The following is a 252586-nucleotide window of genomic DNA, read 5'->3' as shown; positions in this document are numbered from 1 at the left end:
AAGTGCAGATGGCGGGCCGGGAGGGGCACACTGGCAGCATTTGATATGGCACAGTGGGAGCAATTGATGGCACAGTGGGAGCAATTGATGGGCACAGTGTCTGCGTTTGATGGGATTTTTTCAATTTGTTTGCGCCCCCTCAAAAATTTTGAGCACCAGCCACCACTGGCTACACTGCTACTACACCGCATCTCCAGTGATCTCCACTAGCTTATTTGCCCCCTACAGGGTGGTTGGCTTGCTGCATTGTGAACACAGGAGGTTGACCACTCAGCATGTCACCATTCATAGAATGTTTTGCATTTTCTGAATGAATGTAAAGCATTCTCTGATTGGCCAAGATGGAGACCCTGACATCCCCACCCCACCTTCATGACAACTTTTTGGTGGTTTGACCTTGCCAGCAGTTAAAGTTTAATTAATAGTCCCCAAGTGGGTGTTGAACAAATCAAATAAGTGGCGTCACTAGGGTTGGTGTCACCCCCCTTCCCCTAGTAGGGCACTGAGCAGGCTAGCGGATCAGTAAGGCTCCATTATTATCCTCGGTGACCCAATTCTTGTCCTATTACTCTCCAAAGTCCCCCCAATAATATCCTCAGTGACCCAATTACTGTTCTCAGGCCCCTATTACTGACCACGAGCCCCTCCAATAATGTCATCAGTCCCACCCCATTAATGTCCACAGTGACCCAATTACTGTCCTCAGTCCCTCCCAATAATGTCCTTAGCCCCCGATTACTGTCCCCAGTGACCCCATCCCTATCCTCAGTCCCCCCATGAATGTCCTAATTCCCCCCTATTAATGTCCTTAGTAACCCTATTACTGTCCTAATCCCACCAGAGAGAATGGCAGCAGCACCGTGGCTTGGGTGTCACCCCTCTGGGTGGTGTCATCTGGTTGCCATCTGGGTGCACCCCCATAGCCACGCCACTGAATCAAATACCTTTCTGGCACTCATGGTAAGGTAAGGCTTCCTTTGTTGCTTCTGTATTATCCTTCTGCAGTGTGGACAGGGTTAAACTGAATATTGAATAATGCAGAAGTGCAGCAGCCATATTGAAGGAGACCACTTTGCAGTTCTCTTCTAGGGATTGTCTCCAGTGCAGGGGCAGCCTTCTTGTCCGGAACTGAGTCAGTCCTGGAAGGACAGTCATTGGCTGCTGCAACAAAACAAAGGAAAGATGGCCTGCAGCCTGTTGGGGGGAAGAGAGAGGACAGTCTTAAATGAGATGGGGTGAGAAAATGAGACTGGACTACTGGCTGAATGAAGAGACTGGACTGCTGACCACAATCAGTTGAGACATCAGACAGATTGCTCATCACACAGGACCTTGCCCCAGAGATGGGAACTTTCTTCCTGGGAAGGTGTGACATGTGATTTGGATGCCTGGTGAGAACAGACTGCACTACAGAGCATTCCCACCACTGGTAAGTATGGAAAAGAGGCATAGAAAGCCCGGAGCAAAAAGAAAGAAAGAGCATAGGCGCAGGGCGGGCATGACAGTGTTAATAGGGGACTTGAGTGCAGCGTTGAGAGGGCGGTATTGGTGAAAAGGCTGGGAGGGGAGGAGCAGAGTTAATGTGCAGAGGGGGCGGCTCCTCCCCTCCTCAGTCTGCAGAGAGGAACGAGCTTCAATGGCAGCTGTGGAGGAGCTCTTTGCGAGGCTGAAGGCTGGAGGCATGGCTGGCGGTGGCACTGTGTGAGACAACCCCAGCGGCTGGGCAGGTAAGTCGGGGGACGGCACGAGCACGGCGCTCGTGGCCGCCGGCTTGTTTATCGCTGGATCTACCTCTCCCCCTCCTCCCTGGGACTCATGGGGCTCCTGGCAGGGATAGCAGGGCTCGCTCAGGCCCGCCCGCGAAGTGCGCGGCGGGGGCTTCGGCGGGGGGCACCACTAAGTTTCGTCACTACGACGTCCTCTGGAGCCTGGAGGACTGGAGGACGTCGTAGTGACGAAACGCGTAGGGCGTGGCCACGTTGTGTGCACTCGTTTGAGACGAACGGCTAAGTTCTCTCTACACGCATATGCTTTTAATGTCAAATGTGAGTACATTTTAATATTAATAAACGAACGATTTGATTAAGACTGTATTACGCTATGGATATGTCTTTCCTCATATATAATTAACTTTGGATACCATACGGACGGAACAACGAAGCTTCACCCAGTGCACCAGCAACAGCCAGAGAGCGGCACAGTGGCTTACATTGTGAAGGTCCATCCAGCCCCACTGTGGGGCATTAACTCTGGTGAGAGCATTCACATATTATAGCACTGAGTGGCGCACCGGGGATGAAGTTCTCTTATTGAAAACCTACACCATTTGCACGAGTGAACCAATTATTCCCTATTGATTCTATGCACCAATAACAAACAACAATCTGCAGAGGCAGTATTATTAAGCCAAATATTTTATTTTTTGGACTTATACTGGACATAAATGCGTCTTCATGCGATTATTGGCTGAAAATACTTCTGATCCTTAGTTGCTTCTGTATATATGTTGCGTCATTATACGATTACTGGTTGAATTATTTATGACCCTTAGCTGTCTTGATCGGTAGTTGTTTTTTTGCACATTAATTTTTTGCACATTTCTTTGCACATGTTTGCACAGTCCACTTCAAATTAGCACATCGTTGAACATAAGCAACAACTTCAACATTTTTGTACACTTAACTGAAAGTTTACATGTTTTTAGCATTTACCTATAATAGGCTGACACGTATAAGATAATTTAATACCCACTTTGGTTTCAACTTTAATTTTAATTTTAATTTTAATTATGATGGAACACGACAATTAACTCCACATTTGATCACAGAAAATCTTTTAAATAACAAACACCAGGTTTGGATGATAGGTTAATTTATCACTTCACTTAAAGGGTTTAGCGCCACAGCCTTATAATTTACACTTCTTATTTCCCTCCCCTCCTTACTAAGGAAGTGAGGGCTCCAGGCATAGGCAGCTCTAACCCAATATATTCATTTAATTTTTTTCTCCTTCACTAATATTCCTTTTTTACATTCTTATCACAGTGGAGATCTGTTTTTTTCCATAGCGCGACTTTATTTATTTATTTAGGGTACAACTTAGACCATTACAATCGCTGTTGGGTAAGTTGAACTTTGCGTGTCACATACTGCCGATGGGGAGGGTGTTCTGCGATGGCTGTCGGCTAGTACCGCGGGGCCACATCGCTCAAGCACTATGTGCGCTTGGTGAAGGCACATAGGGAGGATCTGGCGACATGGCACACATTCCTGCCTAACTTCAATGGCAGGGCACTGTGGATGTCGGGCCCTGTTAGCAACTTTGACCTGGAGCTGTACACTGATGCAGCGGGGGCCTTTTTCCAGGGCAAATGGAACGCAGGGCCATGGCCGGAATCATGGAAGGAGGCAGGCCTAGTTAAAAATATGTTGCTGTTGGAACTGTTTCCAGTGGTCCTGGCGGTGGAATTGTGGGGCAAGGTGTTCCGGAATTTGAAAGTTTGGTTTTATGGGGATAACTTGGGGGTGGTTCAAGTGATCAACAAGGTATTGGGCTCAGGCACCTCGTGCTGCACTGTTTACAGTTAAATGTGTTTATTTATGCTGTACATCTTCCGGGTGTGGAGAACATCATCGCTGATGCTTTGTCTCGCTTCCAGTGGGACAGGTTTCGGGAGTTGGCACCGGGGGCGGAGCAGCGTGGGGTCCCTTGTCCGGAATGACTGTGGAAGATTGTCTTGGACGAGTAGCAGGCTGAATCAGATGGTTGGTGAGCGAGGTGACGTGGTCAGCCTATAATAAGGTGTGGGTAGAATGGGCTGCCCTCGTACAGCAGGTTAAGGAGGATCAGGAGGAACGGGACCTACGTTTATTGGTTATTTATTTTGTTTCCAGGAATTTTGAGGCAGGGGTGTCCGTGTCGGGGCTTAATAAAAAATTGGCTGGGCTGGCGTTTTGGTTTAAGTTAAAAGGTTTACCGGACATGACGAATGATTTTTGGGTCAGACAGGCTACGAAGGGTTATAGGCGCTCTCGTCTTAGCAGGGACTCCAGGCGCCCGGTTTCGTTCGAACTTTTGGGGAGGTTGTTGGTGCAATTATCCGGGACGTGTTAGTCGACATACGAGGTGGCCTTGTTCAGAGCAGCGTTTGCTTCGGCATTTTTTGGGGCGTTGCGGGTTAGCGAACCGGTGAGTCCCTCACAGACCCGGCAAGGGGGTCTGGGATTGGCTGCAGTGGCGTGTGAATGGGACAGGATGTCCATTCTGGTGAGCCGGTCAAAAATGGATCAGTGGGGCAAGGGTAAGACGGTGCAGGTGTTTTCATTGCCCGACTCGCCCTTGTGCCCTATTAGGTTGGTGCAAAGTTTCTTGGCTGTGCTCCCGGCGGTGGGTGGGTCGTTTTTGGTGCATCAGGATGGGCGGTCCCTCTTGAGATTTCAGTTTACAGCGGTTTTTAAGCGGTGCCTGGTGGCGTTGGGTTTGGGGGTCAAAAATTTTCCTCGCATTCCTTCCGCATAGGGGCGGCTACTGAAGTGGTGGGGGTTGGACGAGGCGGCGGTGAAGCGAATTGGGAGGTGGGAATCAAGGAGGTTCCAGTTGTACGTCCGCCCACATATATTGGTTGTCTAACGTGACAGGGGGGGCTACGTTTGTGTTTATGCTGGCTTATGTTCCATATTGATGTTTTTGGGATTGTATTTTCTTCTCTTCTTTTCTTGCAGGCGAACGCCAGGGATTGGTGTGGATAGTTGGCCACTCATACGTTTCTTGGGGCGCTATAAGGGGTGATGCTCGTCCGGACGGCCGCCAACTTGGGTTTTCCCGGCAAGATGCAGTTATCAGATGAAGATGAGATGGCAACCCCATGAACAGTGAATTTTATAACCAGTGAAGCCTATGGCGAGTGATATTGGACAATGACCGGCAGCGACTTGAAAGCTTGGATCTATGAATGAATCGCATGTTTGGTAGAAGGAACTTACAAATGTACTACGCCTGTGCCGAAAGATGTCGGGACATGAGTGTCAATAACTCAGAGATCTTGAATTACCCGGCATTTATGAAGCAGATGAGATCCAGCCGATGAGGAGTAATATCCGAGAGCCCGTGTAACCAGGCACATCTGATCTTGTATTACCCGGCACTTATGAAGCGGATGAGGTCCAGCCGATGAGGAGTAATATCTGAGAGCCCGTGTAACCAGGCACATCTGGTAAGAATATAACTAAGGGGGGTCACCTCATGCTTGAGATTGCACCCCAGCAAATTTGGGAACACTGCATTTCACTGTTGGAAGTTTAATCACGTTAAGGAAGGATTGCATCGTATACTCCTTATGATCTGTACCAGGACACTTTGTTTCAGTTTTGCTTTTTATTTTTGTTTATGGACTGAAATAGATATTCTGTTTCAGTTCCTCTTTCCCTGAAACCATCTTGATTACTCAGTATAATCTGGATATATGGACAGTTATCATGGACAATATCTATTTTGTATGACTATATTTGGGAAGATATACATGTTTTCCGTAGAACAATAGTTTGCACTAGAACAAATAACATATAATTTCTTTTTTTCTATAGAGTATTATGCGCTGTTGTTTCTACGGGTGAATTGATTTATCCATTCATCTTGTAGATGTCTGTCTAAAGTTATCAGATGGCTGGGTATGCCGGGCATGCTGTGGGGATGGGGGGTGTTGGAGGTACACAGGTTGGCATGCTTGGACAGGCCTCAGGATGTGCTGGTGCTGCATGTTGGGGGCAATGACCTGGGTGTAAAGACTATGCTGTATTTAGTGAAGGACATCAAACTTGATTTTTGGCAGCTCCGCCTTGCCTTCCCACACATGATAATTGTGTGGTCCGACATGGTGGCTAGGACGGCTTGGAGGTTTGCGAGATCGGTGGAAAAGATCAACAGGGCCAGGAAGAAAGTGAATAAGGAGATTAGTGGTTTTGTGGTCAGGAATGGGGGGTTGGCTATACGGCACCTGGGATTGGAAGTGGACACCTGGTGCTACCTAAAAAAGGACGGGGTTCACCTGAACAACGTAGGGACTGATTTATGGTCCCTGGGGATTCAGGATGGGATTCAGCAAGCTTTGAGGGTTTGGCACGGCTCACAAGGGTAAGGTTTTTCCCTTGCGTGCTGTGGCATGTTGTTGATCTGTGCGGATGAAGGATTAACCCCAGTGATGGGAGAGTGCGGGACCTATCGGTGGTATAGTACCCGTCGGTGGTGGTACAGCTAACAGTAGTTTAGCTGAAGTTGGGAATTTGGTGCACTGCGGTCAGTGTTTGGCCTCTGAGCTAGTTTGTCAGCTTGAGGTCTATTATAGTTTGGGTACCGCAGTGCCGTAATGGTTATGAAGGTGATTGGTGGCTTTATCCTAGCACAGACCAATGGGAGGAGTTCAATGGAGGAAGTGCCTTACTACCTGATTTAGATATGATTATTTATGTTATTTATGTTAATTGTTTTGAATATTTTTATGATAAAGATAATTGGCTGCTACGGCCATGTTTTACTCCAGATTGGTGTGGTCTCATTTTCTGGGGTTCTATTAAAATGGGGGCGTAGCAGTTGGGAAAGAAAGATGATGGTTTAAGTAAGTCACATCTGTTATACAATGGTCATGTCTCAGCAGGATTGAAAGAGAGAAATCATAGCAACTCCTATCCCTGTCTGACTTGAACTGAATAAGAGGACATGTCTGGAGACCCAGAAGAGGGCGCTCTGGGTCTGGTGAGAGACTATCATTGCCAAGTTAATCTGTTATCTGCTGAAAATGGTTGGGCTTTCTTCAAGTGCCCCAACATTCCTAGCCAGCGTTTTTTTTTTTTTTTTTCATCATTTACTGGCCAGTGGGATAAAATGTGAACTGTAATAACAGGTTAGGAGTGTCTTTATATACTGTTGCTAGGTAAAAGAAATTCAGTTTTTAGTTACCGATAGAATACAATTTGTGTTTAATCATATCTCTCAGAGTAATGTTATTGTCTTATTGATTGTAGATTGTAGATTGTAGTAGACTTGCTAATCTTCTCTTCATTTATATTACACTTGTCCTAATAAGTCTTTTGAAATATACCAGGGTGTGTCGGTAAGTGCTGGGTGTCAGCAAACAAATTCATCTGATGCTCAGTCCTGCACAGCTAATGTGCTTGAACATTCTCCAGCATACAGACGAGCTCGGGGTAAGTAACCAACATGCACTGAGACATCAGAGCATCTGTGTGCACCAAGGCACATTGGCATGCACGCCCAATCCTGAGAATAGTGCCAAGATGCCTATTTAAAGGAGGCCCTGATGTGTGCTAATTACTGGATGTTCTCCAGCTACCTGTGACCTGCGTTTACTGTGTTCCTGATCTTGCTATTGCTGATTTCCTGTTGCTGACTCGGCCTGCTCCTGACCTTGCTTTGTGGATTCTATACTTTGACTTTGGCTTGCCTCTAACTACGCTCTGCTGTCTTCCTGGTAATGACCTCAGCCTGCTGCCTGACTACGCTTCTTCTGCTCCTCGTCTATGACTCCAGCTTGGCTTCTGACTACATCCTTAATATCTATTCATGATGATCCTGACTTGCCCATGAACCAAGTCCTTGATCCTAATGGGTACCTGCATCTATCTCTGACTGTGTGTCCTCACAGCTTCTGTGCCAAGCTTCCAAGGTCCAGTTCCCGGGCATCATCTTTGGTCCTCTCCTGGTGTACCTGTACAGCTGCTGACTGCTGTCCAGAGGCCACTATTGCCCGCTTCCTGATTACCGGCACCCGTGCTACTTTGTGTTCTGTGCCCCAGTCCCACATTCAGGGGAACTCAGACTAGAACCACCAGGGGAAGTCCTCTCATCACTTCATTCTCCAACCAAGATACGGGGCACTGGGTAAGTGAGGTACAGTATGTCATCTTCAGGTGTGCACTGTTCTGATTTGCTTATAAACAAAGCTAAGAGCCTCTGTGTGATAACCTAATAGAGTCAAGTGAAAAGTTCAGCCAATACTTGAGAATAAATAGAGTTATTTGTTTAGTGGTGCAAATCTGGTCAGATCTTGAGTGGATGGTGATGGAGAAAAAAAAAAAGAGTTTCCCCCTGATGGTGAGAGGAAACCACCTTGTGCAGCACACATTAGGTGGCCCTGACTCCCATGTCTCATGGACCTGGGTGGTCATCTGAATTCTTGGAGCTTCTGTCTGGACTGCATGTCAAACATAGGCCTATGTGTTACAGGCAGGAAGGGGTTAACTGCATGTTACAGTATGTGTGTATGTGATTTTGGTGTGAAATCTGTTTATCAGTGTTGGGCGGACGGTTTGGGCTGAGCCTGAGTTCAGGCCAAACATTGGCTGTTCCCCCATTCGGTGAAGATCTGAATTATGAGGGCATTTGACCGTTTCTTCGGCCCTTCGAATGACTACAATGCACTGCGCCGCCACACAGTGCATTTAAAGTCCTGATTGGCTGAAGCAATGAAATCTTCGCCCAATCAGGGCATAGAGCTCTGTCAGAGCCATGATTGTACAATGTCATGATGACTCTCTCCAATCACAGCTCATTGCTATTGTGGTATAGTTGGGCAAGGCAGTCAGCCAGAAAGTCCATGTTACTGCTGACACGTGGTCCAGCAAGCATAGTCAGGGACAATATATTTAGTTCACAGTATACTGGACAACTCTGCTTGAGGATGCGGGACAGGGCTCAGTGCTGCAGCTTGTTGTGCTGCCACATCTCCATACAGCTAGTGTGTCAGAAACCATGAATCAGACTGAGACAGAAGTACAGGTAAATCTCACTTGTTAATAATAATAAAAACAGAGTAAATGTAGTCAAAAGAGTTCATGAACTGGAACAAATAGTCAGACAAGCCAAAACGTCAGGGAGCCAGAGATGAGCATAGTAGAACAAGAAGTAGGATCTGGAATCAGAAGGAATGTCATCCAAGCAAGTCTTGAACAGGAACACAGAAGAGCATCTCTAGAGATGTGACCAAGGTGAAGACAAAGATCATCTGGGCTGGACAGCTCCAGTACGCAGGACTGACGAGCAGGATATCATCAACAGGTGAGTCACTGTAGAGAGACAGGAGCTGGCAATTAGCCAATAGCTGAGCAGCCAGCTCAATGAAAAAAAGATCCCAGCACTGACAATACCCCCTTCTCAATGACCCTTCCACCTCAGAGTACCACCAGGCTTGAGGGGAAAATGTCTATAGAAATCATGGAGGATGACAGGGGCATGTACGTCCAAGGATGATACCCAAGAGAATTCCTTCGGACTTTCCAATGCACCAGGTACTGTATACACCCATAGAACCTACGGGAGTCAACAATGGACTGTACTTCATACTCCTCATGGTTCTCAACCTGTACAGGGTGAGGATGAGGCACCAAGGTGGTAAAGCTGTTGCAGACAAAAGGGTTTAATAAGGAGACCTGAAATACATTTGAGATACCCATATTAGAAGGAGGGTCTAATGCCTAAGCCACTGGGTTAATCCTGTGAAGAATACGGAAAGGCCCAACAAACCGAGGTGCAAACTTCAGAGAGGGAACACAAAGTCAGAGGTTGCAAAATGACAGCCAGACCCTGTCCCCAACCTGGTAGGAAGGTGCAGGCAGGCATCTGTGGTCAGCATGGAGTCTGTACCTATCATTAGCATGTCTCAAAGCCTCCTGGACCTGTGCCCAAGTAGAATGAAGACCACAGAGATGCTCCTCTAAAGCAGAAATACTCCACAGAACAAATGAGTCAGGCATTATGAAAGGTTAGAAACCATAGTTTGCCATAAACGGGGACAATCGCAAAGCAGAATTCAAGGCACTATTGTGAGCAAACTCTGCCCACGGTAATAGGTCTGACCAGTTGTCAGATGGTTGTGATGGTCAGAAATATAACAACGTAGGAATTGCTCCAAGGACTGATTGGCTAATTCTGTGGCCCCATTAGACTGCGGGTGATACGCAGAGGAGAAAGCAAACTGCATTCCCAACTGTGCACAAAAGGCTCACCAGAACCTGGACGGACACAAACTGACTATCCCTGTCCGAGACTATCACCTTGGGTAGCCCATGTAAGCGAAAGATCTCCTGAGCAAAAATGGAAGCCAGTTCCTTAGAAATGGGCAACTTCTTAAGTGGAATTCAATGAGACATTTTCAAGAACCGGTCAACCACCATAATGATAACTGTGTTGCCTTGAGTGTTGGGTAACTCCACAATGAAATCCATAGACAGGTGGGTCCAGGGCCTCTCCCCATTGGGTTTGGGTTGTAGGAGGCCCACTGGAAGGTGTCGTGGAGTCTTACTCTGAGCACACACGGAACAGGAAACTACGAAGGAAGTTAAATCAGCACGTAGACTAGGCCATCAGAATTGTTGAGAAATGGCCAAAAAGAGTTAATTCTTCCCAGGGTAGCCAGCAGCCTTGGGAGAATGGTAAGTATGGAGCACTGCAGTATGGAGACTCTCTGGGACAAGGCAGCAGTCACAAGGTTTCTCAGGAGGAGCATGAACCTGACCAGCAAGAATTTGCCACCCAAAAGAGAAGTGAGACTGGTGCGAACCGCAGCCAGAATACGATCAGGAGGAATCACAGGAATCGGAACCAACTCCTTCTTGGAAGTGGAGGAAAATTGTGCCCTTCTGGGAGAGAGGCATTTAGCCTCAGTCAAGAATGTGAGATTCTTATGGTCACAAATTATGAAAACTGGCTCAGTGGTACCTTCCAGCAGATGTCTCCATTCCTTCAGGGCTAAAATGATCGCTAACAGCTCTCTGTCACCAATCTCATAATTGAACTCTGCAGGTGACAATTTCTTGGAAAAGTAGCCACAAGGAAGCATAGAGCTCTCAGAGGTAGGACGTTGAGACAGAAGGGCACCAACACCAGTCTCAGAAGCATCAACCTCAAGAATAAAAGGTAACGTAGGATCAGGATGTGCCAACACCGGAGCAGAAACAAAGGCAGCCTTGAGACTCTCAAAGGCCTTAATGGACTCCAGAGACAAACACTGTGGGTTACCGTCCTTTCTGGGCATATCAGTCATGGACTTGACCAGAGACAAGAAGTTACAAATAAACTTCCGATAATAGTCGGCAAAGAAAAGCTGCAGAGGACATAAAATCATAGGTTAGGGCCACTGTAGGACTGCTGAAAGTTTCTCTGGGTCCATTAAAAAAACAGCAGTGGAAATGACGTAACCCAGGAATTTAACCTGTTCACAATGGAATTCGCACTTCTCCAATTTACAATAGAGATTCTGAAGCACATGACAGACATCTGTGTGGTGGCTCTCCAGAGACTTGGAGAAAATATGAGGATATCATTGAGATAAACCACCCTACATATAACTACAAAAAATCTCGGAGGACATTGTTAATAAATTCCTGGAAAACTGCCGGGGAGTTACAAAGGACAAAATGCATTACAAGGTAGTCATAATAGCCCGTTCTGGTATTAAACACAGTTTTCCACTCGTCGCCCTCCTTAATCCTCCCGAGATTGTATGCCCCTATCAAATCAAGATTTGTGAAAACTGTTGCTCCCTTGATGCAGTCAAATAACTTAATCAACGGAATCGGATAGGCATTAATCGTGAAGACCCCTATAATCAATACAAGGTCTGAGGTCACCACTCTTCTTCTTCACAAAAAGCCGCAACTGACCCACATCCATGGGAGGCTTCCGCCATCTTACGTGTCTTCACCTTGACAGCTCTGTGACAGCTCTTATATAACTGAGGGCGGGGTCTCCTGGTGATGTAACTGGGTGACCCCACCCCCTCTGACACCGCGGCGCTTCCCCATGGCGTCAGAGGGGGCAGGGTCATCCGTTTATATCACCGAGTGGCACCGCCCCTCTCTTGTTTTTCAGTCTGTTGGGTGGCATGAACTTACACCATGGGACTTTGTTTTTTGATTTTTTTAATAAAGAACTTGTCTCAAGCTGTTTCTTTTATTTCTTACCATTTTGACACTTTTTTTTGTGAAATGGCATGGGTACATTTTTACTCCCTTACCAATTCACACGGGGGAGGCTTGGATCTGGGGTCCCCTTGTTAAAGGGGGCTTCCAGTTTCTGATAAGCCCCCTGCCCGCAGACCCCAACAACCACCGAGCAAGGGTTGAGGGAATGAGGCCCTTGTCCCCATCAACGTGGGGACAAGGTGCTTTGGGAGGCTACCCCAAAGCACCCTCACCCTGTTTAGGACATGTGGCCTGGTACGGTTCAGGAAGGGGGCTCTCTCTCGTCCCCCCTCTTTTCCTGCAGTGTGCCAGATTGCGTGCTCAACTAAGGTTCTGGAATGGATTTTGGGGGACCCCTATGTCTTTTTTTTTTATTTGGCACAGGGTTCCCCTTAATTTCCATATCAGACCCGCAGGGACTGGTATGGATTTTAGGGGGACCCCACACAATTTTTTAAAAATTTTGATTTGGTGTTCCCCTAAATATTCATACCAGACCCAAAGGGCATAGTAATGGATTAGGGGGATCCCATGCTCTTTTTTTCAATTATCTGTATCTATATTGCCGAGACTCGACAATTCATTACAGCTGCGATCAGTTTTAAATGACAATTTTTCCTTTAGAAATGTCATTTTGCTGTGGCATTGTTCTGAACACAGGAAAAATGTGCCACTTTACAGGCATACTATAGACACCCCCCAGGCACGATATTTAAAGGAATATTTCGTTTTTATCGCTTTACTTTAAGCATTAAAAAAATCACTGCTCCCGAAAAAATGGCCGTTTAAAAAAAAAAATGCATTAATACATGTCCTCTGGGGCAGGACCCGGGTCCCCAAACACATTTTATGGCAATAACTTGCATATAAGCCTTTACAATGCACTTTTGATTTTTCATATTATTGTCCCATAGACTTTAATGGTGTTCCGGCAGCTTTCAGATTTGCTGTGATCACTGCATAATGTTCACTGTTAACCGAACATCCAATTTTTGACTCGAACTTCGGGCTCGTCCCTATTTGTCAGCAGTTAAAGTTCATTTAATGGTCGATATCCCCAAGTGTTGAATAAATCAAAATTTGGCATCACCCCCCCAGTAAGGCACTGAGCAGGCTAACACATCAGTGAGGCTCTCCCCCAATTTCCTTCTCAGTGACCCAATTCTTGTCCTAATACTGTCCTTAGTCACCCCCAATATTGTCCTAAGGGACCCTAATTACTGTCCTCAAGCCCCTACAAAAATATCCTTAATTCCAAACCCCCTTAATGTCCTCAATGGCCCAATTACTTTCCTTAGTCACCCCAATAATGTCCTCACCCCTATTAATGTCCTTAGCAACCCCATTACTGTCACCATCCCACCAGAAAGAATGACAGCAGCGTCAAGGCGTAGGTTCCACCCCTCTGGCAGGTATCATCAGGTTTCCACTTATGTGCACTCCCATGGCGACACCACTGAATCAAATGCCTGCCTGACACTCATGTCTTTCAGACTTTGTCAGGTTACTGTTCAGGTGTGCTCACAGTATAATTGTAACTGGCATGGGGTATGTTTTTACCTTGTAATATAGCTGATAACTGCTGTGGAATTTCTTCCTTTGTTGCTGCTGTATTAGCCTTCTGCAGTGCGGACAGGGTTAAACTGAATATTCATTAATACAGAAGGGCAGCAGCCATCTTTAAGAAATCCACTTTGCAGTGCTCTTCTAAGGAGTCTCCAGTGCAGGGGCAGCCATCTTTAAGAAATCCACTTTGCAGTGCTCTTCTAAGGAGTCTCCAGTGCAGGGGCAGCCCTCTTGCCTGGAAATAGGTCAGTCTTGGAAAGACAGTGATTGGCTGCTGCAACAAAGCAAGGAGAAGAGGGCCAGCAGTCTGCTGAGAAGGAGAGAGAGGTCTTAAATGAGATGTTGTGGGGGGAAAAAAAAAAAAAAAAAAAAAAAGACTAGACTACTGGCTAAATGAAAGGACTGGACTGCTGTCCACAACCAATTGAGACCACAGAGAGTCTGCTCATTGCACAGGACCTTGCCTTAGAGATGGGAACTTTTTCCATTGCAAAGTGTAAAGTGTGATTTGGATGCCTGGTGAGATCAGATTGTACTACAGAGCCTCCCCACCACTTGTAAGGAAAGAAAAGGTGGACTGTCTCTGCAGGACTGACATTGCAAAGTTTTTCGGTTATCTGCTGGGAATGGTTGGGCTTTCTTCAAGGGCCCCAACATTGCTGGCCAATGGCTTTTTTTTTTTCCCATCATTTACTGGCCAGTGGGATACAATTGGGACTGTATTAACATGTTAGAAGTGTCTTTATATACTGTTGCTAGGTAAAATAAATTCAGTTATTTTAGTTACCAATAGTCGGAATACTGTAGATGATTACCCATATGTCTCAGAGTAATATTATTGTCTTATTGTTTGCATAAGTAGACTTGCTAATCTTTTCTTCGTTTAGATTACACTTGGCCTAATAAGTTCTTTGAAATATACCAGGGTGTGTCAGTAAGTGTTGGGAAACCAATTCAGCTGATGCTCAGTCCTGCACAGCTAATGCTCGTGCACATGTTTCAGCATACAGACAAGCTTGGTTAAGTGCTCTGAAAAAGTTTCCCATGCTTGCCCCCAAGTGCATGCTCTGGTCTCTCACACAGGGGCATCTGGCCCTCTAATCTACATGCAGGGTGGCAGACACATGGATTCCAATAAGATTTTTTTTCTTAACACATGTGATTAGAGCCAGAGGCTACAATTGTCTTAAAAAGAAAAAAGTGAGCTCAGGGTGCAGTGCATGTTCCAAGACCACCCAGTTGTTTAACAATAGCAAATTAATATTTGCCATTTTCTAACCAATTCTCCTCCCAGCCAATGAGGAAGCAGATTCTGAAACCCATCACCTGGTTGTCCAAGAGTTGAAGCAATCCTATTGTCCGCCAAGGAGGAGGGGGGGGGGGGGGAAGAGACAGAGAGGAAGTCCTTACCCAGCCCAAGCCCTGTTAGGTCAACATATCAAATCATCAATGCCTTTAGAGAGACAACCAACCAAAAATGTTTTCATTGACATTCAGAAGGCAGATTGGCCGATATGAAGCACAATTGTGCAGGTTCTTAGCCAGCTTGGCAACCAGCACAATATAAAGCCTCATCCATAGATTGAGGTAGCCACGCCAATGGCTAATTATGTGAAAGGCTTTTCACATCAGTGGCAAGTCTGGATACAAATACAAGTGAGTGCAATACTTTATTACAGTCTAGGAAACTGTTCTAGGTCTCTATTTGCTGTGTATAGTAGACTCTGATTCTTGGTTCCTTTCAGAATTCTGTAATTGGCTCAATGCAAGAAAGCTTCTCCAGATATACAGATCTGCACCATTTAGAGGCTCTCCCATGAAGCAAAATCAGAAGGCTGAGCTCTGAACTTATGCTTCAGTTAGGACCATGCATCTCCCGCTCATCCTATGAGCTGCATCCATTCCAGGAGTGCAGGTAATATTTTCAGTGAGCTGCGAGTGGGGATTAGTACCAGTTTGTAGACATTTTAGAAGCAAAGTTGCTCACTTAGATGGCCAGTGGCTTTGGCAACCACAACACATAGCACCTCAAAATAATGTTTCTTCATCTCAGTTCAGGTTTATTTTAAGACCTTTGTACATTTTACAGTATTTATATGCAGATAAAGGGAACTGTAATGGGCACTCTCTCATATCCATCTATGTGAAAATGTATATTTTTTTGGAGAACAGGGTCAATTGATTTTCAACTTAAAGTGAAGGTATAAGTGTAGCTTGCTATGAGAGCACTCAGAAGAGGAGTGGACAGCAGTGGGGGGGGGGGGGGACCAGAAGAGATGGGAAGGGGTTGCTCTGTGCAATACCATTGCACAGAGCAGGTAAAGCATAACTTTTAAAATAAAACATCTTTTACAAATGACAAACATGTCATACTTGCCTACTCTGTGGAAAGGAGTGGCCCCAATCTGCCTTTTCTGTTGTCAGCTGGCAGCACTCCTAGCCCCTCTTCATTGGGTGCCCCCACAGAGATCACATTTCCATCGGAGCACCGGTGCAGGTGCATCCCAAGTCCTGCTGCTGTGTCCATGGACAGACAACAGGACACGGTCCTGCCCACCGCCCCCCCATTTCACTGGATTTGATTGAAGGCAGCAGGAGCCAATGGTTCTTGTTGCCATCAATCTCTCCAATGAGGACCCGAGACAGTGGTTGGAGGTGCGGGAACAAAATGGGCTCAAGTAAGGGGAAAAAAAAAAAAAAAAAAAAAAAAAGGGGGGGGGGGGGTGCTTGGGGGGGAAGCTGCAGAGCAGAAGTTTTTAACCTTAATGCATAGAACACACACACATACATATATATATAAAAACCATGAGAGTCTACCACATCTTTAAAAATATTATGCCTTTGCAACCACTTTAGTCCGATTTGACATACTGAGAACATTCTAGTTTAAGCCATTGTGTGTTTTTTGTTTTTTTTTTGTCTCCTAAGTAAAAGAGGCAAAAAGGGTTGTTTTTTTTTTTTTAAATTGAACTGCTTCCCGACCAGCGCACACCGATACATCCGCAAAATGGTACTGGTGGGCAAAAGTGTGTACAGGTATGTCCCCTTTAAGAAGCAGCACTGCACACCCGCCACATTCTCCGTGACCGCGGGTTCCGCAGACTCCATGTCTGCAATTGTTTCACAGAGGTAGAACGGGGAGATGGTTCTGCCTAGTGACAGGCCAGATCACTGCTGTGTTCGAGAGCAGTGATCGCTGTCATGCGTGTTGTATCCCCTCCCCCAGTTAAAATCACTTCCTAGGACACTTAACCCCCTTCACTGCCAATGTCATTTACACAGTAATCAATGCATTTTTTTATAGCGCTGATCACTATTACAAAAAATTTAACGTGCCATAAAAGCTATTCCTCTCATTTTGTAGATGCTATAACTTTTGTGCAAATATACGCTTATAGCATTATTTTAACCAAAAATCTGTAGAGGAATACATCGCAGTCTGAACTGAGGAACACATTGTTTATATATTTTGGGGGGATATTCATTACAGTAAAAAAATGTGTTTCTTCAAAACTGCTATGAAAAAGTTAGAGAGCATTGAAAGATTAATTGGGAATAATTGTGTTTGGGTACAATGTCACACGACTGCACAATTTTTAGTTAAAGAGTGCTAAATCACAAAAAGTGCTCTTGTCAGGAAGGGGGTAAATCCCTCTGGGGCTGAAGTGGTTAAGTAATCCCAAAGATACATTCTAGGGCAAAACTCCATTGGGACAGTAAAAGTTTTAGAAGTTGTTGCAAAACCCTTTCAGTTTAACCAAAATGCACCCCCAGCCAGACATGACTATTACAGCACAAACCTCCAATATACATTCCTATCCTATGTACACAAAGACGACAAACATGTTTTTAACAAAGTATCAATTTTATTGCCATATACAAAAACGTGATTTTTAAATATTGAAATACATTTTAGATAAACATTGGAACCTCTTACCAAAACACCCTTGCCTGAGTTTGCAGGAAAACAGGTGGATATGCATGATAACCCCCAACCACCAGTGTCAGAACCCAAGATGTCCATCTTGGAATTGTAGACAGAAAACTTGTATAAATGAATGTGACCAAGTACCACTAGAGATATAACTATGCTGAATTATTCAGGATGTACATGTTCAAAATCCTCAAAAGTTGTTTTCAAAGAAATTTGTCAATGGAATTCTATCAGTTTGTCTTAATGGTCCTCTACAGATTTCATCCAAAGTGGTGGGCATTGCCCGTTATGTCGGGCACGTCTCCCTCTTGTTACTCCTCCAAACACATTGTTGGATTTTGGCTTGGATCTCCCCCATGTTGCTCTCCACATTTTTCTTTGCTATGTCTAGCAATTCATTCATCATACATGTGTCATAGGAAGGAACACGTGCAGCATACTTCTTGATTAGTCTGCGGATTTTTTCAGCCTCTGAAAGAAACGCATCAGATTGTGTAATGAGATAAACAATGGAAATATCAATGAGATTTTTATAAAACTTCTCCGGTATCTTTCAAAACAGGCCTGCATATAGTTTGACAACCTTATGTTTTTATGAAATATTTATTCTTGTTTATTCACAAGAAAGTCTGACATTACTTGAACTAAGAGCACAAAAATGTAAAGGGAACAAAAAAAATGGAATGTTGCAATAGTAACCATGACAACAATGCATTTCAGGAGCGTGTCCTCCTTCGTCAAGACTTGATAAAGGGGGATACCCACCTGAAACACGTTGTCATGGTTACCGATAAGACGCCAAGCCACGTCATCTGGTAGCTCTGAGTTTGTTCTCGTAGTAGGCATTGGCTTCCATTCACTATGAGCAAAGCTGCTCCATCCAGTCCATCCCAAGCGGAGAGTGTGATCCCCTCAAGCTTTAATCTGTCATACATCTCCTGCCTGTGCAAATTGGTGGTCACTCTGTACTCCATTATCCTGCACTGACAGGTGTGGGAGCATGGGCTGCTCTACCCTGGATCATTGCAGATTGGCACATGGAATGCCAATTTATACACAGAGGACTTCTTTACTTCATGGCCTCCAGATACCGCTGACATGCCCCTTATCCAAGGATGGGAAAAACACCCCGTTTGGTTCACAGCAGAACTACCATACAGGGGAAATGTTCTAACCTGAATGGTGAACCCCATTGAAGTCTATGGGAGCCAAGCAAACAGGAAAAATCTAATGTGCCCACATTGAAGGCTTACATGCAAGTAATTGGCCATAAAAGGGGTATGGGGGTCTGGGTACTGCCCTGGGGGACATTTATCAATATCGTTTTTTTTTTTAATTACCTTTTTTGCCCCAGGAGCAGCAACTGATTAATGTGAAAAAAAAAAAAAAAAAAAAAAAAAACACCCCACAAACACACTTTTAAGTATAGTGCCTGGGGAGGGGGGGGGGGGGGGGGGCGGGGGCACTAAATGTGCCTATAAAGTGGTGCGACTGTAGCATACATAAAACATGCCACAGCAAAAAAAAAAAAAAAATATATAATACTCAAAATTTAAGCATGGGGTCCCCTAGATGTACTCATTCATATTGGGGCAGAATCTAGGGGCCCCCCCTCATTAATGGAGGCTGCCAGATTGCCATAAGCCCCCCACCAGCAGACCCTCACAACCGCTGGTCACGGTTGTGGGGAGGAGACCCTTGTCTCGAGAACAAGGTGCTTTGGGGGGGGGGGCAGAGCTGTGGACTGTCATCTCATCTTGTTTGATATCAGAACCAATTGTACTTTATTCCTGAACCCTATGCCCATACATTTACAGACTATGGATTCCCACAATTATGATGGCAGTTTGTGCCATTACCTGCCCTCCTTTTAATGTTTGCAAAATATCATACTATAGACTTCGATGGGAATTACCTGTACAACAAAAACAGGGTTCATCAAGTCTTTGTAGGTGCCGACAGCCCAATACAAAAAAAACTTTTGCTGGCCGAAATGCAAACATTAATAGGAGGCGTCACCCATCAGTAGGGCAAGTACAGACCTACAAGGGGGTTACATTTTCTGATAGTCTGATTGGAGATGTCACTGCCCCACCTCTCTGCCTCATCCAATCAAACAATGTTTTGCAAGAATGCCAAAAAGATCTCCAAATGATGAATGTGCCGAGTGGCCATTCTTAATTTCACAATGCAACAGGGCAGCCTCTGGGCATGGGAGAAGGGAGCCAGCAGTGATCATAGTAGCCAGTGGTGGCTGGTGCCCAATACACAGCCAGACACCCCCCTACACACACTTTCCAGGCTCCTTTGCCAGCCCCACTTACCCCATCCAGGTCACAGTCCCCCACATCTTTCCCAGTCCCAGCGGATGCTTTTCCTCCCAGCCACTCAAGACTTATGACTCCTGTCCAGTTGGGAGTCAAGGCCCACTCCCTGATTGTCCGGGAGGAGAAACAGGAAGACATTAGCAAATATCACTGAGCCCACACTTTTTGAAGCCAATTGGAGCCTCAGGCTGTAATCATGTGCTTCAAAACAAAAAAATAAATTGTAATCTACGCGTCTGGTGCCCTGCATGTAGATTAGGGGCCGGGCGCACAGTTAAGGGGGGTGGCACCCCTGCATGAGTGCCCGCCACTGGTAGTAGTGGTTTCCAGCTTCTAAAGTGATCCCACAGGTATGGCATATACAGAATTGCATTGGTCCTAGCTGGAACTAAGAAATATCCATACCTGGAATGCAGCCTATAGCATCCACCAAGCTCATAATACAGAGAGTGAGACAACTCCATGAATACACAAGACGTATTACAGGACTTTCCTCTGTAAACTCACCTCCACAAGTCTGGGCGTTGAACAGAGGAAAGTGCATCACATCGGGCGTCTCATATCCATCTCCTTCAAAGACGTAGCAGCTTTTAGTTGGAGGGTCCTCATAAAGTTCTCTGGTATTTACTGGAAAGGGAATCCGGTTATCCTTACAGTAGTCAGCTGTTCTTTTCAAGGTCTAAAGAGAAAAAAAAAATCCCCCAAAGTACATACAAAAGAAACAAAGGAAGACGAAAGGTCAACACCAAATGGCAGTTCTCAAACATAACACCGGAGAATGGAGAGTTGCATCGAATGACCATAAAATTCGGTTACCTCAAATGGATCTCCAAGACTGAAGTCAAAAGATAAAATCAGATCTACTTTGCGATGAGGAGGCAACACCAACGGGTACGGAGTATTAATTTCCAACCCGGCATCCACCAGATGGAGGAGCTTTTTATCAGAGAGGTTGCTGCTTTCTGGGATTTTATCTGGAAAATAAAACCAAAAATATTACACACAAAGAACCCCACACACCTTTACAAATATTCTCAGGTCCCCTGCCTCCGGATTAAACAGGTAAAACTGTATACTTAACCCTCACACAAACCTTGTGAGAGTCAGTTGCAGGTTTTATTAAAGTGTCAAACAAGTTTTAAATGCAGAAGAAGAGGGTCCGTGTATAATAAAACCTGTGCGCCAATGTTTTGTCTTATTCACACAACAGTCAGGAAGAAAAAAAAATAAAAAATCCCACACTTCCTCTATTATGTGCCATATAGTTTTCACAATACATTTTGGTTTGCTTAAAGATGTTTTTTTTTTTTCTTCTCTTTAGAAGAAAAAGCAAAACCGCCATTAAAATTATAGGTATTGGAATTTCCATTCAAATTTGTCTGTTTGTGAACATAAATACAAATCTGAAGTTACAAATTATCCAAACACAACATGTCACATCTAAACAAAAAAATTTAACAAATACTAAAAGTTTATTATAATACATTTTAGATACAGCATTTTTTATTTCAGAAAATTAACATCAGATAAAATCATATTTTATGTTCAGCCAAAATTTGAAAGGAAATGCCAAATAACTAATTTCATATATTTTTGAATTTTCAAAACTTTTGAAATTCTGAACGTTCAAAATGAAAAATTTGACCACCCAAAAATCTGAAATAAAATTATAGGTATTGGAATTAACTTTCAAATTTGGCTGGTGAATTTAACAAATATGAATTTATCCGATGCTATGAGTTTTCCTGAAATAACAAATGCCGCATCTAAATGAATGTAACTTATAATAGTAAAAACTTTAGTATTTGTTCCATTTTGTTTAGATGCGACATGTTATTTTGGATAATTTGTATTCATTATATTCAGATAAATTTAAATGAAAACACCAATACCTATAATTTAATATTTCAGATTTTTGGGTTTTCAAATTCATTTTGAATGTTTAGATTTTCAAATATTTTGAATTTCCCAAATTAAAAAAATGAGATTTCAGAAATTAGACGTGTAATTTTAGTTTCAATTTGTTCAATTTTCATCCTGTGTATGTGACGGTTTGTCATCCACAGAGTGAAGCTTTTCTACATAGACCCCTTTAGTCTCTTGCATAAAAATATTGTCTGCATGAGATTATCTTGGCCTCGCCAATCAAAATGGCTGAAAATCCAGAACCCAGTAGAACCCCGCTCAATGAGATCAGCAGCCAGTGTGGAGCTCCTGGATGTCACACCTCTGGAGTGGAAACTACGTTAGATTTTTGTCTTTACTTTGGCTCCCAGAGCATCAACTTGCTTGAGGGCATATTCATTTCCTACATTCTTGGCTGGGCGTTTCTTGGGTAGGAGCACTTTGGTTGGGGGGGAAAAAAAAAAAAAAAAAAAAAACACACAGCTCCCAATAGAGTTGTCTATTTGGAAATCTGTCCTTGTTCTTAGCAATAGGCATTTTATGCAGCCTCCAACATGTACTTATGAACCTTCTACCATGTGAACAAGTTCTCCACACGCTCAGGTAGGGTTTGCCATTATGGTCATTAAGGGGATGGCAAAGGGTACACTTGCTAGGGCCATACCCCTGGACCATTGTTACTGATGCCAGCACCACAGGTTTATTTTATTGGAGGTACTTTATATAGACATGTGCACACTGAAATTGTTTCGCTTGTCTGAAAAATAAAACATTTAGTTACTCTCAAAATGTGTTTATTTTGTTTAAAAAATGCATTAGTCTGAAAATCCAAAATGAAAGTTGAATCTGTCATTGAAGGCTTCTGGTGTGTCAAATTTTCTAAGATGATTCGACGGAGCAGCTAAACTGTATGATGCCGCAATCACATTGCCAGGCGAATGTTCTGCCTACAAGCTATAGTAGAATTCTAATGTTGTATAACACTAGTAATATATTACTACTAGTCAACCAACATTAGAATTCTTCTATAGAGTGCGCATGCGCGAGGGATCCAAGATGGCCGCTAGCGCCTGATCCTCCGCACCACGCCGGACCAAGGGAGCTTGCAGAGCGGCGAATAGCTCTCCAGGAAGGTGACACTCCGAGGCCCCTGTCTCCCGATTACCCAGGGATCCCCCCCGAATGTCCGCTGCAGCGATCAGGCACGATCTAGTGCCACAATTTGAGGCGGCCTCCAGAGCGGGGTGTACCAAGATGGCCGCCGCGGCCGAAGCACACAGACAGCGTGCAGTCCACAGCACAGAACACGGTGCTGACCACAGGCAAGTGCTATCCCCGGCCATCCTGAATTATACTCCCACTAACCAGGGGAACTTCCCCAAGCGCGGAACCCCATCGCCGGCCTCCACAGAGTCCCTGATAGGCATGACTATGGCGGACCAGGCCTTGTCTCCTGCGGAGGACTGCAGGCCTTCATTCCAAGGCCCCATTTTAGCAGATCAGTTCCCCCAGGAACAAGACTTGTCCACAGCAGAACTTTTTATTAAACTCTCGATGTTACTTGAAAGGGGATTGACCTCTACAGCTGCTAAAATCACCAGGGAGATTAAATCAGACCTACAAAATATTGGTCAAAGAATGGAAGCTATAGAATCTAAGCTTGATGTTACGGCCGCGGTTGCCAATCAAAACTCTGACTTGATACATTCAATGCAGGACCAGTTGGACACAGCGCTATCACGAATTGATGACCTTGAGAACAGGTCGAGGCGTTATAACTTCAGAATCAGAGGGCTGCCGGAATCAATCACGGACGTGACTGCTGCCACCCAGGACCTGATCAAATCGCTATTGCCCAATATTGATCCTCAGCGACTGGAGCTGGATAGAGCCCACAGGGCCCTGGGCCCTCCTAGGAAGGACGGCCTGCCCAGAGACATAATAGTAAAGCCGCATCACTATGCAGTAAAGGAGGAAGTAATGAAGCAGGCCCGTGTGGCCCCACAGGTGACATGCCAAGGCCATGTGATTCAAGTGTTCGCAGATCTGGCCCCGTCGACCAGTCAACGTAGACGTGCTCTGAAACCACTTTTGAATGTTCTTATTCAGAAGGACATTAAATATAAATGGGCATTCCCCTTTGCGGTCAAGTTCACACATATGGGAGCAAACTACTCCTTCGCCAACTTCTCCTCTGGCGAACAAACCCTTCTACGACTGAAGCTTATCTCCCAAGATGCCGGAATGGACACTTCGGCAGCTCCTCCGACGTCAGCAAAAAGACCCCCCCCGGTCAGCCCATCAATCCCACTTTGGTCCAAATCCAAGTCGCGACGCTCGTGTGACAATGGTCACACCTGAAATTCACTGGTCAAGTACATTCCCTACATCTCCCGTGATCAGAGTTGGTCGCGCAACTTGACTCACCTCTTGTGGACTGCTCCTGGGTAACCTTACCTCAGAAACTGCCCGTATTTGAAGAGGGCCCGTGTCCCCTTCTATACCACCGGAACTCCTGTTTCCATATTCCCCACCTTTTTGGGGCATTTGTTTTGTTTTTGTTTAGTACTATACTTTCTTCCTCACGGTTCAAGATATTTACCTTCATGGTACATGAACGAAAGCTGAACTTGAATGTTTGAATAAGACAAAAAATTTTTTTTTTTCTCTTTTTTTTGGGTGGTGCACATGTTTGCAACACAAGTTAATGTTTTTGCCTTTGCTTTTTGTGCGCTCCTGGTGGCATTTTCATGTTTAACTTCTTCTAGCCATTTTAGTACCATGCTATCTACATTTTTCAGAAGCCCCTTGGTCCGGGGCGGTACACATGTGCCTTAGCCTACCCCCTGCAATCCTACGGGCTTTCAGGGGCTAGGACTTCCGAGAGCACGCTCTCGGTGATTTCTTTTTTCTCTTCGGAGATTTGACTCCGGAGTTTCTCTCTCCCCTCCGGAGGCAGGCGCTTTTCTTGGGAGACTATTCTCTACTCTCTTCCCTCCCCCCTCAGGTAGAATGATGGGCGTTTGCTATTTTACACTCATTGTTTTTTGCTTAGCAGATTCTCCGCTTCTAGAGATGGTTATAGTACGACTTCCTACTAGACTAGAAATCTCCTCTTCAGTCCCAGAAAGATTCTACTAACGGTAAGTGAGGATGTGTGTGTCCGAGATCCGAACCTCTGCTCCCATGGCTAATACCATTCCAAAGTTGCTGAAGCTAGCTTCTCATAATGTGCAGGGGCTAAATTCTCCCCTTAAAACGCAAGAAACTGTTCAGCCTATAAAAATCCCTTAGACTAGATATTTTATTTCTTCAGGAGACGCATTTCCCGAGCCGGTACAGCCCTCCTTTCCAGCATGCCAACTATCCTAAATTTTCTCTTGCGAATGCCGAGAACAAGACAAGAGGAGTTGCAGTCCTTCTGGCGAGAGAATGTAACTTCACGTTGACTTCTGTTTTTAGGGACCCAGATGGCAGGTTTATCTTAGTGAAAGGCCTCGTGGAAGGGCAACTATATTCCCTGATATCATACTATGCCCCGAATAAGGGGCAAGACAAGTTTTTTGGGAAACTCTTCCACACCCTTAACCCTATGCTCGAAGGTAAAGTAATTCTTGGGGGGGGGGAATCTAACGTAACTTTTGAACAGGAATTAGACAGAACTAGACCTTTGGGGCTACAGCTTATTCGTCCACGCAAGGTCAGCCACAGAATAGCAAAATTACACTCTCAGGGCTTAACTGATGCATGGAGGGAACTAAACCCGTCCACTAGAGACTATACGCATTACTCTGCTCCTCATAACACATATGCTAGGATTGACCACTTCTTTGTTCAAAGTCACGCGCTCCCATCTGCTGAGCGCTCTTTGATAAAAGACACGGTCCTCTCAGATCACGCGATTGTGACGCTATATCTACGCCTCACTGCCCAACCCCCGGGTTTTAAAACTTGGAGACTTAATGAATCCCTCCTGACAGACCCTAGCAGAATCCCCGATTTGGAATTAGCCCTACAGGATTACTTCAAACTCAACACTACCAAAGATACTTCTATGGAGACAGTGTGGGCAGCGCATAAGACAGTGATTAGGGGTGAATTCATAAAGCTGGCCACTCATCTAAAAAAGGAAAGAACCTCTGAAATCGCCAGATTAGAATTGGAATACGCAAATCTCAAAAGCGAAACAAAAAAAAAAAAAAAAAACCCTTAAAGAAAACATCCCACTATTGGATAAAATAAAGCTGGAACTAAACCTAGCCCTCACGACCCGTGCAGAGAAAAGTATCAGATGGAGTGGTAATAAATTTTACACTCAAAAGGATAAAATAGGTTCTATGCTTGCCTCCAAATTATCTCCCAAACAGAGATCGCACGGTATGCCCCACATCAGAATGCCAGGGTCTGGACTTTCGTCTAATCCAACGACAGTCCTGAAAGCTTTCCAAATTTTCTGCTCTGATCTCTACTCCACTCCTAAGACTGACCCCAAAGATGACATCAACTCCTTCTTAGACACGTTACCAATCCCTCGTATTTCTAATGCACACCGGGACGTCCTCGAAGCCCCCTTTACGGAAGAGGAGGTTCTCGAAACTATTAAGGGACTGAAAAGTAACTCAGCTCCTGGACCGGATGGGTTATCTAACATCTATTACAAAAAATTTGCAAATATTTTAGCACCACACCTGGCCAAATTTTGTAATCATAAAACCAAAGGAGACCCGCTTGACCCTCTTCTCAACTTAGCTTTTATCTCTGTAATTCCCAAGCCAGACAAGAATCCAGAAATTGTAGACAATTACCGCCCGATCTCACTTATTAATTGCGACCTTAAGATACTTACTAAAATGCTAGCAAACAGACTAGCTTCTTTCATATCCATATACGTCAATAAAAATCAGGTGGGGTTCATCCCTGGACGACAGGGGCCAGACTAAATTCGGAGGGCCATTGATATCATTTCAATATTACAATCAAACTGGGACGGCGGTCCTAAACAAGAAGGTATGCTCCTTTCGCTAGACTTAAAAAAAGCTTTTGACTCAGTCTCCTGGAACTACCTCCTTTTGCTCCTGGACAGATGGGGATTTGGGAATAGGTTCATGGGGTTGATCAAATCCTTATACTCCACTCCTCAAGCCAGAATACGTCTTCAGGGCCACTACTCTGAGCCTATTCAGATAGCACGAGGGACCAGGCAGGGGTGCCCTCTCTCCCCGATGATTTTTGCCTTGGCAATTGAAACTCTGGCTATCGCACTGAGGGAGAATCATAATATAAAAGGAGTAGACTGCGGATCACAAATACACAAATGTGGGTTATATGCTGATATTCTTTTGTTTATCACTTCCCCGATCACCTCCCTTCCAAATCTTCTTCAAACCCTTGGAGAGTTCTCTAAAATCTCTGGTCTACAAGTGAATTATAAAAAATCCCTGGCAATGAATATTTCCCTGCAACCACAAATGGCTGTTCAACTGAGTCAGTCCTTTCGAATGGAATGACACAGCCATCAAATATCTGGGAGTGTACTTAACACCTAAAATTGAATCCTTATACAACGCTAATTATCCCCCGATGCTCGCTAAGTTAACCTCAGATCTTAAAACCTGGGCCGGATACAATCTATCACTGTTGGGAAAAATTAACTCTATTAAAATGACCCTTTTGCCTAGACTCTTATACTTATTTCGTTCCTTACCCATCCCTATCATCAGAAAGCATCTGAAGGTATTCCAGGAGTAGGCTACTTAAGTTTGTATGGGGCAAGAAGGGGTACAGGATACCCCAGAGTATCTTATTTCATCACAGGAAGAAAGGAGGACTCGGTCTTCCCAACCTCCATTACTACTTTTTAGCTGCCAGATTGTCACAGATTTCGATTATTTACTCCAAGTTCGAAAAGCCAGATTGGGTTGGGATTGAGAGACAAGCGACTCCACGTCACACTCTAGACTTTTTAATGTGGACAACTCCTAAAGAGAGACCCCCGATACTAGCACCCACTCTATCACACTCTCTAGCCCTTTGGGATAAGATTCGCAACTGGGGCTCAATCTCATCACCATCCACACCGTTAGCACATCTGTTTAATAACCCAGCTTTCCCCCCTGGTCAAAATATATCAGCATTTAAATGGTGGTTGAACAAAGGGCTGTTCCGGATCGGGCATTACTTCTCTGGGTCTGGACCTCTCCCTCTGAAACACTACATCAAAAAATCTAGAATTGCCAATGTCGGAGAGGTTCAGATTCCATCAAATCTCCCACTTCCTACATTCTATCTGGTCCGAAAAACCTTTTCCTCCTACTTTCACAGAGTATGAGACATGGTGTGGTCAGGGCCCGGAGCAGAGGGGAGGTATCTCTTGCATATACTCTTCACTGACGCAGCCCAAATCTAAGACATCAGTCATGACCAAATGGGAAGAGGATCTCCAGTTTAATTGGGACCTGGGGTCTTGGCACACGGCGATCTCGTTGGCCTACAAGGGAATACTAAACACGTCTTTAGCAGAAGCTGGTCTGAAAGTTATTCTACGCTGGTACTACACCCCGGCTAGGCTGGCCGGCATGTACCCCTCTGCTGACCCGCTGTGCTTCAGGGGTTGTCACCTCAGGGGTACTCTGGCCCACATGTGGTGGGAGTGTCCCCGGTTACGATCCTTTTGGAAAAGAATTTTTAAAATTATCGACGGGATCGCTGGGTGCCGGGTCCCCCGGTCCCCTACCATTGCTCTTCTTAATGCTCCAATTATCAAGATCCCCAGGCATTCTATTATTCTGATCAGATTTATTCTAATAGGAGCCAAGTTTACCATTGCAAAAGCTTGGAAACTGCCCTCAGTTTCGGTCAAGGCAGCTCAAAGGAAAATCTCCTGGATCATGGCTCAAGAGAAAATGGCTAGCATTATATCTGACAAACGTGATAAATTTGATATGGTTTGGGAACCATGGGCTACGCTCATGGGCATCTCCTTAACCCACATCCCATCGGTGCCATGATCACCTATTATTGCTTCTAGGGCATCAGAACTGGGGTAGATAACACTGACCTTTGGTTTAACTATGGACCATTCTACTTGATCCCCCCTCCCCTTTTTCTTTTCCCCTCTTTCCCTCTTCTCACTTCTTTACTTCTCTTTTTTTGTTATGTATGGCTTGGATGGCCGACAGCTGACCTCAAAAATGTTTTTTTTGTATCACATGTCCTTATTATGTTGTCGGATATGATCCGTTGTGTGGTTTTAGGGGTGGGGGGGGGGGATTGGCCTCCTATTTATGGGGGCCCTCTAGCTAGATCCCTCACTTGGCACAGCATGATCCCGCCAGGGGTGCTGAGTGGCCCAGGGACCGCTGGGGCTCTTTCCCTATCCCGGGTCCTGGAATCTGTAGGGGATTTCTTTAGATTGTTTTCTTCCCTGGACAGTGCTCTCCCTTTTTAGAGTACTGGTTTACGTTGGGTTCCTGGACCTTAATAACACTATATGGGTTGGATCAGACTCTTAAAGACATAGCTTTCCTCTGTTCAAATGCTTGATGGTGCATGTTTCAAATGTTATGTTAAATCATCTGTTGGCCATGTGGGCGTATTTCTTGTTTCCTACGCTGTATTCAAAAATAAAATATTTTGAAAGTAGAATTCTTCTATAGCCTATGGGCGGAGCATTGGACCATAAATGTCCACTCACGGCAACTGCTTTGTAAAATCTTCTATGTCAAATAATCTTGGACTAAGTGTTAGGTTAAGCACATTCAACCACAGGTTCGATGGACACAGATTGCTATTGTGTTGAACTGTTGTCGCAAAACAAAAAAATTGGATATTTCGGTTTTTCAGATTCTGCACATTTGTCATCTTTTACATCAGTCCCTGCCCTCTGGGAGCTTACAACCTAAGGTCACCAACTCACATTCACACAGTAGGACCAATTTAGATAGGATTCTATTACCAGGTCTTTGGAATGTGGGAGGAAACCGGAGTACCTGGAAGGAAAGCCACGCAGGCACAGGGAGAACACAAATTCCAGGTAGGTGGGGTTGTGGTTGGGATTCAAACTGGTGACCCTAGGGCTGCTAGGCAGAAGTACTAACCTCTTAGCCACCATGTTGCCCAGGTTGGGATGCCTTCCATGACCATTGCAAAGTGCAAGGCAAGAATAGTTGGTGCCCATTTCTGTAGAAGTCCGAGCATCATTTATGGCACCATCTGCATTGTTGCCTTACATTCAGGGTCACCCAGTGACTATACATGGACAATAAAGCAGCAGTGTCATACATTCAGAGGCAAAGGGGGACCCCACAGTGGAGCCCTACTCAGAGGTGGAACCTAGCTCTGGCCAAAGAAAATGTCAAGGATTAAAAGAGAAATACATTTCAAAAACAGTGAAACAGTCTGTCCAGATCCTAGAGCGGTTTCTTCATCAGGTAGCCTTTGTGCAGATCACCTGAACTTGGGACCTTCCACAACTGGACCAGTTTGACCCCCAAAACCAGCCCTGAAGTCCCAAGGTTCCTCTTGTGGTATCCCTAACCACTAGCAGAAGGAGTAGATGCTCACACTCTTGGGCTTGTTATCTGGTATACACTTCCCTCCCCCCCATTGTCATTAACTTTGAAGTTCCTGGTTAGGCTGTCAGGATAGAGGCTTACAGTGATAGCAATCTAGTCCTTAATACACTTCCTGATTTAGAGGACTTTTTTCCCCCCACAATGTCACACATATGCTCACCTTTGCATTTATAGAGGAAATTGTTAGTTGTTCCCCATTCCCACATAGGAAGACACAATACAATGTTCTTCACCACTTTAGCATTATCTTTGACACCTAGAGAAAAGAAACATTTTCATGAAGTAACACGTGACAGTTGTCAGACAAGAGAAAAACCGCACAAGTGATCCACATGTACATGTTCCCCTCCAAAAATAACTTACTGGGTATCTCTATCAAAGATTTACTGCTTTAACACTGGCTTAACCTGCCCCCTGAAAAGGGTTACAAGCAGAAAATCATGGATTTATTTTGTATGGTATTACCCAAGCCCAAATTCCTAAGCCCCAATGAAGGGGGAGGGTGTTTGGCCCCTGAAAGGCACTGGGTTTTCTCCACTATAAAAAACAATTAAAATCATTAAATCTCATGGACGCTTGTTTGGTGCTCCCATTGGACTTTATATATTTCTATTTGAACACATGGAGCTTTGAGGAGTCAATGGTGAAGTATCTGAGTGTTCTGGTAGATCATAAGCTTAATAGCATGCAATGCCAAGCTGCAGTTTCTGCACTAAATGGGGGTGTTTGTACCGAGGGGGGAACAATAGTTGGTGGAGGGGTGGGTGACACTAATGTATTCCGCACCAGGTGACACCAATCCTAGTGACGCCACTGCATAAGGGGGATGTGATCACCATTTATGATGTCCTGTGTATTTCGGCGGCGCTCGGTAGCTCTCGGCTATTTTCAGCGGCTTTCCAAAAGCTGCAAACAACCACAGAAAACCTCACAATCTGTGGGGGGGGGGGGATCAGCGTATAACATGCATCCACAATTCCCCCCCCCCCCCCATTTTAAAGGGGAAAAAATAAATAAGTGTGTTATACGCCAATAAATACGGCATTTCCTAGAAAAAAAGACTTGGGGGGGGGGGGGGGGGGGGGGGGGGGAAGTACAATTTTTATTCTCCTACATTCTATAACTTGTAAATCTCTTTTTTTATATATAAACTCTCCCATTTAGCTTTTTCAGTTGCCATTTTATGTCATAAGCCAGGGCTGGACTGGCCTATTGTGAAGTTTCCCGGTAGGCCGTGACCTTCATGTATTCTATGGAAGGTGGTCTCTGGTCACCAGAGTCCCCCCTACATTCCCAGAGTCCCTGGTGTCCCCCTTGATTGACCAGTATGTACGCATGTATCCCTTTCATGAAGTGAAGTGAGGTGATGTTGGGCTGGTATAATAATGCTATGGGGCTAGTATGACATGTTTCCAGGGTTGGTTTTTATTCCCAGTCCGGTCCTGTTGCAAGTTCTTGGAAGAAGAGCCCTCCCATCTTGTATTGTAACTGTGTGGTCTCCCTTTACTGTATATTGTAAAGCCTTGTACAAACTGTTGGCAGTATATAAAACCTGGACGTTAATTGTTGTGTGTTCTACAATTTGCTTTTGGCTTGAAAATTTACTAACATGCTTGAGAAAAATCGATCCAGTAGCAAAAATACAGAGTTTCTCAAAAGTGAGTACACCCCTCACATTTCTGTAAATATTTTCTTCTATCTTTTCATGTGACAACACTGAAGAAATGACACTTGTCTACAATGTAAAGTAGTGAGTGTACAGCTTGTATAACAGTGTAAAATTGTTGTCCCCTCAAAACAGCCATTAATGTCTAAACCACTGGCAACAAAAGTGAGTACACCCCTAAAAGAAAATGTCCAAATTGGGCCCAAGGGGTCAATATTTGTGGCAACAATTTTCCAGCACTGCCTTAACCCTCTTGGGCATGGAGGTCACCAGAGCTTCACAGGTTGCCACTGGAGTCAACACCATGACAACATCACAGAGCTGGTGGATGTTCGAGACCTTGCGCTCCTCCACCTTCCATTTGAGGATGTCCCACAGATGATCAATAGGGTTTAGGTCTGGAGACATGCTTGGCCAGTCCATTACCTTTACCCTCAGCTTCTTTAGCAAGGCAGTGGTCGTCTTGGAGGTGTGTTTGGGGTCGTTCTGTTGGAATACTGCCCTGTGGCCCAGTCTAAGGGGGGGGGGGGGAATCATGCTCTGCTTCAGTACGTCACAGTACAAAGGACCTTTGCAGACATAGTGACATTTGCTGGATGTTTGGTGTGTTCCTGGACCCTTCAGAAGGGGTGGCTCCCCTTCAGACCACCTGCCCTCATCTATCCATCAGAATGCATGTGCCTCCATATATTATAGATTTTAGTGTTAGGACCACAGATACCTGGGTGCCGTGACATGTGTTTGAAAATGCGTGTGGATTAAACCCCTGCTAACGCTTACTGTTAACACAGGTTTATTCGGTTGTCTGAGCTGGTGGCAAGTAGGCTTTGGTTTTTTTCCTGGGCATTCCCCCGGCTTTTGCTGTTCCAAGTGGAACCCGTCCTGTTAAACCTCCATTCTGCAGCTCAGCTTTAGGGTCTATAAGGTAAATGAGGGAACCATCTTGTTAGAAGACATCCATTTTGGGTATTGGAAAATTACTGTTAGCATGACATAGAAATCTATTGCTTAAGGTCATATGTGTTTTTGCTTGTACAAGGCATTTAGAATTGTCACAAGGTTAGATATCTGTTCAGAACAGATGGATGCGGTTAAGCTACTTCCCTTTTTGAGAGCAGAAGTAACTCCATGGCGTTAAAACCACAGGCCTGTCTTGCACCAGACTTAAGAAACATTTTAAACTGTATAAAAATGTATATATTTAGCTTTTTGTTACTAGGCAGAAATTGCTTGTACAAAAAAAACCATGATGACGTAGTAAAATATACTATCTTGCATATTTTATGTGGCAGTCCCTGATTGGCTAAACCACAGGGCTGTCCTTTAGCTCAAACTAAATAAAACTGTTGTGTGTGCTTCAATATGCACATTCATTATTCACGTACAATAGTGTGTATGTGTAATGTTTTGTCCACCGGTGAAAGGGACCTCCGCCCTTCAATCCTAGCCTAGGCTACCAGGGGTTACTTACAGAAGACGAGCAACCTAACAGTTTTGGTACCAGAAGTGGGGTTCGTCTTGCGACAGGTAAGTCACTTTACTCTTTTTTACCTGATTGGTGAATGGTGTAAACACTTACTCTGTCCGGGCGGCCGCTACGAACTTAGTTTAAAATTAAAAGAAGTAACTGTGCCTTCGCGGTGGACTAGGCTGGTCCCTCGGGAGGTTAAAAGGGCTCGCAAGGAATTTATAGGTTTAGGGGAGTCCGACTAGGTTGGTCTGACTTAAAACTATTGGTGATAGTATTTTTAACACGGGAAGTAGTAGATTACGCCCGTGACAAAGGGATTGGTGGAGTGGACGCCCATTTGAAAAAAATTTTTTTTTTTTAAAAAGTGCACTATAAATTGATAAATGTATTGCAATACGGTTATTTCATGTCTTAAAGTATATTAAGAATATGTCTGTTTCTCTCTAGGTACGTGTGTAAGTATATAGAGTATAAGTTTTAATATAGAGTATAAGGAAAATAATTGTTGTTGTTTAAATAAGTGCAGAATATGAGGAGCCCTCTTGTAGTGACATAGTATCCGCCTGCCCCCATTGCACGTTAGGTCTACTCTTCCTAAGAATAGATGACAAGTGGATTTTACTGACCACCAGACCAGGGGGGTTCTCTTGCAGACTTGGTGTAAGAGGGGTATATCCCGCCACCAGGAAAAATTTACCCTTTATCGTATATTAAGGGTGAATCTTCATAGTTTTATATAAGTCCATCTGCCCCAAAAAAGATCAGGGATCCTACTCCCAGACCAGAGACCGGATTGTTGGACAAACCGGGTGTTATCACCTGTGTCCTGCCACTAGACACACACTGCCCAGACTACTAGATGGGGAATACTGCAGCAACCCAAGCTATGGCCACCCCATCACCCTATGAATTTGTCAGTAATATGATCCCTGGCCCCCAGGTAGAACCATTTTGGACACAAATCCGAGAAAGGTGTCAGCAATTGGGAATCCATGACCCAGGACCCCAAGGTCCTTGTTCAGAGGAAGACTGGCAAGAAGTCAGTAAAATTTGTCAGGTACATAAGCATTCTTATCCTCCCTGCAAAGGGGCTGACCCACAATACATGAAGGATTGTTTCTGTGCATGGAACAAATGCCTTGGAAAATATAGGCAATTGTGGACAGCAAGGACATTGGAAATCCCAGTGCCCTTATAGGACTGGACAGATTAGAGCAAGAGGCAGAGGCAGGGGATTTAACCCCCAGACCCGCCCACAGTATCCCCGTTATCTGCCATACCAGAACCCTCGTCAACCACTACCCCAATATCCTACACAGCCACAAATAATGCACCGAGGGAAACTCTGTTGGTATTAATGGGACACCTGTCACCCATCCCATCACTCCACCACTGACTGTAGCCACTCCAGAAGGACAGAAATTATGTACCCAAACTTTTGCCGTCTTGTCCTCATGCCCTGTGCCCCTTATGGGACCGGACCTCTTGGCACAACTGTGTATTATCATTAAGTTTAATAAAGAAGGTTCCCTTACCGCTAGTTCACCATTATGTGACTTACATGGCCCTAAGCGACATGCACACAGAGGGTTCCCAAAAAGACATGCACACAGGAGTTTCTTTCTAATGATACCTTCCTCCCTTGACCATCACACAATTTGGGCAGAAAACAAAGGTAGTGTGGGCTTTATTAATTGCACACCATATGCACCCCAAATGCGGTCAGATGCAGGGATACAATATCAAAAACAGTATCCCCTACCCCCAGAGAAAGTCAAAGGCATCTCCCCTCAAATTAATGATTACATATCAAAAGGTATCCTGAGACCAATCATCAGTCCCTGGAACACGCCCATTTACCCTGTAAAGAAGGCCAGTGGCGAGTGGAGACTCGTCCAAGACCTCAGAGCAGTAAACAAACAAGTGATTCCCCTCCCACCCCTAGTCTCAGACATCACTTTTATTTCCTCATGTATACCGGCAGACTCTCTATGCTACACAGCAATTGATTTAGCGAATGCTTTCTTTAGCATTCCCATTGCAGAGGAAGCCCAACCTATGTTTGCTTTCTCCTGGGCCGGGGGCCAACTAACCTGGCAAGGGTATGTAGACAGTCCAGCCGCCTTCTCTATGGTACTCAACGAGACTGTCAAGTCTTGGACTTCTGAGCGTGGGTCGGTACTAATACAGTATGTGGATGACCTGCTCCTGTGCAGTCGAACTGCTGAAGATTGTGCGGTCGATTCAACATCACTGTTACAACACCTAGCTCACGCCGGGCATCTAGCCTCAAGGAAGAAAATACAATGGTGCCAGTCCCAGGTTGAATACTTAGGTTGTATCCTTAGAGAAGGAACAAGGCTGGTGTCACCTAAACGTGCCGCAGCCCTACAAGCTCTCAGTCCGCCAAAAGACAAGGCCGCCCTACTCTCATTTTTGGGTGCAATTGTATATTGCCGCCAATGGATCCCTGACTGTTCTCATTATGATAGTATCCTAAGAGAGGCTACTGGCTCGACAGCCCCTAAATTAATAGATTGGACTGAAGACAGACTACAAGCTTTTCAAGCTCTATTAAACAGTCTGTCAAATGCTCCCGCCCTAGGGTTGGTAGACTATGGTAAAGCTTTTCAACTATACTGTGTAGTCTCGGGGACCTCTTTTGCCGCGGTTTTGACACAACAGCATGGAACAGGCTACCGCCCTGTCTCCTACCTATCTAAAAAAAAACTCCCCATCCAAGTACAGGGAATGCCATCCTGTCTCCAAAATCTTGCTGCCTGTGCAATGTCTGTACAAGATGCAAACAAATTAGTGCTAGGTCACCCATTGACTCTCTATACCACTCATTCAGTCACGCATCTTATTCAGAACATGAATACCCAACATATGACCTCGCAAAGACTTAGTGGTTATGAGATAACACTGATGAACACTGATAACCTCACACTCAAATATGTGCCTGCCAGCAACCCCGCTGTGCGCCTTTTGCATTCCATGTTGCGTTTTCCACATGACCCAGACATTATACATGACTGTTCGGAAAAGGTTGCTGCTATTACCAGTCCCAGACCGGATCTCACTGACACCCCTATCTCAGGTGCAGAGGATGTTTTCGTTGACGGTAGCTGCTCACGTCCCTCTGACTCCACCTTTTTAACCGGTTATGCAGTTGTTCAACTACCAGACATCGTACTGGAGGCAAAATCATTACCTTCTTCAGCCCAGGTAGCAGAGTTAGAAGCCCTCACTAGGGCCTGCATTCTATTCACCGGTAAAGAGGTGAACGTCTACACAGACAGTAGATATGCTTTTGGAGTGGTGCATGATTTTGGTGTGATATGGGCCAATAGAGGTTTTAAAACAGCAGACAACAAAATAATTGCCAACTCCACACAGATTAGTGCTCTCCTCCAAGCCATTCTTCTTCCAAAAAAGGTAGCCATAATTAAAGTAAAGGCACACTCCTCTGACAGCAGTCGTGTTTCAAAAGGGAATGCTCTTGCTGACAGAGAAGCTAAAAGAGCTGCTGCCTTTTCCCCTAACCCACCTGCCCCCACAACAATGTTTTTCAAGGAACACTTCGCAGCACCTAACTTTAAAACTGTCATAGCACAGATGCAATCAATGGCCACAGAAGATGATGTCCATTTTTGGACAAAGGAAGGATTGACCAAAGACCCTGAAGGTCTTTGGTCAAAAGAGGGGAAGATCCACATGCAAGGACAAAACTATCACCCTTTGAGGTCCTCATGGGAATCCCCGCAAACATAGAATTACCCCCATTAGACCAAGACACTGATATTGACATTTATTCCCAACAGGAAATGTACGTGAAAAATCTGGTAAGTATGCTCCACGAAATAAACGAACAAGTTTCTGTCACCTTTTTTCCCTCTTCCCACAGAACCAACGCATCCCTTCATCCCTGGGGATAAAGTGCTGATCAAACAATTAGCACAAAGAAAGAGTATCGGACCGGCTTTCTCAGGACCATGGAAGGTGGAAAAGGTATCCAGGACCGCAGTGTTAACAGACCTAGGAAACACCTGGATCCACGCCAGCCGTCTTAAAAAGTGTCCCCAGCTTCCCTCGACTCCAGAGCCCCTGGCAGTGACAGAGAGCAGCAACTCCCAAGAACAAGATCTACAAGAAGTTCAGAGAGGCATAGAACAAATTTCCCTGGAAGATCCCACACCCCCTCAAAAGGACAAAAACAGAGCCAACAACTGCCGGGATGAGAAACGAAGAAGAAGAACAGAACTCTTAGATAACAAATAATCAGAACTTTAAAAAAAACAAAGATGCTTTCTCCATCAGTGTCAGGGAAGGCCTTGTGCCTCTTATGCTGTATTACCCTAGTAGTGTTCCTACCAACCTGGTTGATAGCTAACTGTATATATCATCCAGAAGATTTAGGTCTATTAAAAGGGATATGTGGACCACCTAAGATGAATAATACCCCCGGCCAAAGACATAGTAGAAGTATTGTACCCGTTAATGAGTCACCTAAGGGACTGACTAGCAAGATGTTACTACTAAAATTCAAATATAGCTATGCTCAAAAATCTGGTTTTGAGAAATGCTGGATTTGCAGCAAGCTACATCCCAGTACAGCTAGAATCCCTCTCATGGCAGTCCCCTTGAATTTTACCCCCCTCCTTAATGGAACACCCCCTATCGTCCTAACGAATGTTACTAGGACCCGTCCAAATAAAACCCTCACTTTCCAAATTATAGGTAGAAGCCACTTCCCAGACTGGTGTTTCCGACTGGGAAACACCACAGATGGAGCCGAGGTTTGCAAACAAGCAAAACTTAACATTTCAATGACATCATTTAACAGTCCTTTCTTCCATACTTCAGATCCCACCCTAAATGCCACCTTTTTAGACTTTCTTAGCTCCAGTACCAAGACTACAATACACCAATTAATGTCAATACTGGTGCTCTCTGGCCTTTCTGATACTCTTAGGAACGTGTTCCATAAACGACCCCTAGCTCTAGGAAATACCATATATATATATGCTGCGGCAAACTCTGTCACCCCTGGATCCCAACCAAACCCCAGGGGTGGTGTTACCTTGCAGCCCTGGTTCCTATCATGGGGGTATTAGGGGATAACAAGGGAAGTCACCTCCTTGAAGCCAGCATGCATCCTAGATATCCCCTTAGACACCGTAATAAACGAGAATTGTTTTTAGAAAAAGATATGGCCTGGGCATGGTTCCCTTCCTGGACAGGGTGGGGAATTGACCTAATGAAAAGATTAAATAATTACACTGGCATAATGAGATTCTGGAGGAAAATTCTGATGACATAACCAAACTAAATCTAGAAACTAGGGCAATTAGGAAGCAACTAGAACTACATGAGTTGGCTATAGAAAGTATGAGTGCAGCCCTTACTGGCCTCTGTGAGACTACTGAGGATTATATGAGTGCTGTACCTGGATTCATAATACCAGCATCGAAGTCCCAGACTACTATGACGTTATTGCCCAACACAGGGAAGAGGTAAATAAACTACAGAAAGAGGCAAGGAACATAGGAAAAAACTGGGATCCCTTCTCGAGCAGTTTTAGTTTTGGGGGATTAATATCTTGGCTCCGAAATGCTGCCATGACAATTGTCACTGTGATTCTCTTCATTCTATTTTTATATGCCTGTTATAAGATAATCAAATGTTTATGTAAAAAGGGAAACACGGCCGCTCCGAAGGATCTGAAACTCACTTCCATTGTTAAGGATCCAACGGTATGGTATAGAAACCAAGAGCACAAGGGTTCGGAGTATGAAGCCTGTGCTATTAAATTAGAAAAGGAATGATCATTATGTAAATCACAGAATGATCAAAGGGAGGATTATAAGGTAAATCAGGGAACCATCTTGTTAGAAGACATCCATTTTGGGTATTGGAAAATTACTGTTAGCATGACATAGAAATCTATTGCTTAAGGTCATATGTGTTTTTGCTTGTACAAGGCATTTAGAATTGTCACAAGGTTAGATATCTGTTCAGAACAGATGGATGCGGTTAAGCTACTTCCCTTTTTGAGAGCAGAAGTAACTCCATGGCGTTAAAACCACAGGCCTGTCTTGCACCAGACTTAAGAAACATTTTAAACTGTATAAAAATGTATATATTTAGCTTTTTGTTACTAGGCAGAAATTGCTTGTACAAAAAAAACCATGATGACGTAGTAAAATATACTATCTTGCATATTTTATGTGGCAGTCCCTGATTGGCTAAACCACAGGGCTGTCCTTTAGCTCAAACTAAATAAAACTGTTGTGTGTGCTTCAATATGCACATTCATTATTCACGTACAATAGTGTGTATGTGTAATGTTTTGTCCACCGGTGAAAGGGACCTCCGCCCTTCAATCCTAGCCTAGGCTACCAGGGGTTACTTACAGAAGACGAGCAACCTAACAGGGTCTTGGCAATCTTATAGTCTAAGCCATCTTTATGTGGAGCAACAATTCTTTTCAGAGCCTCAAAGGAGTTCTTTGCCATGTTGACTTCCAGTGGGGAGAGGGAGAGATACCAAATGTAACACCTGAGACCTTGCAACACTAACAAGTCACATGACACCGGGGAGGGAAAATGGATAATTGAGCTAATTTGGATATTCACTTTAGGGGTGTACTCACTTTTGTTGCCAGCGATTTAGAATGGCTGTGTGTTGAGTCCGTTTGAGGGGACAGTAAATTTACACTGTTATACAAGCTGTACACTCACTACTTTACATTGTAGACAAGTGTCATTTCTTCAGTGTTGTCACATGAAAAGATAGAAGGAAAGATTTACAGATATGCAAGGGGTGTACTCAGTTTTGTGAGAGGATATGAGAGATTACATACAGTAGATATACTGTAGGGTGTGATTGGAGATAAATCTGATCCATGGCATTATGTTGGATGGATACATCTAAACCAGTTAAGGAATCTGCTGTGATATTTCTGGATAGAACAAGAGAACATTATTATCACCTCATCTTATAAATTGGATGGCCGGCATTACATACCTCGTATAAATTCCGACCAGGTTTGTGGGACCGCTATGATAAAGTAAAACAAGATGTCATCAATATCACCCCAAAATATAATATGTACAGAAGAACATCAGACATTTTCCTGCAGAATTGCATTTCTGAAATTATGTGACATTTGATAAATGTTTCATGAAGATTGATGGGGCGTGGTCTGACCATGAATGTAAATGGCCACTAAACATGGAGCTCCATCCAGGATCATCTCTCCAGCAACTGCTGAGCTTTTATACACACGAAAAATATTAAAAAAAAAAAAAAAAAAAAAAAAAAAAAAGACACGGCACAACCCAACCGGTTGATTGATTTCTTTCCTGGCTTTGGCAGAGAGGAAGCACAAGATGGTGGGGAGGACAGCATGGAACATAGCCCCTCTCCTGCAGACAATATCCCTCCTCTACACCTGACAGCTCCACTATAGACCCACAAAGGGGAGCCCCAGACATCACAGAAGAGACCTCCCCTACAGCATCTTCTCTAATGCTGCGTACACATGACCGGACTTTGTCCATCGGAAAGATCATCGGACCTAGTCCATCAAACGAACGGACTTGGCCACACACAATCACACCAAAGTCCAATGGATTTGAACACGATGACGTACAACTGGACTAGAATAAGGAAGTTCATAGCCAATAGGCCGCCCTAGCGTTGTTTTCTCCATCGGGCTAGCATACACAAGCGGATTTCTTGATCGGGACTAGACTCAGTGCCAGAAAAAAAAAAAAAAAAAAGTTCAATTTCTAAAGTCTGATTCTTTTGGTCCGATGGAGACCACACAAAGGATCGAATTGTCCGACCGATTTGATGCGTTGGACTTTTGAAAATTCCGGTCATGTGTACATAGCAAAAGGCTCTCTAATGTCTCACACTTTATTGCCAAAAGTATTGGGACAACCCTTCAAAAATGATTGGAGTCAAGTGTTCCAAACACCTCCATGGACACAGGTGTATAAAATCAAGCACCTAGACATGCAGATGGCTTCTACAAACATTTGTGTAAGAATAGGCCACTCTCAGGGGCTCAGTGAATTCAAGAGAGTGGAACCGTGATAGAATTTTCACAGGTGACAACCTATCCATGAAATGTCCCAACTGCTAACTAGTCAGTTAGTGGTATTATAAACAAAGTGAAAGCAACTGGGATTAACAATGAAGTGGTAGGCCATGTAAAATGATAGAGCGGGGTCAGCACATGCTGAAGCTCACAGAAGTTGCCAACTGTCTGCAGAGTCAATAGCTACAGACCTCCAAACTGTGTGACCTTCAGATTTGCACAACAGTGCATAGAGAGCTTCATGGAATGGGTTTCCATGGCCTGAGCAGCTACATCCAAGCCTTACATCACAAAGTGCAATGCAAAGCGTCGGATGTAGTGGTGTAAAGCCCACCACTGGACTCTAGAGCAGTGGAGACGTGTTCTCTGGTGTGATGAGTTACACTCCTGTCAGGCAATCCAATGGACACGTCTGGTTTTTGTGGTTGCCAAGAGGATGGTATTTGCCTGACTGCATTGTGCCAAGTGTAAACGGTGTGGGGTTGTCTTTCAGGGGTTGGGCTTGGCCCCTTAGTTCCAGTGAAGGGATCTCTTAAGGCATCAGCATACCAAGACATTTTGAGCAATTTCATGCTCCCAACTTTGTGGGAATAGTTTGGGGATGGTCCCTTCCTGTTCCAAAATGACTGTGCACCAGTGAACAAAGCAAGGTCCATAAAAGATACGAAAGAGCGAGTTTGGGGTGGAGGCACATGACTGGCCTGCACAGAGTCCTGACCTCAGCCTGATCAAACAACTGTGGGATAAACTGCAGTGGAGACCACGAGCCAGGCCTCGCCAAACATCAGCGCCTCACAAAAAGCCCTTCTGGAAGAATGGTCAAACATTCCCATAGACACTCCTAAACCTTATGGACAGACTCCCAGAAGAGTTGAAGCTGCAAAGGGTGGGCCAACATGTACTACAATGAGTGCCAGTTAATCCAGATTACCATTTTGTTTGTTATCAATCGTGTTCTACATCTAGCAAATGGGGTTGCCACCTTTTCTTCAAGTCAAACGCCAACACTTGTTTTAGCAGCACACTGCATTTTTTTATTTTCCTAAGGGGGAGGTAGAAAAAAAAAAATGGACTCGGGTAAAGAGGGAACGCTGCTGTAAGGGGGTTTCTGCTCTAAGCCCGCACTTATATTAGAAGTCCCAGCATTCCCTCTTAAATCAAGGTTCCTAAAAAGCCCCTTAAATCCAAGTCCACAGAGCACCCCTTACCTTAGTATATGCACTTGCTTGGAGGCAGGATTGAGAAGGGGGTATACGCACTTGGTGGTCATTTTACTTGGTTAGTTGGAGAGCCGAGGTGTGTGCAACTTGGGCAGCAGGGGGGAATCTGGGTGGGCCCAGGAACACCTGAGGTTGGGGGCCACAGTCTGGTCTGAATAATATGTCCAGATTTCAAAACCTGGACTGTCCTTGTGAATCCTGGACAGGTGTCAACCCAACTATCAAAGTAAATGTTGACCAAGCAGAGTATGCAAGACCAAGTTGTTCAAGAGCAACAAAAGCAAACCTTTCAAGGCAAAGTTTGATAGGGCACAATTCCTCCCACCGACACCAATGATGAGGCACAAATTTTTCCCCCACTGGACCTTTGTGTACAAAGTTGAGAACCTTGACCTAGGAGGATGAGCTGAGGCTGTTCTAATTCCATACCAGATTTATTGGACTGATTGGTGTGTGGCCTCTTCCCTTCAGTATCAAGAAAATCCCATAACGAGAAGGAATTAGGGGCATTAAAAGAGAACTTTAAAGATGATAAAAATTCAGCCGAAGAGGCAGAAATATCCTCCTTGTAAAAATATAGAACATGGGAAAGAAAAAAAAAAAAAAAAGAAAGAAAGAAAATCTCAGCCTTACAGATCTGACCAATCCACTTGACCGCCAAATTCTGCAGATCTCAAATAGAGTCTGATACATGGAGGCCCCACCTAGCAACACACAGGACTTAATGAACTGCTACTGATGGATTGGGGGCGATACCACAGCAAACCTTCAGAGATCTGGTGGAGTCCATACCTGGATGGGTTATGGTGGGTGGTCATAATGTTATCTCATCCATTATCTGATCACTGTATGGAAGAAGATGAAGTCTCCTTACCTTCCTTTATACCAGTAACCTGACTCTGGACTCTTCTGCAGCTTCCTGGATAAAATGAATGGAAACAAAATTAGTGAAAATTGTGCATATAATACCGAGAATAAGACATCTGTGTGACTCGGGGTGTGATAGGATCAAGGTGTGCTTTTAAAAAAGGTCAAAAAATAAGCAATTTCAAATTGGTATTAAAATTCTGCTGTATTTCTATACACCTCAACAAAGTCTATGTATAAAAAGGTCCACAACACAGATCCACACTGCGCCAATGAAGCTTATTCGGTTATATAAGCCCCATCCTATCGGCCATAATGGGGCATCTGATGTTACATACCACAATCTGGAAAGAAACTGAGTTTTGGCCATTAGATGGCGCTAATGATTATAGGTGATGGTTCTATAACACAGAATACGGCATGTTTCATTGGAGCTGTGTGGATTTGGGTCACAATTGGATAATTTTTTTTTTTATACATTAGACCCCATAATGTTTACTAGGAATGTCATGGATTATTAAAATTGCAGTACAGCTACGAGATGACATTACTGAAATGACAGATCACCATATCCTTCATTACATCACTGAGGAGGTTTTTGATATTGGTCAGAAAATTACCCAACTAGCTATAAAATTCTTTACATAAACCAACCACAGCGCCTTTCTCTGCCCTGAAGGGGCGGGTTCAAGACCCCCTGCACTCACAGGATGCCCTCAGTGTCACAGATTGAATGAAGCTGGGGGTGTCATTCTACCTGGTAGACTAGGGGCATCTAGTTGGGGGGGGGGGGGGGGGGGGTATTACTGCAGGACATACAAAATTGCTGAGAAGTATTGCCATGGGAATTTTTCACCAAGAGTTTTAGCAGAATATAGGGAACAGTTCTGGCACCTCCAGCACTGAATTTATGAAATGGCAAGGGGTGCTGGAGGGACAATTGTTGGGAGGGGAGGATTACTGTATAGGGAAGTGTCGCTGTCGGGAGAATTTTTTCTGGGAGGGTTGCTAGCTATGGGTGAGCTTTTTTACGGCTTTTCCTTAGAAAAAAAAAAAAAAAAAAAAAAAAAGAGAAGTGGAGTTCCACCCAAATGTGGAACTTGCACTCATCTTATTCCTCTCCGGTGCCACCCAGCTGTGACTCCACAAGGCTTCACTGTCGGGTTCCCTTATCAGCAATGGTGGCAGCACCCGATGGAAACATCAGCTGGGGGGCCGACATCACTGGATTCCAGGATAGGCAAGTCTGTATTCTCTATAAGGGGTGGTGCTGGGAGCAGAACCAAGGGATGAGGCTTGGAGGTGGAACCATTAAGGACAAAATGGGGGTGAAGCTTGGAATTGTAATTTTCAAGATACATTTAAAGCCCATAGTACCTTGCTGCCTGTAAATATCTGGAATTCCTCAGACAGATCAAAAATGACCTACCACTTTCTCTCTCTCTCTCCCCACCCCCCCCCCCCCCTTGATTATAATGGAGATTGGCAAAAAAAAAAAAAAAAAAAAAAAAACAACAACAACACACGACTAACAGACACAGCCACTTTTGAAGATTCTCACACATCCATCTTTTACTGTCAGGAAGAGAAGAGGTCAGAGAACGGCATTAGTAACATCCAGATCTACAAACACAACTTCTATATGTAGGTGAATGGAGGAGATCAGAGGAGGAGATCCCGAGGGAGGAAATATTCCATCATTGATGAATTGCTTCCAAAAAGATATATTTCTCCAGTCATGGAATGTACAAAGAATTACAAGTATGAATGTTCAAGCAAACATGCATAAGAACATTGGGTCACAAATCTACTAGTGTATAGCCAGCTTTAGCAGTGCCCCAGTCTGATGTGCTCCACACTTCACAGAAGAGTAATCAGCGGTGATGGAGAAGCATCGTGACCCTAAAAATAGTAAAGAGCACCGGCTTACAGCAGCCAAGTGACTCCAATACGGTTGGGGAGATCACATCCAGCAGAGCTTCCCCAGATCATTGTAACTGACTGTGGAAGATAAGGAGCCACACACCAGCCATGAGCCCAGTCACCATGTATAGAGGATCGGACTTCTGATTAAAGCTGTGGAAGGGAGAAACATGTTGGGAGGTGTGGCTTTGGGAGGAGACAAGCTGAAGCCAATCCTCTATATATAGAGACTGGATTGGTTTCTAGCATGTAGAAGAGGAACCACAACCTAGAAATCAGCCCAGTCACCATGTATAGAGGTTCTGACCTTTGAATAAACCCAAACGAGGGTGAAACATTGGGAGGTGTGGTTTTAGGGAGGAGACAAGGTGAAGCCAATCCTCTATATAGGTTTATTGGGCTAATTGGTAGTGTGCTAGAAGACAAGGAGCCGCACACCAGCAATTAACATGTACAGAGGATCGTACCTCTGACTAAACTCATGGGAGGGTGAAACGTGGAGGCTTTAAGAGGAGATAAATGTTAATGCTTGAAAAGCTGCTTGCTAGGTGACCAGGCACCCTGGGGTGACTCAAGGTTTCTTCAGGGGTGCCTTGTAAAAATGCCAAAAAAAAAAAAAAAACACTTTTTATTCAGGCCAGAAGGTGGATCAAGCTTGCATTTTAGTTACAAAGCCACAGGTTCTCATTATCGACCATTATGACCTTCTAGCCACCGCCATCCTTACAACCGATGAGCTCATCATGGATGTTGGTCACCTGCACGGCATCGTTGTTTGACCCTCCTCTGCCCCTCTCCTTCAGCATGGAGGTCACATGACGACATTAGAGCTGGTGGATGTTGGAGACCTTGCGCTCATCCGCCTTCCGTTTGAGGATGCCACAGATGATCAATAGGGTTTAGGTCTGGAGACATGCTTGGCCAGTCATCGCCTTTACCCTCAGCTTCTTTAGCAAGGCAGTGGTGGTCTTGGAGGTGTTTGGGGTGGTTATGTTGGAATTCTGCCCTGCGGCCCAGTCTCCAAAGGGAGGGGGGGGGGGAATCATGATCTGCTTCAGTATGACAGTACATGTTGGCATTCATGGTTCCCTCAATGAACTGTAGGTCCGCAGTGCCAGCAGCACTCATGCAGCCCCAGACCATGACACTCCCACCACCATGTCTGACTTTAGGCAAGACTTGTCTATACTGCTCACCTGGCTGACACCACATATGCTTGACAACAGCTGAACGAAATAAGTTCACCTTGGTCTCAGACCACAGGACTTGGTTCCAGTAATCCATTTCCTTAGTTTGCTTGTCTTCAGCAAATCGTTTATAGGCTCTCGTGCATCATATTTAGAAGAGGCCTCCTTCTGGGATGACAGCCATGCAGATCAATTTGATGCAGTGTGTGGTGTATGGTCTGAGCACTGAGGCTGACGCACCCCCCCCCCCCCCCCACCAACCTCTGCAGTATTCCTCACAGCACCCATACGTCTATTTTCCAAAGACAACCACATGACCTCAACTTCTTTGGTTGACCATGGTGAGGCCTGTTCTGAGTAGCCTGTCCTGTTAAACCCCTGTATGGTCTTGGCCACTGTGCTGCAGCTCAATTTTAGGGTCTTGGCAGTCTTCTTAAAGCCTAGGCCATCTTTATGTAGAGCAACAATTCTTTTCAGATCCTCAAAGGTGTTTTTTTTGCCATGTTGAACCTCCATTGACCAGTGAGCGATACCACCAAATTTAATACAGCTGCGACCCAACACTGAGTCACATGACACCAGGGATGGAAAATTGCTAATTGGGCCCAATTTGGACATTCACTTAGGGGTGTACTCACTTTTGTTGCCAGCAGTTTAGACATTAAATGGCTGTGTTTTGAGTTGGGGGGGGGGGGGAAATAGGAAATTTACACTGTTATACAAGCTGCACACTCACTACTTTACATTGTGGACAAGTGTTGTTTCTTCAGTGTTACATGAAGAGATAGAAGAAAAGATTTACAGAAATGTGAGGGGTGTACTCACTTTTGTGAGATATGAGAGATTACATACAGTAGATATACTGTAGGGTGTGATTGGAGATAAATCTGATCCATGGCATTATGTTGGATGGATACATCTAAACCAGTTAAGGAATCTGCTGTGATATTTCTGGATAGAACAAGAGAACATTATTATCACCTCATCTTATAAATTGGATGGCCGGCATTACATACCTCGTATAAATTCACAGAAGGAAATTCCTGGGATCGCTATGATAAAGTAAAACAAGATGTCATCAATATCACCCCAAAACATAATAATATGTACAGAAGAACATCAGACATTTTCCTGCAGAATTGTATTTCTGAAATAATGAAACTTATCAAATGTCACATGAAGATTGATGGGATGTGGTCTGACCATGAATGTAAATGGCCACTAAACATGGAGCTCCATCCAGGATCTTCTCCCCAACCGCTGAGCTTTTATAGCGCCACCCCCCCCCCCCCCCTTCACACAGCGGTACCGACAGAAAAAAGGGAGAAGATCTCAGCCTTACAGATCTGAGACTGATTGACCTTCAAATTCTATAAATTTCAATCAAATTACATCTGATACATGGAGGCCCCACCTAGCAACACACAGGACTTCATGAACCGCTACTGATGGATTGGGGGCGATACCACAGCAAACCTTCAGAGATCTGGTGGAGTCCATACCTGGATGGGTTATGGTGGGTGGTCATAATGTGATCTCATCCATTATCTGATCAGTGTATGGAAGAAGATGAAGTCTCCTTACCTTCCTTTATACCAGTAGAAACCCAACTCCAGGTTCCTGGATAAAATGAATGGAAACAAAATCAGTGAAAGCCGTGCATATAACACCAACACCAAGAATAAGAGGCATCTGTGTGTCTCATGTGTGATAGGATCAAGGTGTGCTTTATAAAAAGGTCATAAAATACTAATATAGTATTTTTTAATTATACATCTGCTGCATTACTACTAAACACCTCAAAGTCTATGACTAAAAAAAGTCCAATGAAACTTGTTATATAAGCCCCCATCCTATTGGGCATAATGTGGCATTTGTTTTTAAATACCACAATCTGGAAAGAAAAAGGAATTTTGGCCATTAGATGGCGCTAATGATTATAGGTGATGGTTCTATAACAGAATACGGCATGTTTTATTGGAGCTGAGTATTTGGGTCACATTTGGTCATTGAATTTTTTGTATATGAAGACCCCATAATGTTTACTAGGAATATCATGGTAATATTACAATTGCAGTATAGCTACAGGATGACAGATCACCGTATCCTTCATTACCATCACTGAGGCCATTTGATATTGGTCAGAAAATTACCCAACTAGCTATAAAATTCTTTACAAAAACCAACCACAGCGCCTTTCTCTGCCCTGAAGGGACGGGTTCAAGACCCCCTGCACTCACAGGATGCCCCCAGTGTCACAGATTGAATGACACCCCCAGCTTCAAACTGGTAGACTAGGGACATCTAGTGGGGGAAATTACTGCAGGACACAAAATTGCAGAGGAGAAGTATTGCAGTGGGAGGGATTTTTGTAGACTTATTTTTTGCACCAACAGTTTTAGCAGGAATGCGGGGAACACAGTTCCAGCACTGAATGTATGAAATGGCAAGGGCTTTATTGTTGCCGGCTTCTGGGAGGAGGGAGTCCATAGTTGCTGTAGGGACTATTTTTGCTGGGAGGGTCCATTGTTGCTGGGGAATGGGGGTTGGTAACAATGGGTGAGATTTTTCACCGCTTTTGCTTATTAAAAATGGAGTTCCACCCAAAAGTAGAACTTTCACTTATCCCATTTCTCCCCCCCCCCCACTGATGCCACTTTTTTTTGGGGGGGGGGGGGGGGGGATACCTTTTTGACAAGTGCCCTCCCCCACTTACGACAGACTTCGTCCACCTTTCTCCTCCCCCACTGCACCATTCAGGAAACAGCACACCTCATGCATGCTCAGTAGAGACCCAGCTGTGAAGCCACAATGGCGGCGGCGGCACCCCAGCTGATGTGTCCATCGGGTTCTGACATCACTGGATTCCAGGACAGGCAAGTCTGTATTCTCTATAAGGGGTGGTACTGGGAGCGGAACCAAGGGATGAGGCTTGGCTCTTGTTGGCTGTGAGCAAAACCTAGAATTCCTCTATCAGACCAGACAGTCAAAGAATGTTTGACTAAATTATGAAATGAGGTTAGTAAATTACTACATGAGGAAAAATAAATAAACCCACACACCACACTTACTTTTGTAGTATCTCACACCTTCATCTTTTGCTGTTAGAGAAAAGAGGTCAGGGAACGGCATTAGTAACATCCATCCAGATCTACAAACAACTTCTATATGTAGGTGAATGGAGGAGATCCCGAGGGAGGAAATGAGGGAGGAATGAAGGAGGAGTCAGACCGGCCATACACTAAGGGAATTTTGATCAAAATGTTTCATTTTAAGAATATTCCATCATTGAATTGCTTCCAAAAAGATATTTCTCCAGTCATCAAATGTACAAAGAATTATTAGTATGAATGTTCAAGCAAACATACATAAGAACATTGGGTCACAAATCTACTAGTGTATAGCCAGCTTTAGCAGTGCCCCAGTCTGATGTGCTCCACACTTCACAGAAGAGTAATCAGCGGTGATGGAAAAGCATCGTGACCCTAAAAATAGTAAAGAGCACCGGCTTACAGCAGCCAAGTGACTCCAATACGGTTGGGGAGTTCACATCCAGCAGAGCTTCCCCAGATCATTGTAACCGACTGGAAGATAAGGAGCCACACACCAGCCATGAGCCCAGTCACCATGTATAGAGGATCAGACCTCTATGACTAAACCCATGGGAGGGTGAAATGTGTAATCTGGAACATCCCATAGGGCAGGTTTAGACTGATGGCCAAGCCGTGTTTTTAGCCTCCCAATCACACCCTTAAATCACAACCCAATACAGTATTGTGGTGGTAAAAGAGGGTGGGCTTCAACACCCCCACACTGCATATGTGCTTCACTGGGCAGCCAATCTTCATCTGCTGACAGTGTGCTCCCCACACACTGAGCACAAGGACCCAACTGTCAAAGACTACATATAAATGCACCTTGAAACATCCAACCCAACAATAGTTTCAGGCGATTTATAGACACACATTGCTAGAAATTAAATTATGTACATTACCTAAACATACAGAGACAGCAGCTCAAGTAAACCCCCCACAAAAAAACACCCCCTAAACTAAGCATTGAAAAAATAGCTGTGCAAATACAGCGACAATTAAAACGTTGCAATGACTGCAATTTCATTCCCTAGGGTCTCTGCAAAAAAAGAAATAATGTTTGGGGGTTCCAAGTAATTTTCCTAGCAAAGAAATTATGATTTTTACATGTAGGAGAGGAATTCCAGGAATTTGCCAAGTGGGTGAATTCTTACCTCCAGTCATTGTTTTCATCACTTTCTTGTATATTTCTGTAAAACAATCAATTTTATCATCTTAAAGAACATCAAACATATATATTAGCCAGTCTTTTTGGGTGCCCCCCTCCCCCCCCCCTTTAGGTTGTTTTGATTTTCCTGGAGGCCCATCTGACATGACACATCCTGCCCCCAGTACCCCTGGGGGACCCTATAAATACACCCCAGGAGGCTTATAGAGCCCATGTATAATGAAGCCAATAGGTGGAGCTCCAGCGCCATCAGGGGTCGGGATGCCTAAACTCGTTTTGCCCGTTTAAGACATACAAAAGAATAAAAAACTGTTCTGACAAATGGAATGCTTTCAACTTGTTTCTGCACTGGTACGTTCCCCAGTAATGCCCCCCACCCCATGCTTTTTTGTGACAACTGATTAGACCAGCAATTGGATTTTTTTGTGTTGCCACACATGGTTTTTTATTTCAATGGAGTTGGGTTTTGGCACCCAAACTTTGAAGTTATCCTGAACCCAGGGCAGTTTGGCTCATACTTTGAACTCATTTGAAACCTGTGGAAAAGCTGCAACTGATGACCTCCTTGAAATTGTAAGTTGTCTGGCTTCAGCCCTGTTGGACTCATTGACCGAGGGAAGAGGGAAGGAACACTCAGATCAAAGTCAGAGCTTTTAGGGCTATTCTCAACATGTGTTGTGTGTAATGTGAGGTCATTCACTGAATATCTGCCCCAGGCATGTCCACTACACTGCAGCATGGGACAATACATGGTTTCCTTTGTGCTGTGATCAAAGAAAAAAAAAAAGTGTTGCTGTGCATTTCAGACCATTGATTGTTAATTGGGAGTTTCTCTCAATGCAACAATACACAACATACATACGTGTTGCAGTGCATGGGACCCAAATATGCATAATTGTCTAGCTCAGCCTCTCATCCTCTTTAGCCCAGGAGGAACCTCAAACAATTTTTCAGGCCCTTACTGAAACCAATCAGAAGTCAAAAAGCTTTTGGCATACAAGTCCTCCGAAAGGGGGGGAATCTGAGATGACCTCAATCTTCACCCTTCAGTGGGCTCCAAAACCTTCAGGAATAGGAGAACCTAGAGGTTACTCACAATCCTGGACCTGCAACAGCACCCTGCCAGTAAAAACTTTATGGCCTTACTACCAAAGAGTACTGGATCCCAGGGTCCAGCTCTCAAACAAACAAAAAAAAAAAAAAAAACCCACGCATTTGCAAGCAAAACCTTGTTTCTTCAGACACAAGGCCTGGGTACCATTCTTTCAGCCCATGAAAGGACATCTGATTGGATCCAGTCAGCATGGCTAGCCCCAGCAAGGAAGTTTCCAGTGGAGCACAGCACATCTTTGTGACCAACACCTTAGACACTGGCGAAAAAAAAACAGACTCCCCGTAGTGGGAGGGGTTATATAGGGAGTGCACTTAGTGCCCTACGGCGTGCCAGTGTCCATCACCCATCAGTGCCCCTATAACCCACATAGTAATTACTATGACTGTGTCCCCTGATGTAAGAAAAGAAATGTATGTTTTGTGTAGCACCCTGCTAGTTAGCCGTCAATAAATGTATTCTATTTTTGAGCTTCACTGTATTCAGTGGCGCCATGTTTCAGTGTTCCATTCTGTAGGCTCATCTACTGTCCCCTGTATTCCAGAAAGTACAGGAACATAGTGGGCTGGAAGAGGCAGATCCTTCATACAGCCTCAGCCAATCCTTGGTAAGGAGAGTGATCAGCAGGGGGGTATAAATGGTCTAAGACCTGAACAGCGGGGTCCTTTCCCTGCTTGAGAGTGACCCAGCCTGGAAGGACTGTCATGCCCTCCATGGCAATCTGGAGAAATCTGCAGGAGGTTGCGCAGTTCCAGCCCAAGGAGAGCCGAGGAACCAACAAGCAAATCTGCAGGAACAGTTGGAGTAAAGTCATCTGAGGATTTGGCCGATACTGGAAGGAGGCATTCATGAATATAAGGCCACAGCGAGTAAAAGCGGAGACAATTTTGAGGAGAGACCAATTGCTTTTTTATTCTTGGAGACTATTCCAGATGTTCCAGAGTGGGAACCCCATAGGCTGAATGGTTCACGTTTTTTCCCTCCTTGAAAACCTTAGTCAAAAGGTCTAAAGATGGTGTCCTTAAAGTTTGCACTAGTGTTCTGGGTGTGCCAAGGCTCACCCCAATCCCTTTCCCAGTTCTACAAATATAAAAACCACAAAGAAAGGACACCATCTGCTTGGTTTTCGCTTGAAATGCTGAGAATACTGTCTGTCTGGCATGCACTAAACAGGGAATAGTATGTGGGACACTGCACTACATTTGGTTTTCCTAATTGTTACATTAATTGGTGGGGAGGTATGTTAAGCTGGGAATCCTTGATCACCTACCACGAATGGCCAACCAAGCCCAATCAGCGCCGGGTGCACTGCCCCACAATCCTGCAGAAAAAAAAAGGCCGCATTAGTGCTGAATATAAAAAAAAAGGAGGATCAGTTATGAATTGTAAATGACCATTTAGTATGTTAGTTCCATAGCCGTACACATTCATAGTTAATTATGGGTTTTCTCTCCTACTGACAAGGACATAGATCTCAGGTGGTCATTTGATAAAGTCATTGTATATGTATAGATCTGTAGCACCGTGCCAAAGGCTGGATAAATGTAGTCTTTGGCTCCGCTGTACTCAGTTGAGAAGCAATTCTTCAGGTCTGGTCAGGTCTATTCCAAAGCCTGGTGGCTGATTACTCCTGCCTCTGGAAAAATATTCCAGAAATATTGAAAGGGGGGGGTCAATCGGTTATGTTTTCTCGGCTCCCCATATTGCTTTTAAAAATTGTGATAACTATTTTTATGTATTATTACCTCTTGTTGCTGCAATTTTGTTAAATTGCTGGTATTTTATGCAAATAAAACCATAATATCTTTTTGACCTACACCATTGGGAGCTTGTTTATGTTTTTCATGACATCTGCTCCATGAATGTATTGACCATTTTGAGAGCTATATCAATATAGGACCTCCTCGTCATGTGGTGCCCAAACGGCTGATATTTTGGCCACGCGAGATACGCTTGAGACATATGTTGCAAATAGCAGCAGTGCGATCTGATGCATTCGTCTCAATAAAGGCCCACACCAAAGAACTTTTAGAATAACGTGCAGAGGCAGCGCTCTGCACAGGCGGAGCTCTGCGGTGTGATTCAGTCGGTGTGCTGCCCCCAAGCTGGTCCCCGGAGGGCATCCTGCCTTGTTGGACATGTGCCTCCTCCTCCTCGGCAGCCACGTGGAGTCAGTGCACTCATCCCCTCCCTCTTCATCGCTAGAGCAAACCTGGCAGTATGCTGAAGCTTGTGGAACATGACTGCCAGATTGCTGTCCTTCTTGAGCATCCCCTCTCTCTGCGCTCACGCTACTGCCTTCCTCTAGCTGAGTGTCATCATCAGAGCCTACAAAACACTGGGCATCCTCCTGGAGCATGTACCCAACACTGTGCTCAAAGAGTTCAGGGGACTCCTCAGGAAGACGTGTAGGGTCTAGGGAAGGAGTCACTGATGACATTGAGGGGGGAGGGAAGACGATGCGTTGGCAGCCGCTTTGCTAGTACCCCGAGCCTGGGTGAGAGGATGAGGAGGATGAAGAGGGCTTAGTCATCCACTCTACCAAGTCTTCGGCATGATGCAACTCAACACGTCCAGCTGCCAAAAAGGACAAGCGTGTCCCATGGCCACGTGCTGATGACGATGCACCGCGTCCACGACCAGCACTGTTGTCTCTAGACACAGAGCCTGCTTGCCCTCTTTTATCGGCTCATGTTTGTCTGCCTCTCCTTGTTGGCCTTCCAGACATGGTAATGGCCTGATGGGAAAACCAGCAATTGGGTAGTGTATATTGTGCTGGAGGCACACAACATCCACTAATAGTGATGGACGAACTTCCGACGGGACGTTTCGCGAACGCGAAACGCGAACGGGCACAAACGTTCGCGAAAACGACCGTTCGCCGCGGGCTCCATTGACTTCAATGGGAGGCGAATTTCGCAAACCTTTAGGTCGAATTTGCGGCCACGGGGTAATTATTAGGGGGTAGCACGTAGTCCCACCACCTGGACAATAGCATAATACATGTATGAGGTGAATTTGGGATCGATAACTACAAGCATTTTTTTTTTATTTGGGAAATTGTTCTGACAATTCAGGACTATGGAGCTAATGAAGGCAATGGAGGAGAGGGAAGGTCAGGGACCAGGGTAGGCAAACAAGAGGGTGCAGGAGATACAGAGCACTGACATCAGCACCGTGACATACAGCGCTGACAGCAGCTCCGTGACATACAGCGCTGACAGCAGCTCCGTGACATACAGCGCTGACAGCAGCTCCGTGACATACAGCGCTGACAGCAGCTCCGTGACATACAGCGCTGACAGCAGCTCCGTGACATACAGCGCTGACAGCAGCTCCGTGACATACAGCGCTGACAGCAGCACCGTGACATACAGCGCTGACAGCAGCTCCGTGACATACAGCGCTGACAGCAGCTTGACAGCAGCTCCGTGACATACAGCGCTGACAGCAGCTCCGTGACATACAGCGCTGACAGCAGCTCCGTGACATACAGCGCTGACAGCAGCTCCGTGACATACAGCGCTGACAGCAGCACCGTGACATACAGCGCTGACAGCAGCTCCGTGACATACAGCGCTGACAGCAGCTCCGTGACATACAGCGCTGACAGCAGCTCCGTGACATACAGCGCTGACAGCAGCTCCGTGACATACAGCGCTGACAGCAGCTCCGTGACATACAGCGCTGACAGCAGCACCGTGACATACAGCGCTGACAGCAGCTCCGTGACATACAGCGCTGACAGCAGCTCCGTGACATACAGCGCTGACAGCAGCTCCGTGACATACAGCGCTGACAGCAGCTCCGTGACATACAGCGCTGACAGCAGCTCCGTGACATACAGCGCTGACAGCAGCTCCGTGACATACAGCGCTGACAGCAGCTCCGTGACATACAGCGCTGACAGCAGCTCCGTGACATACAGCGCTGACAGCAGCACCGTAAGCAGCCCCAGGAGGAAGTCAGCACAGCACAGGGATGGTGTGATCCCCTCATAATAAGAACCCCCAGGAGGAAGTCAGCACAGCACAGGGATGGTGGGAGCCCCTCATAATAAGAACCCCCAGGAGGAAGTCAGCACAGCACAGGGATGGTGGGAGCCCCTCATAATAAGAACACCCAGGAGGAAGTCAGCACAGCACAGGGATGGTGGGAATCCCTCATAATAAGCAGCCCCAGTAGAAATATGACACCGCTCAACCTCTTCAAAGAGGAGGGTAGGGGCATATAGTACGGTGTGCTTTTTTGGGTCAGGGAAGTGAGCCAAATGAATTAAGAAGGTCTGTGTGCTTGATTCCAAAAATTGTTTATAGACATATACATGGTCTACTGATCACATGTGTTGAATTCCTCCGAGATCCATGCCTCATTCATTTTTAGAAATGTGAGGTAGTTAACACTGTCGTGAGCTAGGCGAGTACGCTTATCGGTCACAATCCCCCCTGCTGCGCTGAACGTCCTTTCGGACAGGACACTGGATGAGGGGCAAGCCAACAGTTCGATTGCAAATTGGGCAAGCTCTGGCCAGAGGTCAAGCCTGCCCACCCAGTAGTCTAGGGGTTCATCACTCCTCAGAGCGTCCACATCGGCCGTTAACCCAATGTAGTCGGACACCTGACGGTCTAGGCGTTCCCTGATGCTGGATCCGGATGACACCTGTCGATGGGTCGGCTGAAAGAATGACCTCATATCCGAAGTCACCAACACATCTTCAAACCGGCCTCTTCTTGCAGGCGCTGTTGGATTGGTACCCGCAAATCCTTCTCTGGGAGTGGGAATTGCTCCTCTGCCAGCGCACGCAAAAGCAGAATGCAGCATTTCTCGAAGCAAGGCCTGGAAGTGCTGCATTCTGACAGCCCTCTGCGACGGCGGTAACATTTCCGCCATTTTGTGTTTGTACCGGGGATCTAAGTACGTTGCCACCCAGTACTGGTCCTTGACCCTCATGCTTTTTATACGGGGGTCCCTATTAAAACACTGGAGCATGAAGGCCCCCATTTGCACTCAAGCGGAAGGTATGTGGTGGTGGTGGTGTTGTTGGTGGTAGTGTCTTTGGGGGTGCACATAGCAGAGAGTGAAGAAGAGGGTGCAGATCGAGAGGATGAGGAGGGTGCAGAAGAATAAGGCTGAGTGAGCCACTCAACCAAGTCTGGTGCGTCCTTTAAAGTAATTGAACGCACCTTCTGCAACTTCCCACTTTGGCTCAAGGCTGTTGCTCCTGCCCTACCCCTACCACCCCTGCGGAAGGGCCTGCCTCTTCCTCTGCCTGTCATTTTTTAAATCACCCTGTGACAAAACTCTTAGTCCCTATACCGCTGAAGGACTGCTGCAGTATAGGGCAGCGGTCAGCAGTAGTGCACGTCAACCCTATGTATTGTGGACCGATAGCGGTCCTTACAGAACAGCAGACTGTACTGCACTCAGGCCTATGTACCGTAGCACCCTATACCAAGTTACCAGTCCTTATAAAAACTTTTGTGGACCAAGCAGGTTGTGTGTTAGTGATTAGCAGACTGTACGTCAGTCCCTATACCAATGAAGGACTGCTGCAGTATAGGGCAGCGGTCAGCAGTAGTGCACGTCAACCCTATGTATTGTGGACCGATAGCGGTCCTTACAGAACAGCAGACTGTACTGCACTCAGGCCTATGTACCGTAGCACCCTATACCAAGTTACCAGTCCTTATAAAAACTTTTGTGGACCAAGCAGGTTGTGTGTTAGTGATTAGCAGACTGTACGTCAGTCCCTATACCAATGAAGGACTGCTGCAGTATAGGGCAGCGGTCAGCAGTAGTGCACGGCAACCCTATGTATTGTGGACCGATAGCGGTCCTTACAGAACAGCAGACTGTACTGCACTCAGGCCTATGTACCGTAGCACCCTATACCAAGTTACCAGTCCTTATAAAAACTTTTGTGGACCAAGCAGGTTGTGTGTTAGTGATTAGCAGACTGTACGTCAGTCCCTATACCGCTGAAGGACTGCTGCAGTATAGGGCAGCGGTCAGCAGTAGTGCACGGCAACCCTATGTATTGTGGACCGATAGCGGTCCTTACAGAACAGCAGACTGTAACGCACTCAGGCCTATGTACCGTAGCACCCTATACCAAGTTACCAGTCCTTATAAGAACTTTTGTGGACCAAGCAGGTTGTGTGTTAGTGATTAGCAGACTGTACGTCAGTCCCTATACCAATGAAGGACTGCTGCAGTATAGGGCAGCGGTCAGCAGTAGTGCACGGCAACCCTATGTATTGTGGACCGATAGCGGTCCTTACAGAACAGCAGACTGTAACGCACTCAGGCCTATGTACCGTAGCACCCTATACCAAGTTACCAGTCCTTATAAGAACTTTTGTGGACCAAGCAGGTTGTGTGTTAGTGATTAGCAGACTGTACGTCAGTCCCTATACCAATGAAGGACTGCTGCAGTATAGGGCAGCGGTCAGCAGTAGTGCACGTCAACCCTATGTATTGTGGACCGATAGCGGTCCTTACAGAACAGCAGACTGTACTGCACTCAGGCCTATGTACCGTAGCACCCTATACCAAGTTACCAGTCCTTATAAGAACTTTTGTGGACCAAGCAGGTTGTGTGTTAGTGATTAGCAGACTGTACGTCAGTCCCTATACCAATGAAGGACTGCTGCAGTATAGGGCAGCGGTCAGCAGTAGTGCACGGCAACCCTATGTATTGTGGACCGATAGCGGTCCTTACAGAACAGCAGACTGTAACGCACTCAGGCCTATGTACCGTAGCACCCTATACCAAGTTACCAGTCCTTATAAGAACTTTTGTGGAACAAGCAGGTTGTGTGTTAGTGATTAGCAGACTGTACGTCAGTCCCTATACCGCTGAAGGACTGCTGCAGTATAGGTGAGCGGTCAGCAGTGGTGCACGTCAACCCTATCTATTGTGGACCGATAGCGGTCCTTACAGAACAGCAGACTGTACTGCACTCAGGCCTATGTACCGTAGCACCCTATACCAAGTTACCAGTCCTTATAAGAACTTTTGTGGACCAAGCAGGTTGTGTGTTAGTGATTAGCAGACTGTACGTCAGTCCCTATACCAATGAAGGACTGCTGCAGTATAGGGCAGCGGTCAGCAGTAGTGCACGGCAACCCTATGTATTGTGGACCGATAGCGGTCCTTACAGAACAGCAGACTGTACTGCACTCAGGCCTATGTACCGTAGCACCCTATACCAAGTTACCAGTCCTTATAAGAACTTTTGTGGACCAAGCAGGTTGTGTATTAGTGTTTAGCAGACTGTGCGTCAGTCCCTATACCGCTGAAGGACTGCTGCAGTATAGGGCAGCGGTCAGCAGTAGTGCACGGCAACCCTATGTATTGTGGACCGATAGCGGTCCTTACAGAACAGCAGACTGTACCGCACCCAAGCCTATGTACCGTAGCACCCTAGACAGACCAAGTTACCAGTCCTGATAAAGAGCTTTGTGGAACAAGTGAGTTGTGAATGATTAGCAGACTGCAGCAGAAGGGCAGCAGTCAAGTATAATATTCTTTCTATATTTGGAAGAAAGAATATTATACGTGTACAAGCCTATTACCGTACCACTGATACCAGTCCTGAAAAGAACCTTTGTGGAACTAATAGTAACAGCAAGTCTTTAAAATTATCCTCACTGCCTGACACACTGCTTCCTGCCTGTCCCTATACAAATTGGCAAAAAAGAGTAGGCTGGAACGATTAGCTGGAACAGCTCTTTTGTGGACCTGATAGTAACAGCTAATGATGATGATGATGATGATGAAGAAAGACTAATCTGGCTGAGCTGTCCCTAAAATAGCAGCATACAGCGCTCTGTCCCTTTATCTAAACTGACAAAAGAAACTCAGGCTGCTGACCTAACACCTATACCAGTCCTGAAAAGAACTTTTGTGTACCAAATAGCTAGCGTTTTCTCTGTCCCTACTCCACACAGGATCCTTTCCCTACAGTGACAGAAGAAAGAATGTAAAATGGCCACCGGATCGGGTGTATTTATAGGTTAGGGGGAATGTCCAAGTGTCCATGAGCTGTCATGTCTCAATTGGTTGTCCTGTAACACATGATAAACGTGTCACGAAAGGTTAAAGTTCTTGTATACATTAAACACGTAAGTCCGCCGGGGCGAACGACGGAAAAAGGCGTTCGAACCCGCGGACGGCGAAAGTCGGAAATTCGCCGCGAAACGACCGCCGGGCGAACCGTTCGGCCATCACTATCCACTAACTCCTGCAGATGGCAGACGGGTCAATTAGAGAAGAGCTATATTAGGTGGATATAACGGTGTATAGTGCGGTCAGGGCACGCAGACAACACCCATAAACCCACAATTCTGCAGATTGCTAACAGCTCAATTACAGAAGAGCAAGAACGCAAAATCAGCTGATAACGAATGGTGTATACTGTGTTGAAGGTACACAGAAAACACCCACTAACTCCTACAGACGCCAACACACTACACAAAGCCGCCGCACTGGTGGCCTAATATAGTGTAGGGCGTGTACTACACAGCCTGAGCTATGATTGCCTGTGGCCAATCATGGCTCTCCTCGCTGCCGGCGCCGTGATTGGCCAAGCATGCAGGGGTCACAGTGCATGCTTGTCCAATCATGAGCCAGCAATGCACTGCGATGGCACAGTGCATTGAGGGCCTTGAGCGGCACACGAATTTGTCACGATTCGCCCATAACGTTTCGGTATTTGCCGAAAAGCCGATGTTAGAGTCGAATGCATGTTCGACTTGAACACAAAGCTCATCCCTACCCACCGCCATTGAAGCAGAGAAAAAAAAAAAAAAACTGTTCTCGGGGGGGGGAACCTGCGCCATCCTGATCCTGGCACAACTCTGAAAAGAGGAAGGGAGCGGGTGACGGTACCCAAACCCCGTTTTAAAAAAGGTGCAGACTAGAACGAAGCTGTTGGATAGGACCCATCCCCCCTGCGCAGCTTCAATTCCTTCAGGTGGCACCTGAGATCTAGTCCTTCTCCTGGTTCCTGGCAACATGTTCCGATGGAGGAAACACAAATTACTGGCCAGGTACCTGAAGGACGGCCTTTTGAACTGTGGCAATGTGTTTCCTGGCTTGATGAGAGGGACTCATCTCTCAAGGGCTGTCTTGGACGACAACTGAAAAGCACATTTGAGGACAAGATAAATAGCACAAGTAACATTTAACCATTTTTTTGATTCGTCTCACCTTGAAGATAAGTCAAGTCATGTTCAGGCAGCTCCTTCAATATACGGCCTTCGCTAAACACACATCCCAGATGCTCAGTCTTTATATAGCGATCATAAGCAGGAAATCCGGACTTGTGTGGAGTGAACTCAAACCAAGCGTCTGAAATGAGATTTTCCTCCAGTTATTGTCCAGCCAGAGAATGATGTGTCCTATACACAATGAAGAGTCATCTCCATTTCCTCTTCATTGCAAACAGTTACCTGACAAGCTTCATCAAGGACAAAGAAAAACAAAAAACATAAAATAGGAATGGAGAAGAGCAAGAAATATAAGGCTGGCCATCCACTAGGAGGGATTTGGTTTCAAAAATGGTGTTACACATTTAAGGGTTGGTGGTGTCAAGTCGAAGTTATTTGATGCAGTAATGAGAAAAGTCAAACAGGATGGAAATTCTCTCCAATGAACACATTTCAATCAGTGAATGGTTTTCACTCCAGAAATTACATTTATTCTATAATTGAACCCCTACTTGTTTGTTGCCACCCAAAATAACGCATGTGTGCGGCAGCAAAGTGGGAAGACTTTAATGCCCACATGCCGCTTTCTGTGTAGAGAACATGCTCACTGCACATTCCAGAACCTTAACTAGGGTGTCATAGACGGCTCTCACTCCGTACAAATGATCGGGTATCAATGAGACCGGCTTTTTATCACATGAGCAGTTTCACAGCCATGCATAGTTATATGGGCTGATCCTTCCCCAGGCATACAGATCCTACTAAAGGGACTGGGCAGGAAGGAGTAAATATTTCTGAAGAGGATTTTTACTATCTGCACCCAAAACAAATACATAGCACCACTCCAAGCTCCACTAGTTCAGTCACCCAGTGATTCAATCCCCGTCAGGTGCCACAGGGCTGGTCTTGCCCGTTACTCAGAAGCACACCAGGGAGAGATGGAAGGGCACACCAAGAGCTGGTCCATTACAGGAGATGGGAAGGCTTCAGTTCCATCCCCTTAATCACATTAGTGGGTGTGGTTGGGGGAGGGAATGGAGTTGAATCCTTCCTGTCACAATTGCAATTGAGCACCTCTTGGTGTGCCCTTCCATCCCTCCCCGATATACTACTGAGGATTTTTACTGTGTCCCTTTGGGATTAAAGTATTCTTACTTGCAATGCATACTGAGATAGGCACAGAACAATTGTGGCATCTGTCCAGATTAATGTGGGAGGGACTTTATCCCGACTACCAATCAAAATGACGAGCAGAAAAAAAAAAATAAAATAAAATGGCTGGAGGGGCTCATGAATGAAATACTTGTATAGCGCACAATGCGAACTGAACCGCCTCTAGGACACCGCATGGCTGGCGTGGAGGTTATAGTTCCAGGAAACAATTTTGAATGACTCAACTGATGGAATGTACTGTGGAGTATTTATAAAGGAAAGGTTATTGGGAAATGTACTAGTGTATGGCCAGCTTTAGTGCTCCACTAGCTTGATAAGCAGCTCTCTCTACATCCACTTAGTGTCTGATCGGCAGGGCTTAATCTGGATGGCATCAGCCCCCCAGGGAAGGAGCTTGTAAATGATGTAATAAAATAGTATATAGATAATGGGCAGCCCAAGCCCCAATTTTCATTTTTAGTATTCTTCCTTTATAGGAATCATATGGTGAGGAATAAAAAAGGCCATTCTAGTAAATGCACCTGATCTGTTTTCAAGCATTTTACGCATTCTCACAGCACAGTAGATGGGATACGGGTCTTCACCGATATCAAAAATCTCTCTGTGACTGGACAGCTTTTCTTCATCAATCTGCAGAGGGGAAAAAAAAAAAAGTGTAATAGTGAAAGTTGTTTTAGGGTACCCCAAGTCTCATCATTGGGGGCAGTTTGGCTCATCCCGAGTCCTCACACATGCCTCAGATTGCCGGTACTGAGAACATCTGAGAGGAAGTTGGGATGCAGACAAACTAATAACAAAGAGTCTGATATTGATGAACAGAAAAATAAAAAGACCGATGCCTCCATTATTCAAGAAGATAAAGTCAAGTTACTTCAGAGCTAAAAAGGTTCTCCTTGGTTTAAAAACTTGGCCAGGACCTGGCATGTACGTACTTTATTCATGACAAAGAACACGAATGTATAGGCCCAAAGATCTGTCAGAGAGTACGAGTCTCCAAGAAATTTCTCTTTGATCTTCTCCCATGGCTTTGTCCAATCCCGGTCAGTTTCCAATTTGATTCGCTCACATAACCAAATCTCCAGATCTTTCATGTATGAAAAGTCCGACCAGTTACTTTTAGCATACAGAGAGGACATACACCTGGAACATTAAAGTAGTAAGTTAGGAGTTTCGTAGGCAAGTTATTCATTCAACATGCTTCCTTTGCCTGAAATCTGCACCCCATTTGTTTAACCACTTCAACCCGGAAGGATTTTCCGCCTTTTTGCAATACGACACTGCGCCAATTTAACCGAAAATTGCAGTCTTGGGACCCTGTACCCAAACAAAATTGATGTCCTTGGTTTTCCCACAAATAAAGGTCTCTTTTGGTGGCATACATAAGTTGATTGGTTTGCAAAAATGTTATAGCGTCTACAAAACGGGGAAAGATATGGCTTTTTTTCTTACACTAGTAATGGTGGTGATCTGCAATTTTTAGTAGGACTGCAACATTATAATGGACAGGTTACATTTTTTTTTTTTTTTTTTTTTTTAGCAAAAAAAAAAAAAAAAATAATAATAAAAAAAAAATAGATTACTGTGTCACTGGCAGGGATTAACTGTTCCCTATGTGTGTTTCTAACTGCGGGGAGGGAATGTGGCAGACTAGAGGAGAGAGATTGTGTTCCTACCTAGTAGGAACACACGATCGGACAGAACTGGGATTTCTGTGTTTACACAGATCCAGATTCTCATTGCACCCACGTATTGGCTCCGGGGGACACGCACATGCTAATGTATCTTAAAGAGCGGATGTACAGCAATGACAGCTCACCCAGGGGAGCCAATTGCCACAGTATAAATGCAGTGGCTAGTTGGGAAGTGGTTAACCAACGGACATCCTAGTTTTTCAGTAGTTACAGCAAGCTCATGGCTGAAGCTGCCAACCATGAGTTTGGGGTTATTTTTCATCCAGTTCTCAGCCATTTAACAACAGTGATCCAGATGGCTTTTCTACCTCCCAATCGCCTTTACAGTAGCCCCACCCCCCTCTTCACTGCCACCTGCAGTGGTTTTACCAGCTATCCCATTCCTTTAGGGAGCCCCAGACTGCTGAACATTTCTCCATCTATTAAGCAGGAGGAGATTGAGAAACATCTATTCCCAGATCTCCCCTGCAAGCCAGGCCAGGGAGACGCATTCTGGGGTTCTCCCAACAAACCGGGGTTCTTTAATTGACACTTCTGCTCTTGATCACCATTTCTCATTTATAAACCTGCATTTATATTCCCGCTACTCCCATCCACCTTAAACGGAACATAGACTGACTGCTCAAATGTCTCCTTGGTAAACTGAATTTGTGTTACTGATGTTTTACAGCCATCTATAGACCTGGTCACATTTTGAAGTTTGTTAAATTTAAAACTGGATTACCCAAGTTATGGGGTGCTGCATCTTCACAATCCTACCCCCTGGCCCTGTTGTAGTTGGATTGTGGTGTGAAACGTTTGCTGTGCTAGTTGTGTACCGAATATTATTATCTCCCGATTAATTGGCAAATCCCATCCACACCCACTATAGTATTAAAGAAGAGCACCTTTTGGAGGACAGACCAGGGAGATGCATGCCGGGGTTCTTCCAATAAAGTGGGATTTCTTTAATTAGGCAACACTTCCACTCTGCACAAAAATTAACATAGACAGCAAACTACTTTACAAATCAGCCGAATGCAGGTGACCTCGTTTCCCATTCAGCGCTCCTCTGAAAACATGCACTCTCTACCGCTCGTTTGTCACAATTGCAGCCCCTCTTAAACTCACTTTCCTTCACCCCTCAACCTGTACATATCACCCTGTTCTCTTCCCTCTATTACTGTACACATCACTTCCTCCTAATTTCCACATGCAAAACCCACACACACAGTCACTAACTCCTTTAAATGTACTTGTATCTGAAAATTGGCTTCATAAAGCCAACACCGTTTCCCTCTCCCCCATGGTGGCCTTCACTGGACTCTCTCTCTTAGACCTAGGGGATGCAAGGGAGGTGGAATGGAATTCCTCCTATAACCACAGAGCACCAAGTACTCTCCACCCTCACTGTCCCTCATTTGAAACTCACTGTACATGCCTATGCTCTCCAATTTCCTTTAGTGCTCTGATCTACCAACCCCCTGGACCATCATCAACTCTCCTTGGCATTTTTTCTGCCTGGCTACCCCACTTTCTCTCATATGAAATTCCCACAATCCTTCTCAGCGACTTCAACATTCCTATTCATATGAACACAGCTACTTCCTACTTTAAGCTTCCTAGACTAAACTCTTCATTTGACCTGAAGCAATGGTTACAGGCTTCTACTCACTCTGATGGCAACACCCTTGGCCTTGTATTGTCCTGCCCATGTACAACCTCTCCAACAATCCTTTCCCCCCTCGCACTGATCACCACCTTATTAGTTTTACTCCCTCCCTGTCATTCACTACCTTTGCCTCCAATTGCCTAACAATCACTCATAAAAATAGACGCAACTTCACTTCTCTACTGACCACCTGTCCTACCCCAATCTAGCCACTTCCATCTACAATAGATACTTATCCTCTGCCCTGGACAAGCTTACCCTCCTCACTATACACTGAATCAGGTCCCGACCCCTACAACCCTGGCAAACAGACACCAGAAGTCTCAAACAGTCTTATTCCACTGATGCTCAAGAGTGTGGCCATGTCTCAAGGACATCACCCAATTAAAATCTGCCCTCCAAAAATGCAATTCCTGCCTCCTCCCCAAGCAGATCCATTTTATATCTCATTAACACCTTATCATCCAGCCCATGTCAACTCTTCTCTACCACCCACTAACTGCCCAGGAGATTAATGAATTCACATATAAAAATAACAGTTTTATTGATGAAACCACGACTTTACCGATCTCTCCCCCACACTCATGGCAACAGGTATAAATCAACATTCCCCTTAAACAACCCTACTGAAGAGAAGCAAATGGTATTTCCATTTATCAGACAAGACCAGCTAGGTATAATCACAGCAATTACCACACTCACAAGACCCTCTCAGTACTGAGGAGATAGCTTCTTGGTGAACACAAATATGCAGAGGTTATGTTCCAAGCTATCGGATTCAATTCTTGGCTAGTATAAAACTTATATACATTAACCACACGGAAGGTGGGCATGGTTAATACAGAGGTGTACATTTCACATATTAGTGATGCCATCTGCTTTCATGACTCAGTCACAAGTCCTGCTTCCCCATTTCATGTCTCATTACACAGGAAAGGTGGCCCAGACATACTAAGCCACAGTTCTTTAGACGTTACAGAATTAAGCCACTTATGCAAGCTTTATACAACACTGTTCTAAAGCTGAAACAGAACTAATATACTTTTACTAGAGCCTGAATTTAAATGGCTCCATGGCCGCACAAGATGGAGTCACCTCTGTTCAGTCATTACTACTATAGACAAGGTTGCTAAACTTATTTCTAAACACCCAAACCACCTCTCCTCTGGACCCTCACAAATACTATGGCCACCCTCCAATTCTATCCTACACAGCTTCAATCTCCCACTTTTCTGGCATCTTCCCAAACTTGCTAAAACATTCTCTAGTCACCCACATACTTAAAGCCTTTCTTGGACCCTACCAATCTTAATCTACACCTCATTTCCTTGCTCCACTTTTCCTATAAACTCCATGAACACAAACAAAAAAGTAATGAAGTTGAAAGCGACCAAGAAGTAATGAAATCTATTGAAGAGCCGTCCCTCCCTGGTCACTGTAGCTGGAGAAGCAGTTAAGCATGGTCTGTGCTGGATTAGCAGCAGGGGAGACAATAGGTCTAATAGACCCTTCATGTCTCCATAAAGGACCTATGCCATCACATAGTAGGTTTCCTAGTCCTCTTGAGATAGCAGAGGGGGGGGGGGGCATAGCCTGGTAATGAAGGGGATAAAACCTTCCAAGGCTTAGCGTTAAATTTTCTATTTAAAAAATATATAATAATAAAGTCAAGTTTTTGTAATTTCCCTGGGTGTGATGTGGTTAAAATTATCCACAATAGAGGGGTGCATGCGCGATGCTCACCGTGATGGACGTTCCTCACTAGAGCTCCGCACTCTCCGCCGTGTTCCCCGGACCTAATCGGCTTTCCGAAACGGGATCTCAGCCTCACAACTGACGGGACCGCTGCGGGCACCTGTAGAGCTTGGCCGACGATGGTCCTTACTGACACCGAGGCAAATCTAAGCCTAAACTCATCAAAGAGGCACTCGCCCGGGCCTCCTCCAAGATGGCAGCGAAAGCACAGGCGCAGCAGCCCCTCATTCGGCAGATCTCCACAGCAACGAGGAAGAGGACAACATCTTTGATCAAGGTGATCCACCTAATCTGTCCTCTCCAGGTATGTCACAATGACTTTTTGCTACACATGGAGACCATGCTTAAAAAGCGCCCTTAAGGCGACCTCTGACCAGATCACTAACAAACTAACATGGGAGATCAGAGAATTAGTTCAGAGGACCGCAGACCTTGAAACCCGGGCTGATGATATGGAGCCAACTCTCTGAACATGCTCAGGTGCAAATATTGCTCTGAAGAGAATACCATGCTGCTCTCCCGTCTCGAGGACACAGAATTGCTCCCGCAGGTCAAACCTGCGCCTCCGAGGTATCCTGGAATCAGTGGATGATATACAAGCATTCACATTGGCCCTGTTCCAGGAACTTGTGCCATCAATTCCAGCAGAACGTTTAGAATTCTATAGACTGCATAGGGCTCTCACCCGCCGACAAGCGGACGGGCCTCCTCGTGACATAATCATCAAGTTCCACTTTTTCAAAACAAAGGAACAACTCCTTGCCTCTGCCTGCAATAACGATAATCTTGCCTTTCAGGGTTACTCTTATCAGCTATTCACAGATCTGCCCCCCCCCCCCCCCCCCTCACCATTGCGAAGCGCCATGAAGCCGCAGCTGCAAAGCCTCACCCAGCACCAAATCAAATATACATGGTGCTTTCCCTTTGCTCTCCAATATACCTACAAAGGTCAGCAACATACATCGACTACACCGGAGGCCCTACAGAACTTGCTGGAAGCTCTTCGTCTGACTCCCCCCAGTTCAAAAATATCCACAATAGAAATATATTTTCAATAAATTGCTATACAAATTGTTAGAATATAAATATACCAGGTTGCTCCAGATATCGCACTCATGTAGGTCACGGTACCCAAAAGGTTGAGTTCAGACAGCTTCGAAATAGTTCCCAGAAAACCAACCATGGCACGGAGTCCACCTCCAGATCCCAAGACCGCAATTACAGGAGGGTTACAATTCTTCAGAAAGAGAAATAAAGGTCTACTTTAGACGGATTATGGATTGAACAGCGGTAAGAAATTAATAGCACAAAAAAAAAAAAAACGAACATTTTATGGGATAAAACATCTGTGTAAAGTTATAGTAGAAGGTTGAAGGGAAATCTTACCATATATATGATAATAGCAAAAGAATAAATGAGAGTTGTAATCTGATCTCTACTCTTCCAAATTTGTTTATTCAATCAGCTATATACCTGAAACATGGCTCCATCTAGAAGCCCCTCTTCCTTAAAGCGGGAGTCCGCCGGGACTCCGCGTTTTTTTTTTTAAAAGTCAGCAGCTACAAATACTGCAGCTGCTGACTTTTAAAATAGTGACACTTACCTGTCCAGTGCGCCCGCGATGTCGGCACCCGAAGCCGATCTCTAGATCGACACGCGAGTGCTGCCGCTGCCATCTTGGGTATGGGAATCAGGAAATGGAGCCTTTCAGCTTCATTTCCCGGTTCCCTACTGCGCATGCGCGAGCCACGCTGTGCAATGAGGACGGTCCCCGCTGCCTCTGGGAGCTGTGCGAACGCCCCTTTCCGCAGAGAGCTAGCCCGGAAGTGGGTGCAGTTACCTGGATTATCCAGGTAACTGCACCCCCCTCCCCCCTGAAAGGTGCCAATTGTGGCGCCGGAGGGTGGGGGGGGGGGGCGCGGGGGGAAGAAACCGATGAACCGATGAGCGGAAGGTCCATTTTAGGGTGGACCTCCGCTTTAATGTGTTTTGTCATGAATGGTTTGGGTTATTTTTGTAAATATGGTGAGACATTTTAGGGAAGTGGTGGCTTCTGGACGGAGACATGAGTGCAGCTGTACTATCACATATGGAATGAAGACTGGAAAATTTCAAAGGACTCTTCTACCTCCTGCCCTACACTCCTAAAGGTGGAGGCAGAGAGTGTGATGGCATGGAGTGTCACAAGTACCAGAGTAGCTGGCTGGTGGTGCCCGCTCCTTATGCGGGTAGAGCTGGAAGTTGCAGTCCTCAGGACAGGATGTTGGAGCAGCTTGGCACCAGAGCAGGAAATGGTAGCAGGGCCAGGAAGCAGGTGGAAGTTGGCTTTAGCCAGGCAATGAAGGACCAGATTGGCAGGCAGAAAGCAAAGATCAGCAAAGTAGTACATTTGCCTATTCCTTACAATGGTGAGCAAGAATGGACTTCTTGGAGCCAGCACCTTGTTTGTTCATGGACAGGTGAGAGGAGCAGGTCTGGAGCAACACTTACTTGGTTTACAAGACAAAACTACGAAGACTTACCTGTTTAACATTCATGCCCAAGGACAAAAGGGTCTCCTTTACTTTACCCATCCTTGCCTGGACAGCTTCGGTTTCCCCTTCTGAGCTATCAGGTGTGAAATAAATAAAAAAGTTTATCCAGAGACAAGATAGAATGGAATTCACTAGTTTAGCAAATGAATAGGAATCTCCCCAAAGTGGAAAAAAAATTCCCTCTGGATCAAGTGTTGCTATTAAAGCCGCTATTCTCAACCTGGGTCATGTGAAGCTCTAAGGTTCCATGAGTTGTGGCTCATTGACCTCCCATTTAATGGTGCTTGCATAGTTTCAGGGGCAACACCACTTGGCAGAGCCAGCTGTATGACACGAAGGAGGAGCTGAAAGCCAAGTCTGAACCTAGGATCACACTGAGCTTTGGTCGCTTGGTACTAGGGATGAGCTTGGTGTTCGAGTCGAACGCATGTTCGACTTGAATACCGGCTGTTTGCCCATTCGGTGAAACCAGAACTCTATGTGCTGTTCATGCCAAATTCGTGTGGCGCTCATGGCCCACAATGCACTGCGCCATTGCAGTACATAGGCCAATCATGAGCCAGCAATCACAGCGCCGGCAGCGAGGAGAGCCATGGTTGGCCACAGGCAGGACACCTGTGGCCAATTATAGCTCAGGCTGAGTAGTACATGCCCCACACTATATAAGGCTGCCAGCCTTGTGTAGTGTTCCGGTGTCTGCAGGAGTTAGTGGGTGTTGTGTGCCTTCACCGCAGAATACACCTGTATCTACCCTTTATTGCTGTTCTCTAACTGAGCCATCTGCCGGAGTTAGTGGGTGTTTTGTGCCTCCAGCACAATATACACTACCCAATGGCTGGTTTTCCCCATCTCCCTGCAGGCCATTACCATGTCTGGAAGGCCAACAAGGAGAGGCAGACAGGCACAAGCCAATAAAAATAGGGCAAGCAGGCTCTGCGTCTAGAGACAACAGTGCTGGTCATGGACACGGTGCATCATCATCAGCACGTGGCCATGGGACATGCTTGTCATTTTCAGCAGCTGAACTTGTTGAGCCGCATCATGCCAAAGACTTGGTAGAGTGGATGACCAAGCCCTCTTCATCCTCATCCTCTCACCCAGGCTCAGGGTACTAGCCAAGCAGCTGCCAACGCATCCTCTTCCCAAAGTCATCAGTCACTCCTTTTCCTAGACCTGCCACGTTCTCCTGAGGAGTCCCCTGAACTGTTTGAGCACAGTGTTGGGTACATGTTCCAGGAGGATGCCCAGTTTTTTGTAGGCTCTGATGATGATACTCAGCTAGAGGAAGGCAGTAACGTGAGCGCAGAGAGAGGGGATGCTCAAGAAGGACAGCAATCTAGCAGTCATGTTCTACAAGCTGCAGCATACTGCCAGGTTTGCTCGGAAGAGGAAGGACAGACGGCAAAACTAATTATACAGGGGTGATAACCCTTCCTTATGTTTTCCTAAAAGCTCAAGAGATTTGACTGGAGCTACATTTTAAAAATGTACCAGTTCAAAATTACAAACAGATTCTACTTAACACAACAAACCTACACAGTTCCTGTCTTGTTTGCACCGCCTGTATACTGCTGTTCTGAGTATATAGGGTCTGCCCCCCCCCCATGCCTTTCCTTTGTTCAGCTCATCCCTACTTGGTACTTCAAATACCTGAACTACTGCCTATCTGGGAGTATCTGTGCATCATAATATAGAAAGCCGACGTTTCCTTGTGATCTCTTCATTAGGGATGAGCTTCGAGTCGAACTCATGTTCTACTCGAACATTGCCTTATCGCCTGTTCAGCGAACAGTGACCAATTTGGGCTGTTCGCAGCAAATTCGAAAAGCCGGAACACCCTATATAAGTCTATGGGAGAAATCTAAAGTGCTCATTTTAAAGGTTAATATGCAGATTACTGTCCTAAAAAGTGTTTGGGGACCCGGGTCCTGCCCCAGGGGACATGGATCAATGCAAAAAAAAGTTTTAAAAACGGCCGTTTTTTCAGGAGCAGTGATTTTAATAATGATTAAAGTGAAACAATAAAAGTGTAATATTCCTTTAAATTTCGTAGCTGGGGGGTGTCTATAGTATGCCTGTGAAGGGGCGCATATTTCTGGTGCTTAGAACTGTCCCTGCACAAAGTGTCATTTGTGCAGGAAAAAAAAGTCTTTTAAAATCACTTGCGGCTAAATTGTCGGGTCTCCGTAATACAGAGAACACTCAATGAGTGTTCTCTGTATTAGCCGACCATTCATTCATTGATAAAAAAAAAAAAGCGTGGGGGTTCCCCTAAATTCAATTACCAGGCCCTTCAGGTCTGACATGGATATTAAGGGGAACCCAGTGTCAAATTTTTTTTAAAAAAAATTGACGTGGGGGGTCCCCCTAAAAATCCATTTTAGACCCTTTATCCGAGCATGCAATCAGAGGGGGCGGCGTCACCCACACGTCACTGGGGAACCCCTGGCTTCCCTCTCCAGCGTCAGAGGGGGCGGGGTCAGGTGACGGGTGGCCCCGCCCTCCCAATATAAGAAACATCAACGCTGGGCTCTCTGCAGTGTCTCCGGAGTGGAGACAGAAGAAGGATGTATGGACAGCGCTGGACTGAGAGATCCCCCGTCGCTGGATATGATCATCCATTGCTGGACCCCGGAGACCCGTCGCTGGATAGCAAGAGTGGATTAGCACCGCTGGAATCTTTTATTTATTTATTTTTTAAATAAAGGAATTTTTCAAAAGTGTGTTTGTCTTATTTAACCATTTTGACACTTTTTGTGAAATGGTAGGGGTACTTTTGTACCGCCTTACCATTTCAAACAGGGGGGGGGGCGGGATCTGGGGGTCCCCTTGTTAAAGGGGGCTTCCAGATTCTGATAAGCCCCCCGCCCGCAGACACTCACAACCAACGGCCAGGGTTGTGAGGATGAGGCCCTTGTCCTTATCAACATGGGGACAAGGTGCTTTGAGGGGTCACAGACCCCCAAAGCATCCTCCCAATGTTGAGGGTATGTGGCCTGGTATGGTTTAGGAGGGAGGGGGGGGGGGGTCGCTCTCTCGTCCCCCCCCCCCCCCCCCCCTTTTCCTGCGGCCTGCCAGGTTGCGTGCTCGGATAAAGGGTCTGATATGGATTTTTAAGGGGACCCCCACGTCAATTTTTTTTAAAAAATTTGATGCGGGGCTCCCCTTAATATCCATGTCAGACCTGAAGGGCCTGGTAATTGAATTTAGGGGAACCCCCACGCTTTTTTTTTTATCAATGAATGAATGGTCGGCTAATACAGAGAACACTCATTGAGTGTTCTCTGTATTACGGAGACCCGACAATTTAGCCGCAAGTGATTTTAAAAGACTTTTTTTTCCTGCACAAATGACACTTTGTGCAGGGACAGTTCTAAGCACCAGAAATATGCGCCCCTTCACAGGCATACTATAGATACCCCCCAGCTACGAAATTTAAAGTAATATTACACTTTTATTGTTTCACTTTAATCATTATTAAAATCACTGCTCCTGAAAAAACGGCCGTTTTTAAAACTTTTTTTGCATTGATCCATGTCCCCTGGGGCAGGACCCAGGTCCCCAAACACTTTTTAGGACAGTAACTTGTATATTAGCCTTTAAAATGAGCACTTTAGATTGTGAACGTTCGAGTCCCATAGACTTTAATAGGGTTCTAAAGTTCACACGAAGTTTAGGTCTGTTCGCAGGTTCTGGTGCGAACCGAACAGGGGGGTGTTCGGCTCATCCCTACTCTTCATCATCTCTAGACCCTGTCTGGCCATCTCTTGGCTCCACAACGCTGAACATATAGAACATTATTAGGCTGAGAAGTTGATATTTCTCCCCTCTGGCTTTAGGTGAAGGAAGACCCAAAATGTGCCGGATGAAGTCATAATGGAGACGTGTTGGGCCTTGTCAATACATTAAATATACACAAGATTTGTGAATTTAAATTTATAGATTGGTAACACCATGTCAGCCCAAATATCTATGTCGTATGCTTTCATTCTGTAACAAATATGTTGTTTTATCTGTATACATGCCTAAAAAGAGGCCCCATATTCCCCATAAGTATCTTGTGAGACAACTTATATAAGGGGTATTTGTACTGCATATACATCATTTACCAAAAGTACTGGGACACACTTTAGTGACATCCCAGTCTTAGACCCCATACACACCATTAGAGTTTCATCTTCAGATTTACCAAAACCATATATTATGATATCAAACCTTAAGAGTTTCAATTTGTATTCAATCAGGCTGGCCCCTGCACTACATGGTTTTGGTAAATCTGAAGACAAAAAAAAAAATCTGCAGAAAATTTAAATAGTGTGTATGGGGGGGCCTTAGTCCGTAGGGTTCAATATTGAGTTGGCCCACCCTTTGCAGCAACAGCTTCAACTCTTCTGGGAAGGCTGTCCACAAGGTTTAGGAGTGTATGGGCATGCTGGACCATTCTTCCAGAAGAGCATTTGTGAGGTTAGGCAATGCTGGATGAGAAGGCCTAGCTTTCAGTCTTTGCTCCTTTTCATCCCAAAGGTTTTCGGTTGAAGTCAAGGCTGTGCAGACCAGTCAAGTTTCTCCACCCCAAACTCGCTCATCCATGTCTTTATGGGCCTTACTTTGTGCACTCGTCCAAATCATTTGATGGGGTTGTTTTTTCCCCCCCCAGGGGTTGGGCTTGGCCCCTTAGGTCCAGTGAAGGGAACTGTTAAGGCATCAGCATGCCAAGACATTTTGGAAAATGTTATGCTCCCAACTTTGTGGGAACAGTTTGGGGATGGTTCCATCTTGTGCCCAACATGGCTGCACACCAGTGCACAAAGCAAGGTCCATAAAGATATTGATGAGCGTTTGGGGTGGAGGAACTTGACTGGCCCAAGTCCTGACCTCAACCCGATAGAACTGCTTTGTGATGAATTAGAGTGGAGACGGAGCCAGGCCTTCTTGTCCAACATCAGTGCCTGACCTCACAAATGTGCTTCTGGAAAACGCACCAACCATTCCCATAGAGACAATCCAAACCTTGTTTAGCCTTGTAACAGCCTTCCCAGAAGAGGAGAAAGACGAGAGACAAGTCCATGGCGGCTTCCTGCTGGTAATGCTTGCCCCCGTAGGGTCCCTGGGAATCCCCCGATGTCACAGGAAACCTTTTCCTTCATTTCTGGATCAGATCCCTTTATATGGATTCCACAAATAAAAGTTCTGATGACAAGATATCTGAAATCCAGGATGGCAGATTTATGTTGCCGGCGCCTCCCAATGTCTCATTTTTTGTTCTTCTGTAGAAAAAGGACCAAGTAAAAAAAAAAAAAAAAAAAAAAAAAATTGTGAAAAAAAAAAAAAAATCACATTACTTACCCATCTAGAAGATGAAGATTTCCCTGTGAAGACACAAAAGACACATTGTGATGTTCAGGAACAGTCTGGTGATTAGGGATGAGCTTTGTGTTCGACTCGAACATCGGCTGTTCGCCCTTTCGGCGAATTCCAAACGTTATGGGCCGTTCGCACCAAATTCGTGTGGCGCTCATGGCCCACAATGCACTGCGATGGCGCATTGCTGGCTCATGATTGGCCAAGCATGCACTGTGACCCCACATGCTTGGCCAATCACAGCGCCGGCAGCGAGGAGAGCCACGATTGGCCACAGGCATCCTGCCTATCATAGCTCAGGCTGTGTAGTACACGCCCCACACTATATAAGGCCACCAGCCTTGTGTAGTGTGTTGGCGTCTGTAGCAGTTAGTGGGTGTTCTGTGTACCTTCAACACAAGTACACACCGATCGTTATCGGCCGATTTTCGATCTTGCTCTTCTGTAGTGGTTGTTGTCTGCGTGCCCTGACCGCAGTATACACCGCTATATTCACCTCACCTATATAGCTAGCGATCTATCCATCTTTTATAATAGAGCTTGCAGTCAGTGTTAGGAGATTGTGCGTGCTGTCTGCGTGCTCTGAAAAAGACGGACGGCAAAACAAATTATACAGGGGTGATAACCCTTCCCTATGTTTTCCAAAAAGCTTAAAAATAGTTTTTTTGACTGGAGCTACACTTTAAAAATGTACCAGTTGAAAATTACAAACAGATTCAACTTAACACAACAAACCTACACAGTCCCTGTCTTGTTTGCACCTCCTGTATACTGCTGTTCTGAGTATATAGGGTCTGGGGGCCACACGCATTTCCTTTTTTAATATGGGTACAGGGTTCCCCTTAATATGCGTACAAGACCCAAAGGGGCTGGTAATGGGCAGGGAGGGCTACCCATGCCATTTTTCTGAATGATTTTCAACCATATTGCAGGAACCAGATATAACATTAAAACCGCAAGCAGTTTTAAATGATGTTATTTCCGTTAAATGTCATTTTGTGCAGGGACTGTTCTAAACACGGGAAACACGTGGCACTTCACAGGCATACTACAGACACCCCCCAGGCACCATATTTAAAGGAATATTTCACTTTTTTTTCCCCCCACTTTAATCGTCATTAAAATCAGTGCTCCCGCCAAAACGGCCATTTTTTTTTTTTGCATTGACCCATGTCCCCTGGGGCAGGAGCCGGGTCCCCAAACCCTTTTTAGGACAGTATCTTGCATATTAGCCATTAAAATTAGCACTTTTCATTTCGAACGTTCGAGTCCCATAGACTTCAATGGGGTTCTAAAGTTCGTACGAATTTCGGGTCCGTTCGAAAGTTCTGGTGCGAACCGAACCGGGGGGTGTTCGACTCATCCCTACTGGTGATACAAACCAAAGTGACACATTTTTCCCAGAATGAATGAGAAGTTCTTGTGACCCCGGAGGAGATCTCACAGATCACACATTGATTTTTGCTCCACTCATTTCATCTCTACAAGTCGGTGGGAATAAAATCTGTTATCAGGAGCTTCAAGGAAAGGAACGTAGAAGGTGGGGGATGGGGGATGAGGGAAATGGTTCGGCCCGAGCACAAGTTCGCACTGAACTTTGGTTCGGAGAACATTATGAGGAGTTCGGGGCAAATTTGAAAGCTGCCAGAACTCCGTTAAAGTCTATGGGAGACAAACATGAAAAACCAAAAGTGATCATTTTAAATGCTTCTATGAAAATGGTCGAAAAAAGTGTTTGATGACCCGGGTCCTGCCCCAGGGGACATGTATCTATGCAAACTTTTTTTTTATTTTAATGGCCTATTTTCAGATACAGTGAAACAAAAAATTTAATATTCCTTTAAATATCGTGCCTGGAGGGTGTGTATAGTACGCCTGTGCCACAGTTTTCGTGTTTAGCACAATACCACAGCAAAATGACATTTCTAAAGGAAAAAAGGCAATTTAAAAAAACTGATTGCGGCTGTAATGAGTTGTTGGATCTCAGCAATATAAAGAAAAGAACAAAATTACATCCATTTCAGACCCTCATCTGAGCACATAACCTGGCAGACCACAGGAAAGGGGGGGGGAAGCAACCTCTCGAACTGTACCAGGCTACATGCCCACAACATGGGGAGGGTGCATGTTACCGCAGCAGATGGACGATTCTGATGCGACTCGGGTGCCAGATAGACCAGAGGAGGAAACGGAAGGTGAGGCGGCACAACCACAAGAAAGGAGTAGAAAGCAGCCCCCCCCCCCCCCCCCCATTCTGAAGCAGTTTATACCCGGCTCACTCCCCAAATCTCAGCGGTCTCATCTGTCTGGGCCTTTCAGCACTTTTAGGCTGCCTAGCTGAGGGGGGGGGGGGTTCAATCATTTTATGTGGATGAAGGTTTTTGGTGTAGGTCTTAAGGGCACAATTAACACCCAAAGACCAATTCCTGGACCAACCATTGGACACATTTTCGGGATCATTGGCATTAATACAGCGATCAGTGCTATAAAAATGGACAGATTACTGTAAAAATGTTACTGGCAGTGTAGGGGGTTAACACTAGGGGGCGATCAAGGGGTTAATTGTGTTCTAGGGTATTCTAATTGAATGGGGGAAGGGACTGACTAGGGGGAGGGGACAGATCGCTGTTCATACTTTTGTTTACAGAGAGAGATCACGAGTCTCGGAGTTTTACAAGAGATCGTGCGAGCCTGGCGGTCGAGACTGCCAGACACTTGCATCGGCACTGGGGGCACGCACCCCTAGTGGCCACCAGTGGGAGCAACAGAACAGAGCAGTGATTTGCTCAGCTGACCCATGTTTCTGCAGTATAACTGGGGTGGCTGGTCAGCAAGCGGTTAAGGATCAAGAAGGAAAAAAATAAATGAAATCACTGATTTAAAAATTAAAGTTTTTCACAAGCCATTTTCATTGATACACGTCCCCCGGGGCAGAACCGGACCCCTATATCCCTTGTATGCCCAATTACTCACATATACGCCTTCAAAATAGGCACTTTTGATGGTCGGATCCCATAGACTTCAACGTGGTTCGTTATTCGGGTTTGAACTTATATGGTGTTTGAAAGTTCTGATGCGAACTGAACAGGGGGGGTCCTTCACTAACCCCGAGTCCAGGAAGAGGGGGGGGGGGAAACGCTGCGACTCAGGAGGAGACCCTGAAACCGTGACCCGGTTGGGGCGTTCATCCCGTCTGCTGCAGGTGCTAGTGTTAAAATTAACAAAAGAGCACAGAAAACACAGGATTGGATAGCATGGGTGTTCAAAGGCAGGGGGGAGGGGGAATAATTTAGATGCTGTGCGATTCAAGCCACACAAAATTAATTGACTATCCCAGGCTTTGTATTTTTTCATTGATATAAAAACCCACAAGATTCTGAGGCAAAAAAAAAAAAATTAACTCACCCCAGCCAAACAAGTTCCTCCCCCCCCCCCCCCCCCTCAGAGATTTCTTATTAGAGGATCCAGTACTGGATGCATTTTGATTGGCTGCCATGAGCTCTTCACTCGGCTTGTATGAAATGATTTGCTATCACTGATGGAAATGAATAGAAAGTCACTCACCTCATTGGCCGCCATTGGAGATGAAGGTAGGTCACCGCTTATCTCCCAACATGTAAATCTGATAAAACAGAATGCAGTAGTAAGACTTGTGAAGAGGAGGAGCTCAGATATACAGAAGACGGGATGGAGATGGCTGTACCAGTAATCAGATGATGGGAGAAGTGTGGTTGGGAAGGTTTATTGGAACGTGTGGAGTTTTTAGCCTCGTATAATCCGGACCTCACATCATATCATTGGGGGGGTTCTAGAGTCGCCTCCTCATCCCTTTATAACCCAAACACATTCATTATACAGGTTCTGAGACTAATGTAATGCAGATAAAGCACAGAGTTTAGTTACCACCTTAATGACCACAGAACCTGTGTGATTCATATGTGGTCAGTTTTAGAGGAATGAGGTGGAGACCCTAGTGGGACCCCCGACACCTCCAACGGGGGTTGTTTTTACCAGTCTGGTTCTGTTCCAGCAGTCCTTATCAGAACATGCCAGGTTCTATAGGGAAGGGCTGATCTGTAGGGGGAAAAACCCCAAACACCCCTCTTCCATGGAACCGCAGACCTCAATGTAAGATTATATCCTATAAAAAAAGCTTCAAAAGACCAACATTGTGAAGAACGATCTTCCCTAGGATGAAGCATATGGAGACATTCCATTACAACAAAGTCCTCCCCCCTCCACAGTCTTTATTCTCCCTCCTCATTTCCATGTTGGATTAGTAGAGCCCCCGCTGTACAGACCCCCCCACCTTGGATGGAAGCTCTGCAGGTCTCATAGACCCCAGTACTGAGGTGGGACCCCAACCTCCCTCTACTCCACACCATTCACAGACAACAATGTCCCAGGCTTCACTCTGTGAATGGGAAGACGTCACCCCCGAGCTTCCTCTTCTCTTCATTATTATTACATTCTCACACAAGACATTAAACAGGGACCCCCCACTTTGGTGAAGAAACAAACAAGCCCCCCTACCTGATCAATGTACATTGCAAGGATTGGAGGGAACTTTGTTGCAGTCTTACCTTGTGTTGGGTGATGTCAGTGTGCAAAGTAATCAGAATGGGAGTGACTTTTATTACCGAGCAGCTGATGAACTTGTTGGGTTTTAATGAGGAAAATTGCCAATCAGAATCCCTTCAGGTGTGATTAACCCTTTGGGAGCATCTCACCATAAATGGAATATCTGCCCCTGGGGGGCTACACTCACCTCCCCCCTGAATCTGTGGAGGCAGCCATGCTTGTCACTCAAGGTCAACAACACACATGTCTGCCTTTCTTCATCTCCAGTATATGGGGATTGATGGGAGTCGTAGTTTATACAAGAAAGATGAAGTTCTGAATTCCAGGTATGGATGTTTTATGTGTAGTTACAATGGATCAATGTAACTATGTATATACCATACCTGTGAGATCTCTCTAGAAGCTGGAAATCACTGGGTGCCTACACCTCTACTACAGCACTACTACACCTCTACTAGACAGCACTTCTAAACCTCTACTACACCTCTACTACACTGGTACTACACCTCTAGTACAGCATTACTGCACTGGTACTACATCTCTACTACAGCACTACTGCACCTCTACTACAGTACTACTACACTGGTACTACACCTCTACTACAGCACTACTACACTGGTACTACACCTCTATTACAGCACTACTACTAGGGTTGCAACCTCATCCCTTTAAACCTGAACACATATTAATTATACAGGTTCTGAGGCTAGTTTAATGCAGATAAAGCACAAAGTGAATTTAATTTACACCGTAATCAGCCACAGAACCTGTGTAATTAATATGTGTTCAGTTTTAAAGGAATGTGTTGGTAACCCTAACTACTACACCCCCACTACAACACTGCTACACTCAGTGGCGGCCCATGCATTAAAGTGGAAGTAAACCCACTTTTTTAACTTTTACCTACAGGAAAGCCTATAATAAGGCTTACCTGTAGGTAAAAAAAATATCTCCTAAACCTGTACGGTTTAGGAGATATTCCCCTCGGTATGCGCCGCTGACTGCAGCGGCGCATGCGCACAAGGGGGTTCTCTCCGCGAAAATCCGGCAGCGCTCGTCCGGCCGGATTTAAATCTCCCGCGCGCATGCGCGGGAGTGACGATATCGCGGCTCCGGCCACTCACAGCGCCGGAGCCGCGATACCCGGAAGAGACGCCGAGGGAGCATGTCGGCTTCCTCGGCGTGGATCGGGCGAGATGTCGGGGCCTCGTTCTAAGGTAAGTATTTCATAATGAGCTAGTATGCGGTGCATACTAGCTCATTATGCCTTTTGCTTTGCAGGTTTAAAAAAAAAAAAAAAAAAATGCGGGTTTACTACCGCTTTAAGGGTGCACAGGTGCCGCTCCCTCTCTTCTGCCACCCCCCAGCACCAATAGATGGATGCTTGCATTGCATGCATCTATCTATGCCCACTTATTTTTCGGGTGCAGGGTGCCAAATTACATCAGCGGAGGAGGTTTTGAAGCACCTGATTGGAGCCATAGGCTCTAATAGGTGTTAAAAAAGGTGACCTGCGAGGGCCATGCTGGATGCTCGCAGGTCACTCTGCTGTGTTAGAAAAGCAAATAAATATTTGCTTTCCTAACATTAAACCTCCTCTCCACCAATCAGGTGTTTGAATCTGTTACCCGTCACCTGATTGGCTGAAACAAAAGGCGATGTGATTGGATGCCAGGCATCCAATCATAGCAGAGAATGGGTGGAGAGGACGGAAGACGACATCGAGGAGTTGTCCCACCGAGACAGGTAAGTGCAGATGGTGGGCCGGCAGGGGGCACACGGGCAGCTTTTGATATGGCACAGTGGCTGAGTTTGATGGTACAGTGGTGGAAACTGATGGGCACAAGGTCTGCGTTTGATGGGATTTTTTCAGTTTGTTTGTTCCCCTTCAAAAATTTTGAGCACCAGCCGCCACTGGCTACACTGCTACTACACCGCAACTCCAGTGATCTCCACTAGCTTATTTGCCCCCTACAGGGTAGCTGGCTTGCTGCATTGTGAACACAGGAGGTTGGCCACTCAGCATGGGCACCATTCATAGAATGTTTTACATTTTCTGAATGAATGTAAAGCATTCTCTGATTGGCCAAGGTGGAGACCCTGACATCCCCACCCCACCTTCATCACAGCTTTTTGGTGGTTTGATCTTGCCAGCAGTTATAGTTTGTTTAACAGTCCCCAAGTGGGTGTTGAATAAATCAAATCAGTGGCGTCACTAGGGTTGGTGTCACCCCCCTTCCCCTAGTAGGGCACTGAGAAGGCTAGCGGATCAGTAAGGCCCCCATTATTATCCTCGGTGACCCAATTCTTGTCCTATTACTGTCCAAAGTCCCCCCAATAATATCCTCAGTGACCCAATTACTGTTCTCAGGCCCCTATTACTGACCTCGAGCCCCTCCAATAATGTCATCAGTCCCACTCCATTAATGTCCTCAGTGATCCAATTACTGTCCTCAGTCCCTCCCAATAATATCCTTAGTCCCCCACAATAATGTCCTTAGCCCCCGATTACTGTCCCCAGTGACCCCATCACTATCCTCAGTCCCCCCCATTAATGTCCTAATCCCCCCCTATTAATGTCCTTAGTAACCCCATCACTGTCCTAATCCCACCATAGAGAATGGCAGCAGCACCATGGCTTGGGTGTCACCCCTCTGGGGGGTGTCATCTGGTTGCCATCTGGGTGCACCCCCATAGCCACGCCACTGAATCAAATACCTTTCTGGCACTCATGGTAAGAACACCCTTATAGACTATGTCAGGATACTGTTCAGATGTGCTCACAGTATAACTGTAACTGGCATGGGGTATGTTTGTACCTTGTAATATAGCTGATAACTGCTGGAAAACCTCTTCCTTTGTTGCTGCTGTATTATCCTTCTGCAGTGTGGACAGGGTTAAACTGAATATTGAATAATGCAGAAGTGCAGCAGCCATATTGAAGGAGGGCACTTTGTAGTTCTCTTCTAATGAGTGTCTCCAGTGCAGGGGCAGCCTTCTTGGCTGGAACTGAGTCAGTCCTGGAAGGACAGTGATTGGCTGCTGCAACAAAACAAAGGGAAGATGGCCTGCAGCCTGCTGAGGGGAAGAGAGAGGACAGTCTTAAATGAGATGGGGTGAGAAAAAGAGTTGAATGAAGAGACTGGACTGCTGACCACAATCAGTTGAGACATCAGACAGATTGCTCATCACACAGGACCTTGCCCCAGAGATGGGAACATTCTTCCTGGGAAGGTGTGAAGTGTGATTTGGATGCCTGGTGAGATCAGACTGCACTACAGAGCATTCCCACCACTGGTAAGTATGGAAAAGAGGGACTGTCTCTGCAGGACTGAAAGAGAGAACTCATAGCAACTCCTATCCCTGTCTGCGGACTTGAACTGAATAAGAGCACATGTCTGGAGCCCCAGAAGAGGGCGCTCTGGGTCTGGTGAGAGACTATCATTGCCAAGACAATCTGTTATCTGCTAAAAATGGTTGGGCTTTCTTCAAGGGCCCCAACATTCCCAGCCAATGTTTTTTGTTTTCATCATTTACTGACCAGTGGGATAAATTGTGGACTGTAATAACAGGTTAGGAGTGTCTTTATATACTGTTGCTAGGTAAAAGCAATTCAGTTTTTAGTTACAGATAGAATACTGTTTGTGTTTAATCATATCTCTCAGAGTAATGTTATTGTCTTATTGATTGTAGATTGTAGTAGACTCGCTAATCTTCTCTTCATTTAGATTACACTTGGCCTAATAAGTCTTTTGAAATATACCAGGATGTGTCAGTAAGTGCTGGGTGTCAGGAAACACATTCAGCTGATGCTCATTCCTGCACAGCTAAAGCGCTCGAACATTCTCCAGCATACAGACGAGCTCGGGGTAAGTAACCAACATGCACTGAGACATCGGAGCATCTGTGTGCACCAGGGCACCTTGGCATGCACGCCCAATCCTGGGAATGTGACCTGTGTTTACTGTGTTCCTGATCTTGCTATTGCTGTTTTCCTGTTGCTGACTCGGCCTGCTCCTGACCTTGTTTTGTGGATTCTATACTTTGACTTTGGCTTGCCTCTAACTACGCTCTGCTGTCTTCCTGGTAATGACCTCAGCCTGCTGCCTGACTACGCTTCTTCTGCTCCTCATCTATGACTCCAGCTTGGCTTCTGACTACATCCTTACTATCTATTCATGATGATCCTGGCTTGCCCATGAACCAAGTCCTTGATCCTAATGGGTACCTACATCTATCTCTGACTGTGATAACCTAATAGAGTAAAGTGAAAAGTTCAGCCAATACTTGGGAGTAAATAGAGTTATGTGTTTAGTGGTGCAAATCTGGTCAGCTCTTGAGTGGATGGTGATGGAGGAAAAAAGAGTTTCCCCTGATGGTGAGAGGAAACCACCTTGTGCAGCACACATTAGGTGGCTCTGACTCCCATGTCTCATGGACCTGGGTGGTCATCTGGATTCTTGGAGCTTCTGTCGGGACTGCATGGTAAACATAGGCCTATGTTTGAGTGTTCCAGGCATGACTATTGTATAACAGATGTACCTTGTGAATGCCACCAAGCCTAATACTCCAACCTCCGTCCACCATCATTGAAATGAGAGCCAAACAACTTCTGGAGTAAACAGGCCGTTATAAGGATTATCAGGTCTCCATTTTGTTATACTGTATTCCATCTTTAAACTTTGTATGACCAAGCTAGAATTCTAACTACTAAGACATAGATGCTCGCTATCTGGGAAATATGCTGTTTTCTTAGAATGCCCTTGGCCGCGAGAGTTTGTGCAAAGAAAGCCAGATATGCAGTTAGAACACATTCCTTTAACTGCGTCTGTGACATATAACGTCTGGGTCACAGGCTACCAACAAAATGTTGATGAATATTGTAGTCTAATTCTTATCTCGTGTGAAGGTTAATGATGAGCTTTGCCATGAAGATGATTTCTGCTTATCCTGCTTGTTCTGTCAACAAACCTGTTACTAGGAAAAGTTTGGCGTATAGCTACGAGGGGGTCCCTGATTGGCTACTCCACAGGATGCCACCCCAATTGTCTCAGCATATAACCTGTTGTATTCAAAACATTAAAATGTAATCATTATTCACATACATCTCGTGTATGAGTTTTGGTTATCTCACCGGTGAATGGGACTCCCAAGTACATCCAGACCACGGCCTAGGAAAGATAGGAAGAGGGAAATCGAGCACCTAACAGAGCAAGGACCTACCTTTACAGCCGTAGCAGCCTTAACTTTATTAACAAACCTAAATATATATAACAATTAACATGAACAATTAACCAAAAGACATCTGTTAATGAAACCATTAATCCCCCCTAGCGTTGGTCTTTGCAGGTCCACCATACACCATATGTATTACAATATGACAGAGCGGAATTTCTCAAGTGAATTATACGGCCTCAAGCCGACAAGCTGACTCAGAGACACCCACTTGCCGCAGTGCCCCATAACCAATCTCCAGATAACCTCCGTTACCTGGGATACCATCCTCAGTATATCGTGCCTGGGGGGTGTCTATAGTATGCCTGTAAAATGGAACATTTTTCTTGTGTTTAGAACAATACCACAGCAAAATTACATTTCTAAAGGAAAAAATGTCATTTAAAACTGTGGCTGTAATGAATTGTCGGGTCTCGGCAATACAGATAAACTCATTAAAAAAAAAACAAATTAAAAAACATATTGTGTGGGGGTCCCCTAAAATCCATATCAGGCTCTTCAGGTCTGGTATGGATTCTAAGGGAAACCCTGCACCCATTTTTAAAAAAAAAAATGGCATAGGGGTCCCCCCAAAATCCTTCCCAGACCCTTATCCGAGGATGCAACCTGGCAGGCTGCAGGAAAATAGGGGGGATAAGAAAGCGCCCCTCCTCCTGGACTATACCAGGCCACATGCCCTCAACATGGGGAGGGTGCCTCGGGCTAGCCCCCCAAAGTACCTTGTCCCCATGTTGATGGGGACAAGGGCCTCATCCCTACAACCCTTGCCCACTGGTTGTGGGGGTCTGTGGGCACGGGGCTTATCGGAATCTGGAAGCCCCCTTTAACAAGGAGACCCCCAGATCCCAGCCTCCCCTCTGTGTGAATTGGTAACAGGGTAGAAATGTTCCCCTACCATTTCACAGAAAAGTGTCAAAATGGTGAAAAAAGACAAGAGACAGCTTGGGACAAGACCTTTATTAAAAGATAAAAATATCCCTTGGTGTAAGTTCACACTGCCCAACGGACCGAAAAAGAAAAAAAAAAGTCGCAACCAGCCCACATCCATGGGAGGCTTCCGCCATATGACGTTTCTTTGCTGTGACAGCTCTTTTATAACTGAGGACGGGGCCACCCAGTGACGTTACCGAGTGGCATCGCCCCCTCTTCTTCGCCAGGCAGTGTGAATTTACACCATGGGACTTTTTTTTATTTTTTATTTTTTAATAAAACACGGGGGGAGGCCGGGATCTGGGGTCCCCTTGTTAAAGGGGCTTCCATATTCCGATAAGCCCCCTACCCACAGACCCCCACAACCACCGGCAAGGGTTGTGGGGATGAGGCCATTGTCCACCATCAACGTGGGGATATGGTGCTTTGGGGGGCTACCCCAAAGCACCCTCCCCATGTAGAGGGCATGTGGCCTGGTATGGTTCAGGAGGGGGGCGGTCTCCCATCCCACCTGTTTTCCTGCAGCCTGCCAGGTTGTGTGATCAGATAAGGGTCTGGAATTGGTTTTGTGGGGGGGGGGTCCTCTAAGAATTTTTTTTTTACTTGTTGCAGGATTCCCCTTAATTTTCATATCGGACCTGAAGTGACTGGTAGGGATATTAGCGGGACCCCCACACAATTTTCTTTTACATTTTGATTTGAGGTTCCCCTTAATATTCATACCAGATGCAAAGGGCATGGTAATGGACTGGGGGGAATCCCATGCTCTTTTTTTTCTTCAATTATCTGTATCTCTATTACCGAGACCTGAAAATTCATCACAGCCACAATCAGTTTAAAATGACCTTTTTCCTTTAGAAATGTCATTTTGCTGTGGTATTGTTCTAAACACAGGAAAAATGCGCCACTTTACAGGCATACTATAGACACCCACCAGGAATGATATTTTTAAAAAAAATGCATTGATACATGTCCCCTGGGGCAGGACTTGGGTCCCCAAAACTTTTTTATGGCAATAACTTGCATATAAGCCTTTAAAATGAGCACTTTTGATTTTTCATGTTAGTGTCCTATGGACTTTAACAGTGTTCTGACAACTTTTGAATTTGCTGCAAACACCGCATATTGTTCGCTGTTTTGCAAACAGGCGAACACCCAATGTTCGACTCAAACATTGGGCTCATCCCTATTTGTCAGCAGTTAAAGTTCATTTAATGGTTGATGTCCCCAAGTGGGTGATGAATAAATCAAAATCAGTGACATCACTAGGGTTGGTGTCACACCCCAATAAGGCACTAAGCAGGCTAGCACATCAGTGAGGTTCTCCCCACGTTTTAGTTCTCAGTGAACCAATTATTGCCCTAATACTGTCCTTAGTCACCCCAATATTGTCCTAAGTGACCCTAATTACTGTCCTCAATGACCCAATTACTTTCTTTAGTCCCCCCAATAATGTCCTCACCCCCCATTAATGTTCCCATCCCACCATAAAGAATGACAGCAGTGCCAAGGCTAGGGTGTCATCCGGTTGCCACCTGTCTGACACTCATGCCTTTTAGTCCGTCAGGATAATATTCAGGTGTGCTCGCAGTATAATTGTAACTGGCATTGGGTATGTTTGTAACTTGTAATATAACCAATAGCTGCTGCAAAACTTCTTCCTTTGTTGCTGCTGTATTATCCTTCTGCAGTGTGGACAGGGTTAAACTGAATATTCATTAATACAGAAGGGCAGCAGCCATCTTTAAGAAAAACACTTTGCAGTGCTCTTCTAATGAGTGTCTCCAGTGCAAGGGCAGCCCTCTTGGCTGGAACTGGGTCAGTCCTGGAAGGGCAGTGATTGGATGCTGAAACAAAGCAAGGAGAAGAGTGGCTGTAGTCTGCTGAGAGGGGTATAGAGGTGTTAAATGAGATGGTGTGAGGAGAAAAAAAAAAAAGACTGTACTACTGGCATAAATGAAAGGACTGGACTGCTGACCACAATGAATTGAGACCACAGAGTGTCTATTCATTGCACAGGACCTTGCCTCAAAGATGGGAACTTTCTCCCTGGGAAGGTGTAAAGTGTGATTTGGTTACCTGGTGAGATCAGATTGCGCTACAGAGCATTCCCACCACTGGTAAGGAAGGAAAACGTGGACTGTCTCAGCAGGATTGAAAGAGAGAAATCATAGGAACTCATATCACTGTCTGCGGGCTTGAACTGAGTAAGAGCAAATGTCTGGAGACCTAGAAGAGAGCGCTCTGGGCGTGGTGAGAGACTGAGATTGCCAAGTTATTCTGTTGTCTGCTGGGAACGGTTGGGCTTTCTTCAAGGGCCCCAACATTGCTGGCCAATGTATTTTTTTTTTTGTTCATCATTTAAAGGCCAGTGGGATACAAGTGGGACTGTAATAACAGGGTAGAAGTGTCTTTATATACTGTTGGTAGGTAAAATAAATTCAGTTATTGATAGTCAGAATACTGTAGATGATTACCCATATCTCTGAGTAATGTTTTTGTCCTTTTTATTGTTTGCATAAGTAGACTTGCTAATCTTCTCTTCTTTTAGAAGACAATTGGCCTAATAAGTTCTTTGAAATACACCAGGGTGTGTTAGTAAGTGCTGGGTGTCATGAGAGCAGTTCAGCTGATGTTCAGTCCTGCACATCTAATGCTCGTGCACATGTTCCAGCATACAGACAAGCTGAGGCAAGTGCTCTGACTTCACCTTTGCAGGTATGCTGGGGCAGCACAAGCTAGTAGTTAGGAGTAGGAAAAACCTTGCACATGTATGGTGGACTTTGAAATGTTAATTTTGCATGCAGTCAGCAATAAAGTTGATAAAAAATAATAAAAGAGCCAGTGTATTTTATTTTTATTTTTTAAATAAAATTAAGCAAAGTCCCCCATCTGCCCATGCTTGCCCACAAATGCATGCTCCAGTCCCTCACACAGGGGCGCTGCCCCCCTAATCTACATGTGGGGCGCTAGGCACATGGATTCTAATGAGGCGTGTTTGTTTTGTTTTTTTAGACACACATGGATTAGAGCCAGAGGCTCCAGTTGGCTTAAAAAAAAAAAAAAGGGGGGGGTGGGCTCGGGGCACAGTGCACTATACCCCTAGACCACCGAGTTGTGTGACAATAGCAAGTTAATAGTCAATATTTTCTTTGATTCTCCACCCAATCATGAAGCAGGTCCTGAGACTGGTCACCTGGTTGGCTGAATAGAGAAGCAATCCTATTGGCTGAGAAGGGGGGGGAGAGGCAGAGGATGCCCTTGCCCAGCCTAAGCCCTGTTAGGTAAACATAGCAAATCAATCTCTTTAGAGAGGAGACTGGCCAAAATCTTAGCAAAAACATTTGTATTGACATTCAGAAGGTAGATTGGCCGATATGAAGCACAATCCTGCAGGTTAACCAGCTTGGGAACCAGTACAATAAAAAGCCTCCTCCATGGATTCAGGTAGCGATGCCAATGATTAATTACTTGGAAGGCTGCTCACTTTAGTGGCAAGTCTGGGCACAAATACAAGTGAGTGCAATACTTTGTTACAGTCTAGGAAACTGTTCCAGGTCTCTTTATTTGCTGTGTATAGTAGACTCTGATTCTTGGTTCCTTTCAGAATTCTGAGATCGGAGCTGCTTTCTGGCATTGAGCCAGATATACAGATCTGCACCATTTAGAGGCTCTCCCACTAAGCAGAAACGTCTTTTACTGAGGTCTGACCTTCCGCTTCCTTTAGGACCATGCATCTCCCTCTCATCCCATCAACTCCCTCCCATAAGTGCAGGCAATGTTTTTTGCTGTGAGTGGGGATTAGTAGCAGTTTGGAGCCATTTAGAACCAAATCTGCTCACTTAGATGGCCATTGGCTTTGGCAACCAGAACACATGGCCCCTCAAAATATTGTTTCTTCATCTCAGTTCAGGTTTATTTTAGTACATTTGAATATATATTTTGTGTGCAGATAAAGGGAACAGTAATGGGCACCTTTTTCATACCCATCTAAGTGAAAAGATTTTTTTTTTGGAGCATGGGAGGAAAGAGTCACTTGAATTCCAACTTAAAGTAAAATAATTGGTCTTAAGAATCACTTTAAGGCATTATGTGCATGAAGGTAAAAAATAAAACCCCATGATCAGCTCCCCCAGCCCCTCTTAAATGCCTGGTGGCTCTTGCTTTAGCACTGTGCCCATCTTCAGTATTGCTTCTATCCCATTTCACACAGTTGCAACAGTGGGAACCATTGGCTCCTTATGCAGCTATTAGAATCATGTGAGGAGAGGGCACGGATAAGCCACACTGTCTATGGGTGCACACAACCCAGCTTAGGATCATGAAACAGCTTGCTATGAGGACACTCAGAAGAGAGAAGAGTGGGCAGCAGTGATAAGGGACCCCAGACGAGGTGGTAAGTGGTTGCTCTGTGCAATACTGAAGCACAGAGCAGCTAAAGTTTAAAAAAAAAAAAAAAAACACCCCCACACACTTTACAAAGAACATAAATGTCACACTTGCCTCCTCTGTGCAAGGGTTTTGTACGGGGTGTACCTGATCTTCCTTTTTGGAAGGCCCTTGGCAGCGCTCCTAGCCCGTCTTCATTGGGTGCCCCCACAGAGATCCAATTTCCATGCGGGCACCTCTGTGGTGGTATCGAGTCCTGCTGCATCCATTGACAGCAGGACTCGCCCCCGTCCCAGCTCCCATGTCATCTGATTTTATTGAAAGCAAGAGCCAATGGTTCCGGTTTCTATCAATCTATCCAATGAGGACCCAAGACAGTGGCTGGACTAAAAATGTGCCAGAGTTTAATTAAAAAAAAAAAAACATGTGGGGGGGGGGGGGTACTGCAGTACAAACTTTTACCTTAATGCATATAAAATGGTGAACAAACATGGAGGGTTTACTATTCCTTTACAGCCACTTTAACATTCTAGTTTAAGCCATTACATCAAACTCATAAAAACAAAAGCAGCCAAGGAGCTTTTAAATTAACCGCTTCCTGACCAGCACACCACACACAGATACGTTGGCAGAATGGCGCTGGTGGGCAAAAGGCATACAGGTATGTCACCTTTAAGTGCCACTGCTGGCAGCATGTGGCCGAGCGTCCCACAGACCCCCATGTCTGCCGGGTGCCCATGATAGTGTCACAGAAAGGTAGAACGGGGAGATGCTTTTGTAAAAAAAGCATTTCCCCATTGTGCCTAGTGACAGGACAGAGATCAGTACTCTCAGCGGGAGTAGTGATCACTGTTGTGTGTTGCAGCCCCTCCCCCCAGCTAGGATGACTCCCTAGGACACTTAACCCCCTTTATTGCCCCTTAGTGGTTAACCCCTTCACTGCCATTTACACAGTAAATCAATGCATTTTTATAGCACTTATCACTGTATAAATGACAATGCCCCCCCCCCCCCCCCCCAAAAAAAAACCCTAATAAAAATGACAGAACTATCCCCCCCCCCCCCCCCCCCCCATCTTGTAGACACCAACCTTTGCTCAAACCAATCAATATACGCCTATTGTGATTTTTAACAAAAATATGTAGAACACATAGCAGCCCATGAGGAAACCGAGGAACAAATTGGTTATATATTTTAGGGATATAGCAAAAAAAAAAAAAAAATGGGTTTAACAATTGTTGCTCGTGTTTATAGTGCAAAAAAAAAAAAAAAAAAAAAAACACACACACAAACTAGGCGGTGATCAATTACCACCAAAAGAAAGCTCTATTTGTGTGGTGGAAAAAAAAAAAAAAAAAAGTGGACGTCAGTTTTGTCTGGGTAGAATGTCACATGACTGCGCAATTGTCAGTTAAAGTGACGCGGTGCCAAACCGCAAAAGGTGCTCTGGTCAGGAAGGGGGTAAATCCTTCCAGGGCTGAAGTGGTTAAGTAATCCCAAAAGATGCATTCCAGGGCCAAAACTCCATTGGGACAGTAAAAGTTTTAGAAGTTGTTGCAAAACCCTTTCAGTTTAACCAAAATGCCCCCCCAGCCAGACATATTACAGCACAAACCTCCAACATACATTCCTATCCTATGTACACAAAGACGACAAACATGGTATTATAACAAATTAACAATTTTGTTGCCATATACAAAAACGTGATTTTTAAATATTGAAAAACATTTAGATAATCATTGGAACCCCTTACCAAAGTTTAAAGGAAAATAGGTGGATATGCACAGGGCCGCCATCAGGAGGGTACAGCCCATACACTTGTAAGGGGCCCCAGCGTCTGGATGTGAGAAGGCGGGGCGGGTGCAGAGGAGCTCTGTGGACGCTCCTCTATGTGTACGAGTTGGAAGGCTGCTGCTCTGGCATGAGCAGACATTGGGCTCTTTGCTGCCACCTCTGGCCATACCCTGCATGTGCACGCCTCTGCATATGGAAACAAGAGCTGGGACTGGAGACGCCTTACAAGTAAGGGCTGTTGTGCAGGGGGGCTGTGTGACTGTGTACATGTCTGTGTATGCGCTTGTCATATATACACGTGAGTGATGCTAGGAGCGTACGGGTGTGAGAAGGGGGCTCAGAGCGTACGGGTGTGAGAAGGGGGCTCAGAGCGTACGGGTGTGAGAAGGGGGCTCAGAGCGTACGGGTGTGAGAAGGGGGCTCAGAGCGTACGGGTGTGAGAAGGGGGCTCAGAGCGTACGGGTGTGAGAAGGGCTGAGGCACTGAAGGACTTGGTGGGACGGCCAGTGGGCAGGACCCTTGGGAATGTTGGTGGTGAGGCTCGAGGGGGGGGGTCAGGCCTAAAGCTGTGTAAGGGACCCCAACATTTCTGGTGGCTGCCCTGGATATGCATGATAACCCCCAACCACCAGTGTCAGAACCTAAGATGTCCATCTTACAATCACAGACAGAAAAAGTATATCTAGTGGTCCTTGGTCACATTCAAACATTCATTTATACAACTTTGCTGAATTATTTAGGATGGTCAAAATCCTCAGGATTCCACTGACAAATCTTTGAAAACAACTTTTAGTTTTTCTTAATGGTCCTCTACAGATTTCATCCAAAGTGGTGGGCATTGCCCGTTATGTCGGGCACGTCTCCCTCTTGTTACTCCTCCAAACACATTGTTGGATTTTGGCTTGGATCTCCCCCATGTTGCTCTCCACATTTTTCTTTGCTATGTCTAGCAATTCATTCATCATACATGTGTCATAGGAAGGAACACGTGCAGCATACTTCTTGATTAGTCTGCGGATTTTTTCAGCCTCTGAAAGAAACGCATCAGATTATGTAATGAGATAAAGAACGATGGAAATATCAATGAGATTTTTATAAAACTTCTCCGATATCTTTCAAAAACAGGCCTGCATATAGTTTATAAACATTTCATAAACATAAGGTTGTCAGTTTATTCACAAGAAAGCCGACATTTCTGTGCTTCAGTTCAGTTCATGTCAAAGGGAACAAAAATGTAATGTTGTAATAGTAACCATGACGACAATGCATTTCAGGAGCGTGTCCCCCCTTTGTCAAGACTTGATAAAGGGGGATACACACCTGAAACCCGTTAGCATGGTTACTAATAAGACACCAAGCCGTGTCGTCCGGCAGCTCTGAGTTTGTTCTCCTAGTAGGCATTGGCTTCTATTCACTATGAGCAAAGCTGCTCCAGCCAGTCCATCCCAAGCGGGGAGTGTGATCCCCTCAAGCTTTATCCTGTCACACATCTCCTGCCTGTGCAAATTGGTGGTCACTCTGTACTCCATTATCCTGCACTGACAGGTGTGGGAGCATGGGCTGCTCTTTCCTGGATCATTGCAGATTGGCAAATGGAATGCCAACTTATACACAGAGGACTTCTTTACTTCATGGCCTCCAGATACCGCTGACATGCCCCTTATCCAAGGATGGGAAAAACACCCCGTCTGGTTCGGAGCAGAACTACCGTACAGGGGAAATGTTCTAACCTGAACGGTGAACCCCATTGAAGTCTATGGGAGCCAAGCAAACAGGAAAAATCTAATGTGCCCACATTGAAGGCTTACATGCAAGTAATTGGCCATAAAAGGGGTATGGGGGTCCGGGTACTGCCCTGGGGGGCATCAATAGTTTTTTTTATTTTTTTATTTTTTACTTTTTCAGGAGCAGAGATTTTGATCTTTAACCACTTAAGGACCGCCGCATGCCAATGTAAGTCATCAGAATGGTATATACAGGCACGCGCTTGCCTTCCAGCAGGTGGGTGGGTCCGATCGGACCCCCTCCCACTGGATACGGCGGTCCGTTTTGCTTCAGGAGCGATCCAGGATGAGGGAATGGCTGTTGGTTTCTGGCCACCCCCTCTCGATCGCTCCTGGTGAATGAGAAGCTTCCTCCCGCTGTGTATAGTAAACACAGGCAGGGAGGAAGTGATGTCATTCTCCTCAGGGCGGTCTTTTTGACTGGACTATGAGGAAAACAGTGAAGTAAGTGCACCAAACACTACACCAACATGTAGGCACACAATAACCCCCCCCCCCCCCCGATCACCCCCGCCAGTCACAGTGTCATTGATTGCAGTGATCATTTATTTACTGATCACTGCATTCAGTGTCAGTTGTGACAGTAAAAAGTGTCAGGGCAGCCCCCTACCACCCCCTCAATAAAGGTTTAACCCCCCTGATTGCTCATAGAGTTAACCCTTTCACCCCCTTTTGCCAGTGTCACTAAGCGATCGTTTTTCTGATCGCTGCATTAGTGTCACTGGTGCCGCTAAGTAGCTAGTTATTTTTTTAGGTTCACCGCCAGGTTTTTATAGCGCTAGGTACCCCCGATATACTACCCAATAATGGTTTTAACCCCCTGATTGCCCCTAGTTAACCCTTTCACCAGCGATCACTGTACAAGTGCAACTGGTGAGCCTGGTTAGCCAGTTATTTAGGTTCCCCGTCAGGTTTTTATATAGCGCCAGGGACCCCCATATACTACCTAATAAAAAATTTGAACCCCCCCGATTGCCCCTAGTTAACCCTTTCACCAGTGATCACTGTATAAAAAAAAAGTGTTATGGGTGACTCTGGTTAGTTTGCCTTTTATAGCATCAGGGCACCCTCCATTTATTACCCAATAAAGGTTTAACCCCCTGATCACCCGGCGGGTGATATCAATTAGGTTTTAGGGTCAGGGTCTGCGTCGCCCCAGGCAGCGCTAGGTTAGTGCCAGTACCGCTAACACCCATGAGCAAAGCATAAACCTCCCGTAGTGGTATAGAATCTGAACAGATCAATATCTGATCAGATCTATACTAGCATCCCCAGCAGTTTAGGGTTCCAAAAAAACAAAAAAAACATTGTTAGCAGGATCAGCCCAGATACCTGCTAGCACCTGCGTTTTGCCCCTCTGCCCAGCCCACCCAAGTGCAGTATCGATCGATCACTGTCATTTACAAAACACTAAACACATATCTGCAGCGATCGCAGAGTCAGGCCTGATCCCTGCCATCGCTAACAGTTTTTTTTGGTAGCGTTTTATATTTAAATCCAGAAGGCAGTGCTTGGTTTTCGGGGTCCCATATGTGGCTAGGCTCCCAAAAACTCCCCCACATGTGGTATCCCCGTACTCGGGAGAAGCAGCAGAATTTTGGGGTGTAATTTGACTTATGCCAATAGCATGTGTGAGCAATATATCATTTAGTGACAACTTTGACAAAATTGTAAAATTCCTGCAACTTGTGGCAAAATATTAATTTCATGGACTCAACATGCCTTAATAGCTTGGGGTGTCTACTTTCCAAAATGGGGTCATGGGGGGGGGGGGGGTTGTACTGCCCTGCCATTATAGCACCTCAGGAAATGAGATAGGCAGTCAAATTAAAAGCTGTGTGAATTCCAAAAAATGTACATTAGTTTGTAGACGCTATAAAACTTTTGCGCAAACCAATAAATATACGCTTAGACTTTTTTTTTAACTAAAGACATGTGGCTGAATAAATTTTGCCCTAAGTGTATGACTAAAATGGAGTTTGATTTTTCTTATAACAAAAAAGTAGAAATTATTTTTTCCCCCCCACAAAATTTTCGGTCTCTTTTTCCATTTAGATCGCTAAAAAAAAAAAAAATAAAAAAAAAATCCCCTTGAACTTTAAGCATCCCCTAGATGTACTCATTCCCATGGGGGTAGAATCTAGCCCCCCCTTGTTAATGGAGGCTGCCAGATTTCCATAAGCCCCCCACCAGCAGACCCTCAACCACTGGCCACGGTTGTGGGGGGAGACACTTGTCTCTTGAGAACAAGGTGCTTTGGGGTGGGGGGCAGGGCTGTGGACTGTCATCTCATCTTGTTGATATCAGAGCCAATTGTACTTTATTCCTATACATTTACACAAACCACAATTTTCATTGAAGTTTGTGCCATTACCTGCCCTCCTTTTAATGTTTGCACAATATCATACTATAGACTTGGATGTGACTTAGTTTAAGAAAAAAAAAAAAAAGGGGGAAGAAGAAAGAAAAATGGAAAAACAAAAAAAAAAAAACAGATATGTCCACTAATAAAGGGTTAAATTAGTACTACCCCTATTGAGTCTTTATTAAGGTATTAGTGCCGTAACCAAATAGCATATACAAACGAAAAAAAAAAAAAAAAAAAAAAAAGGCAGTTGGATTAGCACGGACTGCCAAAAGTGGTTACTTTGGATGTGACTTAACTGTACAGAAAAAACAGGATTCATCAAGTCTTTGTAGGTGCCGACAGCCCAATACAAAACTTTTGCTGGCCGAGATGCAAACATTAATAGGAGGTGTCACCCATCAGTAGGGCAAGTACAGACCTACAAGGGGGTTACATTTTCTGATAGTCTGATTGGAGGATGTCACTGCCCCACCTCTCTGCCTCATCCAAAGAATGCTTTGCAAGAATGCCAAAGAGATCTCCAAATGATGAATGTGCCGAGTGGCCATTCTTAATATCACAATGCAAGAGGACAGCCTCTGGGCATGGGAGAAGGGAGCCAGCAGTGATCATAGTAGTAGCCAGTGGTGGCTGGTGCCCAATAATGTTTTGGGGGGCAATACACAGCCAGACACCGACCCCCCACACTTGCCAGACTCCTTTGCCAGCCCCACATCTCTTTCCAAGTCCCAGCGGATGCTTTTCCTCCCAGCCACTCAGGACTTATGACTCCTGTCCAGTTGGGAGTCAGGACCCACTCCCTGATTGTCCGGGAGAAGAAACAGGAAGACATTAGCAAATATCACTGAGCCCACACTTTTTGAAGCCAATTAGAGCCTCAGGCTCTAATCATGTGCTTCAAAACAAAAAGATCAAGGGGGCGCATGCGCGGCGAGGAACAAGGCAGCAGCTAGGTCTCTGAGCTCCCGGGGCTGCGGAGAAGATATCACTCCCCAGGACGATTTGGCCCGACTTTTGGTCCACAAATAACATTAATCGCCTGCGGGACCACATGTGCATGCCGACATCTAAGAAAAGCAAGCGGAAGACCGCTCAACGCTCTCTTACGGCCTACCTTCTGCGGACCTCGGACGGACCAGACATGTCCCAAGATGGCGCCCATTCCCCCAAGGCCGATACAGCCTCGCGTCCGGCGGGCCCACTCCAAGGTATGGGCGACACTCTCACTAAAGCGGATTTGGAGGACAGCTTGTCCTCTATGTATGATAAGCTGGCGAAGAAATTCCAAGCGGAGCTGCATAAATCCACGAGCTTGATTTCTCAGGAAATGGCGGCCCTGGGCAATAGGACAGACCTCCTGGAAGTTAAGCACGACGAACTGCACCTTGCCTATTCGGACTTACGAAGGGATCATGAGCTGCTCGGTGACACGGTCGTTCAACTTCAAAACCACTTGGAGGACCTCGACAACCGCAACAGGAGGAATAACGTTCGTGTGCGAGGTATCCCCGAGTCGGTGACAGACCTCCCAGCCACGATCGTCCGTCTGTTTCAACTCCTACTTCCGAACCAACCTACCGAAGCCTTTACATGCGATCGTTTACATCGCGCTCTGAGACCCAAACCTCCTCCCGAAAAGCCGCCCAGAGATATCGTATTGTGTCTCAAGGACTACCTTATAAAGGAGGAAATCCTTCGTGCCTCACGAAACATGCCTCGGATCCAACTGGACGGAGCTTCTGTCCAGATCTACCCAGATATTTCACCGGCAACGCTAGAGAAGCGAAGGAAAGACCAAGTTAGACTTACCGGTAACTTGTTTTCCAGAAGTCTTTCAGGACAGCACCTGAGAGATAGCGACTCCACCCTCCTCGTTAGGAAACACCTTCTTCCTCCAGACTTTAAAGGGAGGCGCCTCCCTACCACACATCAGTTGTAGAAGAGAACCTCCGGCCCCGGCTGGAACACATAAACACATACGTTAGTCACAGCGTAGCATAATATAATACCATAGGGCGGGATGCTTGCTGTCCTGAAAGACTTCTGGAAAACAAGTTACCGGTAAGTCTAACTTGGTCTTTCCCAAGGCGTCTTTCAGGACAGCACCTGAGAGGATAACAGAGACTTACCCCTTAGGGCGGGACAACAGCTTGCAGGACCTTTCTGCCAAACGCCTGATCGCTGGCAGAAGTGAGATCCAGTCTATAATGTTTCACAAATGTGTGAAAACTCGACCATGTCGCCGCCTTGCAGATCTGCTCAGGGGTGGCACCAGCTCTCTCTGCCCACGTAGACGCCAGAGCTCTGGTTGAGTGTGCACAAATTCTTGCTGGAGGAGATAACCCTGCCTAGGAATATGCCTCCGGGATAGCTAATTTCAGCCATCTAGCTAAAGTAACTTTAGAAGCCTGAAAACCCTTTTTTCTTCCTGAGAAGAGTACAAATAGTGAATCTGAACGCCTGAAGGACTCCGTCCTTTCTAAATAACTCAGCAGAGTCCTCCTGACGTCCAAAGTATGGAAAGAAGTCTCCTTATTTCCTTTGGGGCTAACACAAAACGTTGGCAGTACTATGTCCTGTATACGGTTCTGAACTGAAGCTACCTTCGGTAAGAATTTTGCATCTGTTCTAAGAATAACTCTATCAGGAAAAATGGAAAGATAAGGTTCTTTAACTGACAGAGCATTTAGCTCACTGATCCTGCGTGCAGAGACAATGGCAATCAGAAAAACGGTTTTTAATGTGAGAAACCTAAGGGAAGCCTCCACAAGAGGCTCAAAAGGCCCTTTTGTTAGAGACTGTAGGACTACCGACAAATCCCATCTAGGAAAAACCTTAACAGGAGCTGGCCTAGATCTTTTAAGAGCTCTAAAGAATCTGATCACCAGTGGATCTGAGGCCACAGATTTTTCTAAGAACACTGTCAGGGCTGCTACCTGCACCTTCAGGGTACTAACTGCCAGTCCCTTGTCTGCTCCATCTTGTAAAAACTCCAAGATGGAGACAAGGCTCCCTGTCACCTGGGCGGCTGACAAACACCAAGTTTTACAACGCTTCCAGACCTTAGAATAAATGGCCCTCGTAACCCTTTTCCTACTTGCTAAAAGGGTCGAAATCAAACGGTTGGAAAACCCCTTGCTCCTAAGGAGCTGCCTTTCAGAAACCAGGCCGTGAGGGCCGGGCTGGCCACTCCTGGATGGTTCACTGGGCCCTGCAACAACAGATCGTGTCTCAGGGGCAGACGCCAACAAGGCTTGATTGCCAGGCCTAGAACTGTCGAAAACCAAGCCCTTTTTGGCCAAAAGGGCGTGATTAGAATAACTGGCACCTTCTCCCTCTGAATTTTTCTTAAAATTAACGGGATTAACTGAAATGGGGGAAAAGCATAACAAAGACGAAATTCCCATGGATAAGCTAGCGCATCTGTGCCCAGCGAGCCATCGCGACTGTCCAGGGAAAAGAACTGGGGAACCTGGGCGTTCACCCTTGAGGCGAACAGGTCTACCTCTGGTAAACCCCATTTTCCGGCAATCATTGTGAATATCTCCGGGTTTAGAGACCATTCCGCTTCCCGAATAGCGTTTCTGCTTAGGAAGTCCGCTACCCTGTTTAGATCCCCTTTTAGGTGGACTGCTGATAGGGATAACAAATGTTTTTCCGCCCACCGAAGAATCTCCATGGCCAGTACCTGAAGCGACCTGCTTCTTGTACCCCCCTGTCTGTTTAAATAAGCCACTGCCGTGGCATTGTCTGTTAGGACCTGGACGTGATGGGACTGAAGTTCCTGAACAAACAACTCCAGAGCTAAGGCAATCGCCTTGAGCTCCCTCCAGTTTGAGGACCTTATTGTCTCCTCTTTGGCCCAGGACCCCTGAGTGAAACGTGTTCCTAGATGGGCTCCCCACCCCCAGGAACTGGCGTCGGTTGTTAGTCTTTTCCCGACTGGAAAAGCCCAGACTAACCCTTCCGATAAGACCTCCTGTCTTTTCCACCACCATAGGGACCTTTTTACCTGGGTTGACACTCTCACCTTTGCCTCTAGGGATGCCACTGTGTGATCCCAAGATTTTAGAAGGAAAGCCTGCAGACACCTGAAATGCATTCTTGCCCACTGGACTGCTGGCATTGCTGAAGTCAGAACCCCCAAAGCTGACATAACCTGTCTTACTGTCAGATTTTGGCTGGTCTGTAATAAAGACACTGCACCGGAAATCCTGTCCTTTTTGTCTAAGGGAAGGAAGATTTTTTGCTCCACCGAATTTATTAGAAACCCTAAAAACCGAATCTCCTGAGATGGGTTTAGGGACGACTTTTGGAGGTTCAAAATCCAACCCAACGCCTCCAGATGGCTGCGAGCTTTGCCTAGATTGGTCTGCAATTCCTCGCTGGATGGGGCGAAAAACAGCAGATCGTCTAAATAAGGAATAACTGCGATTCCCTGAAGACGCAGTGGCGCTAAAGCTTCTGCCATTATTTTGGTAAAAATTCGGGGAGATGATGACAGGCTGAAGGGTAGGGCCCTGAACTGGAGATGATGAACCATACCCCCCAACCTCACCGCCAGCCTGAGAAACTTCTGAGACTGGGGAGAGATCGGAACATGTAGGTATGCGTCTTTTAAATCTACTGACGCCATAAAACATCCTGGCGTCAACAGGTTTCTGACCGAAAAAATTGAGTCCATTTTGAACTTCCTGTACCTTATGGACTCGTTTAAAGGTTTTAGGTTGAGAATCAACCGAAACTTCCCTGTCGGTTTCTTTACTAGGAAAACATGGGAATAAAACCCCTCCTGCTGTTCTTGCAGGGGTACCTGTACTACTACGCCCTGTTGCATCAGTTCCTCTAGAGAGGACTTCATGGCCAGGGCCCTTACTGGATCCCGCGGGGTGTTGGTAATCAGGAACCTTTTTGGGGGGTCGTTGACAAACTCGAGTGAGTAACCCTGCGCGAGAGTGGTCAGGATAAACTGATTTGAAGTTATCCCTGACCACTGCGGAAGAAATTCTTGTAGTCTTCCGCCCACCCGCAGAGACGAGTCATTGCGATTTTTCGGCCTGTGTAGGAGGACGGAAGAGAATTCCGCCTCTACCCTTCGGCTTCGGGGCAGACCAACTTTTCCTTCTCCCTTGCAACTTGCTGTCCTGATCCTGAGTTTTTTTAGGTCGAAAAAGACGTTTTGGTACCTGCTTTTTCTTTTTGACCGGAAAGGATCTCTTTTTATCGGCTGTCCTGTCAAGAATATTATCGAGGTCAGAGCCGAAGAGCAAGTCTCCTGAAAAGGGTAACCCACACAGCTTATTCTTTGAAGCAGAGTCACCCGGCCAGGTTTTAAGCCATAAGGCTCTTCTTGCAGCATTAGTTAGAGCTGCTGACCTGGCCGATATCTTAATTGCCTCAGCTGAGGCATCTGCAACATAGGCCACTGCCGTAATCAGGGTAGGAAAAGAATCTAAGATTTCCTGTTTAGGGGAATCTGCAGCTATATGTGACTTTAACTGGTTAATCCAGTATTCTAAATTTCTGGCTACACACGTTGTGGCCATTGCTGGTTTTAAATTGCTCATAACTGATTGCCATGATCTCTTGAGCAAAAGATCCATGCGTTTGTCCATCGGATCTTTCAAAACTCCCATATCCTCAAAGGACAGATCTGTGGATCTTGAAACCTGGGAAAAGGCGGCATCCAGTCTGGGCACCTTGTTCCATACTGCTGCAGAGTCCTCCTCGAAAGGAAAACGCCTTTTGTGGGCTTTGGAGAAAAAGGGCTTTTTCTCTGGATCCTGCCATTCTTTCCTAATGGCCTCAGAGATGACCGGATGAACTGGGAATGTTCGGCCCTTAGGCTCATCCAACCCAGCATACATGCGGTCATGGAGTGATAATTCCTTTTTCTCCTCACTTAAACCAAGCGTAGCATGAATGGCTTTAAGGAGCCCATCGACCTCTTCAAGGGACAGTTTGAATTTAGAGGGGGCTACCTCAGAATCCTCCAACTCCTCTTCCGAATCTTTAACGGAAAGAGCAGTGGACTGCTTTTCCCTATCTGAAGGGTCTTCAGGCAGAGATTCTAACACCGGGATTGAGAGAGACCCCTGGGAAGACTCTGCAGTGGAAGGCTGACTAGCAGCCGGGTTTGCTAGTGAGTCACGAAAATTCTGGATCGTGGCGTACAGCTCCTTCTTTACAGAGGCCACCAGATCCTCACATACAGAGGCAGATTCCTCTTTAACTAAAGAAGTAATGCAGGGACTGCATAAGGTTTTCTTCCAATTTTCTCCCAGCTTGGCCCTGCAAGAAGGACATCTTTTCTTTGGGTCAGAGCTCTTAGCCTATGAAGAAAAAGACAAAAAAGGGAAAAAAACCAGGGAACCCTTAGTGAGACCCAGTCTCAGCTTTGATAGGGATCACCACACAGGTGCACTGAGAAGAAACCAGTCAGCTTCTAGTGCCCAGACAGGCCCCTTGCCACCAGGGGGGAAAAAAAAGGAGAGAGCGAGACCAAACGCCAGGAAATAGAAAAAGAAAGGCAGACTTTAACTGCTGCCTCTTACCTGGGCTTTGCTGGTGCCTGTGCCTGTCCCCACCGCTGCAGACGCTGAATCTTCCATAATCAGCTGTGCAGAGATCCACTTGTGGCTAAACGCCGCCTCCGGAGTCACGCCGTGCAGCTGCACCGGACCGGAAGCGGAAATAGGCACCAGCACCTGTCCTCCCTCCTCCCCCCTGCGTCCACGCCGGAAACGACGTTTCAGCTGACCCGATGACCCGCTCTGTCACTTCCGGCGTGACCGCCGAAAACAAACATGGCGGCGGCACACGCGCGCCGCCGCGCCTACGAACGTGCGGGCCACCGAGTCTTCGGCTCTCTCCGAGCACAAGAGGGGAAGAGGAGCCCGCTTGCTACCGCTGACGAGGCGTGGGTAGGTCGGGAGGACAGCGGGTCTCTAAAGGAGGAAAAAAAGGGAAAGAAGCCTAGTCCCTCAGGAACACCTAAGAGAAACAGACTCCTTCCCAAAAGGTGTTCCCTCCGGGCCGGAGGAAACACAAAAACTGATGTGTGGTAGGGAGGCGCCTCCCTTTAAAGTCTGGAGGAAGAAGGTGTTTCCTAACGAGGAGGGTGGAGTCGCTATCTCTCAGGTGCTGTCCTGAAAGACGCCTTGGGAAAATGAAGGAGATTACCTCCTCCTTGCAGTCTGCCCACATACGGTACCGCTGGGGTTTCCCATTCAAACTGATCGTGCCTCATAACGGTTCTACTTACATTGCCTCTACGATATCCGAAGGCAAAGATATTTTGGTGAAGCTGGGTCTCTTGGAACGACAACGTTCACCCCGTCACCCACCGACCCCACGACCATCCCCTATTTGGGCTACACCATCACCTCAAAGAGACAGAAGGTCTCGCAGACTTCAGCCACCACCGGACGTTTGAGGTCTGATCCTCCGGACCGTAACCTCTTAAGAAATCCTCCCTTCGTCTGTCCTTGGATCTTCCAGTGTCCCCATTTTCTAACGCTCAACAAGTGCTCGGCTACTATATCATCTGTTTTCTCCATGTCCCGGGAGGCTGAAGAAATTGACTTTGTTTTTTCGTTACTTCCCCTGTGTCTCACCCTCTGACATTCGTAGCTGCGCTTCCCCCCTTCCATACCTGCACACCATTCCTCACGTATCCTTAGTCCCAGAGACCTGAGTATCAGGCTATTTGGACACGCTCATCTCGGAGTAGTCTCCCAGTAGACTAACGATCTTCACCCACTGTGGGACATGTGTGTAGCAGGTGGCAGTTGGGCCGCAAGGCCTGGTAATTACACAATTTTCTTGATCTGGCTGGACTTTCCAACCAGACCCCATAGAGTGTTAAGTTTTCTTTTTATGCTTTTGTTTATTTGCTTTGCTGACTTCACGACGGAATGTGTTTTCTTTGCCTATAAGCTCGTGGCTGATGGATCTCCGTTTCATACCGGACCTCCTGACGGCCCCATAGGTACTAGACTTGGCCTGATATTGGCTAATGCGAGCCCCTCTGGTTCTGGACTCAGCCATTTTAATCCCAATTCTCCCTGCGGACCACCCGCACCTTTGCGGTTGAACACTGGCTGATATGGGTCTCCATGTTATCTCACATAATGCGAGAGGCTTTAACTCCCCTCACAAACGGAGGAAAGCCTTCCGATACTATAAACGTATCGGGGCGGATATCATCTTACTACAGGAGACGCACTTCTCCTCGGGGGCCTGCCCCACATTTTTTGATAAGTCATATAAATTACATTACACTACTACGTTTGATTCCAGGACCAGAGGAGTGGCAATTTATATTCGTAATTCTGTTCCATTTGAACCCTCACATGTGTTTAAAGATCAGGATAGCAGATTTTTAATTGTTCAGGGTAAATTGCAGGGTAAGGAGGTTACGATTGCTAATCTGTACGCCCCTAATAATGCACAGAGTGCCTTCTATCACCTTTTCCTACGTACTCTCGACAGATACATCTCCCCCCACCTGATAGTGGGTGGAGATTTCAACTTAGTGGCTAATCCCGTGGAGGATAGGAGCCGAACACCACATAGCGCTAGGGTTTTCCCTAAATTTCTCTCTAAAGCATTGGATGGTTTGCAGCTTATCGACACCTGGAGGGCCCTTAATATTGGAGTTCGAGAATATACACACTACTCTCACCCTCATGATAGCTACGCTAGGTTAGATTATATTTTTGCTTCCCCGGTTCTTTTGGCCAATTCCTCACACACTACTATCCACCCGTGCCCATGGTCTGACCATCAGATTGTGGCCTTTCATACCTCCCACGTGGGCCTCTCCCCCTCTCTTGCCTCCTGGCGTCTGAATGATTCCCTACTCTCAGACCCCAATACCTATACTCAGATTGAGAGCCACCTAGCAGACTACTTCGCGATTAATGACACCCCGGACATCTCACCCCAGGTTCTTTGGACCGCTCATAAAGCGGTTTTCCGTGGTCGTTTAATTGAAATAGCAGTCACTAGGAAGAAACAATGTAATGCTAAGATCCAGGCCCTCACACGGGAACTGCGAGCCCTCTACCAGTCCCACGTACAGGCACATTCCCCAGATGTCCTTCTCTTGATTAATCAAAAGCGTACCGAACTAGACACTATCCTCTCGGAACGTACCGAGAAATCACTTCGGTGGTCAAAAGCTAGATTTCTGCTACACAGTAACACGGCTTCCAGGATGTTCTCGCGTAAATTACACCAATCTTTACAACCTACTCATGTTTATAAATTGAAAAATGACAAGGGTAACTCTGGTCTCACACCCTAACGAAGTACTCAAAATTTTCTCATCCTTTTACCGAGATTTTATCCTCCCCCCTCGCAACCACTGCCAGACAATGTAGATGAGTGGCTGAACTCACTCCCCCCTTCCATCCCTCTCCGATTCACAGCGGACCGCACTTAACGCCCCCTGCACCGAACAGGAGGTGTTGGACACTATTAAGACACTCAAATCCTCTACAGCCCCCGGCCTGGATGGCTACACCTCCACGTATTACAAGAAATTGTCACAGATCCTGGCCTAAATTGTCCAGACTCATTAATCAGACGCTACAAGGACAGGCTCTCCCTGACGAGATATTGCATGCTAATATGACCCTGATCCCCAAACCCCATAAAGACCACTCCCTACCCCAGAATTTTAGGCCCATCTCGGTGTTAAATAATGATATTAAAATCCTAGGAAAGATATTGGCAAATAGATTGGCCCCTATTGTATGTGCCCTTGTGGGCCCGGAGCAGACTGGTTTTATCCCCAATAGGCAGATCACTGATAACATTCGTTTGGCAACGAATATCATTCAAGATGCGAACCTTTTCTCCCGTAAAGTCCTGATTTTAGGGTTGGATATCCAAAAAGCATTCGACAGTGTCCTCTGGCCCTATCTAGACCGGGTTTTGGCCAGGTTTGGTTTTGGGGGCGAATTTATTAATGGTTTTAAAGCACTGTATCATAGACCCCATACTAGGATCAAACTCCCCGGTAGTTCCTCCGAATTTTTTCCTATAAGTCGGGGCACCCGTCAGGGCTGTCCCCTATCCCCACTAATATTTGCCTTGGCTCTGGAGCCCCTCGCCAGAGCCATTACTACTAATCCGAACATAGGGGGGTACTTGAAAGAGGAAGGGGAGTACAAGCTTAGCCTTTACGCGGACGATGTCCTTTTGTTTTTACCCAATCCTTTGATAGCTCTTCCCAATCTTCTGGAGCTCTTGGGCACCTTTCACAAGCTTTCGGGCTTGGGGGTGAATATAGCCAAGTGTGCTGCCCTTCCTATCAACTTTACCCCTGCAGAAGTTTCTAATATGCGCTCATATTTTGGTCTCTCTCTCTCTAAAAGCACTATTTTATACCTAGGGGTCCATCTAGCTCCTTCCTTACCAGAAATCTATAGCGCCAACTATCCTCCGGCCTTTACAATGGTTCAGAGGTGGCTACGTTTGTGGTCGACTTTTCGCATCCCCTTGATAGGGAGGGTTGTAGCGGTTAAAATGTCTATTTTGCCGAAACTATTATATTACTTCAGGGCTCTCCCTATCTATGTGTCACGCCAAGCCCTCACCTCTCTACAACGCGATATTAACACTTTTCTCTGGCTGGGAAAGAGGCCCAGGCTGGGGAGACACCTAATGCATTGTTCACTTCTACAGGGCGGCTTGGGACTCCCGGATGTATGGCTATATTATTTAGCGCGCAGGTTGGCCCAGACGGCTCAATGGCATGCTCCAACGGTTGGTATACCGTGGTTGCAATTTGAAACTCAGTCTTTGCGGCCTTATTTCCTCCCGGGAATCCTGTGGCAGGAGAATCTCCGTCCAAGGGACTTAGCCCCTCTCAATAGCATAGTGAGCAGCTCCTTATACCTCTGGTCACTGTATAGGACTAAATTTCGACTGCGACCTAACAGGCCTACTTTGGCCTCATTTTTGGGCGATAGGAGATTCCCCCTGGCGTTTGGGTCTCCTGCTGCCTTCAGATGGTGGATCCAGAGATCTTTGGTCACTCTGCGGGGCCTTTCTGGTAGACGAGGCATCTTCACCTCCTTTTCACAACTCCAATCACAACATGAGGTACCTAGGGCCGAATTTTACAAATATCTCCAGATTAGACACTTTTTTCAAACACATTATAGTTCTTTAGACAACATCTCTAATACCCAATTTGAATCTTTATGCTATAGACACTCCAGAGACAGGGGTATTATTTCTACGGTGTACAAACACCTTCTGGAATCCCAGATGCCAGAGAAAACTAGTGCGATGTGCCTCTGGGAAACTGATCTAGACACAGTTCTCGCCTGAGGAATGGAGTGTGATGCTTGTGAATATGCATAAGTGTGCCAGATCTATGGCAGTGAAGGACACTTGTGAAGCTTCACACTCGTTGGTACCTCACCCCGGATAGGATTCACAGGTTTTACCCCATGGTTCCTGATCACTGTTTTAGGGGTTGCCCGGAAACGGGCTCTCTGATCCATATTTTCTGGAGCTGTCCCCAGCTCCAGGGGGTTTGGGATCGGGTACGCACCACGGTGTCCTCGATTGTTGGATCCGTGGTTGACTTGTCACCTGCACACTGTTTGTTGTTCGCTCCTATAACAGGGGTTTCCCGGCCCACCCAAAGGTTGATCAATACATTGTTCTGTGCTGTCCACTGGACGATAGCGCTACATTGGCGCTCGCAAGTCACCTCCTGGTCGGGGGTTCTTGGTAGGATGGACGCTATCCGTCTAATGGAACGGGTACATCACACCATTATGGACACCATGCATATCCATACTGCCAAATGGTCCGAATGGCCGGTGTGTTCCGGTCCTATGGGGGGTCCCTCCCCATATGTCCCTCAGTAGGTGATACACCGGTGTCCAGGCGGTCCCATTGAATTCTTATATTTCTACCTTTTTGATGGCTTATTCTCCTATATCTTTGATCCAGACCTGAGACTAGCACCAGCTTGGAAACAGTACTGTAGAGTATTAGCTATCTGTCTGTGAAGTCAATAGTAATAATTATTGCAAGGTTAACTTTCTATTTGTGTTTTTTATTTTCCCTTGTTTTACTAACCTTCTATTATGTACATCTTTGCACTTGATAAGCATCGTCTGGTGCATACGGTCCAGGCTGTGTACATTAATCACTTTTTTTAAAGTTCCTTGTTGGGCTTGGTCCGCTGCTGTGCCAGCAACATTTGTATGATGTGTATTTCTATTATGCTTTCCATTGATGCTGTCATGTACTTGTGTCTGTTGATCTACTTGTTTTTCTTTTACCACCAATAAAAACGTTTGTATAAAAAAAAAAAAAAAAAAAAAAGATCAAATAGTAATCTATGCGTCTGGTGCCCTGCATGTAGATTAGGGGCCGGGCGCATAGATTAGGGGGATGATACCCCTGCATGAGTGCCCGCCACTGGTAGTAGTGGTCTCCTACAGTGATTTCCAGCTTCTAAAACTGATCCTACAGGTATCGCATATACAGAATTGCATTGGTCCAAGCTGGAACTAAGAAATATCCATACCTGGAATGCAGCCTATAGCATCCACCAAGCTCATAATACAGGAGTGTGAGACAACTCCATGAATACACAAGACGTATTACAGGACTTTCCTCTAAACTCACCTCCACAAGTCTGAGCGTTGAACAGAGGAAAGTGCATCACATCGGGCGTCTCATATCCATCTCCTTCAAAGACGTAGCAGCTTTTAGTTGGAGGGTCCTCATAAAGTTCTCTGGTATTTACTGGAAAGGGAATCCGGTTATCCTTACAGTAGTCAGCTGTTCTTTTCAAAGTCTAAAGAGAAAAAAATAAATAAAATAAAATTAAATCCCCCAAAGTACATACAAAAGAAACAAAGGAAGACGAAAGGTCAACACCAAATGGCAGTTCTCAAACATAACACCGGAGAATGGAGAGTTGCATCGAATGACCATAAAATTTGGTTACCTCAAATGGATCTCCAAGACTGAAGTCAAAAGATAAAATCAGATCTACTTTGCGATGAGGAGGCAACACTAACGGGTACGGAGTATTAATTTCCAACCCGGCATCCACCAGATGGAGGAGCTTTTTATCAGAGAGGTTACTGCTTTCTGGGATTTTATCTGGAAAACAAAAAATATATTACACACAAAGAACCCCCCACACCTTTACAAATATTCTCAGGTCCCCTGCCTCTGGATTAAACAGGTAAAACTGTATACTTAACCCTCACACAAACCTTGTGAAAGTCAGTTGTAGGTTTTATTAAAGTGTCAAACAAGTTTTAAATGTAGAAGAAGAGGAGTCCATGTATAATAAAACATGTGCGCCAATGTTATGTCTTATTCACACAACAATCAGGAAGAAAAAACAAAACAAACAAAAAACCCCACACTTCCTCTATTATGTGCCACCATTAAAATTATAGGTATTGCAATTTCCATTCAAATTTGTCTGTTTGTGAACAAATACAAATCTGAATTTACAAATTATCCAAAAACATGTTGCATCTAAAACAAAAATAAAGGTTTATTATAATACAGCATTTGTCATTTCAGAAAATTCTTAACATCGGATAAATTCATATTTGTTATGTTCAGCCAAAATTTGAAAGGAAATTCCAAATAGCTAGAATTTCATATATTTTTGGATTTGCAAAAAACATTTTTGAAGTTTGAAAATCTGAACACCCAAAAATCTGAAATAAAAATTATAGGTATTGGAATTAACTTTCAAATTTGTCTGGTGAACGTAACGAATATGAATTTTCCTGAAACAAATGCCGCATCTAAATGAATCTGTAACTAACTTATAATAGTAAAACCTTTAGTATTTGTTCCATTTTGTTTAGATGCGACATAAGTGATTTTGGATAATTTGTAACTTCAGATAAAAATTTGTATTCATTATATTCACAGATAAATTTAAATGAAAACACCAATACCTATAATTTAATATTTCAGATTTTTTGGGGTTTCAAATTCATTTTGAATGTTTAGATTTTCAAATATTTTCAATTTCCCAAATTAAATTTTTTTTTTACAGAAATTCAAAAATGAGAAATTTCTGAAATTGAGCAACTTGGAACTAAATTACACGTCTAATTTTCATCCTGTGTATGTGACGGTTTGTCATCCACAGAGTGAAGCTTTTCTACATAGACCCCTTTAGTCTCTTGCATAAAAAATTTGTCTGCTTGTTTCTGAACACACATTTCTACACCTGCTTGAGATGATCTTGGCCTCCCCAATCAAAATGGCTGAAAATCCAGAACCCAGTAGAACCCCGCTCAATGAGATCAGCAGCCAGTGTGGAGCTCCTGGATGTCACACCTCTGGAGTGGAAACCACATTAGATTTTTGTCTTTACTTTGGTTCCCAGTTTTAAAGCCGTCTTGTACCCAGAGCATCAACTTAATTGAGGGCATATTAATTTCCTACATTCTTGGCTGGGCGTTTCTTGGGTAGAAGCACTTTATTGGGAGTTGCATTTTTTTTATGTTCACCAGAGTTGTCTATTTGGAAATATGTCCTTGTTCACAATAGGCATTTTATGCAGCTTCCAACATGTACTTATGAACCTTCTACCATGTGAACAAGTTCCCCACATGCTCAGGTAGGGTTTGCCATTATGGTCATTAAGGGGATGGCAAAGGGAACACTTGCTAGGGCCATAACCCTGGACCATTGTTACTGATGCCAGCACCACAGGTTTATTGGAGGTACTTTATATAGACATGTGCACACTGAAATTGTTTCGCTTGTCTGAAAAATAAAACATTTAGTTACTCTCAAAATGTGTTTATTTTGTTTAAAAAATGCATTAGTCTGAAAATCCAAAATGAAAGTTGAATCTGTCATTGAAGGCTTCTGGTGTGTCAAATGTTCCAAGATGATTCGACGGAGCAGCTAAACTGTATGACGCCGCAATCACATTGCCAGGCGAATGTTCTGCCTACAAGCTATAGTAGAATTCTAATGTTGTATAACACTAGTAATTATTACTACTAGTCAACCGACATTAGAATTCTTCTATAGCCTATGGGCGGAGCATTGGACCATAAATGTCCACTCACGGCGACTGCTTTGTAAAATCTTCTATGTCGAATAATCTTGGACTAAGTGTTAAGTTAAGCCCCGTACACACTATCAGATTGTCTGCAGAGTTTTTCCTTCAGATTTACCAAAACCATATAATATGAGGTCAAACCTTAGGAGTTTCAATGTGTATGCAATCAGGCAGGCCCTTCTACTACATGGTTTTGGTAAATCTGAAGGAAAAACTCAGCAGACAATCTGATAGTGTGTACAGGGCTTTAGGCACATTCAACCACAGGTTCAATAGACACAGATTGCTTTTGTGTTGTCGAACTGTTGTAAAAAAAAAAAAAAAAAAAAAATTTGGATCTTCAGATTCTGCACATTTGTCATCTTTTACATCAGTCCCTGCCCTCCGGGAGCTTACAACCTAAGGTCACCAACTCACATTCACACAGTAGGACCAATTTAGATAGGATTCTATTACCAGGTCTTTGGAATGTGGGAGGAAACCGGAGTACCTGGAAGGAAAGCCACACAGGCACAGGGAGAACACAAATTCCAGGTAGGTGGGGTTGTGTTTGGGATTCAAACTGGTGACCTTAGGGCTGCTAGGCAGAAGTGCTAACCTCTTAGCCACCATGTTGCCCAGGTTGGGATGCCTTCGATGACCATCGCAAAGTACAAGGCAAGAATAGTTGGTGCCCATTTCTGTAGAAGTCCGAGCATCATTTATGGCACCATCTGCATTGTTGCCTTACATTCAGGGTCACCCAGTGACTATACATGGACAATAAAGCAGCAGTGTCATACATTCAGAGGCAAAGGGGGACCCCACAGTGGAGCCCTACTCAGAGGTAGAACCTAGCTCTGGCCAAAGAAAATGTCAAGTAATAAAAGAGAAATACATTTCAAAAACAGTGAGACAGTCTGTCCAGATCCCAGAGCGAGTTTCCATGTTTGGCTCAAAATTGGGAGGAGATGTCTGTCCAGATCCCAGAGCGGTTTCTTCATCAGGTAGCCTTTGTACAGATCACCTGAACTTGGGACCTTCCACAACTGGACCAGTTTGAATCCAAAACCAGTCCCAAGGTTCCTCTTGTGGTATCCTTACCCACTAGCAGAAGGAGTAGATGCTCACACTCTTGGGCTTGTTATCTGGCATACACTTCCCTCCCCCCCACTCATTGTCATCAACTTTGAAGTTCCTGGTTAGGCTGTCAGGATAGAGGCTTACAGTGATTACAATCTTGTCCTGAATACACTTCCCGATTTAGAGGACTTTTTCTCACAATGTCACACATATGCTCACCTTTGCATTTATAGAGGAAATTGTTAGTTGTTCCCCATTCCCACATAGGAAGACACAATACAATGTTCTTCACCACTTTAGCATTATCTTTGACACCTAGAGAAAAGAGAAACATTTTCATGAAGTAACACGTGAGTTGTCAGACAAGAGAAAAACCGCACAAGTGATCCACATGTACCCCTCCAAAAATACCTTACTGGGATGCACCATCTTTATACACGATCGAAAAATAAAACATAATGCATAAATAAATCTCCATATCAATTCAATAAGCCCTTTTCAGGCATTTCAGGGGCCAAAAAGAGATTTACTGCATTAACACTGGCTTAACCCGGCCCCCTGAAAAGGGTTACAAGCAGAAAATAATGGATTGGTTTTGTATTGGCTTACCCAAGCCCAAATTACTAAGCCCCAATGATGGGAGAGGGTGTTTGGCCCCTGAAAGGCACTGGGTTTTTTCCACTATAAAAATATTGGTTTGGCGAGTCAATGGTGAAGTATCTGAGTGTTTTGGTAGATCATAAGCTTAATAGCATGCAATGCCAAGCTGCAGGTTCTAAAGCAAGAAAAATCATTTGTATGAAAGATATGGACTCCTGAGAGATATTATCTGTACAAATTTATAAGACCTCATCTGGAATATGCAGTTGAGTTTTGGGATATTGGAGAAATGGAGAATGTGTTAAGGACAACTAAACCAATAAAAGGCACGGAGAAGCTCAGCTATGGAGGAAAGATTAGAGGAATTCAATTTATTCTCTTGAGAAGTTAAGGGTGGGTCACCATGAATACATAAGGGCAGTAGCGTTGCTAGGTGGGGGCAAGGGGTGCGGGTCACACCCACCAGAGGGGTGACACCCATGGATTGCAGCACTGCTAACACCACCGCTGCCCTGATCTGCACCTCACTGTGTTAAATGGAGTGGCCTGAAGCCACCTCCTCCTCCATTTACATCCGAGGAGGAGCCCAAGGGGCACCCCGCTGTGTCTCCACGGCTGTGCTGTTCTGAGGTCTGTACTGTACACTAGTTTATTATAAGTAGATGGATGTGTGTGGGGGGTGCCTGCACTAAATGGGGGTGTTTACTGACGGGGAACAATAGTTGGTGGAGGGGTGGGTGACACTTCTGCACCAGGAAAAAAAAAACAACCCTAATGACACCACTGCATAAGGGGGGGGGGGATGTGATCATGTGATCACCATGTATAAATACATAACGGGAAAAAAAGCGCCCTGCGCCTGTCGTGCCACACACAGTCACAAATCAGGCAGTTTATGGGCAGGTGGAATTCCAGCCAACCGAGCACTCACCGAGTACGATCACCTAAAATGGCTATAAACTCTTGTGGCCTGCTTTAGCAGATCTTCCAACCCTGGGTACCCATTTAATAAATGCTGCAAAACCAAATTAGGGACATGTGCCAACTTTACCCAGCTGTCATGGTCGTCCCCGGAATTCAGTGACTTATGGAAGGCCTGCTCACGGAATCCCCGCATTGAGAACTAACCAGTATCCTTGGGCGCGCGTTGGCGCGAATGGACGCACGCGGGTGCGCAATGTTGCGAACGCGATGGTACAAACAGGTGCACGCGGTCACGAACGGCTGCACGGTTTCACGCGGGTGCGCGCAGACACTCCGTGCGACCGTTCTTGGCACCCAAAGGGCTACTTATGGAATCCGTTACTGTGCCTCTGTGCTGTCCAGTCTACAGCGTGTCCGGTTATCCTGTCTTCTGCTACCTGATTGTTCCTGATTCTTGTTACCCGGTCTGTCCCGACGTCTGCTTGCTGCCAGCCCCTGACCTCCGGCTTGTCTGACCACACTTCTGTCTCCTGTGTACCGCTGCTGCCCGCCTGTTACCGACCCGGCTTGTACCTTGACTTTGCTTCTGTTACCAGCTGTTCCAGCCTGACCGCCTGTGCCCGCTGTTTTCTGCCATCTGCTTCCAGCCTGACCATCTGTGCCTGCTGTTATCTGACCAGTCTACCGGGTGTCTACATTCCCAGCCCTCCTGAGGTTCCTCCACTACTCAAGGTCCGGACCTATCCTTCACCAGCTCGGCACTTGTGCCCTCTGAACTCTAGAACTCCTGTTCCCACTTCCAGGGATTCTCGAGCTAGAGGCTTACGAGAGGCCGCTTCCTGCATTCTGGGCTCCTATACCAGGTACGCAACACCAGCTAAGGAGGTTTGTGCCATTATCGCACACCACCATTCCTGGCTCCAGCTGCTGTGATGTGAACCACCTCTATGCCCGTCCCTGTAGAGCTGCAACAATCTCTGCTCTGGTGTGGTTCCTGTCCTCTAGACACACCGGCTGAAGCATTGCATGGCACCTTTTAGTCTGATTTATTGAATAGCACCTTGAATGCTTAGGGGGTACTAACAAAATGGGCAAACAGCCAATGTTCAGCCCAAACTCATCAGCTTATCCAACACTACTCTGGGTCAACTGTAGGTATGGGATTGTGTATATGGAGGTTTTATGTATTTTTTCTATGTGTTGAATAGATGGACTTAGTGTCTCAACCTATAGGTTATATTTGTGTAACACTTTTTGTACCGCATTTAATCGGCGTCTAACACGCGCCAAGTTTAGGAGAGAATTTTAAGTAAAGAAAACTTACATTTAAATGCCCATCTTTGCAGCCTTGCCATTTAAAAAAATGGCGCCGCCGAGCTACAGAGCGGATGTCCTGTGTATTTTGGCAGCGCTCGGTAGCTCTCGGCCATTTTCAGCCACACTCAGCAGCTTTCCAAAAGCTGCCAAGAACCGCTGAAAACCTCAATTAGTGGGGGAACAGCACATGACACGCACTCACAATTTTAAGGGGAAAAAAAACAGCATTTCCTAGAAAGAGACTTGAAAAACATTTGTTTTTACTTTTTTCTACAATTTATTCTCCTACATTCCATAAATTGTAAAACTCCCATTTAGTTTTTGCAGTTGCCATTTTATGTCGTAAGCCAGGGCTGGACTGGCCTACCGTGAAGTTTCCTGGTAGGCCGCCTGCCCTAGGGCCGCAGCTCTCCCCTCCCGTCTCCTTGTTTGTCACATACAGCAGAAGTTTTGGGCATCACGGAGCCGGGTCTGCATGTTGGCGGTGCTGTAACAAGGTCCCACCCCTCTAGACCATCTCGTGTGACAGTAGATTGAATCAGTGTTCTGCCTATTACACAAGATTGTCGGGAGGAAGACCTTGTTACAGCGCCACCGACAGACCCAGATCCATAATACACAGCACTCCCGCTGTATGAGAGATCAGCATCGGGCAACGGTGAGGCCGAACTCATCTCTTGCATCATGTCTGCAGTCTCTGGGGGGAGCCTACAGAGGATTCAAAAGTGGGAGTTCTGCCAGGATGGGGGTCATGGGAGAAGTCAGACGTGTATGGACTGGAGAAGAAACCAGAGCAGCTGACTGAGCCCTGCACGGTGCACCTGAGGAAGTGACAGCACCACCAGGCCAGTCGGGGGGGGGGGGGGGGGGTGAATACAAGAATATAAGGGGGCACTGATAAAAGTTTCCCCCTTGTTTTATTAAGCTTACCCCCTGACCTTAGTGTATTCTATGGAAGGTGGTCTCTGGTCACCAGAGTCCACCCTACATTCCTAGAGTACCTGGTGTCCCCCTTGCTTGACCAGTATGTATGCATGTATCCCTTTCATGAAGAAAAATGAGGTGATGTTGGGCTGGTATAATAATGCTATGGGGCTGGTATGACAGGTTTCCAGGGCTGGTTTTTATTCCCAGTCCGGCCCTGTTGTAAGTTCTTGGAAGAACAGCCCTCCTATCTTGTATTGCAACTGTGTGGTCTCCATTTACTATATATTGTAAAGCCTTGTACAAACTGTTGGCAGTATATAAAACCTGGACGTTAATTGTTGGGGGTTTTACAATTTGCTTTTGGCTTGAAAATTTACTAACAGAAAAATCGATCAAGTAGCAAAGATAATACACATAGTATCTCAAAAGTGATTACACCCCTCACATTTCTGTAAATATTTTGTTCTCTCTTTTCAGTTAACACTGAAGAATTTTCCAGCACTGCCTTAACCCTCTTGGGCATGGAGGTCACCAGAGCTTCACAGGTTGCCACTGGAGTCCTCCAACATCCACCAACTCCATCATGGAGGAGTGGAAGAGACCTTGCACTCCTCCACCTTCCATTTGAGGATGCCCCACAGATGCTCAATAGGATTTAGGTCTGGAGACATGCTTGGCCAGTCCATCACCTTTACCCTCAGCTTCTTTAGCAAGGCAGTGGTCGTCTTGGAGGTGTGTTTGAGCCACAGGACAGTAATCCAACACAACTCTGGAGGGTGAGAAATGATTATCTGCTTCAGTATGTCACACTACATGTGACCTTTTTAGACATAGTGCCATTTGCTGGATGTTTGGTGTGCTCCTGGACCTTTCAGAAGGGGTGGCTCCCCTTCAGACCACCTGCCCACATCTATCCATCAGAATGCATGTGCCTCCATATATTATATATTTTATAGTGTTAGGACCACAGATACCAGGGTGCCGTCATGTGGCTCACGCATGCATTTGAAAATGCATGTGGATTAAACCCCTGCTAACGCTTACTGTTAAACAGGTTTATTCGGTTGCCTGAGCTGGTGGTAAGTAGGCTTTGGTTTTTTCCTGGGCATTCCCCCGGCTTTTGCCGTTCCGAGTGGAACCTGTCCCGTTAAACCTCTGGATGGTCTTGGCCACTGTTCTGCAGCTCAGTTTCAGGGTCTTGGCAATCTTATAGCCTAGGCCATCTTTATGTGGAGCAACAATTCTTTAGATCCTCAAAGGAGTTTTGCCATGTTGACTTCCAGTGACCAGTATGAGAGAGAGAGAAAGAGCAATACCAAATGTAACACACCTGAGACCTTCAACACTAACAAGTCACATGACACCGGGGAGGGAAAATGGATAATTGAGACAATTTGGACATTCACTTTAGGGGTGTACTCACTTTTGTTGCCAGAGGTTTAGAATGGCTGTGTGTTGAGTTAGTTTGAGCGGACAGGAAATTTACACCGTTATACAAGCTGTACACTCACTACTTTACATTGTAGACAAGTGTCATTTCTTCAGTGTTGTCACATGAAAAGAGAGAAGAAAAGATTTACAGAAATGTGAGGGGTGTACTCACTTGTGAGATAATATGAGAGATTACATACAGTAGATATACTGTAGGGTGTGATTGGAGATAAATCTGATCCATGGCATTATGTTGGATGGATACATCTAAACCAGTTAAGGAATCTGCTGTGATATTTCTGGATAGAACAAGAGAACATTATTATCACCTCATCTTATAAATTGGATGGCCGGCATTACATACCTCGTATAAATTCAGACCAGGTTTTTTGTGGGATCGCTATGATAAAGTAAAACAAGATGTCATCAATATCACCCCAAAACATAATATGTACAGAAGAACAGACATTTTCCTGCATAATTTCTAATTTCTGAAATTATGTGACATTTGATAAGCGTTTCATGAAGATTGATGGGGCGTGGTCTGGCCATGAATGTAAATGGCCACTAAACATGGAGCCCCGTCCAGGATCATCTCTCTCCAGCAACCACTGAGCTTTGATAAGCCCCACTGGAAAAAAAAAAAAAAAAAAAAAAAAAAAAAGAGATACGGCACAACCTCCAACCACAACCCAACCCTGTACAATCTAAGAGGTTGATCGATTTCTTTCCTGGGTTTGGCAGAGAGGAAGCACAAGATGGTGGGGAGGACAGCATGGAACATAGCCCCTCTCCTGCAGACAATATCCCTCCTCTGCACCCGACAGCTCCAGTATAGACCCACAAAGGGGAGCCCCAGACATCACAGGAGAGACCTGCAACCTCCCCTACAGCATCTTCTCTAATGCTGCGTACACATGACCGGACTTTGATGGACTAGGTCCGACGGTCTTCCCGATGGACAAATGAACAGACTTGGCCACACACAATCACACCAAAGTCCAACGAATTTGAACACGATGACGTACGACCGACTAGAATAAGGAAGTCCATAGCCAATATCTACCCTAGCGTCGGATTCTCTCTGTAGGACTAGCATACACACAAGCGGATTTCTTGATCGGAACTAAACCCAGTTCCTGAAAAAAAAAAAAAAAAGGTTCCTAAAGTCTGATTCTTTTGGTCCGATGGAGCCCACACAAAGGATCGAATTGTCCAAGCTTTGCTGTTGAAAATTCCAGTCATGTGTACATGGCAAAAGGCTCTCTAATGTCTCACACTATTGCCAAAAGTATCAGAACACCCCTCCAAATGATTGGAGTCAAGTGTTCCAAACACCTCCATGGACACAGGTGTATAAAAGCCAAGCACCTAGGCATGCAGATGGCTTCTACAAACATTTGTGTAAGAATGGGTCACTCAGGGCAGGGGCAGACTGATCATTGGGCCACTCGGCACTGCACGAGGGCCCCATCAGGGTTGCCAGCTTAAGTAAAACCAGGGACAGTATGTAAAAGTTTGTTTACATTCGTCTCTGAAATGTCCCTTACTGACATCCTTTTGGTCTAAATATCCGAGATTATTGCTGCCCCACCTCTCCAGTACTGTGTGTGTTTGTGTTTACTGTGTGGCCCTATAATTTGATTACCTGGGGGCCCCATAATCTTCTATTGCCCGGAGGCCCCATGAGTTGTCAGTCCACCCCTGTCTCAGGGGCTCAGTGAATTCAAGAGAGTGGAACCGCGATAGAATTTCACAGGTGACAACCTATCCATGAGATTTCCCAACTGCTAACTAGTCAGTTAGTGGTATTATAAACAAAGTGAAAGCAACTGGGATTAACAATGAAGTGGTAGGCCATGTAAAATGATAGAGCGGGGTCAGCACATGCTGAAGCTCACAGTGCGCAGAAGTTGCCAACTGTCTGCAGAGTCAATAGATAGATTCAGAGATGTGGTGGAGTCCATACCTGGATGGGTTATGGTGGGTGGTCATAATGTTATCTCATCCATTATCTGATCAGTGTATGGAAGAAGATGAAGTCTCCTTACCTTCCTTTATACCAGTAACCTGACTCTGGACTCTTCTGCAGCTTCCTGGATAAAATGAATGGAAACAAAATTAGTGAAAATTGTGCATATAATACCGAGAATAAGATATCTGTGTGACTCGGGTGTGATAGGATCAAGGTGTGCTTTTAAAAAGGGCATAATTAAAAAGCAGTTTTTTTTCCAAATTAATTTTTATTAAATAGTATTTAAATTCTGCAGTATTTCTATACACCTCAACAATGTCTATGTATAAAAAAAGTCCACAACACAGATCCACACTGCTCCAATGAAGCTTATTCTGTTATATAAGCCCCATCCTATCGGCCAGAATGTGGCATCTGATGTTAAATACCACAATCTTGAAAGAATCTGAGTTTTGGCCATTAGATGGCGCTAATGATTATAGGCAATGGTTCTAAAACACAGAATACGGCATATTTCATTGAAGCTGTGTAAATTTGGGTCACAATCGGATAATTTTTTTTATACATTAGACCCCATAATGTTTACTAGGAATGTCATGGATTATTAAAATTGCAGTATAGCTACAGGATGACATCACTGAAATGACAGATCACCGTATCCTTCATTACCATCACTGAGGAGGTTTTTGACAGTTTTTCTGACCAAACTAGCTGTAAAATTCTTTACATAAACCAACCACAGCGCCTTTCTCTGCCCTGAAGGGGCGGGTTCAAGACCCCCTGCACTCACAGGATGTCCTCAGTGTCACAGATTGAATGAAGCTGGGGGTGTCATTCTACCTGGTAGACTAGGGGCATCTAGTGGGGGGAAAAAAAAAAAAAAAAAAAAAAAAAAGTATTACTGCAGGACACAAAACTGCAGAGAAGTATTGCCGAGGGAGTTTTTCACCAAGAGTTTTAGCAGGAACATGGGGAACAGTTCCGGCACCTCCAGCACTGAATTTATGAAATGGCAAGGGGTGCTGGAGGAACAATTATTGCTGGGAGGGGAGGATTACTGTATAGGGAAGGGTCCATAGTCACTGCTGGGAGTATATTTGCTGAGAGGGTTGCTAGCTATGGGTGGGCTTTACTGCTTTTTTTTGTTTGTTTTGTTTTTTGTTTTTTTTCCCCCCCATTAAAAAGGAAGAACTTGCACTCATCTTATTCCTCTCTCCGGTGACTTTTTTTTGGGGGGGGGGGGGGGGGGGTTACCCGTTTGACAACTAGCCTCCCCTAGAGATGTTCATCCCTTCTCCCCCCACCACGCCATTCAGGAAGCGCTGCACACTTCACACATGCACAGTAGAGACCCAGCTGTGACTCCACAAGGCTTCACTGTCGGGTTCCCTTATCAGCAATGGCGGCAGCACCCGATGGAAACATCAGCTGGGGTGCCGACATCACTGGATTCCAGGACAGGCAAGTCTGTATTCTCTATAAGGGGTGGTACTGGGAGCAGAACCAAGGGATGAGGCTTGGAGGTGGGACCATTAAGGACAAAGTGGGGTGAAGCTTGGAATTGTAATTTTCAAGATACATTTAAAGCCCATAGTACCTTGCTGCCTGTAAATATCTGGAATTCCTCAGACAGATCAAAAATGATCTACCACTTTGTTTCCCCCCCCCTTTGATTATAATGGAGATTGTATTTATTTTGTTTGTTTTTGCCAAACACACAGCCACTTACTTTTGAAGATTCTCACACATCCATCTTTTACTGTTAGGAAGAGAAGAGAGGTCAGAGAACGGCATTAGTAACATCCAGATCTACAAACACAACTTCTATATGTAGGTGAATGGAGGAGATCAGAGGAGGAGATCCCGAGGGAGGAAATGTTCCATCGTTGTTGAATTGCTTCCAAAAAGCCATTTCTCCAGTCATCGAATGTACAAAGAATTATTAGTATGAATGTTCAAGCAAACATGCATAAGAACATTGGGTCACAAATCTACTAGTGTATAGCCAGCTTTAGCAGTGCCCCAGTCTGATGTGCTCCACACTTCACAGAAGAGTAATCAGCGGTGATGGAGAAGCATCGTGACCCGAAAAATAGTAAAGAGCACCGGCTTACAGCAGCCAAGTGACTCCAATACGGTTGGGGAGTTCACATCCAGCAGAGCTTCCCCAGATCATTGTAACTGACTGGAAGATAAGGAGCCACACACCAGCCATGAGCCCAGTCACCATGTATAGAGGATCAGACTTCTGACTAAAGCTGTGGAAGGGAGAAACATGTTGGGAGGTGTGGCTTTAGGAGGAGACAAGCTGAAGCCAATCCTCTATATATAGAGACTGGAATGGTTGCTAGCATGTAGAAGAGGAGGAACCACAACCCAGAAATCAGCCCAGTCACCACGTATAGAGGATCTGACCTTTGAATAAACCCAAACAAGGGTGAAACATTGGGAAGTGTGGTTTTAGGGAGGAGACAAGGTGAAGTTAATCCTCTATATAGGTTTATTGGGCTAATTGGTAGTGTGCTAGAAGACAAGGAGCCGCACACTAGCAATTAACATGTTCAGAGGATCATACCTCTGACTAAACTCATGGGAGGGTGAAACATGGAGGCTGGAATTCTGCCCTGTGACTCAGTCTCCAAAGGGAGGGGGGAATCATGATCTGCTCCATTATGATAGTACATGTTGGCATTCATGGTTCCCTCAATGAACTGTAGGTCCCCAGGGCCGGCAGCACTCATGCAGACCCAGACCATAACACTCCCACCACCATGCTTGACTTTAGGCAAGATACTTGTGTCTTTGTAATGCTCACCTGGTTGACACCATCTGAACCAAATAAGTTCCTTGGTCTCAGACGACAGGACTTGGTTCCAGTAATCCAGGTCCTTAGTTTGCTTGTCTTCAGCAAACAGTTTATAGGCTCTCGTGCATCATCTTTACAAGAGGCCTCCTTCTGGGATGACAGCCATGCAGATCAATTTGATGCAGTGTGTTGTGTATGGTCTAAGCACTGACAGGCTGACCCCCCCCCCCCCCCCCCACCCCTTAAACCTCTGCAGCATTCCTCACAGCACTCATACGTCTATTTTTCAAAGACAACCTATGGATCTGACTGAGCACATGACCTCAACTTCTTTGGTTGACCATGGTGAGGCCTGTTCTGAGTAGCCTGTCCTGTTAAACAGCTGTATGGTCTTGGCCACCGTGCTGCAGCTCAACTTTAGGGTCTTGGCAATCTTAAAGCCTAGGCCATCTTTATGTAGAGCAACAATTCTTTAGATCCTCAAAAGGTGTTTTTCTGCCATGTTGAATCTCCATTGACCAGTGAGAGCCATACCACCAAATTTAATACAACTGCGACCTAACACTAATGAGTCACATGACACCAGGGAGGGAAAATGGCTAATTGGGCCCAATTTGGACATTCACTTAGGGGTGTACTCACTTTTGTTGCCAGCAGTTTAGACATTAAATGGCTGTGTGTTGAGTTTGGGGGGGGGGGGGGGGGGAGGAATAGGAAATTCACAGTTATACAAGCTGTACACTCACTACTTTACATTGTAGACAAGTGTCATTTCTTCAGTGTTGTCACATGAAGAGATAGAAGAAAAGATTTACAGAAATGTGAGGGGTGTACTCACATGTGAGATATGAGAGATTACATACAGTAGATATACTGTAGGGTGTGATTGGAGATAAATCTGATCCATGGCATTATGTTGGATGGATACATCTAAACCAGTTAAGGAATCTGCTGTGATATTTCTGGTGTAAGGGATCTTCCCGGGGTAGGGTGTGTTTGGACACAGTTCACAGCAGACTTGGAATTTATGAAGCAGATCTTGGCGTTTATTCGTGGTACAAACAGTCCAGCAAACAAAATATACAGCAACACCGTGCTTTCTAAGTACAACAAAAATAAAAGTCCTAGCCCGGCTGGGCGCTTACTAACAGGTTCTTCTCACCTATCTGACACTTACAAACACAGCGTCTTTCGCCTGGATATCGCAGGGTGAGTTTTAGCTCCAGCAGTGGCTGTGCTTGCAGCTTCCTTCAACACACAGATTGTTCATTCCCTGGCTGAGAAGCAATCACCTGCAGACCCTGCAGAGCCTTTAGCTTCCCAGGCTAATTAGGATCAAAGCTCACCTGATCCCAAACCCAGAACTGGATCGGGGGATGTGGAATGACAGGTCCCTCTACCAAACCTACCTGCCATTCCATATAAACCCAGGCCCGGCAAAATTAAATAACAACTCAGCAGCATATCGCTGCTGAGAAACTGATCCATCCTGGATTTACCATCTCACACTGTGTAGCAACCTAGGTGAGATGTACACCCCCTCAACCACTTCTCCAGTGACATGTCTACACTGGATAGAACAAGAGAACATTATCATCACCTCATCTTATAAATTGGATGGCCGGCATTACATACCTCGTATAAATTCACAGAAGGAATTCCTGGGATCGCTATGATAAAGTAAAACAAGATGTCATCAATATCACCCCAAAACATAATATGTACAGAAGAACATCAGACATTTTTCCTGCAATAATGAAACTTATCAAATGTCACATGAAGATTGATGGGATGTGGTCTGACCATGAATGTAAATGGCCACTAAACATGGAGCTCCATCCAGGATCTTCTCTCCAACCGCTGAGGCTTTGATAGCGCCACCCCCCCCCCCCCTTCACACAGCGGCACCGACAGAAAGAGGGGAGGAGAAGTTCTCATCCTTACAGGATCTGAGACTGATTGACCTTCAAATTCTCCAGATCTCAATCAAATGACATCTGATACATGGAGGCCCCACCTATCAACACACAGGACTTCATGAACTGCTACTGATGGATTGGGGGAGATACCACAGCAAACCTTCAGAGATCTGGTGGAGTCCATACCTGGATGGGTTATGGTGGGTGGTCATAATGTGATCTCATCCATTATCTGATCAGTGTATGGAAGAAGATGAAGTCTCCTTACCTTCCTTTATACCAGTAGAAACCCAACTCCAGGTTCCTGGATAAAATGAATGGAAACAAAATCAGTGAAAGCCGTGCATATAACACCAACACCAAGAATAAGAGGCATCTGTGTGTCTCATGTGTGATAGGATCAAGGTGTGCTTTATAAAAAGGTCATAAAATACTAATATAGTATTTTTTAATTAAATATCTGCTGCATTACTATTACCGTATATACTCGAGTATAAGCCGAGATTTTCAGCCTCTTTTTTGAGGCTGAAAGTGCCCCCCTCGGCTTATACTCGAGTCATCGCTGTCTGTCTGCCCGATCAGCGTGTCGAGCAGACAGACAGCGGCCATTCTAGGATTCAAAGGCCGCGCCTCCGTCTCCGCCTTCGCCTGTGATAGGCGGAACACTGAATTTCCCAGCAGTCTGTGTTCCGCCTATCACGGACGTCCTCTCATCCTCGTCCGTAGTATGAGGATGAGCGGACGTCCATGATAGGCGGACCACTGACTGCTGGGAAATTGAGTGTTCCGCCTATCACGGACATCCGATAGGCGGAACACTCAATTTCCCAGCAGTCAGTGGGAAATTGAGTGTTCCGCCTATCACCGACGGAGGCGCGGCTTTTGAATCCTAGAATGGCCACCGACGAAGAGCTGCGGGACGGGCCGGGACGGGACGCAGGCCGGGACGGACACAGGCCGGGACGGACACAGGCCGGGACGGACACAGGCCGGGACGGACACAGGCCGGACGGACACAGGCAGGCTGCACGGACACACACACACACACACACACACACACGGATGCATGCACACACAGGGATGGATGGACACACACGGATGCATGGACACACACGGATGCATGGACACACACGGATGCATGGACACACACGGATGCATGGACACACACGGATGCATGGACACACACGGATGCATGGACACACACGGATGCATGGACACACACACACACACGGATGGATGGACACACACACACACGGATGCATGGACACACACGGATGCATGGACACACACGGATGCATGGACACACACGGATGCATGGACACACACACACACACACACGGATGCATGGACACACACAGGGATGGACGACACACAGGGATGGACAGGCATGTCTCACCCTCGGCTTATACACGAGTCAATAATTTTTTCCAGTTTTTTGGGGGTAAATTGGGGACCTCGGCTTATATTCGGGTCGGCCTATACTCGAGTATATACGGTAAACACCTCAGTCTAGGACTAAAAAAAAAAAAAAAAAAAAAGTCCACGACACAGATCCACACTGCGCCAATGAAACTTATTCTGTTATATAAGCCCCCATCTTATTGGGCATAATGTGGCATTTGTTTTTAAATACCACAATCTGGAAAGAAAAGGAATTTTGGCCATTAGATGGCGCTAATGATTATAGGTGATGGTTCTATAACAGAATACGGCATGTTTTATTGGAGCTGTGAGGATTTGGGTCACATTTGATCATTGAATTTTTGTATATGAAGACCCCATAATGTTTACTAGGAATATCATGGTAATATTACAATTGCAGTATAGCTACAGGATGACATTACTGAAATGACAGATCACCGTATCCTTCATTACCATCACTGAGGCCATTTGATATTGGTCAGAAAATTACCCAACTAGCTATAAAATTCTTTACAAAAACCAAACCACAGCGCCTTTCTCAGCCCTGAAGGGGCGGGTTCAAGACCCCCTGCACTCACAGGATGCCCCCAGTGTCACAGATTGAATGACACCCCCAGCTTCAAACTGGTAGACTAGGGGCATCTAGTGAGGGAAATTACTGCAGGACACAAAATTGCAGAGGAGAAGTATTGCAGTGGGGGTGATTTTTGTAGACTTATTTTTTGCACCAACAGTTTTAGCAGGAATGCGGGGAACAGAGTTCCAGCACTGAATGTATGAAATGACAAGGGCTTTATTGTTGCCGGCTTCTGGGAGGAGGGAGTCCATAGTTGCTGTCGGGAGTATTTTTGCTGGGAGGGTCCATTGTTGCTGGGGAATGGGGGTTGGTAACAATGGATGAGATTTTAAACCACTTTTGCTTATTAAAAATGGAGTTCCATCCGAAAGTAGAACTTACACTTATCCCGTTTACCCCCCCCCCCACTGGTGCCAGTTTTTTTGGGGGGGTACCTTTTTGACAAGTGCCCTCCCCCACTTACAACAGACTTCGTCCACCTTTCTCCTCCCCCACTGCACCATTCTGGAAACAGCACACCTCATGCATGCTCAGTAGAGACCCAGCTGTGAAGCCACAATGGCGGTGGAAACATCAGCTGGGGGGCCGACATCACTGGATTCCAGGACAGGCAAGTCTGTATTCTCTATAAGGGGTGGTACTGGGAGCAGAACCAAGGGATGAGGCTTGGCTCTTGTTGGCTGTGAGCAAAACCTATAATTCCTCTATCAGACCAGACAGTCAAAGAATTTGACTAAATTATGAAATGAGGTTAGTAAATTACTACATGAGGAAAAAAAAAAAAAAAAAAAAACACAAACACACACCACACTTACTTTCGTAGTATCTCACACCTTCATCTTTTGCTGTTAGAGAAAAGAGGTCAGGGAACGGCATTAGTAACATCCATCCAGATCTACAGACACAACTTCTATATGTAGGTGAATAGAGGAGATTCCGAGGGAGGAAATGAGGGAGGAATGAAGGAGGAGTCAGACCGGCCATACACTAAGGGAATTTTGTTCAAAGAATATTCCATTATCATTGAATTGCTTCCAAAGAGATATTTCTCCAGTCATGGAATGTACAAAGAATTAGTATGAATGTTGAAGCAAACATGCATAAGAACATTGGGTCACAAATCTACTGGTGTATAGCCAGCTTTAGCAGTGCCCCAGTCTGATGTGCCCCACACTTCACAGAAGAGTAATCAGCGGTGATGGAGAAGCATCGTGACCCTAAAAATAGTAAAGAGCACCGGCTTACAGCAGCCAAGTGACTCCAATACGGTTGGGGAGATCACATCCAGCAGTGCTTCCCCAGATCATTGTAACCGACTGTGGAAGATAAGGAGCCACACACCAGCCATGAGCCCAGTCACCATGTATAGAGGATCAGACTTCTGACTAAGGCTGTGGAAGGGAGAAACATGTTGGGAGGTGTGGCTTTGGGAGGAGACAAGCTGAAGCCTATCCTCTATATATAGACTGGAATGGTTGCTAGCATGTAGAACAGGAGGAACTACAACCCAAAAATCAGCCCAGTCACCATGTATAGAGGATCTGACCTTTGAATAAACCCCAACGAGGGTGAAACATTTGGAGGTGTGGTTTTAGGGAGGAGACAAGGTGAAGCCAATCCTCTATATAGGTTTGTTGGGCTAATTGGTAGTGTGCTTGAAGACAAGGCGCCGCACACTAGCAATTAACATGTACAGAGGATCGTACCTCTGACTAAACTCATGGGAGGGTGAAACGTGGAGGCTTTAAGAGGAGATCAAGTTTGTTAATGCTTGAAAAGCTGCTTGCTAGGTGACCAGGCACCCTGGGGTGACTCGAGGTTTCTTCAGGGGGTGCCTTGGCAAAACTCCGAAGAAAAAAAACTACTATTTTTTTTTATTCAGGCCAGAAGGTGGATCAAGATTGTATTTTAGTTACAAAGCCACAGGTTCTCATTATGGACCATTATGACCTTCTAGCCACTGTCATCCTTACAACGCAGCCAAGTGACTCCAATACGGTTGGGGAGATCACATCCAGCAGAGCTTCCCCAGATCATTGTAACCGACTGTGGAAGATAAGGAGCCACACACCAGCCATGAGCCCTGTCACCATGTATAGAGGATCGGACCTCTATGACTAAACCCATGGGGGGGGTGAAATGTGTGATCTAGAACATCCCATAGGGCAGGTTTAGACTGATGGCCAAGCTGTGTTTAGCCTCCCAATCACAACCCAATACAGTATTGTGGTGGTAAAAGAGGGTGGGCTTCAACACCCCCACACTGCATATGTGCTTCACTGGGCAGCCAATCTTCATCTGCTGACAGTGTGCTCCACACACACTGAGCACAAGGACCCAACTGTCAAAGACTACATATAAATGCACAAAAAACTTCATCACAATACAATACATAAAAATGTAGCTTGAAACATCCAACCCAACGATAGTTTCAGGCGATTTATAGACACACATTGCTAGAAATTAAATTATGTACATTATCTAAACATACAGCGACAGCAGATCAAGTAACCCCCCCCCCCAAAAAAAAAAAAAAAAAAAACACCCCCTAAACTAAGCATTGGAAAAATTGCTGTACAAATACAGCGACAATTAAAAAGTTGCAATGACTGCAATTTCATTCCCTAGGGTCTCTGCAAAAAAAAGAAATAATGTTTGGGGGTTCCAAGTAATTTTCCAAGCAAAGAAATGATGATTTTTACATATAGGAGAGGAATTTGCCAAGTGGGTGAATTCTTACCTCCAGTCATTGTTTTCATCACTTTCTTGTATATTTCTGTAAAACAATTTCATCATCTTAAAGAATATCAAATATATTAGCCAGTCTTTTTGGGTGGGTCCCCCACCCCCCCCCTCCCTTTAGGTTGTTTTGATTTTCCTGGAGGCCCATCTGACATGACACATCCTGCTCCCAGTACCCCTGGGGGACCCTATAAATATACCCCAGGAGGCTTATAGAGTCCATGTATAATGAAGCCAATAGGCAGAGCTCCGGTGCCATCAGGGGCCAGGATGCCTAAACTCGTTTTGCCTGTTTAAGACATACAAAAGAATGAAACTGTTCTGACAAATGGAATGCATTCAACTCGTTTCTGCACTGGTACGTTCCCCAGTAATTTACCTATTTTTTGTGACAACTGATTAGACCAGGAATTGGATTTTTTTTGTGTTGCCACACATGGTTTTTTATTTCAATGGAGTTGGGTTTTGGCACCCAAACTTTGAAGTTATCCTGAACCCAGGGCAGTTTGGCTCATACTTTGAGCTCATTTGAAACCTGTGGAAAAGCTGCAACTGCTGATCTCCTTGAAATTGTAAATTGTCTGGCTTCAGCCCTGTTGGCCTCATTGACCGAGGGAAGAGGGAAGAGGGAAGGAACACTCAACAGATCAAAGTCAGAGCTTTTAGGGCTATTCTCAACATGTGTTGTGTGTAATGTGAGGTCATTCACTGAATATCTGCCCTAGGCATGTCCACTACACTGCAGCATGGGACAATACATGGTTTCCTTTGTGCTGTGATCAAAAAAAAAAAGAAAAGTGTCGCTGTGCATTTCTGACCATTGATTGTTAATTGGGAGTTTCTCTCAATGCAACAATACACAACATACATACGTGTTGCAGTGCATGAGACCCAAATATGCATAATTGTCTAGCTCAGCCTCTCATCCTCTTTAGCCCAGGAGGAACCTCAAACATTTTTTTTCAGGCCCTTACTGAAACCAATCGATCAGGAGTCAAAAAGCTTTTGGCATACAAGTCCCCCGAAAGGGGGGAGGGGGGGGGGGAATCTGAGATTACCTCAATCTTCACCCTTCAGTGGGCTCCAAAACTTTCAGGAATAGGGGAACCTAGAGGTTACTCACAATCCTGGACCTGCAACAGCACCCTGCCAGTAAAAACTTTATGGCCTTACTACCAAAGAGTACTGGATCCCAGGGTCCAGCTCTCTAAAAAACAAAAAAACAAAAAAAAAAACACGCATTTGCAAGAAAAACCTTGTTTCTTCAGACACGAGGCCTGGGTACCATTCTTTTAGCCCATGAAAGGGCATCTGATTGGATCCAGTCAGCATGGCTAGCCCCAGCAAGGAAGTTTCCAGTGGAGCACAGCACATCTTTGTGACCAACACCTTAGACACTGGCGAAAAAGACTCCCCGTAGTGGGAGGGGTTATATAGGGAGTGCACTTAGTGCCCTATGGCGTGCCAGTGTCCATCACCCATCAGTGGCCCCATAACCCACATAGTAATTACTATGACTCTGTGTCCCCTGATGTAAGAAAATAAATGCATGTTGTGGCCGATACTGGAAGGAGGCATTCATGAATAGAAGGACACAGCGAGTAAAAGCGGAGACAATTTTGAGGAGAGACAAATTGCTTTTTTTATTCTTGGAGACTATTCCAGATTTTCCAGAGTGGGAACCCCATAGGCTGAATGGTTCACATTTTTTCCTTCCTTGAAAACCTTAGTCAAAAAGGTCTAAAGATGGTGTCCTTAAAGTTTGCACTAGTGTTCTGGGTGTGCCAAGGCTCACCCCAATCCCTTTCCCACTTCTACAAATATAAAAACCACAAAGAACCATCTGCTTGGTTTTCGCTTGAAATGCTGAGAATACTGTCTTGCTGGCATGCACTAGACAGGGAATAGTATGTGGGACACTACACTACATTTGGTTTTCCCAATTGTTACATTAATTGGTGGGGGGGGTATGTTAAGCTGGGAATCCTTCATCACCTACCACGAATGGCCAACCAAACCCAATCAGCGCCGGGTGCACTGCCCCACAATCCTGCAGAAAAAAAAAAAAAAGGCCGCATTAGTGCTGAATATAAAAAAGGAGGATCAGTTATGAATTGTAAATGACCTTTTAGTATTTGTTAGTTCCATAGCTGTACACATTCATATTTAATTATGGGTTTTCTCTCCAACTGGCAAGGACATAGATCTCAGGTGGCCATTTGATAAAGTCATTGTATATGTATAGATCTGTAGCACCGTGCCAAAGGCTGATAAATGTAGTCTTTGGCTCCGCTGTACTCAGTTGAGAAGCAATTCTTCAGGTCTGGTCAGGTCTATTCCAAAGCCTGGTGGCTGATTACTCCTGCCTGCCTCTGGAAAAATATTCCAGAAATAGTGAGGGGGGGGGGGGGGGGGGGGGGGGGGGCAATGACCACTACCAATCTCTCTCTCTGGGAGGGAGTGGCTGGGGAGAAAATTAAGGTTTAAAAGCAATATGGGGAGTGAAAAAAAAAATAAAGTGTGTTTTTTCCGCTCCCCATATTGCTTTTAAAAATTGTGATAACTATTTTTATTACCTCTTGTTGCTGTAATTTTGTTAAATTGCTGGTATTTTATGCAAATAAAACAATATCTTTTTGACCTACACCATTGGGAGCTTGTTTGTGTTTTTCATGACATCTGCTCCATGAATGTATTGACCATTTTGAGAGCTATATCAATAATGGACCTCCTCGTCATGTGGTGCCCAAGCGACTGATGTTTTGGCCACATGAGATATGCTTGAGACATATGTTGCAAATAGCAGCAGTGCGATCTGATGCACTCGTCTCAAAAAAGGCCCACACCAAAGTACGTATTAGAATAATGCGCAGAGGCAGAGCTCTGCGGTGTGATTCAGTTGGTGTGCTGCCCCCAAGCTGGCCCCCGGAGGGCATCCTGCCTCACATGTGTTCTCAGCACCCACGTGGAGTCAGTGCCCTCATCATCAGTGGAGCAAACCTGGCAGTATGCTGCAGCTTGTGGAACATGACTGCCAGATTGCTGTCCTCCTTGGGCATCCTCTCTGCGCTCACGCTACTGCCTTCCTCTAGTCGAGTATCATCAGAACCTACAAAACACTGGGCATCCTCCTGGAGCATGTACCCAACACTGTGCTCAAAGAGTTCAGGGGACTCCTCAGGAGGATGTGGTGGGTCTAGGGAAGGAGTCACTGATGATGACATTGAGATGAGGGAAGACGATGCGTTGGCAGCTGCTTTGCTAGTACCCTGAGCCTGGGTGAGAGGATGAGGAGGATGAAGAGGGCTTGGTCATCCACTCTACCAAGTCTTCGGCACAATGCGACTCAACATGTCCAGCTGCCGAAAAGGACAAGCCTGTCCCATGGCCACATGCTGATGACGATGCACCGCGTCCACGACCAGCACTGTTGTCTCTAGACACAGAGCCTGCTTGCCTTCTTTTATTGACTCGTGTTTGTCTGCCTCTCCTTGTTGACCTTCCAGACATGGTAATGGCCTGAAGGAAAATGGGAAAACCAGCAATTGGGTAGTGTATATTGTGCTGGAGGCACACAACACCCACTAACTCCTGCAGATGGGTCAATTAGAGAAGAGCTAAATAGGTGGATATAACAGTGTATAGTGCGGTCAGGGCACGCAGACAACATCCACAAACTCCTGCCGATTGCTAACAGCTCAATTACAGAAGAGCAAGAACGCAAAATCAGTAACGGTGTGTACTGTGTTGAAGGTACACAGAGAACACCCACTAACTCCTACAGACGCCAACACACTACACAAGGCCACCGCCTTATGTAGTGTAGGGTGTGTACTACACAGCCTGAGCCATGATAGGCATCCTGCCTGTGGCCAATCATGGCTCTCCTCACTGCCAGCGCCGTGATTGGCAAAGTATGCGGGGGTCACAGTGCATTCTTGTCCAATAATGAGCCAGCAATGCACTGCGATGGCTCAGTGCATTGTGGGCCGTGAGCGCCACACGAATTTGGAGCGAATGGCCCATAACGTTCGGTATTCGCTGAACAGCCATTGTTTGAGTTGAATGCATGTTCGACTTGAACACGAAGCTCATCCCTACCCACCGCCATTGAAAAAAAAAAAAAAAAAAAAAAAAAAGTAAGATTTAACCATTTTTGGATTTGTCTCACCTTGAAGATAAGTCAAGTCATGTTCAGGCAGCTCCTTCAATATACGGCCTTCGCTAAACGTACATCCCAGATGCTCAGTCTTTATATAGCGATCATAAGCAGGAAATCCGGACTTGTGTGGAGTGAACTCAAACCAAGCTTCTGAAATGAGATTTTCCTCCAGTTATTGTCCAGCCAGAGAATGATGTGTCCTATACACAATGAAGAGTCATCTCTATTTCCTCTTCATTGCAAACAGTTATCTGCCAAGGTTCATCAAGGACAAGGAGAGAAAAAAAAAAAAAAAAAAAAACCCCACCATAAAATAGGAATGGAGAAGAGCAAGAATTGTAAGGCTGGCCATCCACTAGGAGGGATTTGGTTTCAAAAATGGTGTTAACAAATTTAAGGATTGGTGGTGTCAAGTCAAAGTTATTTGATGCAGTAATGAGAAAAGTCAAACAGGATGGAAATTCTCTCCAATGAACACATTTCAATCAGTGAATGGTTTTCACTCTGGAAATTCCATAATTGAACCCCTACTTGTTTGCTGCCACCCAAAATAACATGTGTGCAGCAGCAAAGTGGGAAGACTTTAATGCCCACATGCCGCTTTCTGTGTAGAGAACATGCTCACTGCACATTCCAGAACCTTAACTAGGGTGTCATAGACGGCTCTCACTCCGTACAAATGATCGGGTGTCCACAAGACCGGCTTTTTATCATCTGAGCAGTTTGACAGCCATGCATAGTTATATGGGCTGATCCTTCCCCAGGCATACAGATCCTACTAAAGGGACTGGGCAGGAAGGAGTAAATATTTCTGAAGAGGATTTTTACTATCTGCACCAAAACCAAATGTGTAGCACCACTCCAAGCTCCACTAGTTCAGTCACCCGGTGATTCAATCCCCGTCAGGTGCAGCTCCCACAGGGCTGGTCTTGCCCGTTACTCAGAAGCATACCAGGGAGAGATGGAAGGGCACACCAAGAGTTGGTCCATTGTAGGAGATGGGAAGGCTTCAGTTCCATCCCCTTAATCACATTAGAGGGTGTGGTTGGGGGAGGGAATGGAGTTGAATCCTTCCTGTCACAATTGCAATTGAGCATCTCTTGATGTACACTTCCATCCCTCCCCGATATACTACTGAGGATTTTTACTGCATCCCTTTGGGATTAAAGTATTCTTGCTTGCAATGCATACTGAGATAGGCACAGAACAATTGTGGCATCTGTCCAGATTAATGTGGGAGGGACTTTATCCTGACTACCAATCAAAATGACGAGAAGAAGAGGAAAAAAAAAAGTGGCTGGAGGGGGGAATGAATGAAATACTTGTATAGCGCACAATGCGAACTGAACCGCCTCTAGGACACCGCATGGCTGGCGTGGAGGTTATAGTTCCAGGAAACTATTTTGAATGACTTTTCAACTGATGGAATGTACTGTGGAGTATTTATAAAGGAAAGGTTATTGGGAAATGTACTAGTGTATGGCCAGCTTTAGTGCTCCACTAGCTTGATAAGCAGCTCTCTCTACATCCACTTAGTGTCTGATCGGCAGGGCTTAATCTGGATGGCATCAGCCCCCCAGGGAAGGAGCTTGTAAATGATGTAATAAAATAGTATATGGATAATGGGCAGCCCAAGCCCCCAATTTTCATTTTTAGTATTCTTCCTTTATAGGAATCATATGGTGAGGAATAAAGGCCATTCTAGTAAATGCACCTGATCTGTTTTCAAGCATTTTACGCATTCTCACAGCACAGTAGATGGGATACGGGTCTTCACCGATATCACAAATCTCTCTGTGACTGGACAGCTTTTCTTCATCAATCTGCAGAGGAAAAAAAAAAAAGTGTAATAGTGAAAGTTGTTTTAGGGTACCCCAAGGCTCATCATTGGGGGCAGTTTGGCTCATCCCGAGTCCTCACACATGCCTCAGATTGCCGGTACTGAGAACATCTGAGAGGAAGTTGGGATGCAGACAAACTAATAACAAAGAGTCTGATATTGATGAACAGAAAAATAAAAGATTGATGTCTCCATTATTCAAGAAGCTAAAGTCAAGTTACTTCAGAGCTAAAGGTTCTCCTTGGTTTAAAAACTTGGCCAGGACCTGGCATGTACGTACTTTATTCAGGACAAAGAACACGAATGTATAGGCCCAAAGATCTGTCAGAGAGTACGAGTCTCCAAGAAATTTCTCTTTGATCTTCTCCCATGGCTTTGTCCAATCCCGGTCAGTTTCCAATTTGATTCGCTCACATAACCAAATCTCCAGATCTTTCATGTATGAAAAGTCCGACCAGTTACTTTTAGCATACAGAGAGGACATACACCTGGAACATTAAAGTAGTAAGTTAGGTGTTTTGTAGGCAAGTTATTCATTCAACATGCTTCCTTTGCCTGAAATCTCCACCCCATTTGTTTAACCACTTCAACCTGGAAGGATTTTCCGCCTTTTTGCAATACGGCACTGCGTCAATTTAACTGAAAATTGCAGTCTTGGGACCCTGTACCCAAACAAAATTGATGTCCTTGGTTTTCCCCACAAATAAAAGGTCTCTTTTGGTGGCATACATAAGTTGATTGGCTTTCAAAAAAGTTATAGTGTCTACAAAATGGGGAAAGATATGGCATTTTTATTGTTTTTTTTTTTACACTAGTAATGGTGGTGATCTGCAATTTTTAGTAGGACTGCAACATTACAATGGACATGTGACTTTTTTTAGCTGAAAAAACACCAGATTACTGTGTAACTGGCAGGGATTACCTGTTCCCTATGTGTGTTTCTAACTGCGGAGAGGGAATGTGGCAGACTAGAGGAGAGAGATTGTGTTCCTACCTAGTAGGAACACGATCTGACAGAACTGGGATTTCTGCGTTTACACGCAGATCCAGATTCTCATTGCACCCGTGTATTGGCTCCGGGGGGACACGCACATGCTAATGTATATTAAAGAGCTGATGTACAGCAATGACAGCTCACCCAGGGGAGCCAATTGCCACAGTATAAATGCAGTGGCTAGTTGGGAAGTGGTTAACCAACTGACATCCTAGTCTTTCAGTAGTTACAGCAAGCTCATGGCTGAAGCTGCCAACCATGAGTTTGGGGTTATTTTTCATCCAGTTCTCAGCCATTTAACAACAGTGATCCAGATGGCTTTTCTACCTCCCAATCGCTTTTACAGTAGTCCAACCCCCTCTTCACTGCCACCTGCAGTGGTTCACCAGCTATCCCATTCCTTTAGGGAGCCCCAGACTGCTGAAAATGTCTCCATCTATTAAGCAGGAGGAGATTGAGAAACATCTATTCCCAGATCTCCCCTGCAAGCCAGGCCAAGGAGACGCATTCTGGGGTTCTCCCAACAAACCGGGGTTCTTTAAGTGACACTTCTGCTCTTGATCACCATTTCTCATTTATAAACCTGCATTTATATTCCCGCTATTCCCATCCACCTTAAACTGAACATAGACTGACTGCTCAAATGTCTCCTTGGTAAACTTTGAATTTGTGTTACTGCTGTTTCACATCCATCTATAGACCTGGTCACATTTTGAAGTTTGTTTAGTTTTAAACTGGATTACCCAAGTTATGGGCTGCTGTAGCTTCACAATCCTACCCCCTGGCCCTGTTGTAGTTGGATTGCGGTGTGAAACGTTTGCTGTGCTAGTTGTGTACCGAATATTATTCTCTCCTGATTAATTGACAAATCCCATCCACACCCACTATAGTATTAAACAAGAGCACCTTTTGAAGGACAGACCAGGGAGATGCATGCCGGGGTTCTTCCAATAAAGTGGGATTTCTTTAATTAGGTGACACCTCCACTCTTTGCACAAAAATTGACAGCAAACTACTTTACAAATCAGCAGACTGCAGGTGACCTCGTTTCCCATTCAGCTCTCCTTCCTCTGAAAACCATGCACTCTCTACCACTCGTTTTTCACAATTGCAGCCCCTCTTAAACTCACTTTCCTTCACCCCTCAACCTGTACACATCACTTCCTCCTAATTTCCACATGCAAAACACACTGTCACCTATTCCTTTAAATGTACTTGTATCTGAAAATTGGCTACATAAAGCCAACACAGTTTCCCTCTCCCCCCATGGTGGCCTTCACTGGACTCTCTCCTAGACCTAGGGGATGGAAGGGAGGTGGAATGGAATTCCTCCTATAACCACAGAGCACCAAGTACTCTCCACCCTCACTATCCCTCATTTGAAACTCACTGTACATGCCTATGCTCTCCAATTTCCTTAAGTGCTCTGATCTACCAACCCCCTGGACCGTTATCAACTCTCCTTGACAATTTTCCTGCCTGGCTACCCCACTTTCTCATATGAAATTCCCACAATCCTTCTCAGCAACTTCAACATCCCTGTTCATATGAACAAAGCTACTTCCTACTTTAAGCTTCCTAGACTAAGCTCTTCATTTGATCTGAAGCAATGGGTACAGGCTTCTACTCACTCTGATGGCAACACCCTTGACCTTGTATTCTTCTGCCCATGTACAACCTCTCCAACAATCCTTTCCCTCGCTCTGACCACCACCTTATTAGTTTTACTCCCTCCCTGTCATTCACTACCTTTGCCTCCAATTGCCTAACAATCACTTATAAAAATAGATGCAGCTTCATCACTTCTCTACTGACCACCTGTCCTACCCCAATCTAGCCACTTCCATCTACAATAGATACTCATCCTCTGCCCTGGACAAGCTTACCCTCCTCACTATACACTGAATCAGGTTTTGACCCCTACAACCCTGGCAAACAGATGACACCAGAAGTCTCAAAAACAGTCTTATTCCACTGATGCTCAAGAGTGTGGCTACGTCTCAAGGACTTCACCAAATTAAAATCTGCTCTCCAAAAATGCAATTCCTGTCTCCTCCCCAAGCAGACCCATTTTATATCTCATTAACACCTTATCATCCAGTCCATGTCAACTCTTCTCTACCACCCACTAACTGCCCAGGAGATCAATTCAAAGTATAAAAAAAATTAAAAACTGTTTTGATGAAACCACCACTTTACCGATCTCTCCCCCACACTCATGTCAACAGGTATAAATCAACATTCCCCTTAAACAACCCTACTGAAGAGAAGCAAATGGTATTTCCATTTACCAGACAAGACCAGCTAGGTATAATCACAGCAATTACCACTCACAAGACCCTCTCAGTACTGAGGAGATAGCTTCTTGGTGAACACAAAGATGCAGAGGTTATGTTCCAAGCTATCGGATTTAATTCTTAGCTGGTATACAACATATATACATTATTAACCAATCATACGGAAGGTGGGCGTGGTTAATACAGAGGTGTACATTTCTCATTAGTTATGCCATCTGCTTCCATGACTCAGTCACAAGTCCTGCTTCCCCGTTTCATGTCTCATTACACAGGAAAGGTGGCCCAGACATATTGAGCCACAATTCTTTAGACGTTACAGAATTAAGCTGCTTATGCAAGCTTTATAGAACACGGTTCTAAAGCTGAAAAACAGAACTAATAGACTTTAACTAGAGCCTGAATTTAAAGGACTCCATGGCCGCACAAGATGGAGTCACCTCAGTTCAGTCATTACTACTATAGACAAGGTTGCTAAACTTGTTTCTAAACACCCAAACCACCTCTCCTCTGGACCCTCAAATACTATGGCCACCCTCCAATCCTACACAGCTTCAATCTCCCACTTTTCTGGCATCTTCCCAAACTTGCTAAAACATTCTCTAGTCACCCACATACTTAAAGCCTTTCTTGGACCCTACCAATCTTAATCTACACCTCATTTCCTTTCTCCCCCTTTTCCTATAAACTCCATGAACACAAACAAAAAAGTAATGAAGTTGAAAGCGACCAAGAAGTAATGAAATCTATTGAAGAGCTGTCCCTCCCTGGTCACTGTAGCTAGAGAAGCAGTTAAGCATGGTCTGTGCTGGATTAGCAGCAGGGGAAACACAATAGGTCTAATAGACCCTTCATGTCTCCATAAAGGACCTATGCCATCACATAGTAGGTTTCCTAGTCCCCTTGAGATAGCGGGGGGGGGGGGGGGGGCGGCATAGCCTCCTAGTAATGAAGGGGATAAAACCTTCCTAGGCTGAGCGTTTTTTTTTTTTTTTATTTAAATAGAAAATGTAATGTTTTTTTTTTTAATTTCCCTGGGTGTAAAGTGGTTAAAAATACCTACAATAGAAATATACTTTCAATAAATTGCTATACAAATTGTTGGAATATAAATATACCAGGTTGCTCCAGATATCGCACTCATGTAGGTCACGGTACCCAGAAGGTTGAGTTCAGACAGCTTCAAAATAGTTCCCAGAAAACCAACCATGGCACGGAGTCCACCTCCAGATCCCAAGACCGCAATTACAGGAGGGTTACAATTCTTCAGAAAGAGAAATAAGGTCTACTTTAGATGGGTTATGGATTGAACAGTGGTAAGAAATTAATAAAATAGCACAAAAAAGGGAACACAAGTATGGGATAAATCAACATCTGTGTAAAGTTATAGTAGAAGGTTGAAGGGAAATATTACCATATATATGATAATAGCAAAAGAATAAATGAGAGTTGTAATCTTATCTACTCTTCCAAATTTGTTTATTCAATCATCAGCTGTATACCTGAAACATGGCTCCATCTAGAAGCCCCTCTTCCTTAATGTGTTTTGTCATGAATGGTTTGGGTTATTTTGTAACTATGGTGAGACATTTTAGGGAAGTGGTGGCTTCTGGACGGAGATGAGTGCCGCTGTACTATCACATATGGAATGAAGACTGGAAAATGTCAGAGGACTCTTGTACCTCCTGCCCTACACTCCTAAAGGTGGAGGCAGAGAGTGTGATGGCATGGCGTATCACAAGTACCAGAGTAGCTGGCTGGTGGTGCCCGCTCCTTATGCAGGTAGAGCTGGAAGTTGCAGTCCTCAGGACAGGATGTTGGAGCAGCTTGGCACCAGAGCAGGAAATGGTAGCAGGGCCAGGAAGCAGGTGGAAGTTGGCTTTAGCCAGGCAATGAAGGACCAGATTGGCAGGCAGAAAGCAAAGATCAGCAACAGCTGGGCAAAGTAGTACATTTGCCCTATTCCTTACAATGGTGAGCAAGAATGGACTTGTTGGAGCCAGCACCTTGTTTGTTCATGGACAGGTGAGAGGAGCAGGTCTGGAGCAACACTTACTTGGTTTACAAGACAAAACTACTAAGACTTACCTGTTTAACATTCATGCCCAAGGACAAAAGGGTCTCCTTTACTTTACCCATCCTTGCCTGGACAGCTTCGGTTTCCCCTTCTGAGCTATCAAGTGTGAAATAAATAAAAAAAATAAAAGAAAGTTTATCCAGAGACAAGATAGAATGGAATTCACTAGTTTTTTTTAGCAAATGAATAGGAATCTCCCCAAAGTGGGAAAAATTCCCCCTTGATCAAGTGTTCCTATTAAAGCCGCTATTCTCAACCTGGGTCCTGTGGAGCTCTAAGGTTCCTCGAGTTGTGGCTCATTGACCTCCCATTTAATGGTGCTTGTATAGTTTCAGGGGCAACACCACTTGGCAGAGCCAGCTGCATGACACGAAGGAGGAGCTGAAAGCCAAGTCTGAACCTAGGATCACACTGAGCTTTGGTCGCTTGGTACTAGGGATGAGCTTGGTGTTCGAGTTAAACACATGAAAACAAAGAAAAAAGGAATGCGAGATATCAAACACTAAAGTGGCTAATTAGAGGATATCTCAGATATAACCAGGTCAAAATGGTGCCATCATCCTTTACAGCCCCTAAATTCCGCATGGCCCCCTTTCTTGACAAGTGTGATTATATATATATATATATATATATATATATATATATATATATAATCTATGTATGCTTTTCTCTACATAATGTGAAAATGCTGTATATAGTAAACCTTTCAGGGTTTTGCTTATAACAATGGATGTCATATATACCTATGTATTTATACATGTTTTGTCTCTTTTTGTCTTTTGAAGTATATAAGTAATTTTAATCACACCCCAGAAGAAGCGTTGTCCATAAGAACACGAAACATGTCGGGCACTTCCCTTGGATCCTGCATCAGTTTTTCATCATAATATCTATTGACCCATCTTGGTTCTACTGTGGGTGATTAGTTCCCCTGTATAGATATGGAATCTTTGTAATATTTGCACCTTGATATGTATACTGATGCAGTTTTCCTATGTGTGTAGATCCATTTCCTATGTCTAACAGTCTTTTTAACCTTTCTATCTGTATGATTTTCTATTTTTTGAATAAATTTATATAAAACCAATACCGATTGATTAGAAAGAAACTCCTTTCAAATTTATTACTGGTGCCTTTAAAATCCTAAAGTCCCCATCCAGTCCTTTCTCGAGTCAAACACATGTTCGACTTGAACACTGGTTGTTTGCCCATTCGGTGAAACCAGAACTCTGAGCCGTTCGTGACAAATTTGTGTGGCGCTCACGGCCCACAATGCACTGCACCATTGCAGTACATTGCTAGCTCATGATTGACCAATCACAGCGCCGGCAGCGAGAAGAGCCATGATATACATTATAGCTCAGGCTGTGTAGTACACGCCACACACTATATAAGGCTGCCACCCTTGTGTAGTGTTCCGGCGTCTGCAGGAGTTAGTGGGTGTTGTGTGCCTTCACTGCAGAATACACCTGCATATACACCTTTTATTGCTGTTCTCTAATTGAGACATCTGCAGGAGTTAGTGGGTGTTGTATAGTGTGCTTAAGGCACACTATACACTACCCAATGGCTGGTTTTCCCATCTCCCTTCAGGCCATTACCATGTCTGGAAGACCAACAAAGAGGCAGACGGGCGCGAGCCTATAAAAGAGGGCAATCAGGCTCTGTGTCTAGAGAGAACAGTGCTGGTCGTGGGACACGCTTGTCCTTATTTTCAGCAGCTGGGCGTATTGAGCCACATCATGCCAAAGACTTGGTAAAGTGGATGACCAAGCCCTCTTCATCCTCTCATCCAGGCTCAGGGTACTAGCAAAGGAGCTGCCAACGCATCGTCTTCCCTCGTCTCAATGTCATCAGTCACTCCTTCCCTAGACCCACCACGTCCTCCTGAGGAGTCCCCTGATCTCTTTGAGCACAGTGTTGGGTACATGCTCCAGAAGGATGCCCAGTGTTTTGTAGGCTCTGATGATACCCAGCTAGAGGAAGGCAGTAGCATGAGTGCAGAGAGAGGGGATGATCAAGGAGGACAGCAATCTAGCAGTCGTGTTCCACAAGCTTGCCAGGTTTGCTCAGAAGAGGAAGGACAGACGGCAAAACAAATTATACAGGGGTGATAACCCTTCCTTATGTTTTCCTAAAAGCTCATGAGATTTGACTGGAGCTACATTTTAAAAATGTACCAATTCAAAATTACAAACAGATTCTACTTAAAACAAACCTACACAGTCCCTGTCTTGTTTGCACCGCCTGTATCCTGCAGTTCTGAGTATATAGGGCCTGAGGGCCACACGCATTTCCCTTTTTGTAATATGGGTACGGGGTTCCCCTTAGTATCCGTACGAGACCCAAAGGGGCTGGTAATGGGCAAGGGGGGCTACCTATGACATTTTTCTCAATGATTTTCTATCCATATTGCTGGAACCAGATATTACATTAAAACCGCAAGCAGTTTTAAATGACTTTGTGCAGTGACTGTTCTAAACACGGGAAACACGTGGCACTTCACAGGCATCCTACAGACACCCCCCAGGCATGATATTTAAAGGAACATTTCACTTTTTCCCCCCCCACTTTAATCATTAAAATCAGTGCTCCCGAAAAAACTGCCATTTTTAAAAACACTTTAGGCATTGACCCATGTCCCCTGGAGCAGGAGCCAGGCCCCCCAAACCATTTTTTTTTTTAGGACAATATCTTGCATATCAGCCATTAAAATTAGCACATTTTATTTAGAACGGTCAAGTCCCATAGACTTCAATGGGGGTTCTAAAGTTCACTAATTTTTGGTCCGTACCGGGGGGTGGGGGGGTGTTTGGCTCATCCCTACTTGGTACTTCAAATACCTGAACTACTGCCTATCTGGGAGTATCTGTGCATCATAATATAGAAAGCCGACGTTTCCTTGTGAGCTCTTCATCATCTAGACCCTGTCTGGCCATCTCTTGGCTCCACAACGCTGAACATATAGAACATTATTAGGCTGATAAGTTGATATTTCTCCCCTCTGGCTTTAGGTGAAGGAAGACCAAAAATGTGCCGGATGAAGTCATAATGGAGACGTGTTGGGCCTTGTCAATACATTAAATATACACAAGATTTGTGAATTTAAATTTATATAGATTGGTAATACCATGTCAGCCCAAATATCTATGTCGTATGCTTTCATTCTGTAACAAATATATGGTTTTATCTGTATACATGCCTAAAAAGAGGCCCCATATTCACCATAAGCATCTTGTGAGACAACTTATAGAAGGGGTATTTGTACTGCATATACATCGTTTTACCAAAAGTACTGGGACACAATGACATCCCAGTCTTAGACCCCATACACACCATGAGATTTTCATCTTCAGATTTACCAAAACCATATATTATGATGTCAAACCTTAAGAGTTTCAATTTGTATGCAATCAGGCTGGCCCCTGCACTACATGGTTTTGTTAAATCCAAAGACAAAAATATCTGTATAATTCTAACAGTGTGTATGGGGGCCTTAGTTCGTAGGGTTCAATATTGAGTTGGCCCACCCTTTGCAGCAACAACAGCTTCATCTCTTCTGGGAAGGCTGTCCACAAGGTTTAGGAGTGTCTATGGGAATGCTGGACCATTCTTCCAGAAGAGCATTTGTGAGGTTAGGCACTGATGTTGGATGAGAAGGCTTGGCTTTCAGTCTTTGCTCCTTTTCATCCCAAAGGTTTTTGGTTGAAGTCAAGACTGTGCAGGCCAGTCAAGTTTCTCCACCCCAAACTCTCTCATCCATGTCTTTATGGGCCTTACCTTAAGGTCCAGTGAAGGGAACTGTTAAGGCATCAACATGCCAAGACATTTTGGAAAATGTTATGCTCCCAACTTTGTGGGAACAGTTTGGGGATGGTTCCATCTTGTGCCCAACATGACTGCACACCAGTGCACAAAGCAAGGTCCATAAAGATATTGATGAGCGTTTGGGGTGGAGGAACTTGACTGAACTGAGTCCTGACCTCAACCTGATAGAACTCCATTGGGATGAATTAGAGTAGAGACTGAGCCAGGCCTTCTTGTCCAACATCAGTGCCTGACCTCACAAATGTGCTTCTGGAAAAACCACCAACCATTCCCATAGACACTCCTAAACCTTGTTTAGCCTTGTAACAGCCTTCCCAGAAGAGGAGAAAGACGAGACACAAGTCCATCTCGGCTTCCTGCTGGTAATGCTTGCCCCCGTAGGGTCCCTGGGAAACCCCCGATGTCACAGGAAACCTTTTCCTTCATTTCTGGATCAGATCACTTTATATGGATTCCACAAATAAAAGTTCTGATGACAAGATATGTGAAATCCAGGATGGCAGATTTATGTTGCCGGCACCTCCCAATGTCTCATTTTTTGTTCTTCTGTAGAAAAAGCACCAAGTAAAAATGAGTGAAAATCCCTTTACTTACCCATCTAGAAGATGAAGATTTCCCTGTGAAGACACAAAAGACACATTGTGATGTTCAGGAACAGTCTGGTGATACAAACCAAAAGGACACATTTTCCCAGAATGAATGAGAAGTTCTTGTGACCCCGGAGGAGATCTCACACATCACACATTGATTTTTGCTCCACTCATTTCATCTCTACAAGTCGGTGGGAATAACAAATCCGTTATCAGGAGCTTCATGGAAGGGAAGGTAGAAGGTGGGGGATGGGGAACGGTTCGGCCCGAGCAGAAGATCAGGGCAAATTCAAAAGCCACCGGAACTCCGGTAAAGTCTATGGGGCACCAACATGAAAAACCAAAAGTCATCATTATAAAGGCTTCTATGCAAATGGTCATAAAAAGTGTTGGGGGACCCGAGTCCTGCCCCAGGGGACATGGATCCAGGAAAACTTTATGGCCCATTTTCAGAAGGAGTGATTTTTTTTTAATGCTTAAATTGAAATAAAAAATTCCTTTAACACATACACAGCCAGGTGGGAGCTCTCTCCTGATTGGATGTTCAGGAACGTCCTTCAGAAGGAGAGAAGGGGGGGGGGGGGGGGAGGGAGGTTTTTGGTGTAGGTTTCATGGGCACAATTAACACCCAAAGACCAATTTCTCAGCACCCGTCTGACAGGAGGAGATCATTACAATTACAGGAAGGCCAATTCTCGCTTTCATCAGGATTTCCTCTATAGGGTTATGGTGGGAAGGCGCCACCGACACCCAAACACCAATTTTTACACACCCGTTACTTCTATCCAAAGTCACACCAGAATGTATCCAACAAATCTCCGATCTTGTTCTCAGTGCTCTACATTGTGACCTCATCACACACACTGGATCTCCGGCTGTTGAGCATAATAAAGGCGGCTCACAGGGAAAAGGTCATTTTTATGCTTTCACTTTAACAGTTTCAGCCATGGAAGTTTTTACCCCCCTTTCCTGACCAGAGCAGTTTGTGATTTGGCACTGCGTCACTTTAATTGACAATTGTGCGACTTTACACTCAAACAAAATTTAAGTCCTTATTTTCCCACAAATAGAGTTCTCTTTTGGTGGTATTTGATCACCTGGTTTTTAATTTTGTGCAATATAAAAAAAAAAATTTAAATAAAGTGCACAAAAGTTATAGCATCTACAACATAAAGAGTGGATTTATGGTATTTTTATTATTTTTTTTATTATTATTTTTTACTAGCAATAGTGGTGAACTGAGATTTTTATTGTGACTGCGACATTGTGGCAGATACACTTTTTGGGACCATTGGTATTAATACAGCGATCAATGCCATAAAAAGATGCAGATTACTGTAAATGTCACTGGCAGGGAAGGTGTTAACACTAGGGGGAGATCAAGGGGCTGTGTTCCCTAGTGTGTTCTAATTGAGGGAGGGGGGGGGGGGAGGGGGACATGATAGATCACTATTCATACTTTGCATAGACAGACAGTCACTTCTCCCCTCAGAGAACCAGATTCTGATTCTCGCCGTTTCACGAGTGATCTTGGGAGCGCGGTGGTCGAGACCGCTGGACACTCGCATCAGCTCTGGAGGTGAGCTGTGGGCAGCTGGTTGGCAAGTGGTTAACAGCTTCCTGACCACCTCACACCGACATACATCTGAAGGGCACATACAGGCAGAATCACACACCTGTATGTTGCCCTTTAAGTGGCAGAGGACTCAATCACCTCACAGAGAGGAAGAACAGGGAGATGCCGACGTAAACAAGCATCTCCCCAATCTGCATAGCAACAAGTGACACTGATCTCTGCTCCCTGTGATTGGAGCAGAGATCAGTGATGTGCACAACACAGCCACGCCCCCCACAGTTCACAACACACCCCTAGGACCCACTTAACCCCTACACTGCCACGTCCTGGTTAACCCTTTCACTGCCAGTGTGACTTACACAGGAATCAGTGCATTTGTATAGCATGAATTGCTGTATAAATGACAAAGGTGTCAAAAATGTCTGATGTGTCCGCCATAATGTCAGAGTCACAATAATTGCCACCATTTAACAAAAAAAAAAAAAAAAAAAAAAAAAAAAAAAAAAAAAAATAAATAATCCATAAAACGACCCCCTTTTTTGTAAACGCTGTAACTTTTGCGCAAACCAAATGCTTAATGCAATTTTTTTTAACCAAAAAATATGTAGAATACGTATCAGCCTAAAGTGAGGAAATGTATATTTTTGGGGGATATTTTTTTTTTTTTTTGCTATAATAAAGTATTTTCTTCAAAATTGTTGCTCTTTTTTTGTTTATAGCTCAAAAAATAACCAGAGGTGATCAAATACCATCAAAGCTATTCGTGGAAAAATAAAACAAGTCAATTTTGTTTGGTAGTCACGCCGCACAATTGTCAGTTAAAGCGACTCAGAGCCAAAACGCAAAAAGTGCTCTGGTCAGGAAGGGGGTAAATTCTTCCAGAGCTGAAGTGGTTAAGGATTAAAAATAAAAAGTAAAAATGTAATTTTTATCACTGCTCATTTAAAAATTAAGGTTTTTTCCACAAACTATTTTCATTGATACACGTCCCCCAGGACCGGACCCCCTATAACCATTGTATTCCACATTACTCTCATATACACCATCAAAATGGGCACTTTTGACAGTCGGGTCCCATAGACCTCAAAGGGGTTTGTTATTCAGGTCTGAACTTTCGCCGTGTTTGAAAGTTGGAGGAGATCCTGAAGCCGAGACCTGGATGGGGGGTTCATGCCGTCTGCTGCAGGTGTTAAGGTGAAATTAACACCCCAAAAGAGCTCAGAAGAAAAAAAACAAAAAAAACACAAACACCCCAACAACACACACACCACCCAAAGCCAAACCAGTTTAAGTTCCTTTCCCATAGAGATCTCTTATTGGAGGATCCAGTACTGGATACATTTTGATTGGCTGCCATGAGCTCTTCACTCGGCTTGTATGAAATGATTTGCTATCACTGATGGAAATGAATAGAAAGTCACTCACCTCATTGGTCGCCATTGGAGATGAAGGTAGGTCACCGCTTATCTCCCAACATGTAAATCTGATAAAACAGAATGCAGTAGTAAGACTTGTGAAGAGGAGGAGCTCAGATATACAGAAGACAGGATGGAGATGGCTGTACCAGTAATCAGATGATGGGAGAAGTGTGGTTGGGAAGGTTTATTGGAACGTGTGGAGTTTTTAGCCTTGTATAATCCGGACCTCACATCATATCATTGGGGGGGTTCTAGAGTCGCCTCCTCATCCCTTTATAACCCAAACACATTCATTATACAGGTTCTGAGACTAATGTAATGCAGATAAAGCACAGACTTTAGTTACCACCTTAATGACCACAGAACCTGTGTGATTCATATGTGGTCAGTTTTAGAGGAATGAGGTGGAGACCCTAGTGGGACCCCCGACACCTCCAACGGGGGTTGTTTTTACCAGTCTGGTTCTGTTCCAGCAGTCCTTATCAGAACATGCCAGGTTCCATTGGTAAGGGCCGATCTGTAGGGGAAAACCCCCCAAACACCCCTCTTCCATGGAACCGCAGACCTCAATGTAAGATTATATCCTATAAAAGCTTCAAAAGACCAACATTGTGAAGAACGATCTTCCCTAGGATGAAGCATATGGAGACATTCCATTACAACAAAGTCCTCCCCCCTCCACAGTCTTTATTCTCCCTCCTCATTTCCATGTTGGATTAGTAGAGCCCCCGCTGTACAGACCCCCCCACCTTGGATGGAAGCTCTGCAGGTCTCATAGACCCCAGTACTGAGGTGGGACCCCGACCTCCCTCTACTCCACACCATTCACAGACAACAATGTCCCAGGCTTCACTCTGTGAATGGGAAGACTTCACCCCCGAGCTTCCTCTTCTCTTCATTATTATTACATTCTCACACAAGACATTAAACAGGGACCCCCCACTTTGGTGAAGAAACAAACAAGCCCCCCTACCTGATCAATGTACATTGCAAGGATTGGAGGGAACTTTGTTGCAGTCTTACCTTGTGTTGGGTGATGTCAGTGTGCAAAGTAATCAGAATGGGAGTGACTTTTATTACCGAGCAGCTGATGAACTTGTTGGGTTTTAATGAGGAAAATTGCCAATCAGAATCCCTTCAGGTGTGATTAACCCTTTGGGGGCATCTCACCATAAATGGAATATCTGTCCCTGGGGGGCTACACTCACCTCCCCCCTGAATCTGTGGAGGCAGCCATGCTTGTCACTCAAGGGGAACAACACCCATGTCTGCCTTTCTTCATCTCCAGTATATGGGGATTGATGGGAGTCGTAGTTTATACAAGAAAGATGAAGTTCTTGGCGCTTTCTTTGAAGCTCACAGGAAGTGACACGCGCTGTACATTGTATTTCTGGGGTCAATTAGCAGGAATTTTATCTACTTCCTGAAAATGTTTCTAAAGCTGAATTCCAGGTATGGATGTTTTATGTGTAGTTACAATGGATCAATGTAACTATGTATATACCATACCTGTGAGATCTCTCTAGAAGCTGGAAATCCCTGGGTGCCTACACCTCTACTACACCTCTACTACACCTCTACTACACTGGTACTACACCTCTACTACAGCACTACTACACATCTACTACAGCAATACTACAGCACTACTCCTCTACTACAGCACTGGTACTACAGCACTACTACACTGGTACTACACCTCTACTATAGCACTACTACACCTCTACTACAGTACTACTACACTGGTACTACACCTCTACTACAGCACTACTACACTGCCACCTCATCCCTTTAAACCTGAACACTTATTAATAATACAGGTTCTGAGGCTAGTTTAATGCAGATAAGACGCCAAGTGAGTTTAATTAACACCATAATCAGCCACAGAAACTGTGTAATTAATGTGTGTTCAGTTTTAAAGGAATGAGGGGGCAACTCTAACTACTACACCCCCACTACAACACTGCTACACTCAGTGGCAGTCCATGCATTAAGGGTCGCCCGCTCTCTCCTGCCACCCCCTAGCACCAATAGATAGATGGATGCATTGCATGAATCTATCTATGGCCATCGCTGCCACCCCCTATTCAGGCGCCCAGCACCTTTCGGGTGCAGGGTGCCAATATTACATCAGCGGTGGAGGTTTTGAAGTACCCGTTTGGAGCCATAGGCTCTAATAGGTGTCAAAAAACGTGACCTGTGAGTGCCATGCTGGGCGCTCACAGGTAACTGTGCTGTGTTAGAAATCAAATAAATATTTGCTTTCCTAACATTAAACCTCCTCTCCTCCAATCAGGTGTTTGAATCTGTTACCTGTCACCTGATTGGCTGAAGCAAACTGTTCTGTGATTGGAATACAGGCATCCAATCATAGCAGAGTATGGGTGGAGAGGACGGGAGATGACATCGAGGAGTTGTCCCACCGAGACAGGTAAATGCAGATGGCGGGCTGGCAGGGGGCACACTGGCAGCATTTAACATGGCACAGTGGCTGTGTTTGATGGGGCACAGTATGAGCAATTGATGGGCACAGTGGCTGCGTTTGATGGCACAGTGGGAGCAATTGATGGGCACAGAGGCTGTGATTGATGGGATTTTTTTCAGTTTGTTTGCGCCCCCCAACAATTTTGAGCACCGGCCACCACTGGCTACACTGCTACTACACCGCATCTCCAGTGATCTCCACTAGCTTCTTTGCCCCCTACAGGGTGGTTGGCTTGCTGCATTGTGAACACAGGAGCTTGACCACTCAACGTGGGCACCATTCATAAAATGCTTGGCATTTTTTGAATGAATGCAAAGTATTCTCTGATTGGCCAAGGTGGAGATCCTGACACCCCCACGCCACCTTCATCACAGCTTTTTGGTGTTTTGACCTTGCCAGCAGTTAAAGTTTAATAGTCCCCAAGTGGGTGTTGAATAAATCAAATCAGTGGCATCAGTAGGGTTGGTGTCACCCCCTCATAGGGCACTGAGCAGGCTAGCGCATCAGTAAGGCCCCATTATTGTCCTCAGTGACCCCATTACTGTCCTTAGTCCCCCGTTAATGTCCTAATTCCCCCTTATTAATGTCTTTAGTAACCCCATTGCTGTCCTAACCCCACCAGAGAGATTGGCAGCAGTGCTGTGGCTTGGGTGTCACCCTTCTGGCGGGTGTCATCTGGTTGCCATCTGGGTGCACCCCCATAGCAAAACCACTAAATCAAATACCTTTCTGGCACTCATGGTAAGGATACCCTTATAGACTATGTCAGGAAACGTTTCAGGTGTGCTCACAGTATAACTATAACTGGCATGGGGTATGTTTGTACCTTGTAATATAACTGATGGGAAACCTATTCCTTTGTTGCTGCTGTATTATCCTTCTGCAGTGTGGACAGGGTTAAACTGAATATTCATTAATGCAGAACTGCAGCAGCCATATTTAAGGAGATCAATTTGAAGTTCTCTCCTAAGGAGTGTCTCCAGTGCAGGGGCAGCCTTATTGGCTGGAACTGAGTCAGTCCTGGAAGGACAGCGATTGGCTGCTGCAAAAAAACAAAGGGAAGATGGCCTGCAGCCTGCTGAGGGGAAGAGAGAGGACAGTCTTAAATGAGATGGGGTGAGAAAAAGAGACTGGACTACAGGCTGAATGAAGAGACTGGACTGCTGACCACAATTAGTTAAGACATCAGACAGATTGCTCATCACACAGGACCTTGCCTCAGAGATGGGAACATTCTTCCTGGGAAGGTGTGAAGTGTAATTTGGATGCCTGGTGAGATCAGACTGCACTACAGAGCAGTCTCAGCAGGATTCAAAGTGAGAAATCATAGCAACTCCTACCCCTGTTTGCGGACTTGAACTGAATAAGAGCACATGTCTGGAGACTCAGAAGAGGGCGCTGTGGGTCCGGTGAGAGACTATCATTGACTGTAAATTGTAGTAGACTTGCTAATATTCTCTTCATTTAGATTGCACTTGGTCTAATAAGTTTTAGAAATATACCAGGGTGTGTCGGTAAGTGCTGGGTGTCAGGAAACCAATTCAGCTAATGCTTATTCCTGTGCAGCTAATGCGCTTCAACATTCTCCAGCATACAGACGAGCTCTGGTAAGCAACCAACATACACTGAGATGTCGGAGCATCTGTGTGCACCAGGGCACATTGGCACGCACGCCCAATCCTGAGAATAATGCCAAGATGCCTATTTAAAGGAGGCCCTGATGTGTGCTAATTACTGGATGTTTCTCAGCTACCTGTGACCTGTGTTCCTGATCTTGCTATTGCTGATTTCCTGTTGCTGATTCGGCCTGCTCCTGACCTTGCTTTGTGGATTCTATACTTTGACTTTGGCTTGCCTCTAACTACGCTCTGCTGTCTTCCTGGTAATGACCTCAGCCTGCTGCCTGACTACGCTTCTTCTGCTCCTCGTCTATTAATCTAGTTTGGCTTCTGACTACATCTTTACTATCTATTCATGATGATCCGGGCTTACTAATGAACCAAGTCCTTGATCCTAATGGGTACCTGCATCTATCTCTGACTGTGTGTCCTCACAGCTTCTGTACCAAGCTTCCAATGTCCAGTTCCCGGGCATCATCCTTGGTCCTCTCCTGGTGTACCTGTACAGCTGCTGACTGCTGTCCAGAGGCCACTATTGCCTGCTTCCCGATTACTGGCACCCGTGCTTCTTTGTGTCCTGTGCCCCAGTCCCACATTCAGGGGAACTCAGACTAGAGCCACAAGGGGAAGTCCTCTCATCACTTCGTTCTCCAACCAAGATACGGGGCACTGGGTAAGTGAGGTACAGTATGTCTTCTTCAGGTGTGCACTGTTCTGATTTGCTTATAAACAAAGCTAAGAGCCTCTGTGTGATAACCTAATAGAGTCAAGTGAAAAGTTCAGCCAATACTTGGGAGTAAATAGAGTGATGTGTTTAGTGGTGCAAATCTGGTCAGATCTTGAGTGGATGGTGATGGAGAAAAAAAGAGTTTCCCCTGATGGTGAGAGGAAACCACCTTGTGCAGCACACATTAGGTGGCCCTGGCTCCCATGTCTCATGGACCTGGGTGGTCATCTGGATTCTTGGAGCTTCTGTCTGGACTGCATGTCAAACATAGGCCTATGTTTGAGTGTTCCAGGCATGACTATTGTATAACAGATGTACCTTGTGAATGCCACCAAGCCTAATACTCCAACCTTCCACCATCATTGAAATGAAAGCCAAACAACTTCTGGAGTAAACAGGCCGTAGCAGCCTTAATTTTATTAACAAACCTAAATATAAATATATATATATATATATATATATATATATATATATATATATATATATAACAATTAACATGAACAATTAACCAAAAGACATCTGCTATTGAAACCATTAATCCCCCCTAGCGTTGGTCTTTGCAGGTCCACCATCCACCATATGTATTACAATATGACAGAGCGGAATTTCTCAAGTGAATTATACGGCCTCAAGCTGACAAGCTGACTCAGAGACACCCACTTGCCACAGTGCCCCATAACCAATCTACAGATAGCCTCCGTTACCTGGGATACCATCCTCAGTATATCGTGCCTGGGGGGTGTCTATAGTATGCCTGTAAAATGGTACATTTTTCCAGTGTTCAGAACAATACCACAGCAAAATTACATTTCTAAAGGAAAAAATGTAATTTAAAACTGCGGCTGTAATGAATTGTCGGGTCTCGGCAATACAGATGAAACTCATTAAAAAACCCAAAATTAAAAAACATATTGTGTTGGGGTCCCCTAAAATCCATACCAGGCTCTTCAGGTCTGGTATGGATCCCAATGTTGATGGGGACAAGGGCCTCATCCCTACAACCCTTGCCCACTGGTTGTGGGGGTCTGTGGGCACGGGGCTTATCGGAATCTGGAAGCCCACTTTAACAAGGATCCCCCCAGATCCCAGCCTCCCCCCTGTGTGAATTGGTAACAGGGTAGAAATGTTCCCCTACCATTTCACAGAAAAGTGTCAAAATGGTGAAAAAAGACAAGAGACAGCTTGGGACAAGATCTTTATTAAAAGATAAAAATATCCCTTGGTGTAAGTTCACACTGCCCAACGGACCGAAAAAGAAAAAAAAAGTCGCAACCAGCCCACATCCATGGGAGGCTTCCGCCATCTGACGTGTCTTTGCTGTGACAGCACTTTTATAACTGAGGACGGGGCCACCCAGTGACGTTACCGAGTGGCATCGCCCCCTCTTCTTCGCCAGGCAGTGTGAATTTACACCATGGGACTTTTTTATTTTTTAATAAAATACGGGGGGAGGCCGGGATCTGGGGTCCCCTTGTTAAAGGGGCTTCCATATTCCGATAAGCCCCCTACCCACAGACCCCCACAACCACCGTCAAGGTTTGTGGGGATGAGGCCATTGTCCACCATCAACGTGGGGATATGGTGCTTTGGGGGGCTACCCCAAAGCACCCTCCCCATGTTAAGGGCATGTGGCCTGGTATGGTTCAGGAGGGGGGCGGTCTCTCATCCCACCTGTTTTCCTGCAGCCTGCCAGGTTGTGCTCAGATAAGGGTCTGGAATGGATTTTGTGGGGGGGACCTCTAAGCAATTTTTTTTTAATTGGTGCAGGGTTCCCCCTAATTTTCATATCGGACCCGAAGTGACTGGTAGGGATATTAGGGGGACCCCCACGCAATTTTCTTTTACATTTTGATTTGAGGTTCCCCTTAATATTCATACCAGATGCAAAGGGCATGGTAATGGACTGGGGGGAATCCCATGCTCTTTTTTTTTTTCTTCAATTATCTGTATCTCTATTACCGAGACCTGACAATTCATCACAGCCACAATCAGTTTAAAATTACCTTTTTTCTTTAGAAATGTAATTTTGCTGTGGTATTGTTCTAAACACAGGAAAAATGCGCCACTTTACAGGCATACTATAGACACCCACCAGGAATGATATATTTTTTTTAAAAATGCATAGATACATGTCCCCTGGGGCAGGACTTGGGTCCCCAAAACTTTTTTATGGCAATAACTTGCATATAAGCCTTTAAAATTAGCACTTTTGATTTTTCATGTTAGTGTCCTATGGACTTTAACAGTGTTCTGACAACTTTTGAATTTGCTGCAAACACCGCATATTGTTCGCTGTTTTGCAAACAGGTGAACACCCAATGTTCAACTCAAACATTGGGCTCATCCCTATTTGTCAGCAGTTAAAGTTCATTTAATGGTTGATGTCCCCAAGTGGGTGTTGAATAAATCAAAATCAGTGGCATCACTAGGGTTGGTGTCACACCCCAATAAGGCACTGAGCAGGCTAGCACATCAGTGAGGCTCTCCCCACGTTTTAGTTCTCAGTGACCCAATTATTGCCCTAATACTGTCCTTAGGACAATATTGGGGGTGACTAAGTGACCCTAATTACTGTCCTCAATGACCCAATTACTTTATTTAGTCCCCCCAATAATGTCCTCACCCCCCATTAATGTTCCCATCCCACCATAAAGAATGACAGCAGTGCCAAGGCTAGGGTGTCATCCGGTTGCCACCTGTCTGACACTCATGCCTTTTAGGCTGTCAGGATAATGTTCAGGTGTGCTCGCAGTATAATTGTAACTGGCATGGGGTATGTTTGTACCTTGTAACATAACCAATAGCTGCTGCAAAACTTCTTCCTTTGTTGCTGCTGTATTATCCTTCTGCAGTGTGGACAGGGTTAAACTGAATATTCATTAATACAGAAGGGCAGCAGCCATCTTTAAGAAAAACACTTTGCAGTGCTCTTCTAAGGAGTGTCTCCAGTGCAAGGGCAGCCCTCTTGGCTGGAACTGGGTCAGTCCTGGAAGGGCAGTGATTGGCTGCTGAAACAAAGCAAGGAGAAGAGGGCCTGTAGTCTGCTGAGAGGGGTAGAGAGGTGTTAAATGAGATGGTGTGAGGAGAAAAAAAAAAAAAAAGACTGTACTACTGGCATAAATGAAAGGACTGGACTGCTGACCACAATGAATGGAGACCACAGAGTGTCTATTCATTGCACAGGACCTTGCCTCAAAGATGGGAACTTTCTCCCTGGGAAGGTGTAAAGTGTGATTTGGTTGCCTGGTGAGATCAGATTGCACTACAGAGCATTCCCACTACTGGTAAGGAAGGAAAATGTGGACTGTCTCAGCAGGATTGAAAGAGAGAAATCATAGCAACTCCTATCACTGTCTGCGGGCTTGAACTGAGTAAGAGCAAATGTCTGGAGACCTAGAAGAGAGCGCTCTGGGCGTGGTGAGAGACTGAGATTGCCAAGTTATTCTGTTGTCTGCTGGGAATGGTTGGGCTTTCTTCCAGGGCCCCAACATTGCTGGCCAATGTATTTTTTATTTTTTTTTTCATCATTTAAAGGCCAGTGGGATACAAGTGGGACTGTAATAACACGTTAGAAGTGTCTTTATATACTGTTGGTAGGTAAAAATAATTCAGTTATTGATAGTCAGAATACTGTAGATGATTACCCATATCTCTGAGTAATGTTTTTGTCCTTTTGATTGTTTGCATAAGTAGACTTGCTAATCTTCTCTTCTTTTGGAAGACAATGGCCTAATAAGTTCTTTGAAATACACCAGGGTGTGTCAGTAAGTGCTGGGTGTCATGAGACCAGTTCAGCTGATGTTCAGTCCTGCACATCCAATGCTCGTGCACATGTTCCAGCATACAGACAAGCTGAGGTAAGTGCTCTGACTTCACCTTTGCAGGTATGCTGGGGCAGCACAAGCTAGTAGTTAGGAGTAGGAAAAACCTTGCACATGTATGGTGGACTTTGAAATGTTAATTTTGCATGCAGTCAGCAATAAAGTTGATAAATAAAAGAGCCAGTGTATTTTATTTTTTATTTTTCTAATAAAATTAAGCAAAGTCCCCCATCTGCCCATGCTTGCCCACAAATGCATGCTCCAGTCCCTCACACAGGGGCGCTGCCCCCCTAATCTACATGTGGGGCGGTAGGCACATGGATTCCAATGAGGCGTGTTTGTTTTGTTTCTTTAGACACACATGGATTAGAGCCAGAGGCTCCAGTGGGCTTTAAAAAAAAAAAAAAAAAAAAAAAGGGGGGTGGGCTCGGGGCGCAGTGCACTATACCCCTAGACCACCGAGTTGTGTGACAAAAGCAAATTAATAGTCAATATTTTCTTTGATTCTCCACCCAATCATGAAGCAGGTCCTGAGACTCGTCACCTGGTTGGCTGAATAGAGAAGCAATCCTATTGGCTGAGAAGGGGGGAGACACAGAGGATGCCCTTGCCCAGCCTAAGCCCTGTTAGGTAAACATAGCAAATCAATCTCTTTAGAGAGGAGACTGGCCAAAATCTTAGTAAAAACATTTGTATTGACATTCAGAAGGTAGATTGGCCGATATGAAGCACAATCCTGCAGGGTAACCAGCTTGGGAACCAGTACAATAAAAAGCCTCCTCCATAGATTCAGGTAGCGATGCCAATGATTAATTACTTGGAAGGCTGCTCACTTTAGTGGCAAGTCTGGGCACAAATACAAGTGAGTGCAATACTTTGTTACAGTCTAGGAAACTGTTCCAGGTCTCTTTATTTGCTGTGTATAGTAGACTCGGATTCTTGGTTCCTTTCAGAATTCTGAGATAGGAGCTGCTTTCTGGCATTGAGCCAGATATACAGATCTGCACCATTTAGAGGCTCTCCCACTAAGCAGAAACGTCTTTTACTGAGGTCTGAACTTCCGCTTCCTTTAGGACCATGCACCTCCCTCTCATCCCATCAACTCCCTCCCATAAGTGTAGGGAATGTTTTTGCTGTGAGTGGGGATTAGTAGCAGTTTGGAGCCATTTAGAAGCAAATCTGATCACTTAGATGGCCATTGGCTTTGGCAACCAGAACACATGACCCCCTCAAAATATTGTTTCTTCAACTCAGTTCAGGTTTATTTTAGTACATTTGAATATATATTTTGTGTGCAGATAAAGGGAACAGTAATGGGCACCTTTTTCATACCCATCTAAGTGAAAATAGTTTTTTGGAGCATGGAGGAAAGAGTCACTTGAATTCCAACTTAAAGTAAAATAATTGGTCTTAAGAATCACTTTAAGGCATTATGTGCATGAAGGTAAAAAATAAAATCCCATGATCAGCTCCCCCAGCCCCTCTTACATGCCTGGTGCCTCTGGCTTTAGCACTGTGCCCATCTTCAGTATTGCTTCTCTCCCACTTCACACAGTTGCAACAGTGGGAACCATTGGCTCCTTATGCAGCTATTCGAATCATGCGAGGAGAGGGCAGGGATAAGCCACACTATGTGTGTCTATGGATGCACACATCCCAGCTTAGGATCATGAAACAGCTTGCTATGAGGACACTCAGAAGAGAGTAGAGTAGAGTGGACAGCAGTGATAAGGGACCCCAGACGAGGTGGTAAGTGGCTGCTCTGTGCAATATTGAAGCACAGAGCAGCTAAGCTAAAGTTTTTTTTAAATCAATATAAATAAAAAACCCACACAAACACTTTACAAAGAACATAAATGTCACACTTGCCTCCTCTGTGCAAGGGTTTTGTACAGGGTGTTCCGGATCTTCCTTTTCAGAAGGCACTTGGCAGCGCTCCTAGCCCGTCTTCATTGGGTGCCCCCACGAAGATCCAATTTCCATGCGGGCACCTGTGTGGGTGCATCCCGAGTCCTGCTGCATCCATTGACAGCAGGACTCGGCCCTGTCCCAGCTCCCATGTCATCTGATTTTATTGAAAGCAAGAGCCAATGGTTCCAGTTTCTATCAATCCATCCAAAAAAATAAAATAAATAAATAAAGCGGGGGGGGGGGGGGGGGACTGCAGTGCAAACTTACCTTAATGCATAAAATGGTGAAAAAACATGGAGCGTTTACTATTCCTTTACAGCCACTTTAACATTCTAGTTTAAACCATTACATCAAACTCATAAAAACAAAAGCAGCCAAGGAGTTTTTAAATTAACCGCTTCCCGACCAGCACACAGATACGTTGGCAGAATGGCACTGGTGGGCAAAAGGCACACAGGTATGTCACCTTTAAGTGCCACTGCTGGCAGCATGTGGCCAAACATCCCACGGACCCCCATGTCTGCCAGGCACCCATGATCGTGTCACAGAAAGGTAGAACGGGGAGATGCTTTTGTAAACGAAGTATTTCCCCATTGTGCCTAGTGACAGGACAGAGATCAGTACTCATCGGGAGATGTGATCACTGTTGTGTGTTGCAGCCCCTCCCCCCAGTTAGGATCACTCCCTAGGACACATAACCCCCTTCATTGCCCCTTAGTGGTTAACCCCTTCACTGCCAGTGTCATTTACACAGTAAATCAATGCATTTTTATAGCACTTATCACTGTATAAATGACAATGCCCCCCCCCCCCCCCCCAAAAAAAAAAAAAAACCCTAATAAAAATGACAGAACTATCCCCCCCCATCTTGTAGACACCAACCTTTGCTCAAACCAATCAATATACGCCTATTGGTGATTTTTAACAAAAATATGTAGAAGAACACATAGAAGCCCATGAGGAAAAAATTGGTTATATATTTTAGGGATATAGCCAAAAAAAAAAATAAAAAAAAAAAAAAAATAAAAAAAAAAGTTTAACAATTGTTGCTCGTGTTTATAGTGCAAAAAAACAAAACACACACACACACACACACACACACACACACTAGGCGGTAATCAATTACCACCAAAAGAAAGCTCTATTTGTGTGGTGGGGAAAAAAACAAAACAAAAAAAAAAAAAAGTGGACGTCAGTTTTGTCTGGGTACAATGTCACATGACTGCGCAATTGTCAGTTAAAGTGACGCGGTGCCAAACCGCAAAAGGTGCTCTGGTCAGGAAGGGGGTAAATCCTTCCAGGGCTGAAGTGGTTAAGTAATCCCAAAGATACATTCCAGGGCCAAAACTCCATTGGGACAGTAAAAGTTTTAGAAGTTGTTGCAAAACCTTCAGTTTAACCAAAATGCCCCCCCAGCCAGACATGACTATTACAGCACAAACCTCCAATATACATTCCTATCCTATGTACACAAAGACGACAAACATGGTATTATAACAAATTAACAATTTTATTGCCATATACAAAAACGTGATTTTTAACTATTGATATACATTTTAGATAATCATTGGAACCCCTTACCAAAAGACCCTTGCCTGAGTTTAAAGGAAAATAGGTGGATATGCACAGGGCCGCCATCAGGAGGGTACAGCCCATACACTTGTAAGGGGCCCCAGCGTCTGGATGTGAGAAGGCGGGGCGGGTGCGGAGGAGCTCTGTGGACGCTCCTCTATGTGTACGAGTTGGAAGGCTGCTGCTCTGGCATGAGCAGACATCGGGCTCTTTGCTGCCACCTCTGGCCATACCCTGCATGTGCACGCCTCTGCATATGGAAACAAGAGCGGGACTAGAGATGCCTTACAAGTAAGGGCTGTTGTGCAGGGGGGCTGTGTGACTGTGTACATGCCTGTGTGTCTACATGTTTGTGTGTACATGTCTCTGTACGTGCTTGTCATATATACACATATGTGAGTGATGCTAGGAGCGTACGGGTGTGAGAAGGGGGCTCAGAGCGTACGGGTGTGAGAAGGGGGCTCAGAGCGTACGGGTGTGAGAAGGGGGCTCAGAGCGTACGGGTGTGAGAAGGGGCTCAGAGCGTACGGGTGTGAGAAGGGGGGCTCAGAGCGTACGGGTGTGAGAAGGGGGGCTCAGAGCGTACGGGTGTGAGAAGGGGGGCTCAGAGCGTACGGGTGTGAGAAGGGGGCTCAGAGCGTACGGGTGTGAGAAGGGCTGAGGCACTGAAGGACTTGGTGGGACGGCCAGTGGGCAGGACCCTTGGGAATGTTGGTGGTGAGGCTCGGGGGGGGGGGGGGGGGGTCAGGCCTAAAGCTGTGTAAGGGGCCCAAAATTTCTGGTGGCTGCCCTGGATATGCATGATAACCCCCAACCACCAGTGTCAGAACCCAAGATGTCCATCTTACAATCGCAGACAGAAAAAGTATATCTAGTGGTCCTTGGTCACATTCAAACATTCATTTATACAACTTTGCTGAATTATTTAGGATGTTCACAATCCTCAGGATTCCATTGACAAATCTTTGAAAACAACTTTTATTAGTTTGTCTTAATGGTCCTCTACAGATTTCATCCAAAGTGGTGGGCATTGCCCGTTATGTTGGGCACGTCTCCCTCTGGTTACTCCTCCAAACACATTGTTGGATTTTGGCTTGGATCTCCCCCATGTTGCTCTCCACATTTTTCTTTGCTATGTCTAGCAATTCATTCATCATACATGTGTCATAGGAAGGAACACGTGCAGCATACTTCTTGATTAGTCTGTGGATTTTTTCAGCCTCTGAAAGAAACGCATCAGATTGTGTAATGAGATAAAGAACAATGGAAATATCAATGAGATTTTTATAAAACTTCTCCGATATCTTTCAAAAACAGGCCTGCATATAGTTTATAAACATTTCATAAACATAAGGTTGTCAGTTTATTCACAAGAAAGCCGACATTTCTGTGCTTCAGTTCAGTTCATGTCAAAGGGAACAAAAATTTAATGTTGTAATAGTAACCATGGCGACAATGCATTTCAGGAGCGTGTCCCCCCTTTGTCAAGACTTGATAAAGGGGGATACACACCTGAAACCCGTTAGCATGGTTACTAATAAGACACCAAGCCGTGTCGTCCGGCAGCTCTGAGTTTGTTTCTCCTAGTAGGCATTGGCTTCTATTCACTATGAGCAAAGCTGCTCCAGCCAGTCCATCCCAAGCGGAGAGTGTGATCCCCTCAAGCTTTATCCTGTCACACATCTCCTGCCTGTACAAATTGGTGGTCACTCTGTACTCCATTATCCTGCACCGACAGGTGTGGGAGGATGGGCTGCTCTTTCCTGGATCATTGCAGATTGGCACATGAAATGCCAACTTATACACAGAGGACTTCTTTACTTCATGGCCTCCAGATACCGCTGACATGCCCCTTATCCAAGGATGGGAAAAACACCCCGTTTGGTTCGGAGCAGAACTACCGTACAGGGGAAATGTTCTAACCTGAACGGTGAACCCCATTGAAGTCTATGGGAGCCAAGCAAACAGGAAAAATCTAATGTGCCCACATTGAAGGCTTACATGCAAGTAATTGGCCATAAAAGGGGTATGGGGGTCCGGGTACTGCCCTGGGGGGGCATCAATAGTTTTTTTTATTTTTTTATTTTTTACTTTTTCAGGAGCAGAGATTTTGATCTTTAACCACTTAAGGACCGCCGCATGCCAATGTAAGTCATCAGAATGGTATATACAGGCACGTGCTTGCCTTCCAGCAGGTGGGGGGTCCGATCGGACCCCCTCCCACTGGATGCGGCGGTCCGTTTTGCTTCAGGAGCGATCCAGGATGAGGGAATGGCTGTTGGTTTCTGGCCACCCCCTCTCGATCGCTCCTGGTGAATGAGAAGCTTCCTCCCGCTGTGTATAGTAAACACAGGCAGGGAGGAAGTGATGTCATTCTCCTCAGGGCGGTCTTTTTGACTGGACTATGAGGAAAACAGTGAAGTGCACCAAACACTACACCAACATGTAGGCACACAATAACCCCCCCCCCCCCCCCCCCGATCACCCCCGCCAGTCACAGTGTCATTGATTGCAGTGATCATTTATTTACTGATCACTGCATTCAGTGTCAGTTGTGACAGTAAAAAGTGTCAGGGCAGCCCCCTACCACCCCCCCAATAAAGGTTTAACCCCCTGATTGCCCATAGAGTTAACCCTTTCACCCCCTTTTGCCAGTGTCACTAAGCGATCGTTTTTCTGATCGCTGCATTAGTGTCACTGGTGCAGCCAAGTAGCTAGTTATTTTTTTAGGTTCACCGCCAGGTTTTTATAGCGCTAGGTACCCCTGATATACTACCCAATAATGGTTTTAACCCCCTGATTGCCCCTAGTTAACCCTTTCACCAGCGATCACTGTACAAGTGCAACTGGTGAGCCTGGTTAGCCAGTTATTTAGGTTCCCCGTCAGGTTTTTATATAGCGCCAGGGACCCCCATATACTACCTAATAAAAAATTTGAACCCCGATTGCCCCTAGTTAACCCTTTCACCAGTGATCACTGTATAAAAAAGTGTTATGGGTGACTCTGGTTAGTTTGCCTTTTATAGCATCAGGGCACCCACCATTTATTACCCAATAAAGGTTTAACCCCCTGATCACCCGGTGGGTGATATCAATTAGGTTTTAGGGTCAGGGTCTGCGTCGCCCCAGGCAGCGCTAGGTTAGTGCCAGTACCGCTAACACCCACACGCAAAGCATACACCTCCCGTAGTGGTATAGAATCTGAACAGATAAATATCTGATCAGATCTATACTAGCATCCCCAGCAGTTTAGGGTTCCAAAAAAAAAAACAAAAAAAACATTGTTAGCAGGATCAGCCCAGATACCTGCTAGCACCTGCGTTTTGCCCCTCTGCCCAGCCCACCCAAGTGCAGTATCGATCGATCACTGTCATTTACAAAACACTAAACACATATCTGCAGCGATCGCAGAGTCAGGCCTGATCCCTGCCATCGCTAACAGGTTTTTTTGGTAGCGTTTTATATTTAAATCCAGAAGGCAGTGCTTGGTTTTCGGGGTCCCATATGTGGCTAGGCTCCCAAAAACTCCCCCACATGTGGTATCCCCGTACTCGGGAGAAGCAGCAGAATTTTGGGGTGTAATTTGACTTATGCCAATAGCATGTGTGAGCAATATATCATTTAGTGACAACTTTGACAAAATTGTAAAATTCCTGCAACTTGTGGCAAAATATTAATTTCATGGACTCAACATGCCTCAGTAAATAGCTTGGGGTGTCTACTTTCCAAAATGGGGTCATGGGGGGGGGGGGGGGGGGGTTTGTACTGCCCTGCCATTATAGCACCTCAGGAAATGAGATAGGCAGTCAAATTAAAAGCTGTGTAAATTCCAAAAAATGTACATTAGTTTGTAGACGCTATAAAACTTTTGCGCAAACCAATAAATATACGCTTAGACTTTTTTTTAACTAAAGACATGTGGCTGAATAAATTTTGCCCTAAATGTATGACTAAAATGGAGTTTGATTTTTCTTATAACAAAAAGTAGAAATTATTTTTTTCCCCCCCACAAAATTTTCGGTCTCTTTCCATTTAGATCGCTTAAAAAAAAAAAAAAAAAATCCCCTTGAATTTTAAGCATCCCCTAGATGTACTCAGTCACATGGGGGTAGAATCTAGCCCCCCCTCGTTAATGGAGGCTGCCAGATTTCCATAAGCCCCCCACCAGCAGACCCTCAACCACTGGCCACGGTTGTGGGGGGAGACACTTGTCTCTTGAGAACAAGGTGCTTTGGGGTGGGGGGCAGGGCTGTGGACTGTCATCTCATCTTGTTGATATCAGAGCCAATTGTACTTTATTCCTGAACCCTATGCCCATACATTTACACAAACCACAATTTTCATTGAAGTTTGTGCCATTACCTGCCCTCCTTTTAATGTTTGCACAATATCATACTATAGACTTGGATGTGACTTAGTTTAAATAAAAAGAAAAAAAAAAAAGGGGGAAGAAGAAAGAAAAATGGAAAAACAAAAAACAAAAAAAACAGATATGTCCACTAATAAAGGGTTAAATTAGTACTACCCCTATTGAGTCTTTATTAAGGTATTAGTGCCATAACCAAATAGCATATACAAACGGAAAAAAAAAAAAAAAGGCAGTTGGATTAGCACGGACTGCCAAAAGCGGTTACTTTGGATGTGACTGTACAGAAAAAACAGGGTTCATTAAGTCTTTGTAGGTGCCGACAGCCCAATACAAAACTTTTGCTGGCCGAGATGCAAACATTAATAGGAGGTGTCACCCATCAGTAGGGCAAGTACAGACCTACAAGGGGGGTTACATTTTCTGATAGTCTGATTGGAGGATGTCACTGCCCCACCTCTCTGCCTCATCCAAAGAATGCTTTGCAAGAATGCCAAAGAGATCTCCAAATGATGAATGTGCCGAGTGGCCATTCTTAATATCACAATGCAAGAGGACAGCCTCTGGGCATGGGAGAAGGGAGCCAGCAGTGATCATAGTAGTAGCCAGTGGTGGCTGGTGCCCAATAATGTTTTGGGGGGGCAATACACAGCCAGACACCGACCCCCCACACTTGCCAGACTCCTTTGCCAGCCCCACATCTTTCCAAGTCCCAGCGGATGCTTTTCCTCCCAGCCACTCAGGACTTATGACTCCTGTCCAGTTGGGAGTCAGGACCCACTCCCTGATTGTCCGGGAGAAGAAACAGGAAGACATTAGCAAATATCACTGAGCCCACACTTTTTGAAGCCAATTAGAGCCTCAGGCTTTAATCATGTGCTTCAAAACAAAAAGATCAAGGGGGCGCATGCGCGGCGAGGAACGAGGCAGCAGCTAGGTCTGAGCTCCCAGGGCTGCGGAGAAGATATATCACTCCCCAGGACGATTTGGCCCGACTTTTGGTCCACAAACATTAATCGCCTGCGGGACCACTTGTGCATGCCGACATCTAAGAAAAGCAAGCGGAAGACCGCTCAACGCTCTCTTACGGCCTACCTTCTGCGGACCTCGGACGGACCAGACATGTCCCAAGATGGCGCCCATTCCCCCAAGGCCGATACAGCCTCGTGTCCGGCGGGCCCACTCCAAGGTATGGGCGACACTCACTAAAGCGGATTTGGAGGACAGCTTGTCCTCTATGTATGATAAGCTGGCGAAGAAATTCCAAGCGGAGCTGCATAAATCCACGAGCTTGATTTCTCAGGAAATGGCGGCCCTGGGCAATAGGACAGACCTCCTGGAAGTTAAGCACGACGAACTGCACCTTGCCTATTCGGACTTACGAAGGGATCATGAGCTGCTCGGTGACACGGTCGTTCAACTTCAAAACCACTTGGAGGACCTCGACAACCGCAACAGGAGGAATAACGTTCGTGTGCGAGGTATCCCCGAGTCGGTGACAGACCTCCCAGCCACGATCGTCCGTCTGTTTCAACTCCTACTTCCGAACCAACCTACCGAAGCCTTTACATGCGATCGTTTACATCGCGCTCTGAGACCCAAACCTCCTCCCGAAAAGCCGCCCAGAGATATCGTATTGTGTCTCAAGGACTACCTTATAAAGGAGGAAATCCTTCATGCCTCACGAAACATGCCTCGGATCCAACTGGACGGAGCTTCTGTCCAGATCTACCCAGATATTTCACCGGCAACGCTAGAGAAGCGAAGGAAAATGAAGGAGATTACCTCCTCCTTGCAGTCTGCCCACATACGGTACCGCTGGGGTTTCCCATTCAAACTGATCGTGCCTCAACGGTTCTACTTACATTGCCTCTACGATATCCGAAGGCAAAGATATTTTGGTGAAGCTGGGTCTCTTGGAACGACAACGTTCACCCCGTCACCCACCGACCCCACGACCATCCCCTATTTGGGCTACACCATCGCCTCAAAGAGACAGAAGGTCTCGCAGACTTCAGCCACCACCGGACGTTTGAGGTCTGATCCTCCGGACCGTAACCTCTTAAGAAATCCTCCCTTCGTCTGTCCTTGGATCTTCCAGTGTCCCCATTTTCTAACGCTCAACAAGTGCTCGGCTACTATATCATCTGTTTTCTCCATGTCCCGGGAGGCTGAAGAAATTGACTTTGTTTTTTCGTTACTTCCCCTGTGTCTCACCCTCTCTGACATTCGTAGCTGCGCTTCCCCCCTTCCATACCTACACACCATTCCTCACGTATCCTTAGTCCCAGAGACCTGAGTATCAGGCTATTTGGACACGCTCATCTCGGAGTAGTCTCCCAGTAGACTAACGATCTTCACCCACTGTGGGACATGTGTGTAGCAGGTGGCAGTTGGGCCGCAAGGCCTGGTAATTACACAATTTTCTTGATCTGGCTGGACTTTCCAACCAGACCCCATAGAGTGTTAAGTTTTCTTTTTATGCTTTTGTTTATTTGCTTTGCTGACTTCACGACGGAATGTGTTTTCTTTGCCTATAAGCTCGTGGCTGATGGATCTCCGTTTCATACCGGACCTCCTGACGGCCCCATAGGTACTAGACTTGGCCTGATATTGGCTAATGCGAGCCCCTCTGGTTCTGGACTCAGCCATTTTTATCCCAATTCTCCCTGCGGACCACCCGCACCTTTGCGGTTGAACACTGGCTGATATGGGTCTCCATGTTATCTCACATAATGTGAGAGGCTTTAACTCCCCTCACAAACGGAGGAAAGCCTTCCGATACTATAAACGTATCGGGCGGATATCATCTTACTACAGGAGACGCACTTCTCCTCGGGGGCCTGCCCCACATTTTTTGATAAGTCATATAAATTACATTACACTACTACGTTTGATTCCAGGACCAGAGGAGTGGCAATTTATATTCGTAATTCTGTTCCATTTGAACCCTCACATGTGTTTAAAGATCAGGATAGCAGATTTTTAATTGTTCAGGGTAAATTGCAGGGTAAGGAGGTTACGATTGCTAATCTGTACGCCCCTAATAATGCACAGAGTGCCTTCTATCACCTTTTCCTACGTACTCTCGACAGATACATCTCCCCCCACCTGATAGTGGGTGGAGATTTCAACTTAGTGGCTAATCCCGTGGAGGATAGGAGCCGAACACCACATAGCGCTAGGGTTTTCCCTAAATTTCTCTCTAAAGCATTGGATGGTTTGCAGCTTATCGACACCTGGAGGGCCCTTAATATTGGAGTTCGAGAATATACACACTACTCTCACCCTCATGATAGCTACGCTAGGCTAGATTATATTTTTGCTTCCCCGGTTCTTTTGGCCAATTCCTCACACACTACTATCCACCCGTGCCCATGGTCTGACCATCAGATTGTGGCCTTTCATACCTCCCACGTGGGCCTCTCCCCCTCTCTTGCCTCCTGGCGTCTGAATGATTCCCTACTCTCAAACCCCAATATCTATACTCAGATTGAGAGCCACCTAGCAGACTACTTCGCGATTAATGACACCCCGGACATCTCACCCCAGGTTCTTTGGACCGCTCATAAAGCGGTTCTCCGTGGTCGTTTAATTGAAATAGCAGTCACTAGGAAGAAACAATGTAATGCTAAGATCCAGGCCCTCACACGGGAACTGCGAGCCCTCTACCAGTCCCACGTACAGGCACATTCCCCAGATGTCCTTCTCTTGATTAATCAAAAGCGTACCGAACTAGACACTATCCTCTCGGAACGTACCGAGAAATCACTTCGGTGGTCAAAAGCTAGATTTCTGCTACACAGTAACACGGCTTCCAGGATGTTCTCGCGTAAATTACACCAATCTTTACAACCTACTCATGTTTATAAATTGAAAAATGACAAGGGTACTCTGGTCTCACACCCTAACGAAGTACTCAAAATTTTCTTATCCTTTTACCGAGATCTTTTATCCTCCCCCTCGCAACCACTGCCAGACAATGTAGATGAGTGGCTGAACTCACTCCCCCTTCCATCCCTCTCCGATTCACAGAGGACCGCACTTAACGCCCCCTGCACTGAACAGGAGGTGTTGGACACTATTAAGACACTCAAATCCTCTACAGCCCCTGGCCCGGATGGCTACACCTCCACGTATTACAAGAAATCTTCACAGATCCTGGCCCCTAAATTGTCCAGACTCATTAATCAGACGCTACAAGGACAGGCTCTCCCTGACGAGATGTTGCATGCTAATATGACCCTGATCCCCAAACCCCATAAAGACCACTCCCTACCCCAGAATTTTAGGCCCATCTCGGTGTTAAATAATGATATTAAAATCCTAGGAAAGATATTGGCAAATAGATTGGCCCCTATCGTATGTGCCCTTGTGGGCCCGGAGCAGACTGGTTTTATCCCCAATAGGCAGATCACTGATAACATTCGTTTGGCAATGAATATCATTCAAGATGCGAACCTTTTCTCCCGTAAAGTCCTGATTTTAGGGTTGGATATCCAAAAAGCATTCGACAGTGTCCTCTGGCCCTATCTAGACCGGGTTTTGGCCAGGTTTGGTTTTGGGGGCGAATTTATTAATGGTTTTAAAGCACTGTATCATAGACCCCATACTAGGATCAAACTCCCCGGTAGTTCCTCCGAATTTTTTCCTATAAGTCGGGGCACCCGTCAGGGCTGTCCCCTATCCCCACTAATATTTGCCTTGGCTCTGGAGCCCCTCGCCAGGGCCATTATTACTAATCCGAACATAGGGGGGTACTTGAAAGAGGAAGGGGAGTACAAGCTTAGCCTTTACGCGGACGATGTCCTTTTGTTTTTACCCAATCCTTTGATAGCTCTTCCCAATCTTCTGGAGCTCTTGGGCACCTTTCACAAGCTTTCGGGCTTGGGGGTGAATATAGCTAAGTGTGCTGCCCTTCCTATCAACTTTACCCCTGCAGAAGTTTCTAATATGCGCTCATATTTTGGTCTCTCTCTCTCTAAAAGCACTATTTTATACCTAGGGGTCCATCTAGCTCCTTCCTTACCAGAAATCTATAGCGCCAACTATCCTCCGGCCTTTACAATGGTTCGGAGGTGGCTACGTTTGTGGTCGACTTTTCGCATCCCCTTGATAGGGAGGGTTGTAGCGGTTAAAATGTCTATTTTGCCGAAACTATTATATTACTTCAGGGCTCTCCCTATCTATGTGTCACGCCAAGCCCTCACCTCTCTACAACGCGATATTAACACTTTTCTCTGGCTGGGAAAGAGGCCCAGGCTGGGGAGACACCTAATGCATTGTTCACTTCTACAGGGCGGCTTGGGACTCCCGGATGTATGGCTATATTATTTAGCGGCCAGGTTGGCCCAGACGGCTCAATGGCATGCTCCAACGGTTGGTATACCGTGGTTGCAATTTGAAACTCAGTCTTTGCGGCCTTATTTCCTCCCGGGAATCCTGTGGCAGGAGAATCTCCGTCCAAGGGACTTAGCCCCTCTCAATAGCATAGTGAGCAGCTCCTTATACCTCTGGTCACTGTATAGGACTAAATTTCGACTGCGACCTAACAGGCCTACTTTGGCCTAATTTTTGGGCGATAGGAGATTCCCCCTGGCGTTTGGGTCTCCTGCTGCCTTCAGATGGTGGATCCAGAGATCTTTGGTCACTCTGCGGGCCCTTTCTGGTAGACGAGGCATCTTCACCTCCTTTTCACAACTCCAATCACAACATGAGGTACCTAGGGCCGAATTTTACAAATATCTCCAGATTAGACACTTTTTTCAAACACATTATAGTTCTTTAGACAACATCTCTAATACCCAATTTGAATCTTTATGCTATAGACACTCCAGAGACAGGGGTATTATTTCTACGGTGTACAAACACCTTCTGGAATCCCAGATGCCAGAGAAAACTAGTGCGATGTGCCTCTGGGAAACTGATCTAGACACAGAGTTCTCGCCTGAGGAATGGAGTGTGATGCTTGTGAATATGCATAAGTGTGCCAGATCTATGGCGGTGAAGGACACTGTTGTGAAGCTTCACACTCGTTGGTACCTCACCCCGGATAGGATTCACAGGTTTTACCCCACGGTTCCTGATCACTGTTTTAGGGGGTTGCCCAGAAACGGGCTCTCTGATCCATATTTTCTGGAGCTGTCCCCAGCTCCAGGGGGTTTGGGATCGGGTACGCACCACGGTGTCCTCGATTGTTGGATCCGTGGTTGACTTGTCACCTGCACACTGTTTGTTGTTCGCTCCTATAACAGGGGTTTCCCGGCCCACCCAAAGGTTGATCAATACATTGTTCTGTGCTGTCCACTGGACGATAGCGCTACATTGGCGCTCGCAAGTCACCTCCTGGTCGGGGGTTCTTGGTAGGATGGACGCTATCCGTCTAATGGAACGGGTACATCACACCATTATGGACACCATGCATATCCATACTGCCAAATGGTCCGAATGGCCGGTGTGTTCCGGTCCTATGGGGGGTCCCTCCCCATATGTCCCTCAGTAGGTGATACACCGGTGTCCAGGCGGTCCCATTGAATTCTTATATTTCTACCTTTTTGATGGCTTATTCTCCTATATCTTTGATCCAGACCTGAGACTAGCACCAGCTTGGAAACAGTACTGTAGAGTATTAGCTATCTGTCTGTGAAGTCAATAGTAATAATTATTGCAAGGTTAACTTTCTATTTGTGTTTCTTTTATTTTCCCTTGTTTTACTAACCTTCTATTATGTACATCTTTGCACTTGATAAGCATCGTCTGGTGCATACGGTCCAGGCTGTGTACATTAATCACTTTTTTTAAAAGTTCCTTGTTGGGCTTGGTCCGCTGCTGTGCCAGCAACATTTGTATGATGTGTATTTCTATTATGCTTTCCATTGATGCTGTCATGTACTTGTGTCTGTTGATCTACTTGTTTTTCTTTTACCACCAATAAAAACGTTTGTATAAAAAAATAAATAAAAAAAAAAGATCAAATAGTAATCTATGCGTCTGGTGCCCTGCATGTAGATTAGGGGCCGGGCGCATAGATTAGGGGGATGATACCCCTGCATGAGTACCCGCCACTGGTAGTAGTGGTCTCCTACAGTGATTTCCAGCTTCTAAAACTGATCCTACAGGTATGGCATATACAGAATTGCATTGGTCCAAGCTGGAACTAAGAAATATCCATACCTGGAATGCAGCCTATAGCATCCACCAAGCTCATAATACAGAGTGTGAGACAACTCCATGAATACACAAGACGTATTACAGGACTTTCCTCTAAACTCACCTCCACAAGTCTGGGCGTTGAACAGAGGAAAGTGCATCACATCGGGAGTCTCATTTCCATCTCCTTCAAAGACGTAGCAGCTTTTAGTTGGAGGGTCCTCATAAAGTTCTCTGGTATTTACTGGAAAGGGAATCCGGTTATCCTTACAGTAGTCAGCTGTTCTTTTCAAAGTCTAAAGAGAAAAAAAAAAAAAAATTAAATCCCCCAAAGTACATACAAAAGAAACAAAGGAAGACGAAAGGTCAACACCAAATGGCAGTTCTCAAACATAACACCGGAGAATGGAGAGTTGCATCGAATGACCATAAAATTTGGTTACCTCAAATGGATCTCCAAGACTGAAGTCAAAAGATAAAATCAGATCTACTTTGCGATGAGGAGGCAACACTAACGGGTACGGAGTATTAATTTCCAACCCGGCATCCACCAGATGGAGGAGCTTTTTATCAGAGAGGTTACTGCTTTCTGGGATTTTATCTGGAAAACAAAAAATATATTACACACAAAGAACCCCCCACACCTTTACAAATATTCTCAGGTCCCCTGCCTCTGGATTAAACAGGTAAAACTGTATACTTAACCCTCACACAAACCTTGTGAAAGTCAGTTGTAGGTTTTATTAAAGTGTCAAACAAGTTTTAAATGTAGAAGAAGAGGAGTCCATGTATAATAAAACATGTGCGCCAATGTTATGTCTTATTCACACAACAATCAGGAAGAAAAAACAAAACAAACAAAAAACCCCACACTTCCTCTATTATGTGCCACCATTAAAATTATAGGTATTGCAATTTCCATTCAAATTTGTCTGTTTGTGAACAAATACAAATCTGAATTTACAAATTATCCAAAAACATGTTGCATCTAAAACAAAAATAAAGGTTTATTATAATACAGCATTTGTCATTTCAGAAAATTCTTAACATCGGATAAATTCATATTTGTTATGTTCAGCCAAAATTTGAAAGGAAATTCCAAATAGCTAGAATTTCATATATTTTTGGATTTGCAAAAAACATTTTTGAAGTTTGAAAATCTGAACACCCAAAAATCTGAAATAAAAATTATAGGTATTGGAATTAACTTTCAAATTTGTCTGGTGAACGTAACGAATATGAATTTTCCTGAAACAAATGCCGCATCTAAATGAATCTGTAACTAACTTATAATAGTAAAACCTTTAGTATTTGTTCCATTTTGTTTAGATGCGACATAAGTGATTTTGGATAATTTGTAACTTCAGATAAAAATTTGTATTCATTATATTCACAGATAAATTTAAATGAAAACACCAATACCTATAATTTAATATTTCAGATTTTTTGGGGTTTCAAATTCATTTTGAATGTTTAGATTTTCAAATATTTTCAATTTCCCAAATTAAATTTTTTTTTTACAGAAATTCAAAAATGAGAAATTTCTGAAATTGAGCAACTTGGAACTAAATTACACGTCTAATTTTCATCCTGTGTATGTGACGGTTTGTCATCCACAGAGTGAAGCTTTTCTACATAGACCCCTTTAGTCTCTTGCATAAAAAATTTGTCTGCTTGTTTCTGAACACACATTTCTACACCTGCTTGAGATGATCTTGGCCTCCCCAATCAAAATGGCTGAAAATCCAGAACCCAGTAGAACCCCGCTCAATGAGATCAGCAGCCAGTGTGGAGCTCCTGGATGTCACACCTCTGGAGTGGAAACCACATTAGATTTTTGTCTTTACTTTGGTTCCCAGTTTTAAAGCCGTCTTGTACCCAGAGCATCAACTTAATTGAGGGCATATTAATTTCCTACATTCTTGGCTGGGCGTTTCTTGGGTAGAAGCACTTTATTGGGAGTTGCATTTTTTTTATGTTCACCAGAGTTGTCTATTTGGAAATATGTCCTTGTTCACAATAGGCATTTTATGCAGCTTCCAACATGTACTTATGAACCTTCTACCATGTGAACAAGTTCCCCACATGCTCAGGTAGGGTTTGCCATTATGGTCATTAAGGGGATGGCAAAGGGAACACTTGCTAGGGCCATAACCCTGGACCATTGTTACTGATGCCAGCACCACAGGTTTATTGGAGGTACTTTATATAGACATGTGCACACTGAAATTGTTTCGCTTGTCTGAAAAATAAAACATTTAGTTACTCTCAAAATGTGTTTATTTTGTTTAAAAAATGCATTAGTCTGAAAATCCAAAATGAAAGTTGAATCTGTCATTGAAGGCTTCTGGTGTGTCAAATGTTCCAAGATGATTCGACGGAGCAGCTAAACTGTATGACGCCGCAATCACATTGCCAGGCGAATGTTCTGCCTACAAGCTATAGTAGAATTCTAATGTTGTATAACACTAGTAATTATTACTACTAGTCAACCGACATTAGAATTCTTCTATAGCCTATGGGCGGAGCATTGGACCATAAATGTCCACTCACGGCGACTGCTTTGTAAAATCTTCTATGTCGAATAATCTTGGACTAAGTGTTAAGTTAAGCCCCGTACACACTATCAGATTGTCTGCAGAGTTTTTCCTTCAGATTTACCAAAACCATATAATATGAGGTCAAACCTTAGGAGTTTCAATGTGTATGCAATCAGGCAGGCCCTTCTACTACATGGTTTTGGTAAATCTGAAGGAAAAACTCAGCAGACAATCTGATAGTGTGTACAGGGCTTTAGGCACATTCAACCACAGGTTCAATAGACACAGATTGCTTTTGTGTTGTCGAACTGTTGTAAAAAAAAAAAAAAAAAAAAAATTTGGATCTTCAGATTCTGCACATTTGTCATCTTTTACATCAGTCCCTGCCCTCCGGGAGCTTACAACCTAAGGTCACCAACTCACATTCACACAGTAGGACCAATTTAGATAGGATTCTATTACCAGGTCTTTGGAATGTGGGAGGAAACCGGAGTACCTGGAAGGAAAGCCACACAGGCACAGGGAGAACACAAATTCCAGGTAGGTGGGGTTGTGTTTGGGATTCAAACTGGTGACCTTAGGGCTGCTAGGCAGAAGTGCTAACCTCTTAGCCACCATGTTGCCCAGGTTGGGATGCCTTCGATGACCATCGCAAAGTACAAGGCAAGAATAGTTGGTGCCCATTTCTGTAGAAGTCCGAGCATCATTTATGGCACCATCTGCATTGTTGCCTTACATTCAGGGTCACCCAGTGACTATACATGGACAATAAAGCAGCAGTGTCATACATTCAGAGGCAAAGGGGGACCCCACAGTGGAGCCCTACTCAGAGGTAGAACCTAGCTCTGGCCAAAGAAAATGTCAAGTAATAAAAGAGAAATACATTTCAAAAACAGTGAGACAGTCTGTCCAGATCCCAGAGCGAGTTTCCATGTTTGGCTCAAAATTGGGAGGAGATGTCTGTCCAGATCCCAGAGCGGTTTCTTCATCAGGTAGCCTTTGTACAGATCACCTGAACTTGGGACCTTCCACAACTGGACCAGTTTGAATCCAAAACCAGTCCCAAGGTTCCTCTTGTGGTATCCTTACCCACTAGCAGAAGGAGTAGATGCTCACACTCTTGGGCTTGTTATCTGGCATACACTTCCCTCCCCCCCACTCATTGTCATCAACTTTGAAGTTCCTGGTTAGGCTGTCAGGATAGAGGCTTACAGTGATTGCAATCTTGTCCTGAATACACTTCCCGATTTAGAGGACTTTTTCTCACAATGTCACACATATGCTCACCTTTGCATTTATAGAGGAAATTGTTAGTTGTTCCCCATTCCCACATAGGAAGACAATACAATGTTCTTCACCACTTTAGCATTATCTTTGACACCTAGAGAAAAGAGAAACATTTTCATGAAGTAACACGTGAGTTGTCAGACAAGAGAAAAACCGCACAAGTGATCCACATGTACCCCTCCAAAAATACCTTACTGGGATGCACCATCTTTATACACGATCGAAAAATAAAACATAATGCATAAATAAATCTCCATATCAATTCAATAAGCCCTTTTCAGGCATTTCAGGGGCCAAAAAGAGATTTACTGCATTAACACTGGCTTAACCCGGCCCCCTGAAAAGGGTTACAAGCAGAAAATAATGGATTGGTTTTGTATTGGCTTACCCAAGCCCAAATTACTAAGCCCCAATGATGGGAGAGGGTGTTTGGCCCCTGAAAGGCACTGGGTTTTTTCCACTATAAAAATATTGGTTTGGCGAGTCAATGGTGAAGTATCTGAGTGTTTTGGTAGATCATAAGCTTAATAGCATGCAATGCCAAGCTGCAGGTTCTAAAGCAAGAAAAATCATTTGTATGAAAGATATGGACTCCTGAGAGATATTATCTGTACAAATTTATAAGACCTCATCTGGAATATGCAGTTGAGTTTTGGGATATTGGAGAAATGGAGAATGTGTTAAGGACAACTAAACCAATAAAAGGCACGGAGAAGCTCAGCTATGGAGGAAAGATTAGAGGAATTCAATTTATTCTCTTGAGAAGTTAAGGGTGGGTCACCATGAATACATAAGGGCAGTAGCGTTGCTAGGTGGGGGCAAGGGGTGCGGGTCACACCCACCAGAGGGGTGACACCCATGGATTGCAGCACTGCTAACACCACCGCTGCCCTGATCTGCACCTCACTGTGTTAAATGGAGTGGCCTGAAGCCACCTCCTCCTCCATTTACATCCGAGGAGGAGCCCAAGGGGCACCCCGCTGTGTCTCCACGGCTGTGCTGTTCTGAGGTCTGTACTGTACACTAGTTTATTATAAGTAGATGGATGTGTGTGGGGGGTGCCTGCACTAAATGGGGGTGTTTACTGACGGGGAACAATAGTTGGTGGAGGGGTGGGTGACACTTCTGCACCAGGAAAAAAAAAACAACCCTAATGACACCACTGCATAAGGGGGGGGGGGATGTGATCATGTGATCACCATGTATAAATACATAACGGGAAAAAAAGCGCCCTGCGCCTGTCGTGCCACACACAGTCACAAATCAGGCAGTTTATGGGCAGGTGGAATTCCAGCCAACCGAGCACTCACCGAGTACGATCACCTAAAATGGCTATAAACTCTTGTGGCCTGCTTTAGCAGATCTTCCAACCCTGGGTACCCATTTAATAAATGCTGCAAAACCAAATTAGGGACATGTGCCAACTTTACCCAGCTGTCATGGTCGTCCCCGGAATTCAGTGACTTATGGAAGGCCTGCTCACGGAATCCCCGCATTGAGAACTAACCAGTATCCTTGGGCGCGCGTTGGCGCGAATGGACGCACGCGGGTGCGCAATGTTGCGAACGCGATGGTACAAACAGGTGCACGCGGTCACGAACGGCTGCACGGTTTCACGCGGGTGCGCGCAGACACTCCGTGCGACCGTTCTTGGCACCCAAAGGGCTACTTATGGAATCCGTTACTGTGCCTCTGTGCTGTCCAGTCTACAGCGTGTCCGGTTATCCTGTCTTCTGCTACCTGATTGTTCCTGATTCTTGTTACCCGGTCTGTCCCGACGTCTGCTTGCTGCCAGCCCCTGACCTCCGGCTTGTCTGACCACACTTCTGTCTCCTGTGTACCGCTGCTGCCCGCCTGTTACCGACCCGGCTTGTACCTTGACTTTGCTTCTGTTACCAGCTGTTCCAGCCTGACCGCCTGTGCCCGCTGTTTTCTGCCATCTGCTTCCAGCCTGACCATCTGTGCCTGCTGTTATCTGACCAGTCTACCGGGTGTCTACATTCCCAGCCCTCCTGAGGTTCCTCCACTACTCAAGGTCCGGACCTATCCTTCACCAGCTCGGCACTTGTGCCCTCTGAACTCTAGAACTCCTGTTCCCACTTCCAGGGATTCTCGAGCTAGAGGCTTACGAGAGGCCGCTTCCTGCATTCTGGGCTCCTATACCAGGTACGCAACACCAGCTAAGGAGGTTTGTGCCATTATCGCACACCACCATTCCTGGCTCCAGCTGCTGTGATGTGAACCACCTCTATGCCCGTCCCTGTAGAGCTGCAACAATCTCTGCTCTGGTGTGGTTCCTGTCCTCTAGACACACCGGCTGAAGCATTGCATGGCACCTTTTAGTCTGATTTATTGAATAGCACCTTGAATGCTTAGGGGGTACTAACAAAATGGGCAAACAGCCAATGTTCAGCCCAAACTCATCAGCTTATCCAACACTACTCTGGGTCAACTGTAGGTATGGGATTGTGTATATGGAGGTTTTATGTATTTTTTCTATGTGTTGAATAGATGGACTTAGTGTCTCAACCTATAGGTTATATTTGTGTAACACTTTTTGTACCGCATTTAATCGGCGTCTAACACGCGCCAAGTTTAGGAGAGAATTTTAAGTAAAGAAAACTTACATTTAAATGCCCATCTTTGCAGCCTTGCCATTTAAAAAAATGGCGCCGCCGAGCTACAGAGCGGATGTCCTGTGTATTTTGGCAGCGCTCGGTAGCTCTCGGCCATTTTCAGCCACACTCAGCAGCTTTCCAAAAGCTGCCAAGAACCGCTGAAAACCTCAATTAGTGGGGGAACAGCACATGACACGCACTCACAATTTTAAGGGGAAAAAAAACAGCATTTCCTAGAAAGAGACTTGAAAAACATTTGTTTTTACTTTTTTCTACAATTTATTCTCCTACATTCCATAAATTGTAAAACTCCCATTTAGTTTTTGCAGTTGCCATTTTATGTCGTAAGCCAGGGCTGGACTGGCCTACCGTGAAGTTTCCTGGTAGGCCGCCTGCCCTAGGGCCGCAGCTCTCCCCTCCCGTCTCCTTGTTTGTCACATACAGCAGAAGTTTTGGGCATCACGGAGCCGGGTCTGCATGTTGGCGGTGCTGTAACAAGGTCCCACCCCTCTAGACCATCTCGTGTGACAGTAGATTGAATCAGTGTTCTGCCTATTACACAAGATTGTCGGGAGGAAGACCTTGTTACAGCGCCACCGACAGACCCAGATCCATAATACACAGCACTCCCGCTGTATGAGAGATCAGCATCGGGCAACGGTGAGGCCGAACTCATCTCTTGCATCATGTCTGCAGTCTCTGGGGGGAGCCTACAGAGGATTCAAAAGTGGGAGTTCTGCCAGGATGGGGGTCATGGGAGAAGTCAGACGTGTATGGACTGGAGAAGAAACCAGAGCAGCTGACTGAGCCCTGCACGGTGCACCTGAGGAAGTGACAGCACCACCAGGCCAGTCGGGGGGGGGGGGGGGGGTGAATACAAGAATATAAGGGGGCACTGATAAAAGTTTCCCCCTTGTTTTATTAAGCTTACCCCCTGACCTTAGTGTATTCTATGGAAGGTGGTCTCTGGTCACCAGAGTCCACCCTACATTCCTAGAGTACCTGGTGTCCCCCTTGCTTGACCAGTATGTATGCATGTATCCCTTTCATGAAGAAAAATGAGGTGATGTTGGGCTGGTATAATAATGCTATGGGGCTGGTATGACAGGTTTCCAGGGCTGGTTTTTATTCCCAGTCCGGCCCTGTTGTAAGTTCTTGGAAGAACAGCCCTCCTATCTTGTATTGCAACTGTGTGGTCTCCATTTACTATATATTGTAAAGCCTTGTACAAACTGTTGGCAGTATATAAAACCTGGACGTTAATTGTTGGGGGTTTTACAATTTGCTTTTGGCTTGAAAATTTACTAACAGAAAAATCGATCAAGTAGCAAAGATAATACACATAGTATCTCAAAAGTGATTACACCCCTCACATTTCTGTAAATATTTTGTTCTCTCTTTTCAGTTAACACTGAAGAATTTTCCAGCACTGCCTTAACCCTCTTGGGCATGGAGGTCACCAGAGCTTCACAGGTTGCCACTGGAGTCCTCCAACATCCACCAACTCCATCATGGAGGAGTGGAAGAGACCTTGCACTCCTCCACCTTCCATTTGAGGATGCCCCACAGATGCTCAATAGGATTTAGGTCTGGAGACATGCTTGGCCAGTCCATCACCTTTACCCTCAGCTTCTTTAGCAAGGCAGTGGTCGTCTTGGAGGTGTGTTTGAGCCACAGGACAGTAATCCAACACAACTCTGGAGGGTGAGAAATGATTATCTGCTTCAGTATGTCACACTACATGTGACCTTTTTAGACATAGTGCCATTTGCTGGATGTTTGGTGTGCTCCTGGACCTTTCAGAAGGGGTGGCTCCCCTTCAGACCACCTGCCCACATCTATCCATCAGAATGCATGTGCCTCCATATATTATATATTTTATAGTGTTAGGACCACAGATACCAGGGTGCCGTCATGTGGCTCACGCATGCATTTGAAAATGCATGTGGATTAAACCCCTGCTAACGCTTACTGTTAAACAGGTTTATTCGGTTGCCTGAGCTGGTGGTAAGTAGGCTTTGGTTTTTTCCTGGGCATTCCCCCGGCTTTTGCCGTTCCGAGTGGAACCTGTCCCGTTAAACCTCTGGATGGTCTTGGCCACTGTTCTGCAGCTCAGTTTCAGGGTCTTGGCAATCTTATAGCCTAGGCCATCTTTATGTGGAGCAACAATTCTTTAGATCCTCAAAGGAGTTTTGCCATGTTGACTTCCAGTGACCAGTATGAGAGAGAGAGAAAGAGCAATACCAAATGTAACACACCTGAGACCTTCAACACTAACAAGTCACATGACACCGGGGAGGGAAAATGGATAATTGAGACAATTTGGACATTCACTTTAGGGGTGTACTCACTTTTGTTGCCAGAGGTTTAGAATGGCTGTGTGTTGAGTTAGTTTGAGCGGACAGGAAATTTACACCGTTATACAAGCTGTACACTCACTACTTTACATTGTAGACAAGTGTCATTTCTTCAGTGTTGTCACATGAAAAGAGAGAAGAAAAGATTTACAGAAATGTGAGGGGTGTACTCACTTGTGAGATAATATGAGAGATTACATACAGTAGATATACTGTAGGGTGTGATTGGAGATAAATCTGATCCATGGCATTATGTTGGATGGATACATCTAAACCAGTTAAGGAATCTGCTGTGATATTTCTGGATAGAACAAGAGAACATTATTATCACCTCATCTTATAAATTGGATGGCCGGCATTACATACCTCGTATAAATTCAGACCAGGTTTTTTGTGGGATCGCTATGATAAAGTAAAACAAGATGTCATCAATATCACCCCAAAACATAATATGTACAGAAGAACAGACATTTTCCTGCATAATTTCTAATTTCTGAAATTATGTGACATTTGATAAGCGTTTCATGAAGATTGATGGGGCGTGGTCTGGCCATGAATGTAAATGGCCACTAAACATGGAGCCCCGTCCAGGATCATCTCTCTCCAGCAACCACTGAGCTTTGATAAGCCCCACTGGAAAAAAAAAAAAAAAAAAAAAAAAAAAAAAAAGAGATACGGCACAACCTCCAACCACAACCCAACCCTGTACAATCTAAGAGGTTGATCGATTTCTTTCCTGGGTTTGGCAGAGAGGAAGCACAAGATGGTGGGGAGGACAGCATGGAACATAGCCCCTCTCCTGCAGACAATATCCCTCCTCTGCACCCGACAGCTCCAGTATAGACCCACAAAGGGGAGCCCCAGACATCACAGGAGAGACCTGCAACCTCCCCTACAGCATCTTCTCTAATGCTGCGTACACATGACCGGACTTTGATGGACTAGGTCCGACGGTCTTCCCGATGGACAAATGAACAGACTTGGCCACACACAATCACACCAAAGTCCAACGAATTTGAACACGATGACGTACGACCGACTAGAATAAGGAAGTCCATAGCCAATATCTACCCTAGCGTCGGATTCTCTCTGTAGGACTAGCATACACACAAGCGGATTTCTTGATCGGAACTAAACCCAGTTCCTGAAAAAAAAAAAAAAAGGTTCCTAAAGTCTGATTCTTTTGGTCCGATGGAGCCCACACAAAGGATCGAATTGTCCAAGCTTTGCTGTTGAAAATTCCAGTCATGTGTACATGGCAAAAGGCTCTCTAATGTCTCACACTATTGCCAAAAGTATCAGAACACCCCTCCAAATGATTGGAGTCAAGTGTTCCAAACACCTCCATGGACACAGGTGTATAAAAGCCAAGCACCTAGGCATGCAGATGGCTTCTACAAACATTTGTGTAAGAATGGGTCACTCAGGGCAGGGGCAGACTGATCATTGGGCCACTCGGCACTGCACGAGGGCCCCATCAGGGTTGCCAGCTTAAGTAAAACCAGGGACAGTATGTAAAAGTTTGTTTACATTCGTCTCTGAAATGTCCCTTACTGACATCCTTTTGGTCTAAATATCCGAGATTATTGCTGCCCCACCTCTCCAGTACTGTGTGTGTTTGTGTTTACTGTGTGGCCCTATAATTTGATTACCTGGGGGCCCCATAATCTTCTATTGCCCGGAGGCCCCATGAGTTGTCAGTCCACCCCTGTCTCAGGGGCTCAGTGAATTCAAGAGAGTGGAACCGCGATAGAATTTCACAGGTGACAACCTATCCATGAGATTTCCCAACTGCTAACTAGTCAGTTAGTGGTATTATAAACAAAGTGAAAGCAACTGGGATTAACAATGAAGTGGTAGGCCATGTAAAATGATAGAGCGGGGTCAGCACATGCTGAAGCTCACAGTGCGCAGAAGTTGCCAACTGTCTGCAGAGTCAATAGATAGATTCAGAGATGTGGTGGAGTCCATACCTGGATGGGTTATGGTGGGTGGTCATAATGTTATCTCATCCATTATCTGATCAGTGTATGGAAGAAGATGAAGTCTCCTTACCTTCCTTTATACCAGTAACCTGACTCTGGACTCCTCTGCAGCTTCCTGGATAAAATGAATGGAAACAAAATTAGTGAAAATTGTGCATATAATACCGAGAATAAGATATCTGTGTGACTCGGGTGTGATAGGATCAAGGTGTGCTTTTAAAAAGGGCATAATTAAAAAGCAGTTTTTTTTCCAAATTAATTTTTATTAAATAGTATTTAAATTCTGCAGTATTTCTATACACCTCAACAATGTCTATGTATAAAAAAAGTCCACAACACAGATCCACACTGCTCCAATGAAGCTTATTCTGTTATATAAGCCCCATCCTATCGGCCAGAATGTGGCATCTGATGTTAAATACCACAATCTTGAAAGAATCTGAGTTTTGGCCATTAGATGGCGCTAATGATTATAGGCAATGGTTCTAAAACACAGAATACGGCATATTTCATTGAAGCTGTGTAAATTTGGGTCACAATCGGATAATTTTTTTTATACATTAGACCCCATAATGTTTACTAGGAATGTCATGGATTATTAAAATTGCAGTATAGCTACAGGATGACATCACTGAAATGACAGATCACCGTATCCTTCATTACCATCACTGAGGAGGTTTTTGACAGTTTTTCTGACCAAACTAGCTGTAAAATTCTTTACATAAACCAACCACAGCGCCTTTCTCTGCCCTGAAGGGGCGGGTTCAAGACCCCCTGCACTCACAGGATGTCCTCAGTGTCACAGATTGAATGAAGCTGGGGGTGTCATTCTACCTGGTAGACTAGGGGCATCTAGTGGGGGGAAAAAAAAAAAAAAAAAAAAAAAAAAGTATTACTGCAGGACACAAAACTGCAGAGAAGTATTGCCGAGGGAGTTTTTCACCAAGAGTTTTAGCAGGAACATGGGGAACAGTTCCGGCACCTCCAGCACTGAATTTATGAAATGGCAAGGGGTGCTGGAGGAACAATTATTGCTGGGAGGGGAGGATTACTGTATAGGGAAGGGTCCATAGTCACTGCTGGGAGTATATTTGCTGAGAGGGTTGCTAGCTATGGGTGGGCTTTACTGCTTTTTTTTGTTTGTTTTGTTTTTTGTTTTTTTTCCCCCCCATTAAAAAGGAAGAACTTGCACTCATCTTATTCCTCTCTCCGGTGACTTTTTTTTTTGGGGGGGGGGGGGGTTACCCGTTTGACAACTAGCCTCCCCTAGAGATGTTCATCCCTTCTCCCCCCACCACGCCATTCAGGAAGCGCTGCACACTTCACACATGCACAGTAGAGACCCAGCTGTGACTCCACAAGGCTTCACTGTCGGGTTCCCTTATCAGCAATGGCGGCAGCACCCGATGGAAACATCAGCTGGGGTGCCGACATCACTGGATTCCAGGACAGGCAAGTCTGTATTCTCTATAAGGGGTGGTACTGGGAGCAGAACCAAGGGATGAGGCTTGGAGGTGGAACCATTAAGGACAAAGTGGGGTGAAGCTTGGAATTGTAATTTTCAAGATACATTTAAAGCCCATAGTACCTTGCTGCCTGTAAATATCTGGAATTCCTCAGACAGATCAAAAATGATCTACCACTTTGTTTCCCCCCCCCTTTGATTATAATGGAGATTGTATTTATTTTGTTTGTTTTTGCCAAACACACAGCCACTTACTTTTGAAGATTCTCACACATCCATCTTTTACTGTTAGGAAGAGAAGAGAGGTCAGAGAACGGCATTAGTAACATCCAGATCTACAAACACAACTTCTATATGTAGGTGAATGGAGGAGATCAGAGGAGGAGATCCCGAGGGAGGAAATGTTCCATCGTTGTTGAATTGCTTCCAAAAAGCCATTTCTCCAGTCATCGAATGTACAAAGAATTATTAGTATGAATGTTCAAGCAAACATGCATAAGAACATTGGGTCACAAATCTACTAGTGTATAGCCAGCTTTAGCAGTGCCCCAGTCTGATGTGCTCCACACTTCACAGAAGAGTAATCAGCGGTGATGGAGAAGCATCGTGACCCGAAAAATAGTAAAGAGCACCGGCTTACAGCAGCCAAGTGACTCCAATACGGTTGGGGAGTTCACATCCAGCAGAGCTTCCCCAGATCATTGTAACTGACTGGAAGATAAGGAGCCACACACCAGCCATGAGCCCAGTCACCATGTATAGAGGATCAGACTTCTGACTAAAGCTGTGGAAGGGAGAAACATGTTGGGAGGTGTGGCTTTAGGAGGAGACAAGCTGAAGCCAATCCTCTATATATAGAGACTGGAATGGTTGCTAGCATGTAGAAGAGGAGGAACCACAACCCAGAAATCAGCCCAGTCACCACGTATAGAGGATCTGACCTTTGAATAAACCCAAACAAGGGTGAAACATTGGGAAGTGTGGTTTTAGGGAGGAGACAAGGTGAAGTTAATCCTCTATATAGGTTTATTGGGCTAATTGGTAGTGTGCTAGAAGACAAGGAGCCGCACACTAGCAATTAACATGTTCAGAGGATCATACCTCTGACTAAACTCATGGGAGGGTGAAACATGGAGGCTGGAATTCTGCCCTGTGACTCAGTCTCCAAAGGGAGGGGGGAATCATGATCTGCTCCATTATGATAGTACATGTTGGCATTCATGGTTCCCTCAATGAACTGTAGGTCCCCAGGGCCGGCAGCACTCATGCAGACCCAGACCATAACACTCCCACCACCATGCTTGACTTTAGGCAAGATACTTGTGTCTTTGTAATGCTCACCTGGTTGACACCATCTGAACCAAATAAGTTCCTTGGTCTCAGACGACAGGACTTGGTTCCAGTAATCCAGGTCCTTAGTTTGCTTGTCTTCAGCAAACAGTTTATAGGCTCTCGTGCATCATCTTTACAAGAGGCCTCCTTCTGGGATGACAGCCATGCAGATCAATTTGATGCAGTGTGTTGTGTATGGTCTAAGCACTGACAGGCTGACCCCCCCCCCCCCCCCCCACCCCTTAAACCTCTGCAGCATTCCTCACAGCACTCATACGTCTATTTTTCAAAGACAACCTATGGATCTGACTGAGCACATGACCTCAACTTCTTTGGTTGACCATGGTGAGGCCTGTTCTGAGTAGCCTGTCCTGTTAAACAGCTGTATGGTCTTGGCCACCGTGCTGCAGCTCAACTTTAGGGTCTTGGCAATCTTAAAGCCTAGGCCATCTTTATGTAGAGCAACAATTCTTTAGATCCTCAAAAGGTGTTTTTCTGCCATGTTGAATCTCCATTGACCAGTGAGAGCCATACCACCAAATTTAATACAACTGCGACCTAACACTAATGAGTCACATGACACCAGGGAGGGAAAATGGCTAATTGGGCCCAATTTGGACATTCACTTAGGGGTGTACTCACTTTTGTTGCCAGCAGTTTAGACATTAAATGGCTGTGTGTTGAGTTTGGGGGGGGGGGGGGGGGGAGGAATAGGAAATTCACAGTTATACAAGCTGTACACTCACTACTTTACATTGTAGACAAGTGTCATTTCTTCAGTGTTGTCACATGAAGAGATAGAAGAAAAGATTTACAGAAATGTGAGGGGTGTACTCACATGTGAGATATGAGAGATTACATACAGTAGATATACTGTAGGGTGTGATTGGAGATAAATCTGATCCATGGCATTATGTTGGATGGATACATCTAAACCAGTTAAGGAATCTGCTGTGATATTTCTGGTGTAAGGGATCTTCCCGGGGTAGGGTGTGTTTGGACACAGTTCACAGCAGACTTGGAATTTATGAAGCAGATCTTGGCGTTTATTCGTGGTACAAACAGTCCAGCAAACAAAATATACAGCAACACCGTGCTTTCTAAGTACAACAAAAATAAAAGTCCTAGCCCGGCTGGGCGCTTACTAACAGGTTCTTCTCACCTATCTGACACTTACAAACACAGCGTCTTTCGCCTGGATATCGCAGGGTGGATTTTAGCTCCAGCAGTGGCTGTGCTTGCAGCTTCCTTCAACACACAGATTGTTCATTCCCTGGCTGAGAAGCAATCACCTGCAGACCCTACAGAGCCTTTAGCTTCCCAGGCTAATTAGGATCCAAGCTCACCTGATCCCAAACCCAGAACTGGATCGGGGGATGTGGAATGACAGGTCCCTCTACCAAACCTACCTGCCATTCCATATAAACCCAGGCCCGGCAAAATTAAATAACAACTCAGCAGCATATCGCTGCTGAGAAACTGATCCATCCTGGATTTACCATCTCACACTGTGTAGCAACCTAGGTGAGATGTACACCCCCTCAACCACTTCTCCAGTGACATGTCTACACTGGATAGAACAAGAGAACATTATCATCACCTCATCTTATAAATTGGATGGCCGGCATTACATACCTCGTATAAATTCACAGAAGGAAATTCCTGGGATCGCTATGATAAAGTAAAACAAGATGTCATCAATATCACCCCAAAACATAATATGTACAGAAGAACATCAGACATTTTTCCTGCAATAATGAAACTTATCAAATGTCACATGAAGATTGATGGGATGTGGTCTGACCATGAATGTAAATGGCCACTAAACATGGAGCTCCATCCAGGATCTTCTCTCCAACCGCTGAGCTTTGATAGCGCCACCCCCCCCCCCCCCCCCTTCACACAGCGGCACCGACAGAAAGAGGGGAGGAGAAGTTCTCATCCTTACAGATCTGAGACTGATTGACCTTCAAATTCTCCAGATCTCAATCAAATGACATCTGATACATGGAGGCCCCACCTATCAACACACAGGACTTCATGAACTGCTACTGATGGATTGGGGGAGATACCACAGCAAACCTTCAGAGATCTGGTGGAGTCCATACCTGGATGGGTTATGGTGGGTGGTCATAATGTGATCTCATCCATTATCTGATCAGTGTATGGAAGAAGATGAAGTCTCCTTACCTTCCTTTATACCAGTAGAAACCCAACTCCAGGTTCCTGGATAAAATGAATGGAAACAAAATCAGTGAAAGCCGTGCATATAACACCAACACCAAGAATAAGAGGCATCTGTGTGTCTCATGTGTGATAGGATCAAGGTGTGCTTTATAAAAAGGTCATAAAATACTAATATAGTATTTTTTAATTAAATATCTGCTGCATTACTATTACCGTATATACTCGAGTATAAGCCGAGATTTTCAGCCTCTTTTTTGAGGCTGAAAGTGCCCCCCTCGGCTTATACTCGAGTCATCGCTGTCTGTCTGCCCGATCAGCGTGTCGAGCAGACAGACAGCGGCCATTCTAGGATTCAAAGGCCGCGCCTCCGTCTTCGCCTGTGATAGGCGGAACACTGAATTTCCCAGCAGTCTGTGTTCCGCCTATCACGGACGTCCTCTCATCCTCGTCCGTAGTATGAGGATGAGCGGACGTCCATGATAGGCGGACCACTGACTGCTGGGAAATTGAGTGTTCCGCCTATCACGGACATCCGATAGGCGGAACACTCAATTTCCCAGCAGTCAGTGGGAAATTGAGTGTTCCGCCTATCACCGACGGAGGCGCGGCTTTTGAATCCTAGAATGGCCACCGACGAAGAGCTGCGGGACGGGCCGGGACGGGACGCAGGCCGGGACGGACACAGGCCGGGACGGACACAGGCCGGGACGGACACAGGCCGGGACGGACACAGGCCGGGACGGACACAGGCCGGGACGGACACAGGCCGGGACGGACACAGGCCGGGACGGACACAGGCAGGCTGCACGGACACACACACACACGGATGCATGCACACACAGGGATGGATGGACACACACGGATGCATGGACACACAGGGATGGATGGACACACGGATGCATGGACACACACAGATGCATGGACACACACGGATGCATGGACACACACGGATGCATGGACACACACGGATGCATGGACACACACGGATGCATGGACACACACGGATGCATGGACACACACGGATGCATGGACACACACGGATGCATGGACACACACACGGATGCATGGACACACACACGGATGCATGGACACACACACGGATGCATGGACACACACACGGATGCATGGACACACACACGGATGCATGGACACACACACGGATGCATGGACACACACACGGATGCATGGACACACACACGGATGCATGGACACACACAGGGATGGACAGGCATGTCTCACCCTCGGCTTATACACGAGTCAATAATTTTTTCCAGTTTTTTGGGGGTAAATTGGGGACCTCGGCTTATATTCGGGTCGGCCTATACTCGAGTATATACGGTAAACACCTCAGTCTAGGACTAAAAAAAAAAAAAAAAAAAAAAAAAGTCCACGACACAGATCCACACTGCGCCAATGAAACTTATTCTGTTATATAAGCCCCCATCCTATTGGGCATAATGTGGCATTTGTTTTTAAATACCACAATCTGGAAAGAAAAGGAATTTTGGCCATTAGATGGCGCTAATGATTATAGGTGATGGTTCTATAACAGAATACGGCATGTTTTATTGGAGCTGTGAGGATTTGGGTCACATTTGATCATTGAATTTTTGTATATGAAGACCCCATAATGTTTACTAGGAATATCACGGTAATATTACAATTGCAGTATAGCTACAGGATGACATTACTGAAATGACAGATCACCGTATCCTTCATTACCATCACTGAGGCCATTTGATATTGGTCAGAAAATTACCCAACTAGCTATAAAATTCTTTACAAAAACCAAACCACAGCGCCTTTCTCAGCCCTGAAGGGGCGGGTTCAAGACCCCCTGCACTCACAGGATGCCCCCAGTGTCACAGATTGAATGACACCCCCAGCTTCAAACTGGTAGACTAGGGGCATCTAGTGAGGGAAATTACTGCAGGACACAAAATTGCAGAGGAGAAGTATTGCAGTGGGGGTGATTTTTGTAGACTTATTTTTTGCACCAACAGTTTTAGCAGGAATGCGGGGAACAGAGTTCCAGCACTGAATGTATGAAATGACAAGGGCTTTATTGTTGCCGGCTTCTGGGAGGAGGGAGTCCATAGTTGCTGTCGGGAGTATTTTTGCTGGGAGGGTCCATTGTTGCTGGGGAATGGGGGTTGGTAACAATGGATGAGATTTTAAACCACTTTTGCTTATTAAAAATGGAGTTCCATCCGAAAGTAGAACTTACACTTATCCCGTTTACCCCCCCCCCCCCACTGGTGCCAGTTTTTTTGGGGGGGTACCTTTTTGACAAGTGCCCTCCCCCACTTACAACAGACTTCGTCCACCTTTCTCCTCCCCCACTGCACCATTCTGGAAACAGCACACCTCATGCATGCTCAGTAGAGACCCAGCTGTGAAGCCACAATGGCGGTGGAAACATCAGCTGGGGTGCCGACATCACTGGATTCCAGGACAGGCAAGTCTGTATTCTCTATAAGGGGTGGTACTGGGAGCAGAACCAAGGGATGAGGCTTGGCTCTTGTTGGCTGTGAGCAAAACCTAGAATTCCTCTATCAGACCAGACAGTCAAAGAATGTTTGACTAAATTATGAAATGAGGTTAGTAAATTACTACATGAGGGAAAAAAAAAAAAAAAAAAAAAACACAAACACACACCACACTTACTTTCGTAGTATCTCACACCTTCATCTTTTGCTGTTAGAGAAAAGAGGTCAGGGAACGGCATTAGTAACATCCATCCAGATCTACAGACACAACTTCTATATGTAGGTGAATAGAGGAGATCCCGAGGGAGGAAATGAGGGAGGAATGAAGGAGGAGTCAGACCGGCCATACACTAAGGGAATTTTGTTCAAAGAATATTCCATTATCATTGAATTGCTTCCAAAGAGATATTTCTCCAGTCATGGAATGTACAAAGAATTATTAGTATGAATGTTGAAGCAAACATGCATAAGAACATTGGGTCACAAATCTACTAGTGTATAGCCAGCTTTAGCAGTGCCCCAGTCTGATGTGCTCCACACTTCACAGAAGAGTAATCAGCGGTGATGGAGAAGCATCGTGACCCTAAAAATAGTAAAGAGCACCGGCTTACAGCAGCCAAGTGACTCCAATACGGTTGGGGAGTTCACATCCAGCAGTGCTTCCCCAGATCATTGTAACTGACTGTGGAAGATAAGGAGCCACACACCAGCCATGAGCCCAGTCACCATGTATAGAGGATCGGACATCTGACTAAGGCTGTGGAAGGGAGAAACATGTTGGGAGGTGTGGCTTTGGGAGGAGACAAGCTGAAGCCTATCCTCTATATATAGACTGGAATGGTTGCTAGCATGTAGAACAGGAGGAACTACAACCCAAAAATCAGCCCAGTCACCATGTATAGAGGATCTGACCTTTGAATAAACCCCAACGAGGGTGAAACATTTGGAGGTGTGGTTTTAGGGAGGAGACAAGGTGAAGCCAATCCTCTATATAGGTTTGTTGGGCTAATTGGTAGTGTGCTAGAAGACAAGGAGCCGCACACTAGCAATTAACATGTACAGAGGATCGTACCTCTGACTAAACTCATGGGAGGGTGAAACGGAGGCTTTAAGAGGAGATCAAGTTTGTTAATGCTTGAAAAGCTGCTTGCTAGGTGACCAGGCACCCTGGGGTGACTCGAGGTTTCTTCAGGGGGTGCCTTGGCAAAACTCCGAAGAAAAAAACTACTATTTTTTTTTATTCAGGCCAGAAGGTGGATCAAGATTGTATTTTAGTTACAAAGCCACAGGTTCTCATTATGGACCATTATGACCTTCTAGCCACTGTCATCCTTACAACGCAGCCAAGTGACTCCAATACGGTTGGGGAGATCACATCCAGCAGAGCTTCCCCAGATCATTGTAACCGACTGTGGAAGATAAGGAGCCACACACCAGCCATGAGCCCTGTCACCATGTATAGAGGATCGGACCTCTATGACTAAACCCATGGGGGGTGAAATGTGTGATCTAGAACATCCCATAGGGCAGGTTTAGACTGATGGCCAAGCTGTGTTTAGCCTCCCAATCACAACCCAATACAGTATTGTGGTGGTAAAAGAGGGTGGGCTTCAACACCCCCACACTGCATATGTGCTTCACTGGGCAGCCAATCTTCATCTGCTGACAGTGTGCTCCACACACACTGAGCACAAGGACCCAACTGTCAAAGACTACATATAAATGCACAAAAAACTTCATCACAATACAATACATAAAAATGTAGCTTGAAACATCCAACCCAACGATAGTTTCAGGCGATTTATAGACACACATTGCTAGAAATTAAATTATGTACATTATCTAAACATACAGCGACAGCAGATCAAGTAACCCCCCCCCCCCCCAAAAAAAAAAAAAAAAAAACACCCCCTAAACTAAGCATTGGAAAAATTGCTGTACAAATACAGCGACAATTAAAAAGTTGCAATGACTGCAATTTCATTCCCTAGGGTCTCTGCAAAAAAAAGAAATAATGTTTGGGGGTTCCAAGTAATTTTCCTAGCAAAGAAATGATGATTTTTACATATAGGAGAGGAATTTGCCAAGTGGGTGAATTCTTACCTCCAGTCATTGTTTTCATCACTTTCTTGTATATTTCTGTAAAACAATTTCATCATCTTAAAGAATATCAAATATATTAGCCAGTCTTTTTGGGTGGGTCCCCCACCCCCCCCTCCCTTTAGGTTGTTTTGATTTTCCTGGAGGCCCATCTGACATGACACATCCTGCTCCCAGTACCCCTGGGGGACCCTATAAATATACCCCAGGAGGCTTATAGAGTCCATGTATAATGAAGCCAATAGGCAGAGCTCCGGTGCCATCAGGGGCCAGGATGCCTAAACTCGTTTTGCCTGTTTAAGACATACAAAAGAATGAAACTGTTCTGACAAATGGAATGCATTCAACTCGTTTCTGCACTGGTACGTTCCCCAGTAATTTACCTATTTTTTGTGACAACTGATTAGACCAGGAATTGGATTTTTTTGTGTTGCCACACATGGTTTTTTATTTCAATGGAGTTGGGTTTTGGCACCCAAACTTTGAAGTTATCCTGAACCCAGGGCAGTTTGGCTCATACTTTGAGCTCATTTGAAACCTGTGGAAAAGCTGCAACTGCTGATCTCCTTGAAATTGTAAATTGTCTGGCTTCAGCCCTGTTGGCCTCATTGACCGAGGGAAGAGGGAAGAGGGAAGAGGGAAGAGGGAAGGAACACTCAACAGATCAAAGTCAGAGCTTTTAGGGCTATTCTCAACATGTGTTGTGTGTAATGTGAGGTCATTCACTGAATATCTGCCCTAGGCATGTCCACTACACTGCAGCATGGGACAATACATGGTTTCCTTTGTGCTGTGATCAAAAAAAAAAAAAAAAAGTGTCGCTGTGCATTTCTGACCATTGTTAATTGGGAGTTTCTCTCAATGCAACAATACACAACATACATACGTGTTGCAGTGCATGAGACCCAAATATGCATAATTGTCTAGCTCAGCCTCTCATCCTCTTTAGCCCAGGAGGAACCTCAAACATTTTTTTTCAGGCCCTTACTGAAACCAATCGATCAGGAGTCAAAAAGCTTTTGGCATACAAGTCCCCCGAAAGGGGGGAGGGGGGGGGGAATCTGAGATTACCTCAATCTTCACCCTTCAGTGGGCTCCAAAACTTTCAGGAATAGGGGAACCTAGAGGTTACTCACAATCCTGGACCTGCAACAGCACCCTGCCAGTAAAAACTTTATGGCCTTACTACCAAAGAGTACTGGATCCCAGGGTCCAGCTCTCTAAAAAACAAAAAAACAAAAAAAAAACCCACGCATTTGCAAGCAAAACCTTGTTTCTTCAGACACGAGGCCTGGGTACCATTCTTTTAGCCCATGAAAGGGCATCTGATTGGATCCAGTCAGCATGGCTAGCCCCAGCAAGGAAGTTTCCAGTGGAGCACAGCACATCTTTGTGACCAACACCTTAGACACTGGCGAAAAAGACTCCCCGTAGTGGGAGGGGTTATATAGGGAGTGCACTTAGTGCCCTATGGCGTGCCAGTGTCCATCACCCATCAGTGGCCCCATAACCCACATAGTAATTACTATGACTCTGTGTCCCCTGATGTAAGAAAATAAATGCATGTTGTGGCCGATACTGGAAGGAGGCATTCATGAATAGAAGGACACAGCGAGTAAAAGCGGAGACAATTTTGAGGAGAGACAAATTGCTTTTTTTATTCTTGGAGACTATTCCAGATTTTCCAGAGTGGGAACCCCATAGGCTGAATGGTTCACATTTTTTCCTTCCTTGAAAACCTTAGTCAAAAAGGTCTAAAGATGGTGTCCTTAAAGTTTGCACTAGTGTTCTGGGTGTGCCAAGGCTCACCCCAATCCCTTTCCCACTTCTACAAATATAAAAACCACAAAGAACCATCTGCTTGGTTTTCGCTTGAAATGCTGAGAATACTGTCTTGCTGGCATGCACTAGACAGGGAATAGTATGTGGGACACTACACTACATTTGGTTTTCCCAATTGTTACATTAATTGGTGGGGGGGGTATGTTAAGCTGGGAATCCTTCATCACCTACCACGAATGGCCAACCAAACCCAATCAGCGCCGGGTGCACTGCCCCACAATCCTGCAGAAAAAAAAAAAAAGGCCGCATTAGTGCTGAATATAAAAAAGGAGGATCAGTTATGAATTGTAAATGACCTTTTAGTATTTGTTAGTTCCATAGCTGTACACATTCATATTTAATTATGGGTTTTCCCTCCAACTGGCAAGGACATAGATCTCAGGTGGCCATTTGATAAAGTCATTGTATATGTATAGATCTGTAGCACCGTGCCAAAGGCTGATAAATGTAGTCTTTGGCTCCGCTGTACTCAGTTGAGAAGCAATTCTTCAGGTCTGGTCAGGTCTATTCCAAAGCCTGGTGGCTGATTACTCCTGCCTGCCTCTGGAAAAATATTCCAGAAATAGTGAGGGGGGGGGGGGCAATGACCACTACCAATCTCTCTCTCTGGGAGGGAGTGGCTGGGGAGAAAATTAAGGTTTAAAAGCAATATGGGGAGTGAAAAAAATAAAAAAAAAATAAAGTGTGTTTTTTCCGCTCCCCATATTGCTTTTAAAAATTGTGATAACTATTTTTATTACCTCTTGTTGCTGTAATTTTGTTAAATTGCTGGTATTTTATGCAAATAAAACAATATCTTTTTGACCTACACCATTGGGAGCTTGTTTGTGTTTTTCATGACATCTGCTCCATGAATGTATTGACCATTTTGAGAGCTATATCAATAATGGACCTCCTCGTCATGTGGTGCCCAAGCGACTGATGTTTTGGCCACATGAGATATGCTTGAGACATATGTTGCAAATAGCAGCAGTGCGATCTGATGCACTCGTCTCAAAAAAGGCCCACACCAAAGTACGTATTAGAATAATGCGCAGAGGCAGAGCTCTGCGGTGTGATTCAGTTGGTGTGCTGCCCCCAAGCTGGCCCCCGGAGGGCATCCTGCCTCACATGTGTTCTCAGCACCCACGTGGAGTCAGTGCCCTCATCATCAGTGGAGCAAACCTGGCAGTATGCTGCAGCTTGTGGAACATGACTGCCAGATTGCTGTCCTCCTTGGGCATCCTCTCTGCGCTCACGCTACTGCCTTCCTCTAGTCGAGTATCATCAGAACCTACAAAACACTGGGCATCCTCCTGGAGCATGTACCCAACACTGTGCTCAAAGAGTTCAGGGGACTCCTCAGGAGGATGTGGTGGGTCTAGGGAAGGAGTCACTGATGATGACATTGAGATGAGGGAAGACGATGCGTTGGCAGCTGCTTTGCTAGTACCCTGAGCCTGGGTGAGAGGATGAGGAGGATGAAGAGGGCTTGGTCATCCACTCTACCAAGTCTTCGGCACAATGCGACTCAACATGTCCAGCTGCCGAAAAGGACAAGCCTGTCCCATGGCCACATGCTGATGACGATGCACCGCGTCCACGACCAGCACTGTTGTCTCTAGACACAGAGCCTGCTTGCCTTCTTTTATTGACTCGTGTTTGTCTGCCTCTCCTTGTTGACCTTCCAGACATGGTAATGGCCTGAAGGAAAATGGGAAAACCAGCAATTGGGTAGTGTATATTGTGCTGGAGGCACACAACACCCACTAACTCCTGCAGATGGGTCAATTAGAGAAGAGCTAAATAGGTGGATATAACAGTGTATAGTGCGGTCAGGGCACGCAGACAACATCCACAAACTCCTGCCGATTGCTAACAGCTCAATTACAGAAGAGCAAGAACGCAAAATCAGTAACGGTGTGTACTGTGTTGAAGGTACACAGAGAACACCCACTAACTCCTACAGACGCCAACACACTACACAAGGCCACCGCCTTATGTAGTGTAGGGTGTGTACTACACAGCCTGAGCCATGATAGGCATCCTGCCTGTGGCCAATCATGGCTCTCCTCACTGCCAGCGCCGTGATTGGCAAAGTATGCGGGGGTCACAGTGCATTCTTGTCCAATAATGAGCCAGCAATGCACTGCGATGGCTCAGTGCATTGTGGGCCGTGAGCGCCACACGAATTTGGAGCGAATGGCCCATAACGTTCGGTATTCGCTGAACAGCCATTGTTTGAGTTGAATGCATGTTCGACTTGAACACGAAGCTCATCCCTACCCACCGCCATTGAAAAAAAAAAAAAAAAAAAAAAAAAAAAAGTAAGATTTAACCATTTTTGGATTTGTCTCACCTTGAAGATAAGTCAAGTCATGTTCAGGCAGCTCCTTCAATATACGGCCTTCGCTAAACGTACATCCCAGATGCTCAGTCTTTATATAGCGATCATAAGCAGGAAATCCGGACTTGTGTGGAGTGAACTCAAACCAAGCTTCTGAAATGAGATTTTCCTCCAGTTATTGTCCAGCCAGAGAATGATGTGTCCTATACACAATGAAGAGTCATCTCTATTTCCTCTTCATTGCAAACAGTTATCTGCCAAGGTTCATCAAGGACAAGGAGAGAAAAAAAAAAAAAAAAAAAAAAACCCCACCATAAAATAGGAATGGAGAAGAGCAAGAATTGTAAGGCTGGCCATCCACTAGGAGGGATTTGGTTTCAAAAATGGTGTTAACAAATTTAAGGATTGGTGGTGTCAAGTCAAAGTTATTTGATGCAGTAATGAGAAAAGTCAAACAGGATGGAAATTCTCTCCAATGAACACATTTCAATCAGTGAATGGTTTTCACTCTGGAAATTCCATAATTGAACCCCTACTTGTTTGCTGCCACCCAAAATAACGCATGTGTGCGGCAGCAAAGTGGGAAGACTTTAATGCCCACATGCCGCTTTCTGTGTAGAGAACATGCTCACTGCACATTCCAGAACCTTAACTAGGGTGTCATAGACGGCTCTCACTCCGTACAAATGATCGGGTGTCCACAAGACCGGCTTTTTATCATCTGAGCAGTTTGACAGCCATGCATAGTTATATGGGCTGATCCTTCCCCAGGCATACAGATCCTACTAAAGGGACTGGGCAGGAAGGAGTAAATATTTCTGAAGAGGATTTTTACTATCTGCACCAAAACCAAATGTGTAGCACCACTCCAAGCTCCACTAGTTCAGTCACCCGGTGATTCAATCCCCGTCAGGTGCAGCTCCCACAGGGCTGGTCTTGCCCGTTACTCAGAAGCATACCAGGGAGAGATGGAAGGGCACACCAAGAGTTGGTCCATTGTAGGAGATGGGAAGGCTTCAGTTCCATCCCCTTAATCACATTAGAGGGTGTGGTTGGGGGAGGGAATGGAGTTGAATCCTTCCTGTCACAATTGCAATTGAGCATCTCTTGATGTACACTTCCATCCCTCCCCGATATACTAGTACTGAGGATTTTTACTGCATCCCTTTGGGATTAAAGTATTCTTGCTTGCAATGCATACTGAGATAGGCACAGAACAATTGTGGCATCTGTCCAGATTAATGTGGGAGGGACTTTATCCTGACTACCAATCAAAATGACGAGAAGAAGAGGAAAAAAAAAAGTGTCTGGAGGGGGGAATGAATGAAATACTTGTATAGCGCACAATGCGAACTGAACCGCCTCTAGGACACCGCATGGCTGGCGTGGAGGTTATAGTTCCAGCAAACAATTTTGAATGACTTGTCAACTGATGGAATGTACTGTGGAGTATTTATAAAGGAAAGGTTATTGGGAAATGTACTAATGTATGGCCAGCTTTAGTGCTCCACTAGCTTGATAAGCAGCTCTCTCTACATCCACTTAGTGTCTGATCGTCAGGGCTTAATCTGGATGGCATCAGCCCCCCAGGGAAGGAGCTTGTAAATGATGTAATAAAATAGTATATGGATAATGGGCAGCCCAAGCCCCCAATTTTCATTTTTAGTATTCTTCCTTTATAGGAATCATATGGTGAGGAATAAAGGCCATTCTAGTAAATGCACCTGATCTGTTTTCAAGCATTTTACGCATTCTCACAGCACAGTAGATGGGATACGGGTCGTCACCGATATCACAAATCTCTCTGTGACTGGACAGCTTTTCTTCATCAATCTGCAGAGGAAAAAAAAAAAAGTGTAATAGTGAAAGTTGTTTTAGGGTACCCCAAGGCTCATCATTGGGGGCAGTTTGGCTCATCCCGAGTCCTCACACATGCCTCAGATTGCCGGTACTGAGAACATCTGAGAGGAAGTTGGGATGCAGACAAACTAATAACAAAGAGTCTGATATTGATGAACAGAAAAATAAAAGATTGATGCCTCCATTATTCAAGAAGCTAAAGTCAAGTTACTTCAGAGCTAAAGGTTCTCCTTGGTTTAAAAACTTGGCCAGGACCTGGCATGTACGTACTTTATTCAGGACGAAGAACACGAATGTATAGGCCCAAAGATCTGTCAGAGAGTACGAGTCTCCAAGAAATTTCTCTTTGATCTTCTCCCATGGCTTTGTCCAATCCCGGTCAGTTTCCAATTTGATTCGCTCACATAACCAAATCTCCAGATCTTTCATGTATGAAAAGTCCGACCAGTTACTTTTAGCATACAGAGAGGACATACACCTGGAACATTAAAGTAGTAAGTTAGGAGTTTCGTAGGCAAGTTATTCATTCAACATGCTTCCTTTGCCTGAAATCTCCACCCCATTTGTTTAACCACTTCAACCCGGAAGGATTTTCCGCCTTTTTGCAATACGGCACTGCGTCAATTTAACCGAAAATTGCAGTCTTGGGACCCTGTACCCAAACAAAATTGATGTCCTTGGTTTTCCCCACAAATAAAGGTCTCTTTTGGTGGCATACATAAGTTGATTGGCTTTCAAAAAAGTTATAGCGTCTACAAAATGGGGAAAGATATGGCATTTTTATTGTTTTTTTTTTACACTAGTAATGGTGGTGATCTGCAATTTTTAGTAGGACTGCAACATTACAATGGACATGTGACTTTTTTTAGCTGAAAAAACACCAGATTACTGTGTAACTGGCAGGGATTACCTGTTCCCTATGTGTGTTTCTAACTGCGGGGAGGGAATGTGGCAGACTAGAGGAGAGAGATTGTGTTCCTACCTAGTAGGAACACGATCTGACAGAACTGGGATTTCTGCGTTTACACGCAGATCCAGATTCTCATTGCACCCGTGTATTGGCTCCGGGGGACACGCACATGCTAATGTATCTTAAAGAGCTGATGTACAGCAATGACAGCTCACCCAGGGGAGCCAATTGCCACAGTATAAATGCAGTGGCTAGTTGGGAAGTGGTTAACCAACTGACATCCTAGTCTTTCAGTAGTTACAGCAAGCTCATGGCTGAAGCTGCCAACCATGAGTTTGGGGTTATTTTTCATCCAGTTCTCAGCCATTTAACAACAGTGATCCAGATGGCTTTTCTACCTCCCAATCGCCTTTACAGTAGTCCCCCCCTCTTCACTGCCACCTGCAGTGGTTCACCAGCTATCCCATTCCTTTAGGGAGCCCCAGACTGCTGAAAATGTCTCCATCTATTAAGCAGGAGGAGATTGAGAAACATCTATTCCCAGATCTCCCCTGCAAGCCAGGGAGACGCATGCTGGGGTTCTCCCAACAAACTGGGGTTCTTTAATTGACACTTCTGCTCTTGATCACCATTTCTCATTTATAAACCTGCATTTATATTCCCGCTATTCCCATCCACCTTAAACTGAACAGACTGACTGCTCAAATGTCTCCTTGGTAAACTTTGAATTTGTGTTACTGCTGTTTCACATCCATCTATAGACCTGGTCACATTTTGAAGTTTGTTTAGTTTTAAACTGGATTACCCAAGTTATGGGGTGCTGTATCTTCACAATCCTACCCCCTGGCCCTGTTGTAGTTGGATTGTGGTGTGAAATGTTTGTTGTGCTAGTTGTGTACCGAATATTATTCTCTCCCGATTAATTGGCAAATCCCATCCACACCCACTATAGTATTAAAGAAGAGCACCTTTTGGAGGACAGACCAGGGAGATGCATGCCGGGGTTCTTCCAATAAAGTGGGATTTCTTTAATTAGGTGACACCTCCACTCTTTGCACAAAAATTGACAGCAAACTACTTTACAAATCAGCAAACTGCAGGTGACCTCGTTTCCCATTCAGCTCTCCTTCCTCTGAAAACCATGCACTCTCTACCACTCGTTTCACAATTGCAGCCCCTCTTAAACTCACTTTCCTTCACCCCTCAACCTGTACACATCACTTCCTCCTAATTTCCACATGCAAAACACACTGTCACCTATTCCTTTAAATGTACTTGTATCTGAAAATTGGCTTCATAAAGCCAACACCGTTTCCCTCTCCCCCCATGGTGGCCTTCACTGGACTCTCTCCTAGACCTAGGGGATGCAAGGGAGGTGGAATGGAATTCCTCCTATAACCACAGAGCACCAAGTACTCTCCACCCTCACTGTCCCTCATTTGAAACTCACTGTACATGCCTATGCTCTCCAATTTCCTTAAGTGCTCTGATCTACCAACCCCCTGGACCGTTATCAACTCTCCTTGACAATTTTCCTGCCTGGCTACCCCACTTTCTCATATGAAATTCCCACAATCCTTCTCAGCAACTTCAACATCCCTGTTCATATGAACAAAGCTACTTCCTACTTTAAGCTTCCTAGACTAAACTCTTCATTTGATCTGAAGCAATGGGTACAGGCTTCTACTCACTGATGGCAACACCCTTGGCCTTGTATTCTTCTGCCCATGTACAACCTCTCCAACAATCCTTTCCCTCGCTCTGATCACCACCTTATTAGTTTTACTCCCTCCCTGTCATTCACTACCTTTGCCTCCAATTGCCTAACAATCACTTATAAAAATAGATGCAGCTTCATCACTTCTCTACTGACCACCTTGTCCTACCCCAATCTAGCCACTTCCATCTACAATAGATACTCATCCTCTGCCCTGGACAAGCTTACCCTCCTCACTATACACTGAATCAGGTCCTGACCCCTACAACCCTGGCAAACAGATGACACCAGAAGTCTCAAAGACAGTCTTATTCCACCGATGCTCAAGAGTGTGGCTACGTCTCAAGGACTTCACCAAATTAAAATCTGCCCTCCAAAAATGCAATTCCTGTCTCCTCCCCAAGCAGACCCATTTTATATCTCATTAACACCTTATCATCCAGTCCATGTCAACTCTTCTCTACCACCCACTAACTGCCCAGATCAATTCAAAGTATAAAAAAAATAAAAAACTGTTTTGATGAAACCACCACTTTACCGATCTCTCCCCCACACTCATGTCAACAGGTATAAATCAACATTCCCCTTAAACAACCCTACTGAAGAGAAGCAAATGGTATTTCCATTTACCAGACAAGACCAGCTAGGTATAATCACAGCAATTACCACTCACAAGACTCTCTCAGTACTGAGGAGATAGCTTCTTGGTGAACACAAAGATGCAGAGGTTATGTTCCAAGCTATCGGATTTAATTCTTGGCTGGTATACAACTTATATACATTATTAACCAATCATACGGAAGGTGGGCGTGGTTAATACAGAGGTGTACATTTCTCATTAGTTATGCCATCTGCTTTCATGACTCAGTCACAAGTCCTGCTTCCCCGTTTCATGTCTCATTACACAGGAAAGGTGGCCCAGACATATTGAGCCACAATTCTTTAGATGTTACAGAATTAAGCCGCTTATACAAGCTTTATAGAACACGGTTCAAAAGCTGAAAAACAGAACTAATAGACTTTAACTAGAGCCTGAATTTAAAGGACTCCATGGCCGCACAAGATGGAGTCACCTCAGTTCAGTCATTACTACTATAGACAAGGTTGCTAAACTTGTTTCTAAACACCCAAACCACCTCTCCTCTGGACCCTCATACTATGGCCACCCTCCAATTCTATCCTACACAGCTTCAATCTCCCACTTTTCTGGCATCTTCCCAAACTTGCTAAAACATTCTCTAGTCACCCACATACTTAAAGCCTTTCCTGGACCCTACCAATCTTAATCTACACCTCATTTCCTTGCTCCCCTTTTCCTATAAACTCCATGAATACAAACAAAAAAGTAATGAAGTTGAAAGCGACCAAGAAGTAATGAAATCTATTGAAGAGCCGTCCCTCCCTGGTCACTGTAGCTGGAGAAGCAGTTAAGCATGGTCTGTGCTGGATTAGCAGCAGAGGAGACAATAGGTCTAATAGACCCTTCATGTCTCCATAAAGGACCTATGCCATCACATAGTAGGTTTCCTAGTCCCCTTGAGATAGCGGGGGGGGGGGGGGGGGGGCGGCATAGCCTAGTAATGAAGGGGATAAAACCTTCCTAGGCTGAGCGTTTTTTTTTTTTTATTTAAATAGAAAATGTTATGTTTTTTTTTTATTTCCCTGGGTGTAAAGTGGTTAAAAATACCTACAATAGAAATATACTTTCAATAAATTGCTATACAAATTGTTAGAATATAAATATACCAGGTTGCTCCAGATATCGCACTGAGGTAGGTCACGGTACCCAAAAGGTTGAGTTCAGACAGCTTTGAAATAGTTCCCAGAAAGCCAACCATGGCACGGAGTCCACCTCCAGATCCCAAGACCGCAATTACAGGAGGGTTACAATTCTTCAGAAAAGAAATAAAGGTCTACTTTAGATGGATTATGGAGTGAACAGTGGTAAGAAATTAATAAAATAGCACAAAGGGAACACAAGTATGGGATAAATCAACATCTGTGTAAAGTTATAGTAGAAGTCTGAAGGGAAATCTTACCATATATGATAATAGCAAAAGAATAAATGAGAGTTGTAATCTGATCTCTACTCTTCCAAATTTGTAGATTCAATCATCAGCTGTATACCTGAAACATGGCTCCATCTAGAAGCCCCTCTTCCTTAATGTGTTTTGTCATGAATGGTTTGGGTTATTTTTGTAAATATGGTGAGACATTTTAGGGAAGTGGTGGCTTCTGGACGGAGACATGAGTGCAGCTGTACTATCACATATGGAATGAAGACTGGAAAATGTCAGAGGACTCTTGTATAGGGATGAGCTTCGTGTTCGAGTCGAACGCACGTTCGACTCGAACATTGGCCGTTCGGCGAATTCCGAACGTTTTGGCCGTTCGCGTCAAAATTCGAGTGACGCGCGCGCGGACCACAATGCACTGCGTTGGCGCAGTGCATTGCTGCCCGATGATTGGCCAAGCATGCACTGTGACCCCGCATGCTTGGCCAATCGCAGCGCCGGCAGCGAGGAGAGCCATGATTGGCCACAGGCATCCTGCCTGTGGCCAATCATAGCTCAGGCTGTGTAGTGCACGCCCCACACTATATAAGGCCGCCTTTAAGGCGGCCTCCTGTAGTGTGTTACTTTGCATCTGAAGCAGTGGGTGTTCTGTGTACCTTCAACACAGTACACACCAATCATTTTTGGCTGATTTCCTATCTTGCTGCTGTGTAGTGGTTGTTTGTGCCCTGACTGCAGTATACACCACTATATTCACCTCACCTATATAGCTAGTGATCTAGCTTTAACCACTGAACTGCCCATTGCCGATTAACGGCTTCAGGGCGGTTGTTTAACTCAGAGAGGCCGTTAATTAACGGCCTCCCAGAATTCTGCTCTCGCGTGCCCCGAGGTGTGCGCACTCGAGAGCATCCGTGACCGCCGGGTCCATAGGACCCGGCGCATCACGGTAAACGGCCGCTCATAGCGGCCGTTTACCACGTGATTGCTCCGTCAAATGACGGAGTGATCACTTGGAAACAAACCGGCGTCATGTTATGACGCCTGTTCCTACCTCCCCTTTCTGTACCGATCGGTACAGCGGAGGGGAAAGAGATCGGTGTCAGCAGCGATGTGGGCTGCATCTGCAGTGCCCACATCGCTGCTCACCAAATTTAACCCCTCAATTCCCTGCCAATACTCTGCAGTACCCCGCCATTACTCTGCAGTACCCCGCCATTACTCTGCAGTACCCCGCCATTACTCTGCAGTACCCCGCCATTACTCTGCAGTACCCCGCCATTACTCTGCAGTACCCCGCCATTACTCTGCAGTACCCCGCCATTACTCTGCAGTACCCCGCCATTACTCTGCAGTACCCCGCCATTACTCTGCAGTACCCCGCCATTACTCTGCAGTACCCCGCCATTACTCTGCAGTACCCCGCCATTACTCTGCAGTGCAGTACCCCGCCATTACTCTGCAGTGCAGTACCCCGCCATTACTCTGCAGTGCAGTACCCCGCCATTACTCTGCAGTGCAGTACCCCGCCATTACTCTGCAGTGCAGTACCCCGCCATTACTCTGCAGTGCAGTACCCCGCCATTACTCTGCAGTGCAGTACCCCGCCATTACTCTGCAGTGCAGTACCCCGCCATTACTCTGCAGTGCAGTACCCCGCCATTACTCTGCAGTGCAGTACCCCGCCATTACTCTGCAGTGCAGTACCCCGCCATTACTCTGCAGTGCAGTACCCCGCCATTACTCTGCAGTGCAGTACCCCGCCATTACTCTGCAGTGCAGTACCCCGCCAATACTCTGCAGTGCAGTACCCCGCCAATACTCTGCAGTGCAGTACCCCGCCAATACTCTGTAATACCCTGCCATAAATTGCCATACCCAGCCATACTCAGAGATACCCAGCCATACTCGGTGATACCCTGAAATACCCAGCCATAGACGCCCCCCACCCCTCACCGCCCTCCGGTGCTTCTACCAACTCGCCAGTACGATCAAAGCCAGAATCTTTTTTTATTTTTTATTTCAGGCTTCCCAGCCTAGAGGTGAGATGTGGGGTCATATTGACCCCCCAGATTTCACTGTAAAGAGGACCTGTCACCCCATATTCCTATTACAAGGGATGTTTACATTTCTTGTAATAGGAATAAAAGTGATCAAAAATATATTTTTGGGAAAAAAAATGTCAAACTAAAATGTAACAATAAAAAAAAAAAAAAAAAAATGAAAGCGCCCATGTCCCCATGTGCTCGCATGTGCCACACATGTGAGGTATCGCCGAGAATGTTAGAGCGAGAGCAATAATTCTAGTCCTAGACCTCCTCTGCAACTCAAAACATGTAACCAGTAAAAAAATATTTAAAGCGTCGCCTATGGGGATTTTTTAAGTAGCGACGTTTGGCGCCATTCCACGGGCATGTGCAATTTTGAAGAGTGACATGTTTGATATCTATTTACTCAGCATAACTTCATCTTTCACTTTATGCAAACATTGGGCTAACAAGTGGTTAATAATAGAGCTTCCAGTCAGTAGTGTTAGGAGTGCGTGCGTCTGCGTGCTCTGTACCCAGTACATACCGCTATAATATAGGGCAGGCCCCTACTTTCAAACATCCAACTTACAAACATCTCCTACTTGCAAACGCAAGGAGACAGCAGCGAGTGAGATGAAAAAAGATGGACGACAAAACAAATTATACAGGGGTGATAACCCTTCCCTATGTTTTCCAAAAAGCTTAAAAATTGTTTTTTTGACTGGAGCTACACTTTAAAAATGTACCAGTTGAAAATGACAAACAGATTCAACTTAACACAACAAACCTACACAGTCCCTGTCTTGTTTGCACCGCCTGTATACTGCTGTTCTGAGTATATAGGGCCTGGGGGCCACACGCATTTCCTTTTTTTAATATGGGTACGGGGTTCCCCTTAATATGCGTACAAGACCCAAATAGGCTGGTAATGGGCAGGGAGGGCTACCCATGCCATGTTTCTCAATGATTTTCAACCATATTGCAGGAACCAGATATAACATTAAAACCGCAAGCAGTTTTAAATGGTGTTATTTCCGTTTAATGTCATTTTGTGCAGGGACTGTTCTAAACACAGGAAACACGTGGCACTTCACAGGCATACTACAGACACCCCGCAGGCACCATATTTAAAGGAATATTTCACTTTTTTTTTTTCACTTTAATCGTCATTAAAATCAGTGCTCCCGCCAAAACGGTAGTTTTTAAAACTTTTTTTTGCAGTGACCCATGTCCCCTGAGGCAGGAGGCAGGTCGCCAAACCCTTTTTAGGACACTATCTTGCATATTAGCCGTTAAAATTAGCACTTTCCAATTCGAACGTTCGAGTCCCATAGACTTCAATGGGGTTCTAACGTTCGTACCGAACGCGGGGGTCGTTCGCAAGTTCTGGTGCGAACCGAACCGGGGGGTGTTCGGCTCATCCCTACTCTTGTACCTCCTGCCCTACACTCCTAAAGGTGGAGGCAGAGAGTGTGATGGCATGGAGTATCACAAGTACCAGAGTAGCTGGCTGGTGGTGCCCGCTCCTTATGCAGCTAGAGCTGGAAGTTGCAGTCCTCAGGACAGGATGTTGGAGCAGCTTGGCACCAGAGCAGGAAATGGTAGCAGGGCCAGGAAGCAGGTGGAAGTTGGCTTTAGCCAGGCAATGAAGGACCAGATTGGCAGGCAGAAAGCAAAGATCAGCAACAGCTGGGCAAAGTAGTACATTTGCCCTATTCCTTACAATGGTGAGCAAGAATGGACTTCTTGGAGCCAGCACCTTGTTTGTTCATGGACAGGTGAGAGGAGCAGGTCTGGAGCAACACTTACTTGGTTTACAAGATAAAACTACTAAGACTTACCTGTTTAACATTCATGCCCAAGGACAAAAGGGTCTCCTTTACTTTACCCATCCTTGCCTGGACAGCTTCGGTTTCCCCTTCTGAGCTATCAAGTGTGAAAAAAAAAAAAAAGAAAGTTTATCCAGAGACAAGATAGAATGGAATTTACTAGTTTTTTTAGTAAATGAATAGGAATCTCCCCAAAGTGGGAAAAATTCCCTCTTGATCAAGTGTTCCTGTTAAAGCAACTATTCTCAACCTGGGTCCTGTGAAGCTCTAAGGTTCCATGAGTTGTGGCTCATTGACCTCCCATTTAATGGTGCTTGTATAGTTTCAGGGGCAACACCACTTGGCAGAGCCAGCTGCATGACACAAAGGATGAGCCGACATCCAAGTCTGAACCTAGGATCACACTGAGCTTTGGTTGCTTTGTACTAGGGATGAGCTTGGTGTTCCAGTCAAACACATGTTCGACTTGAACACTGGTTGTTTGCCCATTCGGTGAAACCAGAACTGAGCCGTTCGTGACAAATTTGTGTGGCGCTCACAGCCCACAATGCACTGCACCATTGCAGTACATTGCTAGCTCATGATTGGCCAATCACAGCGCCGGCAGCAAGGAGAGCCATGATTGGCCACAGGCAGGATGCCTGTGGCCAATTATAGCTCAGGCTGTGTAGTACACGCCCCACACTATATAAGGCTGCCACCCTTGTGTAGTGTTCCGGCGTCTGCAGGAGTTAGTGGGTGTTGTGTGCCTTTACCGCAGAATACACCTGTATATACACCTTTTATTGCTGTTCTCTAATTGAGCCATCTGCAGGAGTTAGTGGGTGTTGTATAGTGTGCTTAAGGCACACTATACACTACCCAATGGCTGGTTTTCCCCATCTCCCTGCAGGCCATTACTATGTCTGGAAGACCAACAAGGAGAGGCAGACAGGCACGAGCCAATAAAAGAGGGCAAGCAGGCTCTGTGTCTAGAGAGAACAGTGCTGGCCATGGGACACGCTTGTCCTTATTTTCAGCAGCTGGGCGTATTGAGCCGCATCATGCCAAAGACTTGGTAGAGTGGATGACCAAGCCCTCTTCATCCTCTCACCCAGGCTCAGGGTACTAGCAAAGGACCTGCCAACGCATCCTCTTCCCTCGTCTCAATGTCAGACACTCCTTCCCTAGACCCACCACGTCCTCCTGAGGAGTCTCCTGAACTCTTTGAGCACAGTGTTGGGTACATGCTCCAGGAGGATGCCCAGTGTTTTGTAGGCTCTGATGATACTCAGCTAGAGGAAGGCAGGAACGTGAGCGCAGAGAGGGGATGATCGAGGACAGCAATCTAGCAGTCATGTTCTACAAGCTGCAGCATACTGCCAGGTTTGCTCAGAAGAGGAAGGACAGACGGCAAAACAAATTATACAGGGGTGATAACCCTTCCTTATGTTTTCCTAAAAGCTCAAGAGATTTGACTGGAGCTACACTTTAAAAATGTACCAGTTCAAAATTACAGATTCTACTTGAAACAAACCTACACAGTCCCTGTCTTGTTTGCACTGCCTGTATCCTGCAGGTCTGAGTATATAGGGCGTGGGGGCCCCATGCCTTTCCTTTTTTTAATATGGGTACTGGGTTCCCCTTAGTATCCGTACGAGACCCAAAGGGTAATGGGCAGGGGGGGCTACCTATGACATTTTTCTCAATGATTTGCTATCCATATTGCAGGAACCAGATATTACATTAAAACCACAAGCAGATTTAAATGACTTTTCCCTTAAAATGTCATTTTGTGCAGGGACTGTTCTAAACACTGGAAACACGTGGCACTTCACAGGCATACTACAGACACCCCCCAGGCATGATATTTAAAAGGAAAATTTCACTTTTTTTCCCCCACTTTAATCATTAAAATCAGTGCTCCCGAAAAAACTGCCATTTTTAAAAACACTTTAGGCATTGACCCATGTCCCCTGGGGCAGGAGCCAGGCCCCCAAACCCTTTTTTTTTTAGGACAGTATCTTGCATATTAGCCATTAAAATTAGCACATTTTATTTCAAACGTTCGAGTCCCATAGACTTCAATGGGGTTCTAAAGTTCACTAATTTTTGGTCCGTACCGAACCGGGGGGGGGGGGGGGGTGGGTGTTTGGCTCATGCCTACTTGGTACTTCAAATACCTGAACTACTGCCTATCTGGGAGTATCTGTGCATCATAATATAGAAAGCCGACGTTTCCTTGTGAGCTCTTCATCATCTAGACCCTGTCTGGCCATCTCTTGGCTCCACAACGCTGAACATATAGAACATTATTAGGCTGATAAGTTGATATTTCTCCCCTCTGGCTTTAGGCGAAGGAAGACCCAAAATGTGCCGGATGAAGTCATAATGGAGACGTGTTGGGCCTTTTCAATACATTAAATATACACAAGATTTGTGAATTTAAATTTATAGATTGGCAACACCATGTCAGCCCCAATATCTATGTCGTATGCTTTCATTCTGTAACAAATATATGGTTTTATCTGTATACATGCCTAAAAAGAGGCCCCATATTCACCATAAGTATCTTGTGAGACAACTTATAGAAGGGGGTATTTGTACTGCATATACATCATTTTATCAAAGGTACTGGGACACACATTTTAGTGACATCCCAATCTTAGACCCCATACACACCATGAGATTTTCATCTTCAGATTTACCAAAACCATATATTATGATGTCAAACCTTAAGAGTTTCAATTTGTATGCAATCAGGCTGGCCCTTGTACTACATGGTTTTGTTAAATCCAAAGACAAAAATATCTGCATAATTCTAACAGTGTGTATGGGGGCCTTAGTTCGTAGGGTTCAATATTGAGTTGGCCCACCCTTTGCAGCAACAACAGCTTCAACTCTTCTGGGAAGGCCGTCCACAAGGTTTAGGAGTGTCTATGGGAATGCTGGACCATTCTTCCAGAAGAGCATTTGTGAAGTTAGGCAATGATGTTGGATGAGAAGGCTTGGCTTTCAGTATTTGCTCCTTTTCATCCCAAAGGTTTTCGGTTGAAGTCAAGACTGTGCAGGCCAGTCAAGTTTCTCCACCCCAAACTCTCTCATCCATGTCTTTATGGGCCTTACTTTGTGTACTGGTCCAAATCATTTGATGGGGGTCGTTTTCAGGGGTTGGGCTTGGCCCTTAAGGTCCAGTGAAGGGAACTGTTAAGGTATCAGCATGCCAAGACATTTTGGAAAATCTTATGCTCCCAACTTTGTGGGAACAGTTTGGGGATGGTTCCATCTTGTGCCCAACATGACTGCACACCAGTGCACAAAGCAAGGTCCATAAAGATATTGATGAGCGTTTGGGGTGGAGGAACTTGACTGGCCCGAGTCCTGACCTCAACCCGATAGAACCGCTTTGAGATGAATTAGAGTAGAGACTGAGCCAGGCCTTCTTGTCCAACATTAGTGCCTGACCTCACAAATGTGCTTCTGGAAAAACCACCAACCATTCCCATAGACACTCCTAAACCTTGTTTAGCCTTGTAACAGCCTTCCCAGAAGAGGAGAAAGACGAGAGACAAGTCCATCTCGGCTTCCTGCTGGTAATGCTTGCCCCCGTAGGGTCCCTGGGAAACCCCCGATGTCACAGGAAACCTTTTCCTTCATTTCTGGATCAGATCACTTTATATGGATTCCACAAATAAAAGTTCTGATGACAAGATATGTGAAATCCAGGATGGCAGATTTATGTTGCCGGCACCTCCCAATGTCTCATTTTTGGTTCTTCTGTAGAAAAAGGACCAAGTAAAAATGAGTGAAAATCCCTTTACTTACCCATCTAGAAGATGAAGATTTCCCTGTGAAGACACAAAAGACACATTGTGATGTTCAGGAACAGTCTGGTGATACAAACCAAAAGGACACATTTTCCCAGAATGAATGAGAAGTTCTTGTGACCCCGGAGGAGATCTCACACATCACACATTGATTTTTGCTCCACTCATTTCATCTCTACAAGTCGGTGGGAATAACAAATCCGTTATCAGGAGCTTCATGGAAAGGAAAGTAGAAGGTGGGGGATGGGGAACGGTTCGGCCCGAGCAGAAGATCAGGGCAAATTCAAAAGCCACCGGAACTCTGGTAAAGTCTATGGGGCACCAACATGAGAAACCAAAAGTCATCATTATAAAGGCTTCTATGCAAATGGTTATAAAAAGTGTTAGGGGACCCGAGTCCTGCCCCAGGGGACATGGATCCAGGAAAACTTTATGGCCCATTTTCAGAAAGTGATTTTTTTTTAATGCTTAAATTGAAATATTCCTTTAACCACTTCCCACCCACCAATGTATATACTGTATACAGCCAGGTGGGAGCTCTCTCCTGATTGGATGTTCAGGAACGTCCTTCAGAAGGGGGGGGGGTTGGTGAAGGTTTCATGGGCACAATTAACACCCAAAGACCAATTTCTCAGCACCCGTCTGACAGGAGGAGATCATTACAATTACAGCAAAGCCAGGTCTTTCTTTCATCAGGATTTCCTCTATAGGGTTATGGTGGGAAGGCGCCACCGACACCCAAACACCAATTTTTACACCCCCGTTACTTCTATCCAAAGTCACACCAGAATGTATCCAACAAATCTCCGATCTTGTTCTCAGTGCTCTACATTGTGACCTCATCACACACACTGGATCTCCAGCTGTTGAGTATAATAAAGGCGGCTCACAGGGAAAAGGGCATTTGTTTATGTTTTCACTTTAACTGCTTCAGCCCCAGAAGATTTTACCCCCCCTTCCTGACCAGAGTAGTTTGTGATTTGGCACTGCGTCGCTTTAACTGACAATTGCGCAGTCGTGCAACATTACACCCAAACAAAATGCAAGTCCTCATTTTCCCCACAAATAGAGTTCTTTTGGTGGTATTTGATCACCTCTGGTTTTTATTTTGTGCACTATAAAAAAAAATAAAGTTTGCACAAAAGTTATATCATCTACAACAAAGAATGGATTTATGGTATTTTTATTATTTTTTACTAGCAATAGTGGTGATCTGAGATTTTTATTGTGACTGCGACATTGTGGCAGACACATTTTTTGGGAACATTGGTATTAATACAGCGATCAATGCCATAAAAAGATGCAGATTACTGTAAATGTCACTGGCAGGGAAGGTGTTGTGTTCCCTAATGTGTTCTAATTGAGGGGGGAGGGGAGGGGGACTGACTAGGGGAAATGAGATCACTATTCATACTTTGTATGGACAGACAGTCACTTCTCCCCTCAGAGAACCAGATTCTGATTCTCACCATTTCACGAGTGATCTTGGGAGCGCGGTGGTCGAGACCGCTGGACACTCACATCAGCTCTGGGGGTGAGCTGCAGGCGGCTGGTTGGCAAGTGGTTAACAGCTTCCTGACCGCCTCACACTGATATACATCAGCAGAAGGGCACATACAGGCAGAATCTCACACTTGTATGTTGCCCCTTAAGTGGCAGAGGACTCAATCGCCGCAATCACCTCACAGAGAGGAAGAACAGGGAGATGCCGATGTAAACAAGCATCTCCCCATTCTGCATAGCAACAAGCGACCCTGATCTCTGCTCCCTGTGATTGGAGCAGAGATCAGTGATGTGCACAACACAGCCACGCCCCCCACAGCTCACAACACACCCCTACACTGCCACCTCCTGGTTAACCCTTTCACAGGAATCAGTGCATTTGTATAGCATGAATTGCTGTATAAATGACAAAGGTGTCAAAAATGTCTGATGTGTCCGCCATAATGTCAGAGTCACAATAATTGCCACCATTAAACAAAAAAAAAAAAAAAAAAAAAAAAAAAAATCCATAAAACGACCCCCTTTTTTGTAAACGCTGTAACTTTTGCACAAACCAAATGCTTAATGCAATTTTTTTTAACCAAAAAATATGTAGAATACGTATCAGCCTAAAGTGAGGAAATGTATATTTTTGGGGGATATTTTTATTTTATTTTTTTGCTATAATGAAGTATTTTCTTCAAAATTGTTGCTCTTTTTTTGTTTATAGCTCAAAAAATAACCAGAGGTGATCAAATACCATCAAAGCTATTCGTGGAAAAATAAAACAAGTCAATTTTGTTTGGTAGTCACGCCGCACAATTGTCAGTTAAAGCGACTCAGTGCCAAGACGAAAAAAGTGCTCTGGTCAGGAAGGGGGTAAATTCTTCCAGAGCTGAAGTGGTTAAGGATTAAAAATAAAAAGTAAAAAATTAATTTTTATCACTGCTCATTTAAAAATTAAGGTTTTTCCACAAACTATTTTCATTGATACACGTCCCCCAGGACCGGACCCCCTATAACCATTGTATGCCCCATTACTCTCATATACACCATCAAAATGGGCACTTTTGACAGTCGGGCCCCATAGACTTCAATGGGGTTTGTTATTCAGGTCTGAACTTTTGCTGTGTTTGAAAGTTGGAGGAGATCCTGAAGCCGAGACCTGGATGGGGCGTTCATGCCGTCTGCTGCAGGTGTTAAGGTGAAATTAACACCTCAAAAGAGCTCAGAAGAGGGGGGGGGGGGGGAACACACAAAGTTTGAGTTTCTTTCCCCCATAGAGATCCCTTATTAGAGGATCCAGTACTGGATGCATTTTGATTGGCTGCCATGAAATGATTTGGTATCACTGATGGAAATGAATAGAAAGTCACTCACCTCATTGGTCGCCATTGGAGATGAAGGTAGGTCACCGCTTATCTCCCAACATGTAAATCTGATAAAACAGAATGCAGTAGTAAGACTTGTGAAGAGGAGGAGCTCAGATATACAGAAGACGGGATGGAGATGGCTGTACCAGTAATCAGATGATGGGAGAAGTGTGGTTGGGAAGGTTTATTGGAACGTGTGGAGTTTTTAGCCTCGTATAATCCGGACCTCACATCATATCATTGGGGGGGTTCTAGAGTCGCCTCCTCATCCCTTTATAACCCAAACACATTCATTATACAGGTTCTGAGACTAATGTAATGCACATAAAGCACAGAGTTTAGTTACCACCTTAATGACCACAGAACCTGTGTGATTCATATGTGGTCAGTTTTAGAGGAATGAGGTGGAGACCCTAGTGGGACCCCCGACACCTCCAACGGGGGTTGTTTTTACCAGTCTGGTTCTGTTCCAGCAGTCCTTATCAGAACATGCCAGGTTCGATTGATAAGGACTGATCTGTAGGGGGGAAAACCCCCCAAACACCCCTCTTCCATGGAACCGCAGACCTCAATGTAAGATTATTACCCATAAAAGCTCCAAAAGACGAACGTTGTGAAGAACGATCTTCCCTAGGATGAAGCATATGGAGACATTCCATTACAACAAAGTCCTCCCCCCTCCACAGTCTTTATTCTCCCTCCTCATTTCCATGTTGGATTAGTAGAGCCCCCGCTGTACAGACCCCCCACCTTGGATGGAAGCTCTGCAGGTCTCATAGACCCCAGTACTGAGGTGGGACCCCGACCTCCCTCTACTCCACACCATTCACAGACAACAATGTCCCAGGCTTCACTCTGTGAATGGGAAGACTTCCCCCCCGAGCTTCCTCTTCTCTTCATTATTATTACATTCTCACACAAGACATTAAACAGGGACCCCCCACTTTGGTGAAGAAACAAACAAGCCCCCCTACCTGATCAATGTACATTGCAAGGATTGGAGGGAACTTTGTTGCAGTCTTACCTTGTGTTGGGTGATGTCAGTGTGCAAAGTAATCAGAATGGGAGTGACTTTTATTACCGAGCAGCTGATGAACTTGTTGGGTTTTAATGAGGAAAATTGCCAATCAGAATCCCTTCAGGTGTGATTAACCCTTTGGGGGCATCTCACCATAAATGGAATATCTGTCCCTGGGGGGCTACACTCACTTCCCCCCTGAATCTGTGGAGGCAGCCATGCTTGTCACTCAAGGGGAACAACACCCATGTCTGCCTTTCTTCATCTCCAGTATATGGGGATTGATGGGAGTCGTAGTTTATACAAGAAAGATGAAGTTCTTGGCGCTTTCTTTGAAGCTCACAGGAAGTGACACGCGCTGTACATTGTATTTCTGGGGTCATTTAGCAGGAATTTTATCTACTTCCTGAATTTATAAGCTGAATTCCAGGTATGGATGTTTTATGTGTAGTTACAATGGATCAATGTAACTATGTATATACCATACCTGTGAGATCTCTCTAGAAGATGGAAATCACTGGGTGCCTACACCTCTACTACAGCACTATTACACCTCTACTACACTGGTACTACACCTCTACTACACAGCACTACTACACCTCTACTACTGCACTACTACACCTCTACTACTGCACTACTACACCTCTACTACACTGGTACTACACCTCTACTACAGCACTACTACACCTCTACTACAGCACTACTACATTGATACTACAGCACTACTACACCTCTACTTCAGCACTACTACACTGGTACTACACCTCTACTACAGCACTACTACACTGGTACTACACCTCTATTACAGCACTACTACTAGGGTTGCAACCTCATCCCTTCAAACCTGAACACATATTAATTATACAGGTTCTGAGGCTAGTTTAATGCAGATAAGGCACCAAGTGAGTTTAATTAACACCGTAATCAGCCACAGAACCTGTGTAATTAATATATGTTCAGTTTTAAAGAAATGAGATGGCAACCCTAACTACTACACCCCCACTAAAACACTGCTACACTCAGTGGTGGCCCATGCATTAAGGATGCACAGGTGCTGCCCCACTCTTCTGCCACCCCCCCAGAACCAATAGATATATGAATGCATTGCATGCATCTATCTATGGCCACCGCTGCAACCCCTATTAAGGTGCCCAGCACCTTTTCGGGGGCAGGGTGCCAAATTACATCAGCGGGGGGAGGTTTTGAAGCACCTGATTTCAGCCATAGGCTCTAATAGGTGTCAAAAAAGGTGACCTGTGAAGGCCATGATGGATGCTCACAGGTCACTCTGCGGTGTTAGAAAAGAAAATAAATATTTGCTTTCCTAACATTAAACCTCCTCTCCACCAATCAGGTGTTTGGATCTGTTACCCGTCACCTGGTTGGCTGAAACAAAAGGCACTGTGATTGGATGCCAGGCATCCAATCATAGCAGAGAATGGGTGGAGAGTACAGGAGATGACATCGAGGAGTTGTCCCACCGAGACAGGTAAGTGCAGATGGTGGGCCAGCAGGGGGCAAACTGGCAGCATTTGATATGACGCAGTGGCTGTGTTTGATGGGGCACAGTGGGAGTAATTGATGGGCACAGTGACTGCGTTTGATGGCACAGTGGTGGAAACTGATGGGCACAGTGTCTGCGTTTGATGGGATTTTTTCAGTTTGTTTGCACCCCCTCAAAAATTTTGAGCACCAGCCGCCACTGGCTACACTGCTACTACACCGCTTCTCCAGTGATCTCCACTAGCTTATTTGCCCCCTACAGGGTGGTTGGCTTGCTGCATTGTGAACACAGGAGGTTGGCCACTCAGCATGGGCACCATTCATAGAATGTTTTTCATTTTCTGAATGAATGTAAAGCATTCTCTGATTGGCCAAGGTGGAGACACTGACATCCCCACCCCACCTTCATCACAGCTTTTTGGTGGTTTGACCTTGTCAGCTGTTATAGTTTGTTTAATAGTCCCCAAGTGGGTGTTGAATAAATCCAATCAGTGGCGTCACTAGGATTGGTGTCACCCCCCTTCCCCAAGTAGGGCACTGAGCAGGCTAGCGGATCAGTAAGGCCCCCATTATTGGCCTCAGTGACCCAATTCTTGTCCTATTACTGTCCAAAGTCCCCCCAATAATATCCTCAGTGACCCAATTACTGTTCTCAGTCCCCTATTACTGACCTCGAGCCCCTCCAATAATGTCATCAGTCCCACTCCATTAATGTCCTCAGTAATCCAATTACTGTCCTCAGTCCCTCCCAATAATATCCTTGGTCCTTAGTCCCTCCCAATAATGTCCTTAGCCTCCGATTACTGTCCCCAGTGACCCCATCACTATCCTCAGTCCCCCCCATGAATGTCCTAATTCCCCCCTATTAATGTCCTTAGTAACCCCATTACTGTCCTAATCCCACCATAGAGAATGTCAGCAGCGCCGTGGCTTGGGTGTCACCCCTCTGGGGGGTGTCATCTGGTTGCCATCTGGGTGCACCCCCATAGCCACGCCACTGAATCAAATACCTTTCTGCCACTCATGGTAAGGACACCCTTATAGACTATGTCAGGATACTATTCAGGTGTGCTCACAGTATAACTGTAACTGGCATGGGGTATGTTTGTACCTTGTGATATAGCTGATAACTGCTGGGAAACCTCTTCCTTTGTTGCTTCTGTATTATCCTTCTGCAGTGTGGACAGGGTTAAACTGAATATTGAATAATGCAGAAGTGCAGCAGCCATATTGAAGGAGACCACTTTGCAGTTCTCTTCTAAGGAGTGTCTCCAGTGCAGGGGCAGCCTTCTTGGCTGGAACTGAGTCAGTCCTGGAAGGACAGTGATTGGCTGCTGCAACAAAACAAAGGGAAGATGGCCTGCAGCCTGCTGAGGGGAAGAGAGAGGACAGTCTTAAATGAGATGGGGTGAGAAAAAGAGACTGGACTACTGGCTGAATGAAGAGACTGGACTGCTGACCACAATCAGTTGAGACATCAGACAGATTGCTCATCACACAGGACCTTGCCTCAGAGATGGGAACATTCTTCCTGGGAAGGTGTGAAGTGTGATTTGGATATCTGTGAGATCAGACTGCACTACAGAGCATTCCCACCACTGGTAAGTATGGAAAAAAGGGACTGTCTCAGCAGGATTGAAAGAGAGAAATCATAGCAACTCCTATCCCTGTCTGTAGACTTGAACTGAATAAGAGCACATGTCTGGAGACCCAGAAGAGGGCGCTCTGGGTCTGGTGAGAGACTATCATTGCCAAGTTAATCTGTTATCTGCTGAAAATGGTTGGGCTTTCTTCAAGGGCCCCAACATTCCCGGCCAATGTTTTTTTTTCATCATTTACTGGCCAGTGGGATAAAATGTGGAGTATAATAACAAGTTAGGAGTGTCTTTATATACTGTTGCTAGGTAAAAGCAATTCAGTTTTTAGTTACCGAATTATACTGTTATAACAGAATACTGTTTGTGTTTAATCATATCTCTCAGAGTAATGTTATTGTCTTATTGATTGTAGATGTAGTAGACTTGCTAATCTTCTCTTCATTTAGATTACACTTGGCCTAATAAGTCTTTTGAAATATACCAGGGTGTGTCAGTAAGTGCTGGGTGTCAGGAAACAAATTTAGCTGATGCTCATTCCTGCACAGCTAATGCGTTTGAATATTCTCCAGCATACAGACGAGCTCGGGGTAAGTAACCAACATGCACTGAGACATTGGAGCATCTGTGTGCACCAGGGCACATTGGCATGTACGCTCAATCCTGGGAATGGTGCCAAGATGCCTATTTAAAGGAGGTCCTGATGTGTGCTAATTACTGGATGTTCTCCAGCTACCTGTGACCTGTGTTTACTGTGTTCCTGATCTTGCTATTGCTGATTTCCTGTTGCTGACTCGGCCTGCTCCTGACCTTGCTTTGTGGATTCTATACTTTGACTTTGGCTTGCCTCTAACTACGCTCTGCTGTCTTCCTGGTAATGACCTCAGCCTGCTGCCTGACTACGCTTCTTCTGCTCCTCATCTATGACTCCAGCTTGGCTTCTGACTACATTCTTACTATCTATTCATGATGATCCGGGCTTACAAATGAACCAAGTCCTTGATCCTAATGGGTCCCTACATCTATCTCTGACTGTGTGTCCTCACAGCTTCTGTGCCAGGCTTCCAAGGTCCAGTTCCCGGGCATCATCCTTGGTCCTCTCCTGGTGTACCTGTACAGCTGCTGACTGCTGTCCAGAGGCCACTATTGCCTGCTTCCCGATTACCGGCACCCGTGCTTCTTTGTTTCCTGTGCCCCAGTCCCACATTCAGGGGAACTCAGACTAGAGCCACAAGGGGAAGTCCTCTCATCACTTCATTCTCCAACCAAGATACGGGGCACTGGGTAAGTGAGGTACAGTATGTCATCTTCAGGTGTGCACTGTTCTGATTTCCTTATAAACACAGCTAAGAGCCTCTGTGTGATAACCTAATAGAGTCAAGTGAAAAGTTCAGCCAATACTTGGGAGTAAATAGAGTTATGTGTTTAGTGGTGCAAATCTGGTCAGATCTTGAATGGATGGTGATGGATAAAAAAAGAGTTTCCCCTGATGGTGAGAGGAAACCACCTTGTGCAGCACACATTAGGTGGCCCTGGCTCCCATGTCTCATGGACCTGGGTGGTCATCTGGATTCTTGGAGCTTCTGTCTGGACTGCATGGTAAACATAGGCCTATGTTTGAGTGTTCCAGGCATGACTATTGTATAACAGATGTACCTTGTGAATGCCACCAAGCCTAATACTCCAACCTCCGTCCACCATCATTGAAATGAGAGCCAAACAACTTCTGGAGTAAACAGGCCGTAGCAGCCTTAATTTTATTAACAAACCTAAATATAAATATATAAATAAATAAATAAATATATATATATATATATATATATATATATATATATATATATATATATATATATATATATATATATATATATATATATATATATATATATATATAACAATTAACATGAACAATTAACCAAAAGACATCTGTTATTGAAACCATTAATCCCCCCTTAGCGTTGGTCTTTGCAGGTCCCCCATCCACCATATGTATTACAAAATGACAGAGCGGAATTTCTCAAGTGAATTATACGGCCTCAAGCTGACAAGCTGACTCAGAGACACCCACTTGCCGCAGTGCCCCATAACCAATCTCCAGATAACCTCCGTTACCTGGGATACCATCCTCAGTATATCGTGCCTGGGGGGTGTCTATAGTATGCCTGTAAAATGGTACATTTTTCTTGTGTTTAGAACAATACCACAGCAAAATTACATTTCTAAAGGAAAAAATGTAATTTAAAACTGTGGCTGTAATGAATTGTCGGGTCTCGACAATACAGATGAAACTCATTAAAAAAAACAAAATTAAAATCCATACCAGGCTCTTCAGGTCTGGTATGGATTCTAAGGGGTACCCTGCACCCATTTTTTTTTTTAAAATGGCATAAGGGTCCCCCATAAAATCCTTCCCAGACCCTTATCTGAGGATGCAACCTCGCAGGCTGCAGGAAAATAGGGGGATAAGAGAGTGCCCCCCCTCCTTGACTATACCAGGCCACATGCCCTCAACATGGGGAGGGCGCCTTGGGCTAGCCCCCCAAAGCACCTTGTCCCCATGTTGATGGGGACAAGGGCCTCATCCCTACAACCCTTGCCCGCTGGTTGTGGGGGTCTGTGGGCATGGGGCTTATCGGAATCTGGAAGCCCCCTTTAACAAGGAGACCCCCAGATCCCAGCCTCCCCCCTGTGTGAATTGGTAACAGGGTAGAAATGTTCCCCTACCATTTCACAGAAAAGTGTCAAAATGGTGAAAAAAGACAAGAGACAGCTTGGGACAAGACCTTTATTAAAAGATAAAAATATCCCTTGGTGTAAGTTCACACTGCCCAACGGACCGAAAAAGAAAAAAAAAGTCGCAACCAACCCACATCCATGGGAGGCTTCCGCCATCTGACGTTTCTTTGCTGTGACAGCTCTTTTATAACTGGGGACGGGGGCCACCCAGTGACGGTACCGAGTGGCATCGCCCCCTTTTCTTCGCCAGGCAGTGTGAATTTACACCATAGGACTTTTTTATTTTTTTAATAAGATACGGGGGGAGGCCGGGATCTGGGGTCCCCTTGTTAAAGGGGCTTCCATATTCCGATAAGCCCCCACAGACCCCCACAACCACCGGCAAGGGTTGTGGGGATGAGGCCATTGTCCACCATCAACGTGGGGACATGGTGCTTTGGGCGGCTACCCCAAAACACCCTCCCCAAGTTGAGGGCATGTGGCCTGGTATGGTTCAGGAGGGGGTGGTCTCTCATCCCACCTGTTTTCCTGCAGCCTGCCAGGTTGTGTGCTCAGATAAGGGTCTGGAATGGATTTTGTGGGGGGGACCTCTAAGCAATTTTTTTTTACTTGGTGCAGGGTTCCCTTTAATTTTCATATCGGACCCAAAGTGACTGGTAGGGATATTAGGGGGACCCCCACGCAATTTTCTTTTACATTTTGATTTGAGGTTCCCCTTAATATTCATACCAGATGCAAAGGACATTATAATGGACTGGGGGGAATCCCATGCTCTTTTTTTTCTTCAATCATCTGTATCTCTATTACCGAGACCTGAAAATTCATCAGTAGTGATGGCTGAACGGTTCGCCCGGCGGTCGTTTCGCGGCGAATTCCGGTCGTTCGCCATCCGCCCGATCGGCGGACTATTGGCGCCGTTCACCCGGCGGACTTCCGCGTTTTTCTGTGTAAAAGAACTTTTACCTATGATGACACATCCATCATGGGGTACAGGACAGCCAATTGAGATATGACAGCACATGGACACTTGGACATTTCCCCTAACTTATAAATACACCCGATCCGGCAGCCATTTTACATTCTTTCTTCTGTCACTATAGGGAGAGGTTGCTGTGTGGAGTAGGGAGAGATAAATCGCTAGCTATTTGGTACATTTTCAGGACTGGTATAGGTGTTAGGTGTATATAGGTTTGCTGTGCTACTGATTGTTGCAGCAGCCTGAGTGTCTTTTGTCAGTTTAGAGAAAGGGACAGAGCGCTGTGTCTGCTGCTATTTTAGGAACAGCCAGATTAGTCATCATCATCATCATTAGCTGTTACTATCAGGTCCACAAAAGAGCTATTCGAGTAACCAGTAATTGTTCCAGTCTCCTCTGTTTTTCCAGTTTGTATAGGGAAAGGGAGGAAGCAGTGTGTCAGGCAGTGAGGGTCAGTTTAAACAGTTGCTGTTACTATTAGTTCCACAAAGGTTCTTTTCAGGACTGGTATCAGTGGTATGGTAATAGGCTTGTACACGTATAATATTCTTTCTTCCAAATATAGAAAGAATATTCACATGTGATGAACCCCTGGACTACTGGGTGGGCAGGCTTGACCTCTGGCCAGAGCTTGCCCAATTTTCAATGGAACTGTTGGCTTGCCCCTCATCCAGTGTCCTGTCCGAAAGGACGTTCAGCGCAGCAGGGGGGATCGTGACCGATAAGCGTACTCGCCTAGCTCACGACAGTGTTAACTACCTCACATTTCTAAAAATGAATGAGGCATGGATCTCGGAGGAATTCAACACATGTGACCAGTAGACCATGTATATGTCTATAAACAATTTTTTTAATCAAGCACACAGACCTTCTTTCTTCATTTGGCTCACTTCCTTGTCCAAAAAAAGCACACCGTACTATATGCCCCTACCCTCCTCTTTGAAGAGGTTGAGCGGTGTCATATTTCTACTGGGGCTGCTTATTATGAGGGGCTCACACCATCCCTGTGCTGTGCTGACTTACTCCTGGGGCTGCTTATTATGAGGGGCTCACACCATCCCTGTGCTGTGCTGACTTACTCCTGGGGCTGCTTATTATGAGGGGCTCACACCATCCCTGTGCTGTGCTGACATCCTCCTGGGGCTGCTTATTATGAGGGGCTCACACCATCCCTGTGCTGTGCTGATTTACTCCTGGGGCTGCTTATTATGAGGGGCTCACACAATCCCTGTGCTGTGCTGATTTACTCCTGGGGCTGCTTATTATGAGGGGCTCACACCATCCCTGTGCTATGCTGATTTACTCTTGGGGCTGCTTATTATGAGGGGCTCACACCATTCCTGTGCTATGCTGATTTACTCCTGGGGCTGCTTATTATGAGGGGCTCACACCATCCCTGTGCTATGCTGATTTACTCCTGGGGCTGCTTATTATGAGGGGCTCAAACCATCCCTGTGCTGTGCTGACTTAATCCTGGGGCTGCTTATTATGAGGGGCTCACACCATCCCTGTGCTGTGCTGACTTACTCCTGGGGCTGCTTAATATGAGGGGCTCACACCATCACTGTGCTGTGCTGACTTACTCCTGGGGCTGCTTATTATGAGGGGCTCCCACCATCCCTGTGCTATGCTGACTTCCTCCTGGGGCTGCTTACGGTGCAGGTGTCAGTGCTGTATATCACGGTGCTGATGTCAGTGCTCTCTGTCACGGTTCTGCTGTCAGTGCTGTATATCACTGTGCTGGTGTCATTGCTGTATGTCACGCTGCTAATGTCAGTGCTCTCTATCACGGTGCTGCTGTCAGTGCTGTATATCACGGTGCTGGTGTGAGTGCTTTATGTCACGCTGCTGATGTCAGTGCTCTCTATCACGGTGTTGCTGTTAGTGCTGTATATCACGGTGCTGGTGTCATTGCTGTATGTCACGCTGTTGATGTCAGTGCTCTCTATCACGGTGCTGCTGTCAGTGCTGTGTATCACGGTGCTGGTGTGAGTGCTTTATGTCACGCTGCTGATGTCAGTGCTCTCTATCACGGTGCTGTTGTCAGATGACTCTATCAAGGTACAGGTGTCATTGCTGTATGTCACGCTGCTGATGTCAGTGCTCTCTATCACGGTGCTGTTGTCAGATGACTCTATCACGGTGCAGGTGTCATTGCTGTATGTCACGCTGCTGGTGATCATCTCCTGCACCCTCTTCTTTGCCTACCCTGGTCCCTGACCTTCCGTCTCCTCCATTGCCTTCATGCGCTCCACAGTCCTGAATTGTCAGAACAATTTCCCATATAAAAAAAGAATGCTTGTAGTTGTCGATCCCAGATTCACCTCATACATTCTGGGATAATATTCTGTACTCCTCCTCCTGGACCTCTCTGCTGCCTTTGATACGGTTGACCACCCCCTCCTTCTCAAAAAACTCCACACCTTTGGTCTCCGTGACCGTACTTTACGATGGTTCTCTTCCTACTTATCCAACCGCACCTTTAGCGTTTCTTACAACTCTACTTCCTCCTCTCATCTTCCTTTCTCTGTTGGGGTCCCCCAAGGTTCTGTTCTTGGACCACTCCTATTTTCAATCTATACCTCCTCCCTGGGTCAACTGATAGCCTCCCACGGCTTCCAATATCACCTCTATGCTGACGACACCCAAATCTATTTCTCTACCCCTCAGCTCACTCCCTCTGTCTCCTCACGTATCACTAATTTACTATCGGATATATCAGTCTGGATGTCACACCACTTCCTCAAAATCAATCTATCCAAAACCGAACTTATAATTTTTCCTCCCCCATATGCCCCTTGCCCTGATCTCACTGTCAAAATTGATGGCACAACCATAAGCCCATCCCCACATGCCAAGGTTCTAGGTGTAGTCCTGGACTCTGAACTCTCCTTCAAGCAACACATCCAATCGCTGTCCAAATCCTGCCGCCTCAACCTCCGCAACATCTCCAAAATACGCCCCTTTCTAACCAATGAGACAACAAAGCTCTTAATTCACTCGCTGGTCATCTCCCGCCTCGACTACTGCAACTCCCTTCTCATTGGCTTACCTCTACATAGTCTATCACCTCTTCAATCCATTATGAATGCCGCTGCCAGACTCATCCACCTTACCAATCGCTCGGTCTGCTACTCCTCTCTGTCAATCCCTCCACTGGCTTCCGCTCAGCCAAAGAATTAAATTCAAAATACTAACAATTACATACAAAGCCATCCACAACTCTGCCCCCAGCTACATCACTAGCTTAGTCTCTAAATACCAACCTACTCGTCCTCTTCGTTCCTCTCAAGACCTCCTGCTCTCTAGCTCCCTCATCACCTCCTCCCATACTCGCCTCCAGGACTTTTCCAAAGCCTCCCCAATCCTATGGAATGCCCTACCCCAATCTGTCCGCTTATCTCCTACTTTATTAGCTTTTAGACGATCCCTGAAAACACTTCTCTTCAGAGAAGCCTATCCTACCCCCACCTAACTGTATTTTCATTTTCTCCATCAGCTCATCCCCCCCCCACAGTTATTACCTTTTGTTTCAACTTGACCCTCCCTTCTAGATTGTAAGCTCTAATGAGCAGGGCCCTCTGATCCCTCCTGTATTGATTTGTATTGTAAGTGTACTGTCTGCCCTCATATTGTAAAGCGCTGCGCAAACTGTTGGCGCTATATAAATCCTGAATAGTAATAATAATAATAATAATAATAATAATACATGTGTTATGTCATTGGCCATGTGGTGGGACTATGTTTGCACAGCTAATAATTATTTTGTGGCTGAAAATTTGACCTGTAGGTTTGAAACGTTCGCCTCCCATTGAAGTCAATGGGGCCCGCCGCGAACGTTCCGTTTCGCGAACGATCGGCCTCGTTCGCGGTCCGTGTTCGCGAAACGTCCCGTCGGAAGTTCGTCCATCACTATTCATCAGAGCCACAATCAGTTTAAAATTACCTTTTTCCTTTAGAAATGTCATTTTGCTGTGGTATTGTTCTAAACACAGGAAAAATGTGCCACTTTACAGGCATACTATAGACACCCACCAGGAACGATATTATTTTAAAAAAATGCATAGATACATGTCCCCTGGGGCAGGACTTGGGTCCCCAAAACTTTTTTATGGCAATAACTTGCATATAAGCCTTTAAAATGAGCACTTTTGATTTTTCATGTTAGTGTCCTATGGACTTTAACAGTGTTCTGACAACTTTTGAATTTGCTGCAAACACCGCATATTGTTCGCTGTTTTGCAAACAGGCGAACACCCAATGTTCGACTCAAACATTGGGCTCATCCCTATTTGTCAGCAGTTAAAGTTCATTTAATGGTTGATGTCCCCAAGTGGGTGTTGAATAAATCAAAATCAGTGGCATCACTAGGGTTGGTGTCACACCCCAATAAGGCACTGAGCAGGCTAGCACATCAGTGAGGCTCTCCCCACGTTTTAGTTCTCAGTGACCCAATTATTGTCCTAATACTGTCCTTAGTCACCCCAATATTGTCCTAAGTGACCCTAATTACTGTCCTCAATGACCCAATTACTTTCTTTAGTCCCCCCAATAATGTCCTCACCCCCCATTAATGTTCCCATCCCACCATAAAGAATGACAGCAGTGCCAAAGCTAGGGTGTCATCCGGTTGCCACCTGACACTCATGCCTTTTAGGCTGTCAGGATAATGTTCAGGTGTGCTCACAGTATAATTGTAACTGGCATGAGGTATGTTTGTACCTTGTAACATAACCAATAGCTGCTGCGAAACTTCTTCCTTTGTTGCTGCTGTATTATCCTTCTGCAGTGTGGACAGGGTTAAACTGAATATTCATTAATACAGAAGGGCAGCAGCCATCTTTAAGAAAAACACTTTGCAGTGCTCTTCTAAAGAGTGTCTCCAGTGCAAGGGCAGCCCTCTTGGCTGGAACTGGGTCAGTCCTGGAAGGGCAGTGATTGGCTGCTGAAACAAAGCAAGGAGAAGAGGGCCTGTAGTCTGCTGAGAGGGGTAGAGAGGTGTTAAATGAGATGGTGAGAGAAGAAAAAAAAAAGACTGTACTACTGGAATAAATGAAAGGACTGGACTGCTGACCACAATGAATGGAGATCACAGAGTGTCTATTCCTTGCACAGGACCTTGCCTCAGAGATGGGAACTTTCTCCCTGGGAAGGTGTGAAGTGTGATTTTGTTGCCTGGTGAGATCAGATTGCACTACAGAGCATCCCCACCACTGGTAAGGAAGGAAAACGTGGACTGTCTCAGCAGGATTGAAAGAGAGAAATCATAGGAACTCCTATCACTGTCTGCAGGCTTGAACTGAGTAAGAGCAAATGTCTGGAGACCTAGAAGAGAGCGCTCTGGGCGTGGTGAGAGACTGAGATTGCCAAGTTATTCTGTTGTCTGCTGGGAATGGTTGGGCTTTCTTCAAGGGCCCCAACATTCCCAGCCAATGTAATATATATATTTTTTTTTTTTCATCATTTAAAGGCCAGTGGGATACAAGTGGGACTGTAATAACAGGGTAGAAGTGTCTTTATATACTGTTGGTAGGTAAAATAAATTCAGTTATTGATAGTCAGACTACTGTAGATGATTACCCATATCTCTGAGTAATGTTTTTGTCCTTTTGATTGTTTGCATAAGTAGACTTGCTAATCTTCTCTTCTTTTGGAAGACAATGGCCTAATAAGTTCTTTGAAATACACCAGGGTGTGTTAGTAAGTGCTGGGTGTCATGAGACCAGTTCAGCTGATGTTCAGTCCTGCGCATCTAATGCTCGTGCACATGTTCCAGCATACAGACAAGCTGAGGTAAGTGCTCTGACTTCTCCTTTGCAGGTATGCTGGGGCAGCACAAGCTAGTAGTTAGGAATAGGAAAAACCTTGCACATGTATGGTGGACTTTGAAATGTTAATTTTGCATGCAGTCAGCAATAAAGTTGATAAAAAATAATAAAAGAGCCAGTGTATTTTATTTTTATTTTTTAAATAAAATTAAGCAAAGTCCCCCATCTGCCCATGCTTGCCCACAAATGCATGCTCCAGTCCCTCACACAGGGGCGCTGGCCCCCTAATCTACATGTGGGGTGCTAGGCACATGGATTCTAATGAGGCGTGTTTGTTTTGTTTTTTTAGACACACATGGATTAGAGCCAGAGGCTCCAGTTGGCTTAAAAAAAAAAAAAAAAAAAAAGGGGGGTGGGCTCGGGGCGCAGTGCACTATACCCCTAGACCACCAAGTTGTGTGACAATAGCAAATTAATAGTCAATATTTTCTTTGATTCTCCATCCAATCATGAAGCAGGTCCTGAGACTCGTCACCTGGTTGGCTGAATAGAGAAGCAATCCTATTGGCTGAGAGGGGGGGGACGCAGAGGAAGCCCTTGCCCAGCCTAAGCCCTGTTAGGTAAACATAGCAAGTCAATCTCTTTAGAGAGGAGACTGGCCAAAATCTTAGCAAAAACATTTGTATTGACATTCAGAAGGTAGATTGGCCGATATGAAGCACAATCCTGCAGGTTAACCAGCTTGGGAACCAGTGCAATAAAAAGCCTCCTCCATAGATTCAGGTAGCGATGCCAATGATTAATTACTTGGAAGGCTGCTCACTTTAGTGGCAAGTCTGGGCACAAATACAAGTGAGTGCAATACTTTGTTACAGTCTAGGAAACTGTTCCAGGTCTCTTTATTTGCTGTGTATAGTAGACTCTGATTCTTGGTTCTTTTCAGAATTCTGAGATAGGAGCTGCTTTCTGGCATTGAGCCAGATATACAGATCTGCACCATTTAGAGGCTCTCCCACTAAGCAGAAACATCTTTTACTGAGGTCTGAACTTCCGCTTCCTTTAGGACCATGCACCTCCCTCTCATCCCATCAACTCCCTCCCATAAGTGCAGGGAATGTTTTTTGCTGTGAGTGGGGATTAGTAGCAGTTTGGAGCCATTTAGAAGCAAATCTGCTCACTTAGATGGCCATTGGCTTTGGCAACCAGAACACATGACCCCCTCAAAATATTGTTTCTTCATCTCAGTTCAGGTTTATTTTAGTACATTTGAATATATATTTTGTGTGCAGATAAAGGGAACAGTAATGGGCACCTTTTTCATACCCATCTAAGTGAAAAGATTTTTTTTTGGAGCATGGAGGAAAGAGTCACTTGAATTCCAACTTAAAGTAAAATAATTGGTCTTAAGAATCACTTTAAGGCATTATGTGCATGAAGGTAAAAAATAAAATCCCATGATCAGCTCCCCCAGCCCCTCTTAAATGCCTGGTGCCTCTTGCTTTAGCACTGTGCCCATCTTCAGTATTGCTTCTATCCCATTTCACACAGTTGCAACAGTGGGAACCATTGGCTCCTTATGCAGCTATTAGAATCATGTGAGGAGAGGGCAGGGATAAGCCACACTGTCTATGGATGCACACAACCCAGCTTAGGATCATGAAACAGCTTGCTATGAGGACACTCAGAAGAAGAGAGAAGAGTTGGCAGCAGTGATAAGGGACCCCAGACGAGGTGGTAAGTGGTTGCTCTGTGCAATACTGAAGCACAGAGCAGCTAAAGTTTAAAAAAAAAAAAAAAACACCCCCACACACTTTACAAAGAACATAAATGTCACACTTGCCTCCTCTGTGCAAGGGTTTTGTACGGGGTGTTCCTGATCTTCCTTTTCGGAAGGCCCTTGGCAGCGCTACTAGCCCATCTTCATTGGGTGCCCCCACAGAGATCCAATTTCCATGCGGGCACCTCTGTGGTGGTATCGAGTCCTGCTGCATCCATTGACAGCAGGACTCGCCCCCGTCCCAGCTCCCATGTCACCTGATTTTATTGAAAGCAAGAGCCAATGGTTCCGGTTTCTATCAATCTATCCAATGAGGACCCGAGACAGTGGCTGGACTAAAAATGTGCCAGAGTTTAATTAAAAAAAAAAAACATGTGGGGGGGGGGGGGGGGTACTGCAGTACAAACTTTTACCTTAATGCATATAAAATGGTGAACAAACATGGAGGGTTTACTATTCCTTTACAGCCACTTTAACATTCTAGTTTAAGCCATTACATCAAACTCATAAAAACAAAAGCAGCCAAGGAGCTTTTAAATTAACCGCTTCCCGACCAGCACACACAGATATGTTTGCAGAATGGCGCTGGTGGGCAAAAGGCATACAGGTATGTCACCTTTAAGTGCCACTGCTGGCAGCATGTGGCCGAGCGTCCCACAGACCACCATGATCGTGTCACAGAAAGGTAGAACGGGGAGATGCTTTTGTAAAAAAAGCATTTCCCCCATTGTGCCTAGTGACAGGACAGAGATCACTACTCTCAGCGGGAGTAGTGATCACTGTTGTGTGTTGCAGCCCCTCCCCCCAGCTAGGATCACTCCCTCGGACACTTAACCCCCTTCATTGCCCCTTAGTGGTTAACCCCCTTCACTGCCAGTGTCATTTACACAGTAAATAAATGCATTTTTATAGCACTGATCACTGTATAAATGACAATGCCCCCCCCAAAAAAAAACCCTAATAAAAATGACAGAACTATTCCCCCCCCCCCCCCCATCTTGTAGACACCAACCTTTGCTCAAACCAATCAATATACTTCTATTGTGATTTTTAACAAAAATATGTAGAACACATAGCAGCCCATGAGGAAACCGAGTTAAAAATTGGTTATATATTTTAGGGATATAGCAAAAAAAAAAAATGGGTTTAACAATTGTTGCTCGTGTTTATAGTGCAAAAAAACAAAAACACACACACACAAACTAGGCGGTAATCAATTACCACCAAAAGAAAGCTCCATTTGTGTGGTGGAAAAAAAAAAAAAAAAAGAAGTGGTCGGTTTTGTCTGGGTACAATGTCACATGACTGCGCAATTGTCAGTTAAAGTGACGCGGTGCCAAACCACAAAAGGTGCTCTGGTCAGGAAGGGGATAAATCCTTCCAGGGCTGAAGTGGTTAAGTAATCCCAAAGATACATTCCAGGGCCAAAACTCCATTGGGACAGTAAAAGTTTTAGAAGTTGTTGCAAAACCCTTTCAGTTTAGCCAAAATGCACCCCCAGCCAGACATGACTATTACAGCACAAACCTCCAATATACATTCTATCCTATGTACACAAAGAAGACAAACATGGTATTGTAACAAAGTAACAATTTTATTGCCATATACAAAAACGTGATTTTTAAATATTGAAATACATTTTAGATAAACATTGGAACCCCTTACCAAAAAATCCCTTGCCTGAGTTTGCAGGAAAATAAATGGATATGCACAGGGCCGCCATCAGGAGGGTACAGCCCATACACTTGTAAGGGGCCCCAGCGTCTGGATGTGAGAAGGCGGGGCGGGTGCAGAGGAGCTCTGTGGACGCTCCTCTATGTGTACGAGTTGGAAGGCTGCTGCTCTGGCATGAGCCGACATTGGGCTCTTTGCTGCCACCTCTGGCCATTCCCTGTATGTGCATGCCTCTGCATATGGAAACAAGAGCTGGGACTGGAGACACCTTACAAGTAAGGGCTGTTGTGCAGGGGGGGGGGTGCGCCGTGTGTGACTGTGTACAAGCCTGTGTGTCTACATGTGTGCAATTGTCTGTGTGCATACATGTCTGTGTTCTCGTCTCTGCACATGTCTGTGTACGTGCTCATCATATATAAAAATACGTGAGTGATGCTAGGAGCATACGGGTGTGAGAAGGGGGCTCAGAGCGTACGGGTGTGAGAAGGGGGGCTCAGAGCGTACGGGTGTGAGAAGGGGGCTCAGAGCGTACGGGTGTGAGAAGGGGGCTCAGAGCGTACGGGTGTGAGGGGGGGGGGGGAGCTCAGAGCGTACGGGTGTGAGGGGGGGGCTCAGAGCGTACGGGTGTGAGAAGGGCTGAGGCACTGAAGGACTTGGTGGGACGGCCAGTGGGCGGGACCCTTGGGAATGTTGGTGTCAGGCTCAGGGGGGGGGGGGGGGGGCAGGCCTAAAGCTGTGTAAGGGGCCCCAAAATTTCTGGTGGCTGCCCTGGATATGCATAATAATCCCAACCACCAGTGTCAGAACCCGAGATGTCCATCTTACAATCGCAGACAGAAAAAGTATATCTAGTGGTACTTGGTCACATTCAAACATTTATACAACTTTGCTGAATTATTTAGGATGTTCACAATCCTCAGGATTCCATTGACAAATCTTTAAAAACAACTTTTAATTTGTTTGTCTTAATGGTCCTCTACAGATTTCATCCAAAGTGGTGGGCATTGCCCGTTATGTTGGGCACGTCTCCCGCTGGTTACTCCTCCAAACACATTGTTGGATTTTGGCTTGGATCTCCCCCATGTTGCTCTCCACATTTTTCTTTGCTATGTCTAGCAATTCATTCATCATACATGTGTCATAGGAAGGAACACGTGCAGCATACTTCTTGATTAGTCTGCGGATTTTTTCAGCCTCTGAAAGAAACGTATCAGATTGTGTAATGAGATAAAGGACAATGGAAATATCAATGAGATTTTTATAAAACTTCTCCGATATCTTTCAAAAACAGGCCTGCATATAGTTTATAAATATTTCATGAAACATAAGGTTGTCAGTTTATTCACAAGAAAGCCGACATTTGTGCTTTAGTTCATGTCAAAGGGAACAAAAATTTTATGTTGTAATAGTAACCATGACGACAATGCATTTCAGGAGCGTGTCCCCCCTTTGTCAAGACTTGATAAAGGGGGATACACACCTGAAACACGTTGTCATCATGGTTACTAATAAGACGCCAAGCCGTGTCGTCCGGCAGCTCTGACTTTGTTCTCCTAGTAGGCATTGGCTTCCATTCACTATGAGCAAAGCTGCTCCAGCCAGTCCATCCCAAGCGGAGAGTGTGATCCTCTCAAGCTTTATCCTGTCATACATCTCCTGCCTGTGCATATCAGTGGTCACTCTGTACTCCATTATCCTGCACTGACAGGTGTGGGAGGATGGGCTGCTCCATCCTGGATCATTGCAGATTGGCACATGGAATGCCAACTTATACACAGAGGACTTCTTTACTTCATGGCCTCCAGATACCGCTGACATGCCCCTTATCCAAGGATGGGAAAAACACCCCGTCTGGTTCGCAGCAGAACTACCGCACAGGGGAAATGTTCTAACCTGAACGGTGAACCCCATTGAAGTCTATGGGAGCCAAGCAAACAGGAAAAATCTAATGTGCCCACATTGAAGGCTTACATGCAAGTAATTGGCCATAAAAGGGGTATGAGGGTCCGGGTACTGCCCTGGGGGGCATCAATAGTTTTTTTTATTTTTTTATTTTTTACTTTTTCAGGAGCAGAGATTTTGATCTTTAACCACTTAAGGACCGCAGCATGCCAATGTACGTCATCAGAATGGCATATACAGGCACGTGCTTGCCTTCCAGCAGGTGGGGGGGTCCGATCGGACCCCCTCCCACTGGATGCGGCGGTCCGTTTTGCTTCTGGAGCGATCCGGGATGAGGGGATGGCCATTGGTTTCTGGCCACCCCCTCTCGATTGCTCCTGGCGAATGAGAAGCTTCCTCCCGCTGTGTATAGTAAACACAGGCAGGGAGGAAGTGATGTCATTCTCCTCGGGGCGGTCTTTTTGACCAGACTATGAGGAAAACAGTGAAGTAAGTGCACCAAACACTACACCAACATGTAGGCACACAACCCCCCCCCCCCCCCGATCACCCCCGCCAGTCACAGTGTCATTGATTGCAGTGATCTATTTACTGATCACTGCATTCAGTGTTAGTTGTGACATTAAAAAAAGTGTCAGGGCAGCCCCCTACCACCCCCCCAATAAAGGTTTAATCCCCTGATTGCCCCTAGAGTTAACCCTTTCACCCCCTTTTGCCAGTGTCACCAAGCGATCGTTTTTCTGATCGCTGCATTAGTGTCACTAGTGCCGCTAAGTAGCTAGTTATTTTTTTAGGTTCACCGCCAGGTTTTTATAGCGTTAGGTACCCCCATATACTACCCAATAATGGTTTTAACCCCCTGATTGCCCCTAGTTAACCCTTTCACCAGCGATCACTGTATAAGTGCAACTGGTGAGCCTGGTTAGCCAGTTATTTAGGTTCCCGGTCAGGTTTTTATATAGCGCGAGGAACCCCCCATATACTACCTAATAAAAATTTGAACCCCCTGATTGCCCCTAGTTAACCTTTTCACCAGTGATCACTGTATAAAAAAAATAAATAAAAAAAAAGTGTTACGGGTGACTCTGGTTAGTTTGCCTTTTATAGCATCAGGGCACCCACCATTTATTACCCAATAAAGGTTTAACCCCCTGATCACCCAGCGGGTGATATCAATTAGGTTTTAGGGTCAGGGTCTGTGTCGCCCCAGGCAGCGCTAGGTTAGTGCCAGTACCGCTAACACCCACACGTAAAGCATACACCTCCCTTAGTGGTATAGAATCTGAACAGATCAATATCTGATCAGATCTATACTAGCGTCCCCAGCAGTTTAGGGTTCCAAAAAAAAAAAAAAAAAAAAAAAAAAAAAAAAAAACACATTGTTAGCAGGATCAGCCCAGATACCTGCTAGCACCTGCGTTTTGCCCCTCTGCCCAGCCCACCCAAGTGCAGTATCGATCGATCACTGTCACTTACAAAACACTAAACACATATCTGCAGCGATCGCAGAGTCAGGCCTGATCCCTGCCATCGCTAACAGTTTTTTTTTTTTGGTAGAGTTTTATATTTAAATCTGGATGGCAGTGCTTGGTTTTCGGGGTCCCGTACGTGGCTAGGCTCCCGAAAAGTCCCCCACATGTGGTATCCCCGTACTCGGGAGAAGCAGCAGAATTTTGGGGTGTAATTTGACTTATGCCCATAGCATGTGTGAGCAATATATCATTTAGTGACAACTTTGACAAAATTGTAAAATTCCTGCAACTTGTGGCAAAATATTAATTTCATGGACTCAACATGCCTCTCAGTAAATAGCTTGGGGTGTCTACTTTCCAAAATGGGGTCATGGGGGGGGGGGGGGTTTGTACTGCCCTGCCATTATAGCACCTCAGGAAATGATAGGCAGTCAAATTAAAAGCTGTGTAAATTCTAAATAATGTACATTAGTTTGTAGACGCTATAACTTTTGCGCAAACCAATAAATATACGCTTAGACTTTTTTTTTTTAACTAAAGACATGTGGCTGAATAAATTTTGCCCTCAATGTATGACTAAAATGGAGTTGATTTTTCTTATAACAAAAAGTAGAAATTATTTTTTCCCCCCACAAAATTTTCGGTCTCTTTCCATTCAGATCGCAAAAAAAATAAAAAAAATCCCCTTGAACTTTAAGCATCCCCTAGATGTACTCAGTCACATGGGGGTAGAATCTAGGGCCCCCCCCTCGTTAATGGAGGCTGCCAGATTTCCATAAGCCCCCCACCAGCAGACCCTCACAACCACTGGCCACAGTTGTGGGGGAGGAGACCCTCGTCTCTTGAGAACAAGGTGCTTTGGGGTGGGGGGCAGGGCTGTGGACTGTCATCTCATCTTGTTGGATATCAGAACCAATTGTACTTTATTCCTGAACCCTATGCCCATACATTTACACAAACCACAATTTCCATTGAAGTTTGTGCCATTACCTGCCCTCCTTTTAATGTTTGCACAATATTATACTATAGACTTGGATGTGACTTAGTTTAAATAAAAAAAAAAAAAAAAAAAAAAAAAAAAAGAAGGGGGAAGAAGAAAGAAAAAGGGAAAAAAAAAAAAAAAAAAAAACAGATATGTCCACTAATAAAGGGTTAAATTAGTACTACCCCTATTGAGTCTTTATTAAGGTATTAGTGCTGTAACCAAATACCATATACAAACGAAAACAAAAAAGGCAGTTGGATTAGCACGGACTGCCAAAAGCATTTACTTTGGATGTGACTTAACTGTACAGAAACAAACAGGGTTCATTAAGTCTTTGTAGGTGCCGACAGCCCAATACAAAAAAATCTTTTGCTGGCCGAGATGCAAACATTAGGAGGCGTCACCCATCAGTAGGGCAAGTACAGACCTACAAGGGGATTACATTTTCTGATAGTCTGATTGGAGATGTCACTGCCCCACCTCTCTGCCTCATCCAAAGAATGCTTTGCAAGAATGCCAAAGAGATCTCCAAATGATGAATGTGCCGAGTGGCCATTCTTAATTCCACAATGCAACAGGACAGCCTCTGGGCATGGGAGAAGGGAGCCAGCAGTGATCATAGTAGTAGCCAGTGGTGGCTGGTGCCCAATAATGTTCTTTGGGGGGGCAATACACAGCCAGACACCGACCCCCCACACTTGCCAGACTCCTTTGCCAGCCCCACTTAACCCGTCCAGATCACAGCCCCCCACATCTTTCCAAGTCCCAGCGGATGCTTTTCCTCCCAGCCACTCAGGACTTATGACTCCCGTCCAGTTAGGAGTCAGGACCCACTCCCTGATTGTCTGGGTGGAGAAACAGGAAGACATTAGCAAATATAACTGAGCCCACACTTTTTGAAGCCAATTAGAACCCTTAGGCTCTAATCATGTGCTTCAAAAGAAAAAAAAAAAGAATTGTAATCCATGTGTCTGGTGCCCTGCATGTAGATTAGGGGCCGGGCGCATAGATTAGGGGGGATGATACCCCTGCATGAGTGCCCGCCACTGGTAGTAGTGGTCTCCTACAGTGATTTCCAGCTTCTAAAAGTGATCCCACAGGTATGGCATATACAGAATTGCATTGGTCCAAGCTGGAACTAAGAAATATCCATACCTGGAATGCAGCCTATAGCATCCACCAAGCTCATAATACAGAGAGTGAGACAACTCCATGAATACACAAGACGTATTGCAGGACTTTCCTCTGTAAACTCACCTCCACAAGTCTGGGCGTTGAACAGAGGAAAGTGCATCACATCGGGAGTCTCATTTCCATCTCCTTCAAAGACGTAGCAGCTTTTAGTTGGAGGATCCTCATAAAGTTCTCTGGTATTTACTGGAAAGGGAATCCGGTTATCCTTACAGTAGTCAGCTGTTCTTTTCAAAGTCTAAAGAAAAAAAAAAAAAAAAATTAAATCCCCAAAGTACATACAAAAGAAACAAAGGAAGAAGAAAGGTCAACACCAAATGGCAGTTCTAAAACATAACACCGGAGAATGGAGAGTTGCATCGAATGACCATAAAATTTGGTTACCTCAAATGGATCTCCAAGACTGAAGTCAAAAGATAAAATCAGATCTACTTTGCGATGAGGAGGCAACACTAACGGGTACGGAGTATTAATTTCCAACCCGGCATCCACCAGATGGAGGAGCTTTTTATCAGAGAGGTTGCTGCTTTCTGGGATTTTATCTGGAAAATAAAACCAAATATATTACACACAAAGAACCCCACACACCTTTACAACTATTCTCAGGTCCCCTGCCTCCGGATTAAACAGGTAAAACTATACTTAACCCTCACACAAACCTTGTGAAAGTCAGTTGCAGATTTTATTAAAGTGTCAAACAAGTTTTAAATGCAGAAGAGGGTCCAAGTATAATAAAACCTGTGCGCCAATGTTTTGTCTTATTCACACAACAATCAGGAAGAAAAAAAAAAAAAAAAAAAAAAAAAAAAAAAAAATGAAAAATCCCACACTGCCTCTATTATGTGCCATCTAGTTTTCACAATACATGTTGGTTTGCTTACAAAGATATTTCTTTAGAAATAAATAAAAGAAAATGCAAAACCACCATTAAAATTATAGGTATTGGAATTTCCATTCAAATTTGTCTGTTTGTGAACATAAATACAAATCTGAAGTTACAAATTATCCAAAAAAAAATCATGTCACATCTAAACAAAAATGGAACAAATAAAAGGTTTATTATAATACATTTTAGATAAGAATTTTCTGAAACCAATATGAGTTTCTGATGTTACAGCATTTTTTTTTATGTGCAGCCAAAATTTGAAAGGAAATTCCAAATAACTATAATTTCATATATTTTTGGATTTTCAAAACATTTTTTGAAATTTGAAAATCTGAACTTTCAAAATGAAAATTTGAACACCCAAAAATCTGAAATAAAATTATAGGTATTGGAATTAACTTTCAAATTTGGCTGGTGAACGTAACGAATCTGAATTTATCCGATGCTATGAATTTTCCTGAAAGACCAAGTTAGACTTACCGGTAACTTGTTTTCCAGAAGTCTTTCAGGACAGCACCTGAGAGATAGCGACTCCTCCCTCCTCGTTAGGAAACACCTTCTTCCTCCAGACTTTAAAGGGAGGCGCCTCCCTACCACACATCAGTTGTAGAAGAGAACCTCCGGCCCCGGCTGGAACACAAACACATACGTTAGTCACAGCGTAGCATAATAGAATACCATAGGGCGGGATGCTTGCTGTCCTGAAAGACTTCTGGAAAACAAGTTACCGGTAAGTCTAACTTGGTCTTTCCCAAGGCGTCTTTCAGGACAGCACCTGAGAGGATAACAGAGACTTACCCCTTAGGGTGTGACAACAGCTTGCAGGACCTTTCTGCCAAACGCCTGATCGCTGGCAGAAGTGAGATCCAGTCTATAATGTTTCACAAATGTGTGAAAACTCGACCACGTCGCCGCCTTGCAGATCTGCTCAGGGGTGGCACCAGCTCTCTCTGCCCACGTAGACGCCAGAGCTCTGGTTGAGTGTGCACAAATTCCTGCTGGAGGAGATAACCCTGCCTGGGAATATGCCTCTGAGATAGCTAATTTCAGCCATCTAACTAAAGTAACTTTAGAAGCCTGAAAACCCTTTTTTCTTCCTGAGAAGAGTACAAACAGTGAATCTGAACGTCTGAAGGACTCCGTCCTTTCTAAATAACTCAGCAGAGTCCTCCTGACGTCCAAAGTATGGAAAGAAGTCTCCTTATTTCCTTTGGGGTTAACACAAAACGTTGGCAGTACTATGTCCTGTATACGGTTCTGAACTGAAGCTACCTTCGGTAAGAATTTTGCATCTGTTCTAAGAATAACTCTATCAGAAAAAATGGAAAGATATGGTTCTTTAATTGACAGAGAATTTAGCTCACTGATCCTGCGTGCAGAGACAATGGCAATCAGAAACACGGTTTTTAATGTGAGAAACCTAAGGGAAGCCTCCACAAGAGGCTCAAAAGGCCCTTTTGTTAGAGACTGTAGGACTACCGACAAATCCCATCTAGGAAAAACCTTAACAGGAGCTGGCCTAGATCTTTTAAGAGCTCTAAAGAACCTGATCACCAGCGGATCTGAGGCCACAGATTTTTCCAAGAACACTGTCAGGGCTGCTACCTGCACCTTCAGGGTACTAACTGCCAGTCCCTTGTCTGCACCATCTTGTAAAAACTCCAAGATGGAGACAAGGCTCCCTGGCACCTGGGCGGCTGACAAACACCAAGTTTTATAACGCTTCCAGACCTTAGAATAAATGGCCCTCGTAACCCTTTTCCTACTTGCTAAAAGGGTCGAGATCAAACGGTTGGAAAACCCCTTGCTCCTAAGGAGCTGCCTTTCAGAAACCAGGCCGTGAGAGCCAGGCTGGCCACTCCTGGATGGTTCACTGGGCCCTGCAACAACAGATCGTGTCTGAGGGGCAGACGCCAACAAGGCTTGATTGCCAGGCCTAGAACTGTCGAAAACCAAGCCCTTTTTGGCCAAAAGGGCGTGATTAGAATAACTGGTACCTTCTCCCTCTGAATTTTTCTTAAAATTAACGGGATTAACTGAAATGGGGGGGGAAAGCATAGCAAAGACGAAATTCCCATGGATAAGCTAGCGCATCTGTGCCCAGCGAGCCATCGCGACTGTCCAGGGAAAAGAACTGGGGAACCTGGGCGTTCACCCTTGAGGCGAACAGGTCTACTTCTGGTAAACCCCATTTTCCGGCAATCATTGTGAATACCTCCGGGTTTAGAGACCATTCTGCTTCCCGAATAGCGTTTCTGCTTAGGAAGTCCGCTACCCTGTTTAGATCCCCTTTTAGGTGGACTGCTGATAGGGATAACAAATGTTTTTCCGCCCACCGAAGAATCTCCATGGCCAGTACCTGAAGCGACCTGCTTCTTGTACCCCCCTGTCTGTTTAAATAAGCCACTGCAGTGGCATTGTCTGTTAGGACCTGGACGTGATGGGACTGAAGCTCCTGAACAAACAACTCCAGAGCTAAGGCAATCGCCTTGAGCTCCCTCCAGTTTGAGGACCTTATTGTCTCCTCTTTGGCCCAGGACCCCTGAGTGAACCGTGTTCCTAGATGGGCTCCCCACCCCCAGGAACTGGCGTCGGTTGTTAGTCTTTTTCCGACTGGAAAAGCCCAGACTAACCCTTCCGATAAGACATCCTGTCTTTTCCACCACCATAGGGACCTTTTTACCTGGGTTGACACTCTCACCTCTGCCTCTAGGGATGCCACTGTGTGATCCCAAGATTTTAGAAGGAAAGCCTGCAGACACCTGAAATGCATTCTTGCCCACTGGACTGCTGGCATTGCTGAAGTCAGAACCCCCAAAGCTGACATAACCTGTCTTACTGTCAGATTTTGGCTGGTCTGTAATAAAGACACTGCACCGGAAATCCTGTCCTTTTTGTCTAAAGGAAGGAAGATTTTTTGCTCCGTCGAATTTATCAGAAACCCTAAAAACCGAATCTCCTGAGATGGGTTTAGGGACGACTTTTGGAGGTTCAAAATCCAACCCAACGCCTCCAGATGGCTGCGAGCTTTGCCTAGATTGGTCTGCAATTCCTCGCTGGATGGGGCGAAAAACAGCAGATCGTCTAAATAAGGAATAACTGCGATTCCCTGAAGACGCAGTGGCGCTAAAGCTTCTGCCATTATTTTGGTAAAAATTCGGGGAGATGACGACAGGCCGAAGGGTAGGGCCCTGAACTGGAGATGATTAACCACACCCCCCAACCTCACCGCCAGCCTGAGAAACTTCTGAGACTGGGGAGAGATCGGAACATGTAGGTATGCGTCTTTTAAATCTACTGACGCCATAAAACATCCTGGCGTCAACAGATTTCTGACCGAAAAAATTGAGTCCATTTTGAACTTCCTGTACCTTATGGACTCGTTTAAAGGTTTTAGGTTGAGAATCAACCGAAATTTCCCTGTCGGTTTCTTTACTAGGAAAACATGGGAATAAAACCCCTCCTGCTGTTCTTGCAGGGGTACCTGTACTACTACGCCCTGTTGCATCAGTTCCTCTAGAGAGGACTTCATGGCCAGGGCCCTTACTGGGTCCCGTGGGGTGTTGGTAATCAGGAACCTTCTTGGGGGGTCGTTGACAAGCTCGAGTGAGTAACCCTGCGCGAGAGTGGTCAGGATAAACTGATTTGAAGTTATCCCTGACCACTGCGGAAGAAATTTTTGTAGTCTTCCGCCCACCCGCAGAGATGAGTCATTGCGATTTTTCGGCCTGTGTAGGAGGACGGAAAAGAATTCCGCCTCTACCCTTCGGCTTCGGGGCGGACCAACTTTTCCTTCTCCCTTGCAACTTGCTGTCCTGATCCTGAGTTTTTTGAGGTCGAAAAAGACGTTTTGGTACCTGCTTTTTCTTTTTGACCGGAAAGGATCTCTTTTTATCGGCTGTCCTGTCAAGATTATTATCGAGGTCAGAGCCGAAGAGCAAGTCTCCTAAAAAGGGTAACCCACACAGCTTATTCTTTGAAGCCGAGTCACCCGGCCAGGTTTTAAGCCATAAAGCTCTTCTTGCAGCATTAGTTAAAGCTGCTGACCTGGCCGATATCTTAATTGCCTCAGCTGAGGCATCTGCAACATAGGCCACTGCCGTAATCAGGGTAGGAAAAAATCTAAGATTTCCTGTTTAGGGGAATCTGCAGCTATATGAGACTTTAACTGGTTAATCCATTATTCTAAATTTCTGGCTACACACGTTGTGGCCATTGCTGGTTTTAAATTGCTCATAACTGATTGCCATGATCTCTTGAGCAAAAGATCCATCCGTTTATCCATCGGATCCTTCAAAACTCCCATGTCCTCAAAGGACAGATCTGTGGACCTTGAAACCTGGGAAAAGGCGGCATCCAGTCTGGGCACCTTGTTCCACACTGCTGCAGGGTCCTCCTCGAAAGGAAAACGCCTTTTGTGGGCTTTGGAGAAAAAGGGCTTTTTCTCTGGATCCTGCCATTCTCTCCTAATGACCTCAGAGATGACCGGATGAACTGGGAATGTTCGGCCCCTAGGCTCATCCAACCCAGCATACATGCGGTCATGGAGTGATAATTCCTTTTTCTCCTCACTTAAACCAAGCGTAGCATGAATGGCTTTAAGGAGCCCATCGACCTTTTCAAGGGACAGTTTGAATTTAGAGGGGGCTACCTCAGAATCCTCCAACTCCTCTTCCGAATCTTTAACGGAAAGAGTAGTGGACTGCTTTTCCCTATCTGAAGGGTCTTCAGGCAGAGATTCTAACACCGGGATTGAGAGAGATCCCTGGGAAGACTCTGAAGTGGAAGGCTGACTAGCAGCCGGGTTTGCTAGTGAGTCACGAAAATTCTGGATCGTGGCGTACAGCTCCTTCTTTACAGAGGCCACCAGATCCTCACATACAGAGGCAGATTCCTCCTTAACTAAAGAAGTAATGCAGGGACTGCATAAGGTTTTCTTCCAATTTTCTCCCAGCTTGGCCCTGCAAGAAGGACACCTTTTCTTTGGGTCAGAGCTCTTAGCCTATGAAGAAAAAGACAAAAAAGGGAAAAAAAACAGGGAACCCTTAGTGAGACCCAGTCTCAGCTTTGATAGGGATCACCACACAGGTGCACTGAGAAGAAACCAGTCAGCTTCTAGTGCCCAGACAGGCCCCTTGCCACCAGGGGGGAAAAGGGAGAGAGAGCGAGACCAAAACGCCAGGAAATCGAAAAAAGAAAGGCAGACTTTAACTGCTGCCTCTTACCTGGGCTTTGCTGGTGCCTGTGCCTGTCCCCACCGCTGCAGACGCTGAATCTTCCATCACAGCTGTGCAGAGATCCACTTGTGGCTAAACGCCGCCTCCGGAGTCACGCCGTGCAGCTGCACCGGACCGGAAGCGGAAATAGGCACCAGCACCTGTCCTCCCTCCTCCCCCCTGCGTCCATGCCGGAAACGACGTTTCAGCTGACCCAATGACCCGCTCTGTCACTTCCGGCGCGACCGCCGAAAAAAAATATGGCGGCGGCACACGCGCGCCGCCGCGCCTACGAACGTGCGGGCCACCGAATCTTCGGCTCTCTCCGAGCACAAGAGGGGGAAGAGGAGCCCGCTTGCTACCGCCGACAAGGCGTGGGTAGGTCGGGAGGACAGCGAGTCTCAAAAGGAGGAAAAAAGGGAAAGAAGCCTAGTCCCTCAGGAACACCTAAGAGAAACAGACTCCCTCCCAAAAGGTGTTCCCTCCGGGCCGGAGGAAACACAAAAACTGATGTGTGGTAGGGAGGCGCCTCCCTTTAAAGTCTGGAGGAAGAAGGTGTTTCCTAACGAGGAGGGTGGAGTCGCTATCTCTCAGGTGCTGTCCTGAAAGACGCCTTGGGAAATAACAAATTCCGCATCTAAATTAATGTAACTCATAATAGTAAAACCTTTAGTATTTGTTCCATTTTGTTTAAATGCGACAAGTTATTTTGGATAATTTGTAACTTCAGATAAAAATTTGTATTCATTATATTCACAGATCAATTTAAATGAAAACACCAATAACTATAATTTAATATTTCAGATTTTTAGGTTTTCAAATTCATTTTGAATGTTTAGATTTTCAAATATTTTCAATTTCCCCAAATTAAAAAAAAAAAATTTACAGATATAAAAAAAAAATTAGAAATTTCAGAAATTTAACTTTGAACCAAAATTACACGTCTAATTTTCATCCTGTGTATGTGACGGTTTGTCATCCACAGAGTGAAGGTTTTCTACATAGACCCCTTTAGTCTCTTGCATAAAAATATTGTCTGCTTGTTTCTGAACACACATTTCTACACCTGCTTGAGATGATCTCGGCCTCACCAATCAAAATGGCTGAAAATCCAGAACCCAGTAGAACCCCGCTCAATGAGATCAGCAGCCAGTGTGGAGCTCCTGGATGTCACACCTCTGGAGTGGAAACCATGTTAGATTTTTGTCTTTACTTTGGCTCCCAGTTTTAAAGCCGCCTTGTACCCAGAGAATCAACTTGCTTGAGGGCATATTCATTTCCTACATTCTTGGCTGGGCGTTTCTTGGAAAGAGCACTTTATTGGGAGTTGTATTTTTTTATTTTCACCGGGAGTTGTCCATTTGGAAATCTGTCCTTGTTCTTAGCAATAGGCATTTTATGCAGCCTCCAACATGTATTTATGAACCTTCTACCATGTGAACAAGTTCTCCACATGCTCAGGTAGGGTTTGCCATTATGGTCATTAAGAGGATGGCAAAGGGTACACTTGTAGGGCCATAACCCTGGACCATTGTTACTGATGCCAGCGCCACAGGTTTATTTTAGTGGAGGTACTTTATATAGACATGTGCACACTGAAATTTTGTTTCGCTTGTCTGAAAAATAAAACACTTAGTTACTCAAAATGTGTTTAATTATTTTGTTTAAAAAATGCATTTGTCTGAAAACCCAAAATGAAGGTCGAATCTGTCATTGAAGGCTTCTGGTGTGTCAAATGTTCTAAGATGATTAGACGGAGCAGCTAAACTGTATGACGCCGCAATCACATTGCCAGGCGAATGTTCTGCCTACAAGCTATAGTAGAATTCTAATGTTGTATAACACTAGTAATATATTACTACTAGTCAACCAACATTAGAATTCTTCTATAGCCTATGGGCGGAGCATTGGACCATAAATGTCCACTCACGGCGACAGCTTTGTAAAATCTTCTATGTCGAATAATCTTGGACTAAGTGTTAGGTTAGGCACATTCAACCACAGGCTCGATGGAAACAGATTGCTATTGTGTTGTCGAACTGTTGTCACAACAAAAAACGAAACATTTGGATCTTCAGATTCTGCACATTTGTCATCTTTTACATCAGTCCCTGCCCTCAGGGAGCTTATAACCTAAGGTCACCAACTCACATTCATACAGTAGGACCAATTTAGATAGGATTCTATTACCATGTCTTTGGAATGTGGGAGGAAACCGGAGTACCTGGAAGGAAAGCCACACAGGCACAGGGAGAACACAAATTCCAGGTAGGTGGGGTTGTGGTTGGGATTCAAACTGGTGACCCTAGGGCTGCTAGGCAGAAGTGCCAACCTCTTAGCCACCATGTTGTCCAGGTTGGGATGCCTTCCATGACCATCGCAAAGTGCAAGGCAAGAATAGTTGGTGCCCATTTCTGTAGAAGTCCGAGCATCATGTATGGCACCATCTGCATTGTTGCCTCACATTCAGGGTCACCCAGTGACTATGCATGGACAATAAAGCAGCAGTGTCATACATTCAGAGGCAAAGGGGGACCCCACAGTGGAGCCCTACTCAGAGGTAGAACCTAGCTCTGGCCAAAGAAAATGTCAAGGATTAAAAGAGAAATACATTTCAAAAACAGTGAGACAGTCTGTCCAGATCCCAGAGCGGTTTCTTCATCAAGTAGACTTTGTGCAGATCACCTGAACTTGGGACCTTCCACAACTGGACCAGTTTGAACTCAAAACCAGCCCTGAAGTCCCAAGGTTCCTCTTGTGGTATCCTTACCCACTAGCAGAAGAAGTAGATGCTCACACTCTTGGGCTTGTTATCTGGTATACACTTTTCCTCTCACCCCCCCCCCCCCCCCCACCCCCACCATTGGCGTTAACTTTGAAGTTCCTGGTTAGGCCGTCAGGATAGAGGCTTACAGTGATAGCAATCTTGACCTTAAAACACTTAGATTGAGGACATTTTTTTTTTTTTTCCACAATGTCACACATATGCTCACCTTTGCATTTATAGAGGAAATTGTTAGTTGTTCCCCATTCCCACATAGGAAGACACAATACAATGTTCTTCACCACATTAGCATTATCTTTGACACCTAGAGAAGAGAAACATTTTCATGAAGTAACACGTGACAGTTGTCAGACAAGAGAAAAACCGCACAAGTGATCCACATGTACATGTCCCCCTCCAAAAATACCTTACTGGGATGCACCATCTTTCTACACGATCGTAAAAAATAAAAATAAAAACAAATATGCATAAGTAAATCTCCATATCAATTCAATAACCCCTTTTCAGGCATTTCAGGGGCCAAAAGAAGATTTACTGCATTCACACTGGCTTAACCTGGCCCCCTGAAAGAGTTACAAACAGAAAATGGATTTATTTTGTATTGGCTTACCCAAGCCCAAATTCCTAAGCCCCAATGAAGGGGGGAGGGTGTTTGGCCCCTGAAAGGCACTGGGTTTTCTCCACTATAAAAAACAATTAAAATTATTAAATATCATGGACGCTTGTTTGGTGCTCTCATTGGACTTTATATACATTTCTATTTGAACACATGGAGCTTTGAGGTTTGGAGAGTCAATGGTGAGGTATCCAAGTGTTTTGGTAGATCATAAGCTTAATAGCATGCAATGCCAAGCTGTAGTTTCTAAAGCAAGAAAAATCATTTGTATGAAAGATATGGACTCCTGAGAGATATTATCTGTACAAATTCATAAGACCTCATCTGGAATACGCAGTTCAGTTTTGGGATATTGGAGAAATGGAGAATGTGTTAAGGACAACTAAACCGATAAGAGGCATGGAGAAGCTCAGCTATGGAGGAAAGATTAGAGGAATTCAATTTATTCTCTTGAGAAGTTAAGGTGGGTCAGCATGAATACATAAGGGCAGTAGCGTTGCTAGGTGGGGGCGGGCCACACCCTGGTGACACCCACGGATTGCAGCACTGCTAACGCCACCGCTGCCCTGATCTGCACCTCGCTGTGTCCCCAGTGGAGCGGGCTGAAGCCGCCTCCTCCGTTTACATCCAGTGAGGAGGAGCCCGAGGGACACACCGCTGTATGCATGTCTGCGGCCGTGTTGTTCTGAGGTCTGTACTGTACACAAGTTTATTTTAAGTAGATGGACATGTGCGAGGAGTGCCGATGCTGATGGGGGTGTCTTGTCTATACTGCGGGGGGGGGGGGGGGGTTTGCACTAAATGGGGGTGTTTGTACTGAGGGGGAATAGTTGGTGGAGGGGTGGGTGACATCAACCCTAGTGACACCACTGCATAGGGGGGGGGGGGGGGGATGTGATACCCATGTATAAATACATAAGGAAAAAAATATGGGTCCTTGGGTGTCATTTGTGCCCATGAAACCTACACTAAAAACTGGCAGTCATCCTGTGTCTTGTTGTCCCTAGATAACCATATGATGCAGATGCTGAAAATGGGATGTGGAAGCCGACAGGCCTGGGTGTCCAAGGACTAGCTCCTCTCAACCAACAGAAGCCTCAAAACAATGTTTTTTCACAAGACAGTCACCTACCAGAGTTTGGAAAGGTGTTACATAAACTCCTCTTTAAAAAAAATGTCCTCAAGAGAGGTCTGCTCCATTTGTGGGGACGAGGCGAGTGCCCAGACTTTCCCCTTGTAATGGTGGATTTCCAACCAATAGTGATGCTTCTCCTTGAGGCCACGTATTTTTAGATCCTTTCACAGGCTTTGAAGAATGAGGGAGCCCATGCACCGCAAGTTTGTGAAGGCATGAGAAGCAGAGTCCCCGGGGTCACTGAGGATTACAGTATCTTGAACTGCCTCTTGCCAGTCATGTACTGCTTGTAACGGTTCTGGGAATGGAAACCTCTCAAGGGTTGGCTTAGGTCTTCCTTTGCTTCAATGCCTCCAAAACTGCCAGAATCCTCCTCCCTCTCCTCTCATGTGTTGTGTGGTCTTGCAAGACCAGTGTCTGCATAAAGTGGGCCTCGAGAGGAAGAGTCCTCTTACTCCTGCTGCTCTGCCTCGAGTGCCCTGTCCATAATGCCATGAAGAGTCTGCTCCAGCATTAACACAATAGTGATCGTCACGGCTCACCATCCTTGTGGCCTCCACAAATGGTGACAGTGACGTGCATGCATCCTTTATGAGCAGCAACTGGCGGGGGGAGCTGAGCTGCCCTGAGCCTGTCGTACCACACACAGGGGTACTCATTGATGGCCCTCTGCTGCATGGGCAGCATTGCCAAAGTAAAGTTTCACTAAGGGACAGGAGGTTGGTGCCATTATCGCACACCACCATTCCTGGCTCCAGCTGCTGTGATGTGAACCACCTCTATGCCTGTCCTTGCAGAGCTGCAACAATCTCTGCTCTGGTGTGGTTCCTGTCCTCTAGACACACCGGTTGAAGCATTGCATGGCACCTTAGTGCCCAATTTATTGAATAGCACCTTGAATGCTTAGGGGGTACTAGCAAGTGGGTAGCCAGCCAATGTTCAGCCCAAACTCATCAGCTTATCCAACACTACTCTGGGTTAACTGTAGGTATGGGATTGTGTAGGTTTTTTTTTTTATGTATTTTTTTTCTATGTGTTGCATAGATGGACTTGGTGTCTTTCAACGTATAGGTTGTATTTGTGTAGCACTTTGTACAATATTTATCGGCGTACAACACGCGCCAAGTTTAGGAGAGAATTTTAAAGGAAAGAAAACTTACATTTAAATGCCTATCTTTGCAGCCTTGCCATTTAAAAATGGTGCCGCCGAGCTACAGAGCGGATGTCCTGTGTATTTCGGTGGCGCTCAGTAGCTCGCGGCCATTTTTACACTCAGTGGCTTTCCAAAAGCTGCGAAGAACCACAGAAAATCTCACAAAAAAAAAAAAAAGTGTTTGGATTGGCGTATAACACGCACTCACAATTTTCCCCTGTTTTTTTTTTCCCCCTCAAAAAAGTGTTATACGCTGATAAATACGGCATTTCCTAAAAACACACTTGAAAAACGTTTGTTATTTTTCTCTACAATGTTTTATTCTCCTACATTCTATAACTTTTGTAAAGCTCTTCCCTTTAGTTATAAATTCCCCCCCCCCCCCCCCCCATTTAGTTTTTTCAGTTGCCATTTTATGTTGTAAGCCAGGGCCGGACTGGCCCATCGTGAAGTTTCCCCGGTAGGCCGCAGCGCTCCCCTCCCACCTCCTTGTTTGTCACATACAGCACGAGTGTTGTGCATCACGGAGCTGGTTCTGCATGTTGGCGGTGCTGTAACAAGATCCCACACCTCTAGACCATCTCGTGTGATAGTAGATTGAATCCGTGCTCTGCCTATTACACAAGATTGTTGGGAGGGAGACCTTGTTACAGCGCCACCGACAGACCCAGATCCATGATACACAGCACACCGGTGTATGAGAGATCAGTGGCAGGCAACGGTGAGGCCGAACTCATCTCTTACATAAGACGAGTATGACTGGAGAAGAAACTATGGGATAAAATCAGGAGCAGCTTACCGAGCCCTGCACTGTGCACCTGAGGAAGTCAGTGACAGTGCCACCAGGCCAGACAGGGGGGGGGGGGGTGAATACAAGAATATAAGGGGGCACTGATAAAATGTTTCCCCCTTGTATCAGTAACCTTACCCCCTGACCTTAGTGTATTCTATGGAAGGTGGTCTCTGGTCACCAGAGCCCCCCCTACATTGCTAGAGTCCCTGGTGTCCCCCTTGATTGACCAGTATGTACACATGTATCCCCTTCATGAAGAAAAATGAGGTGATGTTCGGCTGGCATAATAATGCTATGGGGCTGGTATGACATGTTTCCAGGGCTGGTTTTTATTCCCAGTCCGGCCCTGTTGTAAGTTCTTGGAAGAAGAGCCCTCCCATCTTGTATTGTAACTGTGTGGTCTCCCTTTACCGTATATTGTAAAGCCTTGTACAAACTATTGGCAGTATATAAAACCTGGACGTTAATTGTGGGTTTTACAATTTACTTTTGGCTTGAAAATTTGCTAACATGCTTGAGAAAATAAAAATCCAGTAGCAAAAATGGTAATACACATAGTAGCTCTCAAAAGTGAGTACACCCCTTACATTTCTGTAAATATTTTATTTTATCTTTTCAGTTGATGACACTGAAGAAATGACACTTGTCTACAAAGTAAAGTCGTGAGTGTACAGCTTGTATAACAGTGCAAGTTTGCTGTCCCCTCAAAACAGCCATTAATGTCTAAACCACTGGCAACAAAAGTGAGTACACCCCAAATGAAAAAATGTCCAAATTGGGCCCAAGGGGGTCAATATTTGTGTGGCCACAATTATTTTCCAGCACTGCCTTAAACCTCTTGGGCATGGAGGTCACCAGAGCTTCACAGGTTGCCACTGGAGTCCACTTTAACATCATGATGACACGGAGCTGGTGTCCATTAGAGACCTTGCACTCCTCCACCTTCCATTTGAGGATGCCCCACAGATGCTCAATAGGGTTTAGGTCTGGAGACATGCTTGGGCAGTCCATAACCTTTTCCCTCAGCTTCCTTTACGGAGGCAGTGGTCACCTTGGAGGTGTGTTTGGGGTCGTTCTGTTGGAATACTGTCCTGTGGCTCAGTCTCCGGGGGGGAATCATGCTCTGCTTCAGTATATCACAGTACATGTGACCTTTGCAGACATAGTGCCATTTGCTGGATGTTTGGTGTGCTCCTGGACCTTTCAGAAGGGGTGGCTCCCCTTCAGACCACCTGCCCTCATCTATCCATCAGAATGCATGTGCCTCCATATATTATATATTTTAGTGTTAGGACCACAGATACCAGGGTGCCGTGACGTGGCTCACGCATGCGTTTGAAAATGCATGTGGATTAAACCCCTGCTAACGCTTACTGTTAAACAGGTTTATTCGGTTGTCTGAGCTGGTGGTAAGTAGGCTTTGGTTTTTTTCCTGGGCATTCCCCCGGCTTTTGCCATTCCAAGTGGAACCTGTCCTGTTAAACCTCTGGATGGTCTTGGCCACCATTCTGCAGCTCAGTTTCAGGGTCTTGGCAATCTTATAGCCTAGGCCATCTTTATGTGGAGCAACAATTCTTTTCAGAGCCTCAAAGGAGTTCTTTGCCATGTTGACTTCCAGTGACCAGTATGAGAGAGAAAGAGCAATACCAAATGTAACACACCTGAGACCTTCAACACTAACAAGTCACATGACACCGGGGAGGGAAAATGGATAATTGAGACAATTTGGACATTCACTTTAGGGGTGTACTCACTTTTGTTGCCAGAGGTTTAGAATGGTTGTGTGTTAGTTTGAAGGGACAGCAAATTTACACCGTTATACAAGCTGTACACTCACTACTTTACATTGTAGACAAGTGTCATTTCTTCAGTGTTGTCACATGAAAAGAGAGAAGAAAAGATTTACAGAAATGTGAGGGGTGTACTCACTTGTGAGATAATATGAGAGATTACATACAGTAGATATACTGTAGGGTGTGATTGGAGATAAATCTGATCCATGGCATTATGTTGGATGGATACATCTAAACCAGTTAAGGAATCTGCTGTGATATTTCTGGATAGAACAAGAGAACATTATTATCACCTCATCTTATAAATTGGATGGCCGGCATTACATACCTCGTATAAATTCACAGAAGGAAATTCCTGGGATCGCTATGATAAAGTAAAACAAGATGTCATCAATATCACCCCAAAATATAATATGTACAGAAGAACATCAGACATTTTCCTGCAGAATTGTATTTCTGAAATAATGGAACTTATCAAATGTCACATGAAGATTGAACTGCTGAGCTTTGATAAGCAACACAAACAACCACACGATCATAACCCCTTGATTTCTTTCCTGGCTTTGGCAGAGAGGAAGCACAAGATGGTGGGGAGGACAGCATGGAACATAGCCCCTCTCCTGCAGACAATATCCCTCCTCTACACCTGACAGCTCCAGTATAGACCCACAAAGGGGAGCCCCAGACATCACAGAAGAGACCTGCAACCTCCCCTACATCATATTCTCTAAGGCTCTCTAATGTCTCATTTTATTGTCAAAAGTATCGGGACACCCCTCCAAATGATTGGAGTCAAGTGTTCCAATCACCTCCATGGCCACAGGTGTATAAAAGCCAAGCACCTAGGCATGCAGGTGGCTTCTACAAACATTTGTGTAAGAATGGGTCGCTCTCAGGGGCTCAGTGAATTCAAGAGAGTGGAACCATGATAGAATTTTTGCACAGGTGACAACCGATCCATGAAATGTCCCAACTGCTAACTAGTCAGTTAGTGGTATTATAAACAAAGTGGAAGCAACTGGGATTAGCAGCAATTAAGTGGTAGGCCATGTAAAATGATAGAGCGGGGTCAGCACATGCTGAAGCTCACAGTGTGCAGAAGTTGCCAACTGTCTGCAGAGTCAATAGCTACAGACCTCCAAACTGTGTGACCTTCAGATGACCACAACAGTGCATAGAGAGCTTCATGGAATGGGTTTCCACGGCCTGAGCAGCTACATCCAAGCCTTGCATCACAAAGTGCAATGCAAAGTGTCGGATGTAGTGGTGTAAAGCCCACCACTGGACTCTAGAGCAGTGGAGACGTGTTCTCTGGTGTGATGAATTACACTCCTCTAAGGCAATCCAATGGACACGTCTGGGTTTGGTGGTTGCCAAGAGGATGGTACTTGCCTGACTGCATTGTGCCAAGTGTAAACGGTGTGGTGTTGTCTTTCAGGGGTTGGGCTTGGCCCTGTAGGTCCAGTGAAGGGATCTCTTAAGGCATCAGCATACCAAGACATTTTGAGCAATTTCATGCTCCCAACTTTGTGGGAACAGTTTGAGGGATGGTCCCTTCCTGTTCCAAAAGGACTGTGCACCAGTATACAAAGCAAGGTCCATAAAAGACACAAAAAAATAAAAATAAAAATAAATAAAGTTTTGGGTGGAGGCACATGGCTGGCCTGCACAGAGTCCTGACCTCAGCCTGATCAAACAACTGTGGGACAAACTGGAGTGGAGACCACGAGCCAGGCCTCCTCGCCAAACATCAGCGCCTCACAAAATGCCCTTCTGGAAGAATGGTCAAACATTCCCATAGACACTCCTAAACCTTGTGGACGGCCTTCCCAGAAGAGTTGAAGCTGTTATAGCTACAAAGGGCGGGCCAACATGTACTACAATGAATGCCGGTTAATCCAGATCACCATTTTGTTTGTTATCAATCGTGTTATACATCTAGCAAATGGGGTTACCACCTTTTCTTCAAGCCAAACCTGAACACTTTTAGCAGCACACTGCTTTTTTTTTTCCTAAGGGGGGGGGGGGGGGAGATAAAAAATGGACTCGGGTAAAAAGGGAACGCTGCTGTAAGGGGGTTTCTGCTCTAAGCCCCCACTTGCATTAGAAGTCCCAGCATTCCCTCTTAAATCAAGGTTTCCAAAACACCCCTTAAATCCAAGTCCACAGAGCACCCCTTACCTTAGTGTATGCACTTGCTTGGAGGCAGGATTGAGAAGGGGGTATACGCACTTGGTGGTCATTGTACTTGGTTAGTTGGAGAGCTGAGGTGTGTGCAAGCTGGGCAGCAGG

General features: G+C 45.2%; 5 protein-coding genes across 8 annotated transcripts in view; all 5 read right to left on the bottom strand.

The window, feature by feature from the left end:
- Window positions 1-17412: 17412 nt before the first annotated feature.
- LOC143957715 (cytosolic phospholipase A2 gamma-like) lies at window positions 17413-80097 on the bottom strand. Of its 4 annotated transcripts, none has more exons than XM_077467409.1 (20): window positions 80054-80097; window positions 79035-79092; window positions 75456-75478; window positions 70098-70182; window positions 68667-68812; window positions 63411-63618; window positions 63000-63108; window positions 61307-61447; window positions 53363-53413; window positions 50968-51003; window positions 49793-49822; window positions 48306-48341; window positions 47738-47773; window positions 45157-45186; window positions 43619-43663; window positions 40444-40476; window positions 30438-30533; window positions 20616-20773; window positions 20307-20478; window positions 17413-17943 (listed from the first exon to the last, which is right to left on the bottom strand). In XM_077467409.1, the coding sequence occupies exons 2-20, from the start codon at window positions 79047-79049 to the stop codon at window positions 17759-17761; spliced, it is 1635 nt and encodes a 544-aa protein (XP_077323535.1). In that variant the 5' UTR covers window positions 79050-79092; window positions 80054-80097; the 3' UTR covers window positions 17413-17758. The 4 variants fall into 4 exon arrangements, with proteins under 4 accessions (XP_077323535.1, XP_077323536.1, XP_077323537.1 ...); XM_077467410.1 differs by having other exon boundaries at window positions 80004-80075; XM_077467411.1 differs by lacking the exon at window positions 80054-80097 and adding an exon at window positions 79174-79252.
- Window positions 80098-92269: 12172 nt separating this feature from the next.
- On the bottom strand, window positions 92270-213528 carry LOC143957714 (cytosolic phospholipase A2 gamma-like). Its single transcript, XM_077467408.1, has 19 exons — window positions 213328-213528; window positions 210464-210486; window positions 206672-206756; window positions 202532-202677; window positions 198429-198636; window positions 198023-198131; window positions 196311-196451; window positions 194144-194194; window positions 192134-192169; window positions 190209-190238; window positions 187545-187580; window positions 186990-187025; window positions 121608-121637; window positions 119955-119999; window positions 118268-118303; window positions 112924-113019; window positions 109540-109697; window positions 109215-109386; window positions 92270-93429 (listed from the first exon to the last, which is right to left on the bottom strand). The coding sequence occupies exons 1-19, from the start codon at window positions 213340-213342 to the stop codon at window positions 93245-93247; spliced, it is 1638 nt and encodes a 545-aa protein (XP_077323534.1). The 5' UTR covers window positions 213343-213528; the 3' UTR covers window positions 92270-93244.
- Window positions 124250-149172, bottom strand: LOC143957694 (cytosolic phospholipase A2 gamma-like). The gene is made up of 13 exons (XM_077467387.1): window positions 149147-149172; window positions 148131-148188; window positions 145134-145156; window positions 140723-140807; window positions 139753-139898; window positions 135627-135834; window positions 135221-135329; window positions 133516-133656; window positions 131344-131394; window positions 129343-129378; window positions 127418-127447; window positions 124872-124907; window positions 124250-124254 (listed from the first exon to the last, which is right to left on the bottom strand). The coding sequence occupies exons 2-13, from the start codon at window positions 148143-148145 to the stop codon at window positions 124250-124252; spliced, it is 885 nt and encodes a 294-aa protein (XP_077323513.1). The 5' UTR covers window positions 148146-148188; window positions 149147-149172.
- Window positions 161017-185244, bottom strand: LOC143957725 (cytosolic phospholipase A2 gamma-like). The gene is made up of 5 exons (XM_077467425.1): window positions 185124-185244; window positions 182628-182672; window positions 172214-172371; window positions 171895-172066; window positions 161017-161477 (listed from the first exon to the last, which is right to left on the bottom strand). The coding sequence occupies exons 1-5, from the start codon at window positions 185242-185244 to the stop codon at window positions 161293-161295; spliced, it is 681 nt and encodes a 226-aa protein (XP_077323551.1). The 3' UTR covers window positions 161017-161292.
- Window positions 213529-230987: 17459 nt separating the features above from the next.
- The window catches only part of LOC143957712 (cytosolic phospholipase A2 gamma-like), a 56648-nt gene continuing 35049 nt past the window's right edge, over window positions 230988-252586 (bottom strand). Inside the window, exons 14-19 of the mRNA XM_077467407.1 lie at window positions 252253-252257; window positions 248437-248467; window positions 245013-245099; window positions 236302-236459; window positions 235984-236155; window positions 230988-231563 (exon numbers count right to left, since the gene is read on the bottom strand). Coding sequence (XP_077323533.1) covers window positions 231379-231563; window positions 235984-236155; window positions 236302-236459; window positions 245013-245099; window positions 248437-248467; window positions 252253-252257 — 638 coding nt within the window. The 3' untranslated portion in view covers window positions 230988-231378. The remainder of the gene's footprint in view (window positions 231564-235983; window positions 236156-236301; window positions 236460-245012; window positions 245100-248436; window positions 248468-252252; window positions 252258-252586) is intronic.

This window comes from Lithobates pipiens, unplaced genomic scaffold (assembly GCF_037356315.1).
Source record: "Lithobates pipiens isolate NorthernLeopardFrog02 unplaced genomic scaffold, aLitPip1_a1.2 Scaffold_55, whole genome shotgun sequence".
In the NCBI taxonomy this organism is placed as follows: domain Eukaryota; kingdom Metazoa; phylum Chordata; class Amphibia; order Anura; family Ranidae; genus Lithobates; species Lithobates pipiens.
This window is presented reverse-complemented; position numbering and strand designations above follow the sequence as displayed.

Coding starts and splice junctions, on each gene's coding strand:
- LOC143957714 (XM_077467408.1), bottom strand. Junction 194,195..196,310: donor TGACTTGACTTATCTTCAAG/GTGAGACAAATC, acceptor TTTTTTCTGCAG/GATTGTGGGGCAGTGCACCC. Junction 121,638..186,989: donor CTTCTGTGAATTTATACGAG/GTATGTAATGCC, acceptor TCTTCCTAACAG/TAAAAGATGGATGTGTGAGA.
- LOC143957715 (XM_077467409.1), bottom strand. Junction 61,448..62,999: donor AATGCTTGAAAACAGATCAG/GTGCATTTACTA, acceptor ATCTCATTTCAG/ACGCTTGGTTTGAGTTCACT. Junction 51,004..53,362: donor GGCTTGGTTGGCCATTCGTG/GTAGGTGATCAA, acceptor ATTGTTTTACAG/AAATATACAAGAAAGTGATG.
- LOC143957694 (XM_077467387.1), bottom strand. Junction 139,899..140,722: donor TGGGCATGAATGTTAAACAG/GTAAGTCTTAGT, acceptor CTCTTTCTGAAG/AATTGTAACCCTCCTGTAAT. Junction 135,835..139,752: donor GCGATATCTGGAGCAACCTG/GTATATTTATAT, acceptor TTAATGTTCCAG/GTGTATGTCCTCTCTGTATG.
- LOC143957725 (XM_077467425.1), bottom strand. CDS start 185,244: ATGAATGCCAACATGTACTATCATAATGGAGCAGATCATGATTCCCCC. Junction 172,372..182,627: donor GGTTACTGGTATAAAGGAAG/GTAAGGAGACTT, acceptor TTTGTTTTCCAG/ATAAAATCCCAGAAAGCAGT. Junction 172,067..172,213: donor GTCTTGGAGATCCATTTGAG/GTAACCAAATTT, acceptor TTTTCTCTTTAG/ACTTTGAAAAGAACAGCTGA.